The sequence below is a fragment of the Rhinopithecus roxellana genome, chromosome 10, assembly GCF_007565055.1.
Source record: "Rhinopithecus roxellana isolate Shanxi Qingling chromosome 10, ASM756505v1, whole genome shotgun sequence".
Lineage (NCBI taxonomy): Eukaryota > Metazoa > Chordata > Mammalia > Primates > Cercopithecidae > Rhinopithecus > Rhinopithecus roxellana.
Genome location: NC_044558.1, coordinates 83,987,886 through 84,255,943, shown reverse-complemented (window position 1 = coordinate 84,255,943; position 268,058 = coordinate 83,987,886). Strand labels below are relative to the sequence as shown.

The following is a 268,058-nucleotide window of genomic DNA, read 5'->3' as shown; positions in this document are numbered from 1 at the left end:
GAGCTGAGATTGCGCCACTGCACTCCAGCCTGGGCGACAGAGCAAGACTCCATCTCAAAAATAAAATAAAATAAAGAAAATATTTTGGAGTGAATGCTGATGTGATGGAGGAAAAAAATCATCTATCAAGGATGATGGTCAGGGAAGGTTTCAACTAGAGTAAATCTCGGTTTCTGGAGGAGATGCTGATGTAATTTGACCCATTGAATGTCTCCAGCTGGTTTTAACAGTTGTCGGCATGGCTTGTCCTGCAGACACTTGAAACTTAATCACACTTCCAGCAAAACTAAAGAAATTTATCACCTTATTCTTCAAACTGACACCGATTCTTGACTTGTACATCACCGTTGGTAAAAGGACTCCCTGACCCCTAGGCTTGAATTTGGGGAGTAATTTGACATTCTTGATCATCACTAACTCCTTTGTAATATATTCCTTCAAAATATGTCTATCTCCCCTTCCCCACTCCATGTCAGTATTTTATTTTATTTATTTAATTAATTAATTTTTTTTTTGGAGAGGAGGTCTCATTCTATTGCCCAGGCTGGAGTGCAGTTGCGTGATCTTTGTTCACTGCAACCTCTGCCTCCTGGGTTCAAGCAATTCTCCTGCCTCAGCCTCCCGAGTAGCTGGGATTACAGGTCAGCAACAGCACGCCTGGCTAATTTTTGTATTTCTAGTGGAGATGAGGTTTCATCATGTTGGCCAAGGTGGTCTCGAACTCCTGATTTCAAGTGATCTGCCCACCTCGGCCTCCCAAAGTGCTGAGATTAGAGGTGTCAACCACCGCGCCCAGCTAAATTTTTGCATTTTTTATAGAGACGGGGTTTCACCATGTTGCCCAGGCTGGTCTCAAACTCCTGGGCTCAAGCAATCTGCCTGCCTTAGCCTCCTAAAGTGCTGGGACTGCAGGTGTGAGCCACTGCACTCAACCCAAGATATTTTTTCTTTAAATTTATTTTTATTATTTATTTATTTATTTATTTATTTATTTATTTTTGAGACGGAATCTCGCTCTGTCACCCAGGCTGAGTGCAGTGGCGTGATCTCGGCTCACCGCATCCTCTGTCTCCTGGGTTCAAGCGATTCTCCTATCTCAGCCTCTCGAGTAGCTGGGATTACAGCCGTGTGCCACCATGCCTGGCTATTTTTTCTATTTTTAGTAGAGACGGGGTTTCAGCACGTTGGCCAGGCTGGTCTTGAACTCCTGACCTCAAATAATCCACCCGCCTCAGCCTCCCAAAGTGCTGGAATTACAGGCATGATCCACCATGCCCGGCTATATTTTATTTTATAGAGACAGGGTTTCACTATGTTACCCAGGTTAGTCTTGAACTCGGGGGCTCAAGTAATCCTCCTGCCTTGACCTCACAATGTGCTGGGATTACAGGTGTGAGCCCATTCCAAAATGTTTTCTGAACCTTTGTTCAGAAACACCAAGGGTGAATAGGCAGTAGACAACATTTGGGGAATAGGCAGGAAGTCGGGAAGATGCGGAGGGGGTGGAGATTAACACCCAAACTCTGGGGCTTTCCATCTCACAAATTTTAGACACCTTTAAAATATATACCTGAGGCCGGGCGTGGTGGCTCACGCCTGTAATCCCAGCACTTTGGGAGGCCGAGGCAGGCAGATCACGAGGTCAGGAGATCGAGATCATCCTGGCTAACACGGTGAAACCCCGTCTCTACTAAAAATACAAAAAAAATTAGCTGGGTATGGTGGCAGGCGCCTGTAGTCCCAGCTACTCGGGAGGCTGAGACAGGAGAATGGCGTGAACCCAGGAGGCGGAGCTTGCAGTGAGCTGAGATACACCACTGCACTCCAGCCTGGGCAACAGAGCGAGACTCCGTCTCAAAAAAAAAAAAAAAAAAAAAAAAAATATATATATATATATATATATATACACACACACACACACCTGATTCCCAACCTCTCTTGCACAAATGATAAATATAAATATCAAGATAGAAAGCACATTTGGCAAACAGGTGCCAAGCAATAGTCTCGAACAGATGATTGAACGTTTCATTTGTTTCTCTGTTAATAATGAATCCGTTTGGAATGTGAATTTCCAACTAATCTTTTAACTCCTCTTTAGCCACTCTAGAGTAACAGGAAAGGGATGGTAAGCTTCTGGATTTGATTTTTCCTAGGCACAAATTATCCTGAGAACATAAATTACATGATTTTTTTTTTCTTTCAGGAAAAGCATTCAGGTGTAATTAAGTCAAACAACATCATGCCCATAATTTTCCACTTTTAAGAGATGGGGTTTCACTCTGTCACCCAGGCTAAAGTGCAGTGGTATGAATATAGCTCATTGCAACCTTGACCTCCTGGCCTCAAGCCATCCTCCCACCTCAGCCTCCCAAAGTGTTGGGATTATAAGAGTGAACCACTGTGCCTAGTTTACTTTCTACATGTTAATACTAGTGATTAAATGAAGACTGAAAATAGAAACATGCTAGAGAAAAAATACTTTGAATGTTATCTATGGCTCCACTGTACTGAAGAACTTATCAAACTTTTCACAAAATCAAAATGAAAAAAAAAAAGACCAGGCCGGGCACAGTGGCTCACGCCTGTAATCCCAGCACTTTGGGAGGCCGAGGCGGGCAGATCACAAGGTCAGAAGATCAAGACCATCCTGGCTAACATGGTGAAACCCCGTCTCTACTAAAAATACAAAAAACTAGCCGGGCGTGGTGGCGGGCGCCTGTAGTCCCAGCTACTCAGGAGGCTGAGGCAGGAGAATGGCGTGAACCCGGGAGGCAGAGCTTGCAGTGAGCCAAGATAGCGCCACTGCACTCCAGCCTGCGCAACAGAGTGAGACTCCGTCTCAAAAAAAAAAAAAAAAGAAAAGAAAAAGAAAAGACCAAAAAAATATTTTTTTTGAGGGTCTCACTCTGTTACCCAGGCTGGAGTGCAATGGTGCAATCACCATGATAGCCTTCACTGTGCAGTCTCAAGTCACCCTAGCACCTCAGCCTCCTGAGTAACTGGGACCACAGGCACGCACCACCTTGCCTGGCTAATTTTTTAATTTTTTGTAGAGACAGGGTCTTGCTATGTTGCCCAAGCTGGTCTCAAATTCCTGGGCTCAAGCAATCCTCCTGCCTTGGCCTCCGAAAGTGTTGGGATTACAGGCATAAGCCACTGTGCCCAGTGGAAAGGCAAATTCTTTATTTTGTTTAGCTTATTAAAAATTGAGATGAAATTCATATGACATCAAGTTAACCATTTTAAAGTGAATAATTTGGCCAGGCACAGTGGCTCACACCTGAAATCCCAGCACTTTGGGAGGCCGAGGTGGGCGGATCACCTGAGGTCAGGAGTTCAAGACCAGCCTGGCCAACATGGTGAAACCCCATCTCTACTAAAAATACAAAAAAATTAGCCAGGTGTGGTGGTGGCCACCTGTAATCCCAGCTACTTGGGAAGCTGAGGCAGGAGAATCACTTGAACCTGGGAGGTGGAGGTTGCAATGAGCAGAGACTGCACCACTGCACTCCAGCCTGGGCAACAGAGCAAGACTCCATTTTAAAAATGAATAAATACAATAAAGTGAATAATTCAGGCTGGGCGCAGTGCTCACATCTGTAATACCAGCACTTTGGGAAGCTGAGGCAGGCAGGTCACCTGAGGTCAGGAGTTACAGACCAGCCTGGCCAACATGGCAAAAGCCTGTCTCTACTAAAAATACAAAAAATATATATATATATAGCTGGGTGTGGTAGCAAGCACCTGTAATCCCAGCTACTCGGGAGGCTGAGGCAGGAGAATCACTTGAACCTGGGAGGTGGAGGTTGCAGTGAGCAGAGATCATACCACTGCACTCCAGCCTGGGCAACAGAGTGAGACTCCATCTCAAAATAAATAAAAATTTTAGAAATAATACAGCAAATAATTCAGTAATATTTAGTACATTCACCATGATGTACAACCACCGTCTCTACCTTGTTTCAAAACATTTTCATCACCCTAAAAGGAAACCCCATGCCCAGTAAGCAATTACTCCCTATTCCTCCACTCTCCTCAGCCCCTGGAAACCACCAGTGTGCTTTCTGTCTCTACGGATTCATCTATACTGGGCGTTTCATAAAAATGGACTCAGTTGGGCATGGTGAATCCTGCCTGTGAGCCCAGCACTTTGGGAAGCAGAGGCTGGAGGATCATTTGAGGGCAGAAGTTTGAGACTAGACTGGGCAATAGAGCAAGACCCTGTCCCTGCTAAAACAAGGTGGGGGATGTGATACAATATGTGACCTTTCGTGTCTGGCTTTTTTGACTTAGCATAATGTTTTCCAGATTCATTCACACTGTCACATGTATCAGTACTTTGTTCATTTCTTCTTATGGCGGAATAATATTCTGTTGTGTATATATACCACAATGTTTTAATCCATTCATCAGTTGATAGAAATCTGGGATATATCTGTCTTTTGACTGTTGTTTATAGTGCTGCTATGAACATTTGTGTACAAGTATTTGTTTTAGTATCTGTTTTCAGTTCTTTTGAGTATATACTTAGGAGTAGAATTGCTAATTCTTTTTTTTTTTGAAACAGTCTCAGCCGAGTGTTGTGGTTCACACCTGTAATCCCAACACTTTGGGACGCCAAAGTGGGTGGATCACTTGAGATAAGGAGTTCGAGACCAGCCTGGCCAACATGGTGAAACCTCGCCTCTACTAAAAATACAAATATTAGCCAGGCGTGGCTGTGCGCGCCTATAATCCCAGCTACTGGGGAGGCTGAGGCAGGAGAATCGCTTAAAACCTGGAAGCAGAGGTTGCAGTGAACCACCAAGATTGTGCCACTGCATTCCAGCCTGGATGACAGACCAAGACTCCATCTCAAAAAAAAAAAAAAAAAAAAGAGAAAAAAGAAAAACGATAAAGAAAAGAAAGAAAAAAAAAAGAAACAGAAACAGAATTTTGCTCTGTCGCCCAGGCTGGAGTGCGGTGGTGTGATCTCGGCTCACCGCAACCTCTGCCTCCCAGGTTCAAGCGATTCTCCTGCTGAGGCAGGAGGATCCCAGCCTCCCGAGTAGCTGGGATTATAGGCAGCACGTGCCACTGCACCCGGCTAATTTTTGTATTTTAAGTAGAGACGGGATTTCACCATGGTGGCCAGGCTGCTCTTGAACTTCTGACCTCAAGTGATCCACCTGCCTCAGCCTCCCAAGTGCTGGGATTACAGGCGTGAGCCACTGTGCCCAGCCAGGAACTACCTTTTTGTATTCAAGAGTTAGCTCCAAACCAGTCAATGCTGAAGGCCTGTTTATCCATTATGATTCTCATTTGCTTCTAAAATACATAAAGACGCTAAAACAATTGGCTTGATAAAAAAAAAAAGTTCAGTTCAAGATAAACACTGCGTGATCTCATTATGTACAGTATCCAAAGAAGTCAAACTCATAGAGAGGAGAGTAAGTTGGTTGACAAGAGCCATAGGGAGGGAGAAACAGAATTTTGGTCAAACGAAAGTTTCAATTATAAGATGAATAAATTCTGGAGATCAAACATATAGCACATGGTAACTCTAATTAATAATAATGTAGGCCGGGCGCGGTGGCTCACGTCTGTAATTCCAGCACTTTGGAAGGCCAAGGCGGGTGGATCACGAGGTCAGGAGATCAAGACCATCCTGGCTAACACAGTGAAACCCTGTCTCTACTAAAAACACAAAAACAAAATTAACCGGGCATGGTGGCGGGGGCCTGTAGTCCCAGCTACTCGGGAGGCTCAGGTGGGAGAATGGCGTGAACCCAGGAGGTGGCCAACATGGTGAAACCCTGTCTCTATTAAAAATACAAAAGTTGGCCGGGCGCGGTGGCTCAAGCCTGTAATCCCAGCACTTTGGGAGGCCGAGACGGGCGGATCACGAGGTCAGGAGATCGAGACCATCCTGGCTAACACGGTGAAACCCCGTCTCTACTAAAAATACAAAAAAATAGCCGGGCGAGGTGGCGGGCGCCTGTAGTCCCAGCTACTCCGGAGGCTGAGGCAGGAGAATGGCATAAACCCGGGAGGCGGAGCTTGCAGTGAGCTGAGATCCGGCCACTGCACTCCAGCCCGGGCGACAGAGCGAGACTCCGTCTCAAAAAAAAAAAAAAAAAAAAAAAAAAAAAAAAAAAAAAAAAATGGCCGGGCGCGGTGGCTCAAACCTGTAATCCCAGCACTTTGGGAGGCCGAGGCGGGCGGATCACGAGGTCAGGAGATCGAGACCATCCTGGCTAACACAGTGAAACCCCGTCTCCACTAAAAAATACAAAAAACTAGCCAGGCGAGGTGGCCGGTGCCTGTAGTCCCAGCTACTCGGGAGGCTGAGGCAGGAGAATGGCGTAAACCCGGGAGGCAGAGCTTGCAGTGAGCTGAGATCTGGCCACTGCACTCCAGGCTGGGCGACAGAGCCAGACTCCGTCTCCAAAAAAAAAAAAAAAAATACAAAAGTTAGCCGGGCATGGTGGCAGGCACCTGTAATCCCAACCCTAATCCCTGTAATACTCTGGAGGCTGAATCAGAAAAATTGCTTGAGCCGGGAGGCGGAGGTTGCAATGAGCCGAGATCGTGCGGCTGCACTACAGCCTGGGTGACAAAGCGAGACTCCGTCTCAAAAAATAATAATAATGTATTGTATACTTGACATTTTCTAAGAGTAGAGCTTAAGTGTTCTTGCCGCCAAAAAATGGTAATTATATGAGGTGGTGGATATGTTAATTAGCCTGACTGTGGTGATCTTTTTTTTTGAGACGGAGTTTCGCTCTTGTTCTAAGTCTCGCTCTGTCGTCCAGGCTGGAGTGCAGTGGCCAGATCTCAGCTCACTGCAAGCTCCGCCTCCCGGGTTTACACCATTCTCCTGCCTCAGCCTCCCGAGTAGCTGGGACTACAGGCGCCCGCCACAGCGCCCGGCTGGGTTTTTTTTGTATTTTTTTAGTAGAGACGGGGTTGGTCTCTACTAAATGTTCGCCAGGATGGTCTCGATCTCCTGACCTCGTGATCCGCCCGTTTCGGCCTCCCAAAGTGCTGGGATTACAGGCTTGAGCCACCGCGCCCGGCCTCGCTCTTGTTCTTGTTGCCCAGCCTGGAGTGCAATGGCGCAATCTCGGCTCACTGCAACCTTCCCCTCCCGGGTTCAAGCGATTCTCCTGCTTCAGCCTCCCAAGTAGCTGGGATTACAGGCATGGGCCAACACGCCCGGCTAAATTATATTTTCAGCAGAGACGGGGATTCTCCATGTTGGTCAGACTGGTCTCCAACTCCTGACCTCAGCTGATCTGCCCATCTCTGCCTCCCAAAGTGCTGGGATTATAGGCGTAAGCCACCGCACCTGGCTGTGGTGATCATTTTACATTTTACATAAATATACCAAAACATCATATTGTACACCGTGAATATATATGGTTTTTATTTGTCAATTACACCTCAATAAAGATGGGAGGGAAAGAAAAAGAAAAATGTTTAACTCTACCAAAAATAAAAGAAATGCAAATCAAAAATAAGAAAAATGCCATTGTTTAGACTCAAAAAGCCAGTTGTGGTGGTTCATACCTGTAATCCCAACACTTTGGGAGGCTGAGGCAGGAGGGTCGCTTGAGGTCAGGAGTTCAAGACCAGCCTGGGCAGCATAGCAAGACTCTACCTCTACAAAAAGAAATTTTTGGCCGGGCGTGGTGGCTCATGCCTGTAATCCCAACACACTGGGAGGCTGAGGCGGGTGGATAACTTGACGTCAGGAGTTAGAGACCAGCCTGGCCTACATGGTGAAACCCCATCTCTACTAAAATAAAAAATTAGCTGGGCATGGTGGCTGGCGTCTGTAATCCCAGCTACTGGGGAGGCTGAGGCGTGAGAATTGCTTGAACCCAGGAGGCGGAGGTTGCAGTGAGCAGCGATTGCACCATTGCACTCAAGCCTGGGTGACAGAGTGATACTCTGTCTCAAAAAAATAATATATTTTTTTAATTAGCCAGATGTGGTAGCACGCACCTGTAGTCCCAGCTACTCAGGAGACTGAGGTGGGAGGATTGCTTGAAACCAGGAGTTTGAGGCTGCAGTGAGCTATAATTGTGCCACTGCACTGCAGCCTGGGTGACAGAGTGACAGAGTGAAATCCTGTTTCTTTTTTGGAGGGGAACGGAGTCTCGCTTTGTCTCCCAGGCTGGAGTGCAGTGGCACTATCTTGGCTCATTGTAACCTCCGCCTCCCGGGCTCAAGCAATTTTTCTAACTCAGCCTCCAGAGTATTACAGGGATTAGGGTTGGGATTACAGGTGCCTGCCACCATGCCCGACTAACTTTTGTATTTTTAATAGACACGGGGTTTCACCATGTTGGCCATGCTGGTCTTGAACTCCTGACCTCAGGTGATCTGCCCACCTCGGCCTTTCAACGTGCTGGGATTATAGGCATGAGACACCGTGCCCGGCTTGATCCTATTTCAAATAAATAAATAAATAAATAAATAAATAAATAAAATAGACAGTATTGGCCAAGATTTGAGCAAATTAATAAGTGCTGATCAGAGTGCAGATAATTGGGCTCTTTCTATACAAAACCAATAGAAATGCAAATTGATACACCTTTTCCCTGGAAAAATTTGAATGTAGCCTGGACAACATAGCAAGAGAGAACATCTGTGTTCTAACGCATACTGCTTAGCATTTTTCTTTTTTTTGAGACGGAGTCAAGCTCTGTTGCCCAGGCTGCAGTGCAGTGGTGCAATATCGGCTCACTGTAACCTCTGCCTCCCAGGCTCAAGCAATTCTCCTGCCTCAGCCTCCCCAGTGCTGGAATTACAGGAGTGGGCCACCACACCCAGCCTCTGGCCAGCATATTTTTTAAAAATTAGAAGACTCAGTAAATGTTTATTGTAATTGTCAGATGTACATCAAAATGCTAGTACTGGTTATCTTTAAGTAGCTGGGATTACAGGCACCCGCCACCATGCCCGGCTAATTTTTGTATTTTTGTACAGACGGGGTTTCACCATGTTGGCCGGGCTGGTCTTAAACTCCTGACCTCAGGTGATCCACCCACCTCAACCTCCCAAAGTGCTGGGATTACAGGTCTGAGCCACCACACCCAGCCAGCATGTATGTGCATATACATATATATATATTTTTTTTTTTTAGACGGATCCTCACTCTGTCGCCCAGACTGGAATGCAGTGGCGCAATCTCGGCTCACTGCAACCCCTGCCTCCTGGGTTCAAGCGATTCTCCTGCCTCAGCCTCCCAAGTAGCTGGGACTACAGGTGCGTGCCACCAGGCCCGGCTAATCTGTTGTATTTTTAGTAGAGATGGGGTTTCACAATGTTGGCCAGTATGGTCTTGATCTCCTGACCTCGTGATCCGCCCACGTCAGCCTCCCAAAGTGCTAGGATTACAGGCATGAGCCACCACGCCCAGCCTCTGGCCAGCATATTATTATTATTATTATTAATTATTATTTGAGACAGAGTCTCACTCTGTTGCCCAGGCTGGAGTGCAGTGGCGTGATCTCAGCTCACTGCAAGCTCCACCTCCCACGTTCACGCCATTCTCCTGCCTCAGCCTCCCAAGTAGCTGGGACTACAGGCACCGGCCACCACACCCAGCTAATTGTGTGTGTGTGTGTGTTTTTAGTAGAGACAGGGTTTCACCGTGTTACCCAGGATGCTCTCGATCTCTGGACCTCATGATCGCCTGCCTCGGCCTCCCAAAGTGCTGGAATTACAGGAGTGGGCCACCACACCCAGCCTCTGGCCAGCATATTTTTTAAAAATTAGAAGACTCAGTAAATGTTAAGTCTGACTATTGTAATTGTCAGATGTACATCAAAATGCTAGTACTGGTTATCTTTAAGTAGTGGAATTGTAATTTTAATTTTCTTTTGTAAACTTTTCCATATTTCTCATAACAATACATTTTCCCTTTGTAATCAGAAAAAAAAATTAAAATAAAAAAATTAAGATTTCACTCCTTATAGTCATCTTTATAGTCAACTCTCCAGGCAGATAGCTCTGCTCAAGGTAATTCTCACTGCTGTGGGACAGTGATTCCATATGGGATAAAGCCTTTGATATTTTTGGAAAGGCATCCTAATCTTTGCTACCCTCTTTTCTAATAAGAGTTGAGGTGAACAGCACTATCAAACAACTGAAAAATACTACTATCAGGTCAGCTCTCCAGGATATTTCTATTCTTAGACATAATAAGATTTGGAGAGCAGTGCTTTAGAGGCTGGGCAAGAATTTTAGAAAGCTAAGGATTACAACAGATCTGGACATTTCTCCCCCACCCCCATTAACTATCATGAACTGAAAATTTCAATTAGGGGTCACTCATTTACAGGAAAAACAACAAAACCCAAGAAACTTGGATTATGTCATTCATCTACTAACATTTTTGATGGCACCCCTGTGCCTGTTCTAGTACCTACACATTACTCAGCCAGGTATCTGAGGTCATTTTAAAGATAATTTTCAGGCCAGGTGTGGTAGCTCATGTCTGTAATCCCAGCATTTTGGGAGCCTGAGGTGGGAGAATTGCTTGAGCCCAGGAGTTCGAGACCACTTTGGACAAGAGGGCAAAACCCCATCTCGACAAAAAATACAAACATTAGCCGGGAGTTGTGGTGCCCGCTGGTGGTTCCAGCTACTCAGGAGGCTGAGGCAGGAGGATTGCTTGAGCCCAGGGGTGAAGGCTGCAGTGAGCCATGACTGTGCCACTGTACTCCAGCCTGGGCAACAGAGCAAGACCCTGTCTCAAAAAAAAAAAAAAAGCGATATTTAGAGTGACTTGAAACATGGATCTGAATCTAGGTACTGGAGTTTCCCCTTTCAGCTTCGGGACTATCAGTTCACACCCAGATATAAACATATCAAGAGCAAATTCCAAGAACTATTCTTTGGTGTCACGTCAGTATACATACCTGCATGTATATTGCTGAGCCACCGTGCCCGGCCAAAAATATTTTTTTCAAGTGTCAAATGGTGTAAAAATTAGCCATTCAAATTAAAGGGGCCATTCTAAAGAATTAGCTTCAGCAGGAGTTGTGCCTCAGGCCTGTAATCCCAGCTCTTGGGAAGGCCAAGGCAGGTGGATCACCTGAGGTCAAGAGTTCGAGACCAGCCAGGCCAACATGGAGAAACCCTGTCTCTACTAAAAAAAAATACAAAAATTAGCTGAGTGTGGTGTCGTGCACCTGTAGTCCCAGCTACTCGGGAGGCTGAGACAGGAGAATTGCTTGAACCCGGGAGGTGGAGGTTGCAGTGAGCTGAGATCGCGCCATTGCACTCCAGCCTGGGCAACAAGAGTGAAACTCTGTCTCAAAAAAAAAAAAAAAAAAAAAAAAAAAAAAAAAAAAAAACCAGGGGAGATAATAGTTTAATAGAATTGAATCATTTAAAACAAAAAAAAATTCAATGCAAGATCAAAAAAGCTGTTTTGGAAATCTTGCCAGCAGTGCTGAAAAGAAAAGACTATTTTATTAATATTTTAGCAAAGACATAGTCAGATGTGTGTTCGAGAATACCATTTGAAATTATGGTCTATTACAAAATTACTACAGGCAGCCAGGCATGGTGGGTCATGCTTGTAATCCCACCATTTTGGGAGGCCAAGGCAGGAGGACTGCTTGAGGCCAGGAGTCTGAGACCAGCCTGGGCAACATAGCAACACCTGGCTAATTTTTGTATTTTTAGTAGAAACGCTGTTTCACCATGTTGGTCAGGCTGGTCTCTAACTCCTGACCTCGTGATCCACCACCCACTTCGGCCTCCCAAAGTGCTGGGATTACAGGCGTGAGGCCTCCGTGCCCAGCCTAGGCACATGTATGTTCTTATATAATTGTAAATGAAGGTGGTGATGGATAAAAGTACTAATCTTTTTATCCTGCATAGTCTGAAATTGAAATTTTCAAGGCAACTCTTCTTTGTTTTTTGAGACGGAGTCTTGCTCTGTCGCCCAGGCTGGAGTGCAGTGGCTGGATCTCAGCTCAACTACAAGCTCCACCTCCTTGGTTTACACCATTCTCCTGCCTCAGCCTCCCGAGTAGCTGGGACTACAGGCACCCGCCACCTCGCCTGGCTAGTTTTTTGTATTTTTTAGTAGAGACGGGGTTTCACTGGGTTAGCCAGGATGGTCTCGATCTCCTGACCTCGTGATCCGCCTGTCTCGGCCTCCCAAAGTGCTGGGATTACAGGCTTGAGCCACCGCGCCCGGCCAAGGCAACTCTTCTTATCGCAGCCATCTGAATATCTCCTTCTCTGAATGTCTATTTTGTTCATTTATCAGTTGACAATGTTTGTACTTCATTGTGTCTGTCTAATTTGGCTATAAATGTGCAAGAGCGTCAGCCTGTCTGCCTTGGATTGTAAACTGTTAGAGGAGAGAGGCAAGGTTTAGCTAATTCTGTGTGAATCATTTAGCATGGCATAGCACCATACACAATTAAGGTTTTAATAAATGTGTTGATTATGATCTTTGAAACGAGGCTTAGTCCCATTTATTGTCTTCTTGATTCTGTCAGCACTTCTCAAAAGGGTGGGGAGAGTTGACTTAATCTACTTCTTTTTTTTTTTTTTGAGACAGAGTCCCACTCTGTCATCCAGGCTGGAGTACAGTGGTGTGATCTTGGCTCACTGCAACCTCTGCCTCCCCAGGTTCAAGTGATTCTTATGCCTCAGTCTCCCAAGTAGTTGGGATTACAGGCATGCTCCACCATGCCTGGCTAATTTTTGTATTTTTAGTGGAGACAGGGTTTCACCATGTTGAACGGGCTGGTCTCGAACTCCTGACCTGAAGTGATCCTCCTGCCTTGGCCTCCCAAAGTGCTGGATTACAGATGTGAGCCACCGCACCCAGCCTACTTTTTTTTTTTTTTTTTTTTTTTTTTTTTTTTTTTTTTGAGGCGGAGTCTCTCTCTGTCGCCTGGACTGGAGTGCTGTGGCCGGATCTCAGCTCACTGCAAGCTCCGCCTCTCGGGTTTACGCCATTCTCCTGCCTCAGCCTCCCGAGTAGCTGGGACTACAGGAGCCCGCTACCTCGCCCGGCTAGTTTTAGTTTTTGTATTTTTAGTAGAGACGGGGTTTCACTGTGTTAGCCAGGATGGTCTCGATCTCCTGACCTTGTGATCCGCCCGTCTCGGCCTCCCAAAGTGCTGGGATTACAGGCTTGAGCCACCGCGCCCGGCCCAGCCTACTTTTAATACCTGAAGCTTATGCTAAATATGATAACTGTAACCTATCAGTGACGTCTGGTGGTGAACGTCTGAAATGTTGTATTTTCACATTTCTGTAACTGTTTGAGATGATATTATTACATATACGGTACACTTGACTTGAAGTAAATATGCCTTAAAATTGAATCACTTCAGTGTGAAATTCAAATTTTGTAGAATCCAAAAAGATTTATTTTGACTTTTGCCAACTGTGATTGGGGATGGAATGCCTAATCCTTGAATTGTAACTTCAGCAGAAAGGTCTCATTACCAGTGCAGGGGTGAACAAAGGCTCAAGGAGACAGGAGCCCTTAACTATTTTTATTATAGTCAGTGATGTTAATCTCCAAAATATCCCAATAAATTAATGTAATCACTGCAGTTTTCTTTTCTTTTTCTTTTTCTTTTTTTTTTGAGACGGAGTTTCGCTCTTGTCACCCAGGCTGAAGTGCAATGGCGCGATCTTGGCTCACTGCAACCTCCACCGCCTGGGGTCAAGCAATCCTCCTGCCTCAGCCTCCTGAGTAGCTGGGATTACAGGCGTGTGCCACCACACCCAGTTGATTTTGTATTTATAGTAGAGGCAGGGTTTCTCCATGCTGGTCAGTCTGGTCTTGAACTCCCAACCTCAGGTGATCTGTCCACCTCGGCCTCCCAAAGCGCTGGGATTACAGGTGTGAGCCACTGCGACCAGCAGTTGTCTATCCATTCTGTCAACTGCTGTCTATCCATTCTATCAACATGCCATGCATTCATTTATATTTATTAAGTTATCTATTATGTGCTAGGTTTTGAAATGTATAAAGAAGATGGAGGCCAGCTGTGGTGGCTCACACCTGTAATCCCAGCACTTTGGGAGGCTGAGGTGGGAGGAACACTTGAGCCCAGGGGTTCGAGGTCAACTTAGGCAGTATAGGGAGACCCTGTCTCTACAAAACTTTTTTCAATAATTGGTTGGGTGTGGTGGCATGCGCCCATGGTCCCCGCTACTCAGGAGGCTGAGGCAGGAGGATTGCTTGAGTCTAGGAGATTGAGGCTGTGGTGAGCCATGTTTGTGCTACTGAACTCCAGTTTGGGCAACAAAAAGAAGGTAGACATGGTAACTGCCCTCATGGAGCATATAGTCTATCCAGACAAGTAACCAGTTACACAATGGGCTGCCTTTGTGGATGGGAGGAGATGTTGACTAGAGAGGAACACACACAGACACACACACAGACATACACAAACACACACACATTTCTGAGATGACAGAAATGTTCTTATTTTGTTCTGGGTGAGTACATGAATGTATTCGGTCATTAAAACTCACTGAAGTGGCCAGGCGTGGTGGCTCATGCCTATAATCCCAACACAGTTGGGGAGATCACATGATGTCAGGAGTTTGAGAACAGCCTGGCCAAGATGGTGAAACCCCACTTCTACTAAAAATACAAAAATTAGCCAGGCATGTGGCAGGCACCTGTAATCCCAGCTACTTGGGAGGCTGAGACAGGGGAATCACTTGAACTTGGAAGGTGGAGGTTGCAGTGAGTCAAGATTGCGCCACTGAACTCCAGCCTGGGTGACAGAGGGAGACTCTGTCTCAAAACAAAAACAAAAACAAAACTCACTGAACACTTAAGATTTGAGGATTTTATTACATCTTAATTGCAATTTTAAAAAAAAAGCAGAAAAGAAAAACCAAAGTAGCAAAATAGCGATTATAATACGGTATGACAGTGAGTATCACATATGATGTACATGTGTATCAGTGTGCCTGACAACTTTAGGAGTTCAGAGTACAGCTCCTTGAGGAAGCCTACAGAGCTGGTAGCTAAAGGTTGATTAAAGATAGCCACTCGAGGAAGCCAATTAAGCGCTTCCTCTGAACTTGCAAGAGATGGAGAATTTACATCTCAAGAGAACTTGCCTGTGTAAAGGCCCAGAGGTAGGAGAGTATGACCCCCTGGGGCACTGCAAGCGGTTACAGTGGAGGTTGTGAGGTGAGGGTGCTGGGAAGTAGGACTGGAGAACGGAAGATAAAGGACCCTGTAACACTATTTTAGTAAATTTGGATTTTTTCATGAGGCCATTGGGAGACCCTAAAGGAATTTTTTTTTTTTTTTTTTTTTTTTGAGACCGGGTCTTGCTCTGTTGCCAGGTTGAAGTGCAGTGGCCTGATCTCCACTGACTTCACCCTCTGCCTCCCGGGTTCAAGCAATTCTCCTGCCTCAGCCTTCTGAGTAACTGGGATTACAGACATGCGCCATCACACCTGGCTAATTTTTGTATTTTAAGTACAGATGAGGTTTCATCATGTTGGCCAGGCTGGTCTTGAACTCCTGGCCTCAAGTGATCCGTCCGCCTTGGCCTCCCAAAGTGCTGGGATTATAGGCATGAGCCGCCTCGCCCCACCACCCCAAAGGAATTTAAACAGGAAAAGACAAAGTCAGACTCATGGTGTAAAGAGGCTATTTGTCCTCAGGAACCGGAAGTGGGGATGACTAAGCAGGCAGTGGGGTGGTGGGGGAGTGCAGATCGGAGCTCAAGCTTCTGCAGCTGCAATGAAGCAAGAGAAGCAGTAAGGGCCATGGGGATGGAGAAGTAGATGGATGTGAGCGGCACACAGGGCTAGAGCTGCTCGAAGGCAAAATCAAGGATGACTGGCAGTTCTCTAGCATGGCATGATAGAGCAAGGTAGGGAACCCAGGAAGACGAGCAGGGGTTGGAAGGAAGTAGGTACTGAGCTGACACATCTGATAAGCAGAGAAGAGATGGATGGGCAGAGGCTCAGGAGACCCATATACAGGCCTAGACAGGGAATTCCTGAGAATGTTACCTCTCTGGAGTTACAGGGTGAAGTCATCCAGGAGAATCTGTCAAGCGAGAAGTGGAAAGGCCTGCAATATTTGTATGAACACCAAAACTTGAAGGGTGGGTAGAGCAGATGGAGAAGAAATTGCTCAGAGACACAGAAGGAAAACCAAGAGAGCAGAGTGGGTGGCCCAGCGTGGTGGCTCACACCTGTAATCACAACACATTAGGAGGCTGAGACAGGAGGATTGCTTGAGCCCAGGAGTTCGAGACCATCCTGGGCAACACAGGGAGACCCTGTCTCTACAAAAAATGATAATAAATTAGCTGGATGTGATGGTGCACATCTGTAATCCCAGCTACTCAAGAGGCGTAGGCAGGAGGATTGCTTAAACCCAGGAGATTAACGCTGCAGTGAGCCATCATGGTACCACTGCACTCCAGCCTGTGTGACAGAGCAAGATCCTGACTCAAAAAAATTTATGTATTTATTTATTCATGTATGTATGGAGACGAAGTTTCACTCTTGTTGCCCAGGCTGAAGTGCAGAGGTGTGATCTTGGCTCACCACAATCTCTGCCTCCCAGTTCAAGGGATTCTCCTGCCTCAGCCTCCGGTGTAGCTGGGATTATAGGCATGCGCCACCACGCCTGGCTAACTTTGTATTTTTAGTAGAGATGAGGTTTCTCCATGTTGGTCAGGCTAGTCTCAAATGCCCGACCTCAGGTGATCCGCCCGCCTCAGCCTCCCAAAGTGTTGGGATTACAGTGTGAGCCACCATGCCTGGCCAAAATTTTTTTTTTTTTTTTTTTTTTTTGAGACGGAGTCTCATTCTGTCACCCAGGCTAAAGTGCAGTGGCATGATCTTGGCTCACTGCAACCTCCGCCTCCCAGGTTCGTGCGATTCTCCTGCCTCAACCTCCTGACTAGTTGGGATTACAGGCGCACACCACCACACCCGGCTAATTTTTTGTGTATTTTTAATAGAGACAGGGTTTCACTATGTTGGCCAGACTGGTCTCGAACTCCTGACCTCGTGATCTGCCCACCTTGGCCTCCCAAAGTGCTGGGATTACAGGCGTGAGCTGCCGCACCTGGCCAAAAACTTTTTAAGAAGAAAATAAATCTGAAACCTATTTCATGTTATATCTGGAATATACATGATATGCTTTCTCTTAGTTTTCTAAAAAATATGTTTAAACCTTTTTCTGGTTTAGAATTTACTGTAGTTTGGAGTATAAGATTTGTCCAGGTAAATTCCCAACATCCTTATTAAGGAGTCATCAGATAGTTTCCATCTTTGAAGCCTGGGTTGTCTTTGAATTTAGAGCAAAGAATGGTTGGATTTTTTCCAAAGTTGCCAGCAAAAAGCATGAGCTTAAGAGGTCATACTTGGCTTCCAGTCCCATCTTTGCCTGTAGCTAGCTGTGTGATCCTGAGCACATTTAACTCTTCTGGGAGACACTTTTTCAACTGTAAATTGAGAAAGTACATAAAGTGACCCTGAAGGGCCCTTCTAGCTCAAAAACTTTATAGCAAATGCTGAAGGACTTTTTCTTTTTTTTTGAGATGAAGTCTTGCTTTGTTGCCTAGGCTGGAGTGCAGTGGCAGGACCTCTGCTCACTGCAATCTCCACCTCCTGGGTTCAAGCAATTCTCCTGCTTCAGCCTCCAGAGTTTCTGGTATTACAGGTGCCTGCCACCATGCCTGGCTAATTTTTTGTATTTTTAGTAGAGACAGGGTTTCACCATGTTGGTCAGGCTGGTCTCAAACTCCTGACCTCAGGTGATCCGCCCGCCTTGGCCTCACAAAGTGCTGGGATTACAGGCATGAGGCACTGTGCTCCGCCAGGACTCATTGTTAAGTTCAGGATCTCTAGATCTTAGTGAGACTCCGTTCAAGCAAAACCATACTATGATACAACTATTAACAAAATGAGGACCTGACAAACTTCTAAATTTTTTTATTTTTATTTATTTACTTACTATTTTTTAGAGCCAGTGTCGCTCTCTGTTGTCCAGGATGGCCTCCAGTTCCTGAGCTCAAGTGATCCTCTGGCCTCAGCCTCCCAAGTAGTGAGAACTACAGGTATGTGCCATCATGCTCAGCTAACCACCCCTGCTTAACCTGAGTTTGCAAATGTCAGAGTTGGAGATAGGTCATAAATCGACTCACTGGTAGATTTTACAGACTGGATCTTGCTGTGTTGCCCAGGCTGGTCTGTAATACTTGGGCTTAAGTGATCCTCCCATTTGAGCCTCCCAAAGTGCTGGGATTACAGGTATGAGCCATTGCCCCCAGCCCTACAAATAAACCTCTTTTCTTTTTAAATTACCCAGTCTCAAATGTTCCTTTATAGCGACACCAATGGACTAAGACGTATATGAATGTAGATTTACTGTACAAGAATGAACTTGTTACGCCAGGCGCAGTGGCTCACGTCTGTAATCCCAGCACTTTGGGAGGCCGAGGCGGGCGGATCACAAGGTCAGGAGATCGAGACCATCCTGGCTAACACGGTGAAACCCCATCTCTACTAAAAATACAAAAATTAGCCAGGCATGGCGGCGTGTGCCTGTAGTCCCAGCTGCTGGGAGGCTGAGGCAAGAGAATGGCGTGAACCCGGGAGGCAGAGCTTATAGTGAGCCGAGATCATGCCACTGCACTCCAGCCTGGGCAACAAAGTGAGACTCCATCTCAAAAAAACAAAACAAAACAAAACAAGAAACCAAAAACGAACGAACTTGTTTTGGAAGGTCTGTCTTTTTATTGGAAGAATCGTAATACCAGTGAGCATTATGCTGGACTGGGGATAGGAGAGTTGGCAGCTCTTCTTTCATCACTGCCTCACTAAGCCTCAGGCAAGACAGCTCACTTTCCCAAGCCATGAAAAGAAGAAAACCCTTTCTCCTTTCTGCCTGCTAAGGAGGGTTATTGGAGAAAAAGCCTGTAAAGTGCTCCAACTTCAGAGAAATATCAATTGGCCCTGTGTTATCTGTCTAACTCTCTGGAAACCATTTTATTTATCTATTTATTTATTTCATTTTCCGAGACAGAGTCTTGCTCTGTGGCCCAGGCTGGAGTGCAGTGGTGCAATCTTGGCTCACTGCAACCTCTGCCTCCCGGATTCAAGCAATTCTCCTGCCTCAGCCTCCCGAGTAGCTGGGAGTACATGCGCCCGTCACCACACCCAGCTAATTTTTGTATTTTTAGGAGAGAAGAGGTTTCACCACGTTGGCCAGGCTTGTCTCGAACTCCTGACCTCGTGATCTGCCCGCCTTGGCCTCCCAAAGTGCTGGAATTACAGGCATGAGTTACTGTGCCTGGCCTATTCTTTTTTTTTTTTTTTTTTTTTTTGACACGGAGTCTCATTCTGTCACCCAGGCTGGAGTACAGTGGCACGATCTCGGCTCACTGCAACCTTCGCTTCCTGGATTCAAGTGATTCTCATGCCTCAACCTCCTGGGTAGCTGGGATTACAGGCGTGTACCACTACGCCAGCCTAATTTTTGTATGTGTAGTAGAGACAGGGTTTCATCATGTTGGCCAGGCTGGTCTCAAACTCCTGACCTCAAGTGATCTGCCCGCCTTAGCCTCCCAAAGTGTTGGGACTATAGGCGTGAGCTACCGTGCCTGGCCTGGAAACCACAAAAAGTTCTGTTTCTGTTTCACTTTCAGGATTCTTCAGCTATTTGGCAAAGTTGAAGACATATGTTCCCAGTTCATAACCATTTTCTCCATTTTACAGCGGGAGAAGCACAAGGCAGAAGAAGATTACATGTACGAGTTGACAGCATAGTTCACTGGCAGAATTCCAAAAAGATTCTATCAGTCCAAAACAAAGTGATTCTGGGGAGCCATCTGTTCTCCAGCTGCAGAGATGTTTCTCTAAAGTGCAATAAGTATTGTTGAAACCATTTTCACTGTAGCGGAAGTCAATCAGACAGTCCGGATTCAGATGGGAGCTGGTTTAAGCATTCAGATGAAGACTTACTTTGTCATTTCTACCTCTGAGTCCATTTGATGACCTATCTACAACTTGGGCATTTGCAAACTCAGGTTAAGCAGGGATGGTTAGAGAATTTCTCTGATCTTTTAAATTATAAAACTTATGCAATGACTCCAAAGAAGATGGATTACCTTGAGTAGGTGAAATAGTTATATTTGTGAAAGTGACCAAGCATAAATGAAAACATAGCAAACCAGATCCAATTCTCAAATACTTTGATCTGGCTCATATCTAGGCAACCAGAATTGGGCACTCGTCTAATGATGCATTTGAACTTAGATGGGAGGGTGGTGGGGCATGGGTAGAGAGGTACAAGTACTGGAGGTGAGACACGAATGGCAGAATGTAGAGAACTGTTAAAACTGGGTGATGGGTATGTGAGGGTTCATTGTATTATTCTATTTACTTCATATATGTTTGAAATTTTCCAAAATAAGAAATGGTTTAATACAGCAAGTTGCTAACCAACTTTGTGAAAGGCTCATATTATCTTCCCTGTATGACTTGTTATCATTGGGTGACTCCATTGTTAGGATAATAATAGCCTTCTACCCTTTTGTCTTATAAGTACATATAATGTTGAAATACTCAGTAACTTACAAAAATTTAATTATTATATATATATATATATATATATATTTTTTTTTTTTTCTTTTTTTGAGACGGAGTCTCGCTCTGCCACCCAGGCTGGAGTGCTGTGGCCGGATCTCAGCTCACTGCAAGCTCCGCCTCCCGGGTTCACGCCATTCTCCTGCCTCAGCCTCCCAAGTAGCTGGGACTACAGGCGCCCGCCACCTCACCCGGCTAGTTTTTTGTAGTTTTTAGTAGAGACGGGGTTTCACCATGTTAGCCAGGATGGTCTCGATCTCCTGACCTCGTGATCCTCCCGTCTCAGCCTCCCAAAGTGCTGGGATTACAGGGTTGGTCCACCGCGCCCAGCCAATTATTATATTTTGAAACAGGGTCTCACTTTCTCACTCAGGTGGGAATGCAGTGGTGCAAACATGGTTCACTGCAGTCTCGACCTGCAGGGCTCAGATGATCCTCCAACCTGAGAGTTGCTGGGACTACAGGCTCCTGTCACCATGCCCAGTTAAATTTTTGTGTTTTTTGTAGAGCCCAGGCTGATCTCAAACTCCTGGGCTCAAGTGACCTGCCTGCCTTGGCCTCTCCAGCCACGAGTTACAGTCATGAGCCACTGCACCTTGACTTTATCAGTTTTTTTGAGACAAGGTCTTGTTCTGTTGTCCAGGTTGGGGTGCAGTGACACAGTCACAGCTCACTGCAGCCTCACATTCCTGGGCTCAAGTAATCCTCCCGTCTCAGCCTCCTGAGTAGCTGGGACCACAGCTGTGCACCACCACACCTGGCCAATTTTTTGTTTTTTGTAGAGACAGGGTTTCACTATGTTGCCCAGGCTGGTGTCCAACTCCTGGGCTCAAGTTGTTACCATACGGAAAGTCTTGCTTGCGAGTTGTCCAGGTTCTTGGCGCGTTGAACAAAGAATTTAACAAAATGCACAAACAAAGCAACATAAGAATGAAGCAACAAAAGCACAGATTTATTGAAGTGAAAGTACACTCCACAGAGTGGGAGTGGGCTCAAGCAAGCGGCTCAAGAGCCCCAGTTACAATGTTATTTAGGGTTTTTATTAAACTAAAAGAATTTCACAATACCCCTAGGTACCCTTTAGAGGCTTCCAATTGCTTACACCCTATGCAAATGAAAGATTGGCCCACAACCAATCAAAGGCTGAAGTGAAGGCTTGGCCCTCTACCAATTAGAGACATTTACTGTTTGTGACCCAAGGGAGAGGGGATTTTGTAGAGGGAGGAGCCTCTGGCCCCTTGTCACTTGGGCATGGAGAGGTGGGGTTTTTCCTTTTGGTCCAATTCCAAGAAGTCCGCTGCAGGTTGGCCTTAGGCTCCGTGTCTCCAGACCCTGTTCTCCTGCCTCAAAGTGGTCCTCCAACTTTGGCCTCCCAAAGTGCTGGGATTATAGGTGTGAGCGACCATGCCCAACCTATTTATGTATTTGAGATAGAGTCTTACTCTGTCACCTAGGCTGGAGTGCAGTGGCACAATCATGGCTCACTATAGCCTTGACCTCCCAGGCCCAAATGATCCTCCCACGGCCTCCCAAGTAGCTGGGACCACAGGAGTGTGCCACCATGCCCAGCTAATTTTTGTGTCTGTTTTTTTGTAGAGATGGGGTCTCCCTATGTTGTCTAGGCTGGTCTCAGACTCCCGGGCTCAGTGATCCCCCTACTGGGCCTCTCAAGGTGCTGGGATTACAGGAGTGAGCTACCATGCTAGGCCTCAAAAATTTAGATGATGAAACTTTTGCTTCTTCTTGACATTGAGAGAGGTTTGAAATTATTTAATTGACTTTCAGCACATTGTGAATTCAATAAAATACTTTTTTGAGGTGTTAAAAAGAAACAACACAGAAAATGGCCCCACTACATCCTAAGGATCCAATGCATCCTCAATTGCATTGAGTTGCAATAAATTATCCCCATGTGTCTTGGCAATCCTACTTTTTGTCTCTGAAATACAAAGTATTAGGTTGTTATGATCATAACTTAACAGACAAAATTTTCCTGAACCACAATTGGTACAATTAGTACACACCTGAAAGAAGAGGGTCATTGGCCGGGCGCGGTGGCTCAAGCCTGTAATCCCAGGACTCTGGGAGGCCAAGACGGGCAGATCACGAGGTCAGGAGATCGAGACCGTCCTGGCTAACACAGTGAAACCCTTTCTCTACTAAAAATACAAAAAATTAGCCGGGTGTGGTGGTGGGTGCCTATAGTCCCAGCTACTCAGGAGGCTGAGGCAGGAGAATGGCGTGAACTAGGGAGGTGGAGCTTGAAGTGAGCTGAGATTGCGCCTCTGCACTCCAACCTGGGCAACAGAGCGAGACTCCACCTTAAAAAAAAAAAAAAATTGAGGGTCATTATATAAAATTTGAAACAAAGAAAAAATTATGATCACAAAATGCATCTCTTTCATTGAAAAAAGAGTGATATTTAAGAACAAATCTCGGCCGGGCGCGGTGGCTCAAGCCTGTAATCCCAGCACTTTGGGAGGCTGAGACGGGTGGATCACGAGGTCAGGAGATCGAGACCATCCTGGCTAACACGGTGAAACCCCGTCTCTACTAAAAAATACAAAAAACTAGCCGGGCGATGTGGCGGGCGCCTGTAGTCCCAGCTACTCGGGAGGCTGAGGCAGGAGAATGGCGTAAACCCGGGAGGCGGAGCTTGCAGTGAGCTGAGATCCGGCCACTGCACTCCAGCCTGGGCGGCAGAGCGAGACTCCGTCTCAAAAAAAAAAAAAAAAAAGAACAAATCTCTCTCAACTTCAGAAAGTCCCAACTTCAAGTAGTTAGGCATTGTAAACTCATGTGTAACCTATTTACTCTCTTGCGATTTTTTTTCAATCATTTTCCTTCTCCACCTTCCAGAAAAAAAAAGTATTCACTCAAACACTTATGGTGGCTGGGTGTGGTGACTCACGCCTGTAATCCCAACACTTTGAGAGGCTGAGGCAGGGAGATCTCTTGAGGCTAGGACTTGGAGACCAGGCTGGGCAAAATGATGAAACCCCTCTACTAAAAATACAAAACTTAGCTGGGCATGGTGGTGCACACCTGTAACCCTAGCTACTACTCAGGAGGCTGAGGCATGAGAATCACTTGAACCTGGGAGGCTGAGGTTGCAGTGAGCCGAGATCACACCACTGCACTCTAGGCGACAGAGTGAGACTCTGTCTCAAAAAAAAAACAAAACTAAAGACAAAAAAACAAAAACAAAAAAAAACACAATTCAGCTGGGCACAGTGGCTCATGCCTGTAATCCCAACACTTTGGGAGGCCAAAGTGGGCAGATAACTTGGGGTCAGGAGTTCGAGACCAGCCTGGCTAACATGGTGAAACACTGCCTCTACTAAAAATACAAAAGTTACCCGGGTGTGTGGCACGTGCCTGTCGTCCCAGATACTCGGGAGGCTGAGGCAGGAGAATCAGTTGAACCTGGGAGGCAGAGCTTGCAGTGAGCAGAGATTGCACCACTGCACTCCAGCTGGGTGACAGAGGGAGACTCTGTCTCAACAACAACAACAACAAAATCAAACACCATTTATTGGGAGCTTGCTTATACTAGGTACAGATCTGTGCGCTGGGGACAAAATAAAACAAATCTTCCCAAGTATTGCACTGTTTTAAATGTTCCCCTGATACTTAAGTTTCTCCCTACCCTTGGTTGTTTTCATTGTCCTTCTGTGGCCACTTGCCAGCTGCATTAACTCTTCTTTTTGTGTTGTTCCTCAGTATTAACAGCTTTATTGAGATATAATTCACATAACATATAATACACCCGTTTAAATTATACAATTCAATAGATTTTAGTATACTCACAGAGCTATACAACCATTCACATAGCTAATTTTAGAACATTTTCTTTTCCTTTTTTTTTTTTTTTTTTCTGAGCAGGGTCTCGTTCTGTCACCCAGGCTGGAGTACAGTGGCTCACTGCAGCCTCCACCTCCTGGGCACAAGTGATCCTCCTACCTCAGCCTCCCGAGTAGCTGGGACTACAGATGTGCACCACCATACCCCATTGATTTTTGTTTTTATGTTTTGTAGAGATGGGATCTCCTTATGTTGCCCCGGCTGGTCTTGAACTCCCGGGTTCAAGTGATCCTCCCATCTCAGCCTCCCAAAGCGCTCAGATTATAGGCATGAGCCATCACACCCGGCCTAGAATGTTTTCATTACCCCAAAAGAAACCTGTGTCTAGCAGCAGTCACTCCATTTCCCCCCTGCTCCTTCAGAGACCTTAATCACTACTCTACTTTCTATCTCTATGGGTTGGCTTATTCTGGACATTTCCTGTAAATGGAATCATACAATATATAATCTTTTTGTGTCTAGTTTTTTTCACTTAGCATGATTTTTCTTTTTTCTTTTCCTTTCGAGACAGGGCCTCGCTCTGTCGCTCAGGCTGGAGTGCAGTAGAGCGATTTTGGCTCACTGCAGCCTCGACCTCCTGGGTTCAAGAGATTCTCCCACCTCTGGCTCCCGAGTAGCTGAGATTACAGGCATGCGCCACCACATCCAGCTACTTTTTGTATTTTTATTGATTCATTGATTGATTGTATTTTTAGTAGACACGGGGTTTTGTCATGTTGGCCAGGCTGGTCTTGAACTCCTGACCTCAGGTGATCCGCCCGCCTTGGCCTCCTGAAGTGCTGGGATTACAGGCGTGAGCCACCGGGCCCAGCCACATGATGTTTTCAAGGTTCATCCATGTTGCAATATGTATCAGTACTTCATTCCTTTTTTGGTCTAATAATATTCCACTGCATAGAGAGACCACACTTTCTTTAACCATTTCTCAGATAAGGGACATTTGGGTTGTTTTTACTTTTTGGCTATTATGAATAATGCTGCTAAGAACCATAAGCATGTACGTTTTTCTGTGGACCTAGGTTTTCATTTCTCTTGGGTACACACCTAGGAGTGGAACTGCTGGGTCTTATGGTAACTCTGTATGTTTTAACATTTTTGAAGAATTGTCAGACATTTTCATAGCAGCTGCACCATTTTACATTCTCACCATTCATGTGTGAAGATTCCAAATTCTCCACCTCTTCACCATCTATTTTCTTTCTTTTTAATGTTACCCATCCTTGTGGGCGCACAGTGTATCCGTGGATTTGATTTGCATTTCCCTAATAGTTAGTGATGTTGAGCATCTTTTCATGTGCTTATTATCTCTGGCGCTAGACCTGCCAGGCCTTTTCTAATGACGGACAACCATGGCTTTGTACCCCAATAACATTTTTATTGAGTTTCTTTGTGTCTAGATCATTATGAGAATTAATACTTTCTCTTCCAATGAAGTTCAGCTGCGTCCTGCATTGTGAATGAAAGGCTTTCTGTTCATTTTTCCAAAAAAGAAAACCTAGGACTATTCTGGATAAGAAGTTACATTACAATATCTGAGCAGCACTTGAAGCAAGAGAAATACATACTCGGATGCATTATTTCAGTCTAAGGAAGTGGCCTGGCACGCACTCTCTCTCCCTGTGTTTTAATCTAATATAGCACAACTGTCGAAGCAAATCTATAAGCAACAGAACAGTCTTAGGTCCTCATGAAGAGCGAACTGACTTTTTCATGTTTAAAATCTTAAATACCGGTTAAGTTAGAGGTGAGATTAAAAACTGTAGGAAAGTCGGCTGGGCCCGGTGGCTAATCCCAGCACGTTGGAAGGCCAAGGTGGACGGCTCACCTGAGGCCAGGAGTTCGAGACCAGTCTGGCCAACACAGTGAAAACCAGTCTCTACTAAAACTAGAAAAAATTAGCAGGGCGTGGTGGCGGGCGCCCGAAGTACCAGCTACTTGGGAGGCAGAGGCAGGAGAATCCTTTGAACCGGGAGGCGGAGGTTGCAGTGAGCAGAGATCACACCATTGCACTCCAGCCTGGGCAAGAGCAAGACCCTGTCAAAAATAAAAAATAAAAAAGGTGTAGGAAAATAAACTGTCATCCAATATAGCTGAATAAATCGATACCTTAATTACAACCTCAGTTTCTCTGTCCAAAGGCAATTCCAATTGGTCGCGCAAATTCTTTTATTATGCTACGATTTTGGTTATTTTGAATACAGCTTTTCAAAGAGCTCTTGGGATTTGAGAGCCCTTGGTTTTCTAAGTGTTTTCAATAAGGCTTGTTTCCTAGCGAGTGCAGCTGCCGCTCCTTACCGGACCCACGAGTAAGGAGCCCCGAGGTCATCACCGAGCGTGAACGCGGGAACGTCTGGGAAGGAAATCTGAGGCCCTGCTCTGACGGTCGTAACAAAAGCCTTCGAGCCAACCGGCGTGTTCAAATCACCACGGACCTTGCCGCGCTCTCCTCCCCGGAAACTTGACCACCTAGCCCAGAAAGCCGCAGCAGCTTCCTCAGGGGACGCTGTCTCCCACTTCAAACACCCAACCGAGAAAGCGGCTGCCGAGGGCACCTCCCGCCACGCCCAGGTCCGCCGGTCTCCGCTCGGGGAGGAAAAGAATCCTCCCCCTGCACTTGCAGCCAGGAGGAAACGCCAGAGGCCCCGCCCCATCCCTGTCGCTTCATTGGCTCTGGTGACCAGCCCCCCGAAAACCGGATTCCTATTGGCCATCTTGGCCGCCGCTCTGAGCTTTTACCGGGGCCCGCGGCGAGCGTGACCACGCCCCTTACGTCCGGACGCTCGGTCGCCTCCAGAGGCGCCGTAATCGCCGCCCAGAGGGAAGGAGGTCGGCAGTGCGAAGAGCTGCTATGGTGCTGAGTTTCCTGGTAGAGCCGGCCGAGCCGAGGCGGTCGCGGCCATGAAGGTGAGGGGCCGGTGGAGCCGGACAGACTCTCCTCGCCAATCCTATCCAGCCAGGGCACCTGAAGCGCCTCCTTTCTTTTCGCCTTAGCGGTTACCTAGTAGGCATCTCGGAGAGCTGCGCTGAGGGGGGTCGCCCGCCCGGCTTCAGGGGCCCCAACCGGCCCAGGGCAGGCTCCCGGACCCTCTCGAGCTCCTCCAGTGCCACCCGCGTCAGCGACCCGAGTGGTGGGGAGAAGCCGGGCGCCCCCAGTGTTCGCGCCGGGTGGGCCTCTCTCTGCGCCGGGCCCTGTGCGCCTCCTCGGGGGCCTGAGGCAGAGCCACCAGGGTTCGCCTCAGCCTCAGTCCCTTGGCGCGCGGCGTGCCCTCTCCCGCCCCGAGTCCTTGAACTAACCCAAGTGCTGGGGACATCGTGGGACCGAGGAGAACAGGAGGGGTGCAGGGGGTGGTGAGGCCGGGGCCAGGTTAACGGGTTAGAGAACTCTCAGGGCGGGGATGCCAACCCGGAAGGGGTGCTTCGTAGGCTGCACGTCGGGGCCGCGACCTAGAGAGGGCTGGATGTGCCTCCATCGCCGCTAGGTAAACGCAGCAAGGAATTTGGCAGCTTGAGTTCTCCAAGGTGGGAGTGAGAGCGTGGGAGCATTACTGATGAGAAGTTGAAGAAAAGGGAGAAAGGGAGCGGGGGTTCCGGCCTACTTCTGAGAGATGATTCTCAACCCGATCGCTGAGAGTTCTGAAGAGCTCTGTGAACAGTAGTCAGTTCAGGTATTGTTGCCGAACTCAAACCAAGTGGGATGAGTCATAAGGCGATGATAACTTTCAGACCTAGACGATTTCGTTAATCTCAGTGCAGAGGTGTGCTGGGGGTGGGTCATCTAGCAGGTGAGCTGCTAGATTAACGCTATCTCCATAAAGCGTCGAAGATTTACTATGGAAGATTGAAAAGGAGTGTCAGCTGGTCACAGAAATTCAGCATATATTTTGTTGAACGTTCTCTGTGCGTTAGCCAAGAGTGAGACCTGGTGAGGAGAAGTAATTCAAAATACAGTCCCACCCCTTAGGAAGGAGTTTACCATTCAAAAGAAGAGTTATTTGCAAGTAATCGTATTACAAGGGAGACGGCTATAGGTATCAAAAAAAAAAAAAAAAAAAAAAGTGGAGGCAAAACCCTTAGGAGCAAGAAAGGATACTTCTGGCTACAGGAAGCAAGGAATATTTTTGGAATAGGTAACTTTGGAACTGTGCCTTGAAGTACGAGGATATTGTAAAAGCTTATTTTTAACTTTCCAGTTTAGTTATAAAATATTATTCCAGCTTGAAATATCTATTAAAATATCTAGAAAGTAGCTTTATTTCCTGAAAACCAGCCTCTGCCGTGTTAAGATCCAAAAACAAAGCAGGGATCTTTAATGCCTCGAAGAGTGTCAGTATCTTTATTAATACTAAATTTGGGGCCCATTAAGGAACTAACTATCGAAGGAAAGAATTAGGGACAAGTCCAGTGTTGAAATTTTAAAACAAGTTCTTTGAAAACAGACGTGGTTTTTGAATTGAAGTGGAAGGTACTACTTTCCAAGTTGAAATTTTAGAAACAAAGTTGGGTGGCAATTGAAATTGTAGAAAAGATATATATTTTCAGAAGCAAAACACAGACCTGAATAGACATCAGCCTGTGCAAGATGACAGTTATAAATGATGCTTTTGTTTTTGTGAAACTGGGTTTACACCATTTAGGATTTGGGCTGTTAAATGTTTATTATTTAACTTGATTTATATTGAAATTGTTTAATTGTGAGTATGCTCATCTGTAGATTTCTGGGCAGAGACTGATTCCTGATGTCATGGAATGCTAACATGTGAATGTTCATGTAAGGAAATACTTCTTTCTGTGGAATTAAAATTACATTAAAAGCTAAGCAAGTATATCTGGCTGGGCGCAGTGGCTCACGCCTGTAATCCCAGCACTTTGGGAGGCCGAGGCAGGCGGATCACTTGAGATCAGGAGTTCGAGACCAGCTTGGCCAACATAGCAAAACCCTTTCTCTATTAAAAATTATTTTAAAAAGAAAAAAAAGGAAAAAAAAAAGCTAAGCAGTTAAAAACAAAAAAAGCTAAGCAATTATATAGATAAGTACATGTTCACTCAAACCTAGAGCAGCTGGTTTTAGTGTATGTGTGGAATGGGTATTTACTTTCTCCCTTTGGTGGTTTGGTTTGGTTTGGTTTGGTTTAGAAACTGATGTTTTGAAATAGGTCTTACCTCTCAGACTCAAATAACTTTTTAACCTTACAGTAACATCCAATCAATTTCCCATAAGGGATTAAAAAAAAAAATCCAAATTGGTGCTCTGTGTTAATTTGATTTAATCTTCTTTCCCATTTTTCCTTATTTATATTGATCTCACCGTTAATTGTGCTAATCTCATTTGTTCTTCCAAGCTCAAAATGAGCTATCAAGGAGAAAGTAATCTACTGAATGTAATTCCTTTTCCTTTTTTTTTCTCTGAAAGGTGGGGGAGTGGTGCTAAGGATCAAGTATACTGTTAAAAAAAGAAAACAAAAATCCAAGCATGAGGAAGGTAACATTTATATCTATAGCACACATTATTGTAATAATCTATCAGTTTGACCAATGTCTTGTCTAAAAGTATTACGTTTTAGAGTTCATCATCTGTTTTTGCAACCTGCTTAATGTCCAAATGGTATGAGAGAAATAATTTAGGATGTAGAATTTCTTCCTTTGTGGTATATGGTCGTATATTTGGTCACTTAAGAAAGAGTTAGGTCGCTGCATATTGTATTTCAGTTGAAGCAGCAGTTTTGATAAGAAATTCTTTCACATTCTAAGGAGCATATGTTTCTCAAATGACTCTAAATAGGATAAGGAGGCCGGGCGCAGTGGCTCATGCCTGTAATACCAGCACTTTGGGAGGCCGAAGCGGGCAGATCACAAGGTCAGGAGATGGAGACCATCCTGGCTAACATGGTGAAACCCTGTCTCTACTAAAAATACAAAAAATTAGCCGGGCGTGGTGGCAGGCGCCTGTAGTCCCAGCTCCTTGGGAGTCTGAGGCAGGAGAATGGCGTGAACCCGGGAGGCGGAGCTTGCAGGGAGCCAAGATCACGCTACTGTACTCCAGCCTGGGCGACAGAGCGAGACTCTGTCTCAAAAAAAAGAGGATAAAGATTTGCTTTGTCAGCTGTTTTTTCTGCTTTGCTTTAAGTTATGTAGGAAAGTTTAACCTAACCAAGGATTAAACTGTAAAACTGATTATTTTATATCACTGTTGCTAAGATTTAATACATCTTTTTCCTATCGTTTAACACAGAACATTGAGTTTTAGCAAACTTAAGGTTGTCCAGAGTTTAAAACAAACCCTGAACATATAGTGGGTGAGTTCTCTGTGAGTTCTCTGAGGAAGCTTTCATTGGTGGAAGAACTGTATCCCTCCTTGGTCCTTGTAGATTCATGTAGCATCCGAGACAGTTATTTTTTAATTTAAAACTTCTAGGTTCATCCTTAAAATAACTGTGTAAATAACGTATTTAACTTAGAGTTATGGCAAGCAAGGTAGACTCTTATGAGAAGAGTCTATGGCATTATTATTACATTGCTATTTACCTAGTTTAATAAAAAGTGAATGACTTAGATCATTTAGTTTTCTGTTTCTTTCTTTCTTTTTTTTTTTTGAGATGGAGTCTCACTCTGTCTTCAGGCTGGAATATAGTGACACGATCTCAGCTCACTGCAACCTCCGCCTCCCAGGTTCAAGCAGTTCTCCTGCCTCAGCTTCCCGAGTAGCTGCCACGCCCGGCTTATTTATTTATTTATTGTTTTGTATTTTAGTAGAGACGGGGTGTCACCATGTTGCCCAGGCTGGTCTAAAACTCCTGAACTCAGGCAGTCCGCCCGCCTCGGCCTCCCAAACTGCTAGGATTACAGGCTTGAGCTACCGTACCCGGCCTAGTTTTCTGTTTTCATACTCATAAACTTTCTTTTTCCTTCTCTCCCCCCCAAAAAAAAAAAAATCTTTTTTTTTTTTTTTTGAGATGGAGTCTCTGTTGCCCAGGCTGGAGTGCTGTGGCACCATCTCAGCTCACTGCAGCCTCCACTTCAAATGATTCTCCTGTCTCAGCCTCCTGTGTAGCTGGGAGTACAGGCACGCACCACCACACCCAGCTAATTTTTTTTGGTATTTTCAGTAGAGACTGGGTTTCACCATCTTGGCTAGGCTGGTCTCGAACTCCTGACCTCAAGTGATCCCGCCCGCGTCGGCCTCCTAAAGTGCTGGGATTAGAGGTGTGAGCCACTGCGCCTAGCCTGTCATTTAATCTTTATGGAAACCACCATAGCTCTTCTGATTCTTCATTCCAGTCTGGCTGGTTGGTACTATATTTAATGGAATCATTAAAAGGGATCACATCCTGATGTAGTTTAGGATTGAAAATTTGTGGTAAACTTGTGAATTCTTTAAATTGAGCATTTTGAAGTATTTTCTCCCCACAGGGATTCTGAAAGCATATTAGATTATACACACACAGAAGCAAAGACAGCTGAACCTTGAGGCCATTTGAAAATCCTGGCACTGTGCCAGAAAGAGAGCTGGGCTACTGCTCTTGCAAAGAAACAGAACACCTTTCTTCTTGTTTTTGTTGACTGTAATGATGTTTCATGGACTTATATTATTTGAATCTGACTGAGGAACCTGAGTCCTTATAACCTTGTTGGCCAGAAACTGTCATTCCTACTCTTATGCAGATTATTTAGATTTGTATTCTTCCCCCTCCCATTTGCTTCCTCCCCTTTGCTCCTACAGAGGGGAGGCGGCTTCTAATTCCTTTTTGGAAAAGGAATAGTATGGGAGAAACACTGTCAGTCTCTGCTACTGGAGGAAAAAGGGGGACTTGAATATTGAGGAGTTTCAGTAAAGGAACTGACATGCTTGGCTCAGTACTTTCTGGGACCGTCTCACATCTGTCTTCCTGTAGTGAAGATGGAGTTCTGGTCTCTACTCAACTAGGTGATAAGCTGCTCTTGGTCAGCTGTATATTGTCCAGACTTGTTGGCTGCAGAGCTAAGGTCCTGTTCTCCAGTTGATGCTATCAGTAAAGACAAACATTTTAACTTCTATTTGTCTTATTTCTTCTTCTTTTTTATTTTTTGAGACCAGGGTCTTGCTCTGTCACCTAGGCTGGAGTGCAGTGGTACAGTCTCTGCTTACTGCAACCTCTGCCTCCCAGGTTCAAGCAATTCTCCTGCCTCACCCTTCCGAGTAGCTGGGATTACAGGCATACACCACCATGCCTGGCTAGTTTTTGTATTTTTGTAGAGATGGGGTTTCACCATGTTGACCAGGCTGGTCTGGAACTCGTGACCTCAGATGATTGTCCTGCCTCAGCCTCCCAAAGTGCTGGGATTACAGCCGTGAGCCACTGTACCCGGTCTCTGTCTTATTTCTTAATTAGCTCCAAGTTGGATGTGGAAATAAGGTACTGTTACTGGCTCCCTAAAATCTTGGTTCACTGTCTTTGAAGAAAAGAGAACTGGCATTGGATACCAGAATGACAGGAGGATATCTAGGTGTCTAAGGCAGTCCAAGGCAGGTTTTAGAATTTAATTTCTTGTTATGAGATGTGTAAGGTTTTTTTTTTTTTTTTGAGACGGAGTCTTGCTCTGTCACCAGGATAGAGTGCTGTGGTGCGATCTCGGCTCATTGCAACCTCCAATTCCCTGGTTCAAGGGATTCTCCTGCCTCCGCCTCCCAAGTAGCTGGGATTACAGGCATGTACCACCATGCCCAGCTAATTTTTATATTTTTAGTGGAGATGGGGTTTCACTATGTTGGCCAGATGGTCTTGATTTCCTGACTTCATGATCCACCCATCTCGGCCTCCCAAAGTGCTGGGATTATAGGCATGAGCCACCACGCCCGGCCAGGATGTGTAAGGGTTTTTTTTTTTTTTTTTTTTTTTTTTTTCAGATGGAGTCTTGCTCAGTCACCCAGGCTGGAGTACAGTGGCGTCATCTCAGCTCACTGCAACCTCCGCCTCCCAGTTCAAATGATTCTCGTGCCTCAACCTCCCAAGTGGCTGGGACTACAGGTGCCCACCACCATGCCCGACTGACTTTTTGTATTTCAGTAGAGATGGCGTTTCACTGTGTTGCCCACGCTGGTCTTGAACTCCTGAGCTCAGGCAGTCCGCCCACTTCAGTCTCCCCAAGTGCTAGGATTACAGGCGTGAGCCACCATACCCTGCTAGGTGTAAGTTTTTAATATGATACCTGGTTTTTAACTGATATAAGCCAGGCAGACCATGGTCCTATGGCTGCTCTACTGAGAGCTGCTTTGGCTTAAGAGAGTGGGTAGGAAAGGGATTAGACTATCAAGAACAAGTCATTTATTTTTAGTAATCATTGATGGCTAGAAAATAAACTCCAGACACAGGTAAATTCTCTGAGCTTGGAGTTTTGTGCCAGGCATAGGCAGACAGTTGCCTCATTCTCTTATTCTCTGTGTTGTTTTAAACTACATTCATGGTCAAGAGAGGAAATTTAGCTATCTTCACAGATTAGTGTTCTTTTTTTAAAATACAATTTCAACTTTTAAATTTGGGGATACATGTACAGATTTGTTACATGGGTATACTGAGTGATGGTAAAGTTTAGGTTACAATTGGTCCCATCAGCAGGTAGTGAACACAGTACCCAATAGTTTTTCACCCCTTGTTCCCTTCCTCCCTCCCTCTCCTCTCCCCAGATTATTGTTCTTTCTAACCTGTTAGAAAAAGGGTTATACTTCTTAAATACCACTTGGATTCATGTGGTATAACCCATGGAGTTTTGCTGCCAACTAAGTTCCCCAAATAGCTCATGGAAGCCCAGATCATGGCTTGCATTTTCAAAGTTCCAGGCTTTTCAGAGATTTGGCTTTGGGCTTGATTCACGGAGGAATAGCTGTAGGATTTTTTTCCCCCAATGAACAAATAATGGATGATGACCCTTCCATAAAGAAGACACCACTTTGGAATTGAGGCCAGTGAATTGACTGCAAATTCAGAAGCCAAAGGGGTATGCCTAGTGTACTGTCAGAAGCCAAAGGCGGGGTATGCCTAGTATACAACAACTCAGTGAACTGACTGCAAATCCGGAAGCGCAAGGGCTACGCCTAGTATGCTGTCTTTCTAGGAATTGGGTTTGCTCAAAATCTAGGAGGAAATGGAGTGGTTTGTAGAAGATGCTTCAGTCTTACTATCAATGTGGAAGCAATGAGTGAATAAAAGAAAAAGGAATACAGGCTAATTTAACTGGAGGAAGATCTTAAAGTATAGGGAAGACAGAAATGGAATAGGAAAGAACATGAACTTAGGTCTCTAAAGCTTTTAAAAGGAGGGTGCAGAAGAGGGATCCTTGTTGGTTATGACCCTATTGGGCACGGTAACTGGGTTCCAAGGAAATATAATAGAGGCAGAGTGTGAAGAGCTCAGAAAATAGATTGGCATGTGTTCTCCCCATCCCTTGTCCCCCTCTTTACTGTAAGAGCTCAGATTCAATAAACTCTTGGCAAAATGGTCTCTTAAATAGTTCTCCAACTGCTTTTATAGGTTCCGTCAAGACATAACAGAAAATATGGGCCAAGCGTGATAGCTCATGCCCGTAATCCCAGTGATGTGGGAGGCTGAAACAGAAGGATCCCTTGAGCCCTGGAGTTTGAGATCAGCCTGGGCAGCATATTGAGACCCCGTCTCTAAAAAAATAAAAATAAATGGCTGGACGTGGTGGCTCACACCTGTAATCCCAACACTTTGGAAGGCCAAGGCAGGTGGATCACCTGAGGTCAGGAGTTCGAGACCAGCCTGACCAACATGGTGAAACCCCGTCTCTACTAAAAATACAAAAAATTACCAGGGTGGGGTGGCGGGCACTTGTAATCACAGCTATTCAGGAGGCTGAAGCACGAGAATCCTTAAACCCAAGAGGCAGAGGTTGCAGTGAGCTGAGATCGTACTACTGCACTCCAGCCTGGGTAACAAGAGTGAAACTCTCTCAAAAATAAATAAATAAATAAATACTAGAAAATGTGGACAGATTTAAGAGGGGAAAGATCAGTATAGGACACTTCAAGCACTGTGAGGTGAATGTCAAGGTGACAGTTGAAGGTAGAGATGCCTTTGCCCTGAGGGGACATGCGGAATAAATTTCTGAAATTTATGAGAAAGTCCAGAAGATGAAACACACTAAAGGAGAACCAGGTAGATGGAGTCCAAGCTTGGAAGGATTTATCTTTTGGATGGATTCTTCAGCCTGGAGGTGAAGAAGGACAAAAATACTTTGAACAATGGGTGCTTTTGATAGACCCAGAAATCACTGACTTTCTCCTAATATTGGGAGATTTCACACAAGAAAACGTGCAGAGGAGTTAAGGTGGGAAATAAAAGTTTGGGCCCAAAAGCAAAGAGCAAATATAATCAAGGAGAGCACCAAAGTCCAGCAAAAGTTACAGGCCAATATGCGGTAAAAAGGAAAGGGATTCATTGAAGAATCAGATTAGATTGTTGACAACTCAGCTGACCCTTTTTTTTTTTTTTTTTTGGAGATGGAGTCTTGCTCAGTTGCCCAGACTAGAGTACAATGGTGCAGTGGTGTGATCTCTGCTCACTGCAACCTCCAGCTCCCAGGTTCAAACAATTCTCCTGCCTCAGCCTCTCGAGTAGCTTGGACCACAGGCGTGCACCACCACGCCCGGCTAATTTTTGTATTTTTAGTAGAGACGAGGTTTTACCCAGTTGGCCAGGCTGGTCTGAAACTCCTGACCTCAGGTGACCTGCCGACCTTGGCCTCCCAAACTGCTGGGATTATAGGCATGAACCACAACGCCCAGCCAAAACTTAGCTGACCCTTTCTTAAAGGATTGGGTAAAACCAAAGTGGGATGTGAAATACTACATATCGGCCGGGTGCGGTGGCTCAAGCCTGTAATCCCAGCACTTTGGGAGGCCGAGACGGGCGGATCATGAGGTCAGGAGATCGAGACCATCCTGGCTAACATGGTGAAACCCCGTCTCTACTAAAAAAAATACAAAAAACTAGCCGGGCGAGGTGGCGGGCGCTTGTAGTCCCAGCTACTTGGGAGGCTGAGGCAGGAGAATGGCGGGAACCCAGGAGGCGGAGCTTGCAGTGAGCTGAGATCCGGCCACTGCACTCCAGCCTGGGCGACAGAGCGAGACTCCGTCTCAAAAAAAAAAAAAAAAAAAAAAAAAAAAAAAGAAATACTACATATCCCACAACAGAAAAACATGTAGACAGGTCTTGGGGAGCATGTGGCTGAGGCATTAGTTCCAGAACTCTAGGGCCACAGGCTTCCAAAGTAACCACAGCCCTTTCCACTCAGGGATTTGTGGAGGGTGATGTTCCAGCTGAAACAGTATAGGCAGGAAGAAGACATCTTCCCTTTGACTGAGCAGGTCTTAAGCTTTTAACCTGGCCTGTATATCAGAATTACCCAGGGAGTTTTCAAAAAAAATTCTGGTGCCCAGGCTGTACCATAGACCAGTGAAATCAGAATCTCTGGGGCTGGGACCCCAGGCATCAGTATTTTTAAAGACTTGCCCGGTGAGTCCAACGTGCAACCGAGGCTGAAAAGCACTCTCTTAAGGGCAGTTTCACAACCCTAGACAAGCCCTTAGCAAGAGGTACAGCAGCTACCAAGGTACAGGACTAAAACACCTGTTCCAATGAAGGGCAGCGGGGGCAGTGTTTCCTGGCACCTCAGTGCTGAAATGAATGTAAAGAAATTCTGTTCATTTCAGCACTGGGATGCCAGGAAACATGGGGCTTAAAGGGGAGATGGAAATTAAGATTTTCAAATATGCTGGATGGGGCCAGGCGCAGTGGCTCATGCCTGTAATCCCAGCACTTTGGGAGGCTGAGGCGGGGGGATCACGAGGTCAGGAGTTGAGAGCAGCCTAACCAACATGGTGAAACCCGTCTCTATTAAAAATACAAAAATTAGCTGGGTGTGGTGGTGTGTGCCTGTAACCCCGGCTACTCGGGAGGCTGAAGCGGGAGAATCGCTTGAACCCAGGAAGCAGAGGTTGCAGTGAGCCGAGATTGTGCCACTGCACTCCAGCCTGGGCAACAGAGCAAGACTCTGTCTCAAAAAAAAAAAAAAAAAAAAAAAAAAAAAAAGCTGGATGGGAAAGAAAAATACTTCAAATAAACTAGTGAAGAGGCTTCCCCTGCTTCAAATTTCTGAACTTTCCAGAAAGCTGGAGTGTTGCAAATGCTCCTCTCAGAGAGGATAACTGTTAAGTGGATTTGCCCTTCAATATGATGCTAAGGTTATTCTCTCATTGGGAGATCACGCTTTCATTGGAAGATTTTCCCCAAATTTAAGTTCACAAATCCTAATGAGGCTGCAACCTGAATTTTTCAGGATTGCTTCTTTCCTTTCTATTCCTGTAGTATTTGGCTGACAATAGTTAATATGTATGTGAGTTGTACTGAATATTGGGTTATAGCATCATTTTTGCCTGGGACACTTTGGAGGTTGACTTGGGCGTTTTTGTTTATTTGTTTTTGAGACAGGGGTCTCACTCTGTCACCCAGGCTGGAATGTGGTGGTAAGCATAGCTCACCAAAGCTTTGACCTTCCAGGCTCAAGCGATCCTTTTGCCTCAGCCTCCGAGTAGCTGGGACCACAGGCACATGCCACCACACCTGGCTAATTGTATTTTTTGTAGAGATAGAGTCTCCCTATTGTTGCCCAGGCTGGTCTTGACCTGGCCTCAAACAATCCTCCCACCTTGGCCACCTAAAGTGCTGGGAGTACAGGTGTGAGCCACCATTCCTGGGCTGTTTTTAAATTTTTATTTTACAATAAGTGGCTGAATTAAGTGTTTTTCTTCATTTTCTTTCTGGGGAGCCAAGAGGAAATTCCCTTCCTTGTATAGAAACATGAGGAATGGGACAAAATTGTCCCCCTCCAAAATTGGTATCTACACAGGGAATCCATCTGTTTTCCCAAAATAAGTCCTTCTATTCCCTTTACCAGAGCTGTGTAGTTGAAAAAAAAAAAATTCAGCCTAGAATTTTAATGCTCATACTCACTAACATGGTTTGAAAAATTGCATCCTTCCCTAATTCATTGTAAAACTATCCCTGATGAAAAGGTCGTAATTTCTGACAGTGCTGCTTTTAAAAGGGAATGTCATTTGAGATTTTTGGTCTTCTTTACCAAAAAACACATTTTGAACTTTCTAAGTAGCATATAAAATTTTAATAATGTTACATTGCCTGTGAAGAGATAATAGGAATTTTTTACAGTTATTTGTCAGTCATAGGATGGTAGAAAGAGGAGCAGGAGAAAGATAAGTTTTTGTCCATGAGGAACTTTCACTGTCGTCCAGGAGGCAACATCAGACATGAATTAGAAGGGGATAAAAGCTGAGAGAGCTGTTGATTTCATAGCTACATTAGTAGGAAGCAAAAGCTTTGCAAAACTGCACTTCTATTAACTCCTGGAATGAAGCGAAGCTTATCCTGGGAGTATTTTCTGCGGTTGAAGTATTTTTTTCCCCAAAAAATGTAACCTGCAAACTGAATTTTTTAAAACAAAGTTTTTCCGATTGTTTTAAGAGTGCATACTCTAAAGAACTGTGGATGAATCCTTTACTTAAAAGAACACTAACTTTATTATTATTATTAATTTTTTTTGAGATGGAGTCTCGCTCTGTCACCCAGGCTGGAGTGCAATGGCACGATCTTGGCTCACGGCAAGGTCCGCCTCCCGGGTTCACACCATTCTCCTGCCTCAGCCTCTCGAGTAGCTGGGACTACAGGCGCCCGCCGCCACGCCTCGTTAATTTTTTATATTTTTAGTAGAGACGGGGTTTTACCTTATTAGCCAGGATGGTCTTGATCTCCTGACCTCGTGATCCGCCTGCCTCAGCCTCCCAAAGTGCTGGGATTACAGGTGTGAGCCACCGTGCCTGGCCTACTAATTTTTGTATTTTTAGTAGAGAAGGGGGCTTCACTATGTTGGCCAGACTGCTCTTGAACTCCTGACTTCATGATCCACTTGCCTCGGCCTCCCAAAGTGCTGGGATTACAGGCGTGCGCCACTGCGCGCGGCTCTATCTGACTTTTAAAGGCATCGCTATTTCTTGAGAATTATAGGGTTTGAAGACTTATAATACTGAAATCCTTGGCTTTGATACTTCAGATTGAACCTTGTGTTGTGGTTTGTTCTTTACCTTCTTTCTTTATAATACAACATTACTTCTGGGTAACAGCAGAAACAGCCTTTATCCTTCTGTTGCATTCCAAATTGCCTTTTGCCTTTTAAGGTTGAGGGCTTTTTATTTGCTTTTTGTTTTAAGAGCTTGCTGGCCAAACAGTAAATGTTTGACAGAATCAGATAATAAAATAAATGGAACTGTATTATTATGTGCTGCCATTTTAAATAATACCTCAGCTATCTCGATTTCCATTACCTATCACATTATCTAGATTCTAGAATATGCTTAAGAATTAGGACAAGGAGCAAAAGCCTATTCGTTCTAAACACTGTAGCTTTTATTTTAAGCATGGGAAAATGCCTTTGGCCCTCACTGAAAATTTATTCTTTTATGTATACTTGTAACAACTGTGGTTATCAGGTTTCTGAGACTGCAGTTAAAAAGGAGACAGGTTACTCTGGGCAGGTATAGTGATAGCCATGGTGGCTCAGAGAGAGGGAAGAGACAAGGAAAAACCATAGCAAGCAATACATTAGTTTTGGGCCATTTAGTGGAGTGGCAAATAGCCCTTACGCCTTGGAAGGTCATCATGTTTATCAAGTCATTACAAATCATGTTTAGTATCTTCAGTTTGAAAAGGTAGAATAAAAAAATACTTTCCTGTTGTTGCTGGGTTTTTTTGTTTTGTTTTTTTATTTTGAGACAGACTCTCGCTCTGTCGCCCAGCCTGGAGTGCAGTGGAGTGATCTCGGATCACGACAATCTCTGCCTCCTGAATTCAAGCGATTCTTGTGCCTTTGGCCCTCGCTGAAAGCTAGGAGGCTGGGCACGGTGGCTCATGCCTGTAATCCCAGCACTTTGGGAAGCTGAGGTGGGTGGATCACCTGAGGTCAGGAGTTCGAGACCAGCCATGGTCAACATGGTGAAGCCCCATGTTGTCTACCAAAAATACAAAAAATTAGCTGGACATGGCAGGTGCCTGTAATCCCAGTTACTCGGGAGGCTGAGGCAGGAGAATCGCTTGATCCTGGGAGGTGGAGGTTGCAGTTAACCGAGATCGCGCCATTGCACTCCGGTCTGGGCAACAAGAGCGAAGTTCTGTCTCAAAAAAAAAAAAAAAAAAAAAAAAAAAAAAAAAATCTAGAGAGAGTTTCAGTTGGTATTTTGATGTTTTCTTAGTCATTTAAAAAAATTATTTACCTATGCCATAGTATATTATACTCAGTTACAAATGCGAAAACAGCGGTTTAAGGAAATGAAGTAATTTAAATTTATGGGCCTGGCATAGTGACTCACACCTGTAATCCCAGCACTTTAGGAGGCCGAGGTGGGCGGATCACTTGAGGCCAGGCATTTGAGACCAGCCTGGACAACATGGTGAAACCCCATCTCTACTAAAAATAAATTAGCCGAGTGTGTGGCGTGTGCCTGTAATCCTAGCTACTCGGGAGGCTGAGGCAGGAGAATTGCTTGAACCCAGGAGGCGGAGGTTGCAGTGAGCTGAGATCGTGCCACTGTACTTCAGCCTGGGTGACAGAGCGAGACCCTGTTTTTAATTAACTAAACAAATTGATGTTATTTCTGTTAAATAATAGCTGAGAAAATCTGCCTTAGACTGTAGAACTGTGGTGTCTAGTGCAGTGGCCACCAGCCTAATGTTGCCAGGTAAAATACAGCGTGCCTGGAAAATTTGAATTTCAGATGAAAAATGAAGAATTTTTAGTATATGCATATCCCAAATATAGCAGAGGACAGACTTTTATCCAGTCTTTTTTTTTTTTTTTTTTAACATGCATGTGTACATGTATCTGTTTTGGGTGGGTATGTAGGTTTTTTGTTTTATAAGATTTGGATCATGTTCTCTTTTCCTTTTGTTTAACAAGAGATCATGGGTATTGGCAATGCCAGATATTCTTTGGAAATAGCAGAAAATTAGTTCTTTCCAAATGGCTTGAAATTTCAGTGCCCAGAGGAATATAGTAATCTCAAAGTTATTGAGGGCAGACTTACCTCTCCAGAATAGTACTCCCTGAGGACCCCACAGAGCCCAGATTCCACTTAGCTTTAAACTGTGGGATTTTTGTTCCTTTTCAGGCGGGTGCCACGTCTATGTGGGCTTCGTGCTGTGGGCTGCTGAATGAAGTCATGGGAACTGGAGCTGTCAGGGGCCAGCAGTCAGGATTTGCAGGAGCCACTGGTCCATTCAGATTTACACCAAACCCTGATTTTTCCACCTACCCACCAGCAGCTACAGAAGGGCCCAACATAGTTTGTAAAGCCTGTGGACTTTCATTTTCAGTCTTTAGAAAGAAGGTGAGTTGGATGAAATGTTACATAACAAGACACATGGGTCAGAATTCTTGATTGTAGGTTATTTTGAATAGCTAGTGAATTTTCATTTCTGTTTGTAAAAATATCAAAAGCTTAGTTCCATTAGCCATTTTCCATCTAGAAAAGTGCTTAATTTGGAGGGATTATATTACTGCTCAAGTTTTCTGACTAGACATTATTTCTCATGTTCAGGCATCCTTTCTCCTGAACTTTGACCTGTTTGTGTCATTTTATTCTCCATGATGATGTTTATTTCCTAAAGCAATAAATTTATTAGTCTGTAGTTTTGTTCACAAATGATTTACTGTAACTGTGATTCAGATTCAAGTTTCAAAAAAGTATCCCTTACCTTAACTTTCAAATGAAGAAATGAATGCAATAAATTAACTACTCTTTAGAGATTCAACATAAAATACTTAGCTAACAGTTATTTTCACTAAGATAGAAAGTCATTCAGAGAACCTCGTATTGGTAGGCCTCCTTGTTCTCTTTGATCATTAGTTTAGTCTTTTGAAATACTTAAAGAAAAACAAATGCTAGCTTGTGGGAACAATGCACTGAGCGGAAACAACCACATCTTAGTGCCCTCTTAAGCTTCTGCAGTGGCATGGCTTTGATTGTGATTAGGCTGTGTAGTTTACAGATTACTGTATTAGTGGGTCCTGTATTTTCTTGGATTGACCTTGAGAGATCAGTTGCCTTTCTCTTTCCCTCTCAGTCTGTGTTATGCTTTTTGTCTTCTGCTCTTTAAATGGGGAAATTGTTCATGTAGGAAAAGACCAGGAAGTGTGATTATGCTTTCTGCTCTATGTGGTTCAAGCTCTGTTTTGTTAATTATATGTTTATACCAAGGGGTAGAAAGGTTTTAATTCATTAACACAAGAGTGTCTTTTTCTTAAAGTCCTATATTAGAACTTCTGTGAATTCAGACTGCCTTGGCAATGAATTATTTTGATTTTCATGGCTTTTGGAACATGAAAATGCCTGTGGAAACAGTCTGGTGCCATTGGGGACTTCACTAAGAACTAAAATTAAACTTTAATAGAAGGCAGAAAGAAAACTCATGTTTTCATAATGGTTTATATTTTGCTATCATCAAATGCTTTTCTTTCTTCAGCATGTTTGCTGTGACTGCAAGAAGGATTTTTGCTCCGTTTGTTCAGTCTTACAAGAAAATCTCCGTAGATGTTCTACTTGTCACTTATTACAAGAGACAGCATTTCAGCGCCCTCAGTTAATGCGACTGAAGGTGAAGGACCTGCGGCAGTATCTCATTCTGAGAAATATACCCATAGATACTTGTCGTGAGAAGGAAGACTTGGTGGATCTAGTGTTGTGCCATCATGGACTAGGCTCTGAGGACGACATGGACACAAGCAGTCTGAATTCTTCAAGGTCCCAGACTTCTAGCTTTTTTACACGTTCGTTTTTTTCAAACTATACAGCCCCCTCTGCTACTATGTCTTCATTTCAGGGAGAGCTTATGGATGGAGACCAGACATCCAGATCTGGAGTGCCGGCACAGGTACGAGGGGGTAACTAATTACACCCAGGGCCCGGCACGCTTACTCTTGGCCATATATTGTGGGGCCTTTAGTGCTTGACAGCTTCTGATAAACTTCAAGTCATGTGCTGGAGTGGACCTTCCACACCCAGCTGACCTCTGCACTTAAAGGCTGTCCTGATGTATAGTGTCTGCTGAGGTGCTAGGTGGCTCCAAAGTCTGCTGTCTGAAGGGTTCCAAAATAGCTCATCAGTCTCTTGGCCTTAGTTACCTTAGTTTCTCTATCTTATACAGTTAGACACAATGGCTGTGAAAAAGCAGCACATACACACGTGTAGTGTTGTGTGTTAGTACAGATATTTCAGTGACCACAGAAAACAATCAGTAGTGTCAGTTAGCCTCATGCCCATTTGCCTTGCTACGGTGAAACTGTGCTAATTTAGTCAATGAAAGAGCCATCTGAATTAGTGAAAAAATGTAGCTATTTACTAATTGTAATTAATAATATTGTCCCAATGAGGTCCTTGGGCATCCTGACTGAATAACATGTAAGGGCTTGTAATTAATATTTACTTGTACGTGAGTGATTCTAAACTGCTGAAAGAAATGTTTTGAACAAATTTTTTTCTCATTTAATTTTCTTTTCTGAAGAAAGGGGTTATTAAAAGTAGAGGAAAGCTGGATGAGGTGGTGTGAGCCTGCAATCTGATACTTGGGAGGCCGAGGCAGGAGGATTGCTTTAGTTCAGGAGTATGAGGCTGCAGGTGTACCATGATCACAACTGTGAATAGCCACTGTACCCCCAGCCTGGGCAACATAGCAAGACTTTTTTTTTTTTTTGAGACAGAGTCTCACTCTGTTGCCCAGGCTGGAGTGAAGTGGCAAGATCTCAGTTCACTGCAACCTCCACCCCACTGGGTTCAAGTGATTCTCCTGCCTCAGTCTTCGGAGTAGCTAGGATTACACGCGGTTAATTTTTGTATTTTTAGTAGAGATGGGGTTTCACCATATTGGTCAGGCTGGTCTCAAACTCGTGACCTCAGGTGATCTACCTGCCTTGGCCTAAGTGCTAAGATTACAGGCATGAGCCAACTGCATCTGGCCAAGAATTTCTTTTAATTAGTAAATGAATAAATGCAGAGGGAAATTTGGTCTAACTGCCTTCTAGATATAGTCCTGTGTCCTCTAATAATGTTTTGGTCAATGATAGACCACATACACAGCAGTGGTCCTGTAAGATTATAATACCAGGCCGGGCACGGTGGCTCAAGCCTGTAATCCCAGCACTTTGGGAGGCCAAGACGGGCGGATCACCAGGTCAGGAGATCGAGACCATCCTGGCTAACATGGTGAAACCCCGTCTCTACTAAAAACTACAAAAAACTAGCCGGGCGAGGTGGCGGGCGCCTGTAGTCCCAGCTACTCGGGAGGCTGAGGCAGGAGAATGGCGTAAACCCGGGAGGCGGAGCTTGCAGTGAGCTGAGATCCGGCCACTGCACTCCAGCCCGGGCGACAGAGCGAGACTCCGTCTCAAAAAAAAAAAAAAAAAAAGATTATAATACCATATTTTTATTTCACGTTTTTTGTGTTTAGATATGTTTAGATGCACAAATACGTATTACTGTGTTATAGCTGCCTACAGTATTCAGTACACTAACGTGATGTATGGCTTTGTAGCTGGCCATGCCCTGTAGCCTAGGTGTGTAGCAGGCTGTGTGCCATCTAGGTTTGTGGAAGTACACTGTGATGTTCGCACAATGACAAAATGGCCTAGGGACACATTTCTCAGAATGTCTCCTAGTCATCAAGCAACACATACTGTAGTCATCAATTAGATAAGTGTAAGCCGGGAGTTTTATTATTGTCCCAAATGAGAATTGGCATATTTATGCTGCAAACATAAGGCATACCTGACTTACGTCCTCCTTTTGGGTACACACCATTTGGGTGGTGTGGATTGCTGGATGCTACAATATGGTGCCTGGGAATCAGTGAGGTGGAATATATATACATACACACGTGCACACACACACACGTATATATACACACATACACATATGTGTGTATGCATATGTATGTATACATATATGTATATATATATACACACACACACATTTTTTTTTTTTTTTTTTTGAGACAGAGTCTTGCTCTGTCACCCAGGCTGGAGTGCAGTGGCACAATGTTGGCTCACTGCAAGCTCCGCCTCCCGGGTTCAGGCCATCTTCCTGGCTCAGCCTGCCGAGGAGCTGGGACTACAGGTACATGCCACCATGCCCAGCTAATGTTTGTTTTTTTTTTTTTTTTAGTAGAGACAGGGTTTCACCATATTGGCCAGGCTGGTCTTGAACTTCTGACCTTGTGATCCACCTGCCTCAGCCTCCCAAAGTGCTGGGATTACAGGCATGAGCCAGGGTGGAATATTTGAAATTGGGAACTGACCTAGCTTATTGTAGAGCTATTGTCAAAATATAGTCAAAAGAAAATATGTGAAAGAAGATACATAACCCAAACTGAAGAGATTTGTTTTTTCTAAAGCATTCTGATTGAGAATTTTTTTTTTTTTTTTTTTTTTTTGAGACGGAGTCTCGCTCTGTCGCCCGGGCTGGAGTGCAGTGGCCGGATCTCAGCTCACTGCAAGCTCCGCCTCCCGGGTTTACCGCCATTCTCCTGCCTCAGCCTCCGGAGTAGCTGGGACTACAGGCGCCCGCCACCTCGCCCAGCTAGTTTTTTGTATTTTTTAGTAGAGACGGGGTTTCACCATGTTAGCCAGGATGGTCTCGATCTCCTGACCTCGTGATCCGCCCATCTCGGCCTCCCAAAGTGCTGGGATTACAGGCTTGAGCCACCGCGCCCGGCCCTGATTGAGAAATTTTAAAAACTACAGTTAGCCTCAGCCATCAGTGAAGTCTAGAAAGCCTTCATTGGAATTAGATTGTCTTAAGTACGCTGTGGTAGGACTGAGATCTTTCAAATCAGATGCCCCTGATGCTTGGGCTGACCTGTCAGAGCTTTAGCTTTTTTCTGTCTGCATCTTATAGGCTCCAGTTAAACTAGCCATTTACAGGTGCTTTGATAATGACACAGTGCCATCCCATATCCTTAATGGCTTTGGCATTCCATTATGGGACCTTCCTGAGAGAGTTAATACTTTGGTTAGATTTTATAACTTTACACACACACAGGAATTTGTGTTTTGAGCTAACTTTATGGAAGGTAGGTTCTTCATGCAATTTTGTTAAGACCCAACTCTTTGGAAGGTTCAGTAGCATTCAGAATCCAAAGATGTGGATTATGCTGGCTTTCTGGTCATCATGGGGAGCATCGATGGCAAGGTTTTCTCTAGTGATAAATACGGATTGATTCCTGACCTAATCAGATATATTGTGTAAGTGTAGGTACAAAGTGAAATCACTTCAGCAAACACGGAAGATGATGATGACGACGATGATGAGGACGACGAGGATGATGATGATGATGAAGAAAATGTGGAGGATCGGGTGAGGCCACCTATAAAATTTGGTTTCCCTGACATGTCAACCTGACAGGAAGGGAGGGTGCCCTGTGGACTTTCTCTAGATTAGAACAGGATGTTTCTAATGTAGGACAGTATACTGAAATACTTCTAGGACTGCTGAGATGACTGGGAGAATATTCAGGGCCAGTGATGAGTTTAGAGTGAGGAGGGTCTGGACTTGTGGGACTAGGGCTAATGGATGCTCTGTGGTTTCAGAACCCCGGGCTCTCCAAGGAGAGAGCGAGAGCTTCGCTGTCTGACTTGTCAAGCCTTGATGATGTGGAAGGGATGAGCGTGCGCCAGCTGAAGGAAATTCTGGCTCGGAATTTTGTCAACTATTCTGGCTGTTGTGAAAAATGGGAACTGGTAGAGAAAGTAAACCGGTTATACAAAGAGAATGAAGAAAACCAAAAGTCCTGTAGGTTGATCTTTTCATTTCTTCCCTATAGTATTTTTCCTTAGGCTTTTAAAAACTGGGTTGTTTCTGTCACAATTAAGTCAAATTTATTTTTGAGAAAGCTGTGAACCATTTTACTGAGTTATCAGTTAGTTACATGAGCCTGTTTATAGATCTGGAAAGTAGTAACTTCATTATGTGATGTTCATTATGTCTGCGAGACCACCACTGCCAAGTGAGTTAGAAAATTACTCAATTTGGTTTTTCTTACTATAATTAACTATTTGTTAGAACCCTAATTAAATTCCTTGTCTCTGTAAAAATGTTTATTTTCTCACTGATGCCTTTGGCCGGCCATTACCTTGGTTCTCTCAACTTTTAAATCTAACAGTAGGGGGAAAATTCCCTATAGCCCAGCTGTTAACATAGTTCTTAGCATCAACTATTTGTAGATTTCTGTGTAAGTCACAAAAAGCTGAGGTTAAGAACTTCTGAACTAGGCTGGGTGTGGTGGCTAACACCTGTAATTCTAGGACTTTGGGAGGCTGAGGCGGGAGGATCACTTGAGCCTAGGAGTTTGAGACCAGCCTGGGCAACAGAGAGAGATCCCATCCCCACAAAAAAAACAAAACCAAAAAAACCTGATGTGGTGGCACCAACCTGTGGTCCCAGCTACTTGGGAGGCTGAGTGGGGAGGATTGCTTGAGCCTGCAGGGAGCCATGGTCATAACCCACTGCACTCCAGCCTAGGTGACGGAGCAAGACTGTCTCAAAAACAAAAAACAGAACAAAAACTTCTATGTATTGATGAAATTTGGCAAAGAAATTCTCCCTCAGCTGGTAACATGATCAAGCCATGGAACATTTATGGACAAGAAAAAATAATTCAGTTGTATTTTATTTTTTTCTTTTTAATTGTAAAAAATAATATGTGTACCTCAATATTTTTAAATTGAGACAGGGTCTCACTATGTTGCCCAGACTAGTGCTGAACTAGGCAAGGGCCACCATGCCTGGCCCTCAGTGGTATTCAGACTAACAAATCTTATGTTCCTGTCTAGCTTAAACAGCCCTCCCATTATTAACTTTTATCATTTTGAGTTTTCTCCTTTAAAAGCTGGTTATAATACAGCATTTGTTGAGGAACACGTTTATGTCCAGAATGAGCACAAAGTATTTTGGCAATTCTACTTCTAAGATGATGTCACAATGGTAGATGCAGGAATCTTCATCCTTAGAGCTTTCAGAAGTCCTCGGCTACTGGCTGAGAAATGGTTTTCTGGCAGTGAGGGGAGAAGTCAGTTTACTTCATAAATGTAAACAACAACTATGTATAGTGCACAACGATAATGCCACTCCCACCCTTAAGTAGTTTATGGTGTAGGATATAACATGGTTTTTATTATGACAGCATGTTTTCCAGTGTCCTTCTCCATTAACTCACTGTATAATCTAACCCTAGTTCAATCTCTGGCTTGGGTGGAACACACATTTTGTTTTGAGCACAGCTGGCATCTTTCCTAGCTTGACTGGCTCCAAGTCACTGATACCAAGATTGTTCCCATAACCCTGACAAGACGCTGGCTTCTCTGCTTTCCTAAGTTCTAAAGAGCGGGAAGGAAACCTCCACACAGAAGGGGAGACCAAGGCCCACTCTGATTTCATCTTGAGTTGCCTAGTGCCTTCTCCGTTGGCATATCTGCCATCTTATCCCATAGATCCTTTCTCCCCAGGTCCACACCAGTAGTCGTGGGCCATGAACTAAGACCCCAGATCACAAGAATCTCTTCCCATGAATGGCAATAAAACGCTTCTCTTAAATCTAGAGACTACTGACCTTTCAAGCTTGAATTCCTGTTCTGTTCCAACTATTCACGATTCCCTTCGATCTCCTCTGACCTGTAGAAAGGGAAGCACTCAAATCCATAGCCCTATGGCCAAATCTCAGGCTGGGGTTAACTTTAACTTATTCGTAGTCTTTCTTATTCACAGACTATTTTCTCAGATGTAAAGGTGGGCCAAGAGCCAGGACGGCCTGTCTCTTTCAAGTTAGACTTCAGCAGGGCAAGGAACACGGGTGGCTTGAGATGATTCTAAGGCTAGGGAGGGAAGGATGCACAATTATTCCTAACTTTCCTATGGGGGCAACTAAGGCTCCTTTTCCGACTGAGATGAGGCACCAGAGACTGTGATGTTCCCAGGGATACAAAGCTGGGGCAACTGAGTTAAATTCCAGTAGCATCCTGACTCCAAAGCCCATCTGCAGAAGACCAGCTGAGGGTTTCTTTTTCTAGTTACAGAAGTAATATATCCCTATCATAAACGTCTTGAATTAGACAAAGATATAAAATAGAAATACATAACTAACATTTGTTGGGTACTTCAAGCATTTTATTCTTTACAAAACCCTGAGGTATAGCTTTTATCATTGCCTTTTCTAGTGGAGGGAACCAAAGTGCAGAGAAGTTGGGATTATTTCTTGTACAACACTGGGGTGGCATTGGGCCTGCAGTGGTCATTCAGCAGGTGGCTGCTCAGCTTTGGACGGGGAGGGTGGCTAGCTGGCCAGCCACGCCCAAAGCCGAGGCTTTAGCTCTCTGTTGCCTTTCAGATGGTGAGCGGCTGCAGCTGCAGGATGAGGAAGACGACAGCCTGTGTCGCATCTGCATGGATGCTGTCATCGACTGTGTCCTGCTGGAGTGCGGGCACATGGTTACCTGCACCAAGTGTGGCAAGCGCATGAGTGAGTGTCCCATCTGCCGGCAGTATGTGGTGCGAGCCGTGCACGTGTTCAAGTCCTGAAACTGAGGCTCCCCTCGCCAGGACAGTCACCCCCAAACTTGACCCCAAACATTTCAATGCACAGAAGGGACTGGAAAGCCACTGTTCAAAGGCTGAAGCTATTTTTAAACATTATTTTCACTAATAAGTGGGGACAGGAAGATCCATCCTGAGCTGTGGAAACATTGGTCCATGCCGTGAGCCTGTCTGCCTGTGGACACGTGAGCTTCCCGGGCTCAGCTGGGCTTTATCACACATCCCGTGAACACTCATTGAAGTCAGCCTGTTTGCGCCATGTGGGCATCAGCCACTGCTGTCTTGGGAGGACACTTATCCTGTTCTCTTATTTCTCCTTCATCCTATTTTTAACTTAAACTGCTCAGATGTTTGAAACTTCTGTCCTCTTTGGATGAGATCAGTGTCCACAAGTGGCCGACACAGAACATGCCGAACAGTGGCTTCTCTGAATGTTCACTTTATTAGTCATGTATATTTTAAATGCTAACATTTGATGAATGTAAGGTTTCCACATTGTTGCTGTTTCTGCATTTAAACATAATTGGGAACAACTGACATTCTCTAGTCGACTGCCAGGGCCTTAGACTCCCCATGTCCATTTTTGTTCAGGTATAGCTTTTTATAGCAAGGGCTGCATCTAGCTTCTTTTATTAGAAGTGTGTGCTAAATTCCTTATCAATGTGTAATCGGTTTACACTGTTTTGTATAGTGAAGGTGTATTTTCAGTGCTACCCGCTAGCTGATTTTAACTTTAGGAATAAAATTAGTTTTAAAAGCTTTTGTTTACATTGTCTTGGTCAGTTCCTAAATCAGAAGCATACAGTATGAATGGGTATCTGCGCCCTGGCCTAGCACCCCTCTTCAGAAGAGATGGTGGGAGCACCTTCAAAGATGTCACATGGGGTGCAGTGGCTCACACCTGGTGAGGTTGAGGCTGGAGGAATGCTTGAGCTCACGAGTTCAAGACTAGCTTGGACAATATGGCGAAACCCTGTCTTTGGAAAAACTATGAAAAAATTAGCCAGGCGTGGTAGCCCCAGCTACTCGGGAGGCTGAGGTGGGAGGATGGCTTGAGCCTTGGGTGTGGAAGTTGCAGTGAGCCAAGATCACACCACTGAAATCCAGCCTGGGTAACAGAGCCAGACCTTGTCTCAAAAAAAAAGAAAAAAGAACAATGCCACATGAGCAACAGTGCTTACATTTCCTGCTTGCCTATCACTAAGGTTAACTGCTGATGTGCTGTTTCTTGTGTCCAGGTATTGTGCTAGGTGCTGTAGTTGCCTCTGCAGTCCTCAAAGCAACCTTCTGAAATAAACATTGCGTTGCTTCTCAGATGGGGAACCCAACCTCAGAGAAGTCAGACTTGTCTAAAACCTCATGGTTAGAAAGTGGCTATGCAGAATTTGAACCTAGCTCTGATGCCAGAGTTGCTCTTAACCCTTCCAGTACCACATAAGAAATGAGAAACTTGGGCCAGGTGTGGTGGCTCACGCCTATAATCCTGGCACTTTGGGAGGCTGAGGCAGGTGGATCATGAGGTCAGGAGTTCCGAGACCAGCCTGGCCAACATGGTGAAACTGTCTCTACTAAAAATATGAAAATTAGCCAGGCATGGTGGCAGGGTAATCCCAACTACTCGGGAGGCTGAGGCAGGAGAATTGCTTGAAACCGGAAGGTGGAGGTTGCAGTGAGCCAAGATCATGCCATTGCACTCCAGGCTGGACAACAAGAGCGAAATGCCATCTCAAAAAAAAAAAAAAAAAGAAAAAGAGGAACTTGAGATATTATGCAAAAATATTCTGAACTCTCTTTTAGGTCCAACTTGACTCGACTCAGGATGGTTGAGCTGAGACCAACAGTGAATTCAGTGCAGTTGGGAGTGGCCATTTCTCAGAGTCTGTTATCTCCTGACTCTGCAGTGAGTAACACACATGGCCTTGGGTGCTCAGAATCTACTAGTCAATCAACAGACCTGAAAATACCTGTGAACGCCAAGAGGCAGATGCCCCTGTACTTTGGGCAGAAAGTTTGTGTGGTTAGTTGTAAAGAAAAAATTTTTCTGCTTTTGAAGATCAAAGCATGTAAATCAAGGCCTCCCACTTATCTGCAACCATAATTAGTAGTAACTGGCTTCAGCAGGTCATGGCTTCCCTATAGAAGCAGCATAAGTTACCAGAGCTTTGTGGGCACTTCTGCTTTTTGTCTAAACTTTTCATGAGACTCTGGAAATTTTAACTTTCCTCCAAATTGGTAACTTGGTGGCGTCTTTAAATCCAGGCCACAGAAGCTAACCAGTATGTGCTGGTTTTGTCTAAACTTAAATTCAAAAATTCAGTTTATACATAGTCTTAGCTTAAAACAGTTTAATGTTTACTCTTAGATTTGTGTATTACGTTTTAGTGGCTTCTTTATAGAGAGTACAAAATGCTTGGTGGATTTTTTAGATAGTAGTTTGAAGTAACCCTGGTTTATTAGCCAGACATCAGAAATGTTTAGTGTAACAGGCTTGATACTTGGAAATTGGCTTGTTTGGCAGAGGGCGAGCATTTCCCCCTGGAATTTGGATTTGTAAACTGGCATGCCTTTCTACCCCCCTCACCTTTTTTTTTTTTTTTTTTAAATAAAGATGGAGTCTTGCTGTTGCCCACCCAGGCAGAGTACAGTGGTATGATCACACCTCACTATAGTCTTAACTTCTGGGCTCAAGCAATCCTCCTGCCTTAGCATCCCCAGGAGCTGGCATATGATGCGCACCACCATGCCTGGATAATTTTAAACAATTTCTTTTTTTTGAGTCGGAGTCTTGCTCTGTTGCCTAGGCGGAAGTTCAATGGCACAATCTTGGCTTACCACAACCTCCGCTTCCCAGGTTCAAGTGATTCCCTGCCTTTTCCTCCTGAGTAGCTGGGATCACAGGTGCATACTACCACTCCCAGCTAATTTTGTATTTTTAATAGAGATAGGGTTTTACCATGTTGGTCAGGCTGGTCTTGAACTCCTGACTGCGGGTGATCTGCCTGCCTTGGCCTCTCAAAGTGCTGGGGTTACAGGTATGAGCCACTGCGGCCAGCCCGTGCTGCTTTAAGTAAATTTTTTGAATAGGTCATGTCATATGGGTAAGTCTGCAGTGGAATACAGTGAAGTCTCTTGATCCGGTCTTCACAATATGAAAGGATGTCATCTGAGGTGCCATGGTGTCTTCCTTTGTAAACATCAGATTCCCTTGAGGAAGGGACAGAGCCTCTTTTCTTTTTTTTTTTTTTGAGACGGAGTCTTGCTCTGTCGCCCGGGCTGGAGTGCAGTGGCTGGATCTCAGCTCACTGCAAGCTCCGCCTCCCGGGTTCACACCATTCTCCTGCCTCAGCCTCCCGAGAAGCTGAGACTACAGGTGCCCGCCACCTCGCCCAGCTAGTTTTTTGTATTTTTTTTTTTTAGTAGAGATGGGGTTTCACCGGGTTAGCCAGGATGGTCTCGATCTCCTGACCTCGTGATCCGCCCTTCTCGGCCAAAGTGCTGGGATTACAGGCTTGAGCCACCGCGCCCGGCCAGAGCCTCTTTTCTAGGTTACTAAGTTGTGATTTGACACAGCAAGCATTCCCTTGGATTTATGGTCCTTTCATTACTTCATCAGACATGACATGTAGGCTCAGAGTAGTTGCTTGTGGCATTTAGCCTCGGCTGGCCTCATCTTTGGCTCATTTTAAAAATAAAAGGGGCTTTAGCCAGGCGCGGTGGCTTATGCCTGTAATCCCAGCACTTTGGGAGGCTGAGGCGAGTGGATCACAAGGTCAGGAGATCGAGACCATCGTGACTAACACAGTGAAACCCCGTCTCTACTAAAAATACAAAAAATTGACCGGGCGTGGTGGCTCAAGCCTGTAATCCCAGCACTTTGGGAGGCTGAGACGGTGGATCACGAGGTCAGGAGTTCGAGACCATCCTGGCTAACATGGTGAAACCCCGTCTCTACTAAAAATACAAAATCTAGCCGGGCGAGGTGGCGGGCGCCTGTAGTCCCAGCTACTCAGGAGGCTGAGGCAGGAGAATGGCGTAAACCCGGGAGGCGGAGCTTGCAGTGAGCTGAGATCCGGCCACTGCACTCCAGCCTGGGCGACAGAGCAAGACTCCGTCTCAACAAAAAAAAAAAAAAAAAAAAAAAAAAATTAGCTGGGCGACCAGGTGGCAGGCGCCTGTAGTCCCAGCTACTTGGGAGGCTGAGGCAGGAGAATGGTGTGAACCCGGGAGGGAGAACGTGCAGTGAGCCAAGATTGTGCCACTGCACTCCAGCCTGGGCGACAGTGAGACTTCGCCTCAAAATATAAAAATAAATAAAAGAGGCTGGGGATGGTGGCTCACCCCTGCAATCCCAGCACTTTGGGAGGCTGAGACCAGCAGATCACCTGAAGTCAGGAGTTCGAGACCAGCCTGGCCAACATGGTGGGTGAAACCTCATCTCTACTAAAAATAACAAAAATTAACTGGGCATGGTGGCAGGCGCCTGTATTCCCAGCTACTCGGGAGGCTGAGGCAGCAGAATTGCTTGAACCTGGGAGGCAGAGGTTGCAGTGAGCTGAGATCATACCACTGCACTCCAGCCTGGACAAGAGCGAGACTCCATCTCAAAATAAATAAAATAATAAAATAAAAAGGTCTGTACAGATACTGTGGATTTGTACTGAAGTACAATCTTACAGGATTGTTCAGTACTCTTGGGGGGAGTTTATGGCCACTGCACTATACAGTGGCCTCTCCTGAAACTGGAGATCCACTGTGTCTCTCCTGTATTGCACATCCCTGTGGTGGCTCGGATCCTCAGCCCTGGCAGCCCCTCCCTAGCAGACCTGTGTGCTCCAGGAACCCTTAGGTACAGTGGCTTTGAGTATCTTTAGATTGAGTCATCAAGAGTCTGTGGATTTAAATGAACAACAGACATGTATCTAGATGAGATCTTTCTCTTTTTGTTTTGAGATGGAGTCTCCCTGTCTCCAGGCTGGAGTATAATGGTACAATCTCAGCTCACTGCAACATCTGCTTCCTGGGTTCAAGCGATTCTCCTGCCTCAGCCTCCCAAGTAGCTGGGACTACAGGCGCCCACCACCACTCCTGGCTAATTTTTGTATTTTTAGTAGAGACGGGGTTTCACCATACTGGTCAGGCTGGTCTTGAACTCCTGACCACAGGTGATCCCTCCCAAAGTGCTGGATCCATCCACTTCACCTGGCCTGTCTCATTTTAATTAAAACTGTTTTGCTATGGTAAAAATAAAAGAGACAAATAGAAAACTCAGCCATCAGCAGGAAAGGCTTCTTCCACAGGAACAACATCTTACATTGCTTGCTCTCATCACTGAGGAAGGAGGTTGGCTACCTTCTCCATCTTCAGATTCACTACAGCAGTTGTTTCTGTATGTGAATATGACACTGCCAGCAGGGTCCTGTCTTTAAAAAAAAATTCTGTAATCTAAAATTACTTCTCACTGGTTTCTACATCTGCCACTTGGGGAAGCCACCTCATGACCAAGTGTTTCCTACAGCCATCATGGCCCAAGGCTACCTGTACAGGATGCAGCCTCCTGCAGTTGCTCCCACTGTCTCCCAAATCTGGGGAACTTTTAGGCAACAGTAATGGCAAGTAGCCATGGAAGTAATTCTGTGTGGTAAGAGGCACACAGACAGATGACCAACTCTTCTCCTTAAAGAAGTCTGTGTCTAATTCCTACGTGCAGCCGTTGTCAGAGCATAGTTCTTTCCCATTACCTTTATTAGCCATAAACAGATTTCTTTCCGAAGAAGAAAGAAAAATGACGCACCACAGGGTACATCAGATGAATCAGAAATTAACATTGTTTGGGCCTCAAAACAGTGTTTACTGATTCTGGGCTTAAATTTCTAGTCCACTCCTAGAACAAAAACCCTCAAAGTTCAAGAGTGGTTTTTTTTTGTACAATTGTTTATACAAATTCAACAAAGGTAAAATCGCATCAGGGAAGGTCTAGGGAACACCACCTTACAACAATGGCACTTATAAATGCAGAACTTTACAACTAGGAAATAGCCATGTTACAAACCTAAATGAGAACAACTCATACTTCAGAGGAGAGAAAAAAGCAAAAGAAAGGCTATGTGGGAGCATTTATTCTACGTCTTGACTCACTGTATAAATTAGATCTATGTAAGTACAAGAACTCATGCTGGAGCAGACCCTCCTGAGTGCAAAGGCTGAAGTCGAAATTTTAAAATTTGAGAAAAGTGAATTCTCTACAGAGGAAACTTGGCAGAGTATCTTACTTCAACTATAATTTACATTTATCCACAACATGCTCATGTAACTCTTGAGGTACAAAGCAGGCTCCCAACTTCCAGTTAAACATGCTTTTAAGTGGAAGGTCTTAGCCTACTTTGTTAGATCTGGGCACATTTGTAGATGGGTTGTGTTGATGAAGTACACGTTAAATTCTCTCCTACCTTAAGGAAATCAGGAAAATTGGCAATCTCAAAACAATAAAAACACTGGTATGCATTCAAACCTTGCATAAATAACTTTTAAACAATTTGTACAAAAATAGTTCTGCATAATGTAAGATGTAACAAAACCAACCAAACAAAAGTGTCAAGACGGCAGCAGATGTGGTGTGTGGTCCACTTTACGTCAACACCCAAAACCTCAGTGTTGCAAGGAATGAAGTGTCCAAAACACCACTACCACTAACAGAAACTCCTAAGCTCATGCTTCAGTTTGAGAATTTCTCCAAAGTCCACCCTCCTCTCCGACAGGAATGTCTTCTTGTAAAGGCCGCCTTAGAAATGGTCCAGAAAGCAGTGCAGTTACGATTTAGAAAGACCAAAGGAAAGTGTCGGCTCACTCATCCCCCAAAGGGATGGTTGAACAGCTTCTCCCTTGGAAAGACTTGCAAAATGGAATTGCGTTGTGGTCTGTTGTCCCACATTCCAAATGGAAAATAAAAGCCCTCATTTTTGTAAAGTCTCTTCCCCTCCCAGAGCCCACCCCGTATTTACATTTCTTGTCCTTGGACTAACTCAGTTTTTGCAGGAGTTTTTCTTCTACTTGCCCAAACTGGACACTCACAGACATCTCGGCTATGAACTGCTCACAGCCTTCCTTGGTGACTTGCTTGCAGTACCTCAGGTCAATGTGACAGATGTTTCCACAGCGTTTGAAGAAGGACAGGCACTGATCAGTGACCTTATTGCAGTCTGCAGAGAATAAGTAATGTGAGGTATGAAGGCCAGGAGCCAGAAGGCCCCCCTAGACCCAGGCACTCAGCAATGGGGACAGGTCAGAGCTCTACATATTCCAAACCCTGCTGTGCTGCACTAAATAAAATGTTATTTGCTTAAAATCTCTCTTCTTCAAATGGGGAAGGGTTTCATCCACCAGGTATAAAGGTTAATATATGCCTCAAAAGCATTCAAATAACCATGTGAAATCACTTCTAATTTACCACACAGCGGCCTCTATACATGCCTATGCTCATGTAAGTAGTTCTATATGCTTTTACAATGATAGGCTAACACACCATGTTAAGTAGTTTGCTTTTCTCATCTAATATATTGTTGATGAATACTGCTCTGTGTCTATTACTGTGCATTTATCTGCCTCTTCCCTTCAGATAAATTCCCAGAGGGGCATTGCTGGGTTCACAGAAAGAACATTGCTAACGGCATCTTGGGATCATTTTTGCTTTTGTAGGCCCCAGTGCTTTGGAGCAATTCACAGCACGAGGGACAGCTGTTTGGTCCTAACGCCAGGACTCACCGTGTTCCAGCAGCCTAGGCACCAGACTAACATGCCCTTCTAGCAAAAGCAGAATTCAGACTTCATCACACCCTCATCTGCAGACACACCCTTTGTGCTTTTCTTTTCTTTCCTTTTTTTTTGGAGGCAGAGTCTCACTCTTGTCACCCAGGCTGGGGTGCAATGGCGCAATCTTGGCTCACTGCAACCTCCGCCTCCCAGGTTTAAGTGATTCTCCTGCCTCAGCCTCCCGAATAGCTGGAATTACAGGCACCCACCAGGCTTTTTTTTTTTTTTTTTTTTTTTTTTTTTGGCATTTTTAGTAGAAACTGTGTTCCACCGTGTTGTCCAAGCCGGCCTCAAACTCCTGACCTCATGTGATCTGCCCGCCTCGGCCTCCCAAAGTACTGGGATTACAGGCTTGAGCTACTGTGCCCGGCCTCAATGGTATTACATTTGTGACCTTTGCTAATCATCCTTAGTATCAACACTTTCATTTCTCTATTAAACTGAGTGGGAATAAAAATACTAAGGGAAAACCACAATCATACATACAAAGCCTGTGCTATCTACATGTTATCAAAATCCCTGCAGGCGAGGAGGTGGTGTAAAGTAGTAAAGTCAGAGCACCACGTGAGCCCCCAAACTGACTTCCTTTATACAGCCAGTCCTTTCAGACAGTGTCCTCCACATCAGCACAGAATCTTCAAACAGATGCTCACCAATTCATGTGGAGCAGCGGTACTGGAAAGCTGTCCACATAGGCATTCACAAGTGAAGGCCGTGCTTTTAGACTGAAGATGGGAAAATGACAATGCTGACAGAGAGATGCTTCAACAGACAACTCAGTTTTTTGTGGTTTTGGTTTTTTTTGGAGACGGAGTTTTGCTCTTGTTGCCCAGGCTGGAGTGCGGTGAGGCGATCTTGGCTCAGTGCAAGTTCCACCTCGCCTCCCGGGTTCACGACATTCTCCTGCCTCAGCCTCCCGAGTAGCTGGACTACAGGCGCCCGCCACCACGCCCGGCTAATTTTTTGTATTTGTATTTGTATTTTTTTTTTGAGACGGAGTCTCACTCTGTCGCCCAGGCTGGAGTGCAGTGGCGCGATCTCAGCTCACTGCAAGCTCCGCCTCCCAGGTTCACGCCATTCTCCTGCCTCAGCCTCCAGAGTAGCTGGGACTACAGGCGCCGCCACCACATCTGGCTAATTTCTTTTTTTTTGTATTTTTAGTAGAGACGGGGTTTCACCGTGTTAGCCAGGATGGTCTTGATCTCGTGACTTCGTGATCCGCCCGCCTCGGCCTCCCAAAGTGCTGGGATTACAGGCTTGAGCCACCGCGCCTGGCCTAATTTTTTGTATTTTTAGTAGAGACGGGGTTTCCCTGTGTTGGCCAGGCTGGTCTTGAACTCCTGAACTCAGGTGATCCACCCGGCTCAGCCTCCCAAAGTGCTGGGATTACAGGTGTGAGCCACTGTGCCCGGCAATAACTCAGTTTTTCAAAGGGTATCCCTTAATCTTCTAATTAATCCCTCAAGTAGTTCCCCCTCAAATGCCTGACCCTCTTTATAATCTTACTGCAAAATCCAATGATGAAGGAAGTTGTAGAATATTATCATACAATTCCTTCAGGAAACTCATGATCCTCAAAACTCAATACTTGATTCGTCTTAAGTATAAAGAATAGGGATTTTACTAATATAACATAAGCTTATTTTCAAATACTTTTCATTTTTCATTATTTACTATGACATGTTGACCAGTTAGATTCGAACTCCTGGTCTCAAGCTATCCTCCCCACCCAGCCTCCCAAACCACTGGGATTATAGGTGTTGAGCCCGTCTGACCAGGATGGTTTTCTTAGAGGATGTCCCACATTCTCATTTGTCATCTTCAAGGTGTCATTTAGCTTGTTTCTTATCTCCTGTTTTTCCTATAAACTGCAGATATCCCAGAGGCTTGCTTAGATTCAGGCTAGACATTTTCAGCAAGAAATCACCCTCAGAATCTTTCATCTTGACCCTGTTCCCAGCTCCCTATCTGCCTTCCAGAGCACTGTTTAGCTCATCCCCAGAATGTGTCTCATTCCTTACTCAGATCCAGCTATGCTGTCCCCACTCCATCACCAGCTCAGGGATATTTTCCTCCTCCAATGTTTGCCTAGTTCCTGGCTAGAAGGGACTGACCGAAGTCCTGCCTCTCCCTTGGCACCTTCAAGCACCAGAGCAGGCAACTCCCATGCCAGAGAACTCTGCCGTCTGACTGGCACACTGCCATGGCCTGCGGCTGTCAGACGACTGAGGGGGCCTCAGGTGCATCCTGGCAGTCACCTGTCGGTGGTAAGGCAGCACTCAGTGTGAAGTGAGACCTAGAGGCCCAGCTGGCTCCTTTTCTGAGTTGTCTTTGAGTACTAATTTGGGTCCTCTTTGGAGGCTCATTCATGCCCAGCCAGCATTCTTCCTGGCTTGTGGTTCAAATATTCCCCAAAACTGGAGCCCAAAGACCCTTCCAACAAAGAAGCTAGAAGGAGAAGACTTTCCTTTGCTCCCTCTGTGCGTCAGAGTTCACTGCAGCCTGGTTTCTTGGACCCTCCACAGGCAGGCTGACAGATGTTTCCTGCTGGCGCATGGGGGCCCGCCCGCCCGCCCGCCAGCCTGTGGAGGAACATCACTTTTGTTAGCATCCTCATCAGTTCTCCCTTGGCCTTTAAACATTTTAGATCTGGAATCTCACTACTTTGCCCAGGCTGGTCTAGGACTCCTGGGCTCAAGTGATCCTCCCACCTCAGCTTCCTGAGTAGCTGGGACTATAGGTGTGTGCCACCATGCCTAGCTTCAGGAATAAATTTAACCAAGGAAAGACTTGTACTTTGAAGACTGTAAAGCACTGCCAAAAAAACTAAATTAGACATAAATAAATGGAAAGTCATCCTATGTTCATGGATTGGAAGACTTAATACTATTAAGATGTCAGCACTATCCACAGAAATCTACAGACTCAATGACATTGCTCTAAAATCCTAGTAGTGTTTTTTGCAGAAATAGAAAAACCTATCCTAAAATTCATGTGAATGCATGGGGCTCCAAGTTGTCCAAACAATCCAGAAAAAGAACAAAGTTGAAGAACTTGAGCTAATCTGAAGCTGAGGTGGAAAATCACTTGAGCCCAGGAGTATGATTCCAGCCTGAGCAACACAGTGAGATCCCGTCTCCAAATAAAATAAAATACATAGGCTAAGCGCGATGGCTCATGCCTGTAAGACCAGCACTTGGGAGGCTGAGGTGGGTGGATGACTTGAGCCTATGAGTTCAAGACCAGCCTGAGCAACATAGCAAAAGCCTGTCTCTATAAAAAAAAAAAATACCAAAATTAGCCGAACATGGTGGTATGTACCTCTAGTCCCAACTACATGGGAGGTTGAGGTGGGAGGATCACTTGAGCCTGGGAGGTGGAGCCTGCAGCGAGACATGATCACACCACTGCACTCCAGCCTGGATGACAGAGTAAGCCCCTGTCATTCATTCATTCATAAATAAAGCACATTACAGGAATAAGGATAGACATATAGACCAATGGAAGAGAATCAAGAGCTGAGCCAGGTGTGGTGACTCACACCTGTAATCCCAGCACTTTGGGAGGCTGAGGTGGGCGGATCACCTGAGGTCAGGAGTTCAAGACCAGCCTGGCCAACATGGCGTGGTGGCACACACCTATACTCCCAGCTACAAAGGAGGCTGAGGCAGGAGAATCACTTGAACCCGGGGAGTGGAGGTTGCAGTGAGCCAAGATCGTGCCACTGCACTGCAGTCCAGGCTGGGCAACAGAGTGAGACTGTATCAAAAAAAAAAAAAAAAAAAAAAAAAAAAAGAATCAGGAGCCCAGAAACAAACCCTCAAATATACGGTAAAGTGATTTTTGAAAAGGGTGCCAACAGCATTCAATGAAGTAATAGGCAATCTTTTCAATAAATATTGCTGGGAAAATTGGATTTCAACATGCAAAAGAGTAAGCTGGACCCGGCTGTGTGCAGTGGCTCATGCCTGTAATCCCAGCACTTTGGGAAACCGAGGCAAGTGGATCACAAGATCAGGAGTTCGAGACCAGCCTGGCCAATATGGTGAAACCTCGTCTCTACTAAAAATACAAAAATTAGTGGGGTGTGGGGTCAGACACCTGTAGTCCCAGCTACTTGGAGACTGAGGCATGAGAATCGCATGAACCTAGGAGGCGGAAGCTGCAGTGAGCTGACATCACACCACTGCACTCAAGTCTGGGCGACAGAGCAAGACTTCGTCTTGAAAAAAGAAAAAGAGAACATAGGGGAAAATTTTCATGACATTAGACTTTACCAAGATTGATATGACACCAAAATCACAGCCAACAAAGGGGGAAAATAAAAAAGGCCAGGTGCAGTGGCTCATGCCTGTAATTCTAACATTTTGGGAGGCTGGGGCAGGAGGACTGCTTGAGCCCAGGGGTTTGAGACCAGCCTGGGCAACATAGCAAGACCCTGTCTCTAAAACCAAAAAAGTCTGGAGATGGATGTTGGTGACAGTTGCACAGCACTGTGAATGTACTTAATGCCACTGAATTATGTGCCCCAAAATGGCTAAAGTGGTCTATTTTATATTACGTATTATTTTACTACAACATAATTATTTTTCTAATTTTGGAAGTTGAAGAAGAGGTAACAATTTAGGAGACTTGAGAAAGCTTAACCCTAAAGTGGCTGACGGGAAAGCAGAAAAGAATAATTATTCTACAGAACACCTCTAAGGTGTTTAGTGGTGATTTCTCAGAAATTGCTCTTGCATTGAAAGTGACAGGTACATTGGAAGTGGGGCTAAAGATGGTGTAACAGAAGCACTGGTTGAAATCTATTCAAGGAGTAGTAAGATGTCTGGATTCCTTCCCCAGCAGAAGACTGGGGTTTTAGTCTCTGATGGGCTGGGTTCCAGTGGGCACAGAAAGTAGGGGTGCCCACTCAAAAGTGGGGCTAAGGGAAAATTTACCTGCTGACTGTTGAGAACCTCCTTCCCCTATCAAGCCCCATACTTGGCCATACCAACAGCGGTCCAGCCTACACCCTTAGGAGATCAAGGAGAGTCTTTTTGGCAATCCTGACTAGCTTAAGAAGAAGTTCAAAAGATATGATGTCCAGGTTTCTCCAAAGAAAGGACCCACAGAGACCACACTGTAAGTGTCGTCCATAGCAGACAAGCTCCAACAGTGTGCCCACTCTGATCACCCTTGAGTGGAGGGACAAGCAAGCATCAGCACTCAAGTTGAGGAGAGCCTCTGCCGAAGGCCACCGACAGCATTTGAAAGGAACAGTCAACACAGAGAGAAGAAAATAAAACAATCATTCATATCCTCAGGTAGGAAAGTATCTGGCTCCAAAAAACAGTAACAGGCCATTCCACAAAACGTTCAGAGAATACAGCTTGAAAACTAAACATATAGGTTGAACCATATGAAAATGCCAACATCTATAAAAACAGCAGTTTCATATGGTTGAACTGCACAACAGCAGAAATGAAAAACTCAGTGTGTAAGCTGTAGTCAGGCGCGGTGGCTCACGCCTGTAATCCTAGCACTTTGGAAGGCCGAGGCGGGGGGATCACGAGGTCAGGAGATTGAGATCATCCTGCCTAACATGGTGAAACCCCATCTCTACTAAAAATACAAAAAATTAGCTGGGCGAGGTGGCAGGCGCCTGTAGTCCCAGCTACTCGGGAGGCTGAGGCAGGAGAATGGCGTGAACCCGGGAGGCGGAGCTTGCAGTGAGCTGAGATTGCGCCACCGCACTCCAGCCTGGGCGACAGAGTGAGACTCCGTCTCAAGAAAAAAAAAAAAAAAGGTTGTATGATAAAGTAAGGGAAAACTCACAGAAAATACAGCAAAAAGACATTGACATGGAAATGAGGAGGGAAGACAGGAATCAGAGGACTAGTCCAGAAAGAGGAAAACAGAAGGGGAGGAAGTTAAGAAAGAATTCAAGAAGTTTTTCTACAACGGAAGAACATAGACGTCCAGACTGAAGGGCTTCTGTGAGTGTTCAGCATGGTAGGTGAAATGGACTCAAACCGAAGTTTGTCATCGAAAAGTGCAGACAACTAGAGACAACTTCCTATTAACTGACAAGGAGAGAAAAGATTCACTGACAGATGAAGAATCAAATAGTTTTGGACCCTGCCTCTGGAAGGCAGAAGATGGTGGAGCAAAACCTCCTACTTACTGTAGCAGCAGGCTCCCAGATTAGGGTTCTATATCCAGCAGAACTAGCAACTAAATGGGAGGGTATAATAAAAACAAATCCAGACACACACGGTCTAGAAAATGTCTCTCAGCAAACGTGATAGTAAACCAAAAAAGAAGATATGAGATCAAGGAAGGAAGGTACCTAGGACAAGACAGAGACTAAAGGAGTCCAGGATGGCAGTGGTGCAGCAGGCGGGGGCGGCCAGTCCCAGAGGAGAAAACGGAAGGGGAGGAAAAGAAGTCAGGAGGCAAGTCTCCTACAAAAACTGGTCAAGAGACTGATGAGTTGGGGGTGGGGAGGGGGAGAGCATTCAATTCTGTTGTACCATTTGCATAGAAACTAAGCAAACAAAATGAGGCAATTAAACAACAAAAACATTGAGCAAGAAATAAAATGTACTCATAATACACTGTTTGGCTCAACAGTGCCCAGCACTTAACATGGTCATAATAAGTGAAAGAATAGTGACAACCAAAAATTGGAAAAGATGGAGGGAGAAAAATGGGGGTGGGGGGGTGGGAGGGAAGGATACAACAGTAATAAATCCTCATGTTATCTAATAGCAAGTTAATACATACATAATATCCACATGGGAAGAAAAAAAGAAATTGCAGTATAGGCTTTGTATTTTTTCATTTTGTTTTTAATTAAAAATATGGAACACTTCACGCATTTGCATGTCATCCTTGTGCAGGGGCCATGCTCATCTCTGTGTTGTTCCAATTTTAGCAAATGGGCTGCCAAAGTGAGCACTAGGATTGCTAGTTTGAAATAGCGGAGGTAAACACTGGAAGAAAGAATTCAAGAGTTTAAGGTGTTGCCTCAGGTAGTGAGGACGGGGTGGAGAAGGGAAAGGCAAGGGACTGCCTTGAGCACCCAATAAATTTTCCAGGATGGAATTTGGCCAGAACAATAGCTAGAATTGCAACTTCCCTTGTCTCGAGACCAGACCCTCCAACCAAGTTTAAGGATCTTGAGGCATGTCAACTGTCATCTATTTCGTGGCACAGACTAGTTTTCCATGTCTGGTGCTTACATCAGGATAAGTTTATTTTTCCAGTAACTCAACTAGTTACACCGATGAGAGGGGAAGTTTGTTTTTTCAAAGAAAATCTAGAAGAGTCTAAGTATAGAGATACGCCTTAATATACTTCACAGCTCTTTTTTTTTTTTTTTTTTTTTTTGAGATGGAGTCTCACTCTGTCGCCCAGGCTGGAGTGCAGTGGCACGATCACAGCTCACTGCAAGCTCCACCTCCTGGGTTCACACCATTCTCCTGCCTCAGCCTCCCAAGTAGCTGGGACTACAGGCGCCCGCCACCTCGCCCAGCTAATTTTTTTTGTATTTTCTTTTTTAGGAGAGACGGGGTTTCACCGTGTTAGCCAGGATGGTCTCGATCTTCTGACCTCATGATCCGCCTGCCTCAGCCTCCCAAAGTGCTGGGATTACAGGCGTGAGCCACCATGCCCATCACAGCTCTTAACAAGAATGCAGGCCGGGTGTGGTGGCTCACACCTGTAATCCCAGCACTTTGGGAGGCAGAGATGGGTGGATCACCTGAGGTCAGGAGTTTGAGACCAGCCTGGCCAACATGGTGAAACCCCATCTCTACTAAAAATACAAAACTTAGGCCGGGCGCGGTGGCTCAAGCTTGTAATCCCAGCACTTTGGGAGGCCGAGACGGGCAGATCACGAGGTCAGGAGATCGAGACCATCCTGGCTAACACCGTGAAACCCTGTCTCTACTAAAAAATACAAAAAAAACCTAGCCGGGCAAGGTGGCGGGTGCCTGTAGTCCCAGCTACTCGGAGGCTGAGGTAGGAGAATGGCGTAAACCCGGGAGGCGGAGCTTGCAGTGAGCCGAGATCCGGCCACTGCACTCCAGCCCGGGCGACAGAGCGAGACTCCGTCTCAAAAAAAAAAAAAAAAAATACAAAACAGCCACGCGTGGTGGCAGGCGCCTGTAATCCCAGCTACTTGGCAGACTGAGGCAGAAGAATCACTGGAACGTGGGAGGCAGAGGTTGGAGTGAGCCGAGATTGCACCACTGCACTCCAGCCTGGGCGACAGAGCAAAGCTCCATCTCAAAAGAAAAAAAAAAAAAAAAAAGACAAAAAAGAATGCAGAGAGCTTATGCACTGAGATGAAAAGATGACCTCAATTTATCATGCTGGAAAAACAAAATGCCAAAGATGATTTGCGCACGCACACACACACACACACACACACACACACACACACACAGCCTGGCCCAAACCGCAGGGGAGGGAATTTATACTGAGATCTCTGCTACGCATCCATAATAACTAAACCAGGATATAATGAAGTGATTTAATAAAATGCCAGCACTTAGAGTAAGATGACTCCCAGACCCTCTCCAAAGGGCAGCCCCACCACCAATTCAAGCCCGTGACCTGGCCCTTGAGCTGGAGAAGCAATTCACTCTGGTTCTTTGCCTCCACGAGGTGGAACAATCCCTGTCATCAGAACTTCATAAGGAGAAAGAATGGCTTCCTAGGTCCTGAATGATCTCATCCCATCCAAAGCTCCCATGCCCCTGCTATGAGGCACGGTTGCCAGATAGTTTATCAGGCATGAATGCGGGATGCAGAGGAGAAAACAACGTGTACGTCACCACTGCGCTGTGTCAAAATGTAATTTGGTGAGATGGGGGTGTCTTTAGTACTTGGTAATTTCTGAGGGTAAAAAAAAAAAAAAACCTGGCCGGGCACGGTGGCTCACGCCTGTAATCCCAACACTCTGGGAGTCCACGGCGGGTGGATCACGAGGTCAGAAGATCGAGACCATCCTGGCTAGCATGGTGAAACCCCGTCTCTACTAAAAATACAAAAAATTAGCCGGGCGAGGTGGCGAGCGCCTGTAGTCCCAGCTACTCGGGAGGCTGAGGCAGGAGAGTGGCGTAAACCCAGAGGGCGGAGCTTGCAGTGAGCCGAGATCGCGCTGCTGTACTCCAGCCTGGGCGACAGAACGAGACTCCGTCTCAAAAAAAAAAAAAAACAACCCGTAAGTTAAGTTTCTTTTTCTCTTTCTTTTTTTGGTCTCACCCAAACCCGACACCCCCCCAGTCCAGACTATCCTAAGCTACCAGACCAAAATTGGGTTAGTTGGGCTAAGAGCAGGCAGCACTGCTCTGTGTACCTCGCTGCATACTGGAGCCCCAAGTCCTTCAGAACCAACTGCCGCCCCGCCAGCAAACGGAGCGAGTGAAGATCCTGCCACCACAGCGACAGACACAGAACAATAATGGAACTAACTGTGGGTTTTTTTCTCTCCAACAACAGGCCCCTTGATAGCAGAGTCACAAGGGGTGCATGTAAGCAATGACAGCAAAGGCAGAAACCAAGCTCCCTCCTGCCCACCAGGGCCCTCGCCCCCCGGCCCCCACTATGTCCACACCCTGGTTGTCAGGCACCGGCTCCTCTGCACCCCCTGGGGAAGCTGTCCCTTGTCCATATTTTCAGTCAGGAACCACTGCTGTGTGCTCATGGCCGCTGCTAACCGGCACTATTCTGGGGGTAGCAATTACTACAACTCCAACAGTAACTTTTTTTTTTGAGACAGAGTTTTGGTCTTGTCACCTAGGCTGGAGAGTGCAGCGATGCAATCTTGGCTCACAGCAACCTCCACCTTCCAGTTTCAAGCAATTCTCCTGCCTCAGCCTCCCAAGTAGCTGGGATTACAGGTGCCGGGCACCATGCCCGGCTAGTTTTTGTATTATTTTTGCAGAGATGGGGTTTCACCATGTTGGCCAGGCTAGTCTCGAACTCCTGTCCTTATGATCCACCTGCCTCAGCCTCCCAAAGTGCTGAGATTACAGTCATGAGCCGCCGCACCCAGCCAACAGTAACTCTTTGTTTAATGTGTTTCCCCTCTGGATGGGGCTGTCTCAGTAAACCAGACACCTAGCACTGTGACCACATAGTTGTGAACACACGAGTCATCTTCCACAAATGTGAACCTCCTGGCCCTCCCACGGAGTGCCGGGCAGACTTGATGGGGGCCCCTGACTCACCAGACAGGTTGATCTCGGTTAAGGAGTCTCGGGTGGTGGTGCCAACAGCGGTGAGCAGGTTGATGGACTGGTCGGTGACGTGGTTACAGTAACTGAGGTGGAGCTTGGAGAGCAGGGGCATGTGGCGGATGATGAGCCGCAGGGAGGCATCTGTGATGTCCAGGCCTGCCAGGCGCAGCTCCACGATGTTCCGGAGCTTGCTCCGATTGTCCATCTGACCTGGTGGGGCGGGAAGGAGGGGGCAACCCGTCAATCTGACCGGGGAGGCCTGGTCACGCTGACATGACACTCTAAAAAGGCCCACCAGCCAGAAAGAACACTCAGATCTCATTTAGTTACAAACTGCTTCCTCCCAAAATCAGAATTCCAACAGTTAAAAATCAGACTCCATATCAGAACTTAGATTTCCAGATTCTCTTGAAAAACTAAAAGACTAGAAACACTGAGCCCACATTCCACCCAGTAGTCATCAGCCAAACAGTGCAGAGGCCGCGCAGCACCTCCAATCCCCGTGACTTGGCAAGAAGCACAGACCTAGGCAGTCCAGTCCAGCCCAGGGGGAGGCGCCATACTGGAAGCCCTTGCACAACCACACTGATCCTGATGGCCGTGGAGACTTGAAACCAACAAGGGGCAAGTCAACAGGAAAGCAGTGAAATGCACGCCGAGCCCCATGAGGAAGTCAACAGGAAAGCAGTGAGACGCACACGGAGTCCCATGAGCGAGTCAACAGGAAAGCAGTGAAACGCACATGGAGTCCCATGAGCGAGTCTCGCATGTGCACAGGAGCCCCTGCCTCCTCCCAGATCCCCTCTGTGCCCGAAGCAAACTGAGAACACGGCAGCAGAGACTCATCCCTATGTCCTCTGGGGAAGGGCTGGGGCCTGAGAACAATGGAGGACATGCTGAGGTCTGAGGGTAAAAGCAGATCTAACAGCCTAGCTCGGTCACCCCACCCCCACAGAAACCCCCAGCCTGGCAACTCACCTGGCCTGTTGTCCGTGGGCGGGGACAGGAGATCCCGCATCTGGGCATCCTTTAGTCCCTCCACCCACTGGACATCCAGGGTTCGGAGCAGCGGACAACTGGAGCTGCAAAGGGCCGAGACCGCGATCCATGAGCAGCCTGACAGCACCAAGTCCCGGAGCCCTGGAGGGGGACACAGAAAAGGGTGAAGGTCAGGGGATGCGCCCCCACCCCCCACTGCAGCAGACACACTCCGGGCCACTGGTCCAGGGCTCACCAGGCAGCCGGTTGATGAGCCAGCTCAGCTGCTTCTTGGAGATATTGGTCCAGCTGAGGTCGAGGGAGACAGGCTGTCGCCGGATGATGCCACTCAGCATCAGGGGTGTGATAGACTTGCAGTGGTTCAGGTCAATGCGGGTCCACAACCGCTTATCGCAGCACCTGGGGACCGGCCAGGTGGGGACACATCGTAAGAGGTGGGGCTCCCTGGGAGCCCATGCACGGCTCTAACTCTCCCCACCTACCAACCTCTGGGAGGCTCCTTAACTCGGCGCTCTGGACCCTTCTCTGTGTAGCACCTGTCCTGCCCCGACGCAGGCACCTGCCATCTGCTCTGACAGCCATGGCCTCCACTCTCCATCAATTATGTATGTATGTATGCATGTATGTATTGAGACAGAGTCTCGCTCTGTTCCCAGACTGGTGTGTAGTGGTGCAATCTCTGCTCACCACAACCTTTGTCTCCCACATTCAAGCGATTCTCCTGCCTCAGCCTCCCGAGTAGCCAGGATTACAGGTGTGCACCACGACACCCGGCTAATTTTTGTATTTTTAGTAGAAATGGGGTTTCACCATGTTGGCCAGGCTGGTCTTGAAATCCTGACTTCAAGTGACCCGCCCGTAAAGTGCTGGGATTACAGGCATGAGCCACTGCGCCAGGCCTCCCGCAAGTATTTACCATGGGCTTTACAACGCCCTCTACTGGCCGTTCTTCCAAACAACCCCATGAAGCAGGCGTCATGCCCGTTCATCCAAGAGGGTAAGGCAGAGCTAAGTCCAGAAAGCTGGTAAATATCGGCTGGCCTGAAGTTGCAACTGGCAACCTTGCTGGAAACCTGGACTAACTCTCCGAAGCCAAGGACTTCACGTGGTTCTCACTTTACCCTCCAGGAAGCTAAACCAGGGAGTAAACCAGGTCACCTCCTCTGACAAGACCAGAGGAGACACTGTAGCCAGCTGGAACGCTTTGCGGAGCACAATGAAGCCATACTGGGGCTTGGAAGGAAAGAGCATCACCAGCGACTCCACACACACGAGTCATCCCTGGTGCCGCCTGAGCCTTAACCTAGAGCCCTACACAGGCCGCTGCTCACCAGCGGTTCCAGGTCCTGCAGACCCGCATGCAGACACACAGGTCTTGGTGGCTGAGGTAGCTGAAGACGGCCATCCACACCTCCCTGTGCATGATGTGGGCTGCCCCATCGTCCAGGGGTAGCGAGTCAGGCGGGGGGCTGATGGGGGGTGGCCGGATCACATGGCGCTCCATCTGGATACACTTGGGCGGGGACACGGAAGGTGGGGGCCGGGAGATGACACGGGGCGGGCTGCGCAGGCCGGGTCCCAGCTGGTGCCGCAGCTCGCGAGGGGTGCCGTTGAGCCCCTTGCTGAAGCGGTGGGGACGCTCGCAGACGCCTGGGGGCCGCTTGGGTTCCTCGCCCTCGCTCTCAGGCTCCGACTTGATGGGCTGCTGGTTCTCGTTGGCCAGGCTGCTCTCCGTCCTCTGGATCTCGTGGTTGAGCTCCTTGCTCAGCTCCCTGCTCAGCTCCTTGTTGGGAAGCCGCCGCTTCCGGCGCATCTTCACCTTCTTCTTCTCCTCCGGGCCCTCGGTCCCCTCGGTGCTGGGTCCTGCGGTGGGGGAGCTGGAGCGGGAGTGGTCGCTCTCCCTGGTCTTTGGGGGTGCCTCGGGCAGATCGTCCTCGGGTTCCTGCTTGAAGCGCCGGAGGGGCTTGTTGGCCAGCGCCATGCGGTCCTCGGCGTTCTTCCAGGACCGACGCTGAGGGCGAGAGCGGAGACGCGTCAGCCTGTAGGGCTCAGGGCTGCGCCCACCCAAGGCTTCCCGCCCCCCTGCCACGGGACTGTGGCCCAGGGAGCTGCTGTGCAGCTCTAACCGCTCGGGCCTGGGGCACAGAGGGGGAGGAAAGATGGTACCTTTTTCCTGAAAAGCTTATCTTCTTTGCCAGGTTTGAGCTGTCACGAAAAAGAAAGGACGCAGAGCTTGCTCCCCGGGCTCGTGGGATTTGGTCCCCTCGACACCCCACCCCACCATGAGTCCACAGTCTCCAGAGGAGGGGCTGGAGGGAGGCCTTCCCCGCAAATGCCATCTCCACATCTGACCGACAGACGGGCGAGCCCTGCCTGTGGCTTTCAAGGAAGAAGCTGGAAGTAGGAGTACGGTTGAACTGTTTCCACCCAACTGACCTCCCACCCCCCAGACCCGGAGATGTGCAGCCGCCATTCAAATAAGCCTGGGCTCTGGGAGCCAGTTCTGGAGCACAGCCCTGTGGGAATCCCCGGCCCAGCCGGAATGGCTAGAGCTGGGAGACTCCTGGCGCCACCTTGTGGCTGGTGACAGCATGGCCCGTGGGTGGAGCAGGGCCACCAGGCTCCTCAGAGGTTCCCTGGACTCACAGCTTCCATCCCAACCAACAGAGGCTCTAGTCACAGACAGCTTCCCAGGCGCGAAGCCAGAACCACGAGCCAGAGATCTGGGGCCGACCTGGAAGCCTCAGGAGAGGCAGCAGTGGGGTGGAGGACCAGCGGGGTGGGGTGGGGGACAGCCCGGGACTCGCCAGTCCCCAGGGCCTCAGGAGGGCGTGCGTCGTGGGAGCACCTGCTGCTGGAAGTAAGTGAGACTGGATCTCCACCAGGGGCTGAGGCTGCTGCCTAGAGGGGGCCTCGGCGAGAGGTGAGAGGAGGAACCGGGGGACGTTTGAAGCGATGAGGCCTAAAGGGGGGGTGGGAAGAGGAGTGACTCGCTGGTTTCCCCTCCTTTCTTTGGGGCAGGGCTCTCAGGACTTAGGTGACCTGCTCAGGGCAGCAAGAGGCTGGGATTATCCCAAGCTCTACTCGCTGCCCACCCCCTGCCCCATCTTTCCAACCCAGCACCTAGGACCAGCCAGACCACCCCCTTTGTCTCTCAGCCCCTCCTGGTCCGTACCCGCTTGCGTCCACTCAACTCCTGGGGCTTCTCGTATTTCCGCTTCTTCCTCAGGTGCACGTCATCAGACTTTCTGCGCAGGAGGCCGTCCGGCGGCACCTTCTTGGGGTGCTCGTCCGACCTGCGCCGGGGCGCCTCCTCACATTCGCTCCTCCGCTTGGCAGGTTCCTGCCCTTCCTTGTTGTCCCGGTTCATCTTCTGCTCCTTGAGCAGGGAGCCGGGCAGGTTGGAGGCATACTTAAAGCCAGGGCCACGCTTTTGCTTGTAGGCCAAAAAGAGAGAAGGAACAGACCAACTGTATACCTTTGGACTTGCCCTTCCTCCTCCCCAGGCCCACGGCACCCCACCTGCCTGACACTCCTGGGACAGGCTGGTCCCAGCCAGGCCCAGGCCCGCCCCACTCCCGACTGACCCTGGGACTTGGAGCCCGGCACTCACTTTCCCGGTCTTGCCGGCGTGGTTACACTTCGGACACTCCCAGCAGTTTGGAAGCTCGTCGTTGACCACACCCTCTGACTCCTTAATCTGGGGGGAACACCAGGACTCAGAAGAGGGACGAGTGGAGAAGAGGGCCCACGGGCACAAGGCTCTGTGAGGCCATGTCTTCCAGAAGCAGCAGCACCCCCTCCCCAGTGTCACGTCTATCCTGTTTCCAGCCAAAAGAAAACACAGCCGCAGAGGCTGGCAGAGACGTGCAACTGTGGATCCAGGCCAGGGTTCAGAGGCGGAGCCCTTGTGCTTCTCTGGGACCCTGGGCAAGTCCCTCTGTCTCTGTGGGCTGGTGCCCTCAGCCATAAAAGTGAGTGTGCCCATCTCACTGAGGGTAAAGCCACCAGCTCAGCGCCTGGCATGCAGAAAGGACTTTGCAGAGGACTCTACTGGGTGCTGAAGGAAGGAGTGAAGTGTGGGGCCTTGTTCTCCCAGAAGCCTGGAGCCACCTGGAGGCTCTCCCTCTGGCCCACTACAAACAAGCAGCCTGTGTTTGCCATCTGCTGAGACTCTGGGAACCCTCTCTAGTTCTGATGTCCTGGGACGTGGGGGTCTGTCTATTCCTTTGATGACACTGGCTCTCCAAGGTACTCCAGGCCCTCCTTGCCCTGGGAGTATCCCCTTGACACACAGGGTCACCCAGACTCAGGGGTTCTCCAGGAATTCACCGCACGACCTGCATCCCACCACCTCACCAGCATCTCCAGCAACCCTACCTGCCCCACAGCGTCAGCATCACCTGTCCCCACTGGGCCGCTCACCTTAAGGCATCCAGGGTGGATGATTTCGTTGCAGATGGAGCACTCCATGAGCATGAGGTTAAACTTGCCTTCCTCCTCTTCCACCGTGTCTTCCTTCCCCGCCTCGCCACACACAAGGCACACGGCGGTGTGGGGCAGCACTGGCTGAGGAGCCAGGGAGAACAAGACAAGTCATCAGAGGTGGGAGCATGGACCCCCAGGGGGGCCAGGTCAAGGGCAATGAGCTGCTCCCCTCCGACCTGCCAGGAGACCCCAAGAAAGTGGCCCAGGCACATTCACTAACTCATTCACTGAAATATGTATCAGGCTACTGCCTCCGCATGCCAGATACTACTCTTAATTGCTGGGGATACAGCAAGGAACAAGACAGCTCAAAATCTCTGCCATCCAGAGCTTACATTTTAGTGGAGGGAGGCAGACAAAATGAAGAACAGAGCATGTTAGAGACAGAGACATGGGGAAAAATTAGAGGGCCGGAGTGAGGGGCAGAAGGGGGACTGATTTTAAATATGGAGGTCAGGGAAGGCCTCACATTCATAAAAGCCCCAAAGGAGCGGGGGCGTGAACCCAGCCCAGATCCATGCAGATGAGATGAGGCTGCATATCACCAGTGGGTATTCAAGGCACAGACCATGGACTGCGGGCTCCCAAGACCTTTACAGAGAGGCTAGGAGATCAGAACTGTCTTCAGAATAACCGATGTTATTTGCCTTTTGCACAGTATTGATATTTGTACTGGTGGGTGAAACTGCTGGCCCCTCAGCACCAGTCAAGGCAAGGCCCCCAGCTGCACCAGCAGCCATGAGGTGACTCACGGCCATACACTTATTAAAAAGATCACCAGTTTCATCTAAGAATATCTCTGATGAAACAGTAAAAATTACTTTATGAAAACCTTGCCCTGGCCGGGCACGGTGGCTCAAGCCTGTAATCCCAGCACTTTGGGAGGCCAAGATGGGCGGATCATGAGGTCAGGAGATCAAGACCATCCTGGCTAACACGGTGAAACCCCATCTCTACTAAAAAATACAAAAAAAAAAAAAAAAAAAACTAGCCAGGCGAGGTGGCGGGCGCCTGTAGTCCCAGCTACTCGGGAGGCTGAGGCAGGAGAATGGCGTAAACCTGGGAGGCGGAGCTTGCAGTGAGCTGAGATCCGGCCACTGCACTCCAGCCTGGGCGACAGAGTGAGACTCCGTCTCAAAAAAAAAAAAAAAGAAAACCTTGCCCTAGAGTACACATCCTTTTCGGATGCTTTGTGACAATAAGAATATGTGTAAAGTGCCTCGGCACACAGGTGATGCGTACCAAAGGAAAGGCACTCATGACTGAGCTGGAAGCCGAAATGGCCACTTTCGCCATAGATTATTTTTACTTGAAGGAATGACTGATAGAAAGCCCCTGGACATTGGTGTATTTCTGTGAAGATCAAAGAAGTGAGATTGTCATTTCTAGAAAAATAACTGACCGCATTTGTTGCAAATGACAAAATTCAAGTTTCTGAATGACAATTAGACTTCTGGAAAACTTACATGAACCACCATAACCTGCACAGCTTCCCAATACTGAGAGACTTTTCCGATGAGATCAGTGATCATATTAACAAATGTGATTTCTAAAATAATATTATGTGCCAATATTTGGAAAATCCGCCTAACTCAGGGAGCCAATATTTTCCAGATGACCAATACATTGTGTTACAACATCATGCCTGAGCAAATGAGCTACTCAAAGGGCAAGACAGGCTGATGACTTTCAATGTAACAGTGTGAACAGCTCACTGATACCGTTTCAGACTCCACATTGCAACTAACCTTTAAAAAAAACTCTGCTGAGTTCTAGTTGAGTATCAGAGTATCCACAGTTATCCAAAAGGCTATTAAAATACTCCTCCCTTTTCCAACTAGTATATTATCTGTGTGAGGCCGAATTTTCCTCATACTCCCTCCAAAACAACGTATCACAATAGACAAAACACAGAAGCAGATATGAAAATTCCAGGTCTTTTTTTTTTTTTTTTTTTTTGAGACGGAACCTTGCTCTGTCACCCAGGCTGGAGTGCGGTGGCACAGTCTTGACTCATTGCAACCTCTGCCTCCTGGGTTCAAGCGATTCTCCTGCCTCAGTCTCCCCAGTAGCACAGGCGCCCGCCACCACACCCAGCTCTATTTTTGTATTTTTAGTAGAGATAGGGGGGGTTTCACCATGTTGGCCAGGCCGGTCTCGAACTCCTGATCTCGTGATCCACCTGCCTCAGCCTCCCAAAGTGCTAGGATCACAGGTGTGAACCACCATGCCCGGCAATTCCAAGCCCTTTCTAATGAACCAGACATAAAAGAGATTTACAAAAATATAAAACAATGCCATTATTCTTTTGTTTTTGGAAAATGTAATTATTTCTCATAAAAATATGTTTCTTTTTTCTTATTTATTTTTGAGACAGTATCTTGCTTTGTCGCCCAGTCTGGAGTGGAGTGACGTGATCTCGGCTCACTGTAACCTCCGTCTGCCTCCTGGGTTCAGGCGATTCTCCCACCTCAGCCTCCCAAGTAGCTGGGACTACAGGCATGCTGGGTAATTTTTGTATTTTTAGTAGAGATGGGGTTTCACCATGTTGGCCAGGCTGGTCTCAAACTCCTCACCTCAAGTGATCCACCTCAGCCTCCCAAAGTGCTGGGATTGCACGCTTGAGCCACCATGCCCAGCCAAAATATGTTATTTCTATTAACACATCATGGGCTTTCTTGATATTTTAAGATAAATTTAAAATCTAAAAAAACTTTCTTGGCCAGGACTGGTAGCACATGCCTGTAATCCCAGCACTTTGGTAGGCCAAGGCAGGCAGATTGCCTGAGTCCAGGAGTTTGAGACTAGCCTGGGCAATGTGGCAAAACCCTGTCTTTACAAAAAATACAAAAATCAGCTGGGCATAGGAATGCCTGCAGTCCCAGCTACTCGGGAGGCTGAGGTGGGAGGATTGTTTGAGCCCAGGAGGTAGAGGCTGCAGTGAGCCACGAGTATACCACTGCACTCCAGCATGGGTGAGAGCGAGACTCTGTCTCAAAAAAAAAAAATCAGTTTTAATTTTTATTTATTTTTTTTAGCTAAAGTCCTCTCACACCAAACTCAGTTTAAATTTTTAATACAGTCAATATTAATAAATATATAGCCTGCATAAAAGAAAAACTCTTTAGGGTCCTCGTAAGTTTTAAGGGCATGAAGGGTTCCTGAGACCCTGAAGTGTGAAAACTTGGTGCATCTGGCTGTCAGCCCCCTGAGGCCAGGGCGGGTCAGCCTCATCCCACCCGGTGCACCGGTAGCCAACCTTTACTACGCTGCTCAGAGGAGCTTCAAGCAGGCTGGGAATATACACGCCACTGGTAAGTGAAAAAGACTTGATTAAATGGCGCAAATGTCTGAATTCTAATAAACAGGACACAGAAGGCAAGGCAGTCATCGTTCCTTCCACAAATACCAAACACACATCTGCCACGGTCTGAAACAAGGTCTTGGGGGACGCAGGAGTGAGGGAGATGGCTGCTCCCCGTGAGCTATTTGGGAAGAAAAAGACATTAGTCGCTGAAATCCAAAGAAAACATGGAAAAGTCATATTCAAGAGTTCTCAGAAGCAGCAGAGGCTGATTTCTGGAGGACTCGGGACAGGATGGAGAGAAGCCAAGTGGGCAAGGCTGCAGGGCCTCAAGGTGAATGAGGACAGAGCAGCCTGTGCAGAGCAGGCCGGGCCAAAGGGGACGGCTGGAGACCAGACTGCAGTGGGGGGCAGAGGGTGAAGCACGGCCCACATGGCAAGAAGAGGGTCTGTGGTGGGGTGGGGCAGATGGCAGAACTGGCTCTGAGCCAGGTGGCAGGATGGGAGGTGGCGCAAGAGGCAAATCTCCTGCAGGGGCTGGCGGGGGGGGCTTGGGACTCATGTCAGAGGGCAGACTGCACGACACCGGCAGGGACACCAGCAGGGACATGGTGGAGAGGGGAGGAAGCTACGGAGGCAGCCCCAGCGACGGAGCAAGGGGAGGGGACAGAAGAGGAAGATAGGTGGGGCTGCGTATGTCATAGGTGGGTAATGCGTGAGAAGTGCCCTGGCAGAGCAGAAGGGCTGGGAGAAGAGTAAGAAGGACACCAAGGGTCAGGCCAAGCCAGCATCTGCCATCAGTTCCAGAAGCTATGTCAAGCTGAAGAGAGTAGGAGACGTAAAAAAATGGGTTTGCTTCAAACAGCATGCACTGTGCCAGGAACCAGAGCAGCAAAGATAAGGGGGCACCCAAGACAAGTTTCCTATAACCGGGCCCAGCACACGGGGGGGGTGTGGGGGGGTGGGAGAAAAAGTAATGCCAAAGAGAAAAAGACAGTCGTGGGTTCATTGCTGGCACACATTTGAGTTTTAGGTGACACCGTTCTAAAAACCAACAGTTGCTATAGACAAGCTCTTTTACATTCTATAGGATCCAATGGGTCACATGGACCCTGTCTCCAAAAAATGCACATCCATGCATGCACACAGACAAAAATGCATTTAATTTCAGGATGGCTCACAAATTCCCCAAAATCCATGGAAATATCCTGGGGTTTGGGTACCAATTAAAAGCACAAGCAGTGAAACTGAACGTCTGCAGCAAAGGAAAGAATCAACAGAGGAAAAGGCAACCTACAGGATGGGAGAAAATCCTTGCAAACCAGAGACCTGATAAGGGTTAATATCCAAAACATATTTAGAACTCCTCTAACTCAACAACAAAAAACCCCAAAAGAAAACCGATTTAGGCCAGGTGCAGTGGCTCACACCTGTAATCCCAGAATTTTGGGAGGCCAAGGCGGGGGGCAGGGGTGGGGCGGTGATCAACTGAGGTCAGGGGTTTGAGACCAGCCTGGTCAATAGAGTGAAACCCTGCCTCTACCAAAAACACAAAAATTAGCTGAGTGTGGTGGCACGTGCCTGTAACCCCAGCTACTTGGGAGGCTGAGGCAGGATAATTGCTTGAACCCGGGAGGCAGAGGTTGCAGTGAGCTGAGAACTGCGCCATCGCACTCTAGCCTGGGTAAAAGAGTGAGACTCTGTCTCAAAAAAAGAAAAGAAAACCAGTTTAAAAACGGTCTAAGGACTCAGACATTTCTCCAAAGAAGACAGACAAACAGCCAATAAGCACTTGAAAGATGAAAGATGCTCAACATCACTAGGCATTAGGGAAAAGTAAATAAAAACTACACTGAGATGTCACCTCATACACATTAGGACGGCTACTAAAAACAAACAAACAAAAAGCCCATAACATAACAGATGTTGATGGGGATGCAGAGAAACAGGAACCTTCGCTGGGAGCAGTGGCTCATGCCTGTAATCCCAGCACTTTGGGAGGCCGAGGTGGGCGGCTCACAAGGTCAGGAGATTGAGACCATCCTGGCCAACATGGTGAAACCCTGTCTCTACTAAAAATACAAAGAATTAGCCGGGTGAGGTGGCGGGTGCCTGTAGTCCCAGCTACTCGGGAGGCTGAGGCAGGAGAATGGCGTGAACCCGGGAGGCAGAGCTTGCAGTGAGCCGAGATCACACCACTGCACTCCAGCCTGGGCAACAGAGCAAGACTCCGTCTCAAAAAAAAAAAAAAAAGAGAGAGAAACAGGAACCTTCATGCACTCGTGGTGGGAATGTGAAACGGCACGGCCACAGTGGCCAACAGTACAGAGGTTCCTCAAAAAGCTAAAAATAGAATTATCACATGACCCAGCAAGCCCACTTCTGGGCACAGAGTTGGCCCTTACACAGCACAGGATTGAACTGTGTGGGTTCACTTATATGCGGATTTTTTTTCAATAAAAGTTATACTGAGTGTGCCTGTGTCTCCTGCCTCCCCCTTCTACCTCCTTCATCTCTTCTGCCTCTGCCACCCTGAGACAGCAAGACCAACCCATCCTCCTCTGCCTACACAACGTGAAGATGAGCATGAAGACCTTTACAATGATCCACTCCCACTTAATGAACGATAAATATATTTTCCTAATGATCTTAATATTTTCTCTTCTCTAGCTTACTTTATTGTGAGAATACAGTATATAATACATATAACATAAAATATGTGTTAATGGACTGTTTTTGTTACTGATAAGGCTTCTGGTCAACAAGAGGCTAATAGTAGTTAAGTTTTAGGGGAGTCAAAAGTTACACTCAGATTTTCAACTGCACAGGGGTCAGGTGGTGCCCCAACCCTTGTGTTGTTCAAGGGTCAACTGTATATCCAGAAGAATTCAAAACACGATCTTAAAGAGGTATCTGCACACCCATGTTCACTGCAGCACTATTCACAATAGGCAAGAGATGAAAGCAACCCATACGTCCATCAACAGATGAATGGATAAAGAAAATTTTGGTCCGGCGCGGTGGCTCATGCCTGTAATCTCAGCACTCTTGGAGGCCAAGGTGGGCGGATCACCTGAGGTCAGGAGTTCGAGACCAGGCTGGCCAACACAATGAAGCCCTGTACTAAAAATTTAAAAATTAGTCCGATGTGGTGGCGGGTGCCTGTAATCCCAGCTACTCAGGAGACTGAGGCAGGAGAATTGCTTGAACCCAGGAGGCGGAGGTTGTAGTAAGCCAAAGATTCCACCGCTGCACTCCAGCCTGGGCGACAGAGGGAGACTCCATCTCAGAAAAAAAAAAAAGAAAATGTGGTGCAAATACACAATAGAGTATTAATTGGCCATAAAAAAAAAAAAAAAAAGGAAATTGTCATATGCTTCAACATGGATGAACCCTGAGGACATTATGCTCAGGCTATAAACGAGGCAATCCAATCACAGAAAGCCAATTACTGTATGATTCCACTTCTATGAGGTCCAGAGAGGAGTCAAGCTCTTAGAAACTGAAAGTGGAAGGCCGCGCGCGGTGGCTCAAGCCTGTAATCCCAGCACTTTGGGAGGCCGAGACGGGCGGATCACGAGGTCAGGAGATCGAGACCATCCTGGCTAACACGGTGAAACCCCGTCTCTACTAAAAAATACAAAAAAAAAAAAAAAAACTAGCCGGGTGTGGTGGCGGGGCGCCTGTAAGTCCCAGCTACTCAGGAGGCTGAGGCAGGAGAATGGCGTAAACCCAGGAGGTGGAGCTTGCAGTGAGCTGAGATCCGGCCACTGCACCCCAGCCTGGGCGACAGAGCGAGACTCCGTCTCAGAAAAAAAAAAAAAAAAAAAGAAACTGAAAGTGGAATGGTGGTTGTGGGGGCTGAGGGAGGGGAAAGGAGAGTAGAGCTTCAATGGGTATGCAGTTTCAGTTTTGCAAAAGGAAAAAGTTCTTAGGGATCAGCTTCCCAAAAACGTGCATATGGTAATACTACTCTATTGCATACTTAAAAATGATTAATGTATTTTTTGACCACAATTTAAAAAAACAAAACACAAGAAATATGCGTGGAAGGAGATGGGTGAGGTATCTGGGCCTGGGGGGCATCGGCAGCCAAGGAGGAAGGGCTCACCCTATGCCAGGCTGGGCCTGTAGATGAGCGCACCAGGGCCGAGGAATCCCGTCCCTCCAGCCGAGCCTGCTTTTCCACGGGGACTGGGAGATGACTCCTCCACAGGGAGGACCGCCGGCCCCCGGGGAGCAGCGCCCTGGGGAAGGCAGAGCATGTGAGTGTGTACAAGGGGATTCAAGGGCAAACCCCGCGACCTCGCCCCGTTGCGGAAGTCCACCTCCACTGCCCGGTCCGGGGACAAGACCTGCGGCGCGGGGCCACTGCTGGAGCTGAGGCCAGGCGGTGTGGAGGGGCAGGCCAGGCGGTGTGGAGGGGCAGGCCAGGCTCTCCCAGGCGCGGTTCCTCAGCACCATAAATCACTCCTTATTGGGGGCAGCCCCCTGAGATGGGGCGCTGACCTTCCACCCAGACTTCTGACTCTGAAGGCAGGGCCGGAAGGAAGGAAGGGTCCAGTTAGAATCACTAACTGGACCGTAATGTTGGCAACGGGGTCACAGACAGGACAGGCTGCTTGTCATCTTTAATGGCAGCAACTTCAAAGTACCTGGGCACCCTGGGAGGGAAGGAGCAGGAGGCCTGAGCCTGCAAAGCGGCCGGCGCCTTCCCGTCCACAGGAAGAGCTCTTGGGCAGTCCACACAGCCCCGGCTTCTCTGTGTGCAGAGGGGCGGCCAGAGCGAGCAGCTGTCAGACACGCGGGCCAGGGCCGGCACGCAGGGGCCTGGATCGAGCGCAGGGCTGGACCGGAGCTGCACTCACCGCGATGCACTGCCGCATGATGCAGCTCTGCTTCATGCGCCCGGGGCCCCCGAACTTCTTCATGTCCTTGCAGAAGTGGCACTCTCCGCACTCGGTCCGCAGGCAGGCCTCGCACTTGCGGCATCGCGTCCGGCGCCGCCGAGCTCCTGCCGTTGTCCGGTTGGCGGCCAACTTCACCGCGGAGGCCTGGCCCAGCTTCCCCTTGGGCCGACCCACAGCCCGGTTCTGCAGGAGAAGAGACAGAACTGGTCAGATGGGGAGGCTGCAGGCACGGCCAGACCCCCGGAAAGGGTGTTAGGGAGCAAACTGTGTATCCCAGAAAGACACGATGGGGGCTCTAAACCCCAAGCCTCAGAGTGTGGTCTTTATTTGGAGATGGGGGCTTTGCAGAGACGGTCAGGTTAAATGAGGTAATTCAGGTGAACGCTAATCCAGTATGACTGGTGTCCTTACGAAAGGGGGACATTTGGACATAGAGATGGACACGCACGGAGTGAACGTGTGTGAAGACACTGGCCTTCCACAGACTGGAGCCCTGTCTACAAGCCAGTAAGTGCCAAGGATAGCAGCACATACCAGGAGCTGGAGGCGCGGGGAAGGACCCTCCCCTAGAGCCCGCAAAGCCAGCTCGGCCCGCCAGCCCACACCTTGACTTCAGACTCCTGGCCTCCAGAACTGGGAGAGAAGAAAGGCCGGTTGTTTTAAGCCGCCGGTTATAGCAGCTCTAGGAGAGGAGGACAGAGGGTGCATGCTTCTTGCCACAGCACACGGCTCGAGACCTTCCACGGCCGCACCCACAGGCTGGGACCCTGCCCACCTATCCCACCTCCGTCTGCTCCCCAAGAAAGACCACAAGGGGTCACACAATCGGTCTCTGTTCTCCCAGCCTGGAAGGCCAACCCCACCCCGCCAAGCCACTTGGCTGATGCCCATTCATCCCGCCTGGCCAGTTTACAGGCTGCTTTCTTCTGGAAGCCCCTTCTGCCCACCTGCACTGGGTTCAGGGCCCCTCCCAGGGATCCTGTTAGAGCGCTCATGACGGTAATCACCTGTTCCTGTACCGTCCTTCCCTTTGAGACGGGGCACAGAGGGGCACTCACCACAGGTGTCTTGTCCAACACTGCACCTCTGCGAACCAGCCTGGCATGCAGAATGCACTCAACAAACCAAAGCCACCCCAGGGAGGATGGGATAGTAACCTTCAGGTCCCTGACTACTCAGACCTTCCCTAGACGGGCTCCAAATGCTCCCTTCCCTGGGACTCAGAGAAGAGAGACAGTAGGTAGACAGGAGAGCTGGACTAGTAGCTAAGCCAGGAAAATGGGACAGTCACAGCCCCTGACCTCTGGTTCCCAGCCCCAGAGTCTCCTGCAGACCCAGGATCTATGGGGGAGCCCAAAGCTAGCTCCTGAGGACACTGTCCACCTTGGACTTGCGGTGGGAGGGACCAGGATGGGAGAGCTTTTCTTGTCTGTGGCATCTTTCTGGAGAGGCCGGTGAAGTCCCTATCAGGGAGACACGTGGTCACCTTGGAAACCAGCTGACCTAACCGGCATCTAACACCTAAAGCCCCTTTACAGCTAATTGAACACACTTTGGTCCAGAGTCCCGCCCTCTTCATTTCAGTGACTTGTCATACTTAAATCCCCAAACAAAACCCCATACTTTTGGGAGCACACAGTCCCAGAAGAGCTGTTACTATTCATCCACTCAAATGGAGAAGGTAGTCCACATCACACAGACCCCTCCCACAACACACCCAACTCCCTGCACCCTAGGGGCTTCCTAGAAACTTCCAACTGCATAGGAAGAAAAACAGCCCCCCTTTCTCCTCAAATACAGCCTCGCCACCACCAACTTTCTTCTCCAGTGCAGTGGTCCCTGTAGAAAGCCCATAGCCTCACATGCCACCCCTTTGCTGTCAACACCTAAGCAGATCCATTCCTCCGATTCACCTTCCTGCAGCATTCAAGGAGCTTCGAGGCCCCCATCAGCCAGAGTGGCCCTTCAGGAAGCACTGGGACTCTGGGCCTCCATCCTGCTCAACCTGCTGTGAACCCAACAGAGGAAAGGGAAGTGCTCCCTGGCTCTACCACCGTCATCTCCCACTGCTCTTCCCCAGCTGCTCAGGACCCTCACTCACGCCTGCCCTCTGCTTTGGGGCAGTCCAGCCGGAGGCCTTGTCAGGCAAGCCCTGGACTGCAGGGCTGACTGCAGGGTCGCCCACAAGCAAGCTGGCCACTACCAGCCACCTGGGTAAAGGGACCATCCAAAGCAGCAAAGGGCGCCAGGCACAGTGGCTCATGCCTGTAACCCCAGCACACTGGGAGGCTGAGGTCAGGAGTTCAACACCAGCCTGGGCAACAGAGTGAGACCTACAAAAAATTTTAAAAATTAGCCAGGCATGGTGGTGTGCACCTGTAGATCCAGCTACTCAGAAGGCTGAGGCGGGAGGATTGCTTGAGCCCAGGAGTTTGAGGTGGCAGTGAGCTGTGATCATCCACTGTACTCCAGCCTAGGACACAGAGCAAGACCCTGTCTCAAAAACCAAAGAAAATGAAGAAACCCATCCTTACAATGACGGCTGGGTGCCCCCAACATATTCGCATAGTCCCACTGTGATTAGCACCTTTCGGGGGTCAAGTTCACCAAGCACTGCGCACGTCCATCCAACTCAGGTCTGGCTGCCCACTTGAGAAGTAAAACAAGATCAGTTTTCAGAGCTTTCTGGATTTGAGAACAGCACAGAGCAGACTGTGAACCTGAAGCTGAGCAGCCGACAGAGAGCAGCCAAGGCCAGGCAAGGCAGCGCTGACGACCGAGATGAAGGCCATGCTGCATGAGGGTGGGGATTCCCTGAACACCCCCATCTGTGGTCACCATGGCCACCATTTACTAATGTTATTACCTAACCTTCCCAGTAACAGCCCTGCAGAGGATGCCTTCATGTCCCCATTTTCCATATGAGGAAACTGAAGCCAGTAATTTGCCTGTGGTCATGGAACCAGCAGGATGCGTGGACTCCAGATTCGTGCTCCGAACACACTAAACCACAGCAACTGCATGTGCAAAGTGCAGCGAGGGGCCCGCAGACCCACTGGGACGGCCACATGCTCCTGGAAGGGCTTCCCAGCTAGTGCCACCATGCCTTAGTGCGAAGGGTGCCAACAAGAGGTGCAGAGAAGCACAGCTACTTCCAGAGAAGCAGAAACCCAAAAACGTTTCTCCCTGTCGTCACAGCCCACAATAACACTTTCTGATTCTACCCCTCCAAAGGACAGGTACCTTGTTACCAGCTCACTCCTCAAATACCTGGAACACAGGCAATGCTGTGGGCGGTGTCTGAGGCCTCCAGTCAGGTGTGAAGTGGCCAGTGTGGGCCACCTCCCAGGACAAAACCAGACCCCCAGAGCCGGAGAATCTAAAGACGAGCTTCTCTGGCGAAAAAACTGAAAAAATTCCAGGAGTTCAAAGGAACACCAGGTATCAACAGCCACCGAGCACCTCTGGCCTCCCTGCCCCGAGGACAGTGTCTGGGCAAGTAAAAACGCTGGGCCAATCCAGTCCAAGTCTTGAAGCTCCTATGTCACTGCAAAACAAGCCCATTTGCCTGCACCATCCAAAGCACCTTCTCATCCACCCTATGGAAAACAACCTGCCTGGACCTCAACAGCAGCTGGGACATCCGGGAAAATTACAGAGCACATACCAGATAACATCCCGAAAGAAGAGGTGTGAGAAGCTGTGGTCTCCCGAGACCCTGATGAGGCCCTGTCTAGCCGCTGCCAAATCAGGCCAGGAAGGCTTGCGCCGCCGGCAGTGGCCCCCGCCTGGCTCGTCAAGAGTTGGCTCAGCAACAGGGCACCAGATCCTAATGAAGCCCACTGAAAAACCCACAGGTAAGACAGACCTCGGAGGCCTCCATTAAAAAGTCCAACTGGGACTCTGCAGACCCAACCAGGAAACATGATGGCAGAGTACAGAAAACAGTGACACAAAAAGGGGCAAATGGAATAAAAAGGAAGGTGAGTCAGCCAGAGCTGTCTCCTTTTGGCACACAGCTTTCTCTGTCTTGATATCTTTTGGGTGCTACCCAAAGTTTCAAATGCCAATTCTTTTTTTTTTTTTTTTTTTTGAGACAGAGTCTCACTGTCACCCAGGCTGGAGTGCAGTGGCATGATCTTGGCTCACTATAACCTCTGGCTCCCAGGTTCAAGCAATTCTTGTGCTTCAGCCTCCTGAATAGCTGGAATTACAGGTGTGCACCACCAAGCCCAGCTAATTTTTGTATTTTTAGTAGAGATAGTGTTTCATCATGTTGGCCAGGCTGGTCTCAAACTCCTGGCCTCAAGTGATCTGCCCGCCTCAGCCTCCCAAAGTGCCGGGATTACAGGCATGAGTCACTGTGCCTGGCTTCAAACACCAATTCTAACTTCCACTCTAGGACAGAGTAGGAGTAGGACACCCCTGTCCCAGCAAAGGAAGTGACGGCATCCCCAGACATTCATTTACGAACCAACATCCCCAACACCAAGGCCACTTGTTGATTTTATCAGCCCAGGAACCATATCTTCAACACACTATGAAAGGTTAGGAAAATCTGGAACACGAACGCACACATACACACACAACACACAAATATCCTAGTATTCCTACACCCCTTCTCCATCAGCAACTCAAAAGCATTGTCCTTTAAGTGAATGTTATCAAGGTTTATTCATTCATCCCATCAATATTTGAGTTCCTCTGGTCTACCAGATATTATCCACCAGAAAATGCATGGGTAGAACCTCCTCAATCCCTTGGCTCTAAATTATAGTGATTAAAATTACTTGGATTAACCTAAATTAAAGGAAAGACATCCATGTTCATGAATTGGAAGATTTAATATTGCTATGATCAGTTATACTCCCCAAAGTGATCAACAGACTCAATGTGACCCCAAGCAAAATCCCAACTGGGGCTGGGCACAGTGGCTCACACCTATAATCTCAGCACTTTGGGAGGCCAAGGCAGGCGGATCACTTGAGCCCAGGAGTTCAAGACCAGCCTGGCCAACAAAGCAAGACTCCAAAAAAATAAAAAGACTAGGTGAGTGTGCTGTCACACACCTGTAGTCCCAGCTACTTAGGAGGCTGAAGCTGGAGAATCACTTGAGCACAGGAAGCAGAGGTTGCACTGAGCTGAGAACAAGCCACTGCATCCAACCTGGGTGACAGAATGAGACCTTGTCTCAAAAACAAAACAAGAATAAAAAACAAAACAAAAACCCAACAGACTTTGCTGCAGAAATTGACACACTATCCTAAAATTCATGAAAACACAAGAGATCTGGAATGGCCAAAACAATCTAAAAAGGCGGGTGGGGAGAGGGGGTGGGGCGGTGGCTCACGCCTGTAATCCCAGCACTTTGGGAGGCCAAGGCAGGTGGATCACTTGAGGTCACAAGTTTAAGACCAGCCTGACCAACATGGTGAAACCCCATCCCTACTAAATTTACAAGATTAGCCAGGCGTGGTGGCGCACACCTGTAATCCCAGCTACCTGGGAGGCTGAGGCAGTACAATCACTTGAACCCAGGGAATGGAAGTTACAGTGAGCCAAGATTGTGACATTGCACTCCAGCCTGGGAAATGAGTGAAACTCTGTCTAAAAAGGCCGGACGTGGTGACTCACATCTGTAATCCCAGCACTTTGGGTGGCCGAGGTGGGCAGATCACAAGGTCAAGAGATTGAGACCATCCTGGTCAACATGGTGAAACCCCATCTCTACTGAAAGTACAAAAATTAGCTGGACGTGATGGCGCATGCCTGTAGTCCCAGCTACTCGGGAGGCTGAGGCAGGAGAATCACTTGAACCTGAGAGGCGGAGGTTGCAATGAGCTGTGATAGCGCCACTGCCCTCCAGCCTGGCAAGAGAGCGAGACTCCGTCTCAAAAAAAAAAAAAAAAAAAAAAAAGACGTACACTTTCTGATTTCAAAACTCACTACAAAGCTACAATAAACAAGACTGTGATGGTAGTGGCAAAAAGACAGACCTATAGATCAATGGAACAGAATTGAGAGTCCAGAAATAAACTCACATTTTGACCAAATGATTTCTAACAAGGATGCCAAGGCAATTCAGTTGAGTAAAGAATGGTATTTTCAAGGTATGGTGCTGGGACAAATAGCTATCCACATGCAAAAGAACAAAGGTAGACCCCTACCTCACACCACATATATGAATTAACTCAAAAACGGATCAAAGACTTAAACACAGAGCTAAAATTATAAACCTCTTAGAAGAAAACACAAGTGTAAATCTTCATGACTTTGAATTAGGCAAGGGTTTCTCCGATATGAAACCAAAAGCACAGGTGTCCAAAAAAAAAAAAAAAAAAAGATACAGTAGACTTCATCAAAATTAAAAACTTTTGCTGGGTGTGGTGGCTCACCTCTGTAATCCCAGCACTTTGGGAGGCCAAGGCGGGAGGATCACCTGAGGTCGGGAGTTCGAGACCAGCCTGACAAACATGGAGAAACCCCGTCTCTACTAAAACTACAAAATTAGCCAGGCATGGTTGCACATGCCTGTAATCCCGGCTACTCAGGAGGCTGAGGCAGGAGAACTGCTTGAACCCGGGAGGCAGGGATTGCGGTGAGCCAAGATCACACCTTTGCACTCCAGCCTGGGCAACGAGAGCGAAACTCCGTCTCATAAAAATAAAAAAATTAAAAAAATTAAAAAAATTAAAAAAAAACTTAACAAACAAACAAAAAAAACTTTTGTGCTTCAAAGGGCACTATCATGTGCAAAGTCCCACAGAATGGGAGAAAATGTTTGTAAATCATGTATCTAGCAAGCAGCTAGTACTCAGAATATACAAAGAACTCCGACAACTCAATAATAAAGAGATGAATAGGTAATTTTTAAATAGACAAAGGATTTAAATAGCTATTTCTCCAAAAAAGATCTACAAATGGCCAGTAAGCACATGAAAAGATGCTTAACATCACTAACTAATAGAGTATATAATTTGCACTGGAGACTCATTCATTAACCCCCTAATTCACACATCCACCCACCCAAGTGTTTCCTGGCTGTGAATTATGTATCTGATTTGATGCTAAGTGCTGGGACTACAGAAATGAGTAAAATGTGTTCCCTAGTCTGAAAGGCATTACACTCTGGAAGGAGAAAGACATGCAACCACATAAATGCAATGCAACATCATTATGATGACATTAAAAACTAACATCTAGGTTTAGGCAGGAGAATCGCTTGAACCAGGAGGTGGAGGTCCCAGTAAGCCGAGATTGTGCCACTGCACTCCAGTGGCAGAGCCGTTTTTGAGACAGGGTCTCGCTCTTTCACCCAGGCTGGAGTGCAGTGGTGCGATCTCAGCTAATCACAGCCTCGACTTCACGGGACTCAGGTGATCCTCCCACGTCAGCCTCATTAGTAGCCGAGATACAGGCGTGTGCCACCACACCAGCTAATTTTTCTTCTTCTTTTTTTTTTTTTTTTTTGAGAGATGGAGTCCCACTATGTCACATAAGCTGGTCTCGATCTTCTGGGTTCAAGTGACCCGACCGACTTGGCCTCCCAAAGTGCTAGGATTACAGGTGTGAGCCCCTGAACCTGGCCAAAAGGTAACACTTAAGTGCTAGTCACTCATCAATACTTATATAAACAATCTTTTTTGTTTTTCTGGTAGGGATGGGGTCTTGCTATGTAACCCAGGATGGTCTTGATCTCCTAGCCTCAAGCAATCCTACCACCTCAGGCTCCCAAAGCTCTAGGATTACCGGCATGAGCCACCACTCTGTATCAATAATCTATGAGAAAGGAATTACTATTATCTCCATCTACAAGTGAGGAAACTGAGGCATGGCACAGTTAAGTCATCTGCCCAATGTCATACTATCAATTAATGAGAAAGCGGAGATACAGACCTAGGCAGTGGCTCTAAAGCCTGGACCCTGGCATGCTAACCCAGAAGAGATGCCTCATATCATGGGTAAGGGAGGCTGGAAAAAGCACTCCAGAACATAGGAGGTGGTGACTAAGGTGGGTCTTAGAGGGAGGACTGGACCCTGCGTGCCAGGGGTGGGAGTGGGGTTACAGAGTGGATATTCTAGGCAGAAGGAAGAGCAAGAGAGAGATGTGAAACTGCATGACACATTCAAGGAACTGCAAATAGCCCGACACAGCTGCTGGAAAACAGCTCTGAAGTGGCAGGAGCCTCATCCTGCAGGGCCTGGTGTAACACAGTAGGGAACTGGACCCATCAGAGTAAGTTAAAGGCTTCACAACATGACTGTATTCTGGCAACAGTGAGAGGAGTGGATATTTTTGGGGCAGTGGGCAAGACAAAAGACAGGGAGATCAGCTGAAGATGATGAAGGCAGGAGCAGAAGGAATGGAAGGAATGAAGAGGAGGGGATGATTCAGGAGATGCCTTAGAAGCGGACCCAGTTTTAGAAGACCCGGTGATTGGCTAAACATGGGGTATGCAAGCAGACTTCTGGAGGACTCTGAGGTTTCCGGCTTGAGCAACAGAAGAACAAGGGGGCTCAGGAGAGGGGAGGAAACAAGGACTGTTGTGGGCATGTGGAATCTAAGGGGCCCATGGGACATGCAAGGAAGGTGTTGCCCAGCAAGCAGGTGGAACCAGAGCTAAGGTACACACCTGGGAACCAACACTACATAGGTGCTCAAACTAGATAAGTCCATGAGGATGTCCAGGGGAAATGGAAGAGTGAAAAGAGAATCTCCAACAGTCCCCTCAAGGCTGAAAACATTCAAGGGGCAGGCAAGGAAAAGCAACATGCTGAGAAATGGCCAGAAAGGCCAGACAAGCAGTAGGAGGCTGTGGCATCATGAGAGCCAGGGAAGTTTCAAGAAGGGAGCAGTTAGGAGTTTCAACTGTCAAGATAAGTGAGAAAAACAGTAAAATGTAGCTATATATTTTTACAATTAAGACAGTCCCAAGTTTTCTACCAAACTCCAAATAACATTACACTGACAGCCCCACAAGGGAAGGCCACAGGCCCCCCAGTTTCTTTGTGCATGCTAATGTTGCACTGTATCACATGACACAGCCGTATTTATCTCAATATTATTCCAGTCCTCAAATCTGCAAGCATAATGGACAATCCAGGAAAAGCTGGATTTTACCAGAGTTGCAGGCCCCTTAACACACACCTGTAGACTCCAGGGAGGGCTCTGGGTTTTTTAATACATAGAGAGTAAGGAGCAAGAGACTAAAAACACAAGAGCTACCAGAAAGCCCAGGGGATGTGAGGACCTCTGAAGAATCTGAGGAAAGCTAAAGACCTCTTCCTCCAAAAATGTATATAGGCACAAAGTAACAAAACTTTTGCATACATTTTCAAGAAGGCTCAGAGACCCCTGTCTTAAAATTTCACTGTTTAAGAAACTATAGGCGAGGTCCGCGGTGGCTCACACCTGTAATCCCAGCACTTTGGGAGGCTGAGGCAGCGAATCATTTCAGCCCAGGAGTTCAAGCCCAGCCTGACAACACAGCAAAACCCCATCTCTACAAAAAATACAAAAATTAGCCAGGTGTGATGGCGCCTCTGCAATCCAGCCTGTGTAACGAAGTGAGACCCTGTCTCAAAAAAAAAAAAAAGAGGCCAGGCACACGGTAGCTCATGCCTGTAATTCCAGCACTTTGGGAGGCCAAGGTGGGCAGATCACAATGTCAGGTGTTCCAGACCAACCTGACCAACATGGTGAAACCCTGTCTCTACTAAAAATACAAAAATTAGCCGGCCATGGTGGCACACACCTGTAGTCCTAGTCACTCAGGAGGCTGAGGCAGAAGAATCGCTTGAACCCAGGAAGCGGAGGTTGCAGTGAGCTGAGATCGCACCACTGCACTCCAGCCTGGGCAACAGAGTGAGACTCCATTTATAAAAAAAAAAAAAGCATTGAGACAAATACCTAATGCATGTGGGGCTTAAAACCTAGATGATGGGTTGGTAGGTGCAGCAAACACCATGGCACATGTATACCTATATAACAAACCTGCACGTTCTGCACATGTATCCCAGAACTTAAAGTAAAACAAAATAGCTATAATTGGTAACAATGGTTCTATGACCACACAAATTTCTGAGAGATTTTCTTCTCCATAATTTCCTCATTTTTTTTCAACAAGCTGTAGTCATTTTTATTTTTATTTTAAAAAATTTTTTGAGAAAGGGTCTCACTCTGACACCCAGGCTGAATGCAATGGGGCCATCACTACTCACTGCAGCTTCAAACTCCTGGACTCAAGTAATCCTCCCACCTCAGCCTCCGAGTAGTTGGGACTACAGGTGCATGACACCGTACCTGGCTACTTTTTGTACTTTTTTTGTAGATGGGACTTCACCATGTTGCCCAGGCTGGTCCCAAACACCTGAGCTCAAGCCATCCACCTGCCTCAGCCTCCCAGAAGTGTTGGGATAACCGGCATGAGCCACTGCACCCAGCCTGTAGTCATTTTTATAGAAAAAATAATAGAAGCTTTTTTCACTTCAAGAGAAAATAAAAAAAACTGGCCAGGCACAGTGGCTCATGCCTGTAATCCCAATACTTTGGGAGGTCAAGGTGGGAGGATCACTTGAGGCCAGAAGTTCAAGACCAGCCTGGGCAACATATCAAGACCCCATGTCTATATAAATAAAAAATAAAAAAATTAGTAGCTGAGTGTGGTGATGCGTGCCTGTAGTCCTGGCTACTCGGGAGGCTGAGGCAGGAGGATTGCCTGAGCCCGGGAGTTCAAGACTGCAGTGAGCTATAATCATACCACTATACTTGTACTCCAGCCTGGGTGACAGAGCAAGACCCTGACTCAAAACAAAAAACAAGATGGAACAATAATTATTCTAAAAGCCCTCCTTCAGGAGACACCTCATCAACTTGGAAAGCAAGCTGAAGAATTTTCTGACACATTTTGTACTAGAGAAGCAAATGAAGTCTGTGGGAGAAGGTCCCACCAAGGGTGCACACCAGCAAAGAGCGCACAAGGGGTCTCCCGCCAACACGGCTCACTCGCCGCGGGCCCGTCCCCTGACTCCTGTCCCACAGGTTGTGACACTTGGGGAAACCCAGGCTGCTGAGGGAAGGCATGGGGAAGACAGGCCAGCACAGCATGACAGGTCTCACGTGGGGATGAGAAGTGCACAGGCTTGGAAGGTGAAGCAGCCAAAACTCTGATGGGGTGGGCGTGAGGACTACACCAGCTACAGAGATGGACCGGGCGGCAGCAGCAGCCTCCCACCAAGGCCTCCCTCCGAGGGGTCCTTTGATCCAGCAGGTGGGCAAGTCTACTTGTTCATCCACACTCCAGGGCTTGGCAACCTCTCCTCATGAAGGACCTTCTCCTTTGGTGCCAAACCCATTCAGCAGGGTGGGGCAGAGGTAGAGAGAAACTTTGAAAAGAGCTAGGTCTGGAGCCCGCAAGCTGAAGACTCCAGAGACCCTGGCTCTGCTTTGGAAGATGCAAATGTCTTCGAGGTCCTCGGAGGAAGCCACTCTTCTCAGGCCCAGGCTGAGAAAACTGTTGAGGAAAGCATGCAGGGAGGCAAGGGGAGTGTCCCCCAACTACAGGGTACCTTAGCTGACAAACACCGTCTCTACTGGGACTATGAAACAAACCTGGCCCCCACTGCCCTTGCTTAGATGTCGTCTCCCTGAATGCACCGAGTGGGGAAAAAAAATCATCTTAAAGTGAACAATACAACCTCAAGTCGTTGCTAAGGACCCCACAAATGCCACAATCGGCTTGACCAATGTGAGAAGGAGGAAGAAAAAAAATTTGGCTACAGTGAATACACGTCCCCCTCTTTTTTTTTTTTTGGAGACAGAGTCTCACTCTTGTCGCTCAGGCTGGTGTGCTCAGGCAGTGGCGCAATCTCGGCTCATTGCAACGGCAACCTTTGCCTCCTGGGTTCAAGTGATTCTCCTGCTTCAGCCTCCTGATTAGCTGGAATTAAAGGCACCAGCCACCACGCCTGGCTCATTTTTGTATTTTTAGTAGAGACAGGGTTTCACCTTGTTGGTCAGGCTGGTCTCGAACTCCTGAGCTCAAGTGATGCACCCGCCTTGGCCTCCCAAAGTGCTGGGATTACAGGTGTGCGCCACCACGCACGGCCTACAGGTCCTCTCTTAACAGAAGTCTCTCTCAGGTGTGGCAGGACCCGAAAACGTGTTTTTAAGCCCAGAGACACAATAAGTCTTGCAGTGTCAAAGATTGTATCTACAGGCCATAGGGTGTGACCAAATTTTAAAAACAAACAAAAATCAGCTAACAGGAACCCCAATCCTGAAACACCAAAGCTCAGTGGAGACATCAAAGCCCAGCTGACACAGAATACAGACATCCTATGAATGAATGACCAAATGCCCCAGAAACGGCAAGCTGTCACAGGTTTAAGTAGACCCCAAACTGAACTGAAAACGTTCAAAGCAGGAATTGAAGTGTGAGCTATGGAACAAGACTTTGAGAGCCATTCACATGTAGGGCTACTGACTTGATAAAAGTTCAAGCCAAAAGCACTGGAATCGTCCCTGGGTTAATCCAATCCGAAAGAGCATTGAGATTCCAAACACCTCAAAAGGCACACGTGCCTGAAAATTCTCCAGCAAAGCTGAAAAAATAAAAACCAACTGCCTGTTAGGTAACACCACTTAATACTACGTATGATACGATTTAAGCGCAGCCTATAGAGCACTTCCTCAATTGCACCTAATGATGAAAAAAAAAAAAAGTTACCACATTTTGGCTGGGTCATTCCATAACACCTTTACCCCACCGGGATTATAAATAAGCATTTTATTCACCCAAGTCCGTCCAATGCCACATGCTAACTCAACCCATCCCATTCTTAATTCCTTGGACACGTCTACCTGGCCTGCGTCCTGTTCCAAGTAGTATTTTGCAGATTATCCTTCGTAAAACCTCAACTTTCTTCGCCTTCTTCCTAAACGCGAACCTTCCCGGCGTAAATTCACGGCGTAAACACACCCAGGGCTTTGTTTTACACATAGATTTCTCCCCCCTGGTCCCGAGAGAGGTTGCTTTTCCTTCTGAATCAATCCACCGAGGCCAACTCCTGCCATCTGGGGTCGCGGCTTCCTCCGCCGCCGCCGCCGTGAGGACTCGCCCGGGTTCCGGGTGGCCCGCGTCGGCCCGCGGCTCGCACCCCTTCCTGTCTCCGTCTGCCCACGGCGGGCGGCGGGCGCGCGGCGCCCAGACAAAAGCTCGGGTCGTCGGGCCCACGGGCCCCGGGAGCGCTCCAGCCCCGAGGCCGAGGGTCCTGGCGCAACTTTGCGAACGCAGAGGCAGGAGGCGCCGGCGCCCGCGGGGTCCGGGTGCTCCCGGGTCGGCCGGCACGCGCGTGGGCCGCGGGCGAGGGCGCCGGGGGAGGGCGCGGCGCTCCCCGCGGCCGCCGGCAACTTGCCCCGGGCCGTGGCCGGCGCCCGGCAGGCCCGCCCGACGGCGAGGCCCGGCGGCCCACATTGTCCCTGCGGTGCCCGATGGCCCCCAGCGCGCTCGCTCGGCCGCACACGCCCCCTGCCCGGGCCGGCTGCGGGCCTGCCGCGCTCCTCCACGCCCCGCTCGGGCCCGGCCCCGGCCGCCCCGCCGGCAGCGGCGGCAAAACTTTCTCCTCATCGCGGCGGCTGCGGCGTCGCGGCCGCCCTCCGCGCGTCAGACAGGCGGTCGGGAGGTCGTGCGGCGGGTCCCTCCCTCAGCCCCACCCCGGGCCGCTGACCTGGTCCGGCTCCGATTCATAGTCGTCGTCCTCGGCGCTCACGGACATGGCCATGGCTCATGGTGGGCCCAGGCTCGCGCGCGCTGACATGGCTGGAGCGGCGCCGCCGCCGCCGCCCGCCCGGAGCAGGCTCGGCTCGCCCTGGCTCGGGCTCGGGCTCGGGCTCGGGCTCCCGCTGCCGCGAGGAGGGAGCCGCGCCGCGCGCCTCGCACGCCCGCGCGGGAGGGGGCGGGGAGGGGCCGGCGGGGGAGGGCCGGGGCGCTCATGCATATGCATGAGGCGAGCCAGGAAGGGGCTGGCCCCCCGGGCGGGCGGGCCAATGGCGCGGCCGCGGCGCTGGGGCCGCACACAAAGGGAGCCCGGCCTGCGGTGACACGGGGGCGGGCCCGCCGAGGGCGGCCCCTCGCGGCCGGAGCGCGGGGACTGGGGCTGCCTGGGGGCGTGCCCCGCGCCCCGCCCGGCCCGGCCCGCGCGCCGCGGGATGCACATGGGTGGCTGCACGCCGCCACCGCTGCAACAGGAAATGCGCGCCCGGCCTGGGGTGGGGTCTTTTGTGTGGTCCCGTGGGGCGTCTCGCGGAAGCCCGGGGACGTCCGGGCCGTGGGGGACGACCCTGCACGCGACGCCAGGAGCGAGTCCCAGGTCCCTGGCAGCAGGCACACGGGCTGCCGGGTTTGCACTCGCTCCATGACCAGGACCTGAAGCGCACGAACCCGGGAACCCGGGAACTCCCGACCCAGAGCCTGCAGGACCAATGGCCTGGATAAGATCTGAGAGCCCAGTCTCCCCTGACGCGGGCGGTTGGGCTGGGCCGGCCTCCTGGCGCGGCACCTCCGGCACTCGGGTTCGCCTTTGCAGGGTCGAGTAGTGCAGGCGGGAGTTCCACTCGAGCCGCCTGACGGGGGCTGTCAGAACGCCCTGACTCTGCCCTGAGGTGGGCGCCCCATTCCCTTGGACAGGAACCGCTTTCTGACTCGACCTCGGAAAGGTGGAGGACGTCGCAGGCCAGAACCCAGCTCTCCTAGGAGACTGGCTGCCCCTTAGGCTGGCTGGGAAGGTGTGGGTTTCTGAATTCTTAAGCTGCAAAGGTTCCTAGTGCTCACTCCAGCTGCAGCCCACTCCTGAAGAAAAGTGTTGCTAGAAATCCGGATAGATCTTCATTCATTCAAAAAAAAAGTCTACCGGGCACTTAAGCCAGCAGCCTCTCTGAAAGAGCTCATGACCATAAGCTAGAAGGACCAAAGCTGTTATAAGCATCAAAACCATAGCAAAACACAAGCTAAGGAGGACTTGGCATACATATCATCCACCTGTCCAAGGTAACACTAAATATGCACACCTGTACCTGTTCAGTTTCTCTATTAGGGGAAGGATTTACCAAGGGATGGATAACCTTCTGTAAAAACATCAGAGGCTTTCCCAAGAATAAGCCATGAAATCAGGTGACCATCTCTGCAGTGGCCATCTGTTAGTCACGTCCAGGCCACTGGCCACGAAATCCAGTGAGAACAGAAGGGACGGGCAGGCTGGTCCTGGCCTGGCCTTTCAAAGAAGGCAGGCTGTGTGCCGGATACCTTGTAAACAAAACTCGGGAGGCTTCTAGCAGAGTCGGCAAAAGTGAATAAGCAGGGATGTCAGTTTTACTGAGTGGATTTTAAAGTCTGAAATTTACACACCCACTATAGAAAAAATCCCAGTCGACTTGCTCTTTCCTGAAACATATCTGTTCTGAGTTTCCTTCCTCACTCTTCTTTTTTTGAGACAGTCTCACTCTGTTGCCCAGGCTGGAGTGCAGTGGTGCGATCTCGCTCACTGCAACCTCCACCTCCTGGGTTCAATCGATTAGTGTGCCTCAGCCTCCAGAGTAGCTAGGATTACAGGTGGGCGTGGTAGCGCCCAGCTACCATGGCTAATTTTTGTATTTTTAGTACAGAGGGGGTCTCACCATGTTGGCCAGGCTGGTCTGGAGCACCTGGCCTCAAGTGATCCATTGGCCTCAGCCTCCCAAAGTGCTGGGATTACAGGCATGAGCCACCATGCCCGGCCATCACTCCCCTCATATTTTTCAGAATCTTCTCAAAGTTACAACAAAAACAATAAGCAAAATACACCCTAACCCCCCCACCCCACACTCACACCCAGCATCATTCCATTCCCAAAGGTCTCAGCTTTTAAAAAGCTACCTTGATGGTGGGCGAGGTGGCTCACGCCTGTAATCCCAGCACTTTCGGGAGGTTGAGGAGGGTGAATCACCTGAGGTCAAGAGTTCAAGACCAGCCTGGTCAACATGGTGAAACCCAATCTCTACTAAAAATACAAAAATTAGCCAGGTGTGGTGGTGTGCACCTGTAATCCCAGCTACCTGGGTGAGGGGGCTGAGGCAGGAGAATCGCTTGAATCTGGGAGGCAGAGGTTGCAGTGGGCCAAGATTGTGCCACTGCACTCCAGCCTGGGCGACAGAGCAAGACTCCATCTCAAAAAAAAAAAAAAAAAAAAAAAAGGCTACCTTGTTGTCTGGACTGAAGTTTGTATCTGACTGACCTCTTGCTGGCCACTCTACTCAGTAGACAGCCTCTAAAGAAAGAGGAGGGGCGCTTAACATGCCAATCATGCTTCCACTTCGTTGTGATTGGTCAAGCCTATAGGGGTACACAGCCACCTAAATGACATAATACATCAAGAGAAATGTCTAGGCCAGGCAAGGTGGCTCACACCTGCAATCCCAGCATTTTGGGAGACTGAGGAGGGTGGATTGCTTGAGGTTAGGAGTTCAAGACTAGCCTGGCCAACATAGTGAAGTCCCGTCTCTACTAAAAATACAAAAATTAACAAGTCATGGTAGCGTACACCTGTGATCCCAGCTGCTCAGGAGGCTGAGGCACAAGAATCACTTGAACCCAGCAGGCAGAGGTTGCAGTGGGCCGAGATCGTGCCACTGCCCTCTAGCCTGGGCTACAGAGTGATATTCTGTCTCAAAAAAAAAAAAAAAAAAAAAAAAAAAAAAAAAAAAGAGCAAGAGAGAGAGAGAGAGATGTGTCTGTAAGCAGGAATTTTTCTTGAAGGTTTTTCCCATTACCAGTCAGAAGCAAAATAATTATCTTGAGGTTGATTTCCTTTGAGGACTCTCAAAAGCTCACTTCTGAATTTAAGGAAGTAAAAAGACACAGTTCTCAATTATCATGGCTCAAAGAGCAGAAAGGAAAAGTGTGGACAAACAGAAGTTGCCGCTAACACAAACTCCCTTCCTCCATTTATATCATTTCAGAGACAGAAGGGGGTCTCTCCTGACCCCTTCACTTCACAGGTGAGGAAATGAAGGCCCAAAGAAAATTAGGAAGTGGCTTTCAAGACCAGAGTCTCTTATATAACATCATCCAGAGAAAGACCTCCCTCCAGGGACCTAGGCAATAGCAGCTTTAAGCATGTTCAGAGGGCCAGACCAGTGCCAAGTCTGCTGTAGACATGATCTCACTTATTCCTTTAAACAGCCCCATAAGGTGGGAACCATTGTTCACCCACTTGATAGATGAGGAGACTAAGGCACATTGCTGCGAGGAAGGGAAAGGACCTGGATCTGACCCCGTAGCCAACTGGAACCCGGGCTCTTAACCACACCGCTCCAATGACTCATGCCAAAGACAAGAGAGGAGGATGCCAAATGAGGCCGGTGACAAACTCAGGCTGAAGCAGAAGAAAATTAAGCGTCCCTTACTACATGCTATAAATTCTGTATTCTCAGTTCAAATCCAGTTCCAAGGTGGGTAGGTACGGTTTGGATAGCCAGGTTGCTGTCTGATCTGGCAAGGGCCAACTGTAGAACCAGGAGGCCACAGTTAGGACATGATTAACGTAGTGGGTTCCCTCCAAACACTATGAAGGCCACTGTCCTGACACCTCTTACAAATTCCTCTTTTGACACTTGCAAAATGCTTCTTACTTCTCTATTTCCCTAAATCAAATTTCCTATAGTTAACCGGTGCACACAATTATCCAACATCTGCTTTGTATTAATAGTGTGCTGGACTGTATATAAAATACAAATGATGGCAGCCCTTGCCTGACAGAAGTGCCAAGTTAAAATTTAGCATTTACATTGTGCTTTTGGGTGGCCCTCCCTCTCTCCCTCTGACGTCATCTTCTAGTGACCCTAAGAACTGAATCCTCTCCCAACTGGACTGGGCCAAGCCTTACTTATATTCTTAGAAAGAGCTCCCCGAAACTGATGCCACTCAGTCAGTTGGATCCAGAACTTTCACCATGTGATGTGGAAATAAACAAAAACAGATGGAAGCCAAGTCCTCCTCCATCACAATTGTCACTCACTTCCCTGCTTTCTCTCTGGGTGTTGTGTACATTTCTGATCTGCCTATCAGAGTGAGAACCCAGAAATGACCCCGGGCTGCTGAGAGGTTTTGCCCAGACTCAGCCGTGTCAGGCAATGTGCGAAGGTGAAGGGAGGAGGGAAGACAGGAACACTACGATGCTAGGAGTTAGTTACCAGCCTCTCCATGCCCACTTCTAGGAATGGGCATGGGGAGGGCAGACTGTGCAGCAGCTGTCCCCGTGGACTCTGGTTTACCTAAGCGGAGGGGCTCTCCAGCATGAAACCCCTTTCCTTGTGCCCATGTCACAAAGGCCACAGCTAAAGCTTGGGAACATCATTTTCCAGAGGCTCAGGGCAGAGAAACAGAAAGGATCCTTTTAATGTCGAGACCAATGACAGGCTGGTACCCTCCTGAACCAATGGACACCATTTGTAAACATGACCTTAAGGAGGGAACAGAAGTGACTCACACCTGTAATCACAGCCTTTGGGCGTGGATCACTTGAGGTCAGGAGTTAAGACCAACCTGGCCAACACGGTGAGACTCCGTCTCTACTAAAAATACAAAAAATTAGCCGGGCGTCGTGACGTGTGCCTGTCATCCCAGCTACTCGGGAGTCTGAGGCAGGAGAATCGCTTGAGCCTGGGAGGCGGAGGTTTCAGTGAGCCAAGATCACGCCACTGCACTCCAGCCTGAGCAACAGAGCAACACCCTTTCTCAAAAAAGGTAACAGAGCAGGAGGCCTGCATAGGGTTGTTTCCTACACAAGTAATAATTTGTGCCTAACAAGCAATTGAGAACGCGTGCTTCAGTTATTTTACTATTGTTTTACCATTTGTCTCTGCTCTTCAGGAGACTTGCCCCCCTTCACGGCAAAAGCAGAAGGTCTTTTGGAGAGTTACTTTTCTAACACAATGTAAATAAAAGGAACTTTCTAACCACTTAACATAGGATTCCAGGGCTACCTGGATAAAACTGTAATTTGAACAGTGACAAGTAGGACAGACCAGGGGCTACAGTGATTTCTCTTAAGGAAATTCCTAATGTTACTTAATTGCTTTTTATTTTTCCCCTGGAGAGTCGTTCCACAAGCATTTAAAAACCACATATATTCATCATAAGAGTGCTCTAAATAGACGGAGCTTTCTGTTAAGTGGGAATAATTCTCCTAATTATGTCTCCTGACGTTACCAAAAACAACCCAATAAATATTTACATTCACTGGAAGATGTGTGACTGTGCACAGGATTTTTAAAAATTAACTAATTTAACAGGTGACTGGCATTGATCTGAGAAATGTTTTGCCACCATTCACCGCATTCCCAACGCGTCTGCTGACCTTAGAAAGTTACTTCCCTTCTCTGTTCACTCCCTACCAAAATCCACGCTAAGGCTCAGCGAGGCAATTTGAACCACACAAGTGGGTTCACTTTATAAACCACCCCCACATAAAAACATGAGAAGCTAAATATATGTAAAATGCCAGCCTAATTCTGGCCTATAATCAAGGCTTTGTAATTTAATGATTTTTTTTTTTTTTTTTTTTTTTTTTGTAACAAGATAAAATCTCCCTCTTGGTTGCTTTCTAAACAGAACACCAATTCCATTGTCTAGCCCATCCTCCTCCAAAAAAGGACCTTGGAGAAATAAGATCTAAAGTTCTGTGGACCGTAGACTCAAAACAAAAGCCCAAATCCAAAGGTTATTCAAAATGAGATGACAGATCGGGTGCAGTGGCTCACGCCTGTAATCCCAGCTCCTTGGGAGGCTGAGACAGGCAGGTCACTTGAGGCTAGGAGTTCGAGACCAGACTGGTTGACATGGTAAAATCCCGTCTCTATTAAAAATACAAAAAAAATTAGCCAGGTGTGATGGTGGGCATCTGTAATCTCAGCTACTTGGAAGGCTGAGGCAGTAGAATCGCTTGAACCTGGGAGGCGGAGGTTGCAGTGAGCCAAGATGGCACCACTGCAGTCCACCTCAGTGACAATGAGACCCTGTCTCAAAAAAAAAAATCAAAATGAGATGATAAAGAAGACAGTAAATGGCTGGGCTTGGGTGGCTCATGCCTGTAATCCCAGCACTTTGGGAGGCCGAGGCAGGTGGATCACCTGAGGTCAGGAGTTCGAGACCAGCCTGGTCAACATGGAGAAACCCCGTCTCTACTAAAAATACAAAAGTCAGCCAGTCATGGTGGCGCACGCCTGTAATCCCAGCTACTCGGGAGGCTGAAGCAGGAGTAATGCTTGAACCGGGGAGGCAGAGGTTGCAGTGAGCCAAGATTGAGGCACCGCACTCCAGCCTGGGTGACAAGAGGAAAATTCCCATCTTAAAAAAAAAAAACAGAGTAAAGAGGCCAAAATAGGAATAAAATTATGATCATTATTCATATAGCAGTTCTATTCACAATAGCCAAAGGTAGAAACGATTCAAATATCCATTTGATTTATGAATAAACAAAATGTGATCTATCCCTACAATGGAATTATGATTCAGCCATAAAAAGGAGTGAAGTACTAACACATGCTCCAAGGGGAATGAGCCTGAAGAGCATGATGCTGAGTACAAGAAACCAGACATAAAAGTCCACATATTGTATGATGCCATTTATATGAAAAGTCCAGAATAGACAAATCCATAGAGACAGAAAGCAGATTAGTGGTTGCCAGGGACCAGGGGAGGGGGAGTAGGGAGTGACAGCTGATGGGTACGGGGTTTCCTGTTGAGGGTGATGAAAATGTTTTGGAACTAAATAGAAGTGATAGTTGTACAACACTGTGAATGTGTTAAATGGCAATGAATTGTTCACTTTAAAATTTCTAGGTGAGGTAGATCTTGCCTCAATAAAAAGCATATACAGTCATGCACTTACAGAAACGTTTTGGTCAATGACTGTGGTCCCATAAGATTATCATACCATATTTTTACTGTACCTTTTCTATGCTTAGATACAAAAATAGCTGGGCGCGGTGGCTTATGCCTGTAATGCCAGCACTTTGGAAGGCTGAGGCGGGCAAATTGCTTGAACACGGGAGTTGGAGACCAGCCTGGCAACATGGTGAAACCCCATCTCTACAAAAAATACAAACATTAGCTGGGGGTGGTGGTGCACATCTGCAGTCCCAGCTACTTGGGAGGCTAAGGAACAAGGATCTCTTGAGCCCAGGAGTTTGAGGCTGCATTGAGCCATGATCATGCCACTCACTGCTCTCCAGCCTGGGAGACAGAGCGAGACTCTGTCTCAAACAAACGGAAAACCAAAAATACCTACCATAGTGTGTTACAGTTGCCTACAGTATTCCATACAGTAGCATGCTGTACAAGTTTGCAGCCCACAAGCAACAGGCTTTACCATACAGCCCACGTGTGTACAGGACTGTATCATCTAGGTCTGTGTAAGGACACTCAGGCCTGGGTGACACAGAGACACCCTGTCTCAAAAAACCAAACCAAAACAAAACAAAAACCAGGCACAGTGGCTCATGACATAATCCCAGGACTTTGGGAGGCTAAGGCAGGAGGATCACTTGAGCCCAAGAGTTTGAGACCAGCCTGGGCAACATGGCAAGACCCCATCTATTAAAAAAAATTCTTTTTAGAAAGAAAAACTTGGGGCCGGGCACGGTGGCTTGCGCCTGTAATCCCAGCACTTTGGGAGGCTGAGGCAGGCGGATCACAAGGTCAGGAGATCGAGACCATCCTGGCTAATATGGTGAAAGCCCACCTCTACTAAAAATACAAAACATTAGCTGAGCGAGGTGGCGGGCGCCCGTAATCCCAACTACTCGGGAGGCTGAGGCAGGATAGTTGCTCGAACCCGGGAGGTGGAGGTTGCAGTGAGCTGAGATCACGCCACTGCACTGCAGCCTGGGAGACAAGGGTGACTCCGTCTCAAAAAACAACAACAACAAAAATGAGCTGAGCGCAGTAGTATGCCTGTAGTCCCAGCTATTTGGGAAGTTGAGGTGGGAGTATTGTTTGAGCTGAGGAGTCCCAGGCTGTGGTGAGCTGTGATTGCGCCACTGCACTCCACCCTGGGTGATCAAACAAGACAAGCAGCATCCAACAGGTAGTTTTTTGCTTTTTTTTTTTTTTAAATCCTGTCTCTTAAAAAAAAAAATTTTTTTAAAGAGTGACTTTAGGTCCTATTCCTGAAAGGTTAGAAACTACAGGCCCTAAACCCCGGGATGTGTTAAAACTAACCAAAACAAAGAGGTAGTTCCATCAGCTCTTAAATGAGCTGCTAACAGTCACTGTGGGGGTCTGATGGGCTCTGAGGACATTTTAATGCCAATACACATGGCTTTTCTCTCCCTTCCTCCTTCCCTCCCTCCTCCCTTTCCCTGGCTGCTGCCATGGGCCTCTCTCTTTAGTTACCATTCCTGTTCTTCATTTCATGCATTTTCATAGATCCATCAAGACACTCAAAATAGAAAAAGCCTGACAAAATCTATTGTCACCATTTGAAACAGCCATTAACCAACTCCTTACTTTGAAAATCAACATTTAAAGGGCAAGGAGTGAGGCCCTCACGCTGCCGGCTCGGGGGAAACTGTTTTCAGGGGTAGCCCCAGTTGACGAGGAAAAGCTCTGCCAAACAACGCCAGCTAATTCATACGGAATGACATTCTTCAAAGACCATTTTTCATCTTCTGATGAAACAATTTTTTCATTTTAATCTTGTACAGAGGGAGTCTCACTCTGTCACCCAGGATGGAGTGCAGTGGTGCCAACGACAGCTGACTGCAGATTCAAACTCCCGGCCTCAAGCAATCCTCCCATCTCATCCTCCCAACTAGCTGGGACTACAGGCACAAGCCACCACAGCAGGCTAGTTGTTTTTTATTTTTTGTAGAGGCATGGTCTCACCTTGGCTTCTAAAAATGCTTGCATCACAGGTATGAACTACCATACCTGGCCTGACCCCAGTTATTTTTAGATATGTATGTATATATGTATTTATTTAAGAGACAAAGTCTACTCTGTCACCCAGGCTGCAGTGTAGTGGCACAATCACAGCTCACTACACCCTCCAACTGCTGGGCTCAAGGGATCCTCCCTCCTTAGCCTCCTGAGGAGCTAGGACTACAGGTGCATGCCACCATGCCCAGCTAATTTTTGTATATTTTCTTCTTCTTCTTCTTTATTTATTTATTTTTTTGAGATGGAATTTCGCTCTTGCCACCCAGGCTGGAGTGCGATAGCACGATCGCGGCTCACTGCAACTTCTGCCTCCTGGGTTCAAGCGATTCTCCTGTCTCAGCCTCCAGAGTAGCTGGGATTACAGGTGCCTGCCACCACGCCCAGCTAATTTTTATATTTTTAGTAGACACAAGGTTTCACCATGTTGGCCAGGCTGGTCTTGAACTCTTGACCTCAGGTGATCCACCCGCCTTGGCCTCCCAAAGTGCTGGGATTACAACAGGTGTGAGCCATCGTGCCCAGGCTTTTTTCTTATTTTAAAACTTTTTTTGGCCGGGCACGGTGGCTCAAGCCTGTAATTCCAGCACTTTGGGAGGCCGAGACGGGCGGATCACAAGGTCAGGAGATCGAGACCATCCTGGCTAAAATGGTGAAACCCCGTCTCTACTAAAAAATACAAAAAAACTAGCCGGGCGAGGTGGCGGGCGCCTGTAGTCCCAGCTACTCGGGAGGCTGAGGCAGGAGAATGGCGTAAACCCAGGAGGCGGAGCTTGCAGTGAGCTGAGATCCGGCCACTGCACTCCAGCCTGGGCGACAGAGCGAGACTCCGTCTCAAAAAAAAAAAAAAAAAAAAAAAAAAAAAAAAAAAAAAACCTTTTTTTAGCATTAAAAAAAAGTTTTATAGATATGGGATCTCACTATGTTGCCCAGGCTAGTCTCAAACTCCTGAGCTCAAAGGATCCTCCCATCTCAGCCTCTCAAAGTGTTGGGATTACAGGCGTGAGCCACCTCGACTGGCCTTAAACTTTTTTTTTTTTTTTTTTTTGAGACGGAGTCTCGCTCTGTCGCCCAGGCTGGAGTGCAGTGGCGCGATCTCAGCTCACTGCAAGCTCCACCTCCCAGGTTCAGCCATTCTCCTGCCTCAGCCTCCCGAGTAGCTGGGACTACAGGCTCCCGCCACCTCGCCCGGCTAATTTTTTGTATTTTTTAGTAGAGACAGGGTTTCACCGAGTTAGCCAGGATGGTCTTGATCTCCTGACCTCGTGATCTGCCCGTCTCGGCCTCCCAAAGTGCTGGGATTACAGGCTTGAGCCACCACGCCCAGCCTGGCCTTAAACTTTTTAAAGTTTCTGTACAAACAGGTTCTCTCCATGTTGCCCAGGCTGGTCAAAAATGACCCTCCCACCTTGGCCTTCCAAAATGCTGGGATTACAGGAATGAGCCACTGCATCCAGGTTCCAAAACTTTTTTTTTCTTTTTATGTTCAGCAGTACATGTGCAGGTTTGTTATATAGGTAAACTGTGTGTCAAAGGAGTCTGGTGTACAGATCATTTCCCCACTCCGGTAGTAAGCACAGCAATACCCAATAGGTAATGTTTTTTGATCCTCACCCTCTCCTGCCTACCTCCACCCTCAAGTAGATGCCAGTTTTGTTATTTTTGTTTTTTGTTGTTTTTCAAGATGGAGTCTCGCTCTGTAGCCTAGGCTGGAGTGCAGTAGAGCGATCTCGGCTTGCTGTAACCTCCGCCTCCCGGATTCATGCCATTCTCCTGCCTCAGCCTCCCGAGGAGCTGGGACTACAGATGCCCGCCACCATGCCCGGCTAATTTTTTTGTATTTTTAGTAGAGATGGGGTTTCACCATGTTAGCCAGGATGGTCTCGATCTCCTGACCTCGTGATCCGCCTGCCTCGGCCTCCCAAAGTGCTGGGATCACAGGCGTGGGAGCCACCGCGCCCGGCCGACCCCATTTATACCGGGCTCAGGCTCTGTTTTCTTCTTTGTGAGCACAGGGTCTCACTCTGTTGCCCATGCTGGAGTGCGGTGGCACGATCTCAGCGCACTGCAACCTCCGCTGCCCAGGCTCAAGCAATCTTCCCACCTCAGCCTCCCAAGCAGCTGGGACTACAGGCATGTACCACCACAACTGGCTAATTTGTGTGTGTGTGTGTGTGTTTTGTAGAGACAAGAGTTTCGTAATGTTGCCTAGGCTGTTCTCAAGCTCCTGGGCTCAACTGATCTTCCCGCCTCGGTCTCTCAAAGTGCTGAGATTACAGGTGTGAGCCATGGCACTGGCCTCAGGCTGTGATCTTGAAGCTGGCTCAGGGGTAAAGGGAGTTCCAGATTTCTTTCATCTTTAAAATGCAAGTAATGAACTCCTACACCACAAGGAGGCGCTGTAAATAACTTGGTAAACAGTGGAATGTCGGGTCTTTTTTTAAGAGATGGGAATTACACTGTCTCCTTTTTTTTTTTTTATGAGAGGGAGTTTCGCTCTGTAGCCTAGGCTGGAGCGCAGTGTAGTGATCTCCGCTCACTGCAAGCTCCGCCTCCCGGATTCACGCCATTCTCCTGCCTCAGCCTCCTGAGTAGCTGGGACTACAGGCGCCCGCCACCATGCCCGGCTACTTTTTGTATTTTTAGTAGAGACGGGGTTTCACCGTGTTAGCCAGGATGGTCTCGATCTCCTGACCTCGTGATTTGCCCGCTTCAGCCTCCCAAAGTGCTGGGATTACAGGTGTGAGCCACCCCGCCCGGCCTTACACTCTCTTTAAAAGAGTGGTTCACTTGTGTCCCAGCTACTTCAAAAGCTACTTGAGCCCAGAAGTTCAAGGTTGCAGTGAGCTATGACTGCCATCATTGCACTGAAGCCTGGGTGACAAACTGTGACTCCATTTCTCTCTCTCTCTCCTTTTTTTTGAGACAGGAGTCTCGCTCTGTTGCCCAGGCTGCAGTACAATGGCGTGATCTTGGCTCACTGCAACCTCCGCCTCCCAAGTTCGAGCAATTCTCCTGCCTCAGCCTCCCAAATAGCTGGAATTACAGGCACGTGCCACCACACCCAGCTAAGTTTTGTATTTTTAGTAGAGACAGCGTTTCACTATGTTGGCCAGGCTGGTCTTGAACTCCTGACCTCAACTGATCTGGCAGCCTTGGCATCCCAAAGTGCTGGGATTACAGTTGTGAGCCACCATGCCCAGCTCCCTCTCTTTTAAAGAGACAGGGTCTTGCTATTCTCACCCTGCCTAGAGTGCAATGGTGTGATCTTAGCTTAATGCAGCCTCTAACTCCTAGGCTCAAGCAGTCCTCTTGCCTCAGCCTCCCAGGTAGCTAGCACTTCAGGTGTCAGCCACCATACCTGGCTTCTGATGACATTATTGATACAGGAAAGAATGATGAACAAGTGCTGAAACCATTCACAAATGACCAGGGAGGCAGGCAAGGAGGGGGCCAAGGCTCCAACCACCCAGATTCTCTGGAGCAAGGAGAGACGAATAACTGAATAATGGGATATCAGACTACCATTGCCTTAGCCAACGATTATATTTACTTTAACCAAGCCTTTAAAACTTATGTCCAATTTACAGAAGTTGCAAGAACTAAAGAACAAGCTAAATGACACCACAAAACACACTTGGACAAATGCATAGAGCGAGATATTCTATGGGACATGTGGCTCTTTGTTTTCTACAAATTATGTCCTGAGAAAAGTCTGTATTAAAAGAGAGAATTAAGAACAGGTTCAGGCCAGGAACGGTGGTTAATATCTGTAATCCCAGCACTCTGGGAGGTTGAGGCAGGAGGATCACTTGAGCTCTGGAGTTCAAGACCAGCCTGGGCAACATAATGAGACGCTGTCTCTACCAAAAAAAAAAAAAAAAAAACCCACAAAAAACTTAGCCGGGTGTGGTGGTGCACACCTGTAGTCCCAGCTACTTGGGAGGCTGAGGTGAGAGGATCACTTGAGCCCAGGAGGCAGGGTTGCAGTGAGCCAGTATCATGCTATTGTAGTCCGGCCTGGGTGACAGAGCGAGACTGTCTTAAAAAAAACCCAAAAAACAAAAAAAACAGACACTCCTTCTCATGCTGGCCCCACACCCAGCCATTGCCTGTCATCTTGTCTCATTAACACTAGCAGAGAAAAATAAGAATCTAAATGACGAGAAAAAAGTGCTTTTTATAAATGAGAAGTTTGGGTTTTTCTTTTTTTTTTTTTGAGATGGAATCTTGCTCTGTCGCCTAAATGGAGTGCAGTGGTGTGATCTCAGCTCACTGCAACCTCCGCCTCCCGGGTTCAAGCGATTCTCCTGCCTCAGCTTCCCAAGTAGCTGGGACTACAGATGCACCACTATGCCCAGGTAATTTTTTCTTTGTATTTTTAGTAGAGATGGAGTTTCACCATGTTGGTCAGGCTGGTCTTCAATTCCAGACCTCAAATGATCCACTCGCCTCAGCCTCCCAAACTGTTGGGATTACAGGCGTGAGCCACTGCGCCTGGCCGATGAGAGTACTTCTGATTCTCTTCATCCTGCTTTCCTGATGAGATGTTTCTGTTCACTGGTGGAGGAGGTCAGTGATTTAGAGCAGGTTTGCACCTACTTTCTTTTTTTGTAATTAAGACTCCCCCCCTTAGGCCGGGCGCGGTGGCTCAAGCCTGTAATCCCAGCACTTTGGGAGGCCAAGGCGAGCGGATCACGAGGTCAGGAGATTGAAACCATCCTGGCTAACACGGTGAAACCCCGTCTCTACTAAAAATACAAAAAATTAGCCGGGCGCGGTGGCGGGCGCCTGTAGTCCCAGCTACTCGGAGGCTGAGGTGGGAGAATGGCACGAACCTGGGAGGCGGAGCTTGCAGTGAGCCGAGATCGCGCCACTGCACTCCAGCCTGGGCGACACAGCAAGACTCCATCTCAAAAAAAAAAAAAAAAAAAAAGACTCCCCCCCTTCATTCGTCCCAACTTTGTAAAATGAAGCAAAAATAAGTGATGAAAATATTTCACCTGTCTAAACCCAACCTCGTCCCTTTTTCAATAGGTCACCTAAATTTGAGAGACAGATTATGTGACAACATCGTTTGGTCAAACATACATCCATCTTCCTAACAAAGCCAAATTCGAGAAAGAAGTCAGGGGGTGGGGGTGGGGAATGACAACTTATTCCTAATGTCAGTGATCAAATGTCCTCCTTCAATGTGGGAAATGCACAAAGTCTAAAGGATAAGCCATTGTTCCAGAAATGAAACCATGGTAATGCCAAGCAATTGGTTATAGTACCTGCCTGGCTTTCTAATTACTCCAAAGGCTGGAGCCCTCAAGATCTCAGTTGCTTTCCAAGAACTTATCTTAGGCTTTTTTTTTTTTTTTTTTTTGGAGACAGAGTTTTGCTCTTGTCACCTGGGCTGGAGTACAGTGGTGTAATCTCGGCTCACTGCAACCTCTGCCGCCCAGGTTCAAATCATTCTCCTGGCTCAGCCTCCCGAGTAGCTGGGATTACAGGCACCCGCCACCACGCCCAGCTAATTTTTTGTAGTTTAGTAGAGACGGGTTTCACCATGTTGTCCGGATGGTCTCAATCTCCTGACCTTATGATCCACCCGCCTGGGCCTCTCAAAGTGCTGGGATTACAGGCATGAGCCACCGCGCCCAGCCTTCTTAGTACGCTTCTAATGAGCGTTCGTTTAACAGCTGGCGGGGACTAGAACACAGGAGTTACATAAAGAATAAGTGCATCACAAACAGGACTCAGAAGCATTTGGAGTGCAGGTGAAAGACAACAAAGACATGAAACTAATGAATACGGCCTCCTCTTTCAGAAGCTCTGGGAAAATCCTGCTGTTGACTTCATTCATTCAACAAGTATTTCCTGGGCCCTTGTGATCTGGGCGCAGTCTTGCATTGACAGGATGCAAAAATGGATAAGGAAAACATTATTGGGCCGGGTGCGGTGGCTCACACTTGTAATCCCAGCACTTCGGGAGGCCAAGCAGGGTGGATTACCTGAGGTCAGGAGTTCAAGACCAGTCTAGCCATGGTGAAATCCTGAATCTACTAAAAATACAAAAATTACCTGGGTGTGGTGGTGGGCGCCTGTAATCACAGCTACTCGGGAGGCTGAGGCGGGAGAATCGCTTGAACCCGGGAGGCAGAGGCTGCAGTGAGCCGGGATCGTGCCACTACACTCCAGCCTGGGCAACAGAGCAAGACTCCATCTCAAAAAATAATAATAATAAACATTACTAAGACAAGCTCCATGCAGTGAGCGGAGATTGTGCCACTGCACTCCAGCCTGGGCAACAGAGCAAGACTCCATCTCAAAAAATAATAATAATAAACATTACTAAGACAAGCTCCATGCAGTGAGCGGAGATTGTGCCACTGCACTCCAGCCTGGGCAACAGAGCAAGACTCCGTCTCAAAAGAAAAACAACAACAAAAGACAAGCTCCAGTCTCAAGACGCTAGTGGAGGCTCCGTTCAGGTGTGTCCAGTCAACCAAAATGCAGAGTAGGCCAGCGTTAGGCCCTATGGCCAGGTGCAGTGGCTCACGTTTGTAATCTCAGCACTTTGGGAGGCTGAGGCAGGCGGATCTCTTGAGCCCAGGAGATCGAGACCAGCCTGGGCAGCATGGCAAGACCCCATCTCTACAAAAGAATACAAAAATTTAGCTGGGCACGGTAGTATGTATCTGTAGTCCCAGGTACCTGGGAGGTTGACATGTGAGGATCCCTTAAGTCCGGGAGGCGGAGGTTGCCATGAGCCGAGATTGTGCCACTGCACTCCAGCCTGGGTAACAGAGTGAGACCCTATCTCAGAAAAAAAAACAAAACAACAACAACCACACACACACACACACACAATGCAGAGTAGAATGCAGAAGTGCTGTGGGAAAAGAAGTGTGGAAGCACGTCAGTCAGGATCTTGGCAGGAATCGGATGGCACCAAGGACCCCTCACACTGGTGCATAACGGAGAGTTTAGCAGATGTTTGACTGACAAAACGTAAACAGGGCTAAGGGAAACCAGCCAGGCGTCGATGCAGCCAAGCCCAGGGACAGTGACGAGCTGTTTTCTCCCCTTGGCCAATGGGCAAGGGGAGGGAACAGTGACCAGAAGCAGAGAAAAGTTGGAGAAGGTCACACAATAGAGGTGTGGTCTGCGATAGATGGAAACACTCAACCTGCAATGATCCCACAGGGAGGAAGCTGAAGAAATCAACATTCCGCCTCCCTCTCCTCCCACCTTCCCATCTCCTACAGGTGCTTCCCATGGGCTGAGACCAATCAGAGGCCAGACAGACAAGGAAGCCCCTTGCAGCAGTCCACAAGGAGGGTGAGGCGGCTGGAAAGGGGCTAAGGTGCAATTGGAACACGTCAGCTCAGGAGGCTCCCTGGTGAGGAGGGAACTGGGTTGGGGCTGGCATGGAGAGGATTTCTACATGGGAGCAATGGGGAAAAGGGCACTCTGAGAAGGGAAGAGTGTAAGCAAAGACAGAGGCAGGCCGGTCCAAGGAAACCATGGAGGAATTTGGTTCCCCAGCAATGAAATGAAGATGAGAGGAGGTCAGGAGAGTCTACGGCACAGTCACAGATGGCGACTTGGGCACTCAAGGCCAGGCTCACGAGCTGGGAGAGGCTTTTAATGAAGATGGAGGCCGGGCGTGGTGGCTCACGCCTGTAGTCCTAGCACTTTGGGAGGTCAAGGTGGGAGGATCCCTTGAGCCCGGGAGGTCGAGGCTGCAGCGAGCCGTGATTGCAACACTGCACTCCAGCCTGGGCAACAGAGCAAGACCCTGTCTCAGAAACTAGAAAAAAAAAAAAAAACTTTAAAAATAAAGAAGATGGAAAATCACTGAAGGATTGATAACAAGGGTTGGGGGCTGACTGTATCCACCCCCAAAATTCATATGTTGAAGTCCGAGCCCCCAGCACCCATATGACTGTTGTCCTTATAAAATAAGGAAATCTGGGCACAGACCGTTACAGAGGGAAGATGAGGTAAAGACCCAGGGAGACCACAGCCACCTACAAACCAAGGAGAGAGGCCTGAAGCAGATCCTCGCACAGTCCCAGATGGAACCTGCCTGCCGACAGCTTCACCTTGGAATTCTGGCCTCCAGAACTGTGAGGCAGTACGTTTCTGTCGTGATCCTTTGTTATGCAGCCCTAGTCGACTAATACACAAGGGAGAACTGTGATGGGGTCTACATTTCAGGAGGTTACTTTGACAGCTGGGAGACTAGCAGGGCCTGAGCCTGGTGGCAAAGGGGCGACACCAGTTTGAGGATGTTGAAAATCATTCTGTGGTCGGGTTTCCAGAAAGAGGTGAAAACACTAGCCCGAAGACGCCCTGTAAATCCAACACCTAGGAGCCATCCCTGACACCTCCCCTCAACCCAGCAGCAGAAGCATCCCATTGTCCCATCAGTGCTGCCTCCCAAATGTATCTGGGATCCAACCTCTTCATTGCCACAGTCACTATGCGAAACTGATCCACTGTTAGGAGACCTTTAGCAATAGCCTCCTTGATGGCCTCTCCCTCACCAAGTGTCCCAACTTCACACTATTCTGTCTTCAAAAACTTTCTGTCAGGGGGCAGCGGGAGGGGAGAATGGGGGGCGAGTGTTAAACAGGGCCGGGGTTCCAGGATTCCTGTTTGGAGTGATGAAAGAGTCCTGGAGATGGATGGTGATGATGGCTGCACAACATGTTAAATAATAATAATGGCCGGGCGTGATGGCTCACGCCCGTAATTCCAGCACTTTGGGAAGCCAAGGCGGGCGGATCACGAGGTCAGGAGATCGAAACCATCCTGGCTAACATGGTGAAACCTCATCTCTACTAAAAATACAAAAAAAAAAAATTAGCCGGGCATGGTGGCGGGTGCCTGTAGTCCCGGCTACTCAGGAGGCTGAGGCAGGAGAATGGCGTGAACTCGGGAGGCGGAGCTTGCAATGAGCAGAGATCTCACCACTGCACTCCAGCCTGGGTAACAGAGCGAGACTCCATCTCAAAAAAAATAAAATAAAATAAATAAATAAATAATAATGCCACTGAACTATGCACATAAAAATAGTTGAAATAACTTTTTTTTTTTTTTTGAGATGGAGTCTTGCTTTGTCACCCAGGTTGGAGTGCAGTGGCACGATCTCAGCTCACTGCAACCTCCACCTCCTGGGTTGATGCAGTTCTCCTGCGTCAGCCTCCTGAGTAGCTGGGATTACAGGCATGAGCCACCACGCCCAGCTACTTTTCGTATTTTTAGTAAAGATAGGGTTTCACCATGTTGGCCAGGCTGGTCTCGAACTCCTGACCTCAAGTGATCCACCCACCTCAGCCTCCCAAAGTGCTGGGATTACAGGCGTGAGCCACCATGCCTGGCCTGAAATGGTAACTTTTACGCAACATGTATTTTACCACATTTTATTTTATTTTATTTTATTTGAGATGGAGTCTTGCTCCTTTGCCAGGCTGGAGTGCAGTGGCACAATCTCGACTCGCTGCAACCTCTGCCTACTGGGTTCAAGCTATTCTCCTGCCTCAGCCTCCTGAGTAGCTGGGATTACAGGTGTGTGCCACCACACCCGGCTAATTTCTGTATTTTTAGTAGAGACAGGGTTTCACCTTGTTGGTCAGGCTGGTCTCGAACTCCTGACCTCATGGTCCCCCCCATCCCCGCCTTGGCCTCCCAAAGTGCTGGGATTACAGGCATGAGCCACTGCGCCTGGGTTTTTTTTTTTTTTTTTTTTTTTAGTAGAAACGGGGTTTCATCATCATGGTCAGGCTAGTCTTGAACTCCTGACCTTGTGATCCATCCACCTCAGCCTCCCGAAGTGTTGGGATTACAGGCGTGAGCCACTGCGCCTGGCATTTTACCATGATTAATAAAAATCACAGACCAGGTGCAGTGGCTCACACCTGTAATCCCAACACTTTGAAAGCCCGAGGCAGGCAGAGCACATGAGGTCAGGAGTTTGAGACTAGACTGGCCAACATGGTGAAACCCTGTCTCTACTAAAAATACAAAATTAGCCAGGAGTGGTGGCAGATGCCTATAATCTGAGCTACTCAGGAGGCTGAGGTAGGAGAATTACTTGAGTCCAGGAGGTGGAGGTTGGTACTGAGCCAAGATTACGCCACTGCACTCCAGCCTGGGTGACACAGTGAGAATCTGTCTCAAATAATAATAATAATAATCACAAAGTCAAGCATGGGGGTGCACACCTGTAGTCTCAGCTACTCAGGAGGCTGAGATGGAATGATCTCTTAAGCCCAGCAGTATGAGGCTACAGTGAACTATGATTGAGCCACGGCACTCCAGCATGGGCAACATAGTGAGACCGCCCCCATACAAAAAATAAACAAAATGGCCAGGCGGGGTGGCTCAAGCCTGTAATCTCAGCACTTTGGGAGGCCGAGATTGGCGGATCACGAGGTCAGGAGATCAAGACCATCCTGGCTAACCCGGTGAAACCCCGTCTCTACTAAAAAATACAAAAAAAAAAAAAAAAAAAAAAAATACAAAAAACTAGCCAGGCAAGGTGGAGGGTGCCTGTAGTCCCAGCTACTCGGGAGGCTGAGGCAGGAGAATGGCGTAAACCCGGGAGGCGGAGCTTGCAGTGAGCTGAGATCCAGCCACTGCACTCCAGCCCGGGCGACAGAGTGAGACTCAAAAAAATAAAATTAAATAAACAAAATTCGTTGGGTGTGGTGACGCATGCCTGTGGTCCCAGCTACTCAGGAGGCTGAGGGGGGAGGATCATTTGAGCCTGGGAGGTGGGGACTGTAGTGAGCTGTGGTCACGCCACTTGTACTCCAGCCTGGGCGACAGGGCAAGACCTTGTGTCAAACAAAAAAGAAAGGAAAGAAACAAAAGCAGGAAAGAAAGAACGAACGAAAGAACTGGGGCATCCTTTTGCCACCCATATTTTTCTCTCAACAGGATTTTTCTGCTGTTGATGTTGTATACAACATTATTTAGAAGCAGCAGAACATTCTCTGTGGGCATTCGTTGATTGGACGTTTTTGTTGACCTCCCAAGAATTTGCCGGACTCCAGACTCCATGAATGACTCAGACGTCAGGAGGAACGCACTTGGGATTCCAGATCGGAGGCCCAGGTTTCTCTTCACATGGCTCCCCCTCACCGCACCCTCCAAGAATCAACTTGTTTCTCCTGCCTTTCTTTGCTCTCCTGGGACCCACATCCTGGCCCTGCAGCTTCCATCGCGGCCTCCTCCCAGCATGTTGAGCTGCGCACTTCCTCTTGGGGACCTGCTCTCCCACAAGCCTTTCACCAGACCTGTCCTGCCCTCAGCACTGGACATCTGACACCCTTGGCCTTTGACATCCTCTCCTCCTACCCTGACCCAGTGGAGAACCCCATGGCCTCAGTGGCCTCAAACCCCCAGGGGCACACTCTCAGGCAAACCATCACTCCCCTCCAAAGAGCCTACGACTCCTCCCTTCTAGGAGGAGGAAGAGATAAAGGAGAAGCTGCTTCTTTTCTTTTTCTTTTCGAGACGGGGTCTCGTTCTGTCACCCAGCTGGAGTGCAGTGGCGTGATCTCCGCTCACTGCAATCTCTGCCTCCTGAGTTCAAGTGATTCTCCTGCCTCAGCCTCCCAAGTAGCTGGGATTATAGGCATGCGCCACCACGCCCGGCTAATTTTTTGTATTTTCAGTAGAGACGGGGTTTCAACATGTTGGTCAGACTAGTCTTGAACTCCTGACCTCAACTGATCCGCCCGCTTCAGCCTTGGCATGCCTAGATAAAGCAGCTTCTTAAACCAGTTCCCACCCTCAAACCCCCAGGAAATGCCAGCCCATTTCAGCACGGCCATAACTACTGCAAAGAAATTAAGTCATTCAGGCCCTTGCTTGAGATTAAGTTTTGCACAAGCAAATAATAATTTTGGGATGGGAAATGCCTCTAAACCATTCAGCCCCCTCCCCTGGTCCCTGCTCCTCCTCTTGTGTCCTCAGTTTCTATCAAGAACATCAAAAGCCTTCTGGGTGGGCAGATTCAGGGTTACTTTTAAACCATAATTCCAAAAAACTAGAATAGCAACCACTGATTGATGGCCCACTCCAAAGGCATTTTACAGACATCATCTCACCACAGCCCCACAAGAAAGGTGCTGTTAGCCCCTTTCACAGATGAGTAAACTGAGGCTGAGACTTGCTCAAGACCACACAGCTAGTCAGTGGCGAAGGAAGGAGTCCACCCACAGGTGCATCTGACCCCAAAAATGCATCCGAGCAGTACAGAGAATGACCTGGGAAGCTTTTATGTATTCCTTTTTATTTATGTATTGGTTTGTTTTGTTTTGTTTTTTGTTTTTTTCCCGAGATGGAGTCTTGCTCTGTCACCCAGACTGGAGGGCAGTGGCGTGATCTCAGCTCACCACAACCTCTGCCTCCTGGGTTCAAGTGATTCTCCTGCCTCAGCCTCTCAAGTAGTTGGGATTACAGGCATATACCACCACGCCCGGGTAATTGTGTATTTTTTTAGTAGAGACAGGGTTTCTCCATATTGATCAGGCTGGTCTCGAACTCCCAACCTCAGGTGATCCGCCTGCCTCAGGCTCCCAAAGTGCTGGGATATGGGCATGAGCCACCACACCTGGCTTTTTGTCTTGTATTTTTAGTAGAGTGGGGTTTCACCATGTTGGCCAGGCTGGTCTTAAACTCCTGCCCTCAAGTGATCCGCCCAACTCGGCCTCCCAAAGGGCTCGGATTACAGGCATGAGCCACCGCAGGCAGCCGGGTTTTTTTTTTGTTTGTTTGTTTATTTATTTATTTATTTATTTATTTATTTATTTATTTATTTATTTTTGAGACAGGATCATACTCTGTCACCCAGGCTGGGGTGCAGTGGAGTGATCATAGGTCACTGCAGCCTCCAACTCCTGGGCTTAAGTGATCCTCCAGCCTGAGCCTCCCAAAGTGCTGAGATTACAGGCATTACAGGCATGAGCCACCGTGCCCACCCCGAGAAGCTTTTATTTTTTAATGAGACCAAGACTCACTCTGTCACCCAGGCTGCAATGGAGTGGTGCAATCTCAGCTTACTGTAACCTCCGCCTTCCAAGTTCAAGTGACTTTCCTGCCTTAGCCTCCCGAGTATCTCGGACTACAGGCGCCTGCCACCATACCTGGCTAATCTTTGTATTTTTAGTAGAGATGGGGTTTTACCATGTTAGTGAGGCTGGTCTCGAACTCCTGGCCTCAAGTGATCCACCTGCCTCGGCCTCCCAAAGTGCTGGCATTATAGGCGTGAGCCACCATACCTGGCCCCGAGCAGCTTTTAGAAAGTGCAGATCCCCAGGCCCACCCCAAGCCTACTGAATGGCTACATCAAGGGTGGGGGCCAGGAAGCTGTATTTTTTCACAAGTCCTCCAGGTGAAGCTGATGCCACCAGCCTGGGGACTGGTCCTCATTACAGCACATGGCCTTCCTGAGAAATTACAGGACCCTGAGTAGTTGGCAATACAGGGCAGCCATTATTGCCGGCCCCCTCCACCTCAACTGTACAGCATCAGCTTCGTGACTGCGGGCCGACAGGGCTGAGAGCGGGGCAGGGACCTGCCGGAAGCACTCGGGGACTCTCACTGAATCACGTGCCTCCCCTTCAGGGAAAGGCTGTGCGTCACTCCCGAGGGACCCCAGACGGAGCAGGCCTCTGGGATCAAAGGGACCAACTTCGGAGGAAAGGGGAGGGAGACAAAGCAGAAGCAAAGGTCACAAGTCATCGAGGGTGTGTTGCTTCCTCTTGTGGTTCCTGTGTGGCCCCAAAATGTCCCTGTAAGGAAGCTGATCCAACAGCTACTGACGAGGACTGTCTCCATGCCCCCATCAGGGTGCTTGTCCTCCACACTCCAGCCCCTCTGCTCCCATACTCCAGAAAAATTGCCAGTAATTGAAATTCAAGTGGCAGCCTGGTTTGGCCACTAGAGATAGTGAATGAAGAAGCTGGCAGCGTCCACAGGCTGGCTTGCTAGCCAGAGGCAGTTGTGGCTGGGTCCCCCGTCCTTCCTCAGTTTCCTCCTTTGGGAATAAACCAGCAAGCCAGCCAGTAGCCATGTCTGGCAGCTGAGCCAGGGGTCAGCTCACTAATAAGGCCGAGGTCAGAGGCCAGGCCTCAAATAAGCTCCATTCCCTCGCCCAGCCTGTAAGGTCACAGACGGGCCCCCACCAATCCTGCCCCTTGGTCATAAAAGGAAGCAGCCAGAGTGTAGACAGATCAAAACAAATCCAACACCACTTGTGGAAACAGCCAATCAGGTGGATGGTGATGGATGGTGGCTCAGTAGCATCTTGGATATGAAGGACACCGCATCAGAAATGACCTCACAGCACCTAATCAGTTCCAGAAAAGGGCTTTGTTCTCCTGGAGGCAAGGTGGGAGATCAAAGCATTTCTTGCTAATCGTCACTTAGCGTTAATTACTTGTTAGGTAACCCGACCCAGATCAAATACCACTCCCTACCTGGCATCCTGAGGGCCTCAGTGAGCACCCGTGATCTTTCACCCCAACCTGCATCCAATGGGAGGAAGCTGCAACCTGGGAACCCAGAGACCCCGGGCGGCCCAGGCAGTCAGTCGTTTAGTTATTTCTTCCTTTCCTGTTAACTTTTTAACCCCACCAGCCAGGAAATGCATAAACATAGCAGGGGCCTCCCTCCCCCCTCTCCCTGCCACATGTCACTGGTTCCTCACCGTGCAGTGACAGAAACCTGCACATCTGGGGTCCAACGCCTTCCTTCTCCTAAGGAAGTGGCCCGAGGGTCACTGCTGCACCTCTCCAAGCTGTCTGCTTCCTCAACTGCACCAAGGCAATAACATCCTCCATCTCCCAGCCTCATGGGAGGGGTCAAGTCGAATAGACAAACTGCGTCTGGAAGCTGCTGCATATACTGGGGAGTGCCCAGGAGTTCCAGCTGGCCTGGGGGTCCTTTATTTTCAGGGCTCAGTGCTGGGCCCAGGGTATTCATTCCTCTTCTGCTTCATACCAGTTTGTGGCTCTGAAGTTATTTACTTCCTTATTTTTAAAATATTTATTTATGACTGGGGATGGTGGCTCACGCCTGTAATCCCAGCACTTTGGGAGGCCGAAGTGGGCACATCACCTAAGGTCAGGAGTGCGAGATCAGCCTGGCCAACATGATGAAATCCCATCTCTACTAAAAATGCAAATTTGCCGGGCGTGGTGGTGGGCGCCTGTAATCCCAGCTATTCGGGAGGCTGAGGCAAGAGAATCACTTGAACCCAGGAAGCGGAGGTTGCAGTGAGCCGAGATTGCGCCACTGCACGCCAGCCTGGGTGACAAGAGCAAGACTCCATCTCAAAGAAAAAAAAAAAAAAGTACACCTGAAGAAGATAATCAAAGAATTATGCAGAAGAGCACTGCTGGATAGAAACAACAAAAGAACGTACGGTAAGCCAGGCACTGTGGCTCACGCCTGTAATCACAACACTTTGGGAGACCGAGGCAGGCGGCTTGCTTGAGCTCAGGAGTTCAGCCTTGGCAACATGGCAAAACCCCCTCTCTACCAAAAATATAAAAAAGTAGCCAGGCGTGACGGCGCATGCCTGTGGTCCCAGCTACTCGGGAGGCTGAGGTGGGAGGATCGCTTGATCCAGGGAGGCAGAGGTTGCAGTGACCTATGATTGCACCACTGCATTCCAGCCTGGGCAACAGAGTTAAGACTCTAAACAAGGCCGGGTGCGGTGGCTCAAGCCCGTAATCCCAGCACTTTGGGAGGCCGAGACGGGCGGATCACGAGGTCAGGAGATCGAGACCATCCTGGCGGTGAAACCCCGTCTCTACTAAAAAATACAAAAAACTAGCTGGGCGAGGTGGCGGGCGTCTGTATTCCCAGCTACTCGGGAGGCTGAGGCAGGAGAATGGCGTGAACCCGGGAGGCGGAGCTTGCAGTGCGCTGAGATCCGGCCACTGCACTCCAGCTCGGGCGACAGAGCGAGACTCCGTCTCAAAAAAAAAAAAAAAAAAAGACTCTAAATAAGCTTTTCGAGGAAGACGCGGTTGTAGGACTTGCGGATCTTTGGTTCGCAGGCTCCTGCTCCTGACTCACCGCTGTTCGCTCTCTCCGAGGAACAAGTCGGTCAGGAAGCCGCGCAGCAGCCATGGCTTTTAAGGATACCGGAAAAACACCCGTGGAGCCGGAGGTGGCAATTCACCAAATTCGAATCACCCTAACGAGCCGCAACGTTAAATCCCTGGAAAAGGTATGTGCTGACTTGATCAGAAGCGCGAAGGAAAAGAACCTGAAAGTGAAAGGACCAGTTCGAATGCCTACCAAGACTTTGAGAATCACTACAAGAAAAACTCCTTGTGGTGAAGGTTCTAAGACATGGGATCGTTTCCAGATGAGAATCCACAAGCGACTCATTGACTTGCACAGTCCTTCTGAGATTGTTAAGCACATGACTTCCATCAGTATTGAGCCAGGAGTTGAGGTGGAAGTCACCATTGCAGATGCTTAAGTCAACTATTTTAATAAATTGATTACCAGTTAAAAAAAAAAAAAGACTCTAAATAAACGAATGAATGAATGAATGAAATAGAAGGTAAGCCACATAGGTACTTTTGAGTTTTTTTGTTGCCACATGTGAAAAGGTAAAAACAGTGAAATTAATCTGAATAATCCATTTTGTTTCAACAATATATCAAAAATATAGTCATTTCAATTAGAGTTGCCAGATTTAGCAAATAAAACTATAGTGCATCCCCAGGCTGATGTGCAGTGGTGCCATCTCAGCTCACTGCAACCTCCACCTCCCAGGTTCAAGCGATTCTCTTGCCTCAGCCTCCTGAGTAGCTGGGATTACAGGCACGTGTTACCATGCCCAGTTAATTTTTGTATTTTTAGTAGAGACGGGGTTTCACCACGTTGGCCAGGCTGGTCTGCAATTCCTGACCTCAGGTGATCTGCCCACCTTGGCGTCTCAAAGTGCTGGGATTACAGGTGAGAGCCACTGCACCAGGCCTATAATAAGTGTTTGAAACTGACCAGCCTGCCCAACATGGTGAAACCCTGTCTTTACTAAAAATACAAAAAATCAGTCGGGCATGGTGGCAGGTGCCTGTAATCCCAGCTACTTGGGAGACTGAGGCAGGAAAATCGTTTGAACCCGGGAGGCGGAGGTTGTGGTGAGGCGAGATCACGCCACTGCACTCCAGCCTGGGCGACAAGAGCAAAACTCCGTCTCAAAAAAAAAAAAAAAAAGAAAAAAAAGTGTTTGAATCTGTTATAGTATACTTTTTTTCTTTCCTTCTCTTTTTTTTTTTTTTTTGAGACAGGGTCTCATTCTATTGCCCAGACTGGAGTGCAGTGGTGTAATCACAGCTCACTGCAGCCTCAAGCTCCTGGGCTCAAGCGATCCTCCTGCTTAAGCTTCCCAAAGAGCTGGGACTACAGGCATGCACTATCATGCCTGGCTTTTTTTTTTTTTTTTTTTTTTTTGGTAGAGATGAGGTCTCCTTATGTTACCCAGGTTGATCTTGAACTCCTGGGTTCAGGTGATCCTCCCCGCTCAGCTTCTGGAGTAGCTGGAACAACAGGCATAAGCCACCATGTCTGGCTTCAGTGTTTTTTATAATAGCCAAAAAAAAAAAAAAATCAGAAATTAACAAAATACCTCTTGGGGCTACTGAAGTCACAAATATTTAGAGCGTGCTAACCTCAAGACAGCCCTTGTCTGAAGGGTTTTGCATGCCTTATGTCACTTAGTTCTGGCAACCACTGAAGAAAGTCTTGGTATAACCCATTTTTATAAACAAGGACAGTAAGGCTCAGGACAGTATGTAACTTGTCCAAGGAAGTGGTGAAGCTGCCTGGAGGCAGATGGATGGTAGAGAGATGACCTGATACATATGTATCCCACCTAGGACCGCCTTTGGAAGGGTGCTCACCAAAACTGTTTTCTCTGGATGGCGGACTTTGAGGTGAGCACTGGTTGAAAATTTGGCCTCTGCTGCCAAACCGACCGATCTTTGTGTACTTGGCTGTCCTAACGAGTGACTTGACCTTTTGAAGCCTCAGTTTCCTCATCTGTAAAATGAGTCACAACTGTCTACGCCACAGAGTTGCTGAAGCATAAATAAGATAAGGGCTGTGGAGGTCCAGACAACAGCCAACTGCTCCTACGAAGTCTTCAACAATACAGCCATTATTCCTCTTCTTCGTGACCTGGTCCTTTCCCGTTTGATTAGACATTTTTATTTCATTTCATTTATTTATTTATTTTTATTATTATTTTTGGATAGAGTCTCACTTTGTAGCCCAGACTGGAGTGCAGTGGTGCAATCTCTGATCACTGCAACCTCCACCTCCCAGGTTCAAGCGATTCTCCTGCCTCAGCCTCCCAAGTAGCTGGGACCACATGCGTGCACTACCATGCTTGCACTACCATGCTTGCATTTTTTTGTATTTTTAGTGGAGATGGGGTTGTGCCATGTTGGTCAGGCTGGTCTCGAACTCCTGACCTCAGGTGATCCACCCACCTCCACCTCCCAAAGTGCTGAGATTACGGGCGTGAGCCACCGCCCTCGACCGATTACACATTTGTATGTTGAGCATCAATCAGTTTTACACGCTGAGAAAAAGTTCCTTTCAAAAGAGGAAAAGACAGCCCATGAAGCAGCTAAAGGAAAAGGAAAAAGGAAGGGAAGAAGCAAGGGAGTGAGGGAAGGAGAGGCAGAAAATCCACCTAACCACAGGGAAAGGTGAGGCATGAGCGCCCCCCCAGTTTTCCAAGTGACCACCAGGCGGCACTGTTCGCAGTTCCCACAGCTAGGTAAAGCAGCCCCGTTTCAAAAACAAAAACAGAACAAATCACCAAAATCCTTCTTCGTCACTGGGGTGCCTTCATCTCAGGAGGCCCCAGAGCCACCGAAAAAGCCGCTGTTGTTCACCCTACAAGGAGGTGGGAAGGAAGTGGGAAGCGGCCGCCCACTGCAGGCAGGCTGCGTCTTACCTTTGGAGTCTTCTTTGGCCAAGTCACCACAGGGACCCCAGTGATGGCCAGACTAGGGTCATCGTCCGCGTGCTCCTTCAGGACGTTCTGTGGCCAAACAAAGCATCCATATTAGCCCAGGGGGAAGGGGAGGTCTCTGACAGGGGCTGAACAGCAGATATAGTCCAGCAAGGATCGCACTCCACAAAGTCAACGCCTGCCCATGACTCCACCACCACCCACACTCAGTAGAAACCAAGTCACTAGGGTCCCCTGGGGCCCACAAAACATACAATGTTCCCCTTCTGCCCTCTACAGATTTTTTTTAACAAAGCAAATCACACACCTCCCTGTGACTTCCACGTATGTATCACCCATGATCACAGTTATGATAGCTAGCGCTTGTCCAGAGTGTCAGTGACTCACACGCAAACTTTTTTTTTTCTTTTCTTTTTTTTGAGACAGAATCTTGCTGTCACCCAGGCTGGAGTGCAGTGGTACAATCATAGTTCACTACATCCTTGACCACCTGGCTCAAGTGATCCTCATGCCTCAGCCTCCTGAGTAGCTGAGACCACAGGCGCATGGCACCCTCCCTGGCTAAATTTTTTTTTTCTTTTGAGACAAAGTCTTATTCTGTCGCCCAGGCTGGAGTGCAATGGCGCAATATTGGCTCAAGCAACTTCTGCCTCCTGGGTTCAAGCGATTTCCCTGCCCCAGCCTCCTGAGTAGCTGTGAATGCAGGTGTGTGCCACCACACCGCACTAATTTTTGTATTTTTAGTAGAGATGGGATTTTGCCATGTTGGCCAGGTTGGTCTCCAACTCCTGACCTCAAGTAACCCACCTGCCTTGGCCTCCCAAAGTGCTGGGATTACAGGCGTGAGCCACTGCGCCCAGCCATAAGTTTTAAAAATTTTTTGTGGAGACAGGGTATATGCCATGTTGCCCAAACTTCTGGCCTCGAGGAATCCTCCTTCCTCAGCCTACCAAAATGCTGGGATTACAGGGGTAACCCACTGCACCTCATTTAATTCCTACCAAGTACTCTGGAAGGGCTGGGCAGTGGCACTACAGATCCTCTAATGTTCACAAATTTAACTACATACTCAGAGAAGCAAACAAAACCAACTGCCAGACCTTGATGCCTTCACAGAGCCATGACTCCATCCTTTAGTCAGCTTGCTACATGTACGCTAACCATGCTGTGTGACAATGTGTAAATGTTTTTTGCAACATGGGCCCTAAATACAAGAAGATGCTTGATCTGGTCTGACTGAGGATGGAGTCATGTGGCCAAATGGTGGCAGAAAAATGGGCTGCGTTGGACGGACTGGCAGGTTGCATGGCGATCTCCCACGAGGCGCACTGTGTTCACCCTCATGAGTAGTTCGAAGGTTCTTCAAAGGGAATTCTCACGCTACCAGACTTTGGCCTTGTGTGGCTGGACTTTAGAACCTCATCCAGGTATAAGAGGCTACCCAGGTGAATTATCTAACAGCCACCATAGGGGAGGTTACTGAGGCTCAGAAAGGCTCACAGGACTTTAGTGCTGCCCCAGACTATGAAGACAGACCCCCGGAACCCCACTCTCTGGCACCAGACTTTCTGCCCCATGACCACCCACACAGGATTTTCTCTAGCTACATCCACACATCCACAGCACCCCACCAAAAAAATGTGTTTAAATACACACGGACCTATCACTGGGCCATTCTGATCCTGGACCATGGATTGCTGAATTGTATAAAAACATTTTTTCAGGACATTTAAGAACAGAGTAAATCATACAAAAGCACTTAGCAGGAAGAGCAGAAGTGCTCAGGAGACAAACGAGGGTGAAGATTATTTGAACCCCTGGCTTCAATATGAACAAATGAACAAGGGTTCATATCCCAGCCGCGGGAACACAGAGCTTCCCCCAAGTCCCATAGTCAATGTCAATGATTTGTAAACACTATTTATAAAATGTCTTTATTCACTGCTGTATCCCCAAAGCCTCACATAATGACTAACCTAGAGTAAGTTTCCAATAAACAAAGTTTTTTTTGAGATAGAGTGTTACTCTGTCACCCAGGCTGGAGTGCAGTGGCACAATCTTGGTTCACTACAATCTCTGCCTCCCAGGTTCAAGGGAGTCTCCTGTCTCAGCCTCCCAAGTAGCTAGAATTACAGGCATGCACCACCACCCCTGGCTAATTTTTGTTAATTTTAGTAGAGACAGGTTTTCACCACGTTGGCCAGGCTGGTCCCAAACTCCTAGCCTCAAGTGATCCGCCCACCTCGGCCTCCCAAAGTGCTGGGATTACAGGCGTGAGCCACCGCACCTGGCCCCAGAGTGTTTATCAAATAAAGCCACAAATGCCAAAAGAGGGACAGTCTACAAAGTGCCTGAACAGATCTCCTCAAAACCGTCAAGGTCATCAAAACAAGTAAAGTCTAAGAAACTATGGCAGCTAAGAGAAGACTGATGAGACTAAATGTAATATTGTACCTTGGGTGGGATCCTAGAACAGAAAAAAAGACAAGTAATAACATGTCTAACTCTGAATACGGTCTTTAGTTCTAATGCATGTTATCAATATTGGTTTATTAATTGTCACAAACACACTATACTAATATAAGATGTTAATACCAGGGGAAGACTAGGCATGGGAGTATGTATGGGAATTCTCTGTACTATCTGCTGAATTTTGTAAATCTAAAACTACACTTAAAAATAGTCTATTAAAAATATATTTACATCCATTTTGAAGCAGGGTCTTGCTCTGTCGCCCAGGCTGGGCGACAACACAACTCAAGTGACCCTTCCACCTCAGCCTCCCAAGTAGCTGGGACTACAGGTGCCCACCACCATGTCCAGGTAATTTTTTGTAGAGATGGGATCTTGCCATGTGGCCTGGGTTGATCTCAAACTCTTGACCTCAAGCAGTCAGCCCACCTCAGCCTCCCAAAATGATGGGATTACAGGCATGAACCACTGTGCTCAGCCTCGCATTTTTGAAAAATAATAGGCCGGGCACGGTGGCTCACACCTGTAATCCCAGCACTTTGGGAGGCCAAGGTGGGTGGATCACGAGGTCAGAAGTTCAAGACCAGCCTGGCCAATATGGTGAAACCCCGTGTCTACTAAAATTACAGAAATTAGCCAGGAGTAGTGGCGGGTGCCTGTAATCCCAGCTACTCAGGAGGCTGAAGCAGAAGAATCGCTTGAACCCGGGAGGCAGAGGTTGCAATGAGCCGAGATCATGCCACTGCACTCCAACCTGGGCAATAGAGTGAGACTCTATCTCAAAAAATAAAATAAAATACAGAATGGAATGGAATGGAATAGAATAGGAGGGGGTACTAGGGCAAAGGATTCTCATTTCATTATTTCTTTTAATAATCCATATGAGGCCAGGTGCAGTGGCTCAAGCCTGTAATCCCAGCACTTTGGGAGGCCGACGCAGGCGGATCACCTGAGATCAGGAGTTTGAGACCAGCCTCACCAAGATGGAGAAACCCTGTCTCTACTAAAAGTACAAAATCAGCCTGGCGTGGTGGCACATGCCTGTAATCCCAGCTACTTGGAAGGCTGAGGCATAAGAATCGCTTGAACCCGGGAGGTGGAGGTTGTGGTGAGCTGAGATCATGCCTTTGCATTCCAGACTGGGCAACAAAGCAAGACTCCGTCTCAAAAAAAATAAAAATGAAAATAAAAAATAATCCATAGGAATTTTGCACCCTCTTCCACAAGCATCAGTGCTGATTTTTTCTAATAATAATGTTTCCAGCCAGGTGCAGTGGCTCAGGCCTGTAATCTCAGCACTTCGGGAGGCCAAGGCAGGTGGATCACTTGAGGCCAGGAGTTAGACCAGCCTGAGCAACACGGAGACACCCCATCACTATTAAAACTACAAAAATTAGCTAGATGTGGTGGTGTGTGCCTGTGGTCCCAGCTACCTGGGAGGCTGAGGCAGGAGGATCACTTGAATCCAAGAGGCGGAGGTCGTAGTGGGCCGAGACCGTGCCACTGCACTCCAATCTGAGAAACAGAGTGAGACTTTGTCTCAAAATAAATAAATAAATGTTTTCCTCTCTCTAAAAAATCAGTAAGAACAAACAAGCTTTCCAGAAATATGCTCCAGGTTGAGCCAGAGACTTCCCATTTCCCCTTGCATGTGGGTCCCAAATGGCTGGGGGAGAAGACCGTCATTTCCACAGGGCATTTCAGCCACTTACTCCAATCCCAAACTTTAGGATTGGGTAACAAATTCAAGATGTAACCAGACTGGGACAATAGGGAATGGTGAGGTCTGTGACAAACTAGAGAACACATGGCCCATTTAAAAAGGGGGAATGCTACCCATCTCCAGCTTACCTCCTATGGGCATGAAAGGCCCACTAGATCTTTACTTTTTCAGAAGATATCAAAGATGCAGAGTTTTATTTGAAATCTCTGCATTTTTAAATGTTAGCAACTAACTAAAACTTAAAAAAAAAACCCACTGTGAGTGACACATCCGTGTGCTGGTTTGGCCCATGGACCACCAACTCGCAAACATGGCTCTGCATATGACTGAAAGTAATGCCCACCCCCCTTTGTTTTGAGTTTCCTTCTTAAATGTCTTACCATTTCTTGTCACCTCAATATCAGATTGGATTCTAACTCACAAGCCCTGAGGTAGAGGCCTCTTTAGAGAGAGATTAGTTATAAAAAGTTATTACTGCAGTTCTAAGTACTAGACATAATTAATAAATTAATAACAATAAATAATATATTTTAAAGACTCTGTTTCAAAAAAACAGAGAGTTGCCCAGGCTTGAGTGCTGCAGCGTGATCACAGCTCACCACAGCCTCGAACTCCTGGGCTCGAGCAATTCTCCCACCTCAGCCTCCCAAGTAGCTGGGACAAGAAAGCACCACCATGCCCAACTAATTTTTTAATTTTTTAGTAGAGATAGGTTCTTGCTATGTTGCCCAGGCTGGTCTCAAATTCCTGCGGTCAGCTGATCCTCTGGACTCCTAAAGTGCTGCGATTACAGGTGTGTGAGCCACCACACCCAGTCGATAATTTTTTTTTTTTGAGACAGAGTCTTGCTCTGTTGCCCGGGCTAGAGTGCAGTGGCGTGATCTTGGCTCACTGCAACCTCTGCCTCCCCAGTTCCACCGATTCCCTGCCTCAGCCTCCTGGGAAGCTGGGATTACAGGCACACACCACCATGCCCAGCTAATTTTTGTTGGGTTTTTTTTTTTTTTTTTTTTTTTCCAGTAGAGACAGGTTTCACCATGTTGGCCAGGCTGGTCTTGAACTCCTGACCTCAGGCGATCCACCTACCTCGGCCTCCCAAAGTGCTGGGATTACACTCGTGAGCCACTGTGCCCTGCCAATACTTTTTAAAATTACAATTCTTATTTGTAAGCCTGGGCAACATAGCAAGACCCCATCTCTACAAAAAAACTTTAAAACGTAGCTGGGCATGGTAGTATGTACCTGTAGTCCTAGCTTCTTGGGGAGATTGAGGTGGGAGGATTGCTTGAGCCCAGGAGTTTGAGGCTGCAGTGAGCTATGATCACACAACTACACTCCAACCTGGAAGAAAGAGGGAGATTCCGTCTCTAAATAATAATAATGGCCACGTGCGGTGCCTCACGCCTGTAATCCCAGCACTTTGAGAGGTCAAGGTGGGCAAATCACCTGAGGTCAGGAGTTCGAGACCAGCCTGGCCAACATGATGAAACCCCGTCTCTATTAAAAGTACAAAAAAATTAGCCAGGCGTGGTAGCACATGTCTGTGGTCTCAGCTGCTCGGGAGACTGAGGCAGGAGAATCACTTGAACCCAGGAGGCAGAAGTTACAATGAGCCAAGATCGCACCACTGCACTCTGGCCTGGGTGACAGAATGAGACTCCAACTCAAAAAAACAATAATTAATTACTTAATAATAATTAAAAATAAAAAGAATTTTCCCCAAGTGCCCTGAGCCCAGGATCTCACACTCATACCTCCCGTTTCCCTCTGTGTGTGGACCCCTGCGGCCACCAGGGGGCGCCCTGGGCTCTGTCCCTCAGGGAAGAATTTTCATTTTGTGTATGACAGGCTGCGGGAAAAGAAGATTATTCTAATTGGAGATTTCATCTCTGAGAAATAGGTTGTGCTGGAGGGAATCATGTCACTGGCTTCCCTAGGCCCTGCTTGAATTTATACACTCCCTGGGGCTCTCGGAAGCACAGATACAAGGAAGGCTGGGTGCCCTCACCAGCTCAGACCCCTAAGGGTTACACCCTACACGCCGCTCCCCTCCGAAAGTCCAGGGCAGGCTTTGGAAGAGAAAGATCAAGCCGGCCGGACGCGGTGGCTCAAGCCTGTAATCCCAGCACTTTGAGAGGCCGAGACGGGCGGATCACGAGGTCAGGAGATCGAGACCATCCTGACTAACCGGTGAAACCCCGTCTCTACTAAAAAAAAACACACACACACAAAAAAAACTAGCCGGGCGAGGTGGCGGGCGCCTGCAGTCCCAGCTACTCGGGAGGCTGAGGCAGGAGAATGGCGGGAACCCGGGAGGCGGAGCTCGCAGTGAGCCGAGATCCGGCCACTGCACTCCAGCCTGGGCGACAGAGCAAGACGACTCCGTCTCAAAAAAAAAAAAAAAAAAGAAAAGAAAAAGAAACATCAAGCCTTGGGGCCCCTTTCTGCTGGAAACTGCCCCATACTGGACCTCACGAGATAACCACAGATAAGGGATGGCTGGGCCTGGGCGGCCCCTTATGCCAACTTGTCTCAAAGAGTTTAATTAGTTAACAACGGATTCGGGTCCCACTGCTCCCTAGGCTGGGGCTTTAATAATCACAAACTCCCTCCATGCCGTGACTAAAAATAGCCCACTGTGAAATTAAGGCAGGCATTAGGGAAGAATCGCCATCCAACGGCCGACAAGGGAGGTGCGGCTTGGGGAACTCCTGCTCTGGGGAACCAGCATCCTCGGGGTGACCCCTTCTACGGGGAAAGAGACCCGCCAGGCGCCAATGTACCTGGGGTCTCTTAAGTACCCTCCCTCCATCTCAGCCCAACCGTCTGTGAAAACCCAGCTGAAGTAGCTTGAATTGTGTCCCAAAAAATATGTGTTCAGGTCGGGCACCGTGGCTCCCACCTGTAATCCCAGCACTTTGGAAGGCCGAGGAGGGCGGATCACTTGAGGCCAGGAGTTCGAGACCAGCCTGGCCAACATGGTGAGAGTTTGTCTCTACTGAAAATACGAAAGTTAGCCAGGCATGGTGGCACATGCCCGTAGTCCCAGCTACTCAGGAGGATGAGGCCGGAGAATTGCTTGAACCCAGGAAACAGGGGTTGTGGTGAGGCGATATCACACCATTGAACTCCAGCCTGGGCAACAGCAAGATTCCGTCTCAAAAAAAAATTTTTTTTTCAAGGTGAAATAATCCTGAATTTAGGGTAGACCCTAAATCCAATGTCTAGTGTCTTTATGATAAGAGAGATCTGGACAGAGACACAAAGAAGAAATCCACAAGAAAATGAAGGCAGAGACTGGAGTGATGCAGCCACAGCCAGGGAACACCAGAAGCTGCCAGAAACTGGAGGAGGCCCGGAAGGATTCTCTTCTAGAGACTTTGGAGCAAGCACAGCCCTGCTGACTCTTTTAGTTCTGACTTCTGACCCCCAGGACTATTAAATAACATACTGGGTTTTTTATTTTATTTATTTATTTATTTATTGGAGACAGAGTCTTGCTCTGTCGCCCAGGCTGGAGTGCAGTGGCACGAACTCAGCTCACTGCAACCTCCGCCTCCCAGGTTCAAGTGATTCTCCTGTCTCAGCCTCCAGAGTAACTGGGATAACAGGTGCGCACCACCACGCCTACCTAATTTTTTTATATTTTTAGTAGAGACGGGGTTTCACCATGTTGACCAGGCTGGTCTTGAACTTCTGACCTCCTGATCCGCCCACACTGGCCTCCCAAAGTGCTGAGATTATAGGCGTGAGCCACCGTGCCTAGCCAAGAGTGTGATGATTTTTAAAAGCCAACCACGCTGGTCATCTGGGCTTTTCACCTCACTGTTCACAAGTCAGTAAGACCCAGGAGAGGCCGCGTCAACAAGCAGATGCGTTCCAGGTGGGAACTGACAACCCCAAGAGAAAAAAGCTGTGAACACCTTCCACAGTCATGGGTTTCACAGGCTGGCACATTTGACCCTGCACCAGCCTGTTTTCATTCTATGATGTCTGAAATTTTTGGCTCTAGTTTGCTGAGTTATTAAAGGCCCTGTGCTAAAGGTGTCACCTCACTGAGTCCTCATGACCACGACGCTGTATTCCAAGTACTGCATTCCCCAAGAGCATTCAGCTTGGTTAACAGATGGCACAGGGATTTCGGTCTGATGCAGAACTTTTGGTCTTCAAAGAACACCTGGCCACACAGTGGTTCACACCTGTAATCCCAGCACTTTGGGAGGCCGAGAAAGGCAGATCGCTTGAGGCCAGGAGTTCAAGACTAGCCTGGCCAACATGGCGAAACCCTGCCTCTACTAAAATACAAGAATTAGCTGGGCGTGGTGGCGCATGCCTGTAATCCCAGCTACTTGGGAGTCTGAGGCAGGAGAATCACTTGAACCTGGGAGGTGAAGGTTGCAGTGAGCTGAGACAGGGTCTCACTCTGTCACCAGGGCTGGAGTGTGATCACAGCTCACTGCAGCCTCAAACTCCTAGGCTCAGTAAATCCTCCTGCATCAGACTTTCAAGTAGCTGGGGCCACAGGCGCATGCCACTACACCTGGCTAATTTTTTGTTCCTTTTGTTTTGTTTTGTTTTTGTAGAGTCGGGGTCTCACTATGTTGCCCAGGGTGGCCTCAAACTCCTGAGCTCCAGCCACCCTCCCACTTTGGCCTCCCAAAGGGCTGGGACTACAGATGTGAGTCACTGTGCCGAGCCTAAGCAGCAATCTTTAACTTGGAGGGGGTATGAGGGGGCTGCTGAGAGGTGAGAAGGGGGAAGGAAAGAGAAAGGGCAGGGGAAGTGTGGGTAGCTGGCCAAAGCCAGTCTGACTCACCTTTGGCTGCAACCTATGTTCATGGCTTCATTGTTCCTTAAAGTAATTCAATGACATAGGTCTCCGCTGTTATGCCCTTATCACAGTGAGGACACTGCAGTTTCACTGAAGGGTAAGCGTTTCAGAATGGCCAAAGAATCACAGAATCTGGTCCCCAGGAGGACAAAGCACATCCTCATTTTACATACAGGTAAACAGAAAAGTGGACTGGCTTGCCCGAGGCCACACAGCAAGTAGCTCAGAGCAGAAACCAAACTTGAACTCCAGGGTCTCCTGCGTCCTGAGTTCTTGTCCTTCCCATCTCATACAGGCCAGTATCTTGGCACCTCCATCACAGTAAGTGACTATATTTATTTCTCATTTGTCGCAGCTCACTGTAGCCTCCACCTCCTGGGCTCAAATGATCCTCCTGCCTCAGCCCTCTAAGACTATACAGTCTCCCAGGTAGAGGTGCACGCCACTATACCTGGCTAATTTTTTATTTTTTTATAGAGATAGGATCTTGTTATGTTGCCAAAGTCGGTCTCAAACTCCTGAGCTCAACCAATCCTCCTGCCTCAGTCTCCCAAAGTGCTGGCATTATAGGCATAAGCAACATAGCAAGATGTAGTCTCTACAAATAATTAAAAAATTAGCTGGGAGTAGTGGCATATGCCTGTAGTCCCAGCTACTTAGGAGGCTGAGATGGGAGGATTGCTTGAGCCTCGGGGGTTGAAGCTGCAGTAAGCTATGACTGTGCCACTGTACTCCAGGCTCGGTGACAGAACAAGACCCTGTCTCAAAAAAATAAAAAAACAAACAAACAAACCCGATTTTGAACCCAGTACTGACTTTCAGGTTGGGAGTGCTGCCACAGAGGTGGCCACCTGTTCTCCCCAGCTGTACGCTCCGTTTCCTTGTTCTCGCTTTTCTGTTGTTGGGGGATTCTTTTGCTTTGGCCAAGAAATAAAAAACACCCTCATCTCAAAAACAAACCAAAACCTACATTACAATGAAATATCTAGAATAAGTAAATCCACAGGACAGAAAGCAGATTCGCAGTGAAGAGGGTATGGGACGTGGCAGCTCTTAGGTACGGGATTGTCTGCAGTGATAAAAAGGTTCTGGAATAAGATAGTGGTAGTGGTTGCACACGATTGAGAATTGTTGGCCGGGCACAGTGGCTCATGCCTGCAATCCCAGCACTTCGGGAGGCCAAGCCAAGATGATTACCTGAGGCCAAGAGTTGAAGACCAGCGTGGCCAATATAATGAAACCCCATCTCTACTAAAAATATAAAAATTAGCCAGGTGTGATGGCACATGCCTGTAATTCCAGCTACTCGGGAGGCTGAGGCATGAGAATCATTTGAATCCAGGAGGCAGAGGTTGCAGTAAGCTGAGATCATACCACTGCACTCCAGCCTGGGCAACAGAGTGAGGCTGTGTCTCAAAAAAGAAAAACAAAACAAAACAAACAAAAAAAAAACAGCCAAAATTGTGACTGTACCTAAGGCCACTGATTTGGACACTTTAACATGGTTAAAATGGTAAGTTTTGCAATGTGTGTCTTACCACAATTTAAAACATACGTCACACAAGGCTGTCCAACCACCTGAGCCCAGGGGTTCAAGATGAGACTGGACAACACAGTGAGACCTCCGTCTCTACAAAAAATATAAAAATTAGCCAGACGTGGTCATGCACACCTATAGTCCCAGATACAGGAGAGGCTGAGGTGGGAGGACCATCTAAGCCCAGGAGGTCGAGGCTGCAATGAGCTGTGATCATGCCACTGCACTCTAGCTTTGGTGACAGAGTAAGACTGTCTCAAAATGTAAAAACAACAAAATCACACAAATGAAAGAACAACTGGTTTTTAGTATAAGCCAAAGCCTAGCCGTCTAGGGACGGAGTTGAACTGGGAGCTGACTCCAATCACAAGGGCACTAGTCACCCTGAGCCACCACAAGCAGCAGCCTCTGAGGTCCCAGGAGAGAGTCCCTCTTCCTGGAACACAAGCCAAAGATCCTAGCAGGTCAGTCATCAAGCAGAAACCACCACAGCCCAGAAACATGAATCCCTCAATGGCAGTGGGGGAGCTGGGCATCAGCTTTGAATTGTCTCAGACCCATATTCCTGAGCTGTTTTTTATTTCTTGGCCAAAGCAAAAGAATCCCCCAACAACAGAAAAGCGAGAACAAGGAAACGGAGCGTACAGCTGGGGAGAACAGGTGGCCACCTCTGTGGCAGCACTCCCAACCTGAAAGTCAGTACTGGGTTCATAATCGGGTTTGTTTGTTTGTTTTTTTATTTTTTTGAGACATGGTCTTGTTCTGTCTCCCAGGCTGGAGTGCAGTGGCACACTCGGCTCACTGCAGCCTGGAACTCCTGGGCTCAAGTGATCCTCCTGCCTCAGGCGTGCACCACCACACCTGGCTAACTTTTGTTTTTGTACAGATGGGGTCTCACTATGTTGCCCAGACTGGTCTCAAAGTCCTGGGCTCATGTGATCGGCCTTCTAAAATGTTAAGATTACAGGTATAAGCCACTGCACTAGGCCTCAAAATCTTTTCTGGGTCTCCAGGGAGAGTGAAGGGCTGATGCCTGTCAAACCAATCAGAAACTCTCCTGCTCTGGATGAGGTGACAGCACCCACGGCCCCCGGCAAGCACCTGACCACACAACATTTAGAGACACTAGCAGCGGCCCCAGTGTTCACGGGACCCTCAGGAGGCCTGCCCACCTAATTAACAAGCTCTTCAGCCTGAAAACAGCCTCATTAGACAAGGCTCAACTAAACATCTCTAAAGACAGGTAAGTTCAATAAACGAGCTAAGTGACTAGGTTATATGAAAAAGACAGCCTGGGCAACATGGGAGACCCCATCTCTACAAAAATTACAGAACAATTAGCCAGGTATGGTAGCATGCCTATGGCCCCAGCTACTCAGGAGGCAGGGGTAGGACAATCCCTTGAACCCAGGAGGCAGAGGTTGCAGTGAACCGAGATCACGTCACTGCACTTCAGCCTGGGCGACAGAGCAAGACTCTGTCTCAAAAAAAAGAAAAAAAAAGAAAAACTAGTGACACTCAGGGAGGCAGAGGGGAGTTCAGTGGTAGGGACTGGAGCATATGGGGTCTGCTGCTAATTACTTCCTGCTGATTGTAGCTGTTCAGGAACATGAGCCAGGAGACCTAGGATATTTCATTTTTATTTATTTCTTTAGAGACAGAGTCTCACTGTGTTGCCCAGGCTGGAGTGCAGTGGTGCAATCTCGGCTCACTGCAACCCCTGCCTCCTAGGTTCAAGTGATTCTCCCACCCCAGCCTCCCTAGTATCTGGGATTACAGGTGTGTGCCACCACACCCCAGCTAATTTTTGTATTTTTTTGGTAGAGACAGGGTTTCACCATGTTGGCCAGGCTGGTCTCAAACTCCTGACCTCAACTGATCCGCCCACCTTGGCCTGCCAAAGTGCTGCAATTACAGGCGTGAGCCACCATGCCTGGCCAAGCCAGGATATTTTATAAGAGGCTCCAGATTTGTTTAACGTTGGGAACTAATTACAAAAATCCATTTAATCCTGTGCAGGCCAGATGCAATGCCCGGAGGCTGGGTTTGCCCAGGGGCTGCAGATTTGCAGCTTTCATCCCAGGTTGCATGATTTGTAAATAAAACCCACACAATCACCTCAATATCTTCTCCCTAAATTTGGGATTGCCTCTTGAGAAGAAGAAAATCACTTTTTCTACAGCCACCAAGAGTGGCGCGTAGACTCTCCCACTGAACAGCAACCAGACCCTAGAGTAAGTTACTTAACCTCTCTGTACCTCAATTTACTTATCTGTAAAATAGGGATAGTCAAAGTACTACAAGGCTGGGCACGGTGGCTCACGCCTATAATCCCAACACTTTGGGAGGCTGAGGAGGGGGCAGATCATGAGGTCAGGAGTTCAAGACCAGCCTGGCCAACATGGTGAAACCCCGTCTCTACTAAAAATATAAAAATTAGCCAGGCATGGTGGCAGGCACCTGTAATCCCAGCTACTCGAGAGGCTGAGGCAGGAGAATCGCTTGAACCCGGGAGGCAGAGGTTGCAGTGAGCAGAGATTGCGCCACTGCACTCCAGCTTGGGCAACAGAGCAAGACTCCGTCTCAAAAAAAAAGTACTCCAAAGGGTTGATGGAAGGTTTCAATGTGTTTGTACTAGAAAAACACCCCCAACAGCACCAAGTCATTGAGATGCCTCATTTCATATTATCACGAGCTGCCAGTGATTCCCCTGTGAGGAAGGACGACGTCTGGGCTGCTTGCATTTTTTCTAACCCCTACCTCAGGCCTCCTCTACATCATCAAAGGGTCTAGGGTAAGTCCAGCCTCAGGCCAATCAGGTAGGTAGAGGCGAGGGATAGGAGGAGTCAAGTTTCATCCCTAGGACGACATCTGTTCCCAGAACCAGCAACACCACACAGAAATAGATCAGAGAGACAAAGATGCTTTTAAAGGCAAAAATAGGCTAGGCCAGGCACAGTGGCTCATGCCTGTAATCCCAGCACCTTCGGAAGCTGAAGTGGGAGGATCACTTGAGCCCAGTAGTTTGAGACCAGCCTGGGCAATGTGGTGAGACCCCATCTCTACAAAAAAATAAAAAATTAGCTGACCATGGTGGCATGCACCTGTAGTCCCAGCTACTTAGGAGGCTGAGGCAGGAGGATCACTTGAGCCTCAGAGGTTGAGGCTGCAGCGAGCCAAACTCGCGTCACTGCATTCCAGCCTGTGCAACAGAGTAACACCCTGTCTGTCTCAATAGTAAAAAAAATAAATAAATAAAGTAAAAAAGGCTTTCCAAAAGCATGGAAAGACATTTCTTCTTCAGATTAGTATGGTTGTTTTGGGTTTTTTTCAGGCAGGGTCTTGCTCTGTTGTCCAGGCTGGAGTGCAGTGGTGAGACCATGGCTTCCTACAGCAGTGACCTCCTGGAGTCAAGCAATCCTCTCTCCTCAGCCTCCAGAGTAGCTGGACTACAGGCACAAGCCACCATGCCTGGGTAAATTTTTTAGTTTTTGTAGAGATGGGGTCTCCCTATGTTGGCCAGGCTGGGCTCAAACTCCTGGCCTCAAATGATCCATCTGCCTCAGCCTCCCAAAGTGCTGGGATTACAGGCCTGAGCCACCATGACCGGTCCGCACCCAGTGAATCTTAATATATCTATATCCCAGGCCCAACACAAGGGTTCCTAAGTGAATACAATGAACAAATGAACTACCAATCCTGAGTACTTCACAGTCACTGAAGAAGAAACTTAAATTCAGTTTCCAACCCCAGGAGACAGCTAGCTGGCTTCCCTTGGGCATCAGACATTGGAGAAGGACGCCCAAATGCCTCTGAGGCCTCAACCAAAAAGCCTGACTAATGCTGAGACAAGAGGCAGTTCTACGCAGTGGCAGACACACAGAAGCTCTGCAGTCACCCCCGAGTCCTCATGCCAGCTCCACCATCCACCTGCTCTGTAACCTCAGGCATGCCCCTTACCCTCTCTGAGCCTACTTCCTCATCCATTAAACGCACATCATAATGAAGACTTCCAAATCGCACGCAGCTACATAGTGCCCGCATTAGTTGGCCATGTCAAGGACTGTGGGGATGCACAGCCTGCTCATGTGAAACTGATGCATGCTCCAAGAACGCTGTCCCAGGACAGCGAGGCTTCCTGACAAGGCTGGAGGGGTCTGTCTCTCAGACCCGGTGATAGCAACTGCCGCACATGTCACACCTGCTGGTGGGGCCTCAGGTTTCCAATAAGTTCTGAGAAGAAAACTCGTCAGCCACAGAGTGACCTTCCAAAATGGGGTCCTCTACAGCTCTTTTGTTTTTTTGAGACACAGTCTCGCTCTGTTGCCCAGGCTGGAGTGCAGTGGTACAATCTCAGCTCACTGCAACCTCTACCTCCCAGGTTCAAGCAATTCTTCTGCCTCAGCCTCCCAAGTAGCTGGGATTACAGGCATGTGCCACCATGCCTGGCTAAGTTTTCTTTTTTTTTTTTTTTTAAGTAGAGACAGGGTTTCACCATGTTGGCCAGGCTGGTCTTGAACTCCTGACTTCAAGTGATCTGCCCACTTCAGCCTCCCAAAGTGTTAGGATTACAGGTGTGAGCCACCACACCCACCCTCTCCAGCTCTTAATGGTCACCTCTGCTTGGACACCCCACATAGGCTTTTGTGGACTGAGGCCCCCAGAAGCCCTCTCCCGGCGCCCGCCCAAATGCTCAGAGCAATCTGCACAGAGCCACCATGAGCTGAGCTGCACCTGTCACACTGAACAGGACCTGCCCAGCCCTCCTCGGCCATCCAGCCCCAGATGCCACTCCTGCCCACCTTCACACCCTCCAGGAGTGCCTGGGGGTCCTCGATGCCCTCGGGAACACACTTCTTGTTCTCCGGGAGGGATTCCAGTTTCTCCACCAGAGCTTTCAGGCCCTTCAGTTCAAACTCGGTGAGATGGGTCCATTTAGTAGAGACCTCCGTGGCGGGAGAGCCAGTGGGGGTCTTGGGGTAGTCTACGGGCAACGTGGTGGACTTCACGCTCTCCTCTGACTCGTTAGACAAAGTCCTTTTGAGGAACCGCAGGGCAGGTGCTTTGGGCTTCTTCCCGAGGGCCTCCTGGTCCTCAGAAGGCATGCTGGTGGGTGAAGCGGAGCCATCGGTGGGCGGTTTGGGTGCCCTGTCCCTGCCCTCGCCCTCCTCGTCCTTCTCCTCCTCCTCCTGAGGCTGCTGATCACAGGCCTCCTCCTCCATCTCCAGCCAGGAATCCGAAGAGAAGCCGTCTATGCTGGGCTTCCTCGGGGCATCTGTGGGGGAAGGGTCGCAAGAGAGACAGAGATGATGCCTAACTCCCTGCCAAGGTCTTTGGAACCTCCACTCGCCAAAAGTCCCCTTTACTCCACAGATCCAGCTTCTCTGACAATCCTAACGGTCAGTACCTCCAGCCTCTGGAAAGGCCATGCTGGACGCAGGTTCAGATCCCTACCCTGCTCCTTCCCGGTTGTGTACACCCACATGGGTTGCCTCACCTCTCTGAATACTGACACTTTATTTATTTATATAAAGACAGTCTCACTCAGTCGCCCAGGCTGGACTGTAGTGGCACTATCTCAGCTAGTTGCAACCTCTGCCTCCCGGATTCAAGTGATCCTCCTGCTGGGGCGCCCACCACACTCAGCTAGTTTTTTTTAAGCTTTATTTGTAGAGATGAGGTCTCACTATACTGCCCAGGCTGGTACCTGGCACTTTACTTTTTAATGTCTAAAAATAAGTCGAGCCTGGGTGCAGTGGTTCACACCTGTAATCCCTAAACTCTGGGGGGCCTAGGTGGGTGGATTGCTTGAGCCCAGGAGTTTGAGACCAGCCTGAGAAACATAGCGAAACCCCATCTCTACAAAAACTACACAAATTAGCTGGGTGTGATGATGTGCACTTGTAGTCCCAGCTACTTGGGAGGCTGAGATGGGAGGATCACTCGAGCCTGGGAGGTGGAGGCTGCAGTGAGCCATGAATGCGCCACTGCACTCCAACCTGGGCGACAGAGCAAGGCCCTGTCTCAAATAATAATAATAATAATAATACTAAAATAAAATAAAAACAAGTCTAAGAGAGCATTTATTATATGATTCAACTCATGTGAAATGTCCCGGGCAGGAGACGTCTATAGGGACAGAAAGTAGATGAGTTGCCTAGGGCTGGGGAAGAAGCGAGGAGGGGAGATAGAGACAACAGCTAAAGGGTATGGGTTTCTTTCTTTTTTTTTTTTTTTTTTTTTGAGACAGAGTCTCACTCTGTCGCCCAGGCTGGAGTGTAGTGGTGTGATCTCAGTTCACTGCAACCTCCACCTCCTGGGTTCAAGGGATTTTCCTGCCTCGGCCTCCCGAGTAGCTGGGATTACAGGTGCACCACCACACCCAGCTAATTTTTGTGTTTTTTAGTAGAGACGGGGTTTCACCATGTTGGTCAGGCTGGTCTCGAACTCCTAACCTCAGGGATCCACCCGCCTTGGCCTCCCAAAGTGCTAGGATTTTTTTTTTTTTTTTTTTTGAGACAGAGTCTCACTTTGTCAGCCAGACTGGAGTGCAATGGCACGATCTCAGCACACTGCAACCTCCACCTCCCAGGTTCAAGCGATTCTCCTGCCTCAGCCTCCCAAGTATGTGGGATTACAGGCATGTGCCACCACACTGGACTAATTTCATTTTTTTTTTTTTTTTTTTTTTTTGAGATGGAGTCTTGCTCTGTCGCCCAGCCTGGAGTGCAGTGGCCGGATCTCAGCTCACTGCAAGCTCCGCCTCCCGGGTTTACGCCATTCTCCTGCCTCAGCCTCCCGAGTAGCTGGGACTACAGGCGCCTGCCACCTCGCCCAGCTAGTTTTTTGTATTTTTTTTTTTTTTAGTAGAGACGGGGTTTCACCTTGTTAGCCAGGATGGTCTCAATCTCCTGACCTCAAGTGATCCACACACCTCAGCCTCCCAAAGTGCTGGGATTACAGGCGTGAGCTACCGCGCCCGGCCCCGGCCCTAGGTTTCTTTTCGCGGTGATGAAAATGTGAAATTGACTGCAGCAGTGGCTGTATGTATCTGTGAATAGACTGAAAACCACTGGATTCTACACTTGCAATGGTGAATTGTGTGATACAGGAACTATATCCCAATAGAGCTGTTTTAAAAATGGAAGGCAAAGGAAACATCCTCGGAAGGCCGTGGTGTGGAGGACACAGGTACCCCGGGCACAGGCAGTGGCACACAGCAGCTCTGGATGGAGGGAGTGTCTCCCTCACGTTGTCCCTTCTCATTGGCAGATGGACTGGGAGAGTCAGAGGGAAAACAGTGGCAAGAAAACATAAGGAAGATGTGGGTACCGATTACCCAAGCACCACCTCGAGATTTCCTCCTGTGCCTGTGAATGGAAAGTTCTTCTTCTGTCCTACATATCCAAGTGAGAGAACCAACCCTCGGCTTCCTGGCCTGGGGACTGCAGACACTCAGAAAGCCTCTCGCTCTCCCCAGCCTCTGTCCCCGGGGGATCGTGGAGTTACTGCGATCATAGCGGCTCTCACGCTATTTCAGGATCATTTCCCTTCTCTCCTACCAGGCTGGGAGCTCCAGAAGGGCAGGTTGTAGGGTTTCGGGACTTTCCAACCCCCGATTATCACATCACTAGGCGGGAACGAGGCTCGCGACAGACCTCACAGGCAAAGACTTCCCAGCAATGGCCCCAGAGGAAACACTGGTTCCCCATCATACGCCCAGCCTGGAACCCCTGAACGTCATTAGGGATGGGGCATAAGGGAAGGCACAGAAGAAGCTTACTGTAAAGGGGGAAAAAAAAGAATCTAAAAATCCTAGAGGCTGCAGGAGAAATTGTGCAGACCCTCAAGGAGATGGACTAGTCTCATCTTTCTATCCCCTGGTAAAAAAAAAAAAAAAAAAGATGCTGTGTCTGAGATGCTGCAGACTCTACATCATCCAGGAAAACCCCTGCATGACAACAGCTCAGATATAGTCGAGAGGAATCACGTTCTTCCTCTAGATTGCTGGTCGGGGCTTGCAGTCACAGCCAGATGCAACTTCAGAGCAGGCGTCTGGGAGTCAAGATTCAAGGGCAGAGTCGTGTTGAGGGAATGATGTCTCTTTAAGCACTGGCAGCAGGGCAGGGCACTACAGCGGCTCCAAACACTCTCTTCTGCTCCTCCAAGCCCACACCACCTGCCCTGGTCACCCCTCCTGCTGCCTCAAAGACGACCTTGAGTTTTCGGGGACTGGCTGCATCTCACAGGACTGCTCTTACACAGATAAAAACCCAACCTCCGGGTGCAGGAGGAAAAATCAGCTGGTGTCCAAGTAAGAGCCAAAAGAAGGAGGATTCTCTGCTCTGTGGGGTGATTCTGTTTTAGCAGCCAAGCCCGGGGCGGCCCCAACCTGCATCTGCACAGCCATGGGCTGGAGGCCACACACGTGACTCTTTTGGGGATCCGAGCTCATTTTCTTGGACTCTGTATTCCAGGTGGGAAACTGACAAGAATGGCTTCCCCTGAGGGGTTCCTAGGATTCTGCCCAATACACTGATTCAACGAATCCCCAGAACACAGGGAGTGTGAGATGATTTCTGCCCCAGCTGTGCAGCCGAGGCCGTGGGCTCCCTCCGGTTCACTCACCAATAAGCATCGACTCCCTCTGGTATTCCTGAGTGAGGTGGGAGCGCTGGGTCACACAGTACACGTATCTCTCCAGGACATACCAGCACATCTCATAGTAGAAGGGGTAACGGAATTTGGGCTGCACCTGAAAACAAAGACGCAGGCAGGCAGAGGTCAGTTTCCAGAGGGCGCAGGGGGAAGGAGGGAGAGAAGTGCGGGGCTAGCTCCCTGCGGGTGAGGGTCACTGTCGTCATCTTAGCGAGAGCATGGATGGTGGGGGGAGAAATGGTGGGGAGCTGGAAGCGGGATGCCGGCAGCATGCACAAATGAGGCGGAGGACAAGGCCCGCATGAGCGCCTCATCTCAAAGGTCCCTGAGCTGCACGCCCCGGAGGTTGGATAGGGGCCACTTGGTGCTCCTGTAAGATGCAGAAAAACAGAATTCTCCCCTGAGCTGCCTGCAGAGAGTGTGGGCACTTGCAGGTGGGAGCCGCTGCCTGATCCTAGCTACTACAGACATAGGTTCCTACTTGTTTCTGAAAATTCCTGCACAGATTCTGCTGCTCCTCCCTCCCGCTTAAAAACCAGAAATCAACTCCCAAGCCTTACCCATTTGCAGACAGGTAATGGAGCCTCCTCCTGCTCTTTGGGAGGGAGGCCAGGCCAGTGGACCAATGAGGGTGAGAGGGTGTGGCCTCGCCTACCTCCCGGGGTGGGGCCTTGCAGGGGTCCACCTCCTGCTCCTCCCCACACCCACCTGGCACTGCCCAGCCTGCAGGGCCACAAGGGCTCCCTCAGACACAGGTCCCAGGTATGACCTGAGACCATCGTGATGCTGAGCTGAGGGAGACACACCAGGTCTGGAGCAGGAGATCCCTTTTGTCTCACCTCCCTTTTATAAAAACAGCGAGGGTCTCACTCTGTCACCTAGGCTGGAGTGCAGTGGCACGGTCATGGCTCACTCAGCCTCGACCTCCTGGGCTCAAGCGACCCTCCTGCTTCAGCCCTGTGAGTAGCTGGGACTACAGGCGCGCACCACCACGCCTGGCTGGGGTTTTTTGTATTTTTTGCAGAGATGGGGTTTACCATGTTGCTGGCTGGTTGTTTATCATAGAAGAGGAAGTAAAGGTGGAGACAGCTTTGTGTACTAGAACTGTCAAAAGGCCTGAGCCCTGGGAGATTCCACAGAGGGCAGTTCAGGGTCCGTACAGGTGAGATGTCACCGAAAGATGGGAAGGAAGCAACGTCACTGATGGCCCCAACACAAGGATGGAACAAGGTCCCTGGCACCCATACGGGGCCTCTCCTGCAGAGGCCACACGACGGTCTTACACGCCCACACTCACACCTTGCTCCTTGGCTCTCTTGTCAAGGGGGAGAGCCAGAGAGCCGTCCTTCCCTCCCTGATCTTATGCAAACTCAGGGAATTGGATGGTGAACAATAACCGTCTCCCACCTTCTAGTCACATTGCCCTGCCCCTAATATCTTCACTCCCCTAATCGCACTCCCCCATCCCCTCATTCACACTCTCCTAACCCCCAATCACACTCTCCACCCTCTCTAATCACACTCCCCAATCCCCTAATCGCACTCTCCCACCGTCCCCAAATCATACTTCCCAACCCCAATCACTCCCCAACCCCTACTCACACTCCCCACCCCAATCACACTCCCCACCCCAATCACACTCCCCACCCACATCACACGCCCACACCCCAATCAACACCCCCACCCCCTCTAAGCAAACTGCCCACCCAAATCACAACTCCCACCCCCAATCACACTCCCCACTCCATCAAACTCCACCCCAATCCACTCCCCACCCCAATCACACTCCCGCACCCAATCACACTCACCACCACCAGCACCTCCCCACCCCCAATCACACTCCCACTCATCCCAAACTCCCACCCCCAAGCACACGCCCCACCCCCAATCACACTCCCCACCCCCAAGCACACTCCCCACACCAATCAAAACTCCCACTCCATCAAAACTCCCCCACCCCAATCACACCCCCCCCCCCAATCACACTCCCCACCCCAATCACACTCCCCACCCCCCAATCACACGCCCCACCCCCAATCACACTCCCCACTCCATCAAATCCCCACCCCAATCACACTCCCCACCCCCATCACACTCCCCACCCCCAATCAACTCACCCCCCACCCCAATCACACTCCCCACTCCATCAAATCCCCACCCCATCACACTCCCCACCCCAATCACACTCCCACCCCAATCACACTCCCCACCCCAATACACTCCCCACTCCATCAAACTCCCCACCCCAATCACACTCCCCCCCAATCACACTCCCCACCCCAATCACACTCCCCACCCCCAATCACACTCCCCACCCCCAATCACTCTCCACTCCATCAAACTCCCCACCGCAATCACACTCCCCACCCTCAATCACACTCCCCACCCCCAATCACACTCCCCACTCCATCAAACTCCCCACCCCAATCACACTCCCCACCCCAATCACACTCCCCACCCCAATCACACTCCCACCCCAATCACATCCCCACTCCATCAAACTCCCCACCCCAATCACACTCCCCATCCCAATCACACTCCCCACCCCAATCACAATCCCCACCCCCAATCACACTCCCCACTCCATCAAACTCCCCACCCCAATCACACTCCCCACCCCAATCACACTCCCCACTCCATCAAACTCCCCACCCCAATCACACTCCCCACCCCAATCACACTCCCCACCCCCAATCACACTCCCCACCCAATCACACTCCCCACCCCCATCACACTCCCCACCCCCAATCACACTCCCCACCCCCAATCACACTCCCACCCCAATCACACTCCCCACCCCAATCACACTCCCCACCCCAATCACACTCCCCACTCCATCAAACTCCCCACCCCAATCACACTCCCCACCCCCAATCACACTTCCCACCCCAAATCACACTCCCCACTCCATCAAACTCCCCCCCCCAATCACACTCTCCAACCCCTCTAATCACACTCCCCACCCTCCTATTCACACTCCCCACCCAATCACTCCCCACCCCATCACACTCCCCATCCCCCAATCACACCCCCATCCCCCAATCACACTCCCCACTCCCTAATCACACCCCACCCTTCTAATCACACTCCCCAACCTCCCAATCACACTCCCCACCCCCCAATCACACTGCCCACCCCAAATCACACTCCCCATCTTCCTATTCACACTCCCCACCCCCGTAATCACTCTCCACCCCCTCTAATCACACTCCCCAACCCCTCTAATCACACTTCCCACCCCCCAATACACTCCTCACTCCCCATACTCCCCACCCCAACCACTCTGCCACCCCCTAATCACACTCTCTACCCCCCATCACACTCCCCACCCCCTCTACTTACACTCCCCACCCCCCCAATCACACTCCCCACCCCAATCACATTCCCCACCCCCAATCACACTCCCCATCCCCCAATCACACTCACCATCCCCCTAATCAAACTCCCCACCCCCTCTAATCACACTCCCCACCCCCCTAATCACACTCCCCAGCCTCCTACTCACACTCTCTCCCCCTCCCCAAATCGCACTGGCCCACCCCCACTGCCCTGCTCTCTGCTGACAATAAACAGGTGACATTCCCCATCTGGGACAAAGACAACCAGAAGCCGACCTCGGTTCTCCTTTTGCCCTAAAATGCTATTTTCCTACATTTCTCAAAGTGCGCATCTGGAAAAGGCCCAAACCCAGTGTCTCTGAGAGTCCTGCCTCTCACTCAGCTCCTGGCCTCAAGGCCTCCTCCCATTGCGGGGCCTCCTCTCTCTGCCTGCACACTGGGTGCTGGGCTCTGCCTGCCTCTGATGGATGGAATGCTTTGCAATGCGATCATGGCCACCACATGCTCTTCAGCCCCCAGGGGGATGCACAGAGTGGGGACTATCACCTAGCGGTTTCCTTGGCTCCAGCTCCTTTCCTGAGATCCCCAGTTTCAGTGCTGGGAGAACAGTCATCTTTTCTCATAGTTACTAGATCGGTGCCCTCTGGAGTGTAAAACAGAGGGCCTCCTAGGCATGAAGCAAACCTTGATTTCTTATGAAGAAGGGTTTAGGGGACCTCAGCCCCACCTCTATTCAAAAGAAAGGGACAAAAGATTTTGGAAGAAATTACCAATACCTAAAAAGCAGGCTGAGGACAGACAGACCCCCATCCACATTTCCTGACATGAGACTTGATGCATAAATCTCTGAAGTCGGCTTTGACTTTTCAAATCTTTTTGACACTGTCCAAGTCACTCTACTCAGACACCATGACCACCTGGGAATCTTTCTAAATCGGGGGAAAAAATTGGGGGGCTGCATTTCAGGAGGAAAAGATAAGTCTCCCTTCTTTGTTGCTGAACCCAAGGGAAACCAGCTGGGTGAAAACAAATGCTGATGAAGGAATTCAAATTTATTTTTTCATTTTATTTTTTTTTTCCAAGAGAGGACTGTGGGAAACAAAAATTTGCAAAGAATTGACTTACAAACAGGTTGTCGCCTTCCACCCTTCGCCTTCAAAAGGTTTCAGCCACATGCCTGGGGACATTAAACATACGGTTGCTCAACATTATTTGTTGACAGACTCGGAGCCTCACCAAATTGAGTTAACCAACGTCAGTCCAAAACAAAAGGCAAGGCAGTCACAAGGCATGCAATGCTCCCAGCCTGCAGGTCATCCGTCTACCAGAGGACCTCAGGTGCCACCTCAGCCCTTCCTCAGGGGCCCAAGTCATCTTCAAGCTGAGTGACCTCAGGAGATGACAATGAAAGTTTCTCAAGTGTATCTAGAACTCCCAGGTCACAAGGACTTGAAAAAGTCAAAATGTGAGAGTGGGTGGAAGTGTCCTACAATTTGTTTTTCTCCTGGAAAAAAAAAAAAAAAAAAAAAAAATCAATGAAAAAAAAAAAAAACCCAAGGATAGGGGGAAGGGGAGAGGGAAGGTAAATTATTTGCAATTTCCAAATAGATTCACTGGCTGTGAGGGAATGGGGCATGTCGGCATTACCTTTTCTGGGAAGGCTGCTTTCACTAGAGCCATTGGGTGGGGAGGGGGGGTGGGGAGATAAATAAAAGATAAATATAAGAGAGATGGCAGTTTAATGATCATTTGGACCATATCTATTCCTTATCAACCTAACTGAAGTTAAAAGAATGTAGTGATTATCAAGATGTTTTAGGTACCAAATGCACAACATATCCACTCGTTGCCATCACTCTTTCATCACTCTTCACAGCTTCAGGATGAGGGGAAGGGGAGATTTCACCTACAAGGGCTGGGGAATGGAAATCCACCAGTCCCCAAATGCCTGTATCTGTTTGTGCCGCCTCGTGGGCAGTGACACTGCAGGACGGGGTCACCTATCATCTTGCCAGAAAAATTTAAATGGTGAGGGTAAGATACAGCTTCCTAGGGAACCCTGGAGTTCCCTAGTTTAGATAGGGGTCCCCATCTTGGGCCACAAAGGCAAATTATTTTTCTTTTTTTCTTTTCTTTTTTTTTTTTTTTTTTGAGATGGAGTCTCACTCTGTTGCCCAGGCTGGAGTGCAGTGGCTCAATCTAAGCGCACTGCAACCTCCACCTCCTGGGTTCAAGCAATTCTCCTGCCTCAACCTACCGATTAGCTGGGACTACAGGCGTGCACCACCACGCCTGGCTGATTTTTGTATTTTTTCAGTAAAGATGAGGTTTCACCATGTTGGCCAGGCCGGTCTTCAACTCCTGACCTCAGATCATCCGCCTGCCTTGGCCTCCCAAAGTCCTGGGATTACAGGCGTGAGCAACCGGCGCCCGGCCAGGCAAATCCTTTTTCTAAGACAAAGCCACACCATGGAGCTTGGAGACGGATGATTCTCTCTTTCCCACCTCTGGCATTTGGTTTCCAGGCAAAGCCATGTTTTAGGACTCTTAAAACACCTTTTTTTTTTTTTCTTTTTTTTGAGATGGAGTTTTGCTCTTGTTGCCCAGGCTGGAGTGCAGTGGTGCAATCTCAGCTTACTGCAACCTTTGCCTCCTGGGTTCAAGCGATTCTCCTGCCTCAGCCTCCCAAGTAACTGCGATTACAGGCATGCACCACCAAGCCTGGCTAATTTTTGTATTTTTAGTAGAGACGGGGTTTCACCATGTTGGCCAGGTTGATCTCGAACTCCTGACCTCAGGTAATCCCCCCACCTCAGCCTCCCAAAAGTGCTGCGATTACAGGCGTAAGCCACCATGCCCAGCCTTTAAAACACTATTTTTAAATGGCCATAACCTTCTTAAGAAAGCTCTCAGGGCTGTAAACAATGAAGCTGTAGTGAGCTGACAAGGGGCCCTGGCATCTTATCTGGTTCCAGAACTCCCTCCCCAGTACCTTTTGTTTGCCTTGGCTCCTAAGGCATAAACAATTGGGCCTAGTAGCCATGCCCCTCTCCCAAGATTAGAAATCAAAGCAGATTAAACAGCCTGCCGCGTTCCCAGCCCAGTCTGCCCAGAGCCCCCCGCTGCCAGCCTGCTTCACTGAAACCAGATGGGGTGCCCACTCAAGGGAAGGGACAGTAAGCCCCGGTGGGGGAGCAGACCTGCCGTTCTCAATGAGGATGTGATATATTTCACATAAGCTCAGTGTGACACTCGGGGTCCGGCCAGCACCCTGCCAATCGTCATGGGTGGGGGAGGGGAGCTGGGCTCCTAAGGGAACCATGGGGCCCAAATCCACTGACTTTACAATTGAATTCCCGGGGGGGTGGGGTGGTTGTCCAGCAAGTTGCCATAGCCTTTAGAAATCCCAGCCTGACTCCCGCTTTCAGGAATTGCCTGAAAAGTCGTGGACCTGACTTCTAGTAGATTTCTCCGTCTCTATTCCACACATCTGCTCGTGCACAAACTGGCCTGTACTCCAGGACAGGCCAAAGAACAGTTGGCCGGAGCCCCAGACAGCATTGACCCAGACTGTGAGATGGCCGCTTGTGTCCAAACAGTGCCTTTCTTCTCCTGAACGCCAAGGGGCAGCTCCTCCAGACCAGGGTGGCGGCTGGCCTTCCCCAGGTGGGAAGGGGATGGCAGGCCACACAGAAGCGAGGGGAGAAAGTCCACAAAACGAGGGCCTCCCACGGGGCCCCAGTCCAGACCCAGGTCTCTGCAGATCTAGACGTCATGCGTCCATCTGAAGAGGTACACACGCCTCGCAACATCTGACCACCGAACACAGCTCCGAGTGGTCTCCAGGAAACCCCTAGACAAGGGCCCGCAATGCTGAGACTATTCAATGTTCGGATACAAAGGAGGTAGCTAATACTTTGCTCATGTATGTGATTTTGTGCAAACCAAGGCCTGAAAACAAGACCAGCAGAGACAGGGGCTCGGTACAGAGCAGGTGCCCTTGTGAGAACTCTCCTTAGATCTATGCAGAGCAACACCTCACCAGGGCAAAAAGTCATCTCAGAGGCAAATCCCAAGAAGAAATGGTGTGGTCTGGCTACAGAATGGAGTATTATTCAGCTATGAAAAGGAATGAAGCTCTGGCACATGCTACAATGTGGATGAACCTGGAAATCATTATGCTACGTGAAAGAAACCAGACACAAAAGACCACATATTGAATGACTCCATTTACATCAAATGTCCAGAATAGGCAAATCCACAGAGATAGAAAATAGATTAGGGCTAGCCAGGGGAAAGGCAGGGAGAAACAGGAAGTGACTGCTTGTGGGTACAAGGTTTCTTTTTGGAGTGATGAAAATGTTCTGGAATTAGTGGTGATGATGATACAACCTTGTAAACACACTAAAAACCACTGAATTGTATACTTTGAACGGTAAGTTTTAGGGTACATGAATTATATCTCAATTTAAATAAAATAAAATGAATATTTGAATAGCTGTGTTGAAAAAACAGGAACTAGTAGAACGAGAAATGGGCCTTCTTTTGCCCCAAGTCTCCAGGTTTTTGTTTTGTTTTGTTTTGTTTTGTTTTGTTTTATGTATGAGACAGGTCTGGCTCTGTTGCCCAGGATGGAGTGCAGTGGCGCGATCTCAGTTCACTGCAACCTCCACCTCCCAGGCTCAAACCACCCTCCCACCATAGCCTCCCAAGTGGCTGGGACTACAGGCTCGCACCACCACACCTGGCTTTTTGGTATTTTTGGTAAAGACAGGGTTTCATCATGTTGGCCACGCTGGTCTCGAACTCCTGACCTCAAGTGATCCACCCACCTCGGCCTCCTAAAGTGCTGGGATTACAGGCGTGAGCCACCACGCCTGGCCCCAAGTCTTCAGTTTTTTACCCAGTTTGGGACTTGTCTTACGTGCCTGGGGACACGTGATCAAGTCCTAGTATGAGAAAGGCGGTGGCAAGGTCGGGCCACTTGTCCTTTTCAGGGACACTCATGGAGCAAAGGACACACATCAGTTACCTGAGCCTCCACCCTTGGTCCTAGGACATGGGGTGAGTAAGGGAAACTTGATGTGTGGGAAACTAGCACTGTCCCCATCAAGGGCAGAGAAAAGCCTCGGCCCCAGGGAACTAGGGACGTCCCCAGCACATATGGAGACTAGCTCAGAGACAGTACCCAGGGGGACTCAGACACTGGCTTCCTCAGGGTCTCTCCCCAGTCAGATCTGGGGTCCCTGGGGAAAACACATAGCCAAGACCTGACCTCAGACCAGGCCAGGCCCTTCCAAGGTCCACAACCACCCTCCAAACAACAGTGACCAAATCCCCCAATCCCTCGCACCACTTTCTCCATGTGAGGAGGAGGAAGAGGCAGGGTCCCTGAAATCTCACGGTGCTTTCTCAGAGGTACTTCCTCTTCCACAAGGGGGTTTTGGCTGCCCCCAACCTGGAGGTGAACAGAAACTCCAGGGCCTCCGGGTGGGGCTCCTGCGGGCATTCCCCTGCCCTCCGCCCTGCAGAACCAGAACTGAGGCCAGCTTGAGGCAGGAAGCGGGAGGGAGAGGGGCAACTGTGGAGGACTTCAGCATGACCTGTCCCACACACGGAGCACCGGCAGAGCTCAGGGGCCGGGCGTGCACGCGAGGAGAGAAGGGAACCTCCTTACCCGCGTCCTGTCCTCGATCTCGTAGATCCGCAGCTGCATGGGCACGTTAAAGCTGTGCAGGATGTTTCCGCCGAATACCAAAGAGTCTACAGGGGTGTAGACAGCATGGATCCAACCTGAGGTGGGAAGGGCAAGGAGAGGATGAGTCGCTGGCCCCTGTGGGCTCCCACACCTCACAAGGCTGCAGGGAGGGACAGCGAGCGTGCAGGAGAGAGCAGGGAGTGGAGAAGAGCAGCCAGGGCCTGAAGCAGCGGTGCCCAGCGATGCCTGCTGCAGAACACCCAGGCCTGGGTCGCCGAGAAGACTCACACTTGCAGCCCCGAGCAGCGACTGCCCGGCTCAAGTCAGGAGCTGGGAAGCTGCAGATCAGCCCCCACTTCTTGAGTATGATGACAAAAGCTTCCTCCGGGGACCTGGCTGCAATGGCCAGCAGAGAGGCAGGCCCTTTCCCCACCTACACGTGGGCCAGGGAGTCTTGCCTCCCCTCCCAGGTGGCACATACGTCCAGAGCCTTTCCTCACCATCCCAAAGGGGTCACAAAGGATGGCTTGGAACCATGACAAAGGAGTGACGTCTTGCCAGAGCTGCAGGACCCAAGCACTTTCCTCCGCCCAAGTCCATCTTCTTGTCATCAAACTCCACCCAGGCCCCTTTCCACACGGTCTCCTTGGTCACACAACGCCTGCATGCCCCCCTCAGCTCTGCCCTCAACTCTGCCCCACGGGCTGCTGGCTGCTGGTAAGTCTCTCCTGCAGCTTCTCACAGCTGGGAGCTGCAGGGTTTCCACAGTCACCATCACAGGGGAAATGGGAGCAGGGCCAGGTGTAGTGGTGCACCTCTGTGATCCCGGCACTTTGGGAGGCTGAGGCGGGAAGATGGCTTGAGCTCAGGAGTTTGAGATCAGCCCAGGAAATATAGTAAGACCTCACCTCTAAAAAAATAAATAAATAGCAGGGCATGGTGGTGCACACCTGTTGCCCCAGCTACTCAGGAGGCTGCGGTGGGAGGATCACTTGAGCTCCAGAGTTCGAGGCTTCAGTGAGCTGTGATAACGCCCCTGCACTCCAGTCTGGGTAAGAGAGCAAGACCATCTCAAAGAGAAAAAAAAAAAGGACAACAGAGGGCCCACCTTGTGCCAGGCACAGTGGTCTAAGGGCTTTCTGGGCCTTAACTCATTAATTCTCATGCAATCCCTAAAAAGTGTATACTATATTCAACCTCAATTTACAGATGAGGGCCAGGCACGGTGGCTTATGCCTATAATCCCAGCACTTTGGAAGGTCGAGGCAGAAGGATCACCTGAGGTCAGGAGTTCGAGACCAGCCTGGCCAATATGGCGAAACCCGTCTCTACTAAAAATACAAAAATTAGCCAGGCGTGGTGGCACATGCCTATAATCCCAGCTACTCGGGAGGCGAAGGCATGAGAATTCCTTGAACCCGGGAGGTGGAGGTTGCAGTGAGCCAAGATAGCGCCACTGTACTCCAGCCTGGGGGACAAAGTCAAAAACAACAACAAAAATTACGGATGAGGAAAGTGAGGCACAGAAAAATGAAGTCACCTATCAGGATTTTGAGCCTGGGAAGTCAGGCTCCGCATGGTCCATGAAGGCTGGGAGAAAGCGCCTCATTCACTGGGACGCAGAGCTAACGCATCGCAATTCACAGTGGTCATACTGCAAGTACTCAGGTGACGTGTGTGGCTCCTGGCTGCCGGGTCACACAGCGTGGGGCTAGGGGATGGGCAGGAGGAGAATCAACCCCAATTCACAGATGCTGAAACTGAGGGCACAAAGCAGGAAGTCACTTGCTGAACGAATCACAGCTGGCAAGCGACAGCAGCTCTGTTTTTAGCCACCACGCTGTACAGCTGCCGCTGCATTAATGGCTCCGCACAGGCCTGCGAGTCCCGGGGGACAGGCAGGGAAATACAGAGGGGAGGCAAAAGGAGAAACGCAGAGAGAAATAAGGACAAGGGCGGACAGAGGCGGAGCGACTCACAGTGAAGGACAGAGGAGGGTCGGCTGGGGGAAGGGTGCAGCAGAGGGAAGGGTGGCGGCACCCCAAGACCCTGCACCCTGAAGGGCCTGGCCCTGGAGGCCGCTGTCCCCTCCTCTCCTGGCCATGCACTTTATTCTTTTGCTCTGAGGAAAATTACAGCAATTGCCCCTGCCCCCCAAGCCCGAGCGGTTCCAGTCTCTTTCCCCCAATGAAACACGCCAGCCCTGAGTCATGGGTGGTCACCGCTGCTGGGAGCAACGCTACCACCTGGAAGACAGCACAGACTGCGAGGCCACTGCTGGCATCTGCAATGGACACTCAGCCGCTGGCTCTCCCCACCAGGGCAACGCATGGAACAGAGCTGGCCATCCTCAGGGGAGAGCAAGGCAAAGCTCATCACCAGGAGCCCAGTGCTGCCCAGTAAAAGCACGAGGGCTTTGCTTTAGGGAACCTCATTCTGTGCCTGGCTTCCAGAGCCTCTGGCGGGGGCCATGAAAGACAGCTGCTGTGCTGACCAGGTGTGCAGTTGCAAGTGGCTGTCGAGCTCCCCACCTTCCCACCCCACCGCCTTCACCCTCCTCTGCACAGGAGCATGGCTGCCGCCCTGAAAGAGCCTCTGTCTCCACATCCACTTTAGTCTCCTGCCTCTGCTGCCTGCAGGCTGACCTCAACATTTCCATGTTTCCACCAAGTGGAACCAGGCTATTGAATGTTGTTATTGTCACCAGCCCCGTTATCCTGGCAACATTTCCTAGTTGTACAGGCAACGAGGATCGAGAAACCCCAACGAGAAAGCCCAAGTCCAGGGGCTGGGATTCCAGCCTGTCCCCTCCACTCCCCTCCCTTCTGGGGAACTTGCTGAGCAAGTCCTGAACCCATATAAGCAACTGGCATTGGTATCTGTGGTCGTCTCAGTCGATCATGAGGGCTCTGGTAGAGGATGGTGCCCATGTGCATCCATCTTTACCAGCCCTGGACTCTCCCTATTCTCCTGGCAGGTGCAGAGGCCGACACACCTGACTTACATCTGTTGCCCTGATGTGTGAGCAAAGAGGAACACAGAAGAGAGCTGCTGCTGCAAGGAGGGGGCAGGGGATCTGCACGCCCAGACGCTCAAGGGATTCTAGAAGCTTCTACCCACTCCCCTACCCAGCAGGGCCTCAAGGGTGGGTCAGGCGGCCACCCCTGGATTAGCCACCACCACGTCCCTCCCCCAGCTCTGCTTACATCTGCTTCATTACCCACACGCCTCCCTCGGGAAGGAGGCGTGGAAATAACAGCGTTCATGGGCCCATCCGTACCGCCCCTGATGGCCTCTTGACAGCCCAGGAAGCATGAGAGCCGGTGTTCCCGGGCTGCTGCCTGGGCTGGGGACGCTGGCATCTGCCTCCAGCTTCCAGCCAGAGTCATCGACAATATGAAGGCAATAAACAGAGGCTATTCAGGCCAAGCAACCAGGGACAGATGCAGTCATGGATGGGAAGCCAGTGATCCACAAAGCAGCACATTCTCTGGGACCTGAGGGGGCCCAAGAAGGGCAGCGGGGGCACGTGGAGTCTCACCCACAACCAAGACGCTCAGGACTCAGAATCCAAAGGCCCCACTCACATCTGCCTCCACCTCTGCAACTTTGGGAGGAATAAACACAGAGGTCACAGAACTCGACACGGGGCACCTCACAGATGCCCACAACCCAATCGGAGCCTGGTTCCTTCACTGACATCAGTGAACTCCCTGCACCGGGCCAGGATCAGGAACGGCCCTGTGGCTCCTGAGATGAACTGAGGATAGCCTCTCCCTTCAAGGACCTCATAGTTGGGATCAGGGGCCAATTACTTCACACCATCCCATGTTTAAAAACGGGGATACGGCCGGGCGCGGTGGCTCAAGCCTGTAATCCCAGCACTTTGGGAGGCCGAGACGGGCGGATCACGAGGTCAGGAGATCGAGACCATCCTGGCTAACACAGTGAAACCCCGTCTCTACTAAAAAAATACAGAAAACTAGCCGGGCGAGGTGGCGGACACCTGTAGTCCCAGCTACTCGGGAGGCTGAGGCAGGAGAATGGCCTAAACCTGGGAGGCGGAGCTTGCAGTGAGCTGAGATCCGGCCACTGCACTCCAGCCTGGGCGACAGAGCGAGACTCCGTCTCAAAAATAAATAAATAAATAAATAAATAAATAAAAACGGGGATATTTCTTTTGTTGTTGTTTTGTTGGTTTTTGTTTTTTTTGAGACAGAGTTTCACTGTGTCACCCAGGCTGGAGTGCAGTGGTGCCATCTCGGCTCACTACAACCTCCACCTCCCAGGCTCAAGCGATTCTCCTGCCTCAGCCTCCTGAGTAGCTGGGACCACAGTCGTGCAAATTTTTAGTAGAGACGGGGTTTTACCATGTTGGCCAAGCCAGTCTTGAACTCCCAGTCTCAGGTGATCCACCCACCTCAGCCTCCCAAAGTGCTAAATGCTGGGATTACAGGCATGAGCCACCGTGCCACGACAGTACGTTCCATATGACAATCTGAAATGTTGCCTTCCCCCTAGAAAAATAGGAGGATCTGGATTCCCACCTGGCCCTAGCTGGTCTGGCTGAGCAGGTACTGCCCAGTTTCCCATGGCCCCAACCCCCTCCACATCCCGTCCAGTCCCCTTCCCTGCTCTAGACCCATTTTATAGATGGATCGTCTGAGGCCCAACCACGTGACACCATTAAGGAACTGCTTCTCAGACGTGCTGGAGTATAAGAAATACCTGGGGCTATCATGATACTTGGGTTTTCAGTGGCTCTTTATAGAATGCAAGAATGGAAAATAACTTTAGACCAGCCCAAGTCACAGATCCCTGGGTCCTCCCCAGGCACTGCCACCCCCACTTATATGACAAATAGGGTTCCCATACTGGGCTCTGCCACCCTGGCTGCCACCTGGCTGGACACGCTGCACTCAGGAGGGATGGGATCACACGCTGCACTCAGGAGAGATGGGATCTGTCTTATGTCCCCTCCAGGCCCACCCCCCGCATCATCTGGCACCAAGTAGGCCCTTAAGAAAGTTTGTTAAATGAGGCCAGGACCAGCAGCTCACACCTGTAATCCCAGCACTTCGGGAGGCCAAGGCAGGCAGATCACTTGAAGTCAGGAGTTCGAGACTGGCCTGGCCAACATGATAAAACCCCATCTCTACTAAAAATACAAAAAATTAGCTGGGTGTGGTTGTGGGCGCCTGTAATTCCAGCTACTCAGGAGGCTGAGGCGGGAGAATCATTTGAACCCAGGAGGCAGAAACTGCAGGGAGCCAATATCGTGCCATTGCACTCCAGCCTGGGTGACAGAGCAAGACTCCGCCTCCGGGAAAAAAAAAAGAAGTTTGTTAAATGAGCAAATAGTTCACACATAGTCACAGAGTCAAAAAGGAGGCCCAGATCCCAAGTCTCCTGACTCCCAAGCTACTGGGGTTCAAGGTCGGTATACTTAGGAATGTGTGTTTTGAAAGTAGGCACACCTGGGTTCTTACTCTGACCTGGTCACTGTGAGATCTTAGGCCTTAGGTATTTTCTGTATTTGTTTAAAAAAAAAAAACGGTGTCACATGCCTGTAGTCCCAGCTACTCTAGAGGCTGGGATAGGACGATTGTTTAAGCCCAGGAGGTCAAGGCAAGGCTGCAATGAGCTGTGATCACACTATTGCACTCCAGCCTGGGCAAAAGAGCAAGACCCTGTCTCTAAAACAAAATTTAAATTTTTTCTTAGCCTGGCACAGTGGCTCACACCTGTAATCCCAGCACTTGGGGAGGCTGAGATGGGCAGATCACCTGAGGTCAGGAGTTCAAGACTAGCCTGGAAAACACGGTAAAACCCCATTTCTACTAAAACTACAAGAATTAGCTGGGTGTGGTGGCGCGTGCTTGTAATCCCAGCTACTCAGGAGGCTGAGGCAGGAGAATCGCTTGAACCTGGGAGGCAGAGTTTGCAGTGAGCTGAGATCGTGAGATCATGCCATTGTACTCCAGTCTGGGCAACAAGAGCAAAACTCTGTCTCAAAAATTAAATTTTTTTTCTTTTTTTTTTTTTTTTTGAGACAGAGTCTTTTGCTCTGTCACCCAGGCTGGAGTACGGTGGCACAATCTCGGCTCACTGTAAGCTCTGCCTCCCGGGTTCACACCATTCTCCTCCCTCAGCCTCCCGACTATCTGGGAACTACAGGCACCCGCCACCACACCCGGCTAATTTTTTTTTTTTTTTTTTGTATTTTTAGTAGAGACAGGGTTTCACCATGTTAGTCAGGATGGTCTCGATCTCCTGACCTCGTGATCTGCCCGCCTTGGCCTCCCAAAGTGCTGGGATTACACACGTGAGCCACTGCACCCGGCCTAAAAAAAAATTTTTTTTTAAATAGGTGGGAAATATTAAATTTTTCCATAATGCTTGCAGGGAAGATAAATAATGTACATAAAATGTTCACTGGATCAAGCCATGCTACTCCAGCCTGGGCAACAGAGTAAGACCCTGACTCAATAAAATAAAATAAAATTTGTAAATGTTCATTGCTTATAACTGTTAACTATAGCTCACCCAGGCTGGCACAGCCAGAGTGGGGAGGCCGGGCCCGCAAATGTGGCCAGGATGCTGCCATAGGCCAGGTTGAGTTGGAGGAAAAAGACATCACCTGGTTCACCCTAGGTACTTAAAAGTTTCCAATCTCCTATTCCCCGGGGGTGACTTCCACCTCCAGCTTTCCTTACTGCTAATTATAAGGCTAACACCTGGTGACCCCTACGCACTGCTGACTGTGGCCTTGATGTTCTGACCCTGACGCTGTATTCTCACCTCCTCTGCCTCATCAACGTAGGGCCAGCTCAGCAGGGCAAGCTCAAACCCCTTTCTCCAGGTCATTCTACTCCTCAGTCACCTTCAACAGTCTTCCTCTTCCAGGCAGCTCTCCTAGATTACCTAGGAATAAAGCCTGAAGAATAGCGCCATTTAAAATCTTCCTTGGAAGCCCAGCGTGGTGACTCATGCCTGTAATCCTAGCACTTTGGGAGGCTGAGGCAGCAGGATCACTTGAGGCCAGGAATTTGAGACCAGGTTGACCAGCATGGAAAAACCCTGTCTCTACTAAAAATACAAAAATCAGCCGGGACCGGTAGCATACACTTGTAATCCCAGCTACTCAGGAGGCTGAGGCACGAGAATCGCTTAAAGTTGGGAGGTGGAGGTTGCAGTGAGTCGAGATCATGCCTACTGCACTCCAGCCTAGGCGACAGGGTGAGATTCTGTCTCAAAAAAATGAAAAAATAAGAAAGAAAGAAAGAAGGAGGGAGGGAGGGAGGGAGGGAGGGAGGGAGGGAGGGAGGGAGGGAGGGAGGGAGGGAGGGAGGAAAGGAAGGAAGGAAGGAAGGAAGGAAGGAAGGAAGGAAGGAAGGAAGGAAGGAAGGAAGGAAGGAAGGAAGGAAGGAAGGAAGGAAGGAAGGAAGGAAGAAAGAAAGAAAGAAAGTCTTCCTTGCATTCATAGCTGAATTCTTTTTTTTTTTTTTTTTTTTGAGACGGAGTCTCGCTCTGTTGCCCAGGCTGGAGTGCAGTGGCCGGATCTCAGCTCACTGCAAGCTCCGCCTCCTGGGTCCACGCCATTCTCCTGCCTCAGCCTCCCGAGTAGCTGGGACTACAGGCGCCGCCATCTCGCCCGGCTAATTTTTTGTATTTTTTAAGTGGAGACGGGGTTTCACTGTGTTAGCCAGGATGGTCTCGACCTCCTGACCTTGTGATCTGCCCGCCTCGGCCTCCCAAAGTGCTGGGATTACAGGCTTGAGCCACCACGCCCGGCCTCATAGCTGAATTCTATCAGACATTCAAAGATGACTTTGCAAGATGGGCGATCACCTGAGGTCGGAAGTTCGAGACCAGCCTGGGCAACATGATGAAACCCCATCTCTACTAAAAATACCAAACTTAGCCAGGCGTGGTGGCACATGCCTGTAATCCCAGCTACTTGGGAGTCTATGGCTGGAGAATCACTTGAACCTGGGAGGCGGAGGTTACAGTGAGCCGAGATCGCACCACTGCACTCCAGCTTGGGCGACAAGAGTGAAACTCTGTCTCAAAAAACCAAAACAAAACAAAGATAACTTGGTACCGATCCTGTTGACACTATTCCAATAGAGAGGGAAAGAAAGAATCCTCCCTAAATCATTCTATGAAGCCAGTATCACCCTAATACCCAAACCAGGAAAAGACATAACAAAAAAAGAAAACTAAAGACCAATATCCCTGATGAACACAGATGCAAAAAACCTCCACGAAATACTAGCTAACTAAATCCAACAGCATATCAACAAGATAATCCCTCCATGATCGAGTGGGTTTCATACCAGGGATGCTTTAACAAACACATGTCAATAAATGTGATTCACCACATAAACACAATTAAAAATAAAAAATCCTATGATCATCTCAATAGACACAGAAAGAACATTTGACAAAATCCAGCATCCCTTTATGATGAAAGTCTTCCTAAACCATCAGCATCCGGTGAGCTTTCAGAGAACTGAAGACTCCCTGAACCACGGACTGGGAGGTGTGAGGTCAGTGTGGCAGGAGGAGAGGTGCCTAAACTCAGGTCAGAGGCGGGAAACACCAGAATTCGATTCTCCGCTTCAGTACGGAAAAGCTCCCATCTAGGGAGCTGCAAACCCTTCCTGGGTTTCCCAAGACTCTCTCTCTCCGCAAAGCCACAAGTCAAGTACCACGAATCTCAGATGTGTGTCTGTATGTGGCTCAGAGGGTGTAGATGCTGGAGAGAATCCCCAGGCCTGGGGAAGACCTAAAATACTCATCTAGGGGCTGGTCACAGTGGCTCATGTCTGTAACCCCAGCATTTTGGGAGGCCAAGGCGGGCGGATCATTTGACCCCAGGAGTTCGAGACCTGCCTGGACAACATGGCAAAATCCCGCTGCTACTAAAAATACAAAAATTAGCCGGGCATGGTGGCGTGTACCTGTAATCTCAGCTATTGGGGAGGCTGAGGCAGGAGAATCGCTTGAACCCAGGAGGCGGAGGTTGCATTGAGCCAAGATCATGCCACCATGCTGCAGCCTGGCAACAGAGCGAGACTCCATCTCAGAAAAAAAAAAAAAAGGGGCTGGGAGCGGTGGCTCACGCCTGTAATCTCAGCACTTTGGGAGGCTGAGGCAAGTGGATCACGAGGTCAGGAGATCGAGACCATCCTGGCTAACATGGTGAACCCCATCTCTACTAAAAATACAAAAAAATTAGCCAGGCATGGAGGTGGGCGCCTGTAGTCCCATCTACTCGGGAAGCTGAGGCAGGAGAATGGCGTGAACCCAGGAGGCGGAGCTTGTAGTGAGCTGAGATGCTGCCATTGCACTCCAGCCTGGGCCACAGAGACTCCATCTCCAAAAATAAAAAAAATAAAAAAATACTCATCTAGGTCAGTGGACCCCCAGTCTCTGGTCCTTTAGTTTTCACTGGTTGGAAACAGAATGAGAAAAACTATGAAAGTTAAAGTACTATCCTTTATTCTGACATTTTATACTTGTAACTTTTTTAGTGTCAGAACAGACCATGGGGTTTGTTGATCTTAACGCCCATGTTTAGCAAAATTACAAGTTGGCAACTCTGTATTTGTTCCTAAGTTTTTTTTCACTGGTCCATGAAATCAATGGCTGGGAACCGCTGAACTATGGTGCACCCTCCCACCCTACCCCACTCCTGTATCTCAGAGGGTGGCAAATTCCAACTGTCCCTTTTGTACTTCCCAAAACTCCAGGGAAAAAAATCCTGGTATCTCAACGCATAACCCTTCGGGCCAGAAGTCTTTGCCAGGACCTAACTGACTTCGGCTTGCAGCATCTCAAACGTACATTTCCTCTTCCTGCCTTTAACAGACAGCCACGCCCACACCCCTGCTGCCAAGGCTTCTCAAGACCTCCCCCAGCTTGCTTAAGTCATCAACATCAACACCCACACCATCCCACACAGCGGGAAAGTGATGAGCCACCTCTCAGCTCTGCATAAGGGCTGGACAGAGAGACTTAAGGCCTGTAAGGCTCAGAGGACGGGGTTGGGAGGGAACTTGTGTGTCCCAGAGTTCAGCTCCACCCCACCCCCACTGTAGAGATGGGAGAGCTGAGGTGCAGAGAGAGGAAGAGACCAGCTAATGTCACAAAGAGAGTCAGCAGTAAGGCCAAGAGCCTTCCAGCCATCCTTTGAATCCAGGGCCAATCCAGCAACACCTGCAGAGTGGATTGAGCACAGCTTAGAAGTAGGATACCACCTCCTTCCCCAGTCTCCACTCCACATCTGCCAGGGTGTCCCCATAAACGCTGACCACCAAGTGCAATCCCTTCCATCCCAAGCAGGGGTCTGCCCTTTCCCTGAGCCAAGCAGGTCTGAGGACAGACCTGGGGCCATGGTAACAAAGTCATCCCCGTACTAAACCCTGCCACTTCAAAATCCCAAATCTCCCTAATAGGGAAGTCTCCAGTTTCTGCCCAACTTTCCAGAAGCACCCAGATGTGCAAGCCCCACCCCCATAGCAGGAACTGGTACTACAACCACCACCAGGGCTTGATGTCCAGACCTAAGGCCAGCTTCCAGCCCAACTCTCAGAAATATCTTAGTGGCCTCAAAGGATACTCCTATCGTCTGGTCCAAGCTTCCACCCAGTTGCAGATTCTCTGCAAGAGCCTTGACTCATTCATATCTACCTTCTACTTCTATGCCTCCAGTGACAGGGAGCTCACTACCTAACAGATCAAGTTATTCCAATACCACTCGGCTACACTCCTTTCAGGAGACAATCCTTCACCTGGCTGGCTGAAGTTACTATATGCCTTCACTTTCTCAGGTAAAGCAACCCAATTCCTCCTTCAAATGCATCTCACCTAATGTGGTCTCCAGACGCACCCACACCCCACTTCAGCTTGATTTAACCTCCAAAGTACAATGACCAAGAGGAACAAAACTTCCTTCCCATAGGCTAGGCGCGGTGGCTCACACCTGTAATCCTAGCACTTTGGGAGGCCAAGGAGGGAGAATCCCTTGAGGCCAGGAGTTGGAGACCAGCCAGGACAACATGGCAAAACCCCATCTCTACTAAAAATACAAAAATTAGCTGGGCATGTTGGCGCATGTCTGCAATCCCAGCTACTTGGGAGGCTGAGACATGAGAATTGCTTGAACCCAGGAGGTGGAGGTTGCAGTGAGCCGAGATCACACCACTGCACTCCAGCCTGGGTGACAGAGCGAGACTGTCTCAAAAAAAAAAAAAAAAAAAAAAAAAAAAAACAGCACGACCGGGCACAGTGGCTCAAGCCTGCAATCCCAGTACTTTGGGAGGCCAAGGTGGGCAGATCACGAGGTCAGGAGATCAAGACCATCCTGGCTAACATGGTGAAACCCCGTCTCTACTAAAAAATACAAAAAATTAGCCAGGCGAGGTGGTGGGCGCCTGTAGTCTCAGCTACTCGGGAGGCTGAGGCAGGAGAATGATGTAAACCCGGGAGGCGGAACTTGCAGTGAGCTGAGATCTGGCCACTGCACTCCAGCCTGGGCGACAGAGCGAGACTCCGTCTCAAAAAAGAAAACACAACTCCTACGTGTGGCCTTACCACCCCCCCCACACAGCGGACTATCACCTCCCTCATCCTAGGTAGAATGCTTCCATTAATGCAACCTAAGAGATAATTTAATTCCCTGACCCCTAGGTCATTAGCCGCATCCACTAGTGACTGAGCCAGGAACCAGCCCAAAGCCCTTAATTCATCTCCAATGAACTGGAGGCAAGGAGATCTTAGCTCACTCAGACCTCATAACCACCCTGTGGAAATCTTAATCCTGTTTTACAGATGGGAACACCGAGGCATGAAGAAGTGAAGTCACAGCCCCCAAGTGGCCGATCCAGAATTCCACGGGAGGCCGTGCACAGCCCTTCCCCAGACCCTGCCTCAGGGCAAACCCACCCCCATTACCCAACATGCAAATCTCCACAGGAAGTCCTGCACAGGCATTCAAGTCTCCCCTGAGAGAGCCCAAGGCCTTTTCGAGGGAGAGAGAATTCCAGCCCGCAGGTGGTAGATACAGGTGGGATGTGAGGGGAAACCTGCCGGCTTTTCCCTCCAGCCCAAGGCTGGCTCCCCTGGGACCGCCAATGGCCTGTCAAACCCATCAGGTCCAGAGCCAGGGCCTAAAACCATGGCTCAGGCCCCAGGAGACTCGGGGAGCCCAGGGAGAGCCCCCTGGAACCTACCGGAAGGGATGAAAAATGTGTAGCCCTGCTTCAGCTCAATTCTTTGGCATCGTTCCACACGGTCTCCCAGAAAGATGTCACTCTGTTTGCCTGACAGCACCCACTCCTCGTACAGCGCCAAATTGTGCAGCGTTGGAGGAATCAGCCAAAAAATCTTGGGAGGAAACACAGGCAGTCAGCTGGAGACCCAGGCCCAGACCAGATCCAGAGAGAGGGCCCCACCTGCCTGGGGAAAGGAGAGGGGGCGAGAGAAGGGGCGGGGTGTGGAGAGATGGACAGATCCATCTCACTGGACCCTCTGCAAGGCCAGGTCCAAAGAGCCTCTGGGGAAGCAGGAAGGGCTGTGCCCACCTTCAGGGAACCTCCATTCCTGCTGAAATCCCAGGATGGGAGTACTTCCTGGACTGGGTGGGACATGCTTTCTCCAGAACCACAGGCTTGTCTGGGAGGTGGGGGAAGGAGAGGAAGGGAATTTCCTAAGTTGTAAGATAAAATAGCCCAGTAAATAAACCCAGCTTGTGCACACTTTGGAGAAGGAGGAAAAACATCTGGAATCAAGTGGGTTGACTTCCTCCCAGAATTTCTTCCAACACATTCAGTTAAAACAAACGCACATGCAGACCCAGCCAAACAGGGTGGCACAGGCGTATTTTCAAGAAGCACCCACCTCCATCCCCACGTGGACACACAACAAAAGCAGACACAGGGAGCACCCTTAGCATTCTGTCCCCAGTGCAAAATGTTCCTGGAGGCAGGTGGTGCTGGCAACTAGACTTTGAAGTGAAAAGGTCCCAGGGCAGAAGCTGAGAAGACAGCCAGGGAAGATGAATGCTGGTCGTTCTCAAGCCAAACCCAAGCTTCAAATCTGGCCCAAGGGGCTTAGAACACTGGACTGGGTGAGCGGAGCAGGCCTGCATGGGTGACTAGATGTGATGTAAAAGGTCTGAACTTGACCTTGCCCTCCAGAAGGAGCGACCTCCTCTAGGGTTCTAGGGGAAGGAGCGACCCTGGGCCAGGAGCCATGGCCCACGCCTACAATTCCAGCACTTTGGAAGGCCGAGGCGAGAGGATCACGTGAGCCCAGGAGTTTGAGAACAGCCTGTGCAACATGCTGAAACTCTGTCTCTACAAAACACACATAAATTAGTTGAGCCTGGTGGTGTATCCCTGTAGTCCCAGCTACTCGGGAGCTGGGGTGGGAAGATCACTTGAGCCCAGGAGGTGGAGGCTACAATGAGCTGTGATTGCACCACTGTACTCCACCCTGGGTGACAGAGCAAGGCCCTATCTCTTAAAAATAAAAAATAAAAAATAAAAATAAAGCCGGGCGTGGTGGCTCACGCCTGTAATCCCAGCACTTTGGGAGGCCAAGGCGGGCGGATCACGAGGTCAGGAGATGGAGACCATCCCAGCTAACACAGTGAAACCCCGTCTCTACTAAAACTACAAAAAATTAGCCAGGCATGGTGGCAGGCGCCTGTAGTCTCAGCTACTCAGGAGGCTGAGGCAGGAGAATGGCGTGAACCCGGGAGGCGGAACTTGCAGTGAGCCAAGATCGCACCACTGCACTCCAGCCTGGGCAACAGAGCAAGACTTCATCTCAAAAAAAAAAAAAAAAAATTAATCCTGAAAGTACTCCTGGGGCAGGGCTGGCTGGATGAGGGAGGTGGGAGGAGGGGGAAAGGTAAGTGAGCCTCTCCCGACACAAACAGCTGGAGATGCATAGAAAGTTAAAGGCAACTGAAACTCACCTTCCCACCCCGGAAAACATGGTACCAAACGGAAGTGCCTCCAAAGTCGATGTGGAAGTCGGTGAAACAACCTTTCACGCTCATCAGACAGTACCTGCAGCACAGTGGCAGGGAGACAGAACACAAGTCAAGATCTAAATCACAAGAGGTAAGCAAAGGACTTCAGAGGCCCTGAACTGGCGCCCTTTTATAAACGCTGACGCTGGGGAATTTTCTTTTTTTCTTCTTTAAAAATCCAAATGTAATCGGAGTTCCCCACGGGGGAAGCCCCTGTGATCAGGTGACAAATCTCAAGCACTGGTCGCCTACCTACCCCAGAGGCTGGAAGCGATATGCTTGTTTTCAGGTTCTTGCGAGAAGTGGCAACCCACAGGCCACTTTACAGGTTCCTAACACTGGGTGGGTTTCTACCCTTGCCCTGCCTCTGCCCTCCCCCACTTAGAGGCTTCCTCTCTGCTCCTTCACAACTTGGATACCTGCAGTTCTCCGAAGCTGCCAGCCCCCTTTGTAGCAGCTGGGCCCCCTGGAATTCAGCTGTATACCACCTGCACAGCCTGCCAATTACCAGTCCCCATTCATCTCCTCATTCATTTAACCAGAGGTCCAGCCCAGAGCCAGCTTTGGCCTTGAGAGAAATGCGTAAGAATGCAGAAGACCCCTGCCCCTAACTATGGGACACTCCTAAAGAAGCAATGCACAGGAAAAGTTAAATGATCAAAAAAAAAACCACACACAAAAAAAACAAAACTGCAATTGATTGCCAAGTAAGCAATGCAGCTAGAAAAGTAAGGGGGGGGTTCCAGCCCCAAAAGACCACACGGTGTCTGGTCTCACGTACACAAATGTGCAAAGTAGACAAATCTATAGAGACAGAAAGCAGATTAGTGGGTGTCAGGGGCTGGGGGGCAGGACAATGGGGAATGACTGCTAATGGGTACAGGATTTCATTCGGGGTGATGAAAATGTTCTAAAATTAACTGTGGTTGCAAAACTCTGTGAACATACTAAAACCCGTTGAATTGTACACTTTTACATGGGTGAATGGTCTGTGAATTATGTCTCAGTAAGGCTGTTATAAACAAGTAAAGAATTTAAGAGAAATTAAATTGGGGGTGGTGGCCACGCACAGAGGGAGAGGAGGAGGAGGAAGAACTTGGACCTTGGAGGCTGGGCCGGGGAGTGCATCCAGGGGAAGCAGGAACCGGCCAGCAGCCATCCCCTTCTCAGTGCTATAGAGGGCTGGAGAGCCCACCCTTCCTTGCTCCCCTCCTCCCCCAGCTGCTGCCCTCCTAGGAGTGGGGCAGAGCTTAAGGAGGAGGGGACACAGAGAAGGCTTCCAAGTCCAGGCCTGGCAGATGACGGTGCCAGGGACCCCTCCCTGCCACTTGCCCCTTCCCACAAGAGCCCCGGGTGGCATGGATGGGCAGCCTCCCCACCGCTCACGCCCACGCACCTTGGCACCTCCGGAGCCCGCAACACATGCTTACCCCACTGACCTCTTTTCCCCGCTGCACTTTGCCTTTCCATGGTTTGGGGAAGAGGGAAGAAATGGGGCGGGGACGGACAGGGAGGAGCCAACAGCGCGCCGGCACGAGTGGAGATAATGCGGGGAGTGGGGCTGAGCTGGTTAGAAGGAGGAGGGCTCCAGGTGCCCCCTCCCTCTGGCTGCCTTTTGCACCTCGCTTTCAGGTGGACCGGGGGCTCAGCAGTATGCAGGCGGCGTGCCCGCGTCCCTCCTCCCCATAGGCTGGAAGGAGCCTTAACCATGTGTCTGCAGGAGGCTGACAAATCAGAAGGCCTTCCAGTACATCAGAGCCCCGCTGCCTAGCAACCCCATCGGAGGGGTGTAGTTGACAGCACAGGACGCAGGCTGTCACGAAGACAGGCGCGGGCTGCGGAACTGGCAATGGGGTGGTCAAAGTCCTGACGCTGGGCTCCACACTGTCCTCACCTGTAGGCCAGCTGGGCCCAGCGGGGGCCCCGCCTGAAGGCCTGGGTGATCCTCTTCTCTCCAAGGAAAGGGGGGGTCCTGAAGCCCTCACCCACCCCACCCCCACGGACCACACTGGCCTCTTCTCTCTAAGCACCACTTCAAAATATTAGTCCTCATTTCCCTAAAACCATCTCTTCGACTTGGGGTTTTTGTTTTTTGTTTTTTCTTTTTTTAATCTAACCTTGGTTTCCACCCCCTCCAGGCCTCAGCTGAACACAGTCTAGGGAAAACAATCTAAGTATGTGCGGGGCGGAGCCCGGAGAACGTGCTTCTCTTGTCGGCAGCTGGATGCCCGCGGGTACCCACAGCAGAGAGGAGAGGACAGGAGCTCGCCTCTTGGGCTACAGGCCCCAGGGCTGCCTGGCTAACCAGGTCACCCTCACCCTGCCATCCTCCAGCTCCCCGCAACCCTGACCTCCCCAGCAAGTGCAGAAAAGAATCGCTGCAAGCTGGCTGCAGTGTGCAAGGAAAGTTCTCCAAGTTGAGTCTGTGTCTGATCTGCCCTCTGGGTCACCCTCCAGCATCCAGAGGCCCCTAGGGGAGCTGGGGCGGCCTCTTCCAGACCTGCCTCTCCTAGAGAGGCCCCTCCTCCCGGTGTCCCTCATTTCCTGGCCTCCAAGCCTGGCCGCCCCCCCACCCTGCGATCGCAGGCATTAGGGGAGCCAGGGCGGCTGGGACAGCGCTGCTTTGTCCGGCCCCTGTGGCGGGCAGGCCACCCCCGCTCCCGTCCCGCGTTGGCTCCCGCGTTGGCTCCGGGGCTCCCCCCTGGCTGGCTTGCTCGCTCGCTCTGGCGTGACGCCTTTGCACTGACCTCTGCAGCTTCCTCTTCCCAAGCACACCGCAGTCACATGGGCACCCCGGCTCAGTGCCACGGCCGCTAAGCTCTCCCCACGGCCAGCGGGCTAGCCCGGCTTCCGCCTGGGCCTCGGCCGCCCCCGGCCGCCCCCAGCTCAGGTGGCTTCTGTGTAGCAAGGCACCCTCCAAGTTGGCGGCAGATCATCGGGAGCCCCCAAACCAAGCCTTTGGGGGTTCCCGCCTGCCAGGGCCGGGCCAGCGGGGAGAAGGGCGGCAGGAGGGTCGCTGCACCTGCAGCACCAACTTTGGGGCGCTGCCTGGGGGCTGCGGAGGCGGGACGACCCCGCCCCACCTTTTTCCCTCCAACTTGGCTTAACTCCCCCTGTGGCTCGGGAGGCGTCCCCGTGGAGAAAGTGCCGGGAGGGGCCCCGGAACGCTGGCACCCGAAGGGGGCGGGAGGTGCCAAGAGCGCGCCACACACTCGCACCCGACCCCGGGAGACACAAAGAGCCGCTCCGCGACGCCGGCCCTGTAGCCCGCGGGCGGGAGGCCACCCACACCCGCCCCTCGCAGCGCCACAAAGGAGGGGGCGCCCGGGCAGCACGGCCAGCGGTTACCCTCGGCGGCGGCAGCGGCGGCTCCCGGGCGTCCCCTTCGGCTCCCGGGTGTCCCCTTCGCCGGCGGAGGCTCGACGCGCGCCCGGCCCCGTTCCCGGCGGCAACGCTAGCCGAGCCCCCTCCACGGCGCTGCCAGGCCCCGGCCGAGGACGAGGACGCGGGGCCCCCACTCGCTGCCTTCCTTCCGCGGGGAGCCCGGCGCTGCCTGCGCTCATGCCCGCGCTGAAACTGAACACCCGCGGCGCCGGGCCGCCAGGGAGGCGGAGGGAGGCCGCGGGGCGACCGGGAAGCAGCGCGGGCCAGCACCAGGAGACGCCCCTCGCCCGGCCGGTGGGGGTGCAGGGCCGGCCCTACCCACCCCCCTGTGCCCCATGTTCCACAGCCAGCAAAGCCACCTTCCTAAGATGGGCCTCTCCAGACACAGCCATAGAAAGGACCCAAGCTAGGGGCCGTGGGGGAGAGTGGGATCCCGAGTATGGCAGCGCTGACAAGAGGGAAACGGCTCTGACCTCAAGGCCCACGCGCTGTGTGACCTTAGGCAATTCATTTCCCCTCTCTGAGCAGCATCCTCACTGCTGGGCACTGAAGTTCAACTCTGCATTTTAAGATGTTCTTTTACCGCCCCTTCCCCTGCCTGGTGGCTTAGTGACTATGTATCCTACATCATAGCATGGTTGAGAGAATCCTGAGATAAAATACATATTCACGGCATCATCCAAACTATGGTACCTGGATTACTTAATCCAAACTTCACAACAACCCTAGAGAGTCATTCCCAGGATTCTTCCTGTTTTCAGGTAAGAACAGGAAGGCTTGTGACTCTAGCCTCAAGTTCGGGTCCAGCCTCCAGTTCGGGTCACCAGCCTATCAGAGGCAGTGCTCACCCAGGCAGCCTGTCTCCCAGTCCCTCAGCTTTCCCCCTATTAAGTCTACCTGACACATCCCAACTCTAGGAAGAGTCCAGAGGTTACAGCCAAACCCCACCACTAACCTCCGGCTGCAGGTGGTCATCCTGCTCAAATCAGAAGTCCTACTCTCCCAGGTCACCAGAGACTCCGCCCTCCTCCCACCCTGTCCCACACCCTTCTTCCAAACCACAAGGGGGCTCTTAGAGATGGTCCCATGGCCTCTGCAGGGGCAGATTCCAGCGTCTCCATTCTTTCTCCAAACCCCAGCCACGGGGACTACTGAGCAATATTCATTAATAGGTTCTAATTACCAAGTGCTAATAATAATAATAGCTGTTTACATGCGTGATCTCATTTCACCCTTAAGACAACCAACATAATGGTGCACGCCTGTAGTCCCTGCTACCAGCGAGGCTGGGGTGGGAGGATTGCTTCAGCTCACGAGGTCGACGCTGCCATGAATCATGACTGCGCCACTGCACTCCAGCCTGGGTGACATAGGAGACCCTCTCGAAAGAAAGGAAAGAAAGGAAAGAAAGGAAGAGAGGAAGAGAGAAAGAGAGAGAAAGAGAGAAGGAAAGAAAGAAACGGATGTGGTGTTAAATGAGCTAGGTCCAGTCCTGATGGCTGGACCAGGCTATCCAAATGAGATAATTATATTTTTAGTCACAAATGCCTCAGCTCCTTGATGGCAGGGACCATATCCGATTCATCTGTGTAACCGTAGCACCCTGCAGCAACCCTATAATTACTCCACTGGGCTCTGTGACATTGGACTGGTCTTCCCCCTTTCTGAACTCAGAGTCCTGCTAATCAGGGGCCTCTAACTGGTGTCTTCATGGGCCGCACCAGGCCCCAGAAGCACTTGGTTTGGCCAGCAGTTTTTTTTTACTTTTAAGGGAATTTCTCAGTTATCCACAAGCCTCACCAGCCCCTAATGTGTTTTTTTGCTTGTTTCTTGAGACAGAGTCTTCTCTTTTGCCCAACCTGGAGCGCAGTGGCATGATCTCGGCTCCCAAGTCGGCAACCTCCGTCTCCCAAGTTCAAGCCTCAGCTTCCCAAGCAGCACTCCAGGGCCACACCACTACACCCGGCTGATTTTTGTATTTTTAGTACAAATGGGGTTTTGCTGTGTTGGCGAGACTGGTCTTGAACTCCTGGCCTCAAGCAATCCACCCACCGGGACCTCCTAAAGTGCTGAGATTACAGACATGAGCCACCCTCGCCTCGCCTAACCCTACTACCTTGTACTCACCCATTACCTGCATTGAACCACTATGAACCTCAGTTTCCTTGTCTATAAAATGGGGATAGTAACCCCTGTCTCCAGTATTGAGATGTGTATGCCAAGTGTCAATCACGGTGCCTTGGTCCATACATACAGGAATGCTGGCTTTCTTTGTTCCTCTTTTAAAGGTAGAGCAATTGAGAGAAAAAGTCAGGAATCCAAAGGCCTGGGGTCTAGTGCATGCCCTACAGGATCCTCCCCGTGCCAGGCCAGTTTCCCTATCTGACATATTACACAGTGATGATCATTTATAATGCTAGAAAACATGGCTGATGAAAGAGTAGGTCTTGAGGTTAAGGGTCAATGTGCAATGGAGACACAAAAGCCCTATACAGATGTGAAGGAGGGTTGATTGAAAAGTAGAGGATGAGGGCCGGGTGCGGTGGCTGACACCTATAATCCCAGCATTTTGGGAGGCCGAGGCGGGCAGATCACTTGAGGTCAGTAGTTCAAGACCAGCCTGGCCAACATGGTGAAACCCTGTCTCTACTAAAAAAACACAAAAAATTAGCCAGATGTGGTGGTGCATGCCTGTAGTACCAGCTAAATCAGGAGGCTGAGGCAGGAGAATCACTGGAACCCAGGAGGCAGAGATTGCAGTGAGCCAAGATCACACCGCTGGCGCTCCATTCTGGGCAACAGTGAGACTCTGTCCCAAAAAAAAAAAAAAAGAAAAGTAGAGGATGCCAGAATTCCAATGCAGCCACATAGACAATTGCCCACTTGTGAACCCTCTTCATATCCACTGTGGGCTCTGTCTCCCCCACAGCATGGGAAGAAGGCAGGGCAGAAATGGCAGGACCCCTACATTGTAGAAGAAGAAACAGTCCCTTCAAGAGGATGGGCCAGGTGCAGTGACTTGAGTTTGTAATCCCAGCACTTTGAGAGGTCAAGGCAAGTGGATCACCTGAGGTGGGGAGTTCGAGACCAGCCTGACCAACATGGAGAAACCCTGTCTCTACTAAAAACACAAAATTAGCCAGCCGTGGTGGCGCATGCCTGTAATCCCAGCTACTTGGGAGGCTGAGGCAGGAGAATCGCTTGAACTCAGGAGGTGGAGGTTGCGGTGAGCAGAGATCACGCCATTGCACTCCAGCCTGGGCAACAAGATCAAAACTCCGCTCTAAATAAATAAATAAATAAATAAATACAGGCTCAAGCCTATAATCCCAGCACTTTGGGAGGCCGAGACAGGCGGATCACGAGGTCGGGAGATCGAGACCATCCTGGCTAACACAGTGAAACCCCGTCTCTACTTAAAAAAAAAAAAAAGAAAAAACTAGCCGAGCAAGGTGGCGGGCACCTGTGGTCCCAGCTACTCGGGAGGCTGAGGCAGGAGAATGGCGTAAACCCGGGAGGCAGAGCTTGCAGTGAGCTGAGATCCGGCCACTGCACTCCAGCCTGGGAAACAGAGTGAGGCTCCGTCTCAAAAAAATAAATAAATAAATAAATAAGCCAGGGGTAGTGGCTCACACCTATAGTCCCAGCTACTCCAGAAGCTAAGGGAGGAGGATGCCTTGAGCCCAAGACTCTGAGGCTGCAGTGAGCTGTGATTGTGCCACTGCACTGAAGCCTTGGCAACACAGACAGCCCCTTCTCAAAAAAAAAAAAGGAAGGAAGGAAGGGAGGGAGGGAGGGAGGAAGGGAGGGAGGGAAATTGTATTTATCAAGCAGAGTCCTATGGATAAAAGAGAAAAGAAAGGCTTGCCGGAGTGAGAGAGTAGCAGAGGCCCCAAAATGTACACAAAATGTGCCCAGCCCAATGCCTGTTTCCTCTTCTCTGTGTGTCAGGTTCTCACTCCCAGCAATTTCCCCTGTTCCTCCTGCCACCCCTAGAAAGTACATGGGGAAGAGAACACGCTCCACTATCAATTATCTGGGGGCCAAACCTATGCTTTATGTGGGGTCCCAATTTTGCTGGGCTTTTGAGCTCCTTTACTGCTTATCAGACCACAGCATATCTTCATTCCACCAAGAAACTTGATTTCTACAAACCCTGTATTCTACAGGAGCAAAGGAGGGGAGGAGACTCACTAATCCATTTCTGGAATCTATCACAGAACCCAACAGTGCTAAATGAAAATGGTGAGCCCATGTCATAGAACTAGGGAACTGTGGAGGCTTTGAAACATGTCTACAAATGCTTTGATACACCTCCCTTAGACAGGCACAGCTAAATTCTCCTCCCCTTGAGTATGAGCTGGACTTAGTGATTTACTTTTAATTAACAGAATGTGGCAGGAGCAAACAATATGTGACTTTCAAGATTAGATCATAAAAGGCACTGTGGCTTCCTCCTTGGTGTTTTTTGAACCATTCACTGTGGGGGACCCACTGCCATGTCATGAGGACACTCAAGCAGCCCTATGGAGAGCTATATGTGGCAAGGAACTGAGGCCTCCTGCCAACAGCCATGGGGATGCGCCACCTTGGAAGCGGATCTTCCAGCCCATAGGGGCTTCAGCTGACTGCAGCCCAGGCCTACATCATTGCCCCACCACAACATTTCTCACTATGTTGCCCACGCTGGTCTTCAACTCCTGGGTTCAAGCGCTCCACCCGCCTTGGCCTCCCAAAGTGCTGTGATTACAGGCGTGAGCCACCGCACACGGCCAAGGCCTGCATCTTGACACAAGCTCATAAAACCGTGAGCCAGAACCACCCAGCTCAGTTGTTCTCGGATTCCTGAACCACAGAAACTGTGAGATAACGTTTGATGTTTTAAGCTGCTAAAAGTTTTCTTAAGCTCTGAAGTTTTAGAATAATTATGCAGCAATAAGCAACTAATGCAGGAATACTCCCAAATAACAGTCACTGTCTATATGGTTATAAGGAATTTTCCGAGACAAATGGTTCTATACATCCAATGCATTTCTGCAGGGTACAGATGAAGAAAAAGGTCATTGGCAGAGATGCACCTTGTGTTCAGCACTCATTCAGCCCAATCCTTTTTCCTGCTTTATGTTTCTCCATGACCGTTACACCTCCTAAATTATTCCCTCATTTGCTTTCCTGTCTCTTTTCCCACCACAATGTATACTCCATGAGAATGGGGACTTGGCTTTATGCACTGAAGTCCACCCACTACTACATAGAATCATGTCTTGCACATAAGAGAACTAATAGAATAACATAACTCCTTGCAAATCTTCTGTCTCCGTGAAGGTGCAACTACCCCCACTCAACTGCTATCACTCCTACCCCTTTTTAAGTATCTCAACTGAAAATCACTGAGGCTGGGCGCACTGGGTCACACCTGTAATCCCAGCACTTTGGGAGGCTGATGCAGGTGGATCACTTGAGGTCAGGAGTTTGAGACTAGCCTGGCCAACATGGCGAAACCCCTGTCTCTACTAAAAACATAAAAATTAGCTGGGCGTAATGGCAGGAGCCTGTAATCCCAGCTACTTGAAGGCTGATACAGGAGAATCGCTTGAACCCCAGAGGTGGAGGTTACGGTAAGCTGAGATCTCACCACTGCACTCCAGCCTGGGTGACAGAGTGAAACTCTTTCTCAAAAACAAAAAAAAAGAAAAAGAAAAGAAAAGAAAAACATTGAATCCTAAGCCAGCTGGGCATGGTGGCTCACACCCATATTTGCAACAATCTGGATCACTTGAGGCCAGGAGTTCAAGACCAGCCCGGGCAACACAGAGAGATCCCCCCACTGCCATCTCTACAAATTAAAAAAATTTTTTTTTAATTTTTAAAAATATCAGCCAGGTGCAGTGGCTCATGCCTGTAATCCTAGCACTTTGGGAGGCCAAGGTGGGCAGATCACGAGTTCAGGAGATCGAGACCATCCTGGCCAACATGGTGAAACTCCATCTCTACTAAAAACACAAAAAGTAGCTGGGCATGGTGGCGTGTGCCTATAATCCCAGCTACTCAGGAGGCTTAGGCAGGAGAATCACTTAACCAAGGAATCCGAGGTTGTAGTGAGTCGATATCATGCCACTGCACTCCAGCCTGGCGACAGAGCAAAACTCCGTCTAAAAAAAAAACACACAGGCCGGGCGCGGTGGCTCAAGCCTGTAATCCCAGCACTTTGGGAGGCCGAGACGGGCGGATCACAAAGTCTGGAGATCGAGACCATCCTGGCTAACACGGTGAAACCCCGTCTCTACTAAAAAATACACAAAACTAGCCGGGCGAGGTGGCGGGCGCCTGTAGTTCCAGCTACTCGGGAGGCTGAGGCAGGAGAATGGCGTGAACCTGAGAGGAGGAGCTTGTAGTGAGCTGAGATCCGGCCACTGCACTCCAGCCTGGGTGACAGAGCAAGACTCCATCTCAAAAAAACAGAAGAAAACAAAAAAAAACACACACACACACACAATTAGGCCAGGAGTAGTGGCACACCCCATCTGTAATCCCAGCACTTTGGGAGGCCAAGGTGGGTGGACCACTTGAGTCCAGGAGGTCAAGACCAGCCTGGGCAACATGGCAAAACCCCATATCTAACTAAATTAGCCAGGCATGGTGGTGTGTGCCTATGGTCTCAGCTGCTCAGGAGGCTGAAGGGAAGACTGCTTGAGCCTGGGAGGAAGAAGTTGCAGCGACCCACAAACGCGCCACTGCACTCCAGCCTGGGCAACAGAGAGAGACCCTGTCTTAGGAAAAAAAAAAAAAAAAAAAAAAGCCAGGTACACACCTATAGTCCTAGCTACTCAGGAGGCTGAGGTAGGAGGAGTCCTGGGAGTCTGAGGCTGCAGTAAGCTAGGATTATGCACTGCACTGCAGCCTGGGCAACAAAGCAAGACTGTGTCTCTAAACAACAAAAAACAAGTAAACAAAAAGATTCCTGGCCAGGCATGGTGGCTCATACCTGTAATCCCAGCACTTTGGGAAGCCAAGGCTGGTGGATCACCTGAGGTCAGGAGCTCGAGACCAGCCTGGCCAACATGGTGAAACCCCGTCTCTACTAAAAATACAAACATTAGCCACGTGTGGTGGTGCACGCCTGTAGTCCCAGCTACTCGGGAGGCTGAGGCAGGAGAACTGCTTGAACCCAGGAGGCGAAAGTTGCAGTGAGCTGAGATCGCACCACTGCACTCCAACCTGGGCAACACAGTGAGTCTCCATCCCCCCAAAAAAAAAAAAAAAAAATCGGCCAGGTGTGGTGGCTCACACCGGTAATCCCAGCACTTTGGGAGGCCAAGGCGGGCAGATCATCTGAGGTCAGGAGTTTGAGACCGGCCTGGCCAACATGGTGAAACCCTGACTCTACTGAAAATACAAAAATTAGCTGGGTGTGGTGGCAGACGCCTGTAATTCCAGCTACTTGGGAGGCTGAGGTAGGAGGATCGCTTGAACCCCAGAAGCAAGGCAGAGGTTGCAGTGAGCCGAGATTGTGCCACCGCACTCCAGCCTGAGTGACAGAGTGAGACTACCTCTAAAAATATATAAATAAATAAATAAATAAAATCCTAAGCCCATCACCAAAAGTCCTGGAGCCGGGTGGGGAAGCAGTTGTGTGTCTGTGTCACCTCTCTCTTCCCTACTGCAATGCTTCCCTGCTGACAGCCATCTCTACCCTTCAGGGCCTCCAGCATGAAAGCTCTGTGATTTCTAGAAACAATGTCATTTTAATTAAATTCCACGGAACTGTTCTATGATCCCGGAGGACTTCATCATGGTGGGATTTTTTACCCTGCTTATTAACTGAAATCAGTATTCTTTTCAGCAAAACAAATAGACTATTTCCAAGATGACAATTTCCTTCCTAACGAGGTTCAAATCCTCTAACCAGTTCCCATGGCCACTGATGGCCATCAAATAGATCCGTAGATCTATTTGCCACACAATTCAACCCCAAGACAAATGGTCCTAGAAAACTGGCAGTGTGTGCACAGTGACAGACAACCGTTAAAAAAAAAAACTGGGAGTGTGTGAGCCTCATTTTTTTTTTTTTTTGGTAATTAGATAGGATCCTAAATATATTAATAGAGCTTACTATTTAAAGGAATCTTTCAATAAACTGCAGAATATGCTGAGTATCTCAGGAAGGCAAGGTAGGCATTAATTATGAAATTGAAATCTATGTCACCCAACACAGTCTCTTTTGCATTCCTAAATCCATGTCTGGTTGGACCCTCATCCCCTCCCCTCTCCCTGCCCGTCACTCCCAATTCCACACCATGCCGTGGCCTCCTCATGTTCACGTGCCCCCACACCCTCCAATCCCCATAGCAACAGGAGGACCTGCAGAATGCAAACCTGAACACATTTCTCTCTGCTCAAAATCTTGGAGAGGATTCCAGCTGTTCTTACAGGAAATGCAGCCCCTCTGTTCTGCCTGGCCTACCCCGCACCCACCCTGCATTCACTGCCTCTGCTCCAGCCCCACTGGGCCTTCCTTCAACAGGTCCCCACCCTTCCCCACCATCCCAAGTCGACTACGCACAGCCAAGAAAGCCCTCCCAGTCTTCTTCAACTAAGTAACCCTACTCAGCCTTCAGACCCTAGCTCAAAACACCTTCCCCGACCACCTTGACTGGGTGAATCTCCTCTCCTAGCACCAGCTCTGGGGCACTGCGGGCCTCATCGCAGCTGCAAGTTCCCATCTGTTTCTGTGATTACTGGATTTACATCTGTCTCCCCCATACACTGTGTAGGCTCCAGGAGAGCAGGAACCTCTTCTGGTTTTCTCCCCACTGTAAACCCCAGTCCTCAGCACCAATCAGGAGCTCAAGACACAGGTGCTGAATGAATGAATCAATCAACCAATCAATGAACCATCAGCTCAATCCATCAATGAGCCATCATCTGCCTCCAACTAATAATCTCTGAGTCCCACAGCCTTTTCTCGGGGCCCTTTTCACTTCTCTCCCATCTCCTCTGTCATTTGTTTTTTTGCCTTTTTTTTTTTTGAAATGGAGTCTCGCTCTGTTGCCCAGGCTGGAGTGCAGTGGCGCGTTCTCGGCTCATTGCAAGCTCCACCTCCTGGGTTCACAACATTCTCCTGCCTCAGCCTCCCGAGTAGCTGGGACTACAGGTGCCCGCCACCACACCCGGCTAATTTTTTTTTTTTTAGTAGAGACAGGATTTCACCTTGTTAGCCAGGATGGTCTCAATCTCCTGACCTCATGATCCGCCCACCTTAGACTCTCAAAGTGCTGGGATTACAGGCGTGAGCCACCACTTCCAGCTTTTTGTCTTTTTTTTTTTTTTTTTGAGACGGAGTCTTGTTCTATCACCCAGACTAGAGTGCAGTGATGCCATCTTGGCTCACTGTAACCTCCACCTCCCAGGTTCAAGCAATTTTCCTGCCTCCTGCAGCTGGGACTACAGGCACCCACCACCACACCTGGCTAATTTTTTTTTCTGTAGAGATGGGGTTTCGCCATGTTGGCCAAGCTGGTCTCGAACTCCTGAGCCCAGGTGATTCGCCCCCTCTTGGCCTCACAAAATGCTGGGATTACAGATGTGAGCCACTGCACCTGGCCTCCTCTGTCATTTGAAGCTCAGGCAGAATGTCCCCTCTAAGAAGGGAATGTCCCCTCCAAGAAGGGGATGTCCCATGATGACACCAGCCAAATGGGATTCCTCTAGTCCCTGTTCCCCTCCCAGGACTGGAGCCGCACCTCAGGCCCCTCAGGCACAGCACGTTCTCCAGAGGGTAGGGGTTTGTCTTGTTCATCTTTTTACTTCCCCATCCCAGGAGCTCTGTCAATTTTGCTGCAACTGAATCCAAACAGAATAAAATTGAAAACAAGTCCTGCTCCCTCCCCACCTCGAGCCCAGTCTCTGCCTTTGATGCAGCCCAGATCCAAGGCATGGATGGAGCTTCAGCTTGAAGGGGAGGAAAAATGCCTACACAGTAATTAAAGAAAGAGAGAGAGAGAGCTTGAAAGCAAAACCTTGAGAAGCCCAAGGGCCAGCCTGCTGGCCTCCCTTACAAAGTCTGGCACGCAGTCTGCACTCACTATGCACTGAATTAAGGGCTGAGTGAATGAAAAGCTCACAGCCTTGAAGCTCCCGGGGACATTTCTGGCAGCAGGGCTGAGCAGAGAGATGCTAATGGATTCAGGCCGCCAGCCCCAACTCTTCGAGGAAGCCCAGAGCAATCGCCCTGCCTGGGACAGCTTGTGTCTCCTTCTCCTTCTTTTTTGTTTTTTTTTTTTTGAAACAGAGTCTCGCTCTGTCGCCCAAGCTGGAGTGCAATGGCTCGATCACTACAAGCTTCGCCTCCCACGTTCAAGAGATTCTCCTGCCTCAGCCTCCTGAGTAGCTGGAATTACAGGCTTGCGCCACCACACCCGGCCAATTTTTGTATTTTAAGTAGAGACGGGGTTTCACCATGTTGGTCAGGCTGGTCTCGAACTCCTGACCTTGTGATCCCCCGACTCAGCCTCCCAAAGTGCTGGGATTACAGGTGTGAGCCACCACACCTGGCCTCTTACCCCTGTCAGAGTTGGAAACAGAGCTGGAAGCCCCAAAGGTGACTTCCTCCTCCCAAAAGTTCTGTTACTCAACTCCTTGAACATGGAGGGGCTCAAAGATGCTACAGCCCATGTTAAATGATCAGTCTCAGGACTTGCTGGTCATGCCACATGTTGTGATGTCTTTGCTATTAAACCGTGGTTGGTCAGGCACCGTGACTCACGCCTGTACTCGGGAGGCTGAGGCAGAAGAATTGCTTGAACCCAGGAGGCGGAGGTTGCAGTAAGCTGAGATCGTGCCACTGCACCCCAGCCTGGGAGACAGAGCAAGACTCTGTCTCAGAAAGTAAATAAATAAACAAACAAACCATGGTTAACTTCTCCACCCAGCGCCAACCTCCTGCTCAGAGGGCACCATCTAAGGTGTGTCAGGTGAGTAGGTGGCCCCTGGACTATGTTTGGGAAAGGTTCTTTTGGGTACGAGCTCCAAGATCTCAACACCAAGGAAGAAAAGAACACCAAGTCTTTCCCCGTCGCTCACCAAAACCAAAGCATCCCATGTGGGCAGGTTCCCCAAAAATGCCCACTCCCAGGACACAGTCTCACGGAGGGAGTGCACAAAAGCATGCACAGTTGTGCCCTTGCGTACAGACACACACACCGATGCAGAGGTGTCTGTCATCACTCCTCCTCAGATCACAGATCCCCAGGGGAGCTGGTCCCAGAGCAGAGATCACAGCCCCTGCAGCCAACGGGCACACGCGCAGGAACCCGTCCCTCCTGTCCCAGCTGTGCCCCCACAGGCACAGTCCTTCAGTTCTGAACGGGAGCAGTCGTGATGTTCAAGCCTTCATTGATGGCCAGGAGCCTCCTTCCCACCTCCCCAAGCCTGGGGGTCACCCCTCCCAGCTCTGGCCACCAGCCAGGCGGTCTTACTTCTTCACTTTCGGATATTTCATCTCTGCAATGGCATTGGTGGCTTCTGTCTGCTTCTCCTTCAGATGCTGGGGCCACATGTTGTCCACCCAGTCCACCAGGTCTACCTGAAAGCCAGACCAGTGTCAGCACTGCATTTCTCCACTGCCGAGCCAGACACAAACACCCCTTCTCCCTGGGGAGCCCTTGGGCCCGCCAGTGTGAGCTCCATAGTCCCAACATGGGAGGAAAGAAGGGTAGGGATGACAGGACCCCCACTTTGTAGAAGAGAAAACTGAGTCTCTTCAACAGGAAATGAAAGAGTTGCTGGGGGTCAGACATGGTAGCTTATACCTCTAATCCAAGCGCATTGGGAGGCTAAGGTGAGAGGATCACTTGAACCCAGGAGTTCAAGGCCAGCCTGGGCAACACAGCAAGATCCCTGTCTCTACAAACCATGTTACCAACCTTAGTCACCCCTATGCCTGCCAAGCCCAGTCAGCCACACCCACATGAGCCTTTTTGCAAGGCACAGCCCAGGTGGCAGGGGGACAGGGAAGGAGATGAGGTAGAAGGTATTTGGGGAGGGTACCTGGGCCCCGGACCTACCACAGTCGGACGCTTGACCAAGTGCTCCAGCTTGGTGTGGCTGAACTCCAGGCTGATGACGTTGTACAGCTTGTCCCGCTGGGCCTCAGGTGTCTCGTAGTAACGCACAAACTGGGACATGCTCATCTCTGTGCCCTTCTGGGTGTTCACATCCATCACGTCCACAAGCCGCCGACTCCCTGGGGGCAGAAGCCACACGCTGGTTGTTCCTGCCAGCTTAAGGCTCCAGATCCTTCATGGGAGCCGCTCACTAAACAAAAGCTGTTCCTCCACGGTTCCCTACAGTCCTGACCCCTCTTCCTCGTCTGTTCGATTACCTCGCCCTGTCGGCTTTCCTTCCTGATCTGTCTCCCACTCACCCGCTTCCCTGCACTACCATGGCCTCCACGCCAGTCCACGATGACCTCAAAAGTTACCTAAAGGGGCCCGGGTGGCTGGGTGTGGTGGCTCAAGCTTGTAATCCCAGCACTTTGGGAGGCCGAGGCAGATGGATCACCTGAGGTCAGGAGTTTAAGACCAGGCAGGTCAACATGGTGAAACACTGTCTCTACTAAAACTCCGAAGACAGCCAGGCATGGTGGCTCATGCCTGTAATCCCAGCACTTTGGGAGGCCGAGGAGGGCGGATCACCTGAGGTCAGGAGTTCGAGACCAGAAAGGTCAACATAGTGAAACCATGTTTCTACTAAAAATACAAAAAAATAGCTGGGCATGGTGGCTCACGCCTATAGTCCCAGCTACTCGAGAAACTGAGGCAGGAGGTTTGTTTGAACCCAGGAGACAGAGGTTGCAGTGAGCTGAGATGGCGCCACTGCACTCCAGCCTGGGCGACAGAGCAAGACTGTCTTAAAAAAAGAAAAAAAAAAGAAGGACAGAAAGAAAAGGAAAGACATATATAAACAAACAAGAAAATCCTAAGAAGCCAGTGACCACATTTGTTCACAGCCACCTCAACAGGTTACATGTTAAACCAACCAAAGGCCACCATATGATGACAGCCCAAGGGCCAAATCCAGCCTACTACCTATCCTTGTGTTACCCAGAAGAATTTTTTCACTTTTTTTTTTCACTCTGTCACCCAGGCTGGAGTGTAGTGGCGTGATCTCGGCTCACTGCAACTTCTGCCTCCCGGATTTAGGCAAGTCTCATGCCTCAGCCTCCCAAGTAGCTGGGATTACAGGCATGTGCTACCATACCTGGCTAAGTTTTATATTTTTAGTAGAGATGGGGTTTCGCCATGTTGGTCGGGCTCGTCTTGAACTCCTGACCTCAAGTGATTCGCCCACCTCGGCCTCCCAAAGTGCTGGTATTCCAGGCATGAGCCACTGCAACTGGCCTAGATTTTGTTTTTCCATGCAAGAGCCATAAGTTTTGAGGGGTTTTCCATTTTTTTTAACAGAGGGAGAAAATCAAAAGGATACTATTTTGTGATATGAAAACTATATGAAACCCAAATTCTCAGATCCATTTACAAAGTTTTCCTGGTGCACGGCCACAGGCATTAGTTCACATATTGTAGAGGGCTGGCTCCGTGCTACAACGGCAGAGCTAAGTAGTTGCAACACAGACCAAATGGCCTGAAAACCCTTAAGTATTAACTCTCTGGCACTTAACAGAGAAAGTATGCTGGCCCTTGAACTAGACAGAACTCTCATGGAACTTAGATGTTGATATGGGTAATAGTCTCATCCCCTTCACTGAACCTGCCCTCTAACAGGCCCATGGTCAATATTTGTTGAATAAATAAACATAGCCTTTCATGTGGTCGGAACTGAAAAATGAAAGTAATCCTATGTAATCCCAGTACTTAGAAAAGCAGAGGTGGGACGATGGTGCTTGAGCCTGGGAGTTTGAGACCAGCCTGGGGAACATAGCAAGATTCCATTCTCTCTCTTTTTTTTTTTTTTTTTTTTTTTTTTTTTTGTGAGACAGGGTCTTGCTCTGTCACCCAGGCTGGAATGCAATGGTACGACTATGGCTCACTGCAGCCTCAACCTCCCTGGCTCAAGGGATCCTCCAGCCTCAGCCTCCCAAATAGCTGGGAGTACAGCGGGGCACCACCACATCCAACTAGGTTTTCATTTCTTGTAGAGACAGAGTTTTGGTTTTCTTTGTTTGGTTGGTTTTTGAGGCGAAGTCTCACTCTGTTGCCCAGGTTGGAGTATAGTGGCACGATCTCCTCTCACTGCAACCTCCGCCTGCTGGGTTCAAGTGATTCTCCTGCCTCAGCCGCCCTAGTAGCTGGAATGATTGGCATGCACCACCACACCCGGCTCATTTTTGTATTTTTTTTTTTTTTTTTTTTTTTGGAGACGGAGTCTCGCTCTGTCACCCGGGCTGGAGTGCAGTGGCCGGATCTCAGCTCATCGCAAGCTCCGCCTCCCGGGTTTATATGCCATTCTCCTGCTTCAGCCTCCCGAGTAGCTGGGACTACAGGTGCCCGCCACCTCGCCCAGCTAGTTTTTTGTTTTTTTTTTAGTAGAGACGGGGTTTCACCATGTTGGCCAGGTTGGTCTCGAACTCTTGATCTCAGGTGATCCCCCCGCCTCAGCCTCCCAAAGTGCTGGGATTATAGGCATGAGCGGGTTTCATTATGTTGCCGAGGCTGGGAGACCCCAATCTCCACAAAAAAGAAACAAAAACAGAAAGTAACTCCTGGGGCCGGGCGTGGTGGCTCAAGCCTGTAATCCCAGAACTTTGGGAGGCTGAGACGGGCGGATCACGAGGTCAGGAGATCGAGACCATCCTGGCTAACACGGTGAAACCCCGTGTCTACTAAAAAAAATACAAAAAACTACCCGGTTTGGTGGCCGGCGCCTCTAGAGGCTGAGGCAGGAGAATGACGTAAACCCGGGAGGCGGAGCTTGCAGTGAGCTGAGATCCGGCCACTGCACTCTAGCCTGGACGATAGAGCGAGACTCTGTCTCAAAAAAAAAAAAAAAAAGAAAAAGAAAAAAAGAAGGCCGGGCGTGGTGGCTCAAGCCTGTAATCCCAGCACTTTGGGAGGCCGAGACGGGCGGATCACAAGGTCAGGAGATCGAGACCATCCTGGCTAACATGGTGAAACCGCGTCTCTACTAAAAAATACAAAAAGCTAGCCGGGCGAGGTGGTGGGCGCCTGTAGTCCCAGCTACTCGGGAGGCTGAGGCAGGAGAATGGCGTAAACCCGGGAGGCGGAGCTTGCAGTGAGCTGAGATCTGGCCACTGCACTCCAACCTGGGCGACAGAGCTAGACTCCAACTCAAAAAAAAAAAAAGAAAGTAACTCCTTACGTTTGTAAGAGAACTTGGGTATTTCTATCTTTTGGGGTCAAGATCTAAATTTCACAGCAACCCTGGAAAAGCAAGGTGAGATAGTCTCTGTTGGCCGGGCGTGGTGGCTCACGCCTGTAATCCCAGCACTTTGGGAGGCCAAGGCGGGCAGATCAAAGTCTGGAGTTCAAGACCAGCCTGGCCAACATGGTGAAACCCCGTCTCTACTAAGAATACAAAAATTAGCCGGGCGTGGTGGCAGGTGCCTGTAGTTCCAGCTACTCAGGAGGCTGAGGTGGGAGAATCACTTGAACGTGGGAGGCGGAGGTTGCAGTGAGCCGAGATCACGCCATTGCACTCCAGTTTGGGCGACAGAGCGAGACTCCATTTCAAAAAAAAAAAAAAAAGGTCTCTGTTTTACAAATGGGGAGACCAAGGCCCACAGATAAAGCAACTGGCTCAAGCTCCCCAGAGCAGACTCTTTCTACCAATTACAACCATTACCATTTACTATGCGTGTCAGCACAGACGGGTTCTCTACATACGTTATCTTGGTTAGGTTCATCGTGGTCACAGCTCTGTGAAGCAGAACTTCAATTAAACCCATTTAATGGAGGAGAAGCTGAGGCTTGGACAACTAACTCGCCCAGGAATGCCCAAATGGTAAGCGGCAGCGCTGGGATTTGAATCCAATTCATTCTAATGCCCGGGTTCCTCTCCCATCCCCCAAATACTGAATCTTGATCACACGCTAAGGTTGAAAAATGACCCCAGACCTGGTCAAGTGTGGTAGCTCATGCCTGTACTCCCAGCACTTTTGGAGGCCAAGGTGGGTGGATCACCTGAGGTCAGGAGTTCAAGACCAACCTGGCCAACATGGCAAAACCCTATCTCTACTAAAAATACAAAAATTAGCCAGGTGTGGTGGCACATATCTGTAATCCCAGCTACTCGGGGCGGCTGAGGTAGGAGAATTGCTTGAACCCAGGAGATGGAGGTTGCAGTGAGCTGAGGTCGTGCCACTGCACTCCAGCCTGGGCGACAGGGTGAGACTCTGTCTTAATTTAAAAAAAAAAAAAAAACACAAGGTCAGGAGATCGAGACCATCCTGGCTAACATGGTGAAACCCCGTCTCTACTAAAAAATACAAAAAACTAGCCGGGCGAGGTGGCGGGCGCCTGTAGTCCCAGCTACTCGGGAGGCTGAGGCAGGAGAATGGCGTCAACCCGGGAGGTGGAGCTTGCAGTGAGCTGAGATCTGGCCACTGCACTCCAGCCTGGGCGACAGAGCTAGACTCCGTCTCAAAAAAAAAAAAAAAAAAAAAAAAAAAAAAAAGATTCTAGACCACACCAGTGGCCAGATCCCTCCTATGGACCCTGGGAAGCAGCGGATCCAGGGGAAAACAGTTTTTGTTTTGGCATCTGGAGTGCAGATCCACCAGGGGGCATCCCCGTTCTTCACTGGATATTCTGGCCTTGATCTTGGCAAGGCTAGCGCCTTCCTTACCCAGGTGCCTGGAATAGGTGGGTGCCACTCAGACTTTCCAGAAGGCCCACCTGGCAGAAACCCTCCTGATAGAACCCCGGTACCAGCTGGGCACAGTGGCTCACACCTGTAATCCCAGCACTTTGGGAGGCCGAGGCAGGTGGATCATGAGATCGAGACCATCCTGGCTAACACGGTGAAACCCCCATCTCTACTAAATATACAAAAAATTAGCCAGGCGTGGTGGCGGGCGCCTGTAGTCCTGAGTCTGACGCAGGAGAATGGCGTGAACCCGGGAGGCAGAGCTTGCAGTGATGGGCGATGGCGCCACTGCACTCCAGCCTGGGTGAGAGAGCAAGACTCTGTCTCAAAAGTGAAAAAAAAAAAAAAAAAAAAAGAACCCCGGTACCCTCCCTGCTCTCTGCCCAGCCTCCCACCTCCACCCACCTCTCCTCCCTAATCTTCCTCAAGGTCATGTCTGCAAAGCTCCCTGTGCAAAGGGGTCTGCTGGGCAGGTAGCAAACAGGATAAAAACCACTAAAATCACGACCCCAGAGTCCTGCAAGTCAGCACTGAAGGCCAAGCTCAGCTACCCCCACCCACACACTGTTAAAATCTAAAGGGTTCGGTTCCCAGCGGAGCCTCCAGCCTGTGCCTCGGGCTCTTGGCTTCTCTGGGAATCAGTTTCTTCATCTATAACATGGGGAAAAAGTAGCCAGCCCAGGAACTGTCCTGAGATATAACTGAGTTCATGCACTTCACATGCACGCGGAGCACCTACAGGTGGGTAGTGTTACCGAGTGGGTCAGTTTCATCTGTAACTACAGGTGGAGAATGTGACAAGCTGGGAAGTTTAGGAACTTGCCCAGCATCACAGCCAGTTAAATCGTTGCTGGCTAGTCCCAATGAATGGACTGCTTAGGACCCTACAACATATTCAAGATACAAATGGGTGCTGGGTTCTTCTGGGGAATGATGAAAAAGTTCTAAAACTGACTTTCATAATGGTTGCACAACTCTGTAAATATACTAAAAACAAGTGAATCATGGCCGGCCACGGTGGCTCACACCTGTAATCCCAACACTTTGGGAGACAGAGCTGGAAGGAGCACTTGGCCCTAGAAGTTTGAGACCAGCCTGGGTAATACAGTCACACCCCACCTCCACACACATACACACAAATTGGCCAAGCATCGTGACCCACACCAGTGGTCCCAGCTACTCCGAAGGCTGAAGTGGGAGGACTGCTTGAGCATCAGAGGTTGAGGCTGCAGTGAGCCATGATCGTGCCACTGCACTCCAGCTTGGACAACAAGAGCCAGACCCTGTCTCAAAAAAAAAAAAAAAAAGTGTGAGGAAAATGAATTGTATGGTCTGTGACTTATTTCTCAACAAAACTTTTTTACTTTTTTAAAATGGAGAGTCTCAGAGATGGCAAGTAATCTGGGAGTGTTTCCAAATAAATGTATGCCTTGTATATATCATGATACTTGCCCTTTGCAATATACTTTTTTTTTTTTTTTCTTTTTAAGAAAAATTCTTGCTCTTGTTCCCCAGGCTGGAGTGCGATGGCGTGATCTCGGCTCACTGCAACCTCTGCCTCCCGGGTTCAAGCAATTCTGCCTCAGCCCCCCGAGTGGCTGGGATTACAGGCACCTACGACCACACCCGGCTAACTTTTGTATTTTCAGTAGAGACGGGGTTTTACCATGTTGGCCAGGCTAGTCTAGAACTCCTGACCTCAGGTGATCCTCCTGCCTCAGCTTCCCCAAGTGCTGGAGTTACAGGTGTGAGCCACCACGTCAGGGCCTGTAACATACTTTAAGTAACAATTTTGCACTCTCATTTAATCCCAGGTATATATACCTATCTCACATGTACACAGATATTAATCCACAAGTTATTATTTTCAATCTCAGTCCAAATGTGGACCAAGAAAAACAAAAGAACATCTGGATCTGGGATTCATGTGGCACTCAAATATCTGATGAATGCAAGAGTAGGCAGGGTGTGGTGATTCACACCTGTAACCCCAACACTTTGGGAAGCCAGGGCAGGAGGATCACTTGAGCCCAGGAGTTCGAGACCAACCTGGACAACATGTCAAGATCCCATCTCTACAAAAAATTTAAAAATTAGCTGTGCATGTGGCAGACACCAGTAGTCCCAGCTACTTGGGAGGATCACTTGAGCCTGGAAGGCAGAGGCTACAGTGAGCAATGGCTGTGCCACTGCACTCCAGCCTAGGTGACAGAGTGAGACTGTCTTAAAAAATGAAAAATAGGCCAGGCTCAGAGGATCAAGCCTGTAATCCCAGCACTTTGGGAGGCCGAGACGGGCGGATCACGAGGTCAGGAGATCGAGACCATCCTGGCTAACACGGTGAAACCCCATCTCTACTAAAAAAATACAAAAAAAAAAAAAAAAAAAAAAACTAGCCAGGCGAGGTGGCGGGCGCCTGTAGTCCCAGCTACTCAGGAGGCTGAGGCAGGAGAATGGCATAAACCCGGGAGGCAGAGCTTGCAGTGAGCTGAGATACAGCCACTGCACTCCAGCCTGGGCGACAGAGCAAGACTCTGTCTCAAAAAATAAAATAAAATTAAATTAAATTAAGTTAAAAAATGAAAAATTGCTGGGCGCAGTGGCTCGTACCTGTAATCCCAGCACTTTGGGAGGCCGAGGCGGGCAGATCACGAGGTCAGGAGATCGAGACCATCCTGGCTAACCCAGTGAAACCCCATCTCTACTAAAAATACAAAAAATTAGCCGGGCGTGGTGGCGGGCGCCTGTAGTCCCAGCTACTCAGGAGTTTGAGACAGGAGAATGGTGTGAACCTGGGAGGCAGAGCTTGCAGTCAGCCGAGATCGTGCCACTGCACTCCAGCCTGGGTGACAGAGTGAGACTCTGTCTCAAAATAAATTAATTAATTAATTAAAATAAAAAATTTAGGCCGGGCGCGGTGGCTCAAGCCTGTAATCCCAGCACTTTGGGAGGCCAAGACGGGCGGATCACGAGGTCAGGAGATGGAGACCATCCTGGCTAAAACAGTGAAACCCCGTCTCTACTAAAAATACAAAAATCTATCCGGGCGTGGTGGCGGGCGCCTGTAGTCCCAGCTACTCGGGAGGCTGAGGCAGGAGAATGGCGTGAACCCGGGAGGCGGAGCTTGCAGTGAGCTGAGATCCGGCCACTGCACTCCAGCCCGGGCGACAGAGCAAGACTCCGTCTCAAAAAAAAAAAAAAAAAAAAAAAAATTTATAAAAAGATTAGATAGCAATCCTATTTTGTAAAAAAGGGATATCAATTTAAATAATGTTTAGTCATATCATTTAATTATGAGGATATAGTAATTTACAAAATTATACCTTAAGACGCTGAAAATGTTATTTTGCATGTGTCAAAGTATCAAAAAAGAAAGAATAACTAGCCTGGGGGAAATTTTTTGTTTTTCTTTTGAGACAGAGATCAGAGTGACGCAACTACAAGCCAAGGAGAACTAAGCACTGCCGGCCACCACTAGAAGCCAGAGAAGGCAAGGAAGGACCCGCCCCTAGGGACTTCAGGGGAAATGCAGCCCTACAGACACCTTAATTTTGGACTTACAGCCTGCAGAAGTGTGAGAGAATAAATTTCTGTGGTTTTAAGCCACTCACTTTGTGGTACTTTGTTATGGCAGCCTAGGAAACGAATCGAAGGGTTAGTGAGAGAATGACTGGGTATACCTATAGGGCTCCATAAATGTGACATATTTACACAGGGGAGGGCTGGCCCCTCCCCTTGCCTCCCTCCCAGAGCCTGGTACAAGCAGATCACAGGGCCAACACCTTCTATAACGAAATCACAGTTTATCTAGTAGCTTCACAAACAGAAAGGTGTCACCCCCGATGACTTCATACCGCTTCATTCTAAATACTGTATTTCTTGGTTACTTGTTTCTTGTCTTTCGGATCTGCTGCTCTGTGAGTGCCATGAGGGCAGGAGCCTTGCCTGTCCTGATCGCTACTCTATTACAGATTTCTAGAACAGAGCCAGGTGCAGGCTAATAGCTCACTCTTTGTCAAATAAGAAATTAGTGCTGTTCTGGCCAGGCGTGGTGGCTCAAGCCTGTAATCCCAGCACTTTGGGAGGCCGAGACAAGTGGATCACGAGGTCAGGAGATTGAAACCATCCTGGCTAACACGGTGAAACCCCGTCTCTACTAAAAAATACAAAAAAATTAGCCGGGCGAGATGGCGGGCGCCTGTAGTCCCAGCTACTCGGGAGGCTGAGGCAGGAGAATGGCGTAAACCCGGGAGGCGGAGCTTGCAGTGAGCCAAGATCGCGCCACTGCACTCCAGCCTGGGCGACAGAGCGAGACTCCGTCTCAAAAAAAAAAAAAAAAAAAGAAATTAGTGCTGTTCAAGGTCAGGAGATCGAGACCATCCTAGCTAATATGGTGAAACCCCATCTCTACTAAAAAATACAAAAAAATTAGCTAGGCGTGGTGGCAGGCACCTGTAGTCCCAGCTACTCAGGAGGCTGAGGCAGGAGAATGGAGTGAACCTGGGAGGCCGAGCTTGCAGTGAGCCGAGATTGCGCCACTGCACTTCAGCCTGGGTGACACAGCGAGACTCCGTCTCAAAAAAAAAAAAAAAAGAAAAGAAATGAGTGCTGTTATTTACTTTTATGTTCTGTGTTGCATCTGACACACAACTTCACAGACAAATGGCAGGTGAACTAAAGAACTGACCTGGGGGTGGTTCTGGGTGGGCATGTGTAACAAAAAAGATGAACCCCCACCTGGAATCACCTGGTAGGTCCTGAGCAGCCCCGGGGCAGCACGGCTCAACACAGAAGGACAGACAGGTTTGGAGAAGGCCTGTGTTTCCTTTTCCTTTTTTTTTTTTTTTTTTTGAGACGGAGTCTCACTCTGTTGCCCAGGCTCACTGCAGCCGCTTGAACCTCTTGGGTTCAAGCGATTTTCCTGCCTCAGCCTCCCAAGTAGCTTGGACTACAGGTGTGTGCCTCTACACCCAGCTAATTTTTGTATTTTTTGTAAAGACAGGGTTTCACCATGTTGGCCAGGATGGTCTCAAACTCCTGACCTCAAGTGATTTGCCGACCTCGGCCTCCTGAAGTGCTGGGATTACAGGCGTGAGCCACTGCACCCGGCCTAATTTTTGTATTTTTTATACAGACGGGGTTTAGCCATATTGGCCAGAATGGTCTCGAACTCCTGACCTCAAGTGATTTGCCCGCCTCAGCCTCCCAAAGTGCTGGGACTACAGCTATGAACTATGGCACCCAGCCTGCTTTTCTGAGCAATACCATGCCTCCCACTGCCACTGCTGCCTTCCCCGGTACCTCTTAGGCACTCTCCTGGCCTCTGCTATTTTGCAGCTTTTCATATCACAGATGCCACTTGGGACCAGTGTTTAAGACTCCCAGTCAGACCACGGCCAAGCCAGGGTCCCCGCTGACTACACTTCAGCTTGCCCCGCCCTCTGATGCAAGGGAGTCAGGACTTAAGGGACTGGCCTTACTCAGCTGTATGCCTGCCTCAGACCAGGGAAGGGCTGTGGGGAGCAGCTGGGGCTGAAGTCAGAGGGGGAAGAGTATAGGGAAGAGGCCCAGGCAGGCCAAGTGACCATCTTAGGAGAAGGTCTGGAGGCTTGGTTCTAAGAAGAGCCTCCTTGGTGTGCCCGGAGCTCCAACCAGCTCCCCAGGTGTCCTGGAAGCCACAGTCTGTGGAAGGGGTAGGAGTGAGAGTGGAAGTGGTGGGAGGAGGAAGGAAAATCAGTTCTATTGGGCACCTGGGCTTCACGGACCTCCCCTCCCCCAGGGAAACAGAAATGGACAGGTCACCTGTTCATGCCACACAGCTGGGGTCTAGCCCCCACGGGGCAGCAGGAAACACAGACAGGATAGAACACCACCCAGAGAGGCAGGGTGATAGCAACAGAGGGGACCATGGAGGCAGGGTGATAGTAAGAGAAGGACCCCTGGCTTTGAAGCCTCATACATTGAGAGGAAGGCCCCCTCTCCAAACAGATGAGGGGACATTTCATGCCACAGATATCAGGTTGCTACACAAGTAATTGCAGTTTTGCCATTGAAAGTAATGGTGGCCAGTTGCGGTGGCTCATGCCCGTAATTCCTATACTTTGGGAGGCCAAGGCCAGCGAATTACCTGAGGTCGGGAGTTCAAGAACAGCCTGGCCAACACAGTGAAACCCCATCTCTACCAAACACACACACACACACACACACACAAAAATTAGCTGTGCGTAATAGCACATGCCTGTAATCCCAGCTAGTTGGGAGGCTGGGGCATGAGAACTGCTTGAACCCAGGAGGTGGAGGTTGCAGTGATCCAAGATCGTGCCGCTGCACTCCAGCCTGGGAGACAGAGCAAGACACTGTCTCAAAAAAAAAAAAAAGAGAGAGAGAGAAGAAAAAAAGAAAGGAAGTAGTGGCAAAAAAAAAAAAAAGAAAGAAAGAAAGAAATGGCAAAAACCACAATTAGTAGGCTGGGTGTGGTGGCTCACGCCTGTAATCCCAGCACTTTGGGAGTCCGAGGCGGGCAAATCACGAGGTCAGGAGTTTGAGACCAGCCTGGCCAACATAGTGAAACCTCATCGCTACTAAAAATACAAAAAATTAGCCAGGCATGGTGGCGGGCACCTGTAGTCCAACTACTTGGGAGACTGAGGCAGGAGAATCGCTTGAACCTGGGAGGCAGAGGTTGCGGTGAGCCGAGATCGTGCCATCCAGCCAGGGCAACAAGAACAAAAAACTCCATCTCAAAATAAAATAAAATAAAATAAATAACACAATTGGTTTGTACCAAACTAATAAATTCCAGCCAATAAGTGACAAATAAATGACAAAATTAGGCCACCTCCACGCTGCAGCCCCTGATAAACTAAAGGAGCTACGTGTTGAGCACCAATGGCTGCTGATATCATAGATAGGGAGGGAAAGAGAGAGAGAAAAAGAGAGAGAGAGAGAGATGACCCAACATTACATGCCTCCTGATGGAAGAACGAAGCACCAATGACGAAGCGTCCTGCCAGAAACCATGGATGAATGAATGAATGAATGAATGAATGAAGAGTATGCAATAGCAGGGGAGGTACCTTGAATCTGGTCAACCATCTACATCCGACTACCAGTTTACAGAACTACAGAAAAAGAAGAACATGTTAGACAGCTCCAAGAGTATGGCATTGGCAGATCCACACAGGGGAAAACTCTGCAGGTCAACAACTCAACAGGTCAACTCCACGAACAACCCGGAGGAGTTGAAGGAGATGTAGGGAGAATCCAGAGAGTGAAGGAGACTTAAAATGCAGCTCAACCAGGCCAGGTGCCGTGGCTCATGCCTGTAATCCCAGCACTTTGGGAGGCTGAGGCAGGAGGATCATCTGAGGTTGGGAGTTTGAGACCAGCCTGACCAACACAGAGAAACTCGGTCAGGAAGAAAATGACTTTATACCTTTTCTTTCCTTCACCACAGAACCCTTTCTTCAAACAGAAGCTTTGATGACAGTCAAATACACGTAAATAAAAACAAAACAAGCAGCTCAGGCTGATGCAGGAGGTGGGTGCGGGGTGCTCAGAATTCAGACCTAGATCCCTGGGGTTTCCCTTTGAAATTCACTGGGTTGGGGCATTTTTGGGTCCTTTCCCAGGGGCAAAGCACTGAGTTTTAGTTCCTGAATACTCGGATCACTTCCCTTAAATGTATAAAGTGGGCAGGAGCAGGGGCAGTGGGGGCAGAGGAAGAGACAGGGGCCACCAGTCCCTTTTGGCCTGAGCTGAGAGATGAAGAATGAGTCCTCCAGCTTCCCGGTCTGATCTGTCACAGGGGCAAAGGGAACCGGGCATACGGGCTGAGTCTCTAAGCAAGAGGTTCGGCACTGGGGAGGAGGCGGGTGGCCAAAAGGGACGGAGAGGACAGATAAGTGCCAAGAATGGAATGCGGCCCTCCCAGCCTTTAGGAGCAGCCATCCCTGGAGCAGCTGACCGGGACAAGCGGCCCTTCAGACTCGCAAGGGATCCACACTGCTGGGGCTCTCGGGTTCCTGAAGTCAGTGGGTTACAGGAGAAATTTTCCACATGGGGCAGTGCCTGGAGTTCCTAGGCAGGCCAGCAGCCTCCCTCCCTCCACCGCCCACCCACCCCAGGCTCATCGGTGCTCTGGCTCCCGGGCTGCACACACATCCAACAGGTTCCAGCTGCGGAAATTAATCCATGGCCCCGTGGCCCCTGCTTTGAAGGCTCCATCCGTCAGCTCCTAGAGCCTCGGGCTCAGGGCCAGGACGAGGCTGCTGAAAGTCATCTTGAAGGCTAATGTGAAACATACACAGGCGTGACCCCAAACTCCCCCGAGCCCCGCTCTTCCGAGAGCGCACAGAACTGTTCCACATCACAGTTCTGGAACCTTCTCCAGCATCCTCACATTTCTGGACTGGTTTTTTTTTGTTGTTGTTGTTGTTTGAGACGGAGTCTCGCTCCATCGCCCAGGCTGGAGTGCGGTGGCCGGATCTCAGCTCACTGCAAGCTCCGCCTCCCGGGTTCCCGCCATTCTCCTGCCTCAGCCTCCCGATTAGCTGGGACTACAGGCGCCCGCCACCTCGCCCGCCACCTCGCCCGGCTAGGTTTTTTTTTTTTTTTTGTATTTTTTAGTAGAGACGGGGTTTCACCGGGTTAGCCAGGATGGTCTCGATCTCCTGACCTTGTGATCCGCCCGTTTTATATTTTGTTCCTCATCCATGTCACAGAGGCACCACTGATTAGCAAGAGCACTGCTCAGAGGTTCAAATCCGACTCTGCTCTACTGTTTTGAAACAGCAGTGAGGCCTGAGTTCGTGATTCACCCGCCTTGGCCTCCCAAAGTGCTGGGGTTACAGGGGTGCGCCACCTCGCCTGGTCCCTCTCCCTGCATTTCTATCTGTCCTGGCAATTGGATGTCTCCCCTACCTGCCGGTCTGGCCTTGACCTCCCAGACCTCTCTCCTGAGATCCAACTCAATGTGCCCTGAACCACACCCATCTATACGCACCCCCCGAGTTGCTTTTCTTCAGGGGGTCTATCAGAAGCATTGTGTTCCCCTAATCACTGAAATTCAAACCCATGTGACTCTGATGTGCCAAGTACTATCTGAGCAACTCAAAAATCATTTGTCTCCAGGCCTCAGCTTTTCCCATTTGTGAAATGGGAAAGCAGGACTGGAAGAACTCTAAGACTCCTTCCCGAGCTTAAAATGGAAAAACTCTATGATTTTAAACCAACTTAAGGCTGGACGCGGTGGTTCACACCTGTAATCCCAACATTTTGGGAGGCTGAGGTGGGCAGATCACCTGAGGTCAGGCGTTCAAGACCAGCCTGGCCAACATGGCAAAACCCCGTCTCTACTAAAAGTACAAAAATTAGCCGGGCGTGGTGGCGCGAGCCTGTAATCCCAGCTCTCAGGAGGCTGAGGCAGGAGAAGCTTGAACCCGGATGGCAGAGGTTGCAGTGAGCCGAGATCGAGCCACTGCTCTCTAGCCTGGGTGACTTTTTTTCTGTGACTCCATCTTGGGGGTGGGCGGCGGGGGGAACTTAAAAAAGGTCTGGCCGGCACAGTGGCTCACGCCTGTAATCCCAGCACTTTGGGAGGCCAAGGAGAACAGATCACCTGAGGTCAGGAGTTTGAGACCAGCCTGGCCAACATGGCGAAACCCCATCTCTACTAAAAATACAAAAATTAGCTGGATGTGGTGGTGCAAGCCTGTAAACCCAGCTACTTAGGAGGCTAAGCCAGGAGAATCGCTTAAACCTGGGAGGCGGAGGTTGCAGTGAGCCGAGATGGGGCCACTGTACTCCAGCCTGAGCAACAGAGTGAGACTCTGTCTCAAAACAAAGGGACAAGTCAGCCAGCTTTGATTTCCAAGGGGTGAGAACTTAGTTTTTCTCCAAAACACGGTCCATCAAGGGCAAGATCCACAGCTCGTGACTAGCATCAGGCCAGACACAATACAGACAACCCAGTAAATCTATAAGGGAAGAAAGGCATGGAGGAGGAGGAGGAGGAGGAGGACGACCTGGAAAAATGAACACCTAATTCATATGACTATTGAGGAGAACAAAGTGAAGCCCTATGGCACATATGCGACAAAAGATAGGTGATTATTAGTATAATTGCATGAATACCGGATGAAGTCATTTGTCATGAAGATTCAAGCAAAAGGCCAAAGAAAGCATCAGTTGCCTTGAATTCTCTCATTGGAGAGAAATCCAATAAAGTCATAATATGCGGGCCCTGGTGCAATGGCTCTCGCCTATAATCCCAGCTACTTGGAAGGCTAAGCTGGGTGGGTCGCTTGGGCCCATGAGATTGCAAGCAGCCTGGGCAACATAGCAAGACTCATCTCTACAAAAAATAAAAAATAAAAACAATTAGCCATGCATGCGCATAGTCCCGGCTACTAGGGAGGGTAAGGCGGGAGGACCACTTGAACCCAGAAGGTCAAGTCTGCAGCGAGCTATGATCATGACACTGCACTGCAGCATGGGCGACAGAGTGAGATGCTGTCTCAAAAAAAAAAAAAAAGGGCCGGGTTCGGTGGCTCACGCCTGTAATCCCGGCAGTTTCGGAGGCAGAGGTGGGCAGATCACCTGAGGTCAGGAGTTTTGAGACCAGCCTGGCCAACGTGGTGAAACCCCGTCTTTACTAAAAATACAAAAAGTAGCTAACCCCAGCTACTTGGGAGGCTGAGGCAGGAGAATCACCTGAACCCAGGAGGCAGAAGTTGCAGTGAGCCCAGATCACACCACTGCACTTCATACTGGGCAACAGAGTGAGACTCTATCTCAAAAAAAAAAAAAATTAAAAAAAAGACAAACCTAGACAACATAAGGAAATCCTGCTTCTACAAAGCATTTAAAAATGATCTGGGCATGGTGGCGCACCTGTAGTCCCAGCTACTTGGGAGGTTAAGGTGGGAAAATCACTTGAGGCCAGGAGGTTGAGGCAGCAGTGAGCTATAATCACACAACTAGACTCCAGCCTCGGCAACAGAGCAGGACCCCCCACAACAAAGAGTATGCTGTGGAGGTCCCAACCAGTGCAACAAAACAAGGAAATATATTAAAAGGCATAAAGAGGCCGGGCCCTGTGGCTCAAGCCTGTAATCCCAGCACTTTGGGAAGCCAAAGCAGGTGGATCACGAGGTCAGGAGATCGAGACCATCCTGGCTAACACGGGGAAACCCCGTCTCTACTAAAAGTACAAAAAAATTGCCGGGCGTGGTGACATATGCCTGCAGTCCCAGCTACTCAGGAGGCTGAGGCAGGAGAATGGCATGAACCCGGGAGGCGGAGCTTGCAGTGAGCCAAGATCGCGCCACTGCACTCCAGCCTGGGTGACAGAGCGAGACTCTGTCTCAAAAAACATATAAAATAACATAAAATAAATTTTTTAAAAAGGCATAAAGATTGGAAAGAAGAAACAAACTGCTATTGTTAATAGACGGTATAATTGCTTAACTTAAAATAGCACCCCCCCCAAAAATCAAATACCTAGGAATGAACCTAAGAAGATATGCAAGTCTTCCACAAAAACCCTACAAATCAAGGGAACAGTATACCACATTCACTGAATAGAAAACTCAGTATGATAAAAAGTTCCCCAGTTAATCCACAGAATCAACAAGATTCCAATCAAAATTACAGCAACCTTTAAAGAAACATGGACAAGGTGATTTTAAGATTCATATGGAAACACAAAGGGTCAAGGCAATCTCTCTTTTTTTTTTTTTTCTTTTTCTTATTTTTTTGAGACACGATCCCTCTCTGTCGCCCAGGCTGGAGTACAGTGGCGTGATCTCGCCTCACTGCTGCCTCCGCCTCTGGGATTCAAGCAATTCTCCTGCTTCAGCTGGGTAGGAAGTAGCTGGGATTACAGGCGCGCACCACCACACCCAGCTAATTTTTGTATTTTTTTCTTTTTTTTTTTTTTTTTTTGAGACGGAGTCTCGCTCTGTCGCCCAGGCTGGAGTGCAGTGGCTGGATCTCAGCTCACTGTAAGCTCCGCCTCCCAGGTTTACGCCATTCTCCTGCCTCAGCCTCCCCAGTAGCTAGGACTACAGGCGCCCGCCACCTCGCCCGGCTAGTTTTTTGTCTTTTTTAGTAGAGACGGGGTTTCGCCGTGTTAGCTAGGTTGGTCTCGATCTCCTGACCTCGCGATCCACCCGTCTCGGCCTCCCAAAGTGCTGGGATTACAGGCTTGAGCCACCGCGCCCGGCCAATTTTTGTATTTTTTTCTAAAGACGGGGTTTCATCATGTTACCCACATTGGTCTCAAACTCCTAGACTCAAGTGATCCTCCCTCCTAGGCCTCCCAAAGTGCTGGTATTATGGGTTTAAGCCACACTGTGCCCGGCCCGAAAAGGAAATCTTGACAAAGAACAAAGCTGAAGAACTTACCACATAGTGAGCCCTATCATGAAGCTGGTTAAGACAGTGTGGTACTGGCTTCGTAATGGACACACCAGCCAGGAAGTGACCCACACAAATGGAGTCACCTCTTTTATGACAAAACAAGACTTCATTGCCAAAGGGGAGAGGATTTTTTTTTTTTAAGACAGAGTTTCACTCTTGTTGCCCAGGATGTAATGCAATGGTGTGATCTCAGCGGACCGCAACCTCCACCTCCTGGGTTCAAGTGTTTCTCCTGACTCAGCCTTCCTCAGTAGCTGGGATTACAGGCATGCGCCACCACGCCCAGCTAATTTTGTATTTTTAGTAGAGACGGGGTTTCTCCACATTAGTCAGGCTGGTCTCAAACTCCCAACCTCAAGTGATCTGCCCACCTTGGCCTCCCAAAGTGCTAGGATTACACATGTGAGCCACCGCGCCTGGCCAAGAGGATTTTTTTTCTTTTTTCTGAGATGGAGTCTCGCTCTGTCACCCAGGCTGGAGTGCAATGGTGCGATCTCGGCTCACTGCAACCTCCGCCCCCCGGGTTCAAGCAATTCTCCTGCCTTAGCCTCCCAAGTAGCTAGGATTACAGGCACCTGCCACCACAGTCAGCTTATTTTTTGCATTCTTAGTAGAGACAGGGTTTCACCATGTTGGCCAGGCTGGTCTCGAACTCCTGACCTCAGGTGATCTGCCCACCTTGGCTTCCCAAAGTGCTAGGATTACAGGTGTGAGCCACCGTACCTAGTCAGGAATTTTTTTTTTTTTTTTTTTTTTTTTGAGACAGTCTTGCTCTCTCGCCCAGGCTGAAGTGCAGTGGTACAATCTCGGCTCACCGCAAGCTCCGCCTCCTGGGTTCACGCCATCCTCCCTGCCCCAGCCTCCCGAGTAAGTGGGACTACAGGCGCCCGCCACCAAGCCTGGGTAATTTTTTGTATTTTTAGTAGAGATGGGGTTTCACCGTGTTAGCCAAGATGGTTTGATCCTCTGACCTTCTGATCCGCCTGCCTCAACCTCCCAAAGTGCTGGGATTACAGGTGTGAGCCACCGCACTGGGCCCAGGATTTTTTTTTTTTTTTTTTTTTTTGAGATGGAGTCTTGCTGTGTCGCCCAGGCTGGAGTGCAGTGGCGCGATCTCGGCTCACTGCAAGCTCCGCCTCCCGGGTTCACGCCATTCTCCCGCCTCAGCCTCCGAGTAGCTGGGACTACAGGCGCCCGCCACCACGCCCGACTAGTTTTTTGTATTTTTAGTAGAGACGGGGTTTCACCATGTTAGCCAGGATGGTCTTGATCTCCTGACCTCGTGATCCACCCGCCTCGGCCTCCCAAAGTGCTGGGATTACAGGCTTGAGCCACGGCGCCCGGCTGATTTTTTTTTTTTTTTAATAATAATAGTGCTGGGTCAACTGGACATCCATATGGCAAAAAAGGGGAGACCTTGACCTCATCTTCCACCAGACAGAAAAAATCTATTCCAGATGAACTATAGATCAAAATATGATCGTTCAAACAATAACGCTTTTTGAGAAAAACGTGAATATCTTCATGACCTTAGAGTAGGCAAAATTTTCTTAAGCAAGACACAGAAAGAATTAATGCAACAAGCAGCGCTAAATAGTCTGTGTTAAGATTAAGAACTTCTAGGCGAGGCGCAGTGGCTTACACCTATAATCCCAACACTTTGGGAGGCTGAGGCGGGAGGATCACAAGGTCAGGAGTTCAAGACCAGCCTGGCCAACATGGTGAATCGCCATCTCTACTCAAAATACAAAAATTGGTTGGGCGCAGTGGCTCACGCTTGTAATCCCAGCAATCTGGGAAGCTGAGGCAGGCAGATCACCTGAGGCCAGGAGTTCGAGACCATTCTGGCCAATGTGGTAAAACCCTGTCTCTACTTAAAGTATAAAAATTAGCTGGGCATGGTGGCAGGCGTCTGTAATCCCAGCTACTCGGGAGGCTGAGGCAGGAGAATCACTTGAACCAGGAGGCGGAGGTTGCAGTGAGCCGAGATCACGCCATTGCACTCCAGCCTGGACAAGAGCGAAATTCCATCTCAAAAATAAACATACAAATAAAAATTAGCCACGCATGGTGGTAGGTGCCTGTAATCCCAGCTATTCAGAAGGCTGAGGCAGGAGAATCGCTTGAATCCAAGAGGCAGAGGTTGCAGTGAGACAAGATCACGCCACTGCACTCCAGCCTGGGCTACAGAGCAAGACTCTGTCCCGAAAAAAACAAACAAAATAAAACTTCTGCTCATTCAAAGACACCTTTTTAGAAAGGTGAAAACACAACCCACAAAGTGGGAGTTATTGGGTTTTTTGTTTGTTTTTCTTTTTTGAGACGGAGGCTTGGCCGGGCGCGGTGGCTCAAGCCTGTAATCCCAGCACTTTGGGAGGCCAAGACGGGCGGATCACGAGGTCAGGAGATCGAGACCATCCTGGCTAACACGGTGAAACCCCGCCTCTACTAAAAATACAAAAAACTAGCCGGGCAAGGTGGCGGACGCCTGTAGTCCCAGCTACTCGGGAGGCTGAGGCAGGAGAATGGTGTAAACCCGGGAGGCGGAGCTTGCAGTGAGCTGAGATCCAGCCACTGCACTCCAGCCTGGGAGACAGAGCCAGACTCCGTCTCAAAAAAAAAAAAAAAAAAAAAAGAGACGGAGGCTTGTTCTGTCACCCAGGCTGGATGCAGTGGTGCAATCTCAGCTCATTGCAACCTCCACCTCCCAGGTTCAGGTGATTCTCCTGCCTCAGCCTCCTGAGTAGCTGGGATTACAGGTACGAGCCACCACGCTTGGCCTCTCATTTTCGTATTTTTAGTAGAGATGAGGTTTTTGTATTTTTAATAGAGATGAGGTTTGGCCAGGCTGGTCTCAAACTCCTGACCTCTGGTAATCTGCCCACCTCAGCCTCCCAAAGTGTTAGGATTATAGGCATGAGCCACCACCCCCTTCCTGGGAATATATATATATATATATATATATATATATATATATATATATCTGACAAAAGACTCACATCCACAATATATAAAGAACTCTTACATTACAGTCTCAATTGTGTCCACCTATAAAATGTATATATTAATATGCTGAAGTCCTCACCCCCAGCACCTCAGAATGTGACCATATTTGGAGATAGGGTCTTTAAAAAGGTAATTAAGTGAAAATGACATCTTTAGGGTGAGCCCTCATCTAATATGACTGGTGTCCTTAGAAGAAGAGTTTAGGGGCTGGGCACCATGGCTCACGCATGCAATTGCAGCACTTTGCGATGGCGAGGCAGGAGGATCACTTGAGCCCAGGAGTTTGAGAACAGTCTGGGCAACAAAGCGAGACCCGTCTCTACAAAAAAGGAGAAGAGTTTAGGACAGACGTGCAAATGGAAAACCACATGAGGGCAGAGAGAAGACAGCCATCTACAAGCCAAGGAGAGAGGCCTTCAACTAAAACACACCTGCTGCCACCTTGATCTCAGATTTCTTATTTCTTGCCTCCAAAATTGTAAGAAAATACATTTCTTTTTTTTCTTTTCCTTTTTTTTTGAGATGGAGTCTCACTGCGTCACCCAGGATGGAGTGTAGTGGTGTAATCTCAGCTCACTGTAACCTCCACCTCCCGGGTTCAAGCAATTCTCCTGCCTCAGCCTCAGGAGCAGCTGGGATTACAGGTGCGCACCACCATTCCCGGCTAATTTTTGTATTTTTAGTAGACACTGAGTTTCGCCATGTTGGCCAGGCTGACCTGGAACTTTTGACCTCAGGTGATCCGCCCACCTCAGCCTCCCAAAGTGCTGGGATTACAGGCATGAATCACTGCACCCGGCCTAAGAAAATAAATTGTTCTTGAAGCCCCCATCTGTTGTACTTTGTTATGGCAGCTCAAGCAAACAAATACACCTTACAATTAATAAGAGACAACCCTTTGAAACAATGGAGAAAAGACCTGATGAGACATTCAGAGGATATCCAATCATGAAACTAAGGCCAGGTGCAGTGGCTCACACCTGTAACCCCAGTACTTTGGGAGGTCGAAGCGGGAGAATTGCTTGAGCCCAGAAGCTTGAGACCAGCCTGGGCAACATGGTGAAATCTCATCTCTATGAAAAATACAAAAGTATGGTGGCGGGCGCCTCTAATTCCAGCTAATCGGGAGGCTGAGGCAGGAGAAACGTTTGAACTCAGGAAGCAGAGGTTGCAGTGAGCCACGATGGTGCCACTGCACTCCAGCCTGGGCAAGAAGAGTGAAACTCATTCTCAAAACATCAAAAAAAACAAACAAAACACACACACACAAACACACAAAAAGAAATCTACAAATATACACAACAAACAATATAGATGAATTGTATAAACACAAAGCTAAGCAAAAGAAGCCAAAAATTGGCTGGGCGCGGTGGCTCAAGCCTGTAATCCCAGCACTTTGGGAGGCTGAGACGGGCGGATCACGAGGTCAGGAGATCGAGACCATCCTGGCTAACACGGTGAAAACCCGTCTCTACTAAAAAATACAAAAAAAACTAGCCGGGCGAGGTGGTGGGCGCCTGTAGTCCCAGCTACTCAGGAGGCTGAGGCAGGAGAATGGCATAAACCCGGGAGGCGGAGGTTGCAGTGAGCTGAGATCCGGCCACTGCACTCCAGCCCCGGCGACAGAGCAAGACTCCGTCTCAAAAAATAAAAATAAATAAATAAAGAAAGAAAGAAAGAAGCCAAAAACTAAAGAAGACATCCTCCACGATTTTACTGGCATAAAATGTGAAAACAGGCAAAACTCATCCATGGGGCTAGAAGTCAAGTTCACTAGCAGTGGAGGGTGGAGACTAGATGGGCAGATGCAGAGGATTCTGGGTACTGGTTACCCTGATGTGTTCAGTTTGTTAAAATTAATCGAGCTACGTGGTTACCATATGTGCACTTTTCTGTATGTATATTATACTTCAATGAATGGGTTTTTTTTTAAGGGTACAGTGTTACAGAAATGGAAACTGCCTTTTTGGAAAAAAAAAAAAAAGGCTTGGAGCTTAGAACAGACCGCTGATGGAGAAAAGCCTAATTTTAAGACATTAGAGAAGAGTCTGCAGCCCCAAGTTGTGGCCTGAACACCTGGCAGTACACAAGTGCCTTTCTCAAACAGCCACCTCCCATGGTGCAGCACCCAGGGCAAGGTAAGACGCTGGAAGACAGAGGCTACAAGACAGAGGCTGCGACCCCACCCCGCAATGACTGGGAGGGGAGGGCTGGCCCAGCCTTCCCCACACACTGCCCTCCAAAGCAGAACTCTCAGGTCTGTTAGGGCTTGTTTATGTCACCCAGCAACCCTAGAGAATCACTGCTTCCCCACTTTTAGTCCACGTGGTTCTGCTGGGCTGACCCCAGCCAGCAGCTCCAGTTTGGCTCAAGGCTGTGCTAAGACTGTCAGAGCCAATCCAGAGGCATTTAAGGGAACAACCGAGGGTTTGGGAACGACCCTGAGCTGGCAGGATAGACGCCTGAAGCTGCTGTGGGCCCCTTCTTCACCTACCCTCCCATGGGGAGAAGCCTGCCAAGAATGAAGCGGAAAGAGGGAGTCAAAGTGGGAAGCAGAAAGGAGAAACAGACTCAACTTCTCAAGATCATTTTGGAGCATCCAGACATAAATGTCCCTGGAGGTTACATGCTGAACTTACGACCTAAGCCTATGAATTCCCTTTTGCTTAGGACAGCTAGAGTTACATTTGTCACTTAGGTCACTTACAACAAATGTGCCCTATCACCACTCTCTGGAAGCCTGTGTGCAGCTCAGAGACCGAAATGGGCATAATTCCCCATGCCAACTGCAGTCAGCGGCCTCCCTCAGAGTCCAGAGCAGCTGTCCCTCTGCAAAGCACTTGACCAAAGCATCGCTCCATTTGACCATCACAGAAATACCAAGGGAGTGGGGCTGGATGACTGTTCCTGTTTTCTTTTTTCTTTTCTTTTCTTTTTTTTTTTTTTTTTGAGACAGGATCTCGCTCTGTTGCCCTGACAGAGTGCAGTGGAGTGCAGTGTTGTGATCTTGGCTCACTACAGCCTCAAACTCCTAGGCTCAAGTGATCTGTCCCACCTCAGCCTCCTGAGTAGCTGGGACTACCGACGCATGCCACCAAGCCCAACTAATTTTTGTGTTTTGGGGTTTTGTTTTGTTTTGTTTTGTTTTGTTTTTTGAGACAGAGTATCGCTCTTGTTGCCCAGGTTGGAGTGCAATGGCCAATCTCTGCTCACTGCAACCTCTGCCTCCAGGGTTCAGGCAATTCTCCTACCTCAGCCCCTCAACTAGCTGGGATCATAGGCACCCGCCACCATGCCTGGCTGATTTTTTTGTATTTTTAGTAGAGACAGAGTTTCACCATGTTAGCCAGGCTGTTCTCAAACTCTTGACTTCAGGTGATCCGTCCACCTTGGCCTCTGAAAGTGCTGGGATTACAACCATGAGCCACTGCACCTGGCCATTTTTGTGTTTTTTTGTAGAGACAAGGTTTTGCCATGCTCCCCAGGCTGGTCTTGAACTCCTGGCTTCAAGCGATTCTCCCACCTTGGCCTTCCAAAGTTCTGGAACTACAGGTGTGAGCCACTGCATCGAGCCTGCATATCTTTAACATGCTTTTGGGTCAATTATTCTGGCTGGATCATCTGACACATCTGACACACCAGCCGGCTGCTTTGATCCTACACAGACACCAGAGTTGGCGTCTGTAATAAACTTCAATCAGATGACCTCACTGCACAGCCACTAGTATGGCTATTGTCAAAGACAGACAAAAACAAGTGTTAGCAAGGATGTAGGGAAACCAGAACTCCCACACACTGCTTATGGGAGTGTAAAATGACACAGCTGCTTTGGTAAACAGTCTGGCAGTTCTTCAGTAAGTGAAACACAGTTACCACGTGATCCAGCAATTCTGCTCCTAAGGATATACCCAAGTGAAAATGTATGTTCAACAAAAAACTGTATGTGAATATTTTTAGCAACATTATTCATAACAGCCAAAAAGTAGAAACAACCAAAATGTCCATCAACAACTGTGGTCCAAAAACAAATGTTTTTGGATAAACAAAATGTAGTCTATCCATACAATGGAATATTATTCAGCCAAGAAAAAGAGTGAAGTGCTGTCTCATGCTACAACATGGATGAGCCTTGAAAACATGACGCCAAGTGAAAGGAGCCAGACACAAAGGATTGTGTGTTCTATGATTCCACTTGAATGAAATGTCCAGAATCAGCGACTTCATAGACACGCAAGGCAGATTAGTGGTCATGCTAATCTAAGAGCAATAGGGGAACTGAGAGATACAGGGTTTCTTTTTGGGGTGACAGAAATATTCTGGAATTGAGTAGGGATGGTTATACAGCATTGTGAATATACTAAAACCAATGACTTGCGCCTTTTCTTTTTTGGGAAAAGTCTCACTCAGGCTGCAGTGCAATGGTGCGATCTCAGCTCACTGGAACCTCTGCCTCCCAGGTTCAAGTGATTCTCCTGCCTCAGCCTCCCGAGTAGCTGGTATTACAGGAATGTGCCACCACGCCTGGTGATTTTTTGTATTTTTAGCAGAGAGGGGGTTAAATGTGGCCAGGTGCATGGTTCAAGACCAGCCTGGGCAACGTAGCAAGACCCCATCTCTACAAAAATAAATAACTGGGTGTGGTGGTACATGCCTGTGGTCCCAGCTATTCTCGAGGCTAAGACGGAAGGATCACTTAGGCCCAGGAGATGTAGGCTATGGTGTCATAATCATGCCGCTGCACTCTAGCTGGGACAGAAGCACGAGACTGGTCTCTAAAACATATAAATAAAATTAAACAAAAACGTTTCAAACCCATCCCAAGAAAATAATCAGATCACAGAGGTACTCCCTTCGCCCCACTTTAAAGCTTCCCAGTGGCTTCCCAACACACTAGAAGTGAAACCCAAATTCCCTACAGGGCCCTGGGAGGCCCTCACATCCCAGCTCCGGGGCCTCTGCCACCTCTTCTGCCGCTTTCTCACTCACTCACCCACTCACTCAGTTCCTCCACACTCCAAGTTTATCCCCACCTTCTGGGTGCCCTTGCTCTTCCTTCAGCCTAGAATGTCTTTTCCCACAGCTGATTCTCATCAGTCAGGTCTCTGTTCAAATGCCCCCCTTCATCCCAGAGAGGCCCTCCCTGACCACCCTGTCTAAAATGCAGCCCCACCACGTGCCATGCCATTATTCTGTTTATTTCTACATAGCCCTGTCACCATCAGAAAAGACATTTCATTTTATCACTATTATTTACTTTAGAGACAGGGTCCTGCTCTGTTGCCCAGGCTGGAGTGAAGTGATGCAATCATGGCCTGCAGGCAGGAACTCCTGGGCTCAAGCAATCCTCCGGTCACAGCCTCCCAAGTAGCTACAACTACAGGCACACACCACCACACCTGGCTAATTTTTTTTTTTTTTTTTTTGGAGACGGAGTCTCGCTCCATCGCCCAGGCTAGAGTGCAGTGGCACGATCTTGGCTTACCACAACCTCTGCCTCCCGGGTTCAAGCTATTCTCCTGCCTCAGCCACCCATATAGCTTGGACTACAGGCGCCCATCACCATGCCCGGCTAGTTTTTGCATTTTTAGTAGAGACGAGGTTTCACCATGTTGGCCAGGCTGGTCTCTAAATCTTGACCTTGTGATCCTCCCGCCTCAGCCTCCCAAAGTGCTGGGATTACAGGCATGAGCCACCACGCCCGGCCTAATTTATTTTTTTTTAAGAGATGGGGTCTCACTGTGTTGCCCAGGCTGGTCTCAAACTTCTGGCCTCAAGCAATCCTCCCGCCTCAGCCTCCCAAAGTACTAGGATTACAGGCATGAGCCACCGTGCCCAGCCAGATATATCATTGTAAACAGTTTACTTTTTTTTTTTTTTGAGACAGGGTCTCACTGTGTCACCCAGGCTGCAGTGCAGTGGCACGATCTCAGCTCATTGCAGCCTCTGCCTCCTAGACTCAACTGATCCTCTCACCTTGGCCTCCAGAGTGGCTGGGACTACAGGTACGCACCACCACACCCAGTTAATTTTTTGTAGAGACAGGGTTTCACCATGTTGCCTAGTCTGGTCTCAAATTATTGGGCTCAAGGAATCTGTCCGTCTCAGCCTCCCAAAGGGCTGGGATTACAGGCATGAGCCACCACCTCAGCCTACTGTTTACTTCTTGACTGCCTCTTGTACCCACCAAGAGGGCAGGGAACTTATCCATCCGTTCACAACTCTGACCTTGGCCACCAAGTAGCCAAAAAGTGTTTTTCTGGAAAGAATAGATTGATTGAACAACCGCCTGTAAGATCTGAAATGCCACCTACTACCTGGCCGAGCATGCAGAGTACTAAGTCATCAGCCACCTGCAGGTGCTCAGGGAGCTCATGTGCATTTGCTGAGCTCACAGTTCCAAGCCCTGCCCCAGGCCTGTCGAGAACCCCAAGGAAGCAGGAGGAACAGCCCCTCCCTTCGAAAGCCTGAAAGTCTATGAGGGATCATAAAGCACCCAGTGTTTACCCAGCAACCCACAAGCAAATGCGGAGGAGAGATCTCAGATTGCGTCGCTGACACCCAGGCTGGAGGCAGTGTCCAAATGGGCCTCATAAAACTGTGTACCGGCAAACGCCCTCTGATACAGCTTCTTATGACTTTGCAATCCTACCTGTTCTCCAGAATGAAACGGTTGCAGCTCACACCTGCTCCTGCCTCCTCGCATGGGGACTTTGTTTTCAGAGGCAGTTAAAAGTCTAAATGGGCAGGTGGTGACCGCCTCTTTCCCCTTCCCTACTTCAGCATCTCTGAGCCACACACACGGCAAGCGACTTACCCACCAGGAGTTTGACGTCTCGGACTGTGAAATCAGGGTCAGGCATCCTGGGGAAAGAGGAGCACAGACGTTTGGTGAGAGGCCAGAAACAACAGAGCTAGACTCTACCCTGGGCCCGGGGGGAAGCCATTTTTCCAAGAGAGGCCCTTTGCCCTCAGTTTGGGAACTCAAAGTGAGACCATCCAGAGGGAAGGAAATAGACCAGTTGATGCCTCCAGGGAGGGTCACCCCAGAACCACTGAGGCCCTTCCCTACCCTAAGAGGCAACTCAAACCTGAACCTCAGCAGAGGTTGGGACAATCACTGTCCACCCCATTTTTCCAGGGAAGCCGGAAGTGTGGGGTCAAAAGTAAAGGCCAGAGCTAGACATTCAAACGCCTGCTTTCTTTCAGGGTGGGTAGTCCTCTCTAGGTCTCTTTCTCCCTCTAGAAAATACTCTCCATAAGGAGTTGTATGCAAAGTGGGACGGACCCCTTTAAGTGCAGAGGGAATAAAAGACACGCATTGTACCAGTTCCAGGGATGTGGTAATACGGGCTACCATTCACTATTAATTAACCATGATGCCCAAGGTTTAAATCCTACTCATAGGAATGGACTCTTGAGCAAGTCTGGGAGCAGATGCTGGAGAGAGGCTGCCTGGAACGACACCCCAAGCCTCCTCCCCTACACCTGCCCAAGGGGCACAAACCTGTTCTTCCAGCCTGCCTCCCAGACCTCTCCCCCACCTGGAGCTCTGACAGATCTCAGTGAATGAAAACAGACATAGTGGAGGGGCAGGCTGCGGGGCAGGCAAAGAAAGGGAGACACTGGCACCCCAGGAAACACACATAGTGGGAATCTGCGTAAGAAACATGTATCTAGGTGCCCTGGGTCTGGGCTTAAGAGACTGGCTAGTCCCTTTGCAGCTCAGGCTCTACCTCAGTCTCCTGATCTGGAGCAAGGGGAAGGAGGAGAGGTACAGTTCTCTGTAGGAGGTCACTGAGTGTAACGGGTGGGTCAGGGGAAAAAGTCAACACTGCTTAATTACCCTATGTCCTCTCTCTGCCCAAAGTCCCTGCAAAAGACCAGTCTTTGGAGAGTGTTTCCCCTTTGTTAGGCCTTGAACAAGGAGATGCTGTTCCCAGATCATGAAAAAAGATCCTTCTCAGTGATGAGAGGTGGGAAGAGGGTGGAAGAAATCCATCCCAAGCTATAAAGTATGTTAGGGAGGAAGACGGGGGAAGGAGCGATTAGTTTCAGCAACTTACTTAATTCCCAGTCCATCCTTTTCTCGAAATATCAGGGGAACCCTGAGAGCTTCTCTCTGTACGTACTCATAGTTGAAATCTGTTTGGATATTTGAATTAAAACAAGTTGGTTAAGTCACGAAGGAGCAAATGAACCGGGATCTGTTGGTTAGGGGAAGAAAACTGATGGACGAAGGGGCAGGGGGTCCAGGAGATGCAGGCACCAGCTGTACAGCGAAAGCTCCTTGGAAAATGATCGGGAAATGGATTAGGCAAAGCCCAAGAGAAGCCATGCCAGCGATCAGCTCCTCTGCCTACTCAGTCAGTCATTCTCAGCACGCCCCACCGGTCCAAACTTGTCAACGAACAGCCCAAAGCCAGCGAGGGTTGGGGAGGAAGACTCAAAAGAGCCCGGCACAAAAAGAGCCCCAGCCATTGCTGAGAAAGAGGGATAGACAGAGACACGCATCCCAAGCCGCACTCAGAAAGTAAAGGGACTGCAAAATTGAAGAATGCCACCTGGGAGGATCTGAAGGCCCAGAGAGGAGGCTGGGAGGAGGGCCCTCATTGTAGCTGAGCATCAGTGAAAATCTTATTGTAATATCCTGCATAGTGAAGGGGAGGGGGGAAAAGCCGGTTTCCCTGGAAACTGTGTATTTGGTGCCAAAATAACTAGGGAACTGGGCACAGCTTTGTTGTCTTAAGAGTGAAATCCTGCTGTAGCCATCACAGTCCTTGCTTCAGCTGGATAACCGGGAGGGAGGCTCCCCAGGGGAAGGCTCTGTAAAGGGGGCATAGCAAGACCCAAGGAAAATTCACGGGCTGTCTCTCCCTCTGGGGTTTTTCTAGTACAGTCCCAAATCCTTACCCAAAGTCCTGGAGGATGAAGGAGGCCTCTAATTTCTTTCCTTCCCCAATTCTGAAACCAGTGAATCTGACCCAACCATACACCCTTGAATATGAAGGTGATGGAGCTTGAGATAAATTCTCACATCCCCCAAATCCGCAGGTAACTAAAGTAATCCACAAGGTAAGAAGGCCTCTCCGACCGTCGGAAGGGAGACAGAAGAGGCCTCAGGCCACTGAAGCTGCTAGCCCAGGGAAACAGTTCACAGGGCAGCCTTGGGGGAGGAGGAGGCCAAGACAACTCCCCTCCGAAGAGAGACAGAGAACAAAACCCAAAGCCGGGGAAAGCCCTGACCTCAGCAGCTCAGCTCCCCAGGGGCTCACAGTGAATGGGGATTCCTAAGGATTTAAAGGAAGAGAAGTTTAAGAAGCTTCTATTTTGAATCTAGGCTAAGGGCTCCTGTTTCTCAGCTCCTCCCTCAAGTTCTGGGGCCAGATCTGAATTAAAGAGCAAAGCCCTGGGCCCTCCCCTTTGAAAGATGCCGGGACAGCAGATCTAAGGATACGCGTTAGCTCTCCCTGCCTGGAATACCGGCCCTCAGACCCACCCACCCAAAGCACCCCATCCCCCAGGGTCAACTTCAACTTCCTCAAATGAGCCTGAGAAAAAGCTCTGAAATCCTGGGCTGAGAATTCCTCCCAAATGACTAGGAAGTTTGCATATTGTTTGCACGTAGGATCCGCCAAACGACTCAACTCAGTAAAAATGGTGGAAGAAAGGAGAGGAATTAAAATTCCACTTATGCAGAGAAAATTTAAATCAGCTGGGACTAGCACCCTGCTCTAGGACCAGGCAGGCTGGGAGAAGTTTCTTCTTCCCTCCCCCAACTACTACCCCTCACCACCAGAGCCCAGTGCCCCAGGAGGCGATGGGCACAAAAGAGAAATCACAAAACTGCAAAGCTGGGAGTCTCTTCTCAGAGCTAACCCCCACAGCCACAGCCACTCAACCAGAACCTGGAGGAGGGAAGCAGGCACTCCAGGTTATCAAAGCTCACTGAGGGATGGAAGGTTTTCCAACAGGCGTGGGGGGAACAAAATAGAAACTTTGTAACTTAAAGGAAACTGAAATATCTGAAAAGGAAAAATGAGTGAAGGGCCTAGGAAGGCTAGGTAGGGCATGTTCAAAACCCCAATCCCGCAGGCAATGCTGGGTTCCTCAACCAGGAGCCACACTGGCTGCAGGCTGGGAAGGCCAGGGCTCTGGAGGCCTCAGAGGCAACCCAAGGCATCACCTTAACATCTGGAGGGTGACCCCCACCACCCTCGTAGTAGGAGAGCCAGGGAGAAACCCAGGCCATGAAGGTCCCCAAATTTCGCTCTAAATTGGGTAGGCCTACGAGGAACAGAGCTCTCCAAGTCTCAGGCCTGGAAGGAGACCCATTTCTTCACTTCAAACTGCCAGGGGACAGGGATATCCCCCAGAAGCCCGAAGGGAAGTCACCCCCCTGACCCCAACTCCTGGCTTCAACCTGTCAAGGCGGTAGCACTAGACAGCTCGGGCCCAGGTGGGGATTCAGGTCAACAGCTTCAGGGCGCATGAGGTCCCTGATCCAATCTGGCAGAGCCCACGGGGGAATGCGGCTCTGCAGACCCCAGGCCTAAGGGGGCATCATCCCGAACATCCGACGCGCCCCGATCACCAGTTCCTCACTGGCAGTCCCCGAGCAGGAATGGGATTCGGAAGGCTTCAGGCCTGGGGGGGCCTAACCCCGATGCCCCAGGGGCGACCCGAACCCAGTTCCAGTCAGGCGGCGGCACCTCAGGCAGCGCAGGGAGCGCGACCGGCTCAGGGAGGGGGAGGACGCCGCGCTCCCGCCCTCCCTCGGTCCGCCTGTCCATCCCCAGGTCCCTCTGTCCGCCGGCCCCCTGGCTCTGCCCACCCTGGGGCTGGTGGTGGGCGCGGGCCGGGCCTAGGCCCATGCCCGGCCCCCCTTACTGCCTGCCCTCCTCCCTCACCACCCCACCCCACCCCCCCAGTGCTCGGCCTCGTTTCGTCACCGGATCCCCTGGAATGGGGGACGCGGGCGCGAAATACGAACCCAGCCACCGGCAGCTCCCTCCCCACGTGCGCTCGGCCCGCAGCGCAGAAGGCGGCCCGGCGAGGGGGCGCCTCACCTTTGCCCTCCATGGCGTGCACGAAGTCCCCCTGGTACAGCTGGCTGCGAAGCTTCTCCTCCAGGCTGAAGCCGCGGACGCTGACGATCTCCTCCACGTCCGACAAGTCCTCGTTCTCGTCGTATCGCTGGCGGTCAATCGGGCGCTGCGAGGACCCAAACCAGAGAGCCCGGGACATTACTGGGGGGACTGGAGGTCGCCTCTCAACCTGGGCCAGCACTAACAGGTGCAGCAGCCGCGCGCCCCCTGCACCCCACCATTGCAACCCAAGCAACTTTGCGCAATTGCCAAAGATGCTGAAAAGCAGGACAAGGAGAGGGGCCCGCACCCCGGGGGTCCAGCTGCGCTCCACACGGGGTACTCCCCCCGGTGTCTTTGGAAGCCATTGAAGGGACATCTGGGGGCCCTCCCCTGCCCCCCGCCCCCGAAATGTGTTGGGCTTTGCCCACTCGGCCGGGAGCCCGGTTATGTAACCCGCGAAGGGGGCTCCGGACACGGGCTGGCGGGGCAAATGTAGGCCCCAGGAGGAGCCGCGGCGGCGCCCGGCTCGGCGGTAACAGCAGCCCCGGCGGCCGCGGCGGCAGAGCCGGGAAGCCGGAACTGGGGGCCGGCAGCGTTTCTAAAGCTGGAGCCGCCCCCGAGCTACCGGGGAAGCTGGAAAGCTGAAATGGAAGGGCTGAGACCCCAGCCGCCCCCGCCGCCCGCCCGCCAGTGCAAGAAGAGGAGGGGGGGGGAGGAGGATCGGGGCTTGGGAGGGGGAGAGGCAGACGGCCCGCCACAAAGCTCGGATCGGAGACCCCAAAACGCACCAGCAGCTGCCTCATCTCCCCACAAGCGCGCGCGCACACTCACTTCCTAAGGAGACTCCCCCACCACTCCCCGCATCCCCCTGCCTCCTCCCTCCACCGCCCAGCGCCCGGCCCCGCAGACCCCCAGATTCCGGGCGAACCCCGAGCCCGCTCAGCCCCCCTCCACGCCTTTCGCCGATACCACCTCCCCACTTAAGTGTCTGAGACTCTAAGCCTCACAAGGGGCTGGAGGAGTAAGCAGCTTGCTTCCTTTTGCATGCAATTTATTATATTTTTTTTCCCGGTCCTCTTGCAAAATACAGAAAAGGAAAGAAAAGGCAGCGAGAAACAACCAAAAAAAAAAAAAAAGATCTATCATATGCCAGATACAGATTTGGAAAAAAAAAAAAAAAAAGCTACACACCAATCTTCTTCCAGAGTCTTTCTCTGCCTCCATTTTTTTAGGAGAGTTCACCAATTAATTGTCAACACTCCTGCCCCCTGCATTTTGGCCGAGGGGGGAAGGAGGGAAGACCAAAGAAAACAAACCAAAAAATAAATAAATAAAGCAAGCCAGAGCCGAGATCTACAAAGTTTTGCACCAACACTTAGGCAGATCCGTTTGCAAAGTCCTAGGAAACCATTTTCAGCAGTTGTGGGGGGGGGAGGCGTCGACGTCATAATCCCCGGAACGTAAACATTGTTGCCGATCGCGCTCGGAGCCCGCGGCCGGGCTAGTGGGGGGGCTGTCGGCCCGGGCTTGGGGGGGTGGGGACGGCGGCCCGAGGAGGTGTGGGGCGGGGAGGGAGCCCGGGAGGCACCGGGCGCCGTTAGCGCCCTGGCATCGCTGTTTTGTTGTTGGGTCACGAGTGCGCCTCTGCACGCAGGCGCCGCCGCCGCCCGGGAGTTGTGTGCAGAGCTGACTTTTGGAGGGCCGAGTTGCAGGCGGCGGGCGCATCCCGGAGATGGCGGGGCAGGGAGGGAGGGAGGGAAGGAGGAGGGGGCGGGGAGGGAGGTGCAGATTTGCACGGCTGGCCTCAGCGGGAGGCGCGGAAGTGCAAGCTGAGCATGCTGGCGTGAAAGCCCCCGGGGCCTGGCACCCCCAAAAACGACCCCCCACCTCCGTTCCTGCCCCTATTGCCCAGGGCTACCCCTCTTCCTCTTCTTTCATCCACCCCTCCCCCAACATTACCTGTGTGGCCGACTCAAATTCATAGCATTTTGTATATATAATTGTTTTCTTTATTTGCTTTTCTGTTGCATGTCTTTTTCGTGAGGGGTGATCCTCTGCAGATCCCCCCATTTGCGGACCTGCCATCTGGAGGAGGCATTTGTGGGGCTCAGAAAGAAATTAGCTCGGCTCCATACCTATAAGGACTGCCTAACTTTTAAACTCCCGGCACTCAAAGATGTGGACACATACACGTACAGGAAATACAGCCAGACCAGAGCCTTTGCAGACCGCAGCTGACCGGAAGACGTTGCCTTTCATTCATTCATTCTGCACGCCTCTGTGGAGTCCTTTACTAGGCGACCAGCCCTGAGACAGAAGTTGGACATTTTTTAAAGGTTCTTGCGCTCGGCAAGGGGAGCAGATAGATACTCAGGAGCGAAAGACGAAGAGAATTGGATCTGGCGCCTCCTAACGCAGCCCGCACAGGAGCGAAGGGTAAGCCCTTGTTGGCCATTCATAGGAGAAAAGTCGGTGGAAAGGTGCATGGTGCTCTGGGATGGGTGGGGGGAACTCTGGTGCCCCTTGATTAATCCTATAGGGCTTCTTAGCGGAGGTATCGGCACCCTCCATACATGGGTGTCATTAGGTGCCTGTCCACTTACTAATGTTTTTGACTACCCCGGCACTGGTCCTGGGTTGCCTTGTCCTCACTTCATGAGCAACAGTCAGGTGGACTTGGCTTGAGAAAAGCTGGCCCTAAACATTCCTCCAGCCCCAGCTGCGGCGCCCTGCTAGGCCTGATCTTGGGGGTAAAGATGCTGATAAAATGACATGGCAAGAGGGTGACGATAAAGGGACATTGTAGATAGTAGGCTTTGAGCCTGACATTTTATTTCTGCCATTAAATCTGTGGGATAGTTGGGGCAGGTCATTTTGCACATGGGAAAACTGAAGCTTAGAGAAATTATGAATCTGAATGATTGCCGTGCTCCCATATGGTCCCCAGGCTATCAGACAGACCTGTGGGGAGGACGTGGCTTCCCCACCGGGAGAGAGGATGTCACTGTCAGCATCGTATTGGCCATCCTAAGAGACAGCTTCCCCCTCACTCACCTTAAAAGTTTCCTATCCTATCTGTCTGTAGTCTTTCCCACCCACCCCCAAAGGCTACTCTTTGAAGTTTGTTTTCATTCATGTTCACTAGCTGTAAAAATCTTTTAAGCAGGGATGAGGCTGGGAAACATCAAAATTTGTTTCCCAACTGAAATCGCCCACATTGGCTACTGCATCCAATCAGTAGCCCTTAGTGTGAGTGCTGCGGGTTCTGCCTTCAGTCCATCCAGAACCATGGACCATTTTATTTGTTCCTGTCTGTCTCACAAGAACCCTTTAAGGGAAATCGTCTTGTTCATTCCTATCTTGCAAAGGAGGAAATTAGGACTAAGAAAAGCAAAGCCACTCACCCAGGATCACAAAGCATGTATGTGCCGCTGCCAGGGCTCACACTGGAGCCTGGCTTGGCCGTCACGTGCTCGTTTCTTTTTTAGTAACTCACCAGCCTCACTACTGCCCCATAATGAAATAAACATGTTCAAAAGAGGCTGCATGGGCTGGAGAGTGATGCAAAGTGAATTAAGTGTAATAAAGCAAAAAAAAAAATATATATATATATATATATATATATATATATATATATATAGAATGCTTGATCTAATTAATTCTTTTTTCTCCCTGAGGCCCTTCTTTCTCTCCAAGTGGCCTCATGGTGGCCTCAAAAGCTGGCATCAGAAAAAGGTCCAATGGCAGCCACCTTAATGTAAAAAGTTGTTACAGTTAAGTCATCTATCACCTCCATGAGGAGTTCCTGGTCTGTCAGAGTGGGAAGGGGCTGGGTAGTCACCTAATTTAATCCCCTCCCTTTACAAACCTCGAGGAAACCACAAATACAAGAAAAGAATGGGCCAGCCGGGGGTTTGTTCCCCTTGGCCTCCCACAGAATGCCTGTCCTGCCACCAGGTCCTAAGTGGCCACTCAATAAATGTTGGGCCCTTGATGAATCACCTTCCCCCTCGATATTTGCATTTTCTCTTTATCAGTAATTGGCAGATGAAAGGCTTTGTCCTCCAGTTGAAAGAATTCCAAGCATTTGCTCAAAGCGGGGGAGGAGGTTATTTTGGACCAAAGGGGGAAGGGCCAAGACCCTAGAGCTCCCAGTGTTGGCTAATTGTCCCAGAGAAGTGGAGAATAGGTGAGGGAAGAGAGAAGGTGAAGGTGCTTATCCCAGAGATGTACTTTTTTTTTGCAGGAAAACACCAGGCCGGTTGTATTGGAAACACAATAATGATTTCCTGGACCCTCCTGCTCGATCTTACAAAAGGCCCAGTCAAATCCTGCCTGAGTTACCCCCATTCATTCTTCATTCATCAAAGGCTGATTGAGCAACTCTGTGCCCAAAGACAGAGTGGCTAGAGAAAACAAGATGCAGCTCCAATTGGGGCATGCTCGGGGCTGGCTAGGATGATGGACCTGCAGCTTCCCAAGGAAAGGGCGGACACTGGATGGAGCTCTCAGAAACCAGAATCTTGTTAAGAAATTGAAGTTGTTCTCATTTTCATATATGATTATCATAGCTCCTGATTTTTCTTTTTTTTTTTTTTCTGAGAGAGAGGGTCTTGCTCTGTTGCCCAGGCTGGAGTGCAGTGACACAATCTCAGCTCACTGCAACCTCCAGCTCCTGGACTCAAGCAATGCTTTCACCTTAGCCTCCCAAGTAGCTGAGACTACAGGAGTGCACCACCATGCCCAGCTAATTTTTGTATTCTTGGTAGACAGGGTTTTGCCGTGTTGCCCAGGCTGGTCTCCAACTCCTAGGCTCAAGCGATCCTCCCGCCTCGGCCTCCCAAACCGCTGAGATTACAGCTGTGAGCCACCACACCTGGCCCTGTTCTGTTTTAATTTAGGGATATCAAATCATTCCATATCAGCATATATAACTACCTTATTCTTTTTAATGATTTCATAGCATTTCATTGGGCAGATACATGATGCAAGAATGATTTCATTAGTTCCCTAACTTTTAGATGGTTTTCAGTCTTTTTCTATTGCAAACAGAGCTATAAGGGATTGCAGCTTTGTGCTTGAGTCTGTCAGTAGAATATGTATCTGAAAGTGAATGTCCGCGTCTCAGGATTCCTACCCTATCACCAATTATTTGTCCTTGAGAAGTTTATTTGTAAGATCTGAGCAGGTGGGACAACCTCAAATCCAACTGGTATCCCCAGGAGTCTACGCAGTGCCATGCTCTTGGCAGGCACTCAGAGAGAGTGGTTTAAGGGCTAACACTGCAAGTGTTCACACTGTAACCAGATGGCCTCTTCTAGGAAACCTTTGCTGATATCCTTGGCCCCCTTTCTCCATGAACCCTTCATTCATTCCACAAACGTTGTGGAAGGTTGATTAGGGGGAGCCTGCATCGAATCAGCCCCTTAGGTGTATATAGCCTGGTAGGTCAGTTAAAACAAATTCCGGAAAGCACTCTAAGGCTGCGCTGTCTGATGGGATACACTAGCTACATACAGCTACTTAAATTTAATTAAAATAAAATGTAAAATTCAGCTCCTTAATCCCAGTACCTACATTTGAAAGGGCTAGAAGTGACAGCACTGAACGGTGCAGACATAGAATATCCCTATCATTGGCCGGGCGCGGTGGCTCATGCCTGTAATCCCAGCACTTTGGGAGGCTGAGGCAGGTGGATCACCCGAGGTCAGGAGTTCAAGACCAGCCTGGCCAACATGATGAAACCCCCCGTCTATATTAAAAATACAAAAATTAGGCCGGGCGCGGTGGCTCAAGCCTGTAATCCCAGCACTTTGGGAGGCCGAGACGGGTGGATCGCGAGGTCAGGAGATCGAGACCAACCTAGCTAACACGGCGAAACCCCGTCTCTACTAAGAAATACAAAAAACTAGCCGGGCGAGTTGGCGGGTGCCTGTAGTCCCAGCTACTTGGGAGGCTGAGGCAGGAGAATGGCGTGAACCCGGGAGGCGGAGCTTGCAGTGAGCTGAGATCCGGCCACTGCACTCCAGCCTGGGCGACAGAGCGAGACTCCGTCTCAAAACAAAAAAAAAAAAAAAAAATTAGACGAGCACAGTGGTGTGCACCTGTAATCCCAGCAACTCAGGAGGCTGAGGCAGGAGAATTGCTTGAACCCAGGAGCCAGAAGTTGCAATGAGCTGAGATTGCACCACGGCACTCAAGCCCGGGCGACAGGGGGATTCTGTCTCAGAAAAAAGAAAAGGAAAAAAAAAGAAAATCTTGAATATCTCTGTCATCTTCTATGAGACAGCCCTGAAGGGAGGCTTAGCATAGTGGGCAACCCTGTAGGCTCTGGATTCCTGTAAGCTCTGGGTTCGAATCCTATCGTTATTACCTAGCTATAAAATTTGGCCAAGCAACTTAACCTGTCTTTGAGCCTCAGCCATAAAGGTGGGGAATTACAGCCCCTCATGGAGATTTGGCAAGGATTCAAAGGTACTGCAAATGTGAGGCGCTTTGCACAAAGTCATAGTAATATTCTAAAAAATCTAGAGTGAAGCCAGGCGCAGTGGCTCATGCCTATAATCCCAGAACTTTGGAAGGCCAAAGCAGACAGATCACCTGAGCTCAGGAGTTCGAGACCAGCTTGGGCAACATGATAAAACCCTGTCTTTACTAAAAATACAAAAATTAGCTGGGCATGGTGGCGCACGCCTGTAGTCCCAGCTTCCCAGGACGTGAGGCATAAGAATTGCTTGAACCCAGGAGGCAGAGGTTGCACTGAGCCAAGATCATGTTATTGCACTCCAGCCTGGTGACATCCCAAGACTCCGTCTCCAAACCAAAGCAAAACAAGATGCAGAATACTAATAATACTAAGTTGTGCTGACCGCGTAGGCAAACCAAAAGGGATATATCTGTATCTACAGATATATCCTACATGCATTTAGTTTGTTTTTGAGACAGAGCCTCACTATAACACCCAGGCTGGAGTGCAAGGGCACAATCTCGGCTCACTGCAACCTCCACCTCCCGGGTTCAAGCAATTCTCCTGCCTCAGCCTCCCAAGTAGCTGGGACTACAAGTGCGTGCCACCATGCCTGGCTAATTTTTGGGTTTTTAGTAGAGACAGGGTTTCACCATACTGGCCAGGCAGGTCTCAAACTCCTGACCTCAGGTGATCCACCCACCTCAGCCTCCCAAACTGCTGGGACTATAGGTGTGAGCCACTACTCCCGGCCCATACATTCTTTAGTATGCACAGAAATTCCTTTGGAAAGATCAAAAAATGAGAAAAAAATGAGAAAACTGGGAAAAGAGAAGAAAGCCTATTCTTTGGTAAAGTGACATTTTTACCATATGTGTACATGAATGGTGCCTGATTTTAAACCTTATTGACTTAATCTCATTTTAGATGCTGTAGTACCTCTTGATTTTGTACTGCAGAGATGTATTACCTACTCAAAAATGAATTCCATTCTATTCCTTTTTTTAAGTCTATAAGATTCAAAATCAGGCAAATCTAAACCAAAACTAAATAAATATTCTTTTTTTTTTTTTTTTTTTTTTGAGACCGGGTCTCGCTCTGTCACCCAGGCTCTGGTGTGCAGTGGTGCAATCACAGCTTACTGTTGCCTCCACCTCCCACACTCAGGCAGTGTTCCCACCTCAGACTCCCAAGTAGCTGGGACTTGCAGGCATGCAAGACCAGGCCCAGCTAATTGGGGTATTTTTTGTAGGGACACTGTTTTGCCATGTTACCCAGGCTGTTCTCAAACTCCTGAGCTCAAGTGATCTGCCCCTCAGCCTCCCAAAGTGGAGGATTACAGGCTACATATTTTTCAGCTATAGATACATAAGTCGCAAAACAGGAATAAAAGCAAGAAATGATTAACACAAAATGCTGCAAAAGACCATTCAGGAAAGGAATGTGAACAGAGACACTAGTGACTTTCTGTTTCTTAATCCACCTGCTGGGCATCTGAGACTGTTCCTTAAAGTATAGTTAAATATTTTTCAGATTCTATTGTATTTATGAAATATTCCACAATTTTTTCTTTTTCTTTTTTTTTTCTTTTTTTTTTTTTTTGCGATGGAGTCTTGCTCTGTCGCCCAGGCTGGAGTGCAGTGACATGATCTCAGCTCACTGCAACCTCTGCCTCCCGGGTTCAAGCGATTCTCCTGCCTCAGCCTCCTGAGTAGCTGGGACTACAGGCACAGGCCGCCACACCCAGCTAGTTTTTGTATTTTTTTGTAGAGACAGGGTTTTGCCATGTTGGTCAGGCTGGTCTCAAACTCCTGAGCTCAAGTGATCAAGTGATCTGCCCGCCTCGGCCTCCCAAAGTGCTGGGATTATGGGCGTGAGGCACTGCGCCTGACCTTATTTTCTTTTTTTTTTTTTTTTTTTTGAGACGGAGTCTTGCTCTGTCCCCCAGGCTGGAGTGCAGTGGCGCCACCTCGGCTCACTGCAACCTCCGCCTCCCAGATTCGTGCCATTTTCCTGCCTCAGCCGCCGCCGGAGTAGCTGGGACTATAGGCATCCGTCATCACGCCTAGCTAATTTTTTTTGTATTTTTAGTAGAGACGGGGTTTCACTGTGTTAGCCAGGATGGTCTCAATCTCCTGATCTCGTGATCCGCCCGCCTCGGCCTCCCAAAGTGCTGGGATTCGCGCGGCCACTTCTTGTATTAGTGTATCACAGAAATATACACACCAGCCGGGCGCTCTGGCTCACGCATGTAATCCCACCACTTTGGAAGGCCAAGATGGGCAGATCATTTGAGGTCAGGAGTTGGAGACTAGCCTGGCCAACATGGTGAAACCCTGTCTCTACTAAAAATACAAAAATTAGCCAGGCATGGTGACACGCGCCTGTAATCCCAGCTACTCGGGAGGCTGAGGCAGGAGAATTGCTTGAACCCAGGAGGCAGAGATTGCAGTGAGCCAAAATCATGCCACTGCACTCCAGCATTGGGTGACTGAGCAAGGCTCCATCTCAAAAAAAGGAAAAAGAAAGAGAGAAATATACACATCGTCTCTCATCTTGCTTTTCACTGACTATAATCTTGGACACCTTTCCATGTGCTATCTGTAGAACTGCCATTCTAAAGTATTATTTAGGCTGGGCGCAGTGGCTCACACCTGTAATCCCAACACTTTGGGAGGCTGAGGCAGGTGGATCACCTGAGGTCAGGAGTTGGAGACCAACCTGGCCAACATGGTGAAATCCCGTCTCTACTAAAAATACCAAAAATTAGCCTGGCATTGTGGCATGCGCCTGTAATCCCAGCTACTCAGGAGGTTAAGACAGGAGAATCGCTTGAACCCAGGAGGCAGAAGTTGCAGTGATCCAAGATTATGCCATTACACCCCAGCCTGGGCAACAAGAGGGAAACTTCATCTCAAAAGAAAAAGAAAAAGAAAAAAGTATTATTTAAGTGCTACATAAATCTGAGAGTTGTGATAGAAAGTTCAAGATTGGGCCGGGCGCGGTGGCTCAAGCCTGTAATCCCAGCACTTTGGGAGGCCGAGACGGCCGGATCACGAGGTCAGGAGATCGAGACCATCCTGGCTAACCCGGTGAAACCCCATCTCTACTAAAAAAAACACAAAAAACTAGCCGGGCGAGGTGGCGGGCGCCTGTAGTCCCAGCTACTCGGGAGGCTGAGGCAGGAGAATGGCGTAAACCCGGAAGGCGGAGCTTACAGTGAGCTGAGATCCGGCCACTGCACTCCAACCTGGGCGACAGAGCGAGACTGTCTCAAAAAAAAAAAAAAAATCACAGAATAAAGTGTATATTATGACCCATTTATGTCAAAACAAGCTATTTATAGTGATATTTGTATATATATGTGTGGCCCCCCCTAAAAAAAAAGGATAAGAAAGACGGAGACTGGGCGCGGTGGCTCACTCCTGTAATCCTAGCACTTTGGGAGGCCGAGGCAGGTGGATCACCTGAGGTCAGGAGTTCAAGACCAGTCTGGCCAACATGGTGAAACCCCGTCTCTACTAAACATACAAAAATTAGCTGGGCGTAGTGGCGCTCGCCTGTAATCTCAACTACTTGGGGGGCTGAGGAAGGAGAATCCCTTGAACCTGGAAGGTGGAAGTTGCAATGAGCCAAGATCATGCCACTGCACTCAGCCTGCCGGATGGGAGCAAGACTCCATCTCAAAAAACGAGAAAGGCTTGGAATGGCGGGGCAAACCATTACCTTTGATCCCCTCACAGGAGGGGAGAAAATTTTAAGGGGGTTATATTTATATATTATTTGTGTCTTTAACAACCATTCTGACCTTTTACATTTATCACATATTTCAAACATAATGAAAGGTGTATAAAATAAAGAGGGCCTAGTGCGGTGGCTCACACATGTAATCCTAACATTTTGGGAGTCTCAGGCGAGCAGATCGCCTGAGATCAGAGGTTCGAGACCAGCCTGGCCACCATGGCAAAGCCCTGTCTCTACTAAAAATACACAAATTGGCCGGGTGTAGTTACATCTGTAATCCCAGCTACTCAGGGGACTGAGGCAGGAGAATCACTTGAACTGAGGAGGTAGAGGTTGCAGTGACCCGAGGTGGTGGCACTGCACTTCAGCCTGGGTGACAGAGTGAAACTCCCTCTCAAAAAAATTTTTAATTAGTTAAATAAAATAAATAAATACTCGTGTATCCAGCATCCAGTGTTGGCAAATGTTACAGATTTGCCATATTTGTATGACTTTTACAATTTAACACAAATATTCTTTTTTGTTCGTTTGTTTTTGAGACGGAGTGCAGCGGCTGGATCCCGATTCACTGCAACCTCCGCCTCCTGTCAAGTGATTCTCCTGCCTCAGCCTCCTCCTGCCTCAGCCTCTGGAGTAGCTGGGATTACAGGTGTGCACCACCACGCCCACCTAATTTTTTATATTTAGTAGAGACGGGGTTTCACCATGTTAGCCAGGCTGATCTCGAACTCCCAACCTCAGGTAATCCACCTACCTCCATCTCCCAAAGTGCTGGGATTACAGGCGTGAGCCACTGCGCCCAGCCACTAAAACAAATATTCTTATTTGTTTTAATCTGGGAAGACAACAGACCATACTATTTCTGTTAAAGTGATTGGGGTCTCCAGGCCAGGCGCAGTGGCTCACGCCTGTAATCCCAGCACTTTGGGAGGCCAAGGTGGGTGGATCACCTGAAGTCAGGAGTTCAAGACCAGCCTGGCCAACATGGTGAAACCCTGTCTCTACCAAAAAAAAAAAAAATACAAAAATACAAAAATACAAAAAAAATTAGCTGGGCATGGTGGCGGGTGCCTGTAATCCCAGCTACTTTGGGAGGCCGAGACAGGAGAATCCCTTGAACCCGGGAAGTGGAGGTTGCAGTGAGCTGAGATCGTGCCATTGCACTCCAGCCTGGGTGACAAGAGTGAAACTCTGTCTCAAAAAAAAAAAAAAAACAAAAAACAAAAAACAAAAAACGTGATTGGGGTCTCCAAAGACCTTTTCTTTTTATTCCTCATTCTTTTGTGGATTGAGTAAAAAGACTAAGGAAGACCAAAATGTATGCATATAGCCTGTCAGGCCTTGGCCATGTGGGGAAGACTTCAGTTTCTCTCTAGAATTCTTCATTTTATTTATTTGTTTAGATACTTACTCTGTCGCCCAGGCTGGAATGCAATGCCATGATCTCGGCTTACTGCAACCTCCACCTGCCAGGTACAAGCTATTCTCCTGTCTTGGCCTCCCGAGTAGCTGGGATTACAGGTGCCCACCACCATGCCTGGCTAATTTTTGTATTTTTAGTAGAGACGGGGTTTCACCATGTTGGCCTGGCTGGTCTCGAACTCCCGACCTCAGGTGATCCACCTTCCGCGGCCTCCCAAAGTGCTGGGACTACAGGTATGAGCCACCGCGTCCAGCAAATTCTTCATTTTATAATCTCTGTCTTCCACTGTAAGGGTTGGAAGGAACACTGGATATAACAGGTGAGTTAATTAAGGGGTTGATGCCAGGAAGAGTCATGAAAGTTGATTCTTTAAAAACTTGTCTCTTTGGGGCGGGCGCGGTGGCTCACGCCTGTAATCCCAGCACTTTGGGAGGCTGAAGCGGGTGGATCACCTGCAGTCAGAAGTTTGAGACCAGCCTGGCCAATATGGTGAAACCCCATCTTTACTATAAATACAAAAATTAACCGGGCATGGTGTCACGTGCCTGTAATCACAGCTACTAACGGGGCTGAGGCAGGAGGATCGCTTGTACCCAAGAGGAGGAGGTTGTGGTGAGCGGAGATCACGCCACTGCACTCCAGCCTGGGCAACAGAGCGAGACTCCATCTCAAAAAAAAAGAAAAGAAAAAGAAAAAAATTGTCTCTTTGGATTGATGGACAAGTACTTTAACCAATGGAAATAAAAATCCTAGCATTACTTCATCATGCTCAATTGTCATTGGTTGACAATCCCTGAGGGAGGGCTCAGAGGGCTGGCAGTTAACCCTTTCAGGGAAAATCAGGCCTTTTGCATTTATTGTATTTGAAAGTTGAAGTAGCAACAGATAAAAAGCCTACAAAAGTCCCCGGACTTTCAAATACCACCTTTCAGTCTTAGTCCAGAAAGCAGGATTTCGCCCCACAAAGGAATAGTCAGGGACAAATTTCCTGGAGAAAAGTTTCGAACTTTTAGAATGGGGAATCCGCTGACCTTGCTAAGTGAGAAGGTTGATTCACTTTTTGTGCTGTTGGAACAGAGACCAGTGTTGGAGATGATTCCATTAATCTTGCAAAGTGATCAGTCACTGGGAGGATTGAATTGCATTTCCTGCCTAAAGATGTAGAGACAGATGACCTTTGCTGCAGCCCTCAGACCCCCAATTCACAGCTGGGGAGAGGATGTGTCAGCCTTTACTTTCAGGTCTCACCCTGCCCTTTGTTCAAAATTCAAACTCTTTTGTGTTTAGGCTGCTGCTGGGGTTTTTGTAGTTGTTGATGCTGCTGATTTTTTTTTATAACCGCCCACATCCTGCAACTTCTGAGAAACAAACTCTATTTGGTAGAAGATAAAATCTGAAGGTGCCTCAGAGAGGGAACCGGAATAGACAGGGAATTTTGAGAGGCTACTGGGCCTTTAGGCTTTAATTACTGCCCCCCTCCTCTTTCCTGGACTCCCTAAATGCTGCAGGCTGAACTGGATGGAGCCAGAAGTCCAGCAAAATGGATAACAATGCTTTGTGTTTATATGGCTCTACTACAAAAAAGCTTTTACACACATTACCTCATGGAAGAGGCACTGCTAAAGTAGAAGTATTTACATAAATGAACATTCGAAGTTCCTAAACGTAGTCAGCTGCATGACCTTGGACAAAGTGCCCAAACTTGAGTCTCAGTTTTCTCATCTGTAAAATGGGGTCGCGTGAAAGTTACCAGAGGGTCAAGGCACAGTGGCTCATGCCTGTAATCCCAGCACTTTGGGAGGCAGAGGCAGGCAGATCACCTGAGGTCAGGAGTTTGAGACCAGCTTGGCCAACATGGGGAAGCCCCGTCTCTACTAAAAATATAAAACTTAGCTGGGCATGGTGGTGCATGCCTGCAATCCCAGCTACTTGGGAGGCGGAGGCAAGAGAATTGCTGGAACCTGGGAGGTAGAGGTTGCAGAGCCCAGATTGTGCCACTGCACTCCAGCCTGGGTGACAGAGCGAGACTACGTCTCAAAAAAAAAAAAGAAAAATAGGCCTGGCGAGGTGTCTCATGTTTGTAATTCCAGCACTTTGAGAGGCCAAGGCAGGCGGATCACCTGAGGTCGGGAGTTCAAGACTAGCCTGACCAACATGGAGAAACCCCCGTCTCTACTAAAAATACAAAGTTAGGCCGGGCGCGGTGGCTCAAGCCTGTAATCCCAGCATTTTGGGAGGCCGAGGCGGGTGGATCACGAGGTCAGGAGATCGAGACCCTCCTGGCTAACACGGTGAAACCCCGTCTCTACTAAAAATACAAAAAACTAGCCGGGCGCGGTGGCGGGCGCCTGTAGTCCCAGCTACTCGGAGGCTGAGGCGGGAGAATGGCGGGAACCCGGGAGGCGGAGCTTGCAGTGAGCCGAGATCGCGCCACTGCACTCCAGCCTGGGCAACAGAGCGAGACTCCGTCTCAAAGAAAAAAAAATACAAAGTTGGCCGGGCGCGGTGGCTCAAGCCTGTAATCCCAGCACTTTGGGAGGCAGAGGCAGGCAGATCACCTGAGGTCAGGAGTTTGAGACCAGCTTGGCCAACATGGGGAAGCCCCGTCTCTACTAAAAATATAAAACTTAGCTGGGCGTGGTGGTGCATGCCTGCAATCCCAGCTACTTGGGAGGCAGAGGCAAGAGAATTGCTGGAACCTGGGAGGTAGAGGTTGCAGAGCCCAGATCATGCCACTGCACTCCAGCCTGGGTGACAGAGCGAGACTACGTCTCAAAAAAAAAAGAAAAATAGGCCTGGCGAGGTGTCTCATGTTTGTAATTCCAGCACTTTGAGAGGCCAAGGCGGGCGGATCACCTGAGGTCGGGAGTTCAAGACTAGCCTGACCAACATGGAGAAACCCCGTCTCTACTAAAAATACAAAGTTAGCCGGGCATCGTGGCGCATGCCTGTAATCCCAGCTACTTGGGAGGCTGAGGCAGAAGAATCCCTTGAACCCAGGAGGCGAAGGTTGCAGTGAGCCAAAATCGCACCATTACACTCCAGCCTGAGCAACAAGAGCAAAACTCCATCTCAAAAAATAATAATCATAATAATAAAGTTACCCAACAATTGAATGAGTCAATGTTCTATAACAGGACTCAATAAATGGTGTGCCTTAATTAAAATTAGGTTGACCTCTGGGCTCCAGAACCATGACAGCTAGCTGTGGATTGGGCAGATTCAGCTTTTCCCCAAGGGGTACGTCTTGGGGAAGGCTGCCTGCAATGGATGGGATTGGGTCCCCTTGCTTCTACATCCTGTCCCTCACCAGACTCCAAAGTCTGACCGTGCTGAACTATTTTGAGTTCTTTGACTAAACCTGCTCTTTCCTCCTCTAGACCTTTGCCTATGCCGATCTGTTTCCCCAGCCCTTCTTCCCTCCTCTTTCTCCTGGAATCTGCTTTCCTCTCTCTCTTTCCTGCCCCCTCCCAGTAATTACCACATCATCTTACTGTTGCCTGTGCCCTCACCAGACTGTAAGTCCTAGGAGGGCAGTACCTGGTCTGTCTCATTCATGGATGTTGCTCTAGCAGAATGCCTGCATGTCCTCTAAAATTACTTGTGGGTTTTTTGTTATTGTTGTTGTTGTTGTTTTTGAGACAGAGTCTCACTCTGTCGCCCAGGATGGAGTGCAGTGGCACAATCTCGGCTCACTGCAACCTCTGCCTTGCCTCTGGGGTTCAAGCGATCTTCCTGCCTCAGCCTCCCAAGTAGCTGGAATTACAGGCACCTGCCACCACACCCAGCTAATATTTGTATTTTTAGTAGAGACGGGGTTTTGCCATGTTGGCCAGGCTGGAAAACATAGTTGTTGAATGGAAACCCAGCACCCCATTTCCTCCTCCCCAAGTCCCAAAACTACTCACCCTTCTGGAAATCTCGGAATAACTGCTGAAATTTTCTCTTTTACTGGATAACCAAATGCTAACACCCTTTACAGATGGTGTCCATGGCTTTTAACCCTCCTTGAAATGACATTCATTAATCCCACAACTATTTATAGAGTGCCTCCTTGATTCACACCAAAGCAACCTTAGGCAGGCACTGTGGCTCATACCTGTACATTTTGGGAGGTCAAGGCGGGTGGATCCCTTGAACCCAGAGTTAGAGACCAGCCTGGGCAACATAGTGAAACCCCATCTCTACAAAACAAAAACAAAACACAGCAGCCTTGGTAGGAAACCCTACTCTTCATCCTGCGGCACCTATTCACGGCAGAGAGTGGGACGATCACCCTGGTGAGGCTGAGATGCTCTGAGATGAAGACGTTGGCTCTTATCCCCAGCCTGAAGAGAGAAAATTCTGAGATGGCTCCCTTACAAATTGAGAGCAGGTGAATATACAAAATTCTTTCTCATTCAGAACACCTCTCACAACTGTAATAGAATACTCACGGGTCCACAGTCTGACACCACTCACTTAATAAAAAGAAAAGTCCCCGTCTAATCCCAGCACTATGGGAGGCCAAGGCAGGAGGCTCACTTGAGAGCCCAGAAGTTTGAGACCAGCCTCGGCAACATAATTAGGCCCTGTCTCTATTTAAAAAAAAAAAAAAAAAAAAAAGTCATCTTTGAGGAGACTTAACTTTGTCTGTCCTCTTCACTGTTTATTTTCAGGTCCTAGGACCCAGCTTATAAAACATACTCAACAAATGTTTGTTGAATGAATAAATGAATTCCTCAACCTCCAAAACTATGTATATTTTCAGCTTAATCAACTAATCCTTAAAGTGTACCTCTTTGAACAAGATACCGGCTGGGTGCGGTGCTTCACGCCTTTAATCCCAGCACTTCGGGAGGCCAAGGCGGGCAGATCACCTGAAGTCAGGAGTTTGAGACCGGCCTTGCCAACATGGTAAAACCCTATCTCTACTAAAAATACAAAAATTAGCTGGACGTTGTGGTGGGCACCTGTAGTCCCAGCTACTCAGGAGGCTGAAGCAGGAGAATTGCTTGAACCCACAGCAGGAGAATTGCTTGAACCCAGAAGGGGGAGGTTGCAGCGAGCCAAGATCGCACGGCTGCACTCCAGCGCGGGTGACAGAGTGAAACTGTGTCTCAAAAAAAAAAAAAGGTCCTGGCGCACTGGCTCACACCTGTAATCCTAGCACTTTGGGACGCCGAGGCGGGCAGATCGCCTGAACTCAGGAGTTTGAGACCAGCCTGGGTAACATGGTGAAACCCCGTCTCTGCTAAAACACAAAAAATTAGCCAGGCGTAGTTCCAGCTACTCAGAAGGCTGAAGCAGAATTGCTTGAACCCAAGAGACAGAGATGCAGTGAGCCAAGATCACGCCACTGCACTCCAGCCTGGGTGACAGAGGCAAGACTCCGTCTCCAGAAAAAAAAAAAAAAAAAAAAAAAGATACCAAGTTTCTTTTTTTTTTTTTTTTTCTGGAGACGGAGTCTGGCTGTGTCGCCCAGGCTGGAGTGCGGTGGCCGGATTTCAGCTCACTGCAAGCTCCGCCTCCCAGGTTCACGCCATTCTCCTGCCTCCGCCTCCCAAGTAGCTGGGACTACAGGCACCCGCCTCGTCGCCCGGCTAGTTTTTTGTATTCTTTAGTAGAGATGGGGTTTCACCGTATTAGCCAGGACGGTCTCGATCTCCTGACCTTGTGATCCGCCCGTCTCGGCCTCCCAAAGTGCTGGGATTACAGGCTTGAGCCACCGCGCCCGGCCCAAGTTTCTTAGAGGTATAAAAAGTATGTTGGTTGGTGTGCCTTGGGGAGGCAGGAATGCCTTTCTAGCTCCGAAGTCCAGACCCTTACCCACTGTTCCACACTGCCACCCTTGTTCATGAGACCTGTTGCACAGAAACTGAGTCATGGGGACGAGCCGGCATCGCCCACAGCTGAGGCCTAAAAACACGTACCCTACGTCCTCCACCGCCACGACCCAGCAGTCTGGGAGGTATCCCAAGCTCATGATGTCAGGTGGAGGAGGGGGCTGCTATTTGCATATGACAGCAGCTTCCTCCGTGCTAGGCTTTGGCTAATTATTAGGTAACTAGCGTCATTGGGTCTCCCTGTCTGAAGTCCTGAAGGCTGGAGACAAGAGGGCTGAAGGGGAGTAGAGCCAGGACTAGTGGGCCTGGGAGCCACCAACAGTCCCAGAAGATCCTAGGGGGACTTTGCTTTCTGCTCCTGATCTCTGGAATCGATTCATCAGCCTGAGCTTCAACTCCAGCCTCTGCATCTGATTCTCCCACCGTGATTCCTCAATGTCTGCCCTGGGCACCTCATGGATGCTTTGCAGGGGCTTTGGGAGTCCTCTGCTCACAGGGATTGACCTACCCGCTTGCCAGGTCTCAAGCTCTTGGGAGAAAGTCCGATGCTCTTTTTGTCTTCACCTCCATCCTGGGCACCGGGTAGGAACACAGCCAAGAGTGACTGCAGGATGGGTCCTTCCAAGACACTGACGTCTCAGCCTGCGCACTGTGAATCCCTTTAGGAGTTACTCCACCTCTCTGAACCTCCTCCTCACTTGTATAATGGGAAAAATAATGGACATAGGAAGAACAAGACCTTGGAGACCACACTTACCATCTTATTTTCCTTTTTCCTTTTCTTTGTTTGTTTGTTTGTTTTTTTGGAGACAGGTTCTCACTCTGTCGCCCAGGCTGGAGTGCAATGCCGCGATCTCGGCTCACTACAACCTCTGCCTCCTGGGTTCAAGGGATCCTCCCACCTCAGCCTCCCGCATAGCTGGGACCACAGACGCACGCCACCACGCCTGGCTAAATTTTTTTTGTATTTTTAGTAGAAGTGGGGTTTTACCATGTTGGCCAGGCTGGTCTCGAACTCCTGGCCTCAAATGATCCGCCCACCTCGGCCTCCCAAAGTGCTGGGATTACAGGCGTGAACCACCGAGCCAGCCCTTTGTTCACTTTTCTGTTTTCCTTTTCGTTCTTACTACTAATCACCATCGATCATATTATCTACGTATCTATATATCTATTAGTTTGGCGCAAAAGTAATTGCTGTTTTTGCCATTACCTTCAATGGCATTACTTTCAGTGGCAAAAACTGCAATTACTTTTGCACCAACCTAATATATTCAGACAGGGTCTCTCTCTGTCACCCAGGCTGCCGGAGGGCAGTGGCACAATCACAGCTCACTGCCACGTCCAACTCCTGGGTTCAAGTGATCCTTGCGCCTCAGTCTTCGGATTACCTGGGACTACAGGCATGCATCACCACACCCAGCCAGTTTTTTTGTTTGTTTTTGTTTTTGTTTTTGTTTTTTTTTGAGACGGAGTCTCGCTCTGTCCCCCGGGCTGGAGTGCAGTGGCGCGATCTCGACTCACTGCAAGCTCCGCCTCCCGGGTTCCCGCCATTCTCCTGCCTCAGCCTCTGGAGTAGCTGGGACTACAGGCGCCCGCCACATCGCCCGGCTAGTTTTTTTTTGTATTTTTAGTAGAGACGGGGTTTCACCGTGTAGACCAGGATGGTCTCGATCTCCTGACCTCGTGATCCACCCGTCTCGGCCTCCCAAAGTGCTGGGATTACAGGCTTGAGCCACCGCGCCCGGCTGTTTGTTTTTGAAACAGAGTTTTGCTTTTGTCCCCCAGGCTGGAGTGCAATGACGTGATCTTGGCTCACTGCAACCTCTGCCCACCACCACAGCTGGCTAATTTTTGGTTTTGTGGGGGTTTGTGGGGTTGTGTGTGTGTGTGTGTGTGTGTGTGTGTGTGTGTGTGTGTGTGTCGGAGTCTAGCTCTGTCGCCCAGGCTGCTGGAGTGTAACGGCATAATCTTCGGCTCACTGCAACCTCCGCCTCCCGGGTTCAAGCAATTCTCTTGCCTCAGCCTCCTGAGTAGCTGGGATTACAGGTACCCACCACCATGCCCAGCTAATTTTTGTTTTTTCAGTAGAGATGGGGTTTCACCATATTAGCCAGGTTGGCCTCAAACTCCTGACCTCGGGTGATCCACCTGCCTCAGCCTCCCAAAGTGCTGGGATTACAGGCATGAGCCACCACGCCCGGCCCAAGTTTTTTGTTTTTGTTTGTTTGTTTGTTTGTTTTTATTTTGTAGAGACAGGGTCTCCCTATGTTGCCCAGGCTGGTCTCGAACTCCTGACCTCAAGCAATCCTCCCTCTCTGGCTCCCAAAGTGCGGGGATAATAGGCATGAACCACTGTGAATAGCCCATATTTTGTATTCTACTTAACTGAGTTTCTTTAGTTTTTACTCCTCCCACTAGGATATTTGTTTTGTTTACCTCCATATATCCAGCCTCAGAACAGAACTTGGTTCATGGTGGGTTCAGTAACTATTTGAATTAAATGAATAGATGGATGTAAAATGGTTAGTACTGGGGTGCCCAGTAATGGTATGTATCAAACTTAGTCTCTGGACTCCAACAGAAAGCAGTGTAATTTAAGATGGGCACAGTGGCTCACACCTGTAATCCCAGCACTTTGGGAGGCCAAGGTGGGCGGATCACCCGAGGTCAGGAGTTCGAGACCAGCCTGGCCAACATGGTGAAAAACCCCGTCTCTACTAAAAATACAAAAATTAGCTGGGTATGGTAGCACGCGCATATAGTCCCAGCTACTTGGGAGGCTGAAGCAGGAAAATCACTTGAACTTGGGAAGCAGAGATTGCAGTAAGCCAAAATCTGGCCACTGCACTCCAGCCAGGGTGACAGAGCCAGACTCCATCTCAAAAATAAAAAATAAATAAACCAAAGAAAGAGAGCAGTGTAATTGGGGCAGGGAAAATGCAGCATCGTAATAGGAGGTACAGGTTAGGAACTCTGGCTGAGAAATCCCGTCTGTATCATGTACCAGCTCTGTGACCTGGAACAGATGAATGAATTCACCTTCCTGAGGCTCAGTCTCCTCATCTGTCAAATGGAGGTGATACAGGACCTCCTGGGAAGGATGTCAGCAGGCAGGAGATGGTAAATGAAAAGCACTTAGCTGAGTGTCTGGTACATAATAAGTGCTCAGTAAACACTGGCCCACACTGTTCATTATAGTAATACTTAGACGAGGGGGACCTCTGAGTCGATGAAACAGTTGCTAAGCACTGAAAATATGTCACGGGCCAGTGAGTCCAGTTAACATTTATTGACCTAAATCTGTGAACTTCTTAAGGGAAGGGGCTGTGTCTACATTGTCATGATCCTGGCCCCAGAGGATGCTAACTAATGTGAAAACATGCTGGAAAAGCTACATACTGAACTCAAATATGAGTTAGAATACAGAATAGCTATTAGAGTAATAACACCCATTGCCTAACATGTGCCAGGCATGCTGTTGGGTGTTGGAGAAAGGGCAGTGAGCTTAAACAAACACGGGAACTTACAGCCTAGCAGGGGAGACAGACTTTGTTCGGAGAGTTGCACAGATAGAGAGGAAACTCCGCAATTGATAAATATCACAAAGGAGACATATGTGGTGCTATGAGTTCCATAATAGGGAGGGAAGGAGGGTTGACCTGGTCTGGGATTGAGGAGGGAGTGATGCCTAGAGCTGAGTTCTGAAGAAAAGGTCTTTGCTAGGCTGAGTGTTGGGGAAGTGCTCTCAGCAGACGAAATGGCAGATGGAAAGGCCTTGTGATTGAGGCGCACATGTGCTGAAGGACCCAAAAGAAGGCCCATAGGACCCAAGCATAGTGAGCTGAGGGTGCGATTGGGGGTGAAATAAGCTGCAAAAAGTAGTAGACACTTTGGGAACTAGCTGGGCAATGTCTAGTAAAGCTGAAGGCGTGTGTAACCTATGATGCAGCCACTCCACATCTGAGGACATTGTTGACAGAAATGCAGGAGTGCACCGGGTAAGCATGGACAAGGATGATGGCCCCAGCAGCATTGTATGTCATTACAAAAAACTGGAAACAGGCTAGGCGCGGTGGCTCATGTCTGTAATCCCAGCACTTTAGGAGGCCAAGGCAGGCGTATCACCTGAGGTCAGGAGATCAAGACCAGCCTGGCCAACATGGCGAGACTCTGTTTCTACTAAAAATACAAAAATTAGCTGGGCATGGTGGCAGGCTCCTGTAATCCCAGCTACTTGGGAGACTGATCAGGAGAACTGCTTGAACCTGGGAGGCGGATCTTGCAGTGAACCAGGATTGCACTACTGCACTCCAGCCTGGGTAATAGAGCAAGACTTTGTCTCCCAAAAAAAAAAAAAAAGGCCGGGCGTGGTGGCTCAAGCCTGTAATCCCAGCACTTTGGGAGGCCAAGATGGGCGGATCACGAGGTCAGGAGATCGAGACCATCCTGGCTAACATGGTGAAACCCCGTCTCTACTAAAAATACAAAAAAACTAGCCGGGCGAGGTGGCGGGCGCCTGTAGTCCCAGCTACTCGGGAGGCTGAGGCAGGAGAATGGCGTAAACCCGGGAGGCGGAGCTTGCAGTGAGCTGAGATCTGGCCACTGCACTCTAGCCCGGGCGACAGAGCAAGACTCCGTCTCAAAAAAAAAAAAAAAAGGCAGGTTCAGGCTTGGTATGGTAGCTCACATTTGTAATGTCAGCACTTTTGGAGGCCAACACAGGAGAATCACTTTAGCCCAGGAGTTTGAGACCAGCCTGGGCAACTTAGTGAGACTCTGTCTCTACAAAAAAAAATTTTAAAGACTGGGTGCGGTAGCTCATGCCTGTAATCCCAGCATTTTGGGAGGACGAGGCGGGTGGATCACCTGAAGTCAGGAGTTCGAGACCAGCCTGGCCAACATGGCGAAACCCCAACTCTACTAAAAATACATAAATATGCTGGGCATGATGGCGTGTACCTGTAATCCCAGCTACTCAGGAGGCTAAGGCAGGAGAATCCCTTGAACCTGGGAGGCAGAGGTTGCAGTGAGCCAAGATTGTACCATTGCACTCCAGCCTGGGCGACAAGAGCAAAACTCCATCTCAAAAAAAAAAGAAGAAAAAAGAAAAAAATTAGCTGGGTATGGTGGTGCACTCCTGTGGTACCAGTTTCTCTGGAGGCTAAGGTGGGAGGATCACTTGTGCCCAGAAGGTCAAGGCTGTAGTGAGCCATGATCGCACCACTGCACTCCAGCCTGGGCAACAGAGTGAGACCCTGTCTCCAAAAAAAAAAAAAAAAAAAAAAGGCTATGGCTAATGCCTGTATTCCCAGCACTTGGCCGAGGCGGGTGGATCACTTGAGGTCAGGAGTTCAAGATCAGCCCGGACAATATGGTGAAACCCATGTCTACTAAAAATAAAAAAATTAGCTCGGCATGGTGGCATGTGCCTGTAATTCCAGCTACCTGGGAAGCTGAGGCAGGAGAATTACTTGAACCTGGGAGGTGGAAGTTGCAGTGAGCCAAGATCACACCACTGCAATCCAGCCTGGGCAACAGAGCAAGCCTCCATCTCAAAAAAAAAAAAAAGGGCCAGGCGCGATGGCTCAAGCCTGTAATCCCAGCACTTTGGGAGGCCGAGATGGGTGGATCACGAGGTCAGGAGATCGAAACCATCCTGGCTAACACGGTGAAACCCCGTCTCTACTAAAAAATATGAAAAACTAGCCGGGCGAGGAGGCTGAGGCAGGAGAATGGCGTGAACCCGGGAGGCAGAGCTTGCAGTGGGCCGAGACCACGCCACTACACTCCAGTCTGGGCGACAGACTCCGCCTCAAAAAAAAAAAAAAAAAAAAAGAGGTAGGTTCTTGCAACATGTATTTCCTGTGTACCAGACCTTGTGCTAGTCCTTCCTTCATGCATTCAACATGTATTAAACACCTGCTGTGTGCCAGGCCTGATGCCTGTAATTTATTCATGCATTATTTATTCAATCCAAGCAGTATTTATGGAGTGCCTATGAAATGCTAAGCTCTGAGTTTGTCATTCAGTGCAGTGTATGTTTATCAAGCAGCTACTGTATACAGCTGTCCCAATCAGTGGCTGGGTACACAGTAGTTCAATAAATGCCTGAATGAATGAACGCCCTCAAGGAGCGCCCAGTCTTCTTGCTAACGTGGCCTGTAAATAAATAACTCTAACACACAAAGATAAGGCTAGAAGGTGGGTGTGTTTAGAGTGCAAAGGGCCCCTTATCACCTGGACTGCCAGGTACCTTTCTCAGGGCCATATCTTCTCACCTGGGAACCAGCTCTTTGAAGGTGAGGCCAGGCTGGCCCCTAGCTCACCTGCCTGTCCATCCCCCATGGAGGATGTCCCCCATGGAAGACTTTGCCTGCAGCTCCCGCTCAATCAATGCCTGCTGTCTGATTACGGCCGCTTCCCCCACCGCAGTTGTTCCTTCTTTCATACACCAGGCAAGAGGGCAGCAGCTGGGTTCTAACCCTGGAGCTCTGGCAGAGGGCCGGCGCTTCTGACAGGTGCTCTCCCTCAGATTTGGCCTGACGTTTCCAGATATGAAATGAAAGATTTGACCCTCCTCCTCCTTGACTTCTTTTTTTTTTTTTTTTTGAGACGGAGTCTCGCTCTGTCACCCAGGCTGGAGTGCAGTGGCCAGATCGCAGCTCACTGCAAGCTCTGCCTCCCGGGTTCACGCCATTCTCCTGCCTCAGCCTCCCGAGTAGCTGGGACTACAGGCGCCGCCACCTCGCCCGGCTAGTTTTTTTTTTTTTTTTTGTATTTTTAGTAGAGACGGGGTTTCACCGTGTTAGCCAGGATGGTCTCGATCTCCTGACCTCGTGATCCGCCCGTCTCGGCCTCCCAAAGTGCTGGGATTACAGGCTTGAGCCACCGCGCCCGGCCCTCCTTGACTTCTTAACCCCTTGCCTGGACTCCTATATTGGCAAGTCAGTTTTGAAAAATTATAGAGGTAATCCATGATCTAATTTTGCAAATACCAAGACAATGCGTAGAAATCATTGAAGACTCAAATCTTCACTAGAGTCACAAAGCTTTGCACGATCCAACACTTTCCTCCCCTCCTTCTTTTTAACTGTGGTAAAATATATTCTGCAGGTTTTGTTTGTTTGTTTGTTTGTTTGTTTGTTTTTGAGATGGAGTCTCTCTCTCTCACCTAGACTGGAGTGCAATGACACCATCTCGGCTCACAGGAACCTCCACCTCCCTGGTTCAAGCCTCAGAGTAGCTGGGACAATAGGCATGCACCACCACACCTGGCTAATTTTTTTGTGTTTTTTTGTAGAGGCAAGGTTTCTCCATGTTGTCCAGGCTGGTCTCTAACTCCTAGGCTCAAGAGATATGCCCACGTCAGCCTCCCAAACTGCTGGCATTATAGGCTTGAGCCACCTTGCCTGGCCTCCTTTTCTTGTGGGGGAGATGGGATCTTGCTGTGTTGCCTAAGCTGGAGTTCAGTAGTGCAATCATAGCTCACTGCAGCCTCAACCTCCTGGGCTTAAGCAATCCTCTTGTCTCAGCCGCTCGAGTAGCTGAGACTATAGGTGGACACCACCACACCCAGCTAATTTTTAAATTTGTTATAGAGATGGAGGTCTCACTATGTTGCCCAGGCTGGTCTCAAACTCCTGTCTCAAGTGATCCACGTACCTCCCCAAAGTGCTGGGATTACAGTCAGGGGTCACTGCGTCTGACTCTACATTACCTTTTATTGTGGTCTTATCATCAGTTAGTTTAGAACATTTATAAGATGAACTTTAATAATGTATTGATTATTTTGGCAAGAAAATGGCTAATAATATTTGCCATAGTAAAACTGAGTCATTAGATTACTTTCTGGAGTTACTTACTGCCAAGCAAAGTAATAAAGACGGTTCCACTCTGGGAAAGTGTGAAAATAAATAACATTATGTGGTTCTGAGCTTAAAAATAGGAAATAAACTTATATGTTTGGTTTAAAAAATAATAATATAGGGGCCGGGTGCGGTAGTTCACGCCTGTAATCCTAGCACTTTGGGAGGCCAAGGCGGGCAGATCACATGGTCAGGAGATTGAGACCATCCTGGCCAATATGGTGAAACCTCATCTCTACTAAAAATACAAAATTAGTCAGGCATGGTGGCATGCACCTGTAGTCTCAGCTACTTGGGAGGCTGAGGCAGGAGAATCACTTGAACCCAGGGGGCGGAGGTTGCAGTGAACCAAGATCACACCACTGCACTCCAGCCTGGCCAACGGAGGGAGACTCCATCTCAAATAAAAAAAATATATATATACATATATATATATATACACACACACACACACACACTATTATTACCATCGACTTAAGAGAGAAAACATTAACAGTTTCATAGCAGTGCTATTGACAACAGCCACAAAGGTGGAAATGACCCAAAAGTCCATCCGTAGATAAATGGAAAAACACGATATATGGAATATAATATAATATGGAATGTGATTCAGACTTTAAAACAAAGGAAATTCTGACACATGCTGCAACAAGGTAAACCTTGAAGACATTATGTTAAGTGAAATAAGCCAGACATGAATGGACAAATATGGTATGATTCCATTAATATGAAGTACCTAGAGTATTTCAATTCATGGAGACAGAAAACAGAATGGTGGGCCCAATGGTTGGGCACAGTGGCTCACTCCTGTAATCCCAGCACCTGGGGAGGCCAAGGCGGGTGGATCATCTGAGGTCAGGAGTTCGAGACCAGCCTAACCAACATGGAGAAACCCCATCTCTACTAAAAATACAAAATTAACTGGGCATGGTGGCACATGCCTGTAATCCCAGCTACTGGGAAGGCTGAGGTAGGCAATTGCTTGAACCCAGGAGGCGGAGGTTGCGGTGAGCCAAGATCGTGCCGTTACACTCTAGCCTGGGCAACAAGAGCGAAACTCCATCTCCAAAAAAAAAAAAAAAAAAAATGAGTCAGGCATGGTGGCGCGTGGCTGTAATCCCAACTACTTGGGAGGGTGAGACAGACAAATCACTTGAACTTGGGAGGCGGAGGTTGCAGTGAGCCGAGATTGAGCCACTGCACTTCAGCCTGGGTGACAGAGTGAAACTCTATCTCAAAAAAACAAAAACAAAGGAAAAGAGAGAAAGGAAATAAAATAGATATAATGATGGTGGCCAGGGGCTGGATGGAGGGGGATATTTTGGGGAGTTAGATTTAATGGGGACAGAGTTTTCGTTTGAGAGGATGAAAAAGTTCTAGACGTGGATGGTGGTGATGGTTGTACAACAGTGTGAGTATGCTTAATGCCATGGAGCTATACACTTAAAAACTGTTAAAATTATAAATTTATATGTTATGTATATATATATATATATATATATATATATATATATATATTTTTTTTTTTTTTTTTTTTTTTTTTTTTTTTTTTTGAGACGGAGTCTCGCTCTGTCACCCAGGCTGGAGTGCTGTGGCCGGATCTCAGCTCACTGCAAGCTCCGCCTCCCGGGTTCACGCCATTCTCCTGTCTCAGCCTCCCGGGTAGCTGGGACTACAGGCGCCGCCACGTCGCCCGGCTAGTTTTTTGTAGTTTTTAGTAGAGACGGGGTTTCACCGTGTTAGCCAGGATGGTCTCGATCTCCTGACCTCGTGATCCGCCCGACTCGGCCTCCCAAAGTGCTGGGATTACAGGCTTGAGCCACCGCGCCCGGCCTGTTATGTATATTTTATCACAATTAAAAAAAAAGCAGGCCGGGCGTGGTGGCTCAAGCCTGTAATCCCAGCACTTTGGGAGGCTGAGACGGGCGGATCACGAGGTCAGGAGATCGAGACCATCCTGGCTAACATGGTGAAACCCCGTCTCTACCAAAAAATGCAAAAAACTACCCGGGCGAGGTGGCGGGTGCCTGTAATCCCAGCTACTCCGGAGGCTGAGGCAGGAGAATGGCGTAAACCCGGGAGGCAGAGCTTGCAGTGAGCCGAGATCCGGCCACTGCACTCCAGCCTGAGCGACAGAGCAAGACTCTGTCTCAGAAAAAAAAAAAAAAAAAAACAGCAGTATTCACTTTGGCAGCACGTATACTGAAATTGGAACCACACAGAGCACTTTAGCATGGCTCTTGTGCAAGAATGACAAGCACATTCATGAGGCTAAGGCATTCCACGTTAAAACAGCAGCAACAGAAGTCCAGCAATCCCAGTGAGTCTTTGAAATTCTCCATGGTTCTCCATGGACCCATCCCGGTCTCTTCCTCCTAACCCCCTGAAAGTACCACTATCCTTATTTTTGTATTTATCGCTTATTGTACCATTGCAGATTTTTTGTTTGTTTGTTTGTTTGTTTGTTTTTGAGACGGAGTCTTGCTCTGTCACCCAGGTTGCAGTGCAGTGGCGCGATCTCGGCTCACTGCAACCTCTGCCTCCTGGGTTCAAGTGATTCTCCTGCCTCAGTCTCCTGAGTAGCTGGGATTACAGGTGCCTGCCAGTACGCCCGGCCAATTTTTGTATTTTTAGTAGAGATGAGGTTTCACCATCTTGGCCAGGCTGGTCTTGAACCCCTGACCTCGTGAACCACCTGCCTCGGCCTCCCAAAGTGCTGGGATTATAGGCATGAGCCACTGCACCCGGCTTTTTTTTTTTTTTTTTTTTTTTTTTTTTTGAGACAGGGTCTCACTCTATTGCCCACCCTGGAGTGCAGTAGCACAATCTCGGCTCACTGCAATCCCCGCCTCCCGGGTTCAAGGGATTCTCCTGCTTCAGCCTCCCGAGTAGTTGGCATCACAGCTGCACGCCACCACACCCGGTTAATTTTTGTATTTTTTAGTAGAGATGAGGTTTTGCCATGTTAGCCAGGCTGGTCCCAAACTCCTGACCACCCACCTCGGCCTCCCAAAGTGCTGGGATCCCAAGTGTGAGCCACCATGTGCTGGCCGAGTTTTTATATATATTGTTTCCTTTGGCCTGTTAATTTTTGTTTTGAATCATTCACTTGTTTCATTTTATTTTTAGAGATGGGGGTCTCCCTCTCTCACCCAGGCTGGAGTGCACTGGTGCAATCACAGCTCACTGCAGCCTCAAACTCCTAGGCTCAAGGGATCCTCCTGCCTTAGCTTCCCCAGTAACTAGGACCACAGGTGCAAGCCAGCATGCCTGGCCAATTTTTTCGTTTTATTTTTTGTAGAGGGTTTCGCCATGTTGCGAAAACATTCGCCAGGCTGGTCTTAAACTCCTGGCCTCGGCCGGGCGCGGTGGCTCAAGCCTGTAATCCCAGCACTTTGGGAGGCCGAGATGGCCGGATCACGAGGTCAGGAGATCGAGACCATCCTGGCTAACACGGTGAAACCCCGTCTCTACTAAAAAATACAAAAAACTAGCCGGGCGAGGTGGCGGCGCCTGTGGTCCCAGCTACCCGGGAGGCTGAGACAGGAGAATGGCTTGAACCCGGGAGGTGGAGCTTGCAGTGAGCTGAGATCCGGCCACTGCACTCCAGCCTGGGCGACAGAGCGAGACTCTGTCTCAAAAAAAAAAAAATACCAACAAAACTAATCAATAAAAGAGGTCCCCAGCCTGGCCAACATGGCGAAACCCTGTGTCTACTAAAAATACAAAAATCTGCTAGGTGTGGTGGTGCATGCCTGTGATTCCCCAAGGGAGGAGAATCTCTTAAACCCGGAATGGCATGATCTCAGCTCACTGCAAGCTCCGCCTCAATAAAAAAAGAAAAAAAAAAAAAAAGAAACAGAAGGGGCTGCACACTAAGGAATGCGGGCAGCCAGCAGAAGGGAAAAAACAAGAAATGGGTTTTCCCATTTTTTCATTAGAGCCTCCAAAGGAACCAACCCTGCTGTCACCTTAATTTTGGCCCCTGATGATTCATTTTGAATTTCTGACCTCTAGATTGTAAGATAGTGTGTGTGTGTGTGTGTGTGTGTGTGTGTGTGTGTGTGTGTGTTTTGGGATGGAGTCTCACTCTGTCAGCCAGGCTGGAGTGCAGTGGCATGATCTCAGCACACTGCAACCTCCGCCTCCCAGGTTCAAGAAACTCTCCTGCCTCAGCCTCCCGAGTAGCTGGGATTATAGGCACCCGCCACCACGCCTGGCTAAATTTTGTATTTTGTATTTTGTATTTTTATTTTTTGGAGACAAAGTCTTGCTGTTGTCCCCCAGGTTGGAGCGTGATGGCACAATCTCGGCTCACTGCAACCTCCGCCTCCTGAGCTCAAGTGATTCTCCTGCCTCAGCCACCCGAGTAGCTGGGATTACAGGCGCCTGCCAACACGCCCAGCTAATTTTTGAATTTTTAGTAGAGATGGGGTTTCACCATGTTGGCCAGGCTGGTCTCAAACTCCTGACCTCAGGTGATCAGTCCATCTCAGTCTCCCAAAGTGCTGCGATTACAGGCGTGAGCCACTGCACCTAGCCTTTTTTTGGTGGTTTTAATAGAGACAGGGTTTCACCATGTTAGACTGATCTCAAACTCCTGACCTCAGGTGATCCACATGCCTCAGCCTCCCAGAGTGCTGGGATTACAGGCATGAGCCACTGCACCCGGCAAATTTGTGCTTTTGTTTGGTTTGTTTTTGAGACGGAGTCTTGCTGTGTCGCCCACGCTGGAGTACAGTGGCATAATCTCGGCTCACTGCAACCTCCGCTTCCTGGATTCAAGCGATTCTCCTGACTCAGTCTCCCAAGTAGCTGGGACTACAGGTGTGCCCCACCACACCTGGCTAATTTTTGAATTTTGGTGTTGTAGAGACAAGGTTTTGCCATGTTTGCCGGGCTGGTCTCCCACTTCTGACCTCAAGTGATCCCCCCGCCTCAGCCTCCCAAAGTGCTAGAATTACAGGCGTGAGCCACTGCACCTAGTAAATTTGTGTTTTTGTGACGGAGTTTTGCTCTTGTTGTCCAGGCTAGAGTGCAATGGCGTGATCTGGGTTCACTGTAACCTCTGCCTCCCGGGTTCAAGTGATTCTCCTCCCTCAGCCTCCCTAGTAGCTGGGATTACAGGCATGCACCACCACACCTAGCTTTTTCTTTCTTTCTTTCTTTTTTTTTTTTTTTTTTTTTTTTAGTAGAGACGGGGTTTCTCCATGCTGGTCAGGCTGGTCTTGAACTCCCAACCTCAGGTGATCTGTCTGCTTCAGCCTCTCAAAGTGCTGGGACTACAGGCGTGAGCCACTGCACCCTCTCTGAATTTGTATTAAGTCACTAAATGTATGGTAATTTCTTACAGCAGCAATGGGAAACTAATATAAGCAGAGAAAGGACATGATCAGATTTATGTTTCCAAAACTATTTCTGGTTGCTGTTACAGAACGGGCTTTAATGGGATCAGCAGAAGCAGAGAGCCCGGGTGGGGAACTGCAGACATGTGGGTGGGCAGCAATGAGGGCCCGGATGCAATGCAAGGGGTGCCGCTGGATGGAAGAGCTCAGATCTCAGGAAAATGCTAGGAGCTAGAATTGACTGGGTTTATTGATGAATTGGATATTGTGGGGGAAGGGTACAGTCTAGGAAAGTGACGGAGTGTGACTTCTAGGGTGATCAGCACTACAATTTCTCCAGCTTCTCTGGGGCCTCACAGAGCCACACTGCATTTGACAGGCTGTTCCCAGGATGCGGGTGTTTTTGTGTGATTAGGCTAGAACTGTTCTCTGGGAAATAAATGCCCTCAGTCTAAAGGGCTTTTTTATGAGCCACGGCAGGGGATTAAAGGCGGCCGGGCTATGGAGAAATCCCAGGGTCGGGAGACAGCTGAGCATGGAGACTTTTAATCTAAACCTTAAACGTTTTTATTTTCCACTCCTTGAACTCAGGGTGTCACTTTAAATACATGTTTGGCAACATCAGCTGTTCTATTTTTCTTTTTAATTATACAAAGCGAGATCCTGGAAATGGCTCAGCCCCAGGCTGGGGGAGGCAAGGGAAGTTTGGCAACGGTAGTAGGCAGAGAAACCAACTAAAAATCCAGTGGATTTGAAATCCTTTTGAGGGAGCGCAGAGGCCAAACTTCGAGCCACCCTGAACTTTTAAGAGCTGCCCTGACTCAGGATTTCTAAAAGGAGACTGACAGACTCACCAGCTTAGAATGGAGAGAGGACAGATGGACACGTCTCCAAGACAAAAATATCACGAGCCTTAGCACTGTTCCTGTACCTTGAATGTATTCCCAAGCCCTGTCCTGTTAGCTCAGCTCGTTTCTTTCTTTCTTTTCTTTCTTTCCTTCCTTTCTTTCTTTTTCTTTCTTTCCTTCCTTCCTTTCTTTTCTCTTTCTCTGTTTTTTATTTATTTATTTTTTTTAATTAGAGGCAGGGTTTTACCATGTTGCACAGGCTGGTCTTGAACTCCTGCGCTCAAGCGATCCTCCTGCCTCAGCCTCCCAAAGTGCTGGGACTACAGGTGTTGAGCCACTGCGTCTGGCCCTGTTACCTCCTTTCATCCTCTGAGCAGAAAACAGCTAACCAGGTTGTTTGTGACATCTATGGGGTACTCCCTACTGTGTGCCAGCTGCAGGGCTCACCTGCTTACAGGCATTACCCTGTTGTAGGTAGTCAACTATTCTATAAGTAGGTGCTATCACTATCCCCGTTTTCTAGATGGGGAATCTGGGCTCCAGAGAGAATGGATGGAACCCCCACACCCCAGTGTTGGACCTATACTTCTTTGCCCTCGGACCCCTCCCTTGCCTTTCTCTTGCCTTGCTCCAGATCACAGGGTGGCCAACCTGTGGCAGAGTGGCTTCCTGCCCAGATGGACCAACCGGAGGCAGTGCCAGGAGCCTGGTGGGTGGGAGGAGCCTGGTGGGTGGGAGGAGCCTGGTGGGTGGGAGGAGCCTGGTGGGTGGGAGGAGCCTGGTGGTGGGAGGAGGGGAATCTAGGGTGTTCCTACCCCTCTGCCTCAGGTGGTATCTCCAGCTCCACTTCCCACCAGACAGGCCCACTGTGGCTCTGGCTTCTGCCTGGGGACTCCAGTCCCTCTTGGGTACCAGAAACACCACCCCCTGTCTCTGTCCCTCCAATCCCAGGGGTGATGGCAGTCCTCCTGCTGGGGCTAACCTGGCGGCTGCCCCTCCCCTGCGTGCTTTTTCCCGTAAGTCTTCCGGCACCCCTGGAGCAATTCTCAGGATAAGTTCTCTTAGTGTGGTAACTGTTTGTCCCGGTCAGATTCTCACAGATACACTACCTTTGCTAAAGGCTCACAGATCAGCCAATTCATTTAATCTGGAAGGCAGCAATCCTCTTTCTCTGAGCACAGCACATCCCACGAGAGGGAAGGTTGGAGCCACCATTTACTGAGCGCTGTGCTAATCGCCAGACAACTGTTCTTTCGTGGAACACTCATAACAATCTCTTTGCCAAGTCCCATCAATATTCCCCTTTCACAGATGGGGCTCAGAGAGGCTGGGGTGCTTGCCCACCGTGGCTCAGTTACAAACTGACAAAACTGGGATTCAAATCCGAGAGGACCTAGCTCCAAACTCTGCATGACGATCTAGTCTCATCTGAACACACTTGCAACCCCATTAGAATTCAACTTCCCTGGCTGGCTGAAGACCCCAACCCAAATCACTCCAGGCTCCTTGGGGCTGGAGTGAAGTGGCCGGATCTCCGCCCACTGCAAGCTCCGCCTCGCGGGTTCACGCCATTCTCCTGCCTCAGACTCTCGTGCAGCTGGGACTACAGGCGCCCGCCACCACGCCCGGCTAATTTTTTGCATTTTTAGTAGAAACGGGGTTTCACCGAGATAGCCAGGATGGTCTCAATCTCCTGACCTCGTGATCTGCCTGCCTTGGCCTACCAAAGTGCTGGGATTACAGGCATGTGCCACCACGCCCGGCCTGTTTTTTTTTTTTGAGATGGAGTCTCCCTCTGTCGCCCAGGCTGGACTACAATGGCCTGATCTCAGCTCACTGCAACCTCCGCCTCCTGGGTTCAAACGATTCTCCCACCTCAGCCTCCTGAGTAGCTGGGACTACAGGCGCACACCACCATACTCAGCTAACTTTTGTATTTTTTAGTAGAGACAGGGTTTTGCCATGTTGCCCAGGCTGATCTCCTAACCTCAGGTGATTCACCCGCCTCGGCCTCCCAAAGTGCTGGGATTACAGGAGTTAGCCACCACACCTGGCCCCCCTGCAAAAAAATTTTTTTTTTTGAGACCGAGTCTCGCTCTGTCACCCAGGCTGGAGTGCAGTGGCCGGATCTCAGCTCACTGCAAGCTCCGCCTCCTGGGTTTACCCCATTCTCCTGCCTCAGCCTCCCGAGTAGCTGGGACTACAGGCGCCCGCCACCTTGCCTGGCTAGTTTTTTTTTTTTTTTTTTGTATTTTTTTAGTAGAGATGGGGTTTCACTGTGTTCACCAGGATGGTCTCGATCTCCTGACCTCGTGATCCGCCCATCTCAGCCTCCCAAAGTGCTGGGATTACAGGCTTGAGCCACCGCGCCCGGCCAAAAAATTTTTTTAAGTCCCACAAACTGGGTGGCTTAGGACAGAAATTTATTGTCTCACAGTTCTGGAGGCCAGAAGTCCAAAATCAAGATGTCAGCAAGGCCATGGTCCCTCAGAAGGAACCAGGGAAGGTTGTGCCCCAGGCCCTGCTGCTCAGGCTCCCTGGCTTGTAGACGGCCGTCTTCTTGTGTCCCTTCACATGGTCTTCCCTCCGTGCATGTCTGTCTGTGTCTAAATTTCCTCCTTTGCTTTTGTCTTTTTTTTTTTTTTCAGACGGAGTTTCACTCTTGTTGCCCAGGATGGAGTGCAGTGTTGCGATCTCAGCTCACTACAACCTCCACCTCTTGGGTTCAAGCGATTCTCCTGCCTTAGCCTCCTGAGTAACTGGGATTACAGGCACCTGCCACCACGCCCGGCTAATTTTGTATTTTTAGTAGAGATGGGGTTTCTCCATGTTGGTCAGGCTGGTCTCCAACTCCTGCCCTCAGGTGATCCGCCCACCTCATCCTCCCAAAATGCTGGGATTACAGGCATAAGCCACGGTGCCTGGCTGCTTTTGTCTTTTTTGAGACAGAGTCTTACACTGTCGCCAAGGCTGAAGTGCAGTGGCACCATCACAGCTCAGTGCAGCTCATGGGATGAAGCAATGCTCCTGCCTCAGTCTCACTAGTAGCGGGAACCCGAGACAAGAACCACTGCTCCTTGCAAATTTCACATTTCCCCTTTTTATAAGGAGACCAGTAATACTGGAAGAGGGCTGTATGAGTCTGTTCTCTCATTGCTATAAAGAAATACCAAGCCATGCACGGTGACTGACACCTGTAAACCCAGCAATTTGGGAGGCAAATTTGGGATCTGCCAAAGCAGGCAGATCACCTGAGGTCAGGAGTTCGGGACCAGTCTGGCCAACACGGGGAAACCCTGTCTCTACTAAAAATACAAAACATTAGCCAGATGTTGTGGCAGGTGCCTATAACCCCAGCTTCTTGGGAGGCTGAGGCAGGAGAATCGCTTAAACCCGGGAGGTGGAGGTTGCAGTGAGCCGAGATCACACCATTGCACTCCAGCCTGGGCAACAAACGTGAAACTCCGTCTCAGGAAAAAAAAAAAAAAAAAGAAAAAAAAAGACCTGAGGCTGGCCACCATGGCTCATGCCTGTAATCCCAGCATTTTGGGAGGCCAAGGCAGACAGATCATTTGAGGCCAGGAGCTCGAGACCAGCCTGGCCAACATAGCGAAACCCCCTCTCTACTAAAAATACAAAAACTAGCTGGGTGTGGTGATGCATGCCTATAGTCTCAGCTACTTGGGATGCTGAGACAGGAGAATTGCTTGAACCCGGGAGGCGGAGCTTGCAGTGAGCCAAGATTGAGCCACTGCACTCCAGCCTGGACGACAAAGCGATACTCTGTCTCAAAGAAAGAAATACCTAGGCCGGGCACGGTGACTCACACCTGTAATCCCAGCACTTTGGGAGGCCGAGGCAGGTGGATCATGAGGTCAGGAGTTCAAGACCAGCCAGACCAAGATGGTGAAACCACATCTCTACTAAAAATACAAAAATTAGCTAGGCATGGTGGCACCTGTAATCCCAGCTACTCAGGAGACTGAGGCAGAGAACTGCGTGAACCCGGAGGCGGAAATTGCAGTGAGCCAAGTTCGTGCCACTGCAACTCCGGCAACAGAGTGAGACTCTGTCTCAAAAAAAAAAAAAGAAAAGAAATACTCGAGACTGAGTAATTTGTTTTTTTTTTTTTTTTTTTTTTTTTTTTGAGACGGAGTCTCGCTCTGTCGCCCAGGCTGGAGTGCAGTGGCCGGATCTCAGCTCACTGCAAGCTCCGCCTCCCGGGTTTACGCCATTCTCCTGCCTCAGCCTCCCGAGTAGCTGAGACTACAGGCACCCGCCACCTCTCCCAGCTAGTTTTTTGTATTTTTTAGTAGAGACGGGGTTTCACCGTGTTAGCCAGGATGGTCTCGATCTCCTGACCTCGTGATCCGCCCGTCTTGGCCTCCCAAAGTGCTGGGATTACAGGCTTGAGCCACTGCGCCTGGCGAGACTGAGTAATTTGTAAAGAAAAGAGGATTGGCCGGGCGCGGTGGCTCAAGCCTGTAATCCCAGCACTTTGGGAGGCCGAGACGGGCGGATCACAAGGTCAGGAGATCGAGACCATCCTGGCTAACACAGTGAAACCCCGTCTCTACTAAAAATACAAAAAAACTAAAACTAGCCGGGCGAGGTAGCGGGCTCCTGTAGTCCCAGCTACTCGGGAGGCTGAGGCAGGAGAATGGCGTAAACCCGAGAGGCGGAGCTTGCAGTGAGCTGAGATCCGGCCACAGCACTCCAGTCCGGGCGACAGAGCGAGACTCCGCCTCAAAAAAAAAAAAAAAAAAAAAAAAAAAAAAAGAAAAGAGGATTAATTGGCTCTTGGTTCCAAAGGTTGTGCAGGAAACATTGCAGCATCTGCTTCTGGGGAGTCCTCAGGAAGCTTCCAATCATGGCGGAAGGCAATGGAGGAACCAGCCTCCTGGTTGAACCAACCTTCAGCACATGGCTGAAGCAGGAGGAAGAGAGGGGCGGGGAGGTGCTATACACTTTTAAACAATCAGATCTGCCGGGCGCGGTGGTTCACGCCTGTAATCCCAGCACTTTGGGAGGCCGAGACGGGCGGATCACGAGGTCAGGAGATCGAGACCATCCTGGCTAACGTGGTGAAATCCCGTCTCTACTAAAAATACAAAAAAATTAGCCAGGCGTGGTGGTGGGTGCCTGTAGTCCCAGCTACTCGGGAGGCTGAGGCGGGAGAATGGTGTGAACCCGGTAGGCAGAGCTTGCAGTGACCTGAAATCGTGCCACTGCACTCCATCCTGGGTGACAGAGTGAGACTCTGTCTCAAAAAAAAAAAAAAAAAAATCAGATCTCACTCACTATTATGGCACCAAGAGGATGGTGCTAAACCATTCATGAGAAACTGCCCCCATGATCCAATCACCTCTCACCAGGCTCCACTTCCAACACTGGGGATTACAATTGAACATGAGATTCGGGTGGGGACATAGATCCAAACCAAATAAGGGCCCACCCTATGACCTCATTTTAACTTGATTACCTCTGTAAAGCCTGTATTTCCAAATAAGGTCACATTCTTGTTTTTTTTTTTTTTTTTTTTTTTTTTTTTTTGAGACAGAGTTTCACTCTTTCACCAAGGCTGGAGTGCAATGGCACAATCTCAGTTTACTGCAACCTCCGCCTTCCAGTATCAAGAGATTCTCCTGCCTCAGCCTCCCAAGTTGTTGAGATTACAACAGGCGCCTGCCACCACACCCAGCTAATTTTTGTATTTCTAGTAGAGATTGGGTTTCACCATGTTGGCCAGGCTGGTCTCCAACTCCTGACCTCGTGATCCGCCCTCCTTGGCCTCCTAAAGTGCTGGGATTACAGACGTGAGCCACCGCACCCTGCCCCAAATGAGGTCAGATTGAGGTACTGAGTTTAGGACTGTAATGTCTTTTTTGAGGTGACATGGTTTAACCTATAAGAGTCCTCCCTGATCTCATGTGTCTGATCTCTGCAGTGTGGCCTGGTAGGGCCTGCTTTGTTTTTTTGTTTTTTTGAGACGGAGTCTCGCTCTGTCGCCCAGGCTGGAGTGCAGTGGCGGGATCTCAGCTCACTGCAAGCTCCGCCTCCTGGGTTTACGCCATTCTCCTGCCTTAGCCTCCTGAGTAGCTGGGACTACAGGTGCCCGCCACCTCGCCCGGCTAGTTTTTTGTATTTTTTAGTAGAGACGGGGTTTCACCGTGTTCGCCAGGATGGTCTCGATCTCCTGACCTGGTGATCCACCTGTCTCGGACTCCCAAAGTGCTGGGATTACAGGCTTGAGCCACTGTGCCTGGCCTGCTTTGTTAATAGAGGATGCCAGACCTTCCAGGAAAATGATCCTGCTGATGCCCACTAAGTTAAGGGATATAGTGATTCTCCAAGGCATAAAAGGATATAGTGATTCTCTAAGGCACATGTGCATTGACAAAATTTACTCCAGTATTCAGTACAGCAAATTCACTTTTGAAAAAGGAGAACTAGGCTGGGCGTGGGGCTCATGCCTGTAATCCCAGCACTTTGGGAGGCCGAGGTGGGCAGATCACCTGAGGTCAGGAGTTTGAGACCAGACTGACCAACATAGAGAAACCTCGTCTCTACTAAAAATGCAAAAATTACCCGGGTTTGACGGTGCATGCCTATAATCCCAGCTACTCGGGAGGCTAAGGCAGGAGAATCACTTGAACCCGGGAGGTGGAGGTTGCAGTGAGCTGAGACAGCGCCATTGCACTCCAGCCTGGGTAACAAGAGCGAAACTCCATCTCAAAAAAAAGAAAAGAAAAAGGAGAACTAGGCTGGGTGAGTTGGCTCACACCCGTAATCCCAGCACTTTGGAGGCCATGGCAGGAGGATCACTTATGTCCAGGAGTTTGAGACTAGCCTAGGCAACATACTAAGATCCTATCTTTATAAATAATCAAAAAATAGCCAGGTGTGGTGGTGTGTGCATATAGTCTCAGCTACTTGGCAGGCTGAGGTGGGAGGGTCACTTGAACCCAGCAGGTCAAGGCTGCAGTGAGCCATAATCGTGCCTCTAGACTCCAGTCTGGGCAACAGAATGAAACTTCATCTCAAAACAACAACAACAACAAAAGAAGCTGGTCACAGTGGCTCTAACCTTTAATCCCGGCACTTTGGGAGGCTGAGGCAAGCAGATCACTTGAGCCCAGGAGTTCAAGACCAGCCAGGGCAACGTGGCAAGATGCCCCGTCTCTACAAAAAATACCCCACAAAAATTAGCCAGATGTGGTGATGCAGGCCTGTAGCCCTAGCTACTTGGGAGGCTGAGCCGAGAGGATCACTTGCACCTGCAGGCAGAGGTTACAGTGGGCTGAGATTCACTATACTCCAGTCTGGGAAAGAGACTGACACCCCTGAAAAAAAATAAAGAAGAAAGGAAGGGAGGGAGGGAGGGAGGAAGGGAGGGAGGGAGGGAGGAAGAGAGGGAGAGAGGGAGGGAGGGAGGGAGGAAGGAAGGGAGGGAGGGAACAAGTTGAAGGTCTTACCTCTACCTGACTTTAAGACTTATTTTGAGGCCGGGAGTGGTGACTCATGTCTGTAATCTCAGCACTTTGGGAGGCTGAGGTGCGTGAATAACCTGAGGTCAGGAGTTCCAGACCAGCCTGGCCAACATGGCGAATCCCTGTCTCTACTAAACATACAAAAATTAGCTGGACGTGGCGGCAGGCACCTGTAATCCTAGCTACTCGGTAGGCTGAAGTAGAAGAATTGCTTGAACCCGGGAGGCCGAGGTTGCAGTGAGCCCAGAACGTGCCACTGCACTCCAGCCTGGGGGATAGGGCGAGACTCCGTCTTTTTTCTTTTCTTTTTTTTTTTTTTTGAGACAGAGTCTCACTCTGTCGCCCAGGCTGGAGTGCAGTGGCACGATCTCGGCTCACTGCAAGCTCAGCCACCTCCCGAGTTCACGCCATTCTCCTGCCTCAGCCTTCTGAGAAGCTGGGACTACAGGTGCCTACCACCACGCCTGGCTAATTTTTTTTTTTTTTTTTTTTTTTGTATTTTTAGTAGAGACGGGGTTTCACCGTGTTCACCAGGATGGTCTCGATCTCCCGACCTCATGATCCGCCCGCCTCGGCCTCCCGAAGTGCTAGGATTACAGGCGTGAGCCACCATCCTGGCTAACACGGTGAAACCCCGTCTCTACTAAAAAAATACAAAAAAACTAGCCGGGCATGGTGGCAGGCGCCTGTAGTCCCAGCTACTTGGGAGGCTGAGGCAGGAGAATGGCGTGAACCCAGGAGGCGGAGCTTGCAGTGAGCTGAGATCGTGCCACTGCACTCCAGCCTGGGCGACAGAGTGAGACTCTGTCTCAAAACAAAACAACAACAACAACAACAACAACAAAAAGATTAAAAATAAAAGAGAGAGCTTTTTTTTTTTTTTTTTTTTTTTTGAGACAGGGTCTTGCTCTGTCACCCAGGCTGGAGTGCAATGGCCCTGTTTTGGCTCACTGCAACCTCCGCCTCCCAGGTTCAAGTGATTCTCCTGTTTCAGCCTCCTAAGTAGCTGGGACTACAGGTGTGTGCCACCACATCTGGCTAATTTTTGTATGTTTAGTAGAGACAGTGTTTCACTGTGTTGGCCAGGCTGGTCTCAAACTCCTGACCTTGTGATCCACCCACCTCGGCCTCCCAAAGTGCTGAGATTTATAGGCGTGAGCCACCACGCCCAGTTGAGACTTTTTTTTTTAATTTTGAGGAATTCATGGTTTTTCCCCCCCAAGACTTATTTTATTTTTATTTATTTATTTATTTATTTATTTATTTATTTATTTACTTTTGAGACAGAGTCTTACTCTGTCGCCCAGTATGGAGTGCAGTGGCGCAACCTTGGCTCACTGCTACCTCTGTCTCCCGGGTTCGAGGTTTCTCCTGCCTTAGCCTCCCAAATAGCTGAGACTGCAAGCATGGGCCACCATGCCTGGCTAATTTTTGCATTTTTAGTAGAGATGAGGTTTCACCATGTTGGCCAGACTGGTCTGAAACTCCTGACCTCAAGTGATCCACCCACCTTGGCCCCCCAAAGTGCTGGGATTACAGGTGTGAGCCACAACACCCAGCCCCCAAGATTTATTTTAAACCTAGAGTAATCAATACAGTTATCTATTGGCATAAGAGTAGACAAATAGATCAACAGGCTAGAATAGAGAGTTCAGAAACAGACTCTCATGTATGGGAGTCACCTGATTGTTGACAAAAATGTCCATGCATTTCAGTGGGGAAAGCTTGCTTCACTAAAAATCTGGATTTGATTGATGGACGTGGTGGTACATGCCTAGAGCCTCAGCTACTTGAGAAGCTGAGGCAGGAGTGAGAATCACTTGCATCCATGAATTTGAGGCTGCTGTGTGCAATGATCACACCTATGCAGAGCCACTGCACTCCAGCCTGGGCAACAGAGCAAGACCTTGTCTCTGATAAAAAAATAAAAACAGAGGCCGGGCGCGGTGCCTCACGCCTGTAATCCCAGCACTTTTGGAGGCTGAGGAGGGCAGATCATGAGGTCAGGAGATCGAGACCATTCTGGCTAACATGGTAAAACTCCATCTCTACTAAAAATACAACAAAACTAGCTGGGCGTGGTGGCGGGCGCCTGTAGTCCCAGCTACTTGGGAGGCTGAGGCAGGAGAATGGTGTGAACCTGGGAGGCAGAGCTTGCAGTGAGCCGAGATCATGCCACTGCACTCCAGCCTGGGAAACAGAGCAAGACTCCTTCTCAAAAAATAAAAGAAAAAAGAAAAATATAAAAAATCAGTATGAGATGGATCACAGACCTAAACATACAAGCAAAAATGCTTTTTTTTGGTGGAGTGGGTGGAGGGTAGAGACAGCATCCCACTGTATTGTCCAGGCTGGTCCCAAATCTGCTGGCATCAAGTGATCCTCTCGACTTGGCCTCCCCAGTGCTGAGATTATAGGTATGAGCCACCATGCCTGGCCTAAAACTTTTAAAAGAAAACACAGGCGAATATCTTCATGACCCTGTGGTTGGCAAAGATTTTTTTTTTTTTTTTTTTTTTTTTTAGATAGTCTTACCGTATGGCTCAGGCTGGAGTGTAATGGTGTGATCTCAGCTCACTGCAACCTCTGCCTCCCGGGTTCAAGTGATTCTCGTGCCTCAGCCTCCTGAGTAGCTGGGATTATAGGCATGTGCCACCACGCCGGGATAATTTTTTAATTTTTGTATTTTTTTTTTTTGAGACGGAGTCTCGCGCCCAGGCTGGAGTGCAGTGGCCGGATCTCAGCTCACTGCAAGCTCCGCCTCCTAGGTTACGCCATTCTCCTGTCTCAGCCTCCCGAGTAGCTGGGACTACAGGCGCCCGCCAAATCGCCCAGCTAGTTTTTTGTATTTTTTAGTAGAGACGGGGTTTCACCGTGTTAGCCAGGATGGTCTCGATCTCCTGACCTCGTGATCCGGCCATCTCGGCCTCCCAAAGTGCTGGGATTACAGGCTTGAGCCACTGCGCCCGGCCGAATTTTTGTATTTTTAGTAGAGATGGAGTTTCACCATGTTGGCCAGGCTGGTCTCCGACTCCTGACCTCAGGTGATCCGTACACCTCGGCCTCCCAAAATGCTGGGATTACAGGCATGAGTCACCGTGTCATCAGCAAAGATTTCTTTTTTTTTTTTTGAGACGGAGTCGCTCTGTCGCCCAGGCTGGAGTGCAGTGGCCAGATCTCAGCTCACTGCAAGCTCCGCCTCCCGGGTTTAGGCCATTACAGGCTTGAGCCCCCGCGCCCGGCCCAGCAAAGATTTCTTATCCAGGTGAGAAAAAGTTCTCACTTTTAAAAGGCATGGGCACAAACACAGACCCAGCAAAGACTTCTGACCAGTGAGGGGGTAGGAGTGGGGGGATGAAGAGTGAGCCCTATAAGCCCAGAAACTGGGGAGCAACGAGAGTGTGAACTGAGTTCACGCTCCCCTGGCATAGTCTAAGCTCCAGACACAGAGAACCATTTTGAGACCAACTCTAGGGCTCACCAACCTGACCCCGTTCTGCATTTTGTAACCAGCCCCCTGACAGTGTCTCACTTGGTTTCCAGCCTCCTTCACCCCAATTCTTTGACCATGAAAACCTTCAAGATCACTCACAAAAGATGCCTCCCAGATGTCTTGTGGAGCTGGCACCAGGGCTGGCTGACAGAGGGATTTCATGCATTCTGAGTCAGGACACAAGGAAGAACTGACAGGGAAGCTGCCCCCAGCTCCATACAAGGACAACTTTTGAAGTATCAGACAACCAATCAGACGTGCTCAGCTTCTAGAAGGAGTGAGCTTCCCATCGCCAGCGGTATGAAAACATTGTTCTAGCCGGGCTTGGTGGTGCGTGCCTGTCGAGCCCAGGAGTCCGAATGCAGCCTGGGTAACACAATGAGACCCCTGTCTCCCCACCACCAAAAAAAAAAAAAAACAGTGGGGAAAAGTTATTAACCATGAACCCCTCTAGGATCCTGGGGCAGGAGGCAGGGATGGCCCAGACATCCCACCCAAGTCTGGATATTTTTATTACTTCTTATCTGTGCAGATGGGGAAATTCAAACCACATAGAATTAGGAGAGGGATGAGGAGCGTGACATAGGAGCTGGGGAAAGGAAACCCTCCCCACCCCAAAGCCCCCTCTGAGTCACCACTCCCAGATCCTCTTGTTCCTCTAAAATCAGCAAATCTCTCCTCCCAGCTTCCGTCCTCTTCCCCCTCCAGACCTCAGGCCCCCTTAGCTGCTAAATGTTATGTGTTCCTAATCCTGAACTGGGGGTTTCTGGGAACCAAGGACATTGCATTATTTTGTTCACTGAACCTGTTTCCATTGGCAATAACCAGTGGGAGGCCCTGGGGTGATAGCGACGTGATGTATGTATGTATGTATGTATTTTTTGAGACTGAGTCTGCCTCTGTCGCCCAGGCTGAGTTCAGTGGCAGGATCTCGGCTCACTGCAACTTTCGCCTCCTGGGTTCAAGCAGTTCTCCTGCCTCAGCCTCCAGAGTAGCTGGGATTACAGGCACGGCCACCACGCCCAACTAATTTTTTTTTTTTTTTTTGAGATGGAGTCTTGCTCTGTTGCCCAGGCTGGAGTGCAGTGGCGTGATCTCGGCTCATTGAAACCTCTGCCTCCCGGGTTCAAGCGATTTTCCTGCCTCAGCCTCCCAAGTAGCTGGGACTATAGGTGCACACCCACGCCTGACTAATTTTTGTATTTTTAGTAGAGATAGGGTTTCACTGTGTTGCCCAGACTGATCTCAAACTCCTGACCTCATGATCCACCTGCCTTGGCCTCCCAAAGAGCTGGGATTACAGGCGTGAGCCACCTCGCCCGGCTAATTTTTTTTTATTTTGACACAGGGTCTTACACTGTCACCTAGGCTACAGTGCAGTGGCGTGATCTCTGCTCACTCCAACCTCCACCTCCACCTCCCGGGTTCAAGAACTTCTTCTACCTCAGCCTCCCAAGTAGTTGGGATTATAGGCACACACCACCAAGCCCGGCTAATTTTTGTATTTTTAGAAGAGATGGGCTTTTACCATGTTGACCAGGCTGGTCTTTAACTCCTGACCTCAGGTGATCCACCTGCCTCAGCCTCCCAAAGTGCTGGAATTACAGGCATGAGCCACTGTGCCCGGCCTAATTTTTGTATTTTTAATGGAGACAGAGTTTCGCCATGTCGGCCAGGCTGGTTTCAAACTCCTGACCTTAAGTGATCCACTGCCTCCACCTCCCAAAGTGTTGGAATTATAAGCATAAGCCACCACACCCGGCCCATGATTCATTTATTTATTTAGTTTTTTTTGTTGTTTGTTTGGAGATGGAGTCTCGCTCTGTCAACCAGGGTGGAGTACAGTGGCGCGATCTTGGCTCACTGCCTCCCAAAGTGCTGGGATTACAGGTGTGAGCCACCGCACCCAGCCTTATTTGGTTGTTTTTTATTTGAGACAGGATCTTGCTTTATTGCCTAGGTTGGAGGACACTGGAGCAATCACCACAGCCTCCATCCCAAGAAGCTGGGAGTACAGGCTCATGCCACCACACCTGGCTTATTTATTTATTTATTTATTCAGACGGAGCATTGCTCTTATTGCCCAGGCTGGAGTGCAATGGCATAATCTCTCCCTCCCAGATTCAAGCGATTCTCCTGCCTCAGCCTCCCAAGTAGCTGGGATTACAGGCATGTGCCACCACACCCAGCCAGTTTTTGTATTTTTAGTAGAGACGAGGTTTCTCCATGTTGGTCAGGCTGGTCTTGAACTCCTGTCCTCTCGGCTGATCCACCCGCCTCAGCCTCCCAAAGCGCTGGGATTACAGGCGTGAGCCACTGCGCCCAGCCTTGTTTGTTTGTTTATTTATTTATTTAGAGACAGAGTCTCACTCCGTCCCCCAGGCTGGAGTGCACTGGTGAGATCTCGGCTCACTCAACCTCCGCCTCCCAGGTTCAAGTGATTCTCCTGCCTCAGCCTCCCTAGTAGCTGGGATTTCAGGAACGCACCACCATTCCCAGCTAGTTGTTTTTTGTTTGTTTGTTTGTTTGTTTGTTTGTTTTAGTAGAGATGGCGCTACTGCACTCCAGCCTGGGTGACTACTGAGACCCTGTCTCAATAAATAAATAAATAAATAAATAAGGTCAGATGCAGTGGCTCACATCTGTAATCCCAGCACTCTTGGAGGCTGAGGCAGGCAGATCATCTGAGTTCAGGAGTTCGAGACCAGCCTGGCCAACATAGTGAAACCCTGTCTCTACTAAAAATACAAAAAAATAGCTGGGTGTGGTGGTGGGCACCTATAATCCCAGTTATTTAGGAGGCTGAACCAGGAGAATTGGTTGAACCCAGGAGGTAGAGGTTGCAGTGAGCCGAGATCGAACCACTGCACCCAGCCTGGGGGACAGAGAGAGACTCCATCTTAAAATAAAAAAAAATATTTACATAGGCTGGGCACAGTGGCTCATGCCTGTAATTCCAGAACTTTGGGAGGCCCATATGGGAGGATCCCTTGAGCCCAGGAGTTTGAGATCAGCATGCACAACATGGGGAGACACTGTACGCTGTCACTATTTTTTTTATTGGAGACGGAGTCTTCTTCTGTCACCCAGGCTGGAGTGCAGTAGCGTGATCTCAGCTCACTGCAACCTCCACCTCCTGGGTTCAAGCGATTATCCCACCTCAGCTTCCCCAGTTGCTGGGATTACAGGTGTGCCCCATCACACCTGGCTAATTTTTTTTGGATTTTTAGTAGAGATGGTGGCTCTCACCAGTAATTCCAGCACTTCGGGAGGCTGAGGCGGGCAGATCACGAGGTCAAGAGATGGAGACCATCCTGGTCCATATAGTGAAACACCGTCTCTACTAAAAATACAAAAATTAGCTGGGCGTGGTGGCGCCCGTCTGTAGTTCTAGCTACTTGGCAGACTGAAGCAGGAGAATCGCTTGGACCCGGGAGGTGGAGGTTGCAGTGAGCCGAGATCGCGCCTGGTGACAGAGCAAGACTCCGTCTCAAAAACAAAAAAGTACAAAGGCCACCAGGGAAACAAGGCCAGTAGGGTGAGATTTCAAAATCCAAATTCCCCAATTTTTTTTTTTTTTTGAGACGTAGCCTCGCTGTTTCCCAGGCTGGAGTGCAGTGGCGCGATCTTGGCTTACTGCAAGCTCTGACTCCCAGGTTCACGCCATTCTCTGCCTCAGCCTCTGGTGTAGCTGAAAGTACAGGCGCCTGCCACCACGCCCGGCTAATTTTTTGTATTTATTTTTAAAATTTTATTTATTTATTTGAGACAGAGTCTTCCTCTGTCACCAGGCTGGAGTGCAGTGGCATGATCTTGGCTCACCGTAACCTCCGCCTCCCGGGTTCAAGTCATTCTCCTGGCTCAGCCTCCCGAGTAGCTGGGATTACAGGCACCCACCACCACGCCCAGCTAATTTTTGTATTTTTAGTAGAGACGGGGTTTCAGCATGTTGGCCAAGATGGTCTCCATCTCCTGACCTTGTGATCCACCCGCCTCTGTCTCCCCAAGTGCTGGGATTACAGGCGTGAGGCACCGCGCCCGGCCTTTTATTTATTTATTTATTTATTTATTTATTTATTTATTTATTTAAAACGGAGTCTCGCTCTGTCTCCAGGCTGGAGTGCAGTGGCACGATCTTGGCCCATTGCAATCTTCGCCCCCCGGGTTCAAGCGATTCTCCTGCCTCAGCCTCCCCAGTAGCTGGGATTACAGGCATGCGCCACCACACCTAATTTTTTTTTTTTTTTTTTTTTTTTTTTTTTTTTTTTTTTGAGACGGAGTCTTGCTCTGCCACCCAGGCTGGAGTGCAGTGGCCGGATCTCAGCTCACTGCAAGCTCCGCCTCCCGGGTTCACGCCATTCTCCTGTCTCAGCCTCCCGAGTAGCTGGGACTACAGGCGCCCGCCTCGTCGCCCGGCTAGTTTTTTGTATTTTCTATTAGAGACAGGGTTTCACCGTATTAGCCAGGATGGTCTCGATCTCCTGACCTCGTGATCCGCCCGTCTCGGCCTCCCAAAGTGCTGGGATTACAGGCTTGAGCCACCGCGCCCGGCCCACACCTAATTTTTTTAGTAGAGACGAGGTTTCACCATGTTGGCTAGGCTGGTCTAGAACTCCTGACCTTGTGATCTGCCCGCCTCGGCCTCCTAAAGTGTTGGTATTATAGGCGTGAGGCACCGCGCCCGGCCCCCATCTTTATTTTTAAAAAGCCAAGACAGGCCGCTGCGGGAACCAGAGACTTTTGGGGGTCAGGTTTTCATCCCACAACGGTTGGGTGGGGGCGCGCCCTCTAGTGGTGACAAGAGTTAAGTTTCACCTCGCCGACCTGCAATGTCACATGCTTGTCACTCATTCCTGTCTCTCCCATAGTTATTCATTCAACAAAAAATTACTGAGCACCGATTGTATGCAGAGGAATATTCTAGATGCTGAGGGTAGAGCTGTGAAGCTGATAGTAAAGGTCCCTGCCCCGGAGCTGACCTCTTAGGAGACATTCCCTAGCATAGTCTTGCAGACACCCCCACCTCACCTCTGCTCCCCAAAATTGGCCTTCCAATGCTCCAACAGCTAAATATCCCTGCTTCAGGGTCTTGGCATGAGCAGTTCCCTCGCCGCCCTGGAATAGATCCTGTCTGCATGGCGGGCTCTGGTCTCAGCTTAAATGTGACCTAAGTCAAAAAGGTGTGACCTTGCTTATTTCCTGCCCCTCTCCGCACCCCACTAAAATATTTGGTCCGGGCGTGGTGGCTCATGCCTGTAATCCCAGCACTTTGGGAGGCCGAGGCGGGCGGATCACCTGAGGTCAGCAGTTCGAGGCTAGCCTGGCCAACATGGCAAAAACCCGTCTCTACTAAAAATACAAAAATTAGCCAGGCGTGGTGGCGGGCGCCTGTAATCCCAGCTACGCAGCAGGCTGAGGCAGGAGAATCGCTTGAACCGGGAGGTGGAGGTCGCAGTGAGCCAATATCGCGCCATTGCACTCCAGCCTGGGCGATTAAGTGCAAAATTGTCTCAAAAAAAAATATGTGTGTATATATATACACACACACACACACACACACACACACATATATATATAAAATATTCAATTAAGGCTTTCATTTTGCTGGAATCCCTCAGCATAGCACTTAATAGTTGCTCGGAAGACACTTGTTGAATGGGTTTGAAGATTCACTGGTTTAAAAAATATCAGGAGGCCGGGCACCGTGGCTCACGCTTGTAATCCCAGCACTTTGGGAGGCTGAGGCAGGCGGATCACGAGGTCAGGAGTTTGAGACCAGCCTGGCCAACATGGTGAAACCCCATCTCTACTAAAAATACAAAAATTAGCAGGGCACGGTGGCGGGCGCCTGTAATCCTAGCTACTAGGGAGGCTGAGGCAGGAGAATCGCTTGAACCGAGGAGGTGGAGGTTGCAGTGAGCCCAGATCGCACCACTGCACTCCAGTCTGGGCGACAGAGCTAGACTCCGTCCCAAAAAAAAAAAAAAAAAAAAAACCAGGAACCGGTCACCTCAATACGTATCAGATGCTGGTGAACACAGGTGGACAAAGTGCTCAACAGACCAAAAATCCCTACCCTAAAAAAATAAAAGAAAAACCTCCCTGCCCTGAATCCGAATATTTTAAAACTAAAATTGCAGCCCCCTCACTACCCACCTCCTTTAGCCCGCTTTATTTTTTCTCCAGCTTTTCACCTTCTAAACTATTATAAAATCGACTCATTGGTGTTTGTGTGTCTTCCCCTACAGAATGCAGCCTCCAAGAGGGCATGGGATTTTGTCCATCTCGTTCATCACCCTACCCAGCCTGAGCACCTAGGCCAGTGTTGGCACCCAGTGGGCGCCAAATAAACACTGACGGCTTGAACTCTAGACCTCGGCCGCTCTTTTTCCTACAGACCTTGAGCCACCTTGTTCCAAAGGGGATATTGGCCTCAGGAGGCGCCCAGAGGTGACCTCAGGAGGCCCGATCCAGGAGTCCAAGCTCCGGGAGCAGGGCCACAGGAGCAGCTGCGGAGAGGGGCGGTGCCAGGAGCCGGAACGGGCAGTGGGGCGCTTCCTGGAAGAGGTGCCGGCGGCGGCGCGCCAGGGACCGTGGGCGGTGCCATCTGAGCGGGCGGGTCACGTGACGCCCAGACCAACGCCCACCTCTTGGTGGGCGGGGCACAGGTGGGCGGGGCGCATGCAAAACAGCCCAGGGAGGCGGCCAATCGCGGCGCGCGCCGGGGGTCCCAGCTCCGGGGATCCGGGACGCCACCCGCGCGCAGTCGCGGGTCGCTGTCGCCCGGGGGCTTTTGCCAGCGGCGCCGGGGGCCTGTGTGCTGGAAGAGCGGGCACTCCCTTGACCTCGTCCTCTCGTCCTGTGCGGCCGGCCGGGTGAGGCCGGGCCCGCGTAGGGGGCAGGCGGCGGCTGCCTCCGGCGGAGGTGCCTCGCGGCTCCCGGGCGGGCCCGCGCCTCGGCGGCGTGTTCCATGCATCCGGAGCCCGCCCCGCCCCCGAGCCGCAGCAGCCCCGAGCTTCCCCCGAGCGGCGGCAGCACCACCAGCGGCAGCCGCCGGAGCCGCTGCCGCAGCGGGGACGGGGAACCTCCGGGAGCCCCGCCGCCGCCGCCCGCCGTCACCTACCCGGACTGGATCGGCCAGAGTTACTCCGAGGTGATGAGTCTCAACGAGCACTCCATGCAGGCGCTGTCCTGGCGCAAGCTCTATTTGAGCCGCGCCAAGCTCAAAGCCTCCAGCCGGACCTCGGCTCTGCTCTCCGGCTTCGCCATGGTGAGCTCGGGCCACCTTGCCCTCCCCTCTCTGCTGACCCGGCTGCTCCCTCCCGCAGCCCCGACGGGGCCCACTGGGGAGCGGGCTGGGCGGGCTGGGCGGGCCGGGGTGAGGGGAAGAGCTGGGAGAAGCCGTCGTGAGCGCTGCGCGAGGGGCAGAGGTGCTGCTGGACGTGAGCACTAGTGGGCGCCGAATACTCCGATCTGGGGTGGTGACAAGCCATACCAGAGTCCGGGCTTGGGGGGCTTGGGTGCCTCCACATGGACTTGCCTGCCCCAGCAAGAGTGGTAGATGCATCCCGAAGTTAGCTCTGTAAGAAGCCCGCCCCACGTGCGTTCAGTGGGGAAAGAAGGGACTCAAAAACTAACCCAGCTGGGGGCGTCAGGAGGTGGGGACGAGGAGAAAGACCTCGAGCTGTCTTGTGCCCCCGCACCTGAGGCCGGAAGGTGTTAGCCCTGTTCTTTTATCAGCTTGTAGAGGGGATTTCCTGACACCCCTTTTGCCACCGCATTTTCCGAGAGCCTCAGCCTGGGGGTTTGACAACAACCAGTCCGCACCTTCAGTTTTTCCTCCAGAAACTTGCCACTGAGTCACTGAGTGTGAGGGAGGAGGGAGGGACGTGTTCCCGTTGAATGGGCTCTTTCTTTTTTCTTTTTTCCAAGACGGAGTCTCACTCTGTCGCCCAGGCTGGAGTGCAGTGGTGCAATCCCGGCCCACTGAAACCTCCACCTCCCCGGTTCAAGCGATTCTCATGCCTCAGCCTCCTGAGTAGCTGGGATTACAGACACCACGCCCGGCTCATTTTTGTATTCTTAGTAGAGACAGGGTTTCACCGTGTTGGCCAGTCTGGTCTTGAACTCTTGACCTCATGATCTGTCCACCTTGGTCTCCCGAAGTGCTGTGATTACAGGCGTGAGCCACCTCGCCAGGCCCAATGGGCTCTTTCTTGATATAGGGGATAGGCTTGCTTTTCTTTCCCCACCATCCTAAGGAGCTGGAGTGGGAAGCCTCTGAGGTGTGGGGTGGGTGAGACTGCCCATGGACCTGAGAAGTGGCTCTGGGGATACCCTCAGGCTTGGCATATTGAAGTTTCTCCGGGAGCAGGGGACTACATAATAACTACATTATTACCACTTTCGGTGATATCAGCCTTCGTGAATGGACTCTATCCCCGCCCCCCAGTTCTGTAGACCAGAGCACTCCTGCCCCCGCCACAAGTGAGCTAAGCCCTTGGCCTTGAGGGAGGGAGTGGCTGCACCCTTCGTGTTTTCTTGGGAAGGGAGTGTGTCTGGAACTCTCCCTGCTTTGCCTTGCAGCAGAGCCTGAATTTTGTAAGGCCCAGAGCGTGCTGGGCCACAGTAGAAAGGCCAGGAGATGGGGAGTGGGAAGCAGCCCTCCCTGCTCAGCTACTTGCTGCCTTTGTGACCTCAAGCAACTCACTCTCCCTGTCTGGGCCTCAATTCCTGAATCGATCAAAGAAGGCAAAGTTTCTCTTTGGGAATAAAATTGAGGGAGCCCCTGAGAGGAGATCAGGGAGTGTGTTTGTATAGACAGCACTCTCAGTTTTAGTTTAGACAGGAGGGAATTCTGCTCTGTTAGTTTCAAATCCTGAGAGACCAGGTTCTGCCTCGTGCCTGAAGAATCTCTAAAAGCAGCTGGCATGTACTAAACACTCACTCAGTGCTAGGTGCCTTAACTCCTGGGCTTACTCCTCAACAACCCTCTGTGATGATTTTGTCAAGGGGCTTTCCCAAGACCACACAGCCAGTCCGGTGGAGCAGGATTTGAACCCGGGTCTGTTAGTGTTCAGAACTTGCTCAGGCACTTGTACCCATTGCGGTGTATAGGAACTCTGATTGATGTCCAGCTAGGGACATGTTATGACAGGCCTAGGAAATGAAAAATAGGGCAAAAGAGTTTCTTTTTTTTTTTTTTTTTGAGACGGAATCTCGCTCTGTGGTTTACGCCGTTCTCCTGCCTCAGCTTCTGAGTAGCTGGGACTACAGGCGCCCGCCACCTCGCCCGGCTAGTGTTTTTTTGTGTATTTTTTAGTAGAGACAGGGTTTCACCGTGTTAACCAGGATGGTCTCGATCTCCTGACCTCGTGATCCGCCCGTCTCGGCCTCCCAAAGTGCTGGGATTACAGGCTTGAGCCACCGCGCCCGGCCACAAGAGTTTCTTTTAAGCCAAAGAAAGTTTTATAATTGGTGGTGGGCAGGGAGCTACCAGTTGTCATCTTTTCCCTGCAGTGCTCCGGGTTTAAGATAATGGTTCCCCCTTTTCTTGTGGTCATGAGTTTATAGCTGCCCCAAGCTTCTCACTCCTGAGGGGTGAGATCCAGATGAATGACACTTTCCTGCCTTCTCAAGTCCCCTCTTCCTTTCAAAGACAGGCCTCAGGCTTCATGGTCAAATGTCACCTCCTTCCTCTTGCTAAAAACAGTGTGAGGAAGTCAGGAGACTGGGGCAGCCAATGGCTTGGAGTGGGCTTTGGCCCACCCTGTCTGTCTCTTGGGGACATTTATTTTCCCCTTCCTGGGTGGAGAAGGCTTGCCGGCTCTGCTGATGGAATCCCCAAAGTTCTGCAGGCAGGGAAGGACCAAACCCCAGGATACTCTCCATTCTGCAGTTACAAGAGGATAACTGCATGTGCCATGAAGCTGGAAATCTATAGGAGGGATGGGATTGGGTGCAGGGTCTGACCATGCCCCACTCCCACTTAGACACCCAGCCTGTAAGTGAGCTTCAGAGAGGAGGGGGTGCCAGCAGCCCCAACGCCATGGTAACAGAGCAACAAGTTTCCTGAATTACTCTCAGTTGGCCTGTGAGTCAGCATAACCAACTTCCTGCCCCCAGAGGGCTTCCTTCCCAGAGACCTGGAAAGTCAAGGGATGGGGTCACCAGGTGAGATTGAGGGAGGGTCTCCCACAAAGCCTGGAGGGGATTGAGAGGTTCCCCACTTCACAGGTAGAAGGGTTGGCCTTCTACCTTCTAGGTGGCCCGGAAGTGTTGGAGATGGCCAGTGGGTGACCTCAGGCAAGAGGTTTTACCTCTTTGAGGCCAGTTTTCTTTTTTTTTCTTCTTTGAAACGGAGTTTCCTCTTTGTTGCCCAGGCTGGAGTGCAGTGATGCGATCTCAGCCCACTGCAACCTCCGCCTCCTGGGTTCATGCGATTCTCCTATCTCAGCCTCCCGAGTAGCTGGGATTACAGGCACACGCCACCTCACCCGGCCTCTCATTTTTGTATTTTTAGTAGAGGAGGGGTTTCACCATGATGGCCAGGCTGGTCTCAAACTCCTGACCTCAGGTGATCCACCTGCCTTGGCGTCCCAAAGTGCTGGGATTACAGGTGTGAGCCACCGCACCTAGCCGAAGCCAGTTTTTTTTTATGTGTACGGAATGGCAGATATCCTGCTCTCCCATGGACTTGCATGAAGATTCATTGTGAAACCAGACCGGGCCCATGAAACACAGAGGAATTTTCAGGGTCTGATGACGCACACCTTGCCTGGACCCTCTCTAATCTGCAGATGAGATTCTTGCTCCAGACGGCATTTCTAGGAACAGCAGGCCTCAGGCGCGCCATCTTCCAAACTCTAACAAGAGATACAAAGCAAGGCGACCTGGACGTAGCGTAGGATCAGCATCCTGTAGAGCTCCTTAAGCCCACAGTACTCTTGTGGGCTTTGAATCACGCCCTCTGTGCCTCAGTTTACACTTCATTGAGGCAGCCAGCCTCAGCCTGACCCCGTCCCCTGCAGGACTGGTGAGCATATGTGGTGATCTCGTCTGCTGGGGAAGGCAGGTTGTAATATTAGCCTAAGCAGAAGATAATTGGGAAGGTCAGTCTGCTGCTGTAAACAAAATGCTTTCCATGACCTGGGATCAATTATTTTTGGATTATCTGCCTCCTCAGTTCTCTGCCTGCCAGCACCCTTTTGTTCCCAAGTTCTAGAGCTGGTTCAGAAGTTGCCTGTAATTTCTATGAAAATAAGTTGGAAGGAAGGACTCAAATCATAAGACACTGAGCCTCTGTGACATGTTCCGAGTTCAGGGACCATGTAAATGAGCAAGAAATTGCTATTACTGTTCCCAGTACTGATAGTAATTATTATTGCTGTTGTTGATTGGGCTGTTGCTGTAGGCTAGACGGTGCCCCACGTAGCATGTTCTGTGATCTTCCTATAACCAGGTGAGTATAGGTGGTCACTGAGAGGAAAGACTTGCTCATGGTCCCTGGCTGGGAAGCTGCAGAGCCCTGTGGCTGTGGTGTAGCACCCTTGCTGTGGGAGAGGAAGCATCAGAGAGTGTAGGAGAACAGAGCTGAGAAGCTCAAGCAGAGCAAAGTCAGAACAGACACCTGAGCAAGACAAGTTGGTTCAAATCCCAGCTCTACCTCTTACAAGGGCAAGACCTTAGGTAAGTCATTTAACCTTTCTCGGTCTCAGTTTCCTCATCTTTAAAATGGAGTACGGCCGGGCACATTGGCTCACGCTTGTAATCCTAGCACTTTGGGAGGCCGAGGCAGGCAAATCACCTGAGGTCAGGAGTGGGAGACCAGCCTGGCCAGTACGGTGAAACCCCATCTCTACTAAAAGTACAAAAATTAGCCGGGTGTGGTTGTGCATTCCTGTAATTCCAGCTACTCGGGAGGCTGAGGCAGGAGAATTGTTTCAACCTGGGAGGCGGAGGTTGCAATGAGTAGAGATCACACCACTGCACTCCAGCCTGGGCAACAAACAGAGTAAGACTCCATCTCAAAAAAAGAAAAAAAATTGCAAAGCACTTACAGTATCTGACCCAAGTATCCCAGATACTTGCTTACCCTTTTTTCCATGGTGTTAGGGCTACTAAGGGTTAACTGAGTTAAAATAATCTGGTTCTTGCTGAGCCTTGAGTGTGGTGGAGTTAGGACTTGAGAAAGAGCCTTCAAGTCACAGGAAGTGGCAGGAACAGATGAGAAATGACAGGGCCTAGGGGAAAGGTACAGGGGCTGTGGTTGGGGTTGAGGGTCTTCAGGAAGTAGTAGAGAACGGTGAATTTAGCCAGGCAAGATGATGGAGGGCCTTGATTGGGTGGGAAATTTGAACTCTTGGATAGGCAGCAGGGAGCCATTGAAGGTTTTAGACAGGAGTTACATGATGAATTCTATGATGGTGGTGGTGGTGGTTGTGGTTACTGTTTACTGAAACCCTGTCGTGCCAGGCATGAGCCTGAACGCTTTTCTTTCATTCTTACTGAATCCTCACCATAGCTCTTAAAAGTATGTACTGTAAACAGGAAAACTAAGGCTCCTAGAGGTTAAGATTCTCCAGCTAGTAGCATTCAAGCTCTG

At 49.3% G+C, this 268,058-nt stretch overlaps 3 protein-coding genes, 2 non-coding genes and 1 pseudogene across 17 annotated transcripts in view; 4 read left to right on the top strand and 2 right to left on the bottom strand.

The window, feature by feature from the left end:
• Positions 1-27,216: 27,216 nt before the first annotated feature.
• RNF34 (ring finger protein 34) lies at positions 27,217-50,945 on the top strand. Of its 2 annotated transcripts, XM_030939006.1 has the most exons (7): positions 27,264-27,387; positions 29,894-29,962; positions 41,714-41,932; positions 43,068-43,475; positions 46,850-46,951; positions 47,185-47,386; positions 49,977-50,945. In XM_030939006.1, exons 2-7 carry the CDS (start codon positions 29,954-29,956, stop codon positions 50,165-50,167), a joined length of 1,131 nt encoding a protein of 376 aa, XP_030794866.1. In that variant the 5' UTR covers positions 27,264-27,387; positions 29,894-29,953; the 3' UTR covers positions 50,168-50,945. The 2 variants fall into 2 exon arrangements, with proteins under 2 accessions (XP_010366631.1, XP_030794866.1); XM_010368329.2 differs by lacking the exon at positions 29,894-29,962 and having other exon boundaries at positions 27,217-27,387.
• A 5,064-nt stretch (positions 50,946-56,009) lies between these two features.
• KDM2B (lysine demethylase 2B) lies at positions 56,010-215,040 on the bottom strand. 11 transcript variants are annotated; one of them, XM_030939005.1, is made up of 23 exons: positions 214,915-215,040; positions 212,935-213,079; positions 209,932-210,010; positions 208,683-208,729; positions 181,663-181,841; positions 181,075-181,181; positions 166,157-166,250; positions 164,406-164,559; positions 152,146-152,261; positions 143,101-143,227; positions 139,275-139,747; positions 123,892-123,978; positions 81,880-82,104; positions 73,645-73,788; positions 72,833-72,919; positions 72,395-72,655; positions 72,068-72,181; positions 71,386-71,424; positions 70,551-71,230; positions 69,455-69,618; positions 69,199-69,360; positions 68,212-68,430; positions 56,010-57,378 (listed from the first exon to the last, which is right to left on the bottom strand). In XM_030939005.1, the coding sequence occupies exons 1-23, from the start codon at positions 215,038-215,040 to the stop codon at positions 57,197-57,199; spliced, it is 4,011 nt and encodes a 1,336-aa protein (XP_030794865.1). In that variant the 3' UTR covers positions 56,010-57,196. The 11 variants fall into 11 exon arrangements, with proteins under 11 accessions (XP_030794865.1, XP_030794859.1, XP_030794858.1 ...); XM_030938999.1 differs by lacking the exon at positions 214,915-215,040 and adding an exon at positions 214,147-214,579 and having other exon boundaries at positions 72,395-72,664; XM_030938998.1 differs by lacking the exon at positions 214,915-215,040 and adding an exon at positions 214,329-214,469 and having other exon boundaries at positions 72,395-72,664.
• On the bottom strand, positions 64,828-64,931 carry LOC115900100. The gene has a single exon (XR_004059780.1). It is a non-coding gene; the product is annotated as a U6 spliceosomal RNA (small nuclear RNA).
• On the top strand, positions 120,939-121,436 carry LOC115899966 (annotated as a pseudogene). Its single transcript, XR_004059591.1, has one exon. The product of XR_004059591.1 is annotated as a 40S ribosomal protein S20 pseudogene (transcript).
• Positions 215,041-240,456: 25,416 nt separating the features above from the next.
• On the top strand, positions 240,457-240,563 carry LOC115900155. Its single transcript, XR_004059827.1, has one exon. It is a non-coding gene; the product is annotated as a U6 spliceosomal RNA (small nuclear RNA).
• Positions 240,564-262,172: 21,609 nt separating this feature from the next.
• Positions 262,173-268,058, top strand: part of ORAI1 (ORAI calcium release-activated calcium modulator 1) — a 16,799-nt gene continuing 10,913 nt past the window's right edge. The window contains exon 1 of the mRNA XM_010368331.2: positions 262,173-262,724. Coding sequence (XP_010366633.1) covers positions 262,425-262,724 — 300 coding nt within the window. The 5' untranslated portion in view covers positions 262,173-262,424. The remainder of the gene's footprint in view (positions 262,725-268,058) is intronic.

Coding starts and splice junctions, on each gene's coding strand:
- RNF34 (XM_030939006.1), top strand. Junction 41,933..43,067: donor TTTCAGTCTTTAGAAAGAAG/GTGAGTTGGATG, acceptor TTCTTTCTTCAG/CATGTTTGCTGTGACTGCAA. Junction 47,387..49,976: donor TGAAGAAAACCAAAAGTCCT/GTAGGTTGATCT, acceptor GTTGCCTTTCAG/ATGGTGAGCGGCTGCAGCTG.
- KDM2B (XM_030938995.1), bottom strand. CDS start 213,331: ATGTCCCTTCAATGGCTTCCAAAGACACCGGGGGGAGTACCCCGTGTG. Junction 139,748..143,100: donor GAGGGAGTCGATGCTTATTG/GTGAGTGAACCG, acceptor CTTCCCCCACAG/ATGCCCCGAGGAAGCCCAGC. Junction 72,665..72,832: donor ACGCCGGCAAGACCGGGAAA/GTGAGTGCCGGG, acceptor TCTCTCTTTTTG/GCCTACAAGCAAAAGCGTGG.